The sequence below is a fragment of the Microcebus murinus genome, chromosome 11 (assembly GCF_040939455.1).
Source record: "Microcebus murinus isolate Inina chromosome 11, M.murinus_Inina_mat1.0, whole genome shotgun sequence".
NCBI classification, from domain to species: Eukaryota; Metazoa; Chordata; class Mammalia; order Primates; family Cheirogaleidae; genus Microcebus; species Microcebus murinus.
This window is the reverse complement of record NC_134114.1, coordinates 31,343,954-31,632,311: the sequence shown is the minus strand read 5'-3', so window position 1 is coordinate 31,632,311 and position 288,358 is coordinate 31,343,954. Positions and strand designations below refer to the sequence as shown.

General features: G+C 36.9%; 1 protein-coding gene and 1 pseudogene across 1 annotated transcript; both read left to right on the top strand.

Moving 5' to 3' along the window:
• Positions 1–56,039: 56,039 nt before the first annotated feature.
• Positions 56,040–56,237, top strand: LOC105878405 (large ribosomal subunit protein eL38 pseudogene; annotated as a pseudogene).
• A 65,474-nt stretch (positions 56,238–121,711) lies between these two features.
• On the top strand, positions 121,712–268,083 carry PLCXD3 (phosphatidylinositol specific phospholipase C X domain containing 3). Its single transcript, XM_012777777.3, has 3 exons — positions 121,712–122,026; positions 216,997–217,705; positions 267,532–268,083. The coding sequence occupies exons 1-3, from the start codon at positions 121,924–121,926 to the stop codon at positions 267,683–267,685; spliced, it is 966 nt and encodes a 321-aa protein (XP_012633231.1). The 5' UTR covers positions 121,712–121,923; the 3' UTR covers positions 267,686–268,083.
• Positions 268,084–288,358: the final 20,275 nt, after the last annotated feature.

Here is a 288,358-nt window from a genome sequence, read left to right as displayed (position 1 = left end):
ATCCTTGCATCCCTGAGATGAAGCCCACTTGGTTGTGGTGGATAATTTTTTTGCTGTGCTGCTGAATTTGGTTTGCTAGAATTTTGTTGAGAATTTCTGCATCTATATTCCTAAGGGAGATTGGTCTATAGATTTCTTTTTCGTTGTTGTTGTTTGTTGCATCCTTTCCTGGCTTTGGTATCAAGGTAATACTGGCTTTGCAGATGAGTTTCAGAAGATTCCTACCTTCTTGATGTTATGAAATAATTTCTGCTGCATGGGTACCAATTCTTTTTAGGTCTGGTAAAATTTGGCTGTGAAACCATCTGGTGGCCTTATTTTTGTTGGAAGATTTTTTATTGCTATTTCAATTTTCTTGCTGATTATTTGTCTGTTCAGGAGTTCTATTTCTTCCTGATTGAGTCATACATAGGAGGTTGCGTGTTTCCCAGGAATTTGCTCATTTCCTCAACATTTTTGAGTTTATGTGCATAGAGATTTTTATAGTATTTACAGATGATATTTTGTATTTCTGTCACATCAATTGTAATATCTCATTTTTTACTTGTGATTGAACTTATTTGGGTCCTTTCTCTTCTATTTCTGGTTAATCTAGCAAGACGTCTTTCAATTTTGTTTCTTTTCAAAGAACCAACTTTTTGTTTCATTAGTCTTCTGTAATTTTTTTGTTTTTCATTTCATTTTGTTTTGCTCTAACCATAGTTATTTCTTTTCTTCTGCTGGGTTTGGGTTTGGTTTGCTCTTCCTTTTCTAGTTCTTTGAGACAATTCATTAGATTGTTGATTTATTATCTTTCTATGTAGTCTTCTTGATCTTTACTTGGGCACTCTATATTCTTGCTCCAAACAATTACATTTTTTTTCATTTTTATAGATTTAGAGGGCACAAGTGCCCTTTTCTTACATGGATATAGTGCATAGTTGTGAAGTCTGGGCTTATAGTGTAACCACTACCCAAATAGTGTACCTTGTACCCATTAACTAATTTTCATCCCTCACCCCACTCCTACCCTCCTAGCCTCTCACCCTTCCGAGTCTCCAATGTTTATTATTCCACTCTATGTTCATATGTATACATATTTTGCTCCCACTTATAAGTGAGAACATGCAGTATTTGACTTTATGTTTCTGAGTTATTTCACTTAAAATAATGGCCTCCAGTTCCAACCACATTGCTGCAAATGACATCATTTCATTCTTATTTATGGCTGAGTAGCATTCCATGGTATAAACATTTATACTGCATTTTTTATCCAATCATCCATTGATGGAACTTAGATTGACTCCTTTTCTTTGTTATTGTAAATAGTGCTTCTATAAACATTGGAGCACAGATATTTTATGATATAATGATTTCTTTTCCTTTGGGAAAGTGGGATTGCTGTACCAAATGGTAGCTCTATTTTTAGTTCCTTGAGCAATCTCCGTACTGTTTTCCATAGAGGTTGTACTAATTTATATTCCCACCAACAGTTGTGTAAGTATTACATTTTCTACATATCCTAACCATATGAAATTTTAGCAAGCTTAAGAGTATGGTTTCTCAGCTCATAGTATATTAGGAACAATATATCAGAAAGAGCAAACACATTATAATCAGCAAGAAGTCACAATGGATGGTCATATTGTGATAAAGAATGCAGAGAAATGAGGAAAGACAGATTCAAGAACTACAAACAAGCATCATAGTAGCCTGAGGCCATTTTGTGTCAGGGCATGTGGCCCTCTGCACTCATGTTGGAAGGCAGCACAACTGTATTACAACTCTCTGTAGGGTAATAGGATGTTCCTAGTGTTGACCCTGAATCATCAAGCAAAAAGTAAAGAGGCAGAATCATGACAGGTAACCTCTGCTTAAAAGGCAGAGAAGAAGTCAATGAATTTTAGAAACATTTTTAAGTAAAATATTAATAGTTCAAATAAAACACCTTATAAGGCTCTACTGGTTAAGTTATGGTTACCTGGAAAATTCATTTATTTAGACATCTTATTTCATAATAATGTCAAATAAATGAGGTGTCATGTGGCAAGCACTGAAAAGTATAGATATCTTGATTTTGTAGACATGCTAAAACATTCATGAGATAATATTTCCTCAAATAAAATTTAATAATAGTAAATTGTCTCTGTTCCTAACATGGCTAGAATTGGGGATGGGGACAAGAAGATACCAAAAAAAAAAGAAAAAAGAAGAAAAAAAAAAGAAGCTGCTATCTCCTATCTATAAAATATTTGTACCTAAGTTACCTTCAATTGGGAAGCTGTGGAGAATACAAATTCTCCAACTTGTGTAAACTTCAGTCTGATCAACAATGGATTTAAATAATTGAGTTAGCAAATATATAGTGGAGGAATCTCACTTAAACAACCAAAACTAGGGGAAGAAAACTTTAGCATCCTAAAAAGCTTGGCTCTCCATGTCTCAATATTGTATTTGGCAGACAGAAAGGTACTCAAATAATGCATGTGTTTGTTCAGATTCACCTTGTTTCTTTGTAGGAGACACCAAGGATATTTCTCCTCCCTTATGATTAGATTTGTCTTTGTCTGCCTTCTTGGGTACTATGGAGATAAGTGCTTTGAAATTACCCAGAGAGAAGCAGATTAATGGTTATGTTTTTCAAATATCTTAGTAAAAGATTTGAAAATTATTATTTGTAAGGTTGTAAGTAGATACTTAATGAAGCACATCAAATTGAATATCCCCTCCAGACACAATTAATTAGCACCATGGACCAAAGACCCACAAAATAAAACTATTCTAAGCTAAAGTCAGAAATCCTCAGGGGTCCTCACTTACCTCTGCTTCCCAAATTTCACTCCTGGGAATGACTCTTGTCTGTTCCACATATCGTTTTGAGCTTGCTCCCTATCTCACATCAGGTGATGGAGGCTATGAAATGCTGGTGTGGCTTAGGCAATGTTTCATGTATCATCAATTTGAGGACCTCGGTGCAGGCTCTTCAGAACCCCAAGCTCCAGTCATTAGATAGATATTTTTTTTATTATATGAATTCTCTATCTATCCAGGGCAAAAAGTCTCTCTAGTGATGGAAAAAGTGAGAGTTAGTGATGACAACTTGGGTCATTCTAAGAAATCCTTGGGAGTGCTGTGACAAAGATTTGCTGATGGGAGAAACATCTTCCCCCTTAGAGATGTCCCACTCCACCCCTAGCTGTCCTGGGGCAGTATTTCTTTTATACCTCTGTGCTGCAAATTCAGTAGGTGCTTGTTAATTTTAGGGCCAATTCTATATTGGTAATAATGAATTCCCTTCAATTATTTTCCTAACTCTGACTTTACTGATGAGAGCCGATATCATTTTCCATATCTGGTTTGCCTGATTTGAGAGGGAGTGGGCTCTTGGTATCCAGTCCTAGTATGGCTCTATGAAATGTGAGGGTCCATCTTCTCCCGACTCCAAGTCAATGAATGCATGGTCCTGGCATTAAACTTGAGGAATTGTGTATGACCTCAGACTGTGTCCTGATGGTTTCTACCCATGATTGATGAGAGATAATAGTTCAAACTGGCTAATGGCAATAACGACTCAGTCATTTTTAAAGTCATTATAATTTTTAAAGCACTTTTGTGTGCATGATCTATTGTGAACTGAAAAACAGTCTTGTGTAACAAGTAGTACAAGGATTAGTTTTATTATCCTTATTTCATAGATGAAGAAGCAGATGGAGAATGATTTATCCACAGTTACATACCTAGGAACTGGCAGGAGAAAATGGATGGAGGTCTTCTGAGTCCTTTGTGTATTCTACTTCTGGATGTTGCCTCTCTTGGCCTTCCCATAGCATCATGTGATGCTGTGATATAACCCCAGCAGTAACAACAACAGTAACAACAGCAACAAATAAATGTTATCCCTTGTATGTGACAGTGAGATGGATACCATGAAAGGCTGGTGCAAAATCATCCATTTTCATGTCTCTCATGTGACAATGGCAGACATTTCCAAGATGTTTGGGATTCATAAGTAATGAAGGCTTGGAAAGAGATAAAAATAAATTGGCTGCTTCCATTAAAGGGTAGAGAAACCCCCAAAATGGATTGTTCCATATTAAAAATGTTATGCGCCTTTTCTTCTTTTAAATCTGATGAAATGAATGAGTTTATTTATATATCTTTCCTTTGGAGCAGAAACTGTAGAATGAAGCTGGCAAAGGAGAGGCCAGGTGACAGAGTGATGCTGGGGCTCTTGCCTTACCACTCAGCCCAGGTTATATGCACATTTCAAAGGAACCATAACTTCCACGCTCCTGTGGTCCTGCTAGCTCAATTAGAGGAGCCAGCCTGGCCTTTTTCATCATGCCCTGTGAGAATACCCTTTGATATTGGTGGGGATCCCAGGGCTGTGTGAGAGAACAGAATGCGAAGCCAGCTTCAGGGGAATGTTTGATCTCTGACTTGGGTCACAGTGAGAGCAGACACCTGCCTGTGAGGATAGTCTCATGCTGACTGAGGCAATCCAGCAAACACAGGCATTTACCTACGCTAACCCTTGAATGAATGGCTGTATACTAGCAATGAGCATATTCACTGAGCCTGGAATGCCAGACAATCATAATACCAGGTCTGCTTTCAGAAGCAGAAGGTTCGTTCAGGCTCTGTATTAAAGCTTTCTGCTGAAAGTGTTAACAGAAAACAAGAGAACCTGTCTTACAGACCCCAGCATCTGATTGGTGGATAAAACCATAGGGATGCTTCAACCCAACAATCTTTGTCTCCACTACCACTTCTCACTGAGATCCTGAGAGTACTTGCCTTTTTTTCCTCCTGTCTGTTTTAACTGACAAGAAATAAGGTGGAGGAAGGGGACGAGATGAAGAGTAAAACTGGACTCAGGAGGCAGAAGGAAGAATGGAAATTGAGGCAGGTCTCTGAGTGGTTTGTACACCTGGGGAAAAATATTAAAACAAGTCTTCATGCAAAATAACAGATTCTTTTATTTTATTTGTACCCTTGACCTCAAGCAACCAAATTTCCTTCTGTACACTCCTTGACTGTAGCATAATATGTTGAACATTATTACTGAGAACAATCAGACTCTCAGGGGTGCTTGGTGGAAAGGCAAAGTAGCCACTCCTCAGTCAGCTTTTTTTTTTTTGAGACAGAGTCTCACTTTGTTGTCCAGGCTAGAGTGAGTGCCGTGGCGTCAGCCTAGCTCACAGCAACCTCAAACTCCTGGGCTTGAGTGATCCTTCTGCCTCAGCCTCCCGAGTAGCTGGGACTACAGGCATGCGCCACCATGCCCGGCTAATTTTTTTATATATATATCAGTTGGCCAATTAATTTCTTTCTATTTATAGTAGAGACGGGGTCTCACTCTTGCTCAGGCTGGTTTTGAACTCCTGACCTTGAGCAATCCGCCCGCCTCGGCCTCCCAAGAGCTAGGATTACAGGCGTGAGCCACAGCGCCCGGCCTCAGTCAGCTTTAAGGCATACTTTTCCCTCTTCTTGTGCTAGTTAATGGCCATTAGAGTATAGACAGAAGCACTCTGCCTTTGAGGTACCACAGTATATACTGAGGTACCTCAACATGTATAGAGCCAACTTCCCTCTGAGGTGCCACAGTGTATGCAGACGCAGCCTCCCTCTAAAGTACTACAGTAGGGGACACTAATGTTATATAATAAGAAAAAAAAGAAGGAATGAGCTAAATTAGATATACCACCTCATCTCTATTTGACCTAATTTTTCAGAATCAAGAAGAAGATTGAAATATGAGAGAAGTGGAGAGACATTATATTTGTCACATAAAAAGTTAAGAAAACCATAACAATAGAACCATTTTTGCAATGAAGCTAGTGTTCAGAATCCTTATAAATATGACATATAGTTCAGTGATTGAACTAAGAAACTCATAAAAAGATACTGGAAGAAAATAACAAATTAAGGTCCATTTCATTATGAATTTATGAAAAATTATAGTGTCTAGTCTTCATAAAAGGGAACTTCAGAAATCTTTTTGGATTTGGAGGATGAGAGTTTTGCTTAAATCAAATATCTTTAGTGATGGTCAAATAATATCATTTAGAGTAAACACCAGGAGATCGTGAAGGCCATCTTCAAATGTGGTATATACGATTTTGGAAACATTCGCTTTTGTAGCAATTAATGCTGCTCTGTGTGATCCACCTGGGTTGCTTTTATTTTCAAAAGGTAGTACTCTGCTGGGAAAGAATTGAAGGAATAAATTGTTTTCTTTAGTTAGTGCCTCAGGTCAGGCACCTTCCTGAATCCAGCATTGTTGCTGGTAGGATTGTCTAGAAGCATAATGCATGACTCATGAGCACATATGGCAAGGATATTTAAAACAAGACCTGGGTGTGTAGTTCCATTTTTACCTACCATGCCATTTGCACTAATGAGAGCTTCACAAAGAAGAGCAATTCAGCCTGGGTGGGTCTAGTCACACCTAAGGGAGGAATGAGACATCTGTTAACAGGAAGTCATATTATTGGGCTACTTTCATGAAAACAGAAAAGCATGATGTTAGCTTTTCTCAAATATTATAAAACTAAAATATATCAGCTCACTGTTGCTTACTGACTTGAATTTTTTTAACCATGCTTTGTTAGAACTAGAAGGGCTTGGACACAAGACATAGTGGGTCCTGAGCAAAGCCTAGGAATGTTCAAAGAGGACCTCTGGGTGTCATCTGGGCCCAGAAGTTATGGAGAGACATCAATTTTAGCAGAGCTGGAGTAGTGGCATCCTATCAAAGGGCACAGTGCTGTGGAAATTCCCCAGGCTACATTTGAACAATCCAAACCAAATGGATGTCAACATGCTTCTGGAAAGGGGGCCATGGAAGGGGGAGGGCACTGGTTCTCTGCAGAAGCCCATTAACAACATCCATGTGGGACCTCAGAGCCTCCATGAGCAGTCATTATCTTTTTCAAGATTTCACCCCAATGCCTGTTGCCTTCCCTCTCTCTTTGTGCTTTCATTTTGCAACTGTCATCTGATGACCAGGGCAAGATTGAATCTCATCCAAACAAGTCTTTCCAATATAACTTGACATCACAACTGGGATTAAGGTAAGGTAAGTGAACTGAGTCCTATAAGTGAAGGGTTAGATTCTATTTTTATTTAAAACTTTGGTATTTTCTTAATCATGGATTTAGGGGCATTGCTTTTATAAAAACGTTGCATAAAAATATTATTTACCTTGACAACTGAGATTTTTTTTTTGTCACTCTTAAATTTTGTGCTTGAGGCAAGTGCCTAACTTACCTCACCTCCATCCTATGTTTTGGCCCTTGCCTTGTCCTAAGACATGATTTAAACAGCAATAGCCAAACTGATATGTCAGTGGGTGCTCATGGAGTTTCTGGATTTGTAACTTCAAGGGATAGGGAAGAGATATTTTTTACCCCAGTACCTACTTTAGTAAAGTAGGTAAAAAATAGTAAAGACGTAGAAAAAATAGTAAAGAAATAGAAAAGATAGTAAGAAATCAGCAAACTTCCATGGCTTTGGCTTCCATTAAGGATTGGCCATCTCTTTATGGGCATTTTATACATAAAGTTTAGTTAAAATCAGTATATCTTTAAAAGTAGAAACTAAACCTGGTAATGTTTTGATTTAGTATTGAAAATAAATGAGAATCCATTGCTTTTGGATTGAAATGAATCCAGCCGTTTTTATCATCCTCTATTTGCTTGGCAATGAAAATGACTTTTCAGAACATAAACATGATAAATGTTTCAAAATTAATTTAAGAGTTATAAAATGGGTTGTACCTAATGAAATAGAAAAATGGCAGCAAGGAACACTTTTCTGTAGGAAAACAGGAAATCCATCCTACAGGGAGAAAGGCAGCTCAGAGGCTGTGCAGCCTCAGTCCCATCCCCAGTGTGGACACTAGTTATCAGGCTCTCCAAGGTTGGGCTAGTCCTGGGAACAAGGGTAAACATTATCAAGATATTTTTTAGTAATGACTCTCTACCTTCTCCCTTTTACATTTTCCCTTTAGAACACTGTCCTGATTATCCTATATATTCCAGCCAACAACCTGTGCTCCAGACATTTTCCTTTGCATTCCCCTCTTTTCCTCCGTTAGTCAGGACTGGCTGTAGTCAATGGCTTGGTCAAATATGGGTTTATTTTTTTGTGCCCAGAGATAGGTAGTCCATGGCTGGTGAGAATTAATGTAGGCTTATTGTTACCATCAGCAAAATTGTATAAAAAAGAGATTAATGAAAGTTTATTTTTTAAATTATTTGCCTTTTCAATACCCATAAATACTGGGCATAGCATGCTGGGTGTATGGTAAATTAAATGGATAGAAAAACCTTGGTGGAAGATTGAAGGTTGAGCATAGATTCTAACTTTTAGGGATTATACTGGGCAAAATCTGGAGGCCTGGCATGTGCTGGGTTAAAGTCAGACCAAAGAGCTGTAATCCTTCTGTAGAAAATTGACTCTAAAATTCATGCAGGAGCAAGTGTGAGGATGTGAATTAAATCTCCCAATGTAAAACACTGGTAGAAATTGGTAGTATGTAATAAGACACAAAATCATAATTAGAAACAATCCCATTGGGAAGCTAAATATGGTCATTTGACTAGAGAGAGTATAAATGGATAAAAATTTTGTTCCCTCAGACCCATGGGAGAATGGGAAGAAATAAACCAGGCTAATTTCCTAGTGAAGGCTTTCTTTTTCTTTTTGGGGGAATTTAGAAGGACATATATATCCTAAATATTCTAAGGACTCCAGTGTCATGTGGAAATATATATCATGCAGCTGGGTTTCTGCAGCTTAAGGATAGAGATTTCCGCCAAAGCAAGTTAACTAAATAATATAGGGAATCCAAATGAAGAGACATTAGGCTATTAAAGCTCTTTAGTCATCTTCTACCTGTGATATCAAAGAGAACACATATACATAGATTTTGGAAACAGATAGACATGGAATGACGTGCTGACTCTGATACTTACTTAATATACAACTTTGGGCAAATTATTTAAATGCCTTGAGTTTCATCTTCTTCATTCATTCATCTAGAATTTATTAAGCACTCATTTGAGCTAGATGCTGGATATACTAAAATATCATGATATACCGTGTCCTTAGGATATTATAATACATGTTTCTCACTTTAATTTTGGAAATTAAACAATACTAACTGGGTTAATGTAAGGTATCTAGAACTAAAGAAATATTAATTTTTATTACCATTATCCTAGCTCCTTAGTATTGCTTTGCTGAAGTATTTTTTTCTTTTAACTTCACAGTCATAATTACACTACTTTTAAAACTCAATCCAATAGCACCTTTCCCATGAATTTTTACCTAATTCTGTAGTCAGTTTTTTTTTTTTCTTTTTTCTTTTTTTTTTATTTTGGCATATTATGGGGGTACAGATTTTAAGGTTTCAATAAATGCCCATTTCCCCCCCTCCCCCCAAAAGTCTGAGTCTCCATCATGACCATCCCCCAGATGGTGCACATCTCACTCACTATGTATGTATATACCCGCCCCCTCCCCCCTCCCACCTCCCCAATACCCTATTACTGTAGCACCTATGTGTCCACTTAGGTGCTACTCAGTTAATACCAGTTTGCTGGAGAATATATCTGGTGCTTGTTTTTCCATTCTTGGGATACTTCACTTAGTAGTATGGGTTCCAGCTCTAACCAGGAAAATATAAGATGTGCTATATCACCATTGTTTCTTAGAGCTGAATAGTACTCCATGGTGTACATATACCACATTTTATTAATCCATTCTTGGATTGATGGGCACTTGGGCTGTTTCCACAGCCTTGCAATTATGAATTGTGCTGCTATAAACATTCGAGTGCAGGTGTCTTTTTTGTAGAGTGTCATGTAGTCAGTTTTAATCACTCAGCATTGTGTTATGGTGTGAGTATATTTGACTGTAACACTGGACTGACCTTCTCAGCATTCTAGCACAGAACCTTACATATATCAGGCTTTCAATGAATGTTGGTGGGATTGTATTCAAAGAATATCTAAATGGAGAGAGAATAAGGTCAACATTTGCTAGACTTAAATGGTATAGGTAGAATAAACATGAATATTTGTAGTGGATCCTATAATGCAAAGTCCAGATTCTCCTTAAGGAATAAAGAATTTATTTTCTATCTGTTGGAAGTATTTTTAACTGACTGCCCATTGCCCTTGGTTGAGAAAAGCCACCACTTTCAAGTTGATAGCCCTTTCTAGAAAAAAAGGCCCAACCTCCTCTTTCCAAATTAGGACAATTCTGCAAGTCCACACTAACTTCTTGGAGTTGTCTGAGACCTTTTGCCTTAGACTGCATCAAAGCCCAATTTCTCCCTTTACCAAATTCTACTTTCTTCCCTTCTCTTATAGATGCTTATCTCAAGGGTCCTTCATGTATGCTAATCACCTGTTCAAATTCTGATTCCTGAGGAACCCACCCTGCAAAAGTTGGTATCAAGAGTGTTCAGGAAAGTAGATACCAAAATGGGATTTTGGAACTGGATACTGCCAGACACCTAACGTTGAGAACCCCATACCTGGTAGTAGGTGAGCACTGATAGTGATTGGTATAAGGTAGCAGTGTTGGGTTTAAAGCCTCTAGAAAGCTTCCAGGGCTGCTTCTACTAGGTTGCTACCACATCTCTTTCTCACAATTGCCCTTTTACTCTCAGGAGATGTAACAGTCTAGGAGACAATAGCGAATATTCTGCAATGACTATGCCTCAAACTCTCTTCAGGCTAAAGATTTTAAATCGTGGGAAATGAAAGACCTCTGCAAAAGAGAAGAACATATCTGTGGATTCTGGCCTTTCCACTTTCAATAAGTGTCCTCGTTCTTGAGGAAGGAGATTTTAATTTATGGGTCTCACCCACAATCCTTATCATACATCATAATCTCCTCACACATTCAGGAGTTGTTTGGGTTGCCTCTTCCTCTCCAGCCACTGCAAGGGGAGCCTTCCTAGACCAAGTTCACAGTTGTCAGTCCTGCCTACACACAGCAAGCACCAAACATGAAGACAGGCGTTTTTTTGTTTTGTTTTTTATTGTACCTGCTTTATATCTTCACTCTTTCAAACAGCAAGAAGAGAAATGAGTTACAAAGGAATTTGTGTTCATTAGTCTCTGGAAACTGTTGTCTACGGGGACTGCTGCTCCAGTTTTGCCTGACTGTTCTTCATCTGAGCAAGAAGCTGACATCCATTGAGAGAAGCCACAGCTTGAAGGGGCCTGGGACTTGGTGGGGGGTGCAAGGAGAACAGCAGGAAAACACATTTGAATTCTGGAGATTTGAGTAACCATTCATTAGCTGGCCATCAACAGTGAGGACTCCAGTGGGGCAGATCTTCTTGTCTTCATGTCTGTTTGTCCTTCTCCCATGGCACAATCACTTACAGTGGTATTCACAGATGTGAACAAAGGGTCAGCCATGAAGAGATAAGAAACAGTAGTCAGCTTAGGGTATGGAAATATGGCTATGCTATTGGCAATTCTATATCCAGACCAATCCTTGCATGGCTTCCCATTAGCGTCCAGTATCAGTGTTATTTCCCATCTCCATACCTCAGCCCTGCCCATCCCATTCAGGGAGCCCTGGACACAAAAAGGCCTTGGGTTACCTTATGGAGCTATTCATCTTCCTCAGTTCCATAGAATGCTCTTGTGGGCATCCTGCTTCTACAAAAGGACATTAAACACACACACTTGCTGGGTAGAGACTGTAATCCAACAATACTGTTCAAGAACTGTATTTTTCAGCATATTCTGGAGCATTTTTTAAAGCCAACTTGATAGCCCCTTTAAAACGGTCTCAGTATAGCAACTCCCAGGACTATGAAAAAAGGTTCTTCATATGTCTTCATGATAATTTTTCTTTTGTCTAGTAATTGGAACTTTTCTTTCTCTTTTCTACCTACTTTCTGACCTCCATTCCAATTTAAAGTCCAAGTGTTCTTAAATTTCCATTGTGAAGAATCACATAGAATGTTTGGTAAAACATTTCATTTCTCAGTACCTACTGTCAGGAAATCTGGAGCAAGTCCAAAAACTTGACATTTTTAATAAGAACCCAGAGAATTTTGATGCAGGGTGTCTTTAGCCCATACTCTGAGAGCTCTACTTTAGTCTTTGCTGCTTGAATTTTATGGGTTATCAGTGCTTGTACAGTATCTGAACACATTTTTGGCTTCAATGCTTTTATGTACTTTTTTTTTTTTTCATTTCAGGACTTAAAAGATAAAAACAAACTAAATGCAGAATGCCAGAAAATCTTGCTACTACGTTATCACTATTTTTGAGTGAACTTTTAAGACTTAAAAATGTGTAACCAAGTGTTATTTCGCAGAGTCAAATTCAAACCAGAGCTTTCATTTCAATCAAGATTGGATTTAAGCAAAACTTTAGAAAAAATGAAAATTGTATTGTTTGCCCCTGATGTTAAATCCTACAGAAATAAAATGTATTTCTTAATAGTTGAGATGAAAACAAAATTCTTATAAACCTGAGTCAGACTTTCTTCTCCAACCTGTAAGATTTGTCCCTGTCTCTTTGTACCTCTGTCTTTGTCAATCTCTCTCTCCTACTTTAATTCAATGAGAGAAAAACTACTCCTATTGTATCAGATTTTCAGCATTCAAGGCATAAATGAGTCTCACAGTGGAATTCATTTTCAGAGACACTTTGAATATCCAATTATTAGTTTGCCCCAACATCTGAGAGGACAAAATTGCTTTTGAAAAATAATATTCTGGCTGAGAAATTTAGAGATTTCTGGAAAATTAGATACTGATTAGACTTAATTCCACATGTAAATGGAAGGTTGCCAGTCAAGTGGCATTTTAAATACTCTGAAGATTTTGAATATCTAGAGGAAACTGGTAACTAATTTATTGGTAAAATGTGCACCAATTTGCTAATATGAATAACCATTTCCTAACTGAGCTGATGCCCAATTTGGTTATCTGTGTATTGTTGCTCTATTAAAGTCAAGTGTATGCACCCTGTTTGCATAGCCATGGTCCTGAGCAAATGAGATGGAAATGAGCGTGGTTCACCTGGAGAATAGGAAGAAGATGAATTTTACTGGAGTGCATGGGGAAGGAGGAAGGAAATGACATGTTGAATGTTGAGTGTCTGATATCTTATTTAATCATCAAAATCCTACCAGACAAGTGTTATTCTTATCCCCACTTTGTGGATATAAAATATTGAGTTCAATTATCTTACCTAAAGTTAGAGATGGTAGGTAAGAAATCTGGGATTTGAGTCCAGACCTTATTCAAATGCCTATGGTTTTTCATTACCCAGTGGCTGCTTATATACAATCAAGGGTAAGCTGTAGGATTCAGAACAAGTAGATGGATGGTTCTCATCTTGTCATATGTTCAGACTCAGTTATTCCTTAATTTAAATAATGTATAAATCTGTTTCAACAACATTCATCAGCAAGTCTTGTTAGCTCTGGAAATCACCTACTTCTGTCCACCAAATTATTTAGGGAACCAGATCATCTGGGAAAGAAATTGAAAGTGACCTAAAGTGATTATATATTCCATCTATTGCTATACCTTAGAATAGCTATCTAAAAACTATCAATGGCATAATTACATATCACAGAGGGTCTGTGTTTATTTTTAATAGCTTGTTGAGGTATAGTTGGCATACAATAAGCTTCACATATTTAAATTGTGAAATTTGTTCATTTTTCTCACACACACACACACACACACACACACACTTGTGAAACTGTCATCATAATCAAGATAATAAACACCCCTAGGCACCTTGATAACCTAGACAACCAGATCTGGTTTCTGTTAGTATGGATTAGTTATGTATTTTCTAGAATTTTATATAAAGGATTCACATAATATGTACCCCCTTTTTTTTTTGGCTGCTTTAACTCAGGACAGCATTTTTGAGATTCATCTATGTGGTATCAATCATCCACTTGTATCAATAATTCCTTTCCCTTTTATTGCTGAATAGTATTCCATAGTGTAGATATACCATCATTTGTTTCTCCATTTACCATTTGGACATTGGGTTGTTACCATTGGACATTTGGGTTGTTTCTAGTTTTTGACTCTTGCATATAAGGCTGCTATGAACATTTGTTGACAAGTCTTTGTACGAACATGTTGTTTCATTTCACTGCATACCTAGGAGTGGAATAGTTGGGCCATACAGCAGACATATTAATCTTTTTAAGAAACTTCCAAAATTTTCCCAAAATTTTGTAACATTTTACATTTCCATTGACAGTTATAAGAATTCCAATTACTCTACATCCTTATGAAATGTTGATATTGTCAGTCTTTTTAAATTTTAGATATTTTAAGATATGTATAGTAGTGTCACATTGTGGTTTAAATTTTTACTTTCCTAATGACTAATGAGGTTGAATATGTTTTCGTGTGTTTATTAGCTATTTGGATATCTTCTTTACTGATAAGTCTGTTCAAAACTTTAGCCCTCTTTTAAAAACTGTGTCACTTATTTTCTTATTGTTGGTGTCTTTAATCCATCTTCAGTTGATTTTTGTATATGGTGAGAGATAGGGGCCCAGTTTCATTCTTCTGCATGTGTTACTATAATTTTCATAGTACCTTTTATTGAAGAGAGTGCCCTTTGCTCTTTCCCCAGTGTATGTACTTGCTGGCTTTGTTAAAGATCAGCTGGCTGTTAAAAATGTGGCTTTATTTCTGGATTCTCTATTCAGTTCCATTGATCTATTGATTTATGTGTCTATTATTTACAAGTCCCATGCTGTTTGTGTATAATAGCCTTAAAATACAATTTGAAGTCAGATTATATGATACCTCCAGCTTTGTCATTTTTGCTCAAGATTGCTTTGGCCATTCAGATTTTTTTTTGTTTCATATATATTTTAGGATTTTAAAAAAATTATTTGAAAAATGATGTTGGTATTTCGATAGGCATTGTATATTGAATCTGTAGATGGCTTTGGGCAGTATGGTCATTTTAATAATCTTAATTCTTCTGACCCATGAGCATGGGATATTTTCCAATTTGTTTGTGTCATATATAATTCTTTTCATGAATGTTTTGTGGTTTTTCTTATAGAGATCTTTTACTTACTTGGTTAAAATTTATTCCTAGGTGTTTACTTTTTTTCAGCTATTATAAATAGGCAAGATTGCCTATTATAAATAGGCAATCAACAAGATTGCCTTGTTGATTTATTTCTCAGCTAGATTGCTATTGGTATATAGAAATCTACTTACTACCAATTTTTGTACATTGACTTTGTGTTCTGTAACTTTACTGAATTTATTTATCAAATCTGAGAGATTTTTAGTGCAGTCTTTAGGTTTTCCTGGATATAAAATCATATCATCATCAAACAGGGCTTATTTGATTTCTTCTTTTCCATTTTAGCTGCTTTTTATTTCTTTCTCTTGCCTCATTGATCTGGCTAAGACTTCCTGTGCTATGTTGTATAGAAGTGGTGAAAGGGGGTATCCTTATCTTGTTTCAATTCTTAGAGGATTATGCTTTCAACTTTTCTCCATTCATTATGATGCTAGCTGTGGGTTTGTCACATATGGCCTTTATTATGTTGAAGTATGTACCTTCTATGCCTAGTTTATTAAGGGTTTTTATCATCAACAGATGTTAAATATTATCAAATACTTTTTCTGCATCTATTGAGATGAGTATAAGGTTTTTGTCCTTGATTCTGTTTATGTGAATAAATGTGTATCTCATTTATTGATTTGCTTATGTTGAACCATCCTTGCGTCCCTGGCATAAACTCATTTGATCATGGTATATTAGCTTTTTGATATGCCATTGGATTCAGTTTGCTAGTATTATATTGAGGATTTTTGTGTCTGTGTTCATCAGGGATATTGGCTATAGTTTTTGTTTGTTTTTTCCTTATCTGGTTTCAGGATGATACTGGCTTTGTACAATGAGTTACAGAGAATTTTCTCCTTCTCAATTTTGGGCAACAGTTTCAGGAGGATTAGTATTAGTTCTTCTTTGTATATTTGGTAGAATTCAGCTGTGAATCCATCTGATCCTGGGATTTTCTTTGTTGGGAGATTTTTTTATTACTGATTCAGTCTCACTACTCATTTCTTGTCTGTTCAGGTTTTCTATTTCTTCCTGGTTCAGACAAGGGAGGTTGTATGTTTCTAGGGATTTATCCATTTCCTGTAGGTTTTCTAGTTTGTGAGCATATAGTTGTTCATGATGATCTCTTATGGTCTTTTGTATTTCTGTGGTATCAGTTATAAAGTCTCTTTTTTCATTTTAATTTTGTTTATCTGGATCTTTTTTCTTTTCTTGATTAGTCTAGCTAGTGGTTTATCAGCTTTGCTTATCTTTTAATTTCATTGATCCTTTGTATTTTCACTTTCATTTAGTTCTGCTCTGATCTTTGTTATTTCTTTTCTTCTGCTAATTTTGGGTTTCGTTTGCTCTTAATCTTCTAATTCTTGGAAGTACATCGTTATAGTGTTAATTTATAATCTTTCTACTTTTTTGATGTAAGCATTTAATGATATACACTTCCCTTTTAGCATTACTTTTTCCATATTTCACAGCTTTTGATATCTTATGTTTCCATTTTCATTTGTTCTAAAATTTTTGTTTAAATTCATCTTAATTTTTTTATTGATTCAATCATCCATGAACATGTTATTTAATTTCTATAGATTTGTACAGTTACTGAAATTCCTTTGGGTATTTATTTCTAGTTTTAGTCCACTGTGGTCTGAAAAGATACTTGATATAATTTTGACTTTTAAAAAATTCATTGCAACTTGATTTGTGGCCTAACATAATCTATCTTAGAGAATGTTCCACATGCTGATGAGAAGGGTGCATATTCTGAGGCTGTTGGGTAGAATGTTCTGTAAATGTCTATTAGGTCCATTTGGACTAAAGTCAAGTTTAAATCCACTATTTCTGTGTTGATTTTCTGTCTGGATTATCTGTCTAATGTTGTAAATAGGGTGTTGAAGTCCTTCACTATTATTGCTGTTTACCTCTCTCTCTTTAGGTTTAATAACAGTTGCTTTACAAATCTGGTTGCTCCAGTTTTGGGTGAATATGTATTTAGAATTCTTATATTATCTTGCTGAACTGATCCCTTTATCATTATATAATGATCTTCTTTGATTGTTTTTGATTTAAAGGGTCTGTTTAATCTGATATAAATATACCTATTCCTGTTGTCTTTGGTTTCCATTTGCATAGAATATTTTTTCTATCCCTTTACTTTTAGTCTGTATGTGTCTTTATGGTAAAGTGAGTTTCTTGTAAGCAGCATATTAAATAGTTGGACCCTGTTTTTCAGTCTATTCAACCAATCTGTATCTTTTAAATGGAACATTCAATCCATTTACATGTAAGGTTAATATTAATATGTGAGATTTTCTTCTTCTTGTAGTATTAACTGTTTTATGGTTGTTTTTATAAATTCTTTGTTTCATTTTCTCTATTCCTTATTGTGGTTTGGTGGAATTCTGTAGTGACGCAATTTGATTACTTTATCTTACTCCTTTGCGTGATTGCTTTACCAGTGAGTTTTATATTTTTGTGTGTGTTTTTATGATGTAGATGTCCTTTTCCTTCCAAGTTTGTCCTTTCTGGTCTCGTGATGATGAATTCCCTTATCATTTTCTGTTTTTTTTTTTTTTTTTTTTTTTTTTGAGACACAGTCTCGCTTTGTTGTCCAGGCTAGAGTGAGTGCCGTGGCGTCAGCCTAGCTCACAGCAACCTCAAACTCCTGGGCTCGAGCGATCCTTCTGCCTCAGCCTCCTGAGTAGCTGGGACTACAGGCATGCGCCACCATGCCCGGCTAATTTTTTATATATATATCAGTTGGCCAATTAATTTCTTTCTATTTATAGTAGAGACGGGGTCTCGCTCTTGCTCAGGCTGGTTTTGAACTCCTGACCTTGAGCAATCCGCCCGCCTCGGCCTCCCAAGAGCTAGGATTACAGGCGTGAGCCACCGCGCCTGGCCCCTTATCATTTTCTTATCTAGAAAATACCTTATTTCTTATTCATTTATAAAGGTTAATCTTGCTGAAAATAGAATTCTTGAATAACACTTTTTTTCTTTTAGTGTTATGAATATATCATTCTATTCTTTTCTGGCCAGTAAAATTGTTTTGGCTAAGTTAGCAAATTCCTTTTTGTATCCTACAATACCTTTTTGTAGGTGACTAGACACTTCTCTTGCTGTTTTTAGGATTCACTCTTTCACTTTAGACTTTAGACTGTCTGATTATAATGTGCTGTGGTGAACAGCACATTTTTGCATTGTATTTGACTGGCGATTGCTGAGCCTCCTGTATCTGTCTGTCTAAATCTCTTGCTAGACTTGGGATTTTTCATTTAAAAATAGATTAAATATTAAATAGATTTTCTAAACCTTTTGATCTATCTTCATCTTTTGATCTCTCAGGAATACTGATAATTCATAAATTTGATTGCTATATGATGCTGTCCTGAATGTCCTGAAGGCTTTGTTTCTTGTTTATTGTTCTTTTTTTCTGTATTTTTGTCTGACTTTTAAAAGGCCTGTCTTTAAGTTCTGAAATTCTTTTTTCTGCTTGATCTAGTCTGTTGTAGAAACTTTTGAATGTATTTTCTATTTCCTTCAATGAATTATTTACTTCTAGAATTTCTGCTTCATTTTATTTTTTTAAGATATATATCTCCTTGTTAAACTTCTCATCCAAACCCTGAATTGTTTCCCTGAGTTGTTTGTATTGGCTTTTAGATTTCTCTTGCAACTCATAGAGCTTCTTTAAAATCAATAGTTTTAATTCTTTATCTGAGATTTTGAGAATTGCTTTTTGGTCAAGAACTATTGTTAGAGAATTGTTGTGTTCCTTTGTGGATGTCATATTACCTTGCTTTTTCATGGTTACTGTGTCTTTATATTGATTTGTGTGTATCTGATGTAATACTTGCCTCTTCTTATTTTTAAATTTACTTTCTTTGGGGAGGAGTACTTTTTCCTGAAGTTGTGATCATCATGTTGGTTGGGTAGAGCTCTTTCTCTTTACCTCTGGGTGGATACAGTAGTGAAGTCTCTGTATAATTTCTTTGGCTATAAACAGCACCAGTATCATCTATGGTTTCCTTGATATGTTAGGGTGTTGTTATTGGTGAAGGTTGTGGTAAAGTTTTGCTGAGGACTAGAATGCCAGATGGATCCATCTTCATGTTTCAGTTGTAATGGTGCTGTAGTAAGCATGTCTATCCATGTGCCCTGTGGGTGGCATACACTAGCACCTGTGTTAATGGTTTCAGGCAAGCTGATTCTTGGACTTTTAGGTGGTTACATGCCAGTTGCAGTAGTGGTTTACTTTGAGGGTATGTGGGATCTCAAGCCCCCAGGTGGCTGGAGTGGCATGGGTGATGACAGTACTAGTGGTAAGATGCTATTTGGGGCTCTCAAGAACTTGTGTTGGCAGTTGTTGCAATGCATTGTGTAGGCCAGCCTCCAGTCCAGCAGGTGGCACTTGCAGATAGAAGGCAGCTGAGGTGGTAGTGGTACGGTATTTATGCCCAAACTCAATCCCTTAGGGGGAATGCTTGAATATCCCAGGTGGCAGATTGGGCTGTGCAACCTCTAAGACACCAGACCTCTTGCTTTATCTTAAGGTTAAAAGGGGAAGTCCCGTGGAACCGTGCTGAGCAAGCTTGCATTCAGGTCTTCCAATGGCAAGTGCCTGCACCAGCTGTGGTGGGCAGGTGTAGGGCAATCCTCAGGTTCCTGGAGGAATGCTTGGGTGAGAGGCAGCCACCACTGCACTGAGGTCCTACCATGGTGAGTGTGGAGTCAGCCCCAGAAAACACAACTTTGACTAGCAGGTGGGGGACATGTATCCTTCTCGTGTCCTAGTCCTGGAAGGGCTTGCTTCTCGGCACCAGCTCTTATAGCTGACCCACCTGTTCCACAGTTCTCACCTAGAGCACAACTCAGCCCCAGGATGTAGGAGCCCCACCTTGCTTAAAACCAAGCCTTTGTGGCCACTCTTATCCCATTCACGTCCTGAGCTGGTGTCACTTTCCAGTGCTGGTGTCTGTAGCCCATGCCACACTTACTTCTCAGTCCTGGTTTGGGGCACCCATCTCCTCTCATACCCTGGTTCCACAAGCAACAACTGAGTTTCCCTAACTCCTAGGTCTGGTACCACTAGTTCCCAAGACAGTGCATAGTCTATTAAAAGCTAGAATTAAAAATGGTATCTTGCTGTAGCCTTTGAGGTTTCAGAAGGGGCATGGGACCTAAGGAAACTTTCCTCCCTGGAGCAGTTCTTTCTAACAGTCTTCCAACCACTCTCTAAGTTAGATTTGAGGCTTGGGAGTTCAAGGTACTCTCCCATTGCCTGGATTGCATGATTCCCCAGTGGGAAACTGGACTACAGCAAGACTGTCACTTACCTTCTTCTGGATAGGGGAGTCATTCCCAGTTCCCAGATAGTCCCAGCCAAGTAGGTTGCTGGTTTTTCTTCTCCTTCCTAGTTTTTGGTATTTCCTGATGCTTTTCTGTTGAACTCCTGTGTTCCATCTTGGATAATGTATTCAAAGTATGATTGTCTATACACTATTTTGGTTCTTCTGAGTGGATCAGGCATGCTAAAAATGATCCTACTCAGCCATTTTGAAGAAAAAAACCTTGTTAGGATTTTTATTGCAATAGTATTGCATTTATAGATTATCTTAAGGACAATTAGCATCTTTACAATATTGAGTCTTCTGACCCATAGATGTGATGTATCTCTCCCTTTTTAAAGAGTTTTAACAACATTTCTCTCAGCAACATTTTGTAATTCTCAGTATAAAAGTTGTACATCTTTTGTCAGATATATCTCTAAGTATTTCCTATTTTTGATTATTATTATTTGAATATTATTATAAATATTCAATTTCAAGTTGTTTTGTTAGTAAATAGAAATACAGTTGGCTTTTGTATGTTGTGAACTTGACAGATTCACTGATAAATCTAACAGCATTTTTGAAATTCCATACATTTTTCTACACAGATGATCGTGTCATCTGTCACTAGTGATAGCTTTACTTCTTACCACATTCTTGATGACTATTTTTATTGCCTCATTGAACTGGGGTTAGGACTGCCAGTACAATATTGATTAGAAGGGGTGACAGTAGATATCCTTGCCTTGTTTCTAATAGCAAAGGGAAGGAATTTCATTTTTCACAATTACGTATGATGTTGGATGTAGATTTTTTTGTGAATGTCCTTTATCAGATTGAAGAAGTTTGCTTCTATTGCCAGTATGCTAAGCATTTTTATCAGTAGCAGAGGTTGGATTTTTGTCAAATACTTTTTTGCATTTATTGGGATAGTCACATGTTTGTCTGATTCTTAATCTATTAATGTGGTAAACTATATGGATTGTTTTTTGTATTTGCATTCTTAGAATAAATTTCTCCTCCTTTCCTCCCTCCTTTCATAATATTCCTTATACTATTAGGGAGAAAAGTTGACTTGGTGGTTCAAAGGCCTGGCAGAGGTTCTAGTTCTGCCTATTAACCACAACCTTGGGCTATTCACTAAAATTCTTGACACTCACTCTTCTTATACATAAAGTGGCAATAATAATGTCCAATTGAAAGTGTCATCGAGTAGACTTATCAAGGAAGTGTTTGTAAGAGCTCTCAGGAAAATATAATATATAAGTTCTACATGTTCAAGGTTCAAGCATTCATGCTGAGGAGTTTTCCATCATAGATAAACATCAATAAGTGCAACATAAAAACAAGAGGTATTGTTTGGCAAAGGGCATCCTTTGCCACTAAAGCAATCTTCTATGTCATGGCATGTTATCTTCCCAATATTTTTGAAAGATGAGCTTAATTTTGCCAGTTTCAAAGGTGAGGAAGCTGAATCATAGCTGAGTATAGGTTGATTTTATGTTATCATCTTTGGAAATTGTCATAGCTCTATAGGGGAGAGACACGATTTATTTTTCTTGCCTACTTCATCATGCCAGAAAAAATTCCATTCTGATAATTTAGTTGTATGTTTTAATTTCTCATCTCTTATCCCTCCCAGCTTCTCAGTGTTATACTTCCATTCACATTTTAAATGAAACATTTCTATAAGCTGTACATACTCTGTCTGTCATGAAAGAAACAGACACAGAATATGGTTCATTTTTTTTCTTTTGGCATATTATGGGGGTACAGATTTTAAGGTTTCAATAAATGCCCAATTCCCCCCCTCCCCCCACAAGTCTGAGTCTCCAGCATGACCATACCCCAGATGGTGCACATCTCACTCATTATATATGTATATACCCGCCCCCCTCCCCCTGCCCAATACCCTATTACTGTAGTACCTATGTGACCACTTAGGTGCTGTTCAGTTAATACCAATTGCTGGTGAGTATATGTGGTGCTTGTTTTTCCATTCTTGGGAAACTTCACTTCATAGTGAAGTTCCAGCTCTAACCAGGAAAATATAAGATGTGCTATATCACCATTGTTTCTTAGAGCTGAATAGTACTCCATGGTATACATATACCACATTTTATTAATCCATTCTTAGATTGATGGGCACTTGGGCTATTTCCACAGCCTTGCAATTATGAATTGTGCTGCTATAAACATTCGAGCGCAGGTGTCTTTTTGTAGAGTGTCATTGGATCTTTTGGGTAGATGCCCAACAATGGGATTGCTGGATCAAATGGTAGATTCACTTGTATCGCTTTAAGGTATCTCCATATTGCTTTCCACAGAGGTTGAACTAATTTGCAGTCCCACCAGCAGTGTAGGAGTATAGAATTTTTTAATTTCCATCTTGATTTCTTCATTTATGAAGTAATCATTCAGTAGGAGGTTGTTTAATTTCCACGTTTTTGTGTAGAAATGTGAGTTTCTGTTGATTTCTAGTTTTATTCCACTGTGAGCTGAGAAGGTACATGGTATGATTTCTATTTTTTTAAATTTCTTGAGATTTTCTTTGTGTCCTAGGATATGGTCAATCTTAGAGAATGTCCTGTGAGCTGATGAGAAGAACGTATGTTCAGTGGATTTTGGGTAGAATGTCCTGTAGATGTCAGTCAGACCGAGTTGTTCCAAGGTTTTGTTTAAGTCCATTATTTCTTTATTAATTTTCTGTTTAGAGGATCTGTCTTGTGCCGTCAGTGGGGTGTTGAAATCTCCGGTGATTATGGAGTTGCTATTAATCCATTTGCTTAGATCCAGTAAGGTTTGCTTTATGAGACTGGGTGCACCTAAGTTGGGTGCATATATATTTAAAAGTGTTATCTCTTCTTGTTGAACTGTGCCCTTCACCATTATATAATGACCCTCTTTGTCTTTCACTACTTTTGTTGGTTTAAAAACTAAATCCTCTGAAATTAGAACTGCCACGCCAGCCTTCTTTTGGCTTCCACTTGCCTGGAATACTGATCTCTACCCTTTTACTTTTAGTCTATATGCATCCTTGCAGGTTAGATGTGTTTCCTGAAGACAGCATATGCTTGGCCTGTATTTTCTTATCCATTCAGCCAGCCTATGTCTCTTGAGTGGAGAGTTTAAGCCATTCACATTTATTGAGAGAACTGATAGGTAAGGTAGATTACTGTTCATTCTGTTGGGTTGGATGTTGTTGCTTTGATTTCTCTCTTGAGCCATTGTATTATCTGACCTTTAATCTTTGGGTTTTGGTTGGTTTTATATTCATGAGTTTTTATTATGGTGTTCCGTGCATAACACTGTTTTGAGTACTTCTTGTAGGGCTGGTCTTGTCTTGGTGAATTCTCTGAGACTTTGCTTGTCTGAGAATGTCTTTATTTCTCCTTCATATAGGAAGCTTAGTTTTGCAGGGAATAAGATTCTAGGGTGGGCATTGTTTTGTTTCAGAAGAGTGAGAATGGGGCCCCAGTCTCTCCTTGCTTGTAAAGTCTCATTAGAGAAGTCTGGTGTTATTCGAATTGGCTTTCCCTTGTATGTCACTTGCTTCTTTCATCTTACAGCTCTTAGAAGGGCCTCTTTAGTTGATATTTTGGTCAGTCTGATGACTGCATGTCGTGACGTCTTCCTGTTTGCATTGAATCTCGCAGGGGTCCTCTGAGCTTCTTGAACTTGTATATCAAGATTTTGAGCAAGGCCTGGGAAATTTTCCTCTATTATATCTTCAAATAGCTTGTCCAACCCTTGGGTGTTGTCCTCTTCCCCTTCTGGTAACCCTATGACCCTCACATTAGGTTTCTTCACATAATCCCACATCTCTTGTAGGCTTTGTTCTTTTCTCTTGTTTCTCTGCTCTGTCCCTGTGATGGTTTTATTTAGTTGGAGGGTGTTATCTTTAATCTCTGAGATTCTTTCTTCTGTTTGATCTACCCTGTTCTTGAGACCTTCCACTGTATTTTGTAGTTCCCTGAATTGATTCTTCATTTCCAGGAGTTCAGTTAAACTTTTCTTCATTGTGTCTATTTCTTTAGTGAACATTTCTTCTAGGTCCTGGAGGCTTTTTGTGGTTTCTTTGTGTTGGTTATTGAGTTGTTGTTGCAGGTTGGTGAGTGTTCTTATGATCCACATACAAAATTCCTCTTCTGTCATTTTGGTTGCCTGATTTGGGTTGGTGTCCGTTTCTAGGGGGCTGGTGCTCCTCTTTGGGGGTGTGTTTTCTGTTTGGTTCTTCATATTTCCTGAGTTCCTTTGCTGATTTCTTCCCATGTCGATCAGTTGTTGTTTCTTTCCTTTACGTTTTTGTTTGGGTATTCACACACCTTGTTTAGTTTCTGAGCCGTTAGGAGGTGTCTGTGGGTGAGATTCGACCACTCCCTGTATAATGAGTCAGTGAGTGCCGTGAAAAGGCTGTGCAGGATGCCCTCCCTGTCAGTAGGTGGCGCTTGCTTGGAGGAACAGGCTATGCTGTTGTTTTTGTGTCCTGTTATCAGCTCTTGTTCTGGGCGGAGCTGGGTTGGGTAAGCCTGCCCTAAGGCACCACCAATGCCCTTAGCAGGGGTCAAAGTTCTGTTCTCTGCTTCCAGGAAAAGCTGTCAGGGCGGGGCTGGAATGGTCCTGCTCAGCCAGAAAGTCTGCGTGTGGGGGTGGGGCTGTCTGAGACCCGCAGTCTGGAGCAGGCCTCGCTTCTTTCCACCCTCCCCAACTCCGCAGCTACTCCTGGGCCTCTGCTAGCAGGCCAGACCACAAGCCACCAGGCCTCCCTGGATTATGATGCCGGCAGGGAGGTTCCCTGCCCAGAAACGCTGCCTGGGCTGGGTGCACAGCCTCCCTTTGGTGGGAAGGTTGCCCTCTAGGATGCTGATCTGCCCCTGGAGGCACACACATCTCAGCAGGCTGTTCACAAATATCCCTTCTGTGCCCCGGGCAATGCTAGACCTTGGTGCATGGGATCTGGTCTGCAGGACCGACCTCTGGGTCCCAGAGTTCAAACTGTATCCCCACCAGGGAGAGGAGTTCCGGTCCCAATTCACCCACAGGGAGCCCAAGCTGTCTGTGTCTCTCAGCCTCTGAGTCGGCACTGTTCTCCTGGGAACACTGTGCCAGCAGCACCTGGGAGGGCTGGCAGGTAGGGAGCTCACAGTCTGAGTTCCCCTTAGTCAGCTGTAGGGTCCCAAAAGGGAAGGTCCCGTTCCCTGGAGGTGCCTCTGGCTGGTGGCTGTATTGTCTCTCTGGGCAGCCGCGGGTAGGGTCAGCGGAGGGGAGAAGGAGGCAATATGGCGCCTGCCACGCGGCTTGGGTCTGTGCACAAGGAGGTGCCCTGAGGGATTTGGGAGCCTGGTGCCGCGTCCGCTACAGGCTCACCACTAGCTGGCGGCGGCCGTCTCTGGGCTGGTGTCCGCAGGTCTCTCCACCCGCTGGGGAGCCCACCAGCAGTCCCAAATGCAGGGGAGGGGAAAGGTGTTTTATCCACCTACCCTTGCCACTGGTCTCCGGGCTGCTTCGGGGGTCTCAGCTTCCAGTTCTCCCTATGGTTCATTTTTGATTTGTATTTAAGGGGAAGCTCTTCTGCTTCCTGCCTCACCTTGGCAAGGTTAGTGAAATTCACTTTAAATCTTGCCAAGTGTTTGATCTTTTAATTAATATTTCCTATATCTATATAGCAGCCTTCTTGCAGAACCTCAAAAGAAATTCGTAGTCATTATTAGTTAATACACTCAATGTCCCTGTGAGACAGGAACAGGGCAGGTGGTGTTATCTGCCTGGTTCACATAAGAGGACTGGAAGTCAGCATGATGCCTCCAGGCTGTTCCAAGGGGAATCGGGTGAGTCAGGAGCAGATCTCAGTTGTTTACTCAGAATCACTACTCTTATCAGTATAATTTTGAGCTGGAAAAAAATCATTTGGGCCAAGAACAGGAATAACAGACTTATATTGCTGGAATCCAAATAGACAGTTTTTTGCTGCTTGGTACTAACCTTTATTTTTTTTTTTTTTCCAAACAAGGCTTTATAGATTTTGGAACACTTTGTCCCCCATGTATGTATGTATCTATCCATCTACCATTCATCCATCCATGTATCCATTCTCAACAAAGCATTTATTGACACTATTTTAGGTCTTAGAGCTACAAAGTTGAAAAATATTTAGTCTCTGCACTCAAGGGGCTCACAATCTACTGAAGACAGACACATTAATTAATAATCTCTTCAAAATAAAGCAGATTCTTTGACAGATGCATGTACAAGGAATATAGTACTGTAAATAAAAAGGTGGAAGTGTTCAATTCTAAGATGGGGTCAACCTTGGAGAGAAGATAAGTCATGTCTTACAAATACATCAACCCATGAGATTTAAAACCAAAGCAGGTGTTTAAAAATTATGCTACCATTACGCTTTAGAGCTGCGCTTGTCAGACTTAAGTGTGCATGAGGATCACCTAGAGGGCTTGCTGAAACACAGATTTCTTGGCTCCCATCTCCAGCAGCTCGGATTCACAAGTCTAGGGTGAGTGTACTTTTAACATGCTCCCAGGTGACGCTGAAGCTGCCGAGGTGTAGATGACACTGTGAGAAGCACTATTTTAGAGGCAGACATAACCTATGACATCACTGTTTTAATCAAGTGATTCCATAGATCATTTTTTAGGAATTCACGTAAAACCTAAGAAGGGCAAAGATCAATGAATAAAATTACTCATTTTATAGAATAGGTAAGCATGATCCAAAATTGTTAGTGATTTGAAGATTACCTGATTAGTCAGCAACAAAAATGACTCCACATTGCTTTTCTAATAGTGGTTTCTGAGCAATTTTCCTCATGGAGCTAGATGGTACCCTTAAACTACCAGTTACAAATTTTGGTCAATTTTATGAATATTGAAGTACTGATGGAAAATGCCTTGTGAGGGTGAGTATGAGCATCCATCTATAGACAAACTACAAAGTAAACATCAGGATAGAGGCAAAGCACTCAGGTCAATGGCAGGAACTTTCCAGGAGGTCTAGTTGTCTCAGTTGTAGAGGCTTTACAAGAATCAGTTTAGTGAAGCAATTATACACAATTCTGAACCCACCTTCTATGGATCTATATTCCACTGGGGAACTTCTATTTATGAAATTTCATGCTATTGAGAAGTTTATACAGGCAAACATGCCTCATGTTATTGTGATTTGCTTTCTTTACTGAGCATTGCAATATTACACTTTTTGCAAATTGAATTTTTGTGACAACCCTGCATGGAGTAAGTCTATCTGTGCCATATTTCCAACAATATGGCCTTCCTTTGTGTCTCTATGTCACAGTTTGGTAATTCTTGCAATATTTGAAACTTTTTGATTATTATTGTATCTGTTATGGTGATCACTAATCTTTGATGTAATTACACAGTAGCATCAAAGATTAGTGATGACCATAACAGATACAATAATAACAACATTATTATTATTACAATAATGTTGTAATAACAACATTATTGTTTTGGAGTGCCATGAACTGTGCCCATAATAGATGATGAAATAAATCTATAAATTGTGTGTTCTGACTGCTTCATCAACTGGCTGTTCCCCCATCTCTCTCCTTGCTTTATTGCCACAATATGGAACCACACTCACAATATCTCTGAGGTAGGCCTGTGGATATAGAAACTCCTGTTTATTTTGATTTGGGATTGGAGGAGTGAGGGAGATAGCAAGGAAGGACTAAATCAACTGATTTCTTGCTTTCGTCTTATGATGCTTATTTTGTTCATCAGTAATGCAGGCAACCGATCTCATGTCTCAGTTTGGAATGTAGTTCTTGGACTCTCAATGAGCTTTTGATCTGAGGGCCCCTTGAAGTCTAAACCTTTTCTCTTTTATGTATCCCCAGGGCGGACACGATGGCTGGCATGTTAGCTGAGCCTCGGGAAATGTTTGCAGAATGGATGAATGAACTGTGAACATATGAATGCCCCCACTCAGAATAGTATTGGCTTTTCTGAAAGCAGAAAAACCAGGCTTAGGGCTGGCCTGAGGCAAACCATTAAATTGGTAAAGTTTCTTCAGCATTCACACAGACAAACCAGCCCTCCCTAACTCTTTCAGGTGCATGGTACTTCTGTGTGGATCTCAGCTGCTCATGGCTTGTCCAGGGACCATTCTACTTCTTTCTTTATTCTTTTAGTGCATACATTTTATTTATTTATTCATGGTAAAAATGAATAACAAAAGTTACCATCTTAACCATTTTTAAGTGTACAGTTCAGTAGTGTTAAGTGTATTCACATTAATGTTAAACAGATCTCCAGAAATTTTTCACCTTGCAAATCTGAAACTCTATATCCACTAAACAACTCCTCTTTTCCTCTTCCCCCAAACTCCTGGTAACCATCATTCTACTTTCTGTTTCTGTGATGTTGACTACTTTATCTACCTCAGATAAGTGGAATCATACAGCTCTTTTCCTTTTGTGACTGGCTTATTTCACTGAGCAAATTATGTTCACCTAGCAACATAGATGTGTTCAAGGTTCACTCATGTTGTACCATGTAACAAGAATCCCTTCCTTTTTAAGGGTGAATGATATTTTACTCTTTGTATATACCACATTTTGTTTATCCATTCATATGTTGGTGGACATTTGGATTATTTCCATCACTTAGCTATTATGAATAGTGATACTACGAATATGGATGTTCAAATACAGTAATACTCCATATAACGATGTTTTGGTTAATGAACTGCATATATGACAGTGGTCCTATGAGATTATCATATTGTATTTTTACTGTATCTTTTTTATTTTTAGAGATGTTTAGATACACAAATTTTTACCATTGTGTTACAATTGCCCACAATATTCAGCATAGTAATGTGTTGTAGCCTATGAGCAATAGATTATACCATATAGTCTAGGGGTGTTGTAGGCTATACCATCTAGGTTTCTGTAAGTATAGTACACTCTATGATGTTAGCTTAACAACGAGATCACCCAATGATGCATTTCTCAGAAGTACTCCTTAGTTATGTGATGCATGACTGTATATCTTTAAGATCCTGCTTTCAATTCTTTAGGATATATACACAGAAGTGGAATTCCTGGATGATATGGTAGTTCTAAAATTAAAAATAAAAAAATTTAATTTTTTGAAGAACTTCTGTACTGTTTTCCATAGTAATTACACCATTTTGCAATCCCAACAACTGTGCACAAGGATTTCAGTTTCTTCACATCCTCTCCAATACTTGTTTTCTGGTTTTTGATAGTAGCTATACAAATGAGCATGAGGTGATATCTCATTGTGGTTTTGATTTGCATTTCTATGATGATTAGTTGTGTTGAGCATCTTTTTATATGCTTGTTGGTCATTTGTATATCAATCATCTTTGGAGAAATGTCTATCCAAGTTCTTTGTTCATTTTAAAAATTGGGTTATTTGATTTTTGTTTTTGAGTTATGGGAATACTTTATGTATTCTGAGTATTAACTTCTATCACATATATGATTTATAATTTTTCCACCATCCATAGGTGTCGCGCCCGCCTCGCCAGCAAGGAAGACGTGGCAACCGGAGTTCTTCTGACAGCGCTTTATTGGGGAATCTGAAGATGACTAAAGCGGAAGACCCCGAGGAGCTCTCAGAGCGGGCTTATATAGGCACTAAGTACATTAGGCAGAATCTGATTGGCTCACCCAAGAGCCCTCATTAGCATACTTGATGAGAGACAGGAAAAAGCCCCTACACATGCACGGTTCACCCTGTTTATCAGTCTTGTGGTATGGGTGTGACCAGGAAGTCGGCGCCATTTTGCAATGGCGTTAACACCGCGCCCCACACATAGGTTGCCCTTTTATTCTGTTGTTTGTGTCCTTTGATACACAAATTTTAGAAGTTTGACATAATTCCATTTGTCTATTTTTGCTTTTGTTGACTGTGCTTTTGGCTTCATATTCAAGAAATCATTGCCACATAATGTTATGAAGTTTTCCTTCTATATCTTCTAGGAATTTTATAGTTTTAGGTCTTATTTTTAGATTTCTAATCCATTTGAGTTAATTTTTATATATAGTGTAAGATAAAGGTTCAAGTTTTTTCCTTTGCATGTGAGTATCCAGTTTTCCCAACAATATTTGTAGAAGTGACTCTCTTTTTTTTTAATTTCAGGATATTATGGGGGTGCAAACACTTTGGTTACAAGTAATGACATTGCCTCACCCAAGCCAGGGACAGAGGCATGCTCTTCCCCTATACGGTGCACATCGCATCCATTAGTTGTGAGTTTACCCACCCTCAACCCCACACCTGACTGACACCTAATGAATATTACTACCATAGAAGAGACTCTTCTTTATCCATTGAGTGGTCTTGGCTACTTTGTCACAAAGAATTTAACTATATACATTAGGGTTTAATTCTGGGCTTTCTATTTTATTCCATTGGTCTATTTGTCTGTCTTTATGCCAGTACAAATTATGTGTTGTATGAATACAAATTATGTATTCTTTAGTATGTACATACATATTGATTAATGTAGCTTTGAAAGAAATTATAAAGTGTGAGGGCTCTAACTTTGTTCTTTTTCAAAATTGTTTTGACTATTTGGAATCCCTTAAAAGTTCACATGAAGTTTTAAGAGGAATTTTTCTATTTTTGCAAAAAATACTGTTGGGATTTTGATAGGAATTGTGTTGAATCTATAGATGAATATGATGATGATGATGACTTGAAACAAAATATTGCTCTGTTGCCCCTGGTTAGGGTACAGTGATGTCATCATAATTCACTACACTTTTCAACTCCTGGGCTCAATCAACCCTCTTGCCTCATCCTCCTGAGTAGCTGCAAATACAGGTGCATGCCCTCACATCCAGCTATATAGATTACGGTGGATAGCAGGAACACAATAATTAAGTCTTTTAATCCATAAGCATGAGCTATCTTTTCATTTATTGTGTCTTCTTTAATATCTTTCAGACATGTTTTGTAGTTTTTAGTGTTCAAGCCTTTCACCTCCTTGATTAGGTTTATCTCTAAGTATTTTATTTTTTTAGATTCTATTGTAGCACGTATATCTTTTATGCTCTGGATTTTTTGTTTTCTACAAATATATTAATGACGAATCAGATAATTCCTCCAATGAATTAACTCCATTGAGACAACAAAATTCTTTTTTTTTTTTTTTTTTTGAGACAGAGTCTCACTCTGTTGCCTGGGCTAGAGTGCCATGGTGTCAGCCTAGCTCACAGCAACCTCAATCTGCTGGGCTCAAGCAATCCTCCTGCCTCAGCCTCCTGAGTAGCTGGGACTACAGGCATGCACCACCATGCCCGGCTAATTTTTTCTATATATATTAGTTGGCCAATTAATTTCTTTCTATTTATAGTAGAGACGGGGTCTTGCTCTTGCTCAGGCTGGTTTCGAACTCCTGACCTTGAGCAATCCACCCGTCTCAGCCTCTCAGAGAGCTAGGATTACAGGCGTGAGCCACCGCACCCGGCCCAAAATTCGTCTCCCTTATGGAGATGTGTGGATGCTGGAGCTTCAGTAATATGACAGCTATGGGAGACTGCAGAAATCACTCCACATAGCCCTCCTCTTCCCTGTGTCCTGGTTAGCCTAGTCAGCAATATGTGATGGATTTATTTGGTCTTCTCTATTTCTGACTCCTTATACAACTTTTTGTGAACTTTAATATACTCCCCTCCATGTTGCACTTTTTTGAATAGTTTCCTAACAAAGGAATATGCTGACTCTTAGACATTCTGTGCATAGGGAAGCTATTAACAAGGTCTTGATTGATGAAGCATGATTGTGTGGTGACACCTATGCCTTGGATAGTGGGACCAGGGCAGATGCCCTGGAGGATTATTTTATTTTTATTATTGATAACCAAATGTGATTAACTAAAGCTGGGGTTACCCGTACCCTTAATGGCCATTGGCTGAACTTTATGTACAAAAGGATTGTCCTTCTTGAAGAAGAACTTCCTTACCCCTAGTGTTTCCTGAGTCATATCAGAAGTTCTGTGGCACTCTAGTTCCTAGCCTACCCCTAAAGTATACAATTCATTGATACACAGACTCATCCTGGGGGAGACAAGGCTGGCAGATAGTTCATTGGAGTGGAAGAGAATAATACCAATTATGGAGGTGATACATGCAATCACATCCTGAGCACACTCTTTCATGAGTCTCCCACTCAGTTTCTTCAGTTATACTTGTAGCTTCCTTCCCTATATACTGGATTATGTAATGCATGGAATGGAGAGGATGTCATTCATTTCCTCCAATGTCCCACATAATGTATGTGATGACTAGAAGAAACATGCCAAACAAAAAGTTTACAGACTGTCTATGGACACTTAGAATTCCTTTAGGAAGCCTTTGTCTTTGAAAGTTGTTAATCTGATTCCTGATTGTTCAAGTTAAGAAAAGTTATATCCCTTCCCCATGTGTTGCTTTGGAAGCTCTGGCTGCAAATGCTTCTTGTTTTGAGTGTGCATGACTTACCTAGCCTGGTATTCTGAGAAGTGGACCACTTTAATTTCTTATAAAGCTGCACCATGTTCTCAATTGGTAGGTTTGACTGTCATATGCATTACAGTAGTATTGTGGAATCTTCTCTCTGAGAGCAATGGGATCCATCTCCTTTATGTTCTCTCCTTGTTTTAGCTGGAGAAAAGAAGAATTATACCTCTGCAGAAGCTTCAGTTAAAATTCTAGAACTAGGTCTTATTTTAATGCAGACTGGGATGGGCTAACGTTGAGATTTGGTTGGGTTGGTATTAGGTTATTAAATATGAAATGTCCGATTTCCCGAATCAAAAGTGTAGTTTATTATATCGCAAACAAGAAGCAGTACAATTAATCAAAGTATGTGCCTAAACTATCAACATAGTTTTGCCATCTTAATGGCAGCTTCTTTATGCCAGCAGTGAAGAAACCTGGAGAGCAAGTGGCAATGAAATTGTCCAAGGTGCTTTCCACAGCTTCTTGAGAATTGACTATTTTTTTCTTGCAAGAAGTAGTCCAAAGCCTAGAAATGGCAGCCAGTTGGTGTAAGGTCTGGCGAATACAGTGGATGACAGAGTTTCCAAGTCTAGCCTCTGTAGTTTAAGCAGCTTTTGTGCCACATGTGGTCGAGTGTTGTCTTGCAAGGGGATTGACCTGTGTCTCTTGACCAATTCCACCTGCTTAATTGCAAGTATCCTCATCATTTCCTCTAAATGGCTGCAGTAGACATCTGTTGTAATTGAGTGTTCAGGTTTCATGAAACTGTAGTGGACAATACTAGCACAGGACCACCAGACACCATTAGTTTTTCTGATGAATATTCAGTTTTAGACTATGTTTCAGTGCTTCATCTTTATCGAACCATTGTGCTGAACACTTGTGATTGTCAAAAATAATCCATTTTTAATCACAAGTAACAACACAGTGTGGAAATGCTTCACCTTTTTGTCTGACAGCAAAGAAAGGCAAGCTTTGAGATGGTTTCTCTTCTGACACTCTAATTCCCACGGAACCCATCTATCCAGCTTCTTTGCCTTGCTGATTTGTTTCAAAAATGGTCCAATATTGTTGGACTAGTAATGTCAAACCTTGCTGCTAATTCACCCGTAGGTTGAGGTGGATTTGCTTCCACTATAGCTTTTAGCTCATTGTTATCCACCTTCGTCTCAGGTCACCCATGTGGCTCATTTTGAAGATTAAAATCACTAGAGTGGAACTTCTCAAACCATCAATATTCTGTGTGTTCATTAGTTATATCCTTCCCAAACCTTTGTTGATATTTTGAGCTGTCTGAACAGGATTAGTTCTATGATAGAACTTATATTTAAAAATAACACGAATTTTTGACTTATCCATGGTTTCACAAAAATTTCTCTAAAAAAATTTTGAAAGATAATCACAAGCCAAACTGGACATTTGAAAGAATCAGGATATACCTTCACAATAAAAATAAAATAAAAAGTGTCAAAGTGAAATGTCAGAAATATCAACTGTCAAACTTAGTACTTAAGAGAATTGGACATTTGTACTTTGCATTTCTACATTTAAGTACTTGCATGTACTTAAAACTAATGAGATCTGGATATTCTGGTTATATGTGCAATTTAGGGGTTAGACATTTTTCAGTTTTCTCCAGAGGCTCTTTTAATACTGTGGCATACAGTCTGCTCCTGTAGTCACCATCCTCCAGCTGGAGCCCTTGAAGGTAAGAGGGCAAGGAACAGGTATCTGGGGGCAGAGCCTTCTCTAATCATGACAGCATGAGGAGTTGAAATCCAGATGGAAGCTCCTGCAAAATCTTTGGTGGAACTAGAACAAGGCTCCAGGCTCATTTAGAAGCTGGCAGAAAATTATAAAAATCTCTTTAAAGGAGACAGCTGGTATCAGCTTTGCCTCTAACTTTCAGAACACCTGTAAGAACCTCTTGCAGAATTGAGTAGCAGTGGCATCTGGATTCTGGACATGCCAGTGGGACAAGAGAAGGCAGAGGAATAAGTTGCTATTTCACATTTCTTGTCTAGGATTTTTTTTTAAAAGGGGGCCTGCTGCAGTGGGTTATGGGGAACAAAGTGTTAAGGCATTAAAGGATTCAGTGGGTTCTATTTCTTTGGATTATTATTAGGGAGAGGAATGGCCCTCTGGAAACAACAAATGGCTCTGAGTAGCCAGATGGATTAAGAAATGAGCTGTTCACAATTAGGGACAGGGAGATGTAGGACAGTGATGTACACTGTTTTGTTCCTACATACTGGCCGGGATTGTGGGGATATACAGGCCCTCAGGACAGGGAAATGCTTTTGTTCTAGATGCTTTAGAGTCTGAAGAAAAAGGAATTTCATCTCTGCTCTGTTAAGGGGCATTGAATTTTTTACATGCAATTGACAAATCAATAAAAATTTGTAGAGAGAGTACTGTACCATGGAGAGAGCATGGGATTTGGAATTCAAAGACATGGGTTTGTGTTCTGGTACATATGACCTTGATCAGGTCCATAAACTTTTTAGATTTCAAAGTCTTTTGTCATAAAATGAGGATAAACACGGGCTAGAATAATATCCACCCAACTTACCCCATAGGGCTCCTGTGAGGATCAAATGAAATAACATCTGTGAAAATATTTTGAAAGTAGAAATGCTAGTTTGTTATTTGGGGGCATCTGGCATTGCAGGGCATAGAAAATAAATGTAAAATGTAGTCAGATCCCACAGAAAACTTAAAATTTAGTTGGGGTTATAAGATTTATCTCTATGAAAAATCAAAGCAGATAACTCATTATGGAGAGTATTGATTAGAGGAGATTTTATACAAGAAATAGGATATGAGTAATGGTCCAAAATGGTAACATAATCACATGAATATGTATTAAACAACTGAGTGTTCATTTTAATATTTTTGCTCTATTATTTGTTTCTAGACTGTGAGATCCTCCAGGGAAATAAATCTATATGAGTTTATTAGTTCTAACTCCAATGTTTACCATGGTGTCTGACACATATTAGATGCTCAGTAAACAAATAGTGACTGTACTATCAAAGCAATCTACAGATCAATGTAATCCCTATCAAAATACTAATGGCATTCTTCATGAAATAGAAAATAATGATCCTAAATTTATATGGAACTACAAAAGACCCCACATAGCTGAAGCCATCTTGAGCAAAAAGACCAAAACTGGAGGAATCACTTTACCTGACTTCAAATTATACTACAGAGCTGTAGTAACCAAAACAGCATGTTACTGGCATAAAAACAGACCTATAGACCAATGGAACAGAATAAAGAACACAGAAATAAATCCACACTTCTATAATGAACTTATCTTCAACAAAGATGCCAAGAACATACAGTGGGAAAAATGACAGTCTCTTCAATAAATAATGTTGGGAACACTGAATATCCATATGTAGAAGAATGAAACTAGACTCTTATCTCTTGCCACATATAAAAATCAAATAAAAATGGATTATAGACTTAAACCTAAGACCAGAAACTATAAAACTACAAAAAGAAAATATTGTGGAAATGCTCCAGATTGGTCTAGGCAAAGATTTCTTGAGTAATACCTCAGAAACACAGGCAAACAAAGCAAGAACAGACAAATGCGATCATATCAAACTGAAAAGTTTCTGCACAGCAAAGGAATCAACAAAATGAAGAAACAACCCCCATAATGGAAGAAAATACCTGCAAACTGCCCATCTGACAAACAATTAATATCTAGAATATATAAGGATCTTAGAAAACTCAATAGGAGAAAAATCAAATAATCTAAAAATAATCAAAGGAGCTGAATAGACATTTCTCAAAAGAAAACATACAAATGGCCAACAGGTATATGAAAAAATGCTCAACATTGTTAGTCATCAGAGAAATGTAAATCAAAACTCTAAGGAGATATCATCTCACCCCAGTTAAAATGACTTTTATCCAAAAGACAGGCAATAATGAATGCTGGAAAGATGTGGAGAAAGAGGAATCCTCATATGCTGTTGGTAGGAATATAATTAGTGCAACCACTATAGAGAACAGTATGAGGTTCCCCAATAAACTAAAAATAGAACTACCATATGACCCAGAAATCCTACTGCTGGGTATGTATCCAAAAGAAAGGAAATCAGTATATCAAAGAGATATCTGCATCTCCATATTTATTTCAGCACTATTCATAACGCCAAGATTTGTAATCAACCTAAGTGTCCATCAACAGATGAATGGATAAGGCAATTATGGTACATGAACACAATGGAATATTATTCAGCCATAATAAGAATAAATTCCGGTCATTTGTAACAAGATGGATGCAACTGGAGAACATTACGTTGAGTGAAATAAGTCAAGCACAGAAAGACACATTTTGAATGTTCTCACTCATATCTGGGAGCTAAAAATAAAACAATTGACGTCATGCAGACAGAGAGTAGAATGATGCTTACCAGAGGCTGGAAAGAGTAGCAGGGAGGGGAGATAAAGTTAATGGATGCAAAAATATATTTAGATGGAATGAATAAGATCTAATATTTGATAGCACAACAGGGTGACCAATGAGTTTTTATATATTTTAAAGTAACCAAAAGAGTGGAATTAGAATGTTCTTAACACAAAGAAATGATAAATGCTTAAGATGATGGATACCCCAATTTCCCTGATTTGATTATTACACATTATATGCTTGTATCAAAACATCACATGTACTCCATAAATATATATATAATTATTTACCCGTAATAATTAAAAATTAAAGAAAAACAAATAGTGACTGATTGACTAAGAGAATAAATGAACGCACTGTAGGGAAAATTCTAGTTTTGAACAGCATGCCATTGTCCTGGATCATAAGGCCTTGGCATTTTAAAAATTTGAATTTTAGTATGAATTAAGAAAGTGCACAAATGGTAAGTTTCACAGCTTGACTACTTTCCACAAACACATTTGGCACCTAGATCAAGAAACAGATTACCAGTGCCTAGAAGTACCCCTCATGCTCACTTCTGGTCCAAGTTTGTCCACTATTTTGACTGCCAGCACCATCTTTTACTGTTGCCTGTTTTTTATTTTCATACACATAGTCTCATATCTTAATTACTCTTTTGCTTATGTCTTCTTTTAAATTGTTTGTAAGCTTCATCTATATCGTTGCATGTTGTGTTTAGTTCAGACTCATATGGGATGCCAGTAGTTCTTTAACTCTCTGGAGTGAGCATCTCTTAACACTCTTAAAACTTATTAAAGACTTCAAGGAACTTTTGTTTGTGTAGGTTATACTTATCAATACTATATTAGAAACTGAAGCAGAAATTTTCATAATATTTATTAAGACATAAAATATTTATTAAGACATAATATTTATTAAGACATTAAAATAACAATAATAACTTCAATTGCATGTTAACTGAAATAACGTTTTTAAATGAAAAATGTTTCTAAGACAAACAAATGTGAGATTAATCGTATTTTTTTTTTAACAATTTTGCACATCTCTTCAATGTCTGGTTTAACAGAAGACAGCTGCAATTTCAGACCGGCTTCTATGTATGATGTGTTATGATAACACATATCATGAAGCCTCTGGGAAAATCCACTGTCCACCTGTGAAAATGAGAGTAAAAAAGACAAATGACATTTTTGTATGATTATAGAATAATTTGACATGGTGGACCTCTAAAAGGTTCTCGGGGACCCCTGCATACTTGCACACTTTGAGAATCATTGTAGAATGCCACTGATGAAGGGCATTTGTGTAGTTTGTAGTTATTACAAATAGTGCTACTATGACTATTTTATGCATACAATAAGTGCCTCACTCTTAAATGAGAATAGACAAAAAAGAACCACAAGGCATTTAGGGAAAGCCTCCATGAAAAAAGGAAGTGCAAAAAAAATAAGAAAAGTTACCCAGAGAAAACAAATAATGGAAAGCCTCATTAGTGTGCTAACTAAAGCAGGCTCCTCTGCATCCAGGACACTTTATTTTAGAAATTGCTATGCATTTGCTTACCATCCATGTACTGGGTTTTACTGCTGATGTCCTCAGGCACCAGAAGTTTCTGAACTACTTCACAACCTCTGTTATGCCCACAGCTGGCTCTGGGTTGTTTCTCTGTCCCATATAAGCTGTTTTCTTGAGTTACAAAACAATTCTATAGAGTGCTTGTGTAGTCTATTTCTTACATTCTCTCTTTCAACCTTGATGGCTTCTATATACCTTCAGGAACTCTAAGCAAGCTTGTACCATCTAGGCCTTCACAGATTAAAGCTGGGTTGCCAATCAAGTGTGGCAGCACTGCTCTAATAGTATCTCCTTATTAATCCTCATTTTGTTGGAGCACATAACCATAAATACTCTCAAATATGAGAAGATTTCTCATTTGAATCTACTTTATCCCAATTCCACACTGAACAAAAACATCCTAATGGAATCAATCTAGTTGACCAGCAGGTGCTACCCATATCTACTATGTTAGAGACTTTTAATTCTGTGTGACTTTTTTTCAACTCATAAACTTCCTGACTGTTTAAGTGCTGTGGGACAGGGAACAGAATACAGAGAAGGTGCAATCCCACAAGAGATGTTCTGTAGTTGATGGGACTGATTCATGGGAGCTGACTGTAAATATTCAGGAGTTTCGCAAGTCAGTTGTCAAAGTTGGTTGTTAGCTTGAAATCAGCCACCGTAGGAATATTTACACCATGGAAATTGGTAGACAGTACAAATCAGGGCTCTTCCCTTCTCTGGTTTACAAGCATATCCACGAAGTCTCAGACATAATATGTTTATGTATGTGTGCTTATGAGAGATTAGGTAACGAGGAGGTGAGAAGTATGGAGAGATGCATACTCCCTGATTTTCCAGAATAAAAAGCTTATAGATGGGGATCTTGAAAGTTCAAAAATTGTTAAGGCAAATTCTGAAACTTAAGACACAGTTTAATTGGTTCTTCTAAACTATACAGATTGCAAAATTTCAATCAAATAAAAAATTTAAATTATGACTGCCACATTTCCATGATCTGTGCTTTTGTAAACATTATAGACAAAAATACCTAGGACCCCAAACTCAGTTTGCTTGGAGTTGAGTTTGGATAGGACAGCTATTGCTCTGCTGATAATATATTCTGAAATCTGAATGGTTGTACTACAAATCTACATAGGAAGACTTAGAAGACATCGTTAATTTCTCTTTCCTAGTTATGGACCTCACTGAGGTGCTAGTTTATCACACAAAAATAGCGCTTTTTTCTTCAAGATGATGAAGTTCTCCTAACTTCAAAGGAACATTAGTTCTAATCACTTTCAACTCAAAAATGTGTTCTCCATAGTTTCCATCCATGCCTAAGTCCCAGTGGTTTAACTTGAATGTCGTTATTTTAAGCCTGTTGCAATTTGAACTTCAGCCTCTCCATTGCTTTGCCATCATGGTAAAGACGCCTTTCAATTATATTTCTCCCTGTGGCTTTTAGCAGATGAGGCTTCTCTAGAGATTTCGTGCTTCTGCTTACAGAGTGTGCTACTGAGATTTCCTCAGCAATAGACACCAAAGACAAAAAGTTATTCATCTAAACTATAACCTGATGCAGAAATACTGCAATTAATAATTTACCGGATGCTTTAGCAACTCGTTCCCAAAGTGTCAAAAAATCTGTCCAGCTCAGTTATTTCCTAGAAGCTCACAAATGCCAAGAGCCACTGCTGCTTGTCCCAAATCACTAATGGAACAAAACTAAAAGTCAATGTAACACTTACTTAATGTAAATCATATGCTACCAGTTCAAACCAGGATATAAAATTCATAATAAACAATAAAGGTAAATATAAAAATAAAATAAGTCTCCCACTAAGTCCTAAATTTGAGCTTTCTTCCCCTCCTCCTTTTTATTAGATCATCTAAGATTTTATCTATTTTATTCTTTATTTTTTTAACACCTAGGTCTTGAATGTATTGATTAGTTCTATATTTTCTGTTATCTAATTCATTAGTTTTTACTACTATATGTATTAATTTTTCTTTTTGATTTATTAAGGGTTATTTTGTTGTTAAATACCTATTTCACCAACTATAGTCTTTTTTGCTCATTGGTATAAGGATTTGGGGAAATGAATATAACCTTTAGTGGTAGTCTTCTATTCTTGATATTACATCCTAGGTATTCTGCAATTTTAGTTTTGATTTTCTTAGACCTACAACTAAGTTTTAAAAGAACAAAATGGATAAATTCCCATCCTTTTGTAGGAATTTCCAGCTTTAATTTGAGAAGGTAATAATAGCTGATGTGTATTCAGTGTTTACTATGGGGCAGGCACTTATGCTCAATGTTTTACATACATCATTTCAATTAACCTTCAAACCAAGCCTTTGAAATAGTTACTATTAGGTAGTTTATTACACATTTATCCTTTCCCCAGTATTAAAAACAGAGGCTTAGAAAAGTTAAAGGACTTGACCAAGATCACAAAGCTAGCAAGTGGCAGAGCCAAGATTAAACCCCAGCCATTCTAAGCCCAAGGCTTGGTATTTGACCTTGTTGAGGGATGACAGCATCTGTTGCCCTGATTCATCAGTTATGCAGCTGGCTGGCTCCCTGATTGGAGGGACTTAACACTGTTGCTTGGGTGGAGCATCTGAACAATGGCTCTTTCAGATGTAAGTCACATTCCAAATCAGTAGGAAGAAAGAATGCTCCTTGTATCATTTCACCCAAATGGTTTTCCACTTAGATTTATCAACCACTGTGAGCCTATGATTACATGGTGCTCTGCCAAGGGCCACACAAAGCTGTTAACTGACATGGTCTTTATTTTGGGGAGCCATGTTATCTGTATTTACACCCACTGGTACATTAATGGTGGTAGTACTCAAATTGTGAAAAAGGTGTTGATAAGTATTTCATAAGCATATTCTGTAGTGATTTTCAAACTTAGCTGCACGTCAGAATCACCTGGGGAACTTTAAAAAAATCTCACTGCCCAAACCTCATTCCAGACCAATTAATTAAAAAATCTCTAGAGGTGGCACCTAGCCATCAGCTGGTATTTCAAAATTGTGATGTTTTTGATAATGACAATATCTATACTTTTGTTTCTGAACAAATATTATCATTCAACTGTTCAGTCAACAAGTGTTTATTTTTAAAATAATTTTCTCTTTCTCATCCCCATTGTAAAAGTTGTATGTCCTCACTGAATAAATTTTTGAAAATAATAGCAAAAAATTGTAGATCACCAAAATATCACCTAGAAAAGTAATGGTTAAATAAAGTATAGTTATCCTTCAGTATCTGTGGGGGCTTGGTTCCTGGATCTCCAATGCATACCAAAATCTTCAGATGTTCAAGTCCCTGGTATAAAATGGCATAGTATTTGCAAATAACCTAAGGACATCCTTCCAGATACTTTAAATCATCTCTAGATTATGTGTAATACCTTATAAAATATGTAAATATTTGTTATAGTGGATTGTTTAGGGAAGAGTGACAAAAAGTAAAAGTCTGTACATGTTCAGTAAAGATGAAATTTTTTTAAAAATATATTTTTTGTCTGAGGTTGATTGAATTCACAAAAGTGGAACCCCATGAATATGGAGGGCTGACTGTGTAGATACAGTTATTCTCTGAAGGTCTTTCTTATTAGGCCAATTTTGACCATTTAAGTGCATAAGTTTATAATTATATACTGTAACAAGAGCCAAAAAGAAAAATATTGGGAGCTATTAGAACATATAGCTCCCATATAGGAGAACATTTTCTAGTCTGGCACTCAAGGTAGTTTTCCCTAAAAAAGTTAACATTTGAGTTGAGATCTGAGATTTGCTGAATGAAGAAAGAGTAGAAATGAATTAGGCAAGGGTAAGTGAGAAAAGGCCTTGGATACAAAGGTGACAGCATCAGAAAAGGCTGTAGGGTAGAGGAGAACAAAGTTTCTTCTAACCATTAATGACTAGGTACCTGAAGTATAGGGGGTGTGGAAGTCCGCAAATCCAGGCACAGCCAACTCCTTTATATACTGATTACAAAGCATGTTAAAGATTTTAGGCTTTATCTTAAGAGGAATGGAAAACCATTAAAGGATTTTAGGCAGAGATATGGAATAATAAGGGTTTTGCTCAGAGAAGTTCTCTTTGTTTGCTTTCTCTCAAACAAAGAGAAGATCTCTTTGTTTGAGAATAGACTGGAGTGGGCAAAAGTCAAAAGGGGAAAGTTGATAGATAGGCATATCTTAGACTGAGATGGGAGTAAGGGAATGAGAAAGAAAGGGCAAAGTAGAAGAGGACACATTAGATATTAATATTTAAGGCACAGAATTGGCAAAATTTGGTGATGGCTTATATGAAGGAATTAAGACAGTTTTGTCCAACTCCCTGTTTTCTGGCTCTTATAACTGGATACAGCAAGCTCTGTTACTCAACAGTGGAAACCAAGGTGAAGGACTAGTTCGGAAGGAAAAGCAGATGAATTCAGTTTTGGACAGATTGATTTTGAGGTGTCTTTAAGATGTTCACATGGAGAAAACAAAAAATTTAGAGAGGCAAGCTAGATGTTCAGAGGAGAGGTTAGGGCTAGAAGTACAAATCTGAACATGTCACTGGTTTATAGGATTTAATTAAAGCTTTAGGTGTTAGTGAGATTGCTGGAGAAGAAAGTATGGAGTAAAAAGAGAAAAGGCCAGGGCTGAGTTTTGAGGAATGCTAGTGTCAGGTTTCAGTCTGAAATGTTGGTTCTTGATGTGCTCATGGCTGAAGAATGACCAGATACACCAAAGTACGGCAAGCACAAAGATGAGGTTTATTAGGGAGAGAAAAGTAGGATTATAGGGCAAGAGCAAGATATAGGTTTACAGAGTGAGATACATACGCCACAGATGACGACTGGATTCACTGTCACAGCAAAGGGAGAGCAAAAGGAAGGGCGCACAAAAGGACCTGGTTATGGTCTGCGTCTTGTTTTATGGTTCCTGGGTTGGGACCTCCCTCATGGCTCAGAGGTCACTATAGAACCACTTTTATTGGACAGCTGGGAGTTGTATGACCTGTCTTACTACACAAGCGGGTTGTGCTAGGTCAATTTTCAGACTCTATGGTACCCATGCAGCTTGGCCTGTGAGCTAGAGAGTCTTTTGTGTTCTTTTGCAGCTGGCACGTGAAGTTATGATTGGCCAATTCATAGGGTATTCTCTCCTCCCTCTGGGCATGGCAGTCACTCAGGATAGGATTAAGTAGTATCAGGACCAAGATTGGGGCCTGGGGCCCACACTTATCCTTCTTCCCAGATGGAGCAATTGCACCAAGGCAACAGCACCCACTTTCGTCCCTAGGAGACCCAAAATCTCTTACTATTTACCTAATACTAATACTCGAAGGCAGCTTGAGAAGGCTGAGTTCATGATGGAAAATGAGGAGGACTAGCTGAAGAGGTAAGAAGAAAGGAAGGTGTGATGTCAAGGAAGTTTAAAGAAGATGGAGTGGATTTTTTTGAAGAAGGAATGGTCAATAGTGCAGCATTCTGCTGGAAATTCATCTAAGATAAAGACTGAAAAATGTTCATGCATTTTAACAATGTAGAAGTAGGTCAATAGAAACCTTGGTGCAAGCCACTCTGGTGAAGGAGTGGATGTATAATCAAATTAGAGTGGACTGAGAAGTGGGTGGGAAGAGAGGAGGAAGATAACAAGGGGGGAAATTTGCTTTAAAAAGTTTTTCAGAGAAGAGGGAGGAGAGAGTTAGAATGATTGTGGAGGATTATTTGGTTTAGGGGTTTATTTTAATTTTGTTTTTTAAGGGGAGATAGACTTGAGGCTATTTGAGGATTCAGAACAAGATTCTGAATCTTGTTCTTTTCAGGAACAAGATAGTTCCTGAAAAGGTAGGAGGAGATAAGGTCTAACAAAATGAGGAGGGACTGGCTTAGATAGGATGAAATACTTCCTTTCTTATATAACAAGAACGATTAGAAAAGTATGAGTACATGTGGTGAATGTTTTTCCATCCTTGTGATACCTCACTTCAAAGGATGGGCTCAATATCTATGCAGGATAATATAAGAGGTGCTAGTTCAAATGCATTACCTGTAACCAAAATATTTGTACCCCCATAATTTCCTGAATTTTTTAAAAAAGAAACGTGTGAGTGTGCAAATGGTAAGGCATATTGGTTTGTAATGGGATGCACAGGGATTTCTTGTCTGGGAGCATCTATTTTTCTATAAAGTAGCAAGCAACGTTGTTTGCTGTGAGAAAGTCGTTGTGGGTTGTGGAATGTATATGTGAATACGTGTGTATGTGTGCAGGTGTGTATTGATGAGAGGTTCAGAGGTTTAAAGAGAGTGGAGAGGTTTCCAAATATTATTATGGAGAGTGGGAGATTGAATTGAATAGATTAAATCAGTGGAATTGTCAGGTAGTATTGTGGCCCATTTGAAGTAAGTGGTCATGAGCTTATAATGATTCAGACATACTTGCTTCATTTACTTATTCATTCAGTGAATATTTATTGTTATTTACTGTTTTAAGAACTGAGGATACAGCAGCAAATAAAACAAATTCTATGTCATTATGGAGCCTATATTCCTGCAGAGGAATACAGGCAAAGATCAAATAATAAATGTACCATATACATTATATTAGGTGGTGATAGGTGCTATGAAGAAAAATTATATAGAGTCATGGAAGAATATCAGTTATTTAGCACAGTCAGGGAAGGAGACATTTGAGCAAAGACCTGAATGAATTGAGGAAGTGAGATTTGTAGACATGTGGAAGAAGAGTATTTTGGGTAGAGGAAACAGTAAATGCAAATGTTCTGAGGCAGGAAGACACTTGGCTTGTTGAAGGATCAGCCGTAAGTGAGGTCAGAGTGGCTGCAGTGACATAAGAGAAGATAAGGCCAACGTGGGAACTCTGGGCCAAATTACAGAGGGTTCTAGAGCATGGAAAGGAATTTGGCTTTTAATCAAAGTGAGGTTCTGGGGACAGGAATGACATGAGAGCTTTCCACATTGGGATTTTTCTCTAGCAAAACTCAACTGCCTAAGTGTAAAGTTGAAGGGGGATCTGGAGTTGGGTTGGCAAGTACGAAGAAAAGACAGAGAGGTATTGAGCACAGAGTTATTGACCTTATTGTTTCTGGAATCTAATTTGGGTAAGGAAGATGTAAAGATAGATAGAGACAAACATATAGATATGGGATAGAATTATCAATCAACTTGAGGCTCCACAAGAGTAAAGAATGGTCAAATCAGTTAGCAAGAAGGAAAGGAGACTGAGGTCCAGGTGGGTGAGGTAGTGCAGCTTTGTTTAATGCTAAGGACCACGGGGTGACCATGGAGAGAATGGCTAAGTGACAAGGCTAAGGAAGGAGAGGTAAAGTGTTTGTTGAATTTGACATATCAACTTTTACTATGAAGTTAAACTGAATTTTTCCACTAACCATGCACTTAGAAAATGAATTCTAAGGAACACTGGTAACCTTGACAAGCACATTACTGTAAGTAGGGCAGAGCTCAGAGTCCTAGTTAGAATTTTTTAAAAAGACAATTCTCTTGAGTGGTATGCTGTTGAAACAATATCAATGAGGGAGGTATGTCTGGTGCTGGTAAAATATGAGTGGGCGGGTGGGTAGGTAGGCTCTAGGGTTCTTCACACTGTTTAAGGGGTTCACAGCTGGAAAAGTTTGAGAATTGTTAAATTATGTTACCCCACTCATTTAATAAATGAATTTATTAAGACCATTTAAATCTGGATGATTACTGAATCTGGATGATTACTGATTATTTAAATCTGGATGATTACTGAATCATCTACAAAGCTTTTTCAAAATATAAGCTTCAGTTTTTACCCTAGACCTAATGTTTTGGAATTTTGGAGGAATGAAGCCCAGGTATGTTGATTATATATCCACATAAAGCTTCATAGATAATGTATAGCCAGAATTGAAAACCACTGGCATAGTGGTTGGCAGTTACTGCTTTTGCCTGCTCATATTGATGGTCTTCTTTAGTGCTCATGGTGACCTGACCCTAGGGCACCATTCCTAACCCACTCCTGGTCTAGGTGCTTTTGGTAGAACAGATGCTACTCCTGCCTCCAGGGACAGCAGGTTATCCAAGACTGGGCAATTTGAGAAGCACATTGTTAGGTTCATCTGGATGTTCTCTAGTTTCCCAGTTCCTATTGTCAAGAATCAGTACTGGTACCGAGTTGAGCCAATGACAGAATGATCACAAACACAGAGCAATTTTATACAAACAGTTTATCATATAAAAGAAATAATGAAAACAAAGAAGGAAGTTACACAAAGTGAAAATACATTCCAGAGAGAATGGAAGGGATCAGTCTCCACTAGGGAACAAAGACAAGGAAGTCTGAGCACAGCTGCGTTTTGTAAACTCACTAGTTTGTCCCTCCTCTTTCCTGCTAGGATTGGTTACTGTTTCCATCTCTGGGGGTGATTGACAGGTTGGGGTTATATAATACATCACATGACCGGTTACATAACAGGTTGGTTAGATACGAGTTTCCCTGTCTGTGCATGTGTCTTTTCCAGAATCTTTCACGAAGCTCCACCTATGTCATGCTAATTAGATAGTAATGAGTTCTAGGTGGGTTAAAGGTTACTAGAAAGTTTTTACTATGCATGTTCCCACCAGAGAACAGTTCCTAGCTGCAATTTGGTTCCTAGCTGCAATTTAGTTCCTGTTCTCCACCTTTAGCCACTTACTTGCTACCTTTTTACCCTCCCACCAGACCTAACAACATCTCTCTTCCTACGGAAATTGGTGTAGGCATAGAACAGGACCAAAATCAAGGTGATTTATTTTTTCCCAATCAGAGTTAATTCCAGGGCTTGCACTTCAGTGGTAAGATTGGGTCATTCTTTTTCCTTCTGGATTTAGACCTGGGAGAATGTAAGCAAAGAGCTGCTGTTAAGTGAAGAAAGCCTGTTTGGAAAGGGAGCCATGGAAAGGAAGGCAGAGGAATGTAAACGCAGACATCAGTCCTGGTCACAGTGCTTGCTGAAGTGGATTCAGCCATTCTTGATTTTTGATTACATGACCCTATGTTCCTTATTTGCTTAAGTAATTTGAATTGGGTTTTCTGTCACTTGCAATTGCAGAGTTGATAGCTCACAATTGGAGTCTTGCCTACAGGGATGCTCTTAGGCTCTCCTGCTTTCTAATACTCTACTCATTCCAGGCCATGTGGTTTCATCCTCTCAGGCAGCTTTTCTGCCATGCTGGCTCAGGAAATTTACATTATCAGGATCTGGCTCCCAGGACAGGGAAAGAAGAGAATAGAAAATCAGATAAAGATGTAAAGAAAATTGATTTTCTATGAGACTATAGGCTCTGGAAATCCCTCAACATGCTTAAACTCCTCAGTTTTTGATTAGGACTGGTTAACTTGCTCGAAGAATCAAGGTACAAATGTGTTCAGTCCACAAAAGCTATTTGGGATTGAGAATGCTAGCAGTAATTGATTGGAACATTATTTTTTGAACTCAGGTTTAAAATATGACATAAACTAGACATACTAATCTAAGTATTTTTCTGTGTTGGCATGCTTCTTAGATGGTTCCTCTGGGAGCTCAGTTTGATAAGGTCATTAATAGATTCTGAAATAAAGTGCTAGGCACTCCATGTTGTCACAAAAAGGGTATCACTTTCTTTCCTAGAGTAATTTTGAAGAAATCAATTTTTTGTTGCAAGGAATATTGAGAATGGTTATAATATTAGCTTCCACATTGAGTTCCTTGCTTCTAGTCTTTTCTTGACTGTTTAGCTCCTGAAATACCAGAAGGACCTGACTAGGAAACATGTTCAGTTTTAAGTTGGTCTCAGACTATGAATCCCAAGGATAACATAGTGAAAAAGTAGAATTATGCATCCTAGTTCACTTATTGTCTTGTTATTTGTCGGGCAAATAACTTTTCATTTCCTTGGAATGTCAGCTGTTATCATTTTAGTGTCTGTAGAAGAAATTGCTCTTAACAATTTCTGCACCTGGATAGAACACTAACCAAAATTTTGTGACATAAAGTCCAACTACCTCATAAATTGAAATGTTAGTCAATGGATACAATTTGAAAATGCAGCCTCAAAGAAGGTTCAATATAATTAATATTCTTTTATTTCTTTTGAAAATTTTATAATCTTATGACTTCTGGTGGAGGTCATGTTTAACTGCTTTTCTCAAATGTCATGATCATTTTAGAATACTGCACAAATACCATTTTTGGTATCAGTTTTCTTCCACGAAACCATTTTCTCTAATAACCTGAAACCCCCTCTGAGGCACAATGTCTAACTTTCTTTAATTTTAACATGAAACTCAATTTTAATGGAAAGAGATAGCAAAGGACAGTTGGCATTCATACTCAGAAGATTTGTTCTAATTGATGTGTTCTTTTTCTTATCATCTATAGATTTGTAACTTAAAAGCAAAAAGAAAAAAAAAACCAACAATAACAATAACAAAAACACTAAAAATTTGCTGATAGAAAATACAGGAACATTTATTCCCTTACTTAGTGCTAAATGTGCCCCAGTTAGGATGGTACACAGTCCACTGGCGTGTGGAAACCATTTTCATTTGTCACTGTCAGTGGAGTCACATAGAATTGTAGGGAATTCTAAGGGTATATCTCAGCATGATTAAAACTGCCCTGATTTATCCTTTATCTGTGAGCAATAAGGCACTCTCAACTAAAAGCTCAAGGTTATTTCCTGCATTTAAAAATCAAGTTCAGGGAAAGAATGAGGCTATAATGCAACATTTGAAATACAAAATCCTGGCAACTAAGTAATATTTTTAAATCCAGTCCCAACACTTAATAAATACAAAAATGACTCTCAACACACACACACAGACACACACTTTGTATGTATATTTTAAATAAAGAGTGTTTAAACTAATAATTTAAGAGATAATTTCTTGTATACTAGGGTCCCCAACTAAGCCTAAGCATTCTTCTCTCTCCTTAGCCATGTCTGCCTGTCTGACCTCACCTGGAGCTCTGTAGGAATGGAATAGACAGGTATCTTTGTATAAAGGACACTGGGTCCCTGGGGAAGCATCCATCCTAAGGAAAGGGCTAGAGACTCAGAAGATTATAAAAAGAACAATACTTCAGGATTGAAAGCGAAGGGGTGATTTGAGTACAACATAGCATATTTCATCAAAATTGTCTCCTATTCAGCATCCCTTACTCCAAAAGGGTTTGAACTCCAGTCTTAAGGTGAAAGAGATTTTCAGTTAAAAAAAATTAATAAGTAATTTTGTAATTATCTCTGTGAATTATCAAGAGATCATGAACCCAAGGCAGTATTAGTTTGTAGCTTATGTTAAAAATTTAGCCCAAAGGAGAGAAGACTTTATTTGGAATTACTGCTGCTGAATATTCAAATATAGAACACACACAGTAGCTTAAACTATGGATTGAACCAATTTCCTTCTGGAGGAAAAAGGAAGGACAAGGCCTCATACTCCTGAAGACATCAGTGGTATCTCAGTGGGAGGTGGGAAGGGAAAAATGTCAGGTTCAATAAGCATATGTAGGAATTTGATCACTCAAACACAGAAACCACCAGAATGTTCATAAATAGGTGGGGGATTCCACTGGCACAACTGTGAGAACAAGAATTACTGTCTTGTTGCTACATCTGTGTACCTGTGTTCCCCTCCAAACTGACCTTTCATTTCAAAAGGATTCTTTGTTTTAATAAAAGATTCATCTCAGAATTATTTAGGACAGTGAGACTATGATTGTCTTTACCAAGAAGTTTGAATTAGAGACAATTTTTCCAGGACATACCTTTTATGAGTGAGGACATTTTGTGCTTTTGATTGCCATGGTAATCATCCATGGAGAAGGAGATTGGAAACTAGTGACTTCTACTTGAAGATTATGAGATTGAGTCAAAAGTAATTTTGTCAGAAGGATGGATACATGCACACACCCCTCTTCTCTTCTTATATATGAAAGTATACCAGATAATGAATGAGGCATCATTCTATAATTTAACTGATGAAGAAATCAACTGGTAATGGAAGAACTTTTTGCAGATATTCAATAAAAATGGCACACGAAAATAACTGCCTGATTATTATAATGTTGCCAATACAAAATATTAGAAATTTATGTATGTGTTTTCTGTTTGATATAATTTGGTAAGTTTCTCACTACAAATTTAAAAGGTTTTAGTGTTAAACTAGAAACTATTAAGTTCATCTGATTAGTGTTTTTTAAATTATCAGTGTGTTATTTCTCTTCTTGAAAGGAATTTTTGTGATCCTATTTAGTATGGTCCATTTAATGAAAATTTAAAAAATGAAGATATCATATAGCTTAAAAGAATGAAAAAATAACTAAAAGGTGGAAAAACCGGTCTAGAACATAGCACAGATGGATATTCAGTCCATTATTCATATATGTTGGGTTAAAACTATCATGTCGCTACTTATTTTTCATTTCTCCTATTTGTCTCATCCTTATTTTCTGACTTCTTTTGGATTAATCTCACTTTATTAAGTATGTTGGCTTTTTAATTCTACCCCTTGGATTAGTTTTTATTAATTCCTCTAGAGAATACAATAATACACAAACTTAATTTATAATAGTCTACAGTGAATTATATCATTTCACAAAGTAAGAAACTTAAAACAATATAATTCCATTGTTTCCCTCTCCTGCCCTTTGTGCTATCATTGTCACAGGTTTTACTTATAAAAATGTTATAAACTTCAAAATCCACAGATATTTTCCCTTAAACAGTTCATAGTCTTTTAGTCTTTTAAAAAGTATTTTATATATATATATATATATATATATATTCCCAAATATTTAACTTTCCATGTATCTCTGAATTAATGCTAATTATTTTGGGGTCCCAAAACACCATTATGATTCCCTAGTCAAAATGGGAGTTACAATTCTTATTTTTTTCCTTTTGAATATGTGTTTTTTTTTTTACCTCTGGCTACTTTTAAGATTTTCTTATTTACTTCTTTGTTTTTTTCTAATGTTTGGTTTTTCAGCAGTTTTATTATGATGTTCCTAGGTGTGTTTTCTTTTTTGAATCTGTGGGTTGATGTCTTACCGATTCTGAAAAATTCTCCAAACATAATTTATTCATATGTTTTGTTTGCACCATCATTCCCTCTCTCCTTCAATGTGTGTGTGTGTGTTTACATATGCAGTTGGCACCACATATTCATAGATTCTGCATCCATATATTCAACAAACTGCAGATCAAAAGTATTTGGAAAAAATTGCAACTGCATTGAACATGTGCAGAATTTTTCTTGTTATTATCCCCTAAACAATATAGAACAACTATTTACATAACATTTACACTGTATTAGGTAGTATACATAACCTAGAGATGATTTAAAGTAAATGGGAGAATATGTGTAGGTTATATGCAAATACGACACCATCTGATATCAGGGACTGGAGCATCTGTAGATTCTGGTATCCGTGGGAGGTCTAATTCCCCACGGATGCTGAGGGACAACTATATATGTAAAATATGTGTTTGTGTATGTTGGTGCTTCTGTTTGGATAATTTCTACTGACATATCTGACTTTACTGTTTTTTTTTTCTTCTGCTTTATTCTTTTGGCTGTTGACCCCATCAAATAAATTATTCATAATATTAACATATATTGTATTTTTCAGTTTCAGAAATTTTCATTTGTTTCCTTTTTAAGCTTTCTATTTCTCCACTGAAATTATATTTCCACCCATTATATCTACTTTTTATCTTTTTTCTGGAAGATATTTATAATAGTTATTTTTTTATTATTGTATCTTTCTTTTTATTTTTTTTTAAATTTCAGCATATTATGGAAGTACAAATGTTTAGGTTACATACAGTGCTTTTGCCCCACCCAGGTCAGAGCTTCTAGCGTGTCCATCCCCCAGATAGTGCGCACCACACCCATTAGGTGTGTGTATATACCTATCTCCTCCTCCCCCTTCCCACCTGCCCAACACCCGATGAATAGTTATTATTTTTATTTTTGAATTCCTGCATCTGCATTTTCTATGAGTCTGCTTAAGTGAACAGTTTTTTTCTTTTTATTAATGGTATTTTCCTGCTTTTGCCTATATGATAATTCTTATGTAGGATATTGTGTACAAAAAAGTACAGATTGAAATAAATAAATATTTAGCTCCAGAAAGTGCACACTGTTTTCTCAGTCAGGGGTTGGAGTTGATCTCTTCTAATCATGCATTAAGCTGGGTGAGGATGGGCTGTAGCTCTATTTAATTTCAGTTCATCACTGGTTTCAAATGCTATCAGGGCAACAAATGAAGACAGAATAATGGCCAACAAACATATGAAAAAATTCTCAACATCTCTAATCATCAGAGAAATGCAAATCAAAACTGCAATGAGATATCACTTATCTCCAATAAGAATGGCCTTTATCAAAAAATCCCCAAACAATAAATGTTGGCGTGGATGTGGAGAGACAGGAATACTCCTACACTGCTGGTGGGACTGCAAACTGGTTCAGCTTCTGTGGAAAGCAATATGGAGATACCTTAAAGTGATACAAGTGAATCTACTATTTGATCCAGCAATTCCACTACTGGGCATCTACCCAAAAGATCAAATGACACTCTACAAATGGGACACCTGCACTGGAATGTTTATAGCAGCACAGTTCACAATCACAAAGCTGTGGAAACAACCCAGGTGCCCATCAATACATGAGTGGATTAATAAAATGTGGTATATGTATACCATGGAGTACTATTTAGCTTTAAGAAACAGTGGTGATATAGCACCTCATGTATTTTCCTGGATAGAGCTGGAACCTATTCTACTAAGTGAAGTATCTCAAGAATGGAAAAACAAGCACCACATGTACTCACCAGCAAATTGGTATTAATGGATCAACACTTCAGTGGACATATAGGGATAACATTTATGGGGTGTCAGGCGGGTGGGAGGGGGTGGAGGGGATGGGTATATACAAACATAATGAGTGAGTGTGCAACATTTGGGGGATGGTCATGCTTGAAGCTGTGACTCGGGAGGGGGCATGGGTAATATATGCCACCTCAACATTTGTATCCCCATAAGATGCTGAAATAAAAAAAAAAAGGAAAAAAAGGAAATAAAACATTTTATAAAAAGGCTTGGGTTTTAAAAACTTTGAGACTATACTTAGCTTTTCTGCCCAGCCTGCAGTATTCTGTGTTGCAGAATACAGTCGTTGGTATGCTGGCAAATGATTTATGGTCCATCCTAAAAAGAAAGTCTGATTTGCAGCATTTGCTGATTTCTATAGTATAAATACTCCCACAATGGGAAATTTTGATCTACTAGCATGTTACTGAATGCAGACTTGGGAAGAGATTTAGTAATTGGTTCTCATGCACTGGTATGGGCTGGTTCCAGCAACCACTGGAGATTTCTTTTTGCTTTACAGGTTTCTACAAGCAGCCGCACACTCAATAAAAATCCCTTGGGGGAAATGATGGGCAATGCAAGCTAGTTCTGTCTAGGGCTTCTCCTGATTCTTATCTATAACATCAGATTGCTGCCAATTGTCCCTGTGTGTGGCTTACTCCTCAGCCTCCCTGACTCCCAGGGGTGAAAGAACCTTCCAGACTGTGCTTGCCTAGGAAGGGATTGTCCTTCTCTGGATTTTGGTCATTTAGATGTCTCTGCTTCCTTATCTCCTCTAATGGATTTTTAAAAATATGATTTGTAACCTAATGTTTTCTCAGTTAAATTTGTATATTACAGCCCCATTATTTCTTTTTAATGATAACAATGTATCTGATGGAAACTTTAGCACATTGGCCTATTTTTTGCTCTTTCTGGTAGTCAAGTGAGCTTGATATGGATTTGATAAAATGAACACTTAAATTTTCATTCATTCACCATTTATCCATTTTCCAAATATATAATAATTAAGCCCCTGCATATGTATATTCATTATTAGGAGATGTGTAGAAATTAGAGCCATGAACTCTATTTCATAACTGAGCTTAAACACACCATGCAGTGAAACAAAAGAAACTGAATGAAAGATAGCATAGGTTTGATCAGAAACAAGGTACTTGTCTTTATAAAAGCATATATTTTAAATTTTATTTCAGAGTATTACAGGGGTACAAAGGTTTTAGTTACATAAATTGCTTTTGTACAGTTGAGTCAAAGTCATAAGTGTGCCCATCACCCAGATAGTGTGCATTGTACCCATTAGGTGTGAATTTACCCGTCCCCTCCTCCCTGCTCCCACCTGCTTGGTTTCCAATGAGTTTTATTTCCGTATGTGTACGTACGTGTTGATCGATTAGTCCCAATTTAATAATAGGTACATGTGGTGTTTGTTGAATTGAAAAATTAAATTTATACATGTACACAGTTTAAAGATAAATGGGAATTTTATCATACAAAGCCTTCTGTGAAAAATAGAAGTGATCGCGCTGTTACCTTGACTTCCTGCTCCCCAGAGACAATTACTTTTAACTCTTATTGATTATCCTTTACTTATTTATTTCCATTTCTCTAAAGAACATGCTTCTATTGTTACGTCTTGATCTTCCACTTTTAGAATTTACGTATTATCTTTCCACTTGAAGATTTGTTCTTTTTTGTTTTCCTGTTCACTACCATTTATGTTTATTTCCTTGTATTTTTTTAGTATCCTTTTTAAAAAAAATCCAGTATATCTTTGTCTTTCAATGAGAGTTTGATGTATTTATACTCATTGCAATAACAAATATATTTGATTTATATCTATTACTTTATTTTGATCTTTTATTGTTATACATTTTCTGTTACTCTCCCCTTCCTCACTTCTTGCCTCTTTTTGGATTGAGTTTTTGTTTTTCTCAAGCTATTTTTTTTTTTTATCCCTCCTCTGCTAGCTTGGAAGTTGTAAAATCTGTGACACAGATAATGCTATGCATTCAAGTCCCATCTTACGTTCCTCTTTCTGGATGCACAGAAACACTGTATTTCTTTCTCTCTCTTAGAGTTACATTGAAGAGTTTTAGGCCCATAAACTGGCAAATGAAATCGCTGTGTAGGCTGCTTGCTGTGAATGTCTCTCTGGTGCTGCGGGGGTGAGAAGGGTGCAGGTCCACGTGCTCTCCCTTCTTGCTTCCTCGCCATGCCTTAAAAAATTGAGGAAATCAAGGACTTTCTGCTCACAGGCCATTTTGTCAAGATCAAGAAAGATAAAGATGACGCGAAGTTTAAAGTTCCATGCAGCAGATACTTTTATACCTTGGTCATCACAGACAAGGAGAAGGCAGAGAAACTGAAGTAGTCTCTGCCCCCTGGTTTGGCAGTGAAGGAGCTGAAATGAGCGAGACACGCTGATTTGAATTGTTTTAAATTTTTAAAAATTAAAATATTAGCTGTCTATTTTTTAGAAGTTACTCTAGATATTTTAAAACAAATACTAAAACAACTCTAGAATCAATATTTCTCACCTCCACACACACAAAAAAATTCAATGAACTTTGTTCTAATTCCATTCTTCTCCCCTGCTCCCCCACCCCAGCTCAAATGTTGCTGTAATCCAATATTTTAGTTTTAGCTTTCTCTTTGGTCAACCAAGTTAATTTTGTTATTATTTTCTTATATAGTCAATGTTTGTTTAGATCATTTTTCTTTTTCCCAAATCTTCCACCTCGTGTAGTAGTTAATTTTATGTGTCAACTTGACTGAGCCACAGGGTGCCAAGATATGTGGTCAAGCATTATTCTGGGTGTTTCTCTGAGAGTGATTTTGGACAAGCACATTTAAATTGGTGGACTGAGTAAAGCAGATTGTCCTCCTAATGTGAGTGAGCCTCACCTTATCAGTTGAAGGCCTGAATAGAACAAAAAGTCTGACCATTCCTCAAGAAAGAGGAATTCTGCCAGACTGCTTTTGAATTGAGTCGTTGGTTTTTCCATGCCTTTGAACTTGAGCTGAAACATCAGTTCTTTCTAGGTTTCCAGCTTGGGGGGCTTTTGGGCTGGAACTACATCATTGGCTCTCCTGGTGGTTTTCAGGCTCCATAGTCACCTGGGCCAATTTGTTATGCTGAGTCTCTCTCTTTCTCTTCTTCTCTGTCTCCATAGAGATATGTAGTGATGCTTAATTTTAGGTGTCAACTTGACTGATTTAAGGGGTACCTGTATAGCTGGTAAAGCATTATTTCTGGGTGTGTCTGTGAGAGTATCTCCATAGGAGATTGACATGTGAGATGCTGTACTGAGTCAGAAAGATCTACCCTTCCTTCCATGTGGGAAGACACCATTCGTTTGGCTGGGGGCCTAGATAGAAAAAAAAAGGCAGAGGAAAGGTGAATTCTCTCTCTCTCTCTCTTCCCACCTCCACCCCACCCCTTCATTTTTTTGAAGAGAATTTTCAATTGCTTCTGCTAAATGTCTTTGGCCATGTTAAATTAAATTACTATCTTAAGGGTATCCCCCAACCTGCCAGAGATTACACAGATAGGATAAATATGGGCACAGAATCTTGTGAGAGAAGTCTTTGCATTTATGAATTTCCAGGGAATATTTTATACCTTTCTATTCATCTCCAAGATAGATAGACAAGTTCCCTTGCTGTCTTTTTCTGCATAGAATGTTTATTTCTTGTTTATCCTATACAAATGGAAAACCCTTTAGTGCCCCAGTTTTATTTCTGGCTCTCTTATTAGAATGATCACCTTGAAGAGATACTGGGTTTTATTTTCTTTTTTCTAGAGCTCATATTATCCTTCAAAACAGAAGTGCAAGGCCTCCATGTTTCAGCAGATACTGTCAAGGAGAAGTCTGGCTTTGGCATGTTCCTACATCCTGGAGTTCCTGCCTTCAGTTAATTTTTTGTCTTTGCTAGCTCAGTGACTTGTTTAAAACTCTTTTAAAATACTTTCTCAGCTTTTAAATTCAATTTGTTTTCATATGTTCTTAGGCATATTGTTCAGTCTCTGCAAGATGCCAGGTAAATGATGATGGAAATTTCTCATCAAAGCTGGTCACAGAACACATAATTTTCCATGACTAATTATATTTTGCAAAATCATTTTCTTTGATCAAAAAATGGGCAATTTTTATTGTCCATGATATTGTGATCCAGCAGAATAAATACTTAGAGAAAGTACTTCTGAGAGTGATTGGAAAGGACATTTGACAAATTGTAACTTATAAGTATGTTATTTCTGTGTTTATTTGGCAAGAAAATAAACATTTTTCCTTTATTTTCTTTTGATCATTAACTAACACATTTAGTCTTTATGACGATCCCTATATAAATGAGGTAGATATTTTGTTACATGATAATTATGATGCTGTTGGTGATATTAATGCTGATTTTATTTAGGTCTTTAATCCTTTGAAACTTGTTGACTACATATTTTTTCTGGCATATTTAGGCTTCATAACTAACAGGGTTACCCAATGCAAATGGACAAATAATTATTTTATAGTTAAAGTGTTGTATCTGGTACATTCAGGTTCTTTAGTGTCTCTAATTTGCACTAGAGTTTTCCAATTGTGGATAATGATACCAGAATGAATCTCAGGGTATATAGATCTCAGTCTCTGATCTACTACGGAAGTAAATTACTTTAACTTTCAATATTTCAGCTATAAAATACTAACATTGCATTTTTTTCTAAGGTATGTTTTTCATTGAAATAAAACTTTCAATTATGTTAAAATTTACATTGTTCATGTATAACTTGAATAAAAGAAAAATTAATAGATAAAGAAAAAATGGTTTATTAATCTTCTAATACAATATCTAAAATTTCTAATATTTTATTTATTTATTTATTTTTATTTTGGCATATTATGGGGGTACAAATTTTAAGGTTTCAAAAAATGCCCTTTCCCCCCACTCCCCACAAGTCTGAGTCTCCAGCATGACCATCCCCCAGATGGTGCACATCTCACTCATTATGTATGTATATACCCGCCCCCCTCCCCCTCCCACCTGCCCAATACCCTATTACTGTAGTACCTATGTGTCCATTTAGGTGCTGCTCAGTTAATACCAGTTTGCTGGTACCAGTTTGCTGGTATATGTGGTGTTTGTTTTTCCATTCTTGGGATACTTCACTTTAAAATTTCTAATATTTTAATCTAGGTTGTTTTTCTGTCATTTCTGATCAAAAAAAATATTTTACTGGTAACTCAGTCTGTTCAGTCTTGATAGCTCTTATTTGCTGCTGAGAACAAAATAAAAAGTAATGTCTTTAAATAAAAAATATTTGGTTCATAGTAATGGTGTTAATTCATATGGTAGAAGTTTTTGACATCCTGCCAATTTCTAATGGCAAATGTAAAGTTGTCTGGAGGAATGGAAATGGGCAGATACAGAAGGCATGGTCTTCAAGTATGTGGTAACACAAAGCTAAGAAAATTTGATGCAGTGAATATTCAGTTCTGGGTTCAAAAATATCTTGCTTGACTAATTATGAGCTAAATCCAGTAATATGAAAACTATAGGCAATAAAACTAAATTAATACATTTAGGCTGAATAATTCAACCTGATAAGTATATTTTTGAGGAGTATTGAGCCTGCAATGATTAAGGCATGAAAAGGGGGATTTTAATTGACAAAGTGATTTGTTTTCTAAAGTCAATAATGATACACGATCTAATGGTCTAATAATAACCTGGGATTCAGATCACGGGACCTACTCTGGTCCCTTTTTCCTGTCTCTGTGTACAGTTCCTCCCACAGCTGACTTAGTCCATTCTGCATGCTAAGTCATAAGAGGTCCAATTACTTCTCATAAGGGAAGTGAAACGTGATACTCGGATTGGACTAATGTATCCTATTAAAATGATTAGAGAAGCTGGGAATATTTAGCCTGGAGAAGCACATGAATTGTATAAAAATTTATCTTAATTGCTTATTTCTTCTCACTTCTGTTACATCTTCTTATTGCTGAATTGTCACAGAAGTCAGTTCTTTGTCATTCTTTCTTTTCCATATATCCTAACTCCATTGGCCATTGCATCTAATCTCATAACTCCCAATATCATCTATATACTGGCAAATTCCACATATATCCCTAGCTCTTACCTCTCCTAGGAGCTCTAGCATCTCATATTCAACGATTTACTTGACATGTTCATGTGGATGCATATTAAATGTTTCAAACATAATAATAAAACTCCTTTTCTGACTTCCCTCATCCCATTTTTCACTTCTTATGCATTCTTCCCCATCTAAAGTAGTGACAACTCTATCCATCACTTGGTTAAGTCAAAACTATTGGAGTCACACTTGACTTCATTACTTCCCTATGATCATTGCAAAGGAGGCACAATCCCTTACAGATGTGTGTGGATAAGATGGAGGAAATGCATAGATTCATCTCAGCACATCCATGGGAAGCCTTAGAAAGTCTGTGTTCGGAGGAGACGTTTGACAGTGAAGATTCATCACTAGGCGTGCCTTTCAAAAAGAGCACCTGTGGTTCTGGACACCTGCTACTCATGTCAGGTCTGTGGATGAGGGAGAGAAAGGCACGATGAAAGTTACATTCTAAAATGGGTAGCCTCCTCCAGGGGAGGTTGGTTTGAGATTTTTGAGAGTCTGACTCTATGAATACAGTTAAGTGTTGGCAACTGTGAGGCACACAGTAATTCCTGTTTTGGGTGACAGTGAAAACAAAGCTTTTAATGATGGTTTCACCCACAGTTCGCAATGCAAAACCCAACACCTGTGACTGCTCAGTCTTCTGTTATTATGGAAGTAATTATACTATTCATGGAACACAATAATCTGCAAAATTTTTAGAAGAAAAAGAACAAATTCTGCCTCTATTGGTTCAATATCTAGAGCAAAATTCAACATCTTTGCTGTTCTTCAGGAAAAACAAAGCTAAGAGTAAAAAGGCAGTGACAACTAAAATAAGCAGAAGATGGCCATGGATCTCATTGAATATATTTATGTTTAATGTTCTCTCTCATTTGTCTTTTGTTTAGAGACAGTGCATTTTAAAAGCTGGTTTTTAACCTACTATAATTATTTATTGCTCACTGCATAGAAACATCATTCATTTCCCATATACTGACAGTGCCCTTGTGTGGTACACTGTAATCAATGGAACAAAATTGGGGTTTTCATTTGCCCTGAAATTTAGTATTTAGGACCCACTGGAATACAGGATGTATCCCAATTTGCTTGGATCTAATATAAATGGCTAGATATCAAGCAAAGGAACACAGGTACAAATTTTTTTCCGTTACTTATATTAAGAACACTAAGCGCTTTACATATACTATATCATTAATCCTCAACAATAACCTTAAGTAGATATTACTGTTCAAATTTATAGATGAGGACAATGGGTTTTATAGAAGTTTCAATAATTTGCTTGAGGGCACACAGCAAATAAGTGGCAGAGCCTGGAATTTGAACCCAAGTCTTTTCATTTTTCAAAGCTTCCCTTCCCACCAAAAGGAAAGAATAAAAGAAAGGGTCTTGAAGACCCACAGGAAGGCTGAATTGCTTTCCTTTCTAGGGGGCATGGAGTGCCATTTATCAACATGGAAAAGTGCTTTGGGGTTATGTTTCTCTGGCTTTTAAAGTCAAAGTTCTTCTTGCCTTTTTATTGTCAAAAGGGTCCATTAGGTAAGGGAGAATAACAAAGTTAATAGGTAGTCATTGCCATGTTAGTTGTGATTTTATAATAATATATTAAAAAAGAAATATAGGTAACTGGCAAAGTAAAAAAAATGTTTTATTTGTGTCTTTCTGCCTGTGTATATAATACATTGTATTATCTTTGTGGGCTGTGAATAGAGAAATAGTTAAGTGCATTTTTGGTATTAATGCTTAAGGAATTACATAAGAGCCAGATGCCAAGATGTAAAAGCTTAGGCCAAAAAGGACTATATTTAAGTTTTATAACATGCTGACTGTCACACTAGAAAAAATATTTTTCCCCTAGGACCATAGTGTTTTATTGAAAGAAACAATCCCTTCTGATTTGTTAGTTTTCATAGTTTTCTGCACGAGTTATATGCAACGCCATGTCTTTAGAATCAAGTTGTCAATATTAATTGTATCATTAAGAACATCAACAAGTAAGATTTTCACAAACGAACTGCAGGATTTTGCTTCACAAGGCCCCGAGCTCAAAACTAGCCTGAGTTAAATACAACTCACATGGTAGTCAATGTGATAATGATTAGGAATCATTCATTCAGAACCAGGACACAAGCAGGCATTCATATTAGCTTCACTGTCATTTTTGTGGAAGTGAAAGTTATTTTCTAAGTGAAATAAAGTGGCTTATTTGCATAGATATGTGGAAGTCACGCATATAAATAAGAAACATATTCTTTAATTTTTTTGGAAATTGAAAATTGCATTAGTTTATGAGAGGTGATGTAACAAATTACCACAAACTTAGTGCCTTAAAACAATATAAATTTATTCCCTCATAGTTTTGAAATTAAGATATTGACAGGGCCATGCTCTCTCTAAAGGCTCTAAGAAAGGATTCTTTTTTGCCTTTCTCTGAGCTAATCCTTGGTGTTCCTAGGCTTTCAGATGTATCACTCCAATCTCTGCCTTGGTTGTCGCATAGCCACCTCTTTATGTCTCTGTATCTTTGTGTCTCAATTTCCCTGTTTTTATAAGGACATCCATCATCGCATTAGGGCTCATCCTAATCCACCCTAACCTCATCTTGACATGATTCATCTGCAAAGACCCTATTTCCAAATGTCATATTCCCAGGTACCGAGGGTTAGGATTTGAACATATGTTTTAGGGGGACACAATTCAACCTGGTACAGAAATTAAGTAGAAATGTTATACTATTATTAATAGTTATTTGAATAATTCAGTGGTCTAGATCTCAACATATTATTCTGCTTCTTTTTGTGTATTTCCCTTCTCATCAACTTTCTCTCTCAGGTAGCCTGAAGGCAGGTGTCCCCTTTTATGTCCAGTTTTTACAAAACAAAAACAAAGAATCAGAGAAGTCACAGACCAAGGACAACATATTGGCATTCAGAATCTAGAATCTAGTTAGGAAAACAGAAATCTCATTAGTTATTTTAATAGAGGGAATTTAGTATAAGGAATTGGGAACTGAAAAGACAAAAAGAAGCACTGAGGAGACCCAGATCTAGTCACTGCAGAAGGAACAAAGGGAAGTGATCAGAATAGGTGCTTGGGAAATGGGGTTTACAGAGCTGGGACCCAGACCCCCACTGGAGGCAACACGGGGGCAGCCAGTGCTGGTGTCTCTGAAGGGTACGATGAGTATAGTTATATGAGTGTAAATTGAAACCAGAACTGACTGCCACTGCCCAGGTGAAGAGCTTTGCTGAGGTGACCCTGGCAAGAGCAGCAAACACTCAGGAAGGACCCTGTCCTTTCTCGCTCCACTTGCCCACAGTGTCCCTTTGTTGTCTCCCCTTTGGGCAGAACTGACCTAGGAGTCATCTAGCAAAGGTGAGACATGGTTGGAGGAGTCTCAGCTCCAGCATCACAAAGTGAGTGTGGAAAGGTGGGCAGGGAGCTGAGAGGTATAGCTTAACAACCAGCCCATGAAAATTTGCAGAGCCAGATTTTCAGATTTGGAAGATTAGTTAACACTGGAAACTGGTCAAAACAGGGGGAAGGGTGATGTCAATGAGAACCAGAGAGAAATGTGAGAAGTAGAAAAGGGAAGAGAGAACTTTCCTTTTCAAGACCAGGAAGTGGAGTAGAATGGATGAAGTTGGTTGATAACTAACATAGAATATTTTTAACCCCTGAATAGAGGGTTTTGAACTGAAATACTTTGGATGGAGATGAGGTCATCTAATCTAGGATGAAATAAACAGATTCAGGTGGGAATTTCCCCAGGCTCTGGGGCAGCTGTTGATCCTGTATCACTGTATAGGGAAAAACTACTATCTATTCTATGCTATTTTCCCCCTAATTATTTTCTCCCCCCATAAAATTTTAACACTGTAGATATACTGTTCATTTGTTTATATGCTGTGGCCTTTTGGAGAGCCACAAACCATTGTAACATCTAAGAGTTCTTCTCCCATGCCCTCCAAGAACAAGTTTCCAGCCCCACTGAAAATTCACATTAAAGTGGCACTTCACCCAGATGTTCTTCATTGGTGGTGCCCCATCGCTTGGCTTCTCTGAGAACTGCTCCAGGAGAATTCTCTGGAGGACTGCCCTAGGTCAAAGGAAACTATCCTGAGTGGAGGTTTTATCCCCCAGTCCCCTACCAAAGACCAATGACCCACTGACAGTGAAGTACAAAAGGCTGAACACTCATTAAGGGAGAACCAACTCAGTGACAAAATTCATGCCCCAGAGCTCCCTGTGGGAACAGGTGGAAGCTAATCCGTAGGCAGGACCACATCTTTGCTTACCTTTCCTCTCCTCTTCTGTGTTGCTTCCCTAACTCCTCTGCTTTAGAGAGCACATCCTGGATAAATCCGTTTTGCAAGAATCTCCATCTTAAGTGCTACATTTGGAAATCTGAGGTTTCATGAAGAAAATCCACCTTAAAAGAAAGGTGGAAGGTAGGTGAGGAAGTAGGAGTGAATTAAGTATGTCTATGGGCATCGCTATGAGCAAAGATATGGAGCATTTTGGAGATGTTGGAAAGGCTGGCTTGGCTAAGGCAGAAGATTCAAGTTAAGGAATCAATCTGAAAAAGGGTAATAGGGTAGTTTGGGGCTATTGAAGAACATGGCTATTGGGAAGTTAGAATACTGGAACGTTTTCCAAAGAAAGCAAAGCAATTCAATTTGTAAACTTCAGGGAATGACTTACTGTGTGCCTGCTTGCTCACTTCAGCGTGGGGAGGTCAGACAGACACACACAGGGTAGTCCGAGGGTGATGCTGGGTAATGTAACAAAATGCAGGACTGTAGGGCTTATCCAGGCCATAGGATTGTAGAGAAAGGAGTGACTGATACAGTTAGTGATCATCACGCAGATTCCGAGTGATAAACAAGGGCAAAGTAGGATTTGGAATTTGATATCATTTATACTTATAGTTGACATTACCTCATTAGGGCTGCTGCGTTGTAGTGGAATTAGAAGTAGGTGGAAAGGAGTTAGCCATATAAGACAACCTTTTCAAGAATTCTTTATCCTTGGAGAACTGACATTTCCAGAAAAGCAAGCCCAGAGTTTGTCTAATGCTCTGGTTTTGGACAAATAAGCTTCCCGCTGAGTTTCAGTCTCCTTTTTGACAGAAAAAGCAAACTGCAGTACACAGATTAAGAGAAGGCTATGAGGAGTCTTCATAAGGATCCTTATGGCTAATAGCCCTAAGCATTTGAGGAAGTGCATCCATTAAAGACTAGCAGAGGCCAAAAAGAGACTGGTGGGAATAAGAATGACCAGGAGATGCTGAATCAAAGAGAAGGAACTATAGGCATCTGGAAGGGATGAGTGAAGGGAATACAAGATTTAAAAAGCCAATTGATTATTTTTAAATTCACCTAAATGGAGATTCTGCAATTCTTGTTGGCTCTATCTTTTTGCTCTATCTTTCTTGGATTTGTCCCCATCTCTCCTCTCATCCTGCTGCCACTCTCCCAGCATCACTCACCTGGAATATTGAGACAGTCTCCCAACTGCCTCTCTGCTTCATGCCTTGTCACCCCCAAATCTACCCTAACTTATTGCCCACTTTGCTGCCTGTGGTCTTTATAAAATATTCATCAACTCATTCCACAAGTATCTGTGAAACACATGTTAGGAGCTAGGCACTCTACTCGATGCTGGGAAGATTATGATGTAGCCTCTGCCTTCAGGGAGCTTAGAGGCTATAATTGACAGTTACACACAATGATTTTTGATCTTTGAAGGGAACATAAGGGAAGGTTGAGATCACCGCCCAGGGTCATAGTGCAACTAGAAAAAGGAAAGAGTCAGGTCTAAAAGAAGGATCCTTAAGATAGTGATGTGTGCAGATCATGGTAGGGATTTGGGTTATTAGCTAAAAGCAATGTAAAGGCTGGCCAGGGGAAGTTGTTGACAAGAGGAGAGCTGGGTACTGTGAAGACCACTCTGGCAGCAGAATGGAGAAAAGTTTGGGGGGTGCTAATCTAATTGGTTTTATTCCTTCTTTCCTTCCAAAGGATCCCCTCATCTTCAGGTTTGAATCCTGGTACCTTAGCTTAGCGTTCAAAGGCTTTTTGTGAACAATCTCCACCTGTCCCATCAGGTTCCCCAGTCACTGCACCCTCCATATGGTTTAGATGTCTGGCTCCTGACTAAAATTACCCGGGGACATGTTAAAATGTTCAGATTCCCAGGTCCACTCCAGCGATTTTGCTTCATTAACTGTAGGTTTGACTTAAAAAATAACATTTCTAAACAGTACCTCATGCTGACAGTCTAGAGCAGTGCAGTCCAAATAGAACTTTCTGCAGCGGAATGTTCTGTATCTGCACTGTCCAACATAGGAGCCATTAGCCACAGGTAGTTATTGAGCATTTAAAAAATGGTCAGTGCAACTGAAAAATTTAATTTTTTATTTTAATGAACTTAAATGAATGTAAACTTGAATATCTACCTGTGGCTAGTGGATACCAAACTCGACATTTCAAGTTTAGAGCCCAGTCTGAGACACTTCCTACATGATGTCTATACTCAACATACAGCTTTTTGTCTAGAAGTCTAGGTACAAATGCCACAGTTTTGTGCCACATACAGCTTTTTGTCTAGAGGTCTAGGTACAAATGCAACCAGTTTTTCCCTAGTCACCACCCTCCTCTCTACATGGTCAGCTTCCCCAGGATCCATAGCTCTCTCTTCTGAGAGCCTCCCCTGGACCTTTTAGGTCTGGATTAGATACCTATTCCCTGATACAATAAATTAATGCCTTCTTGGTATCTCTAACACCTTGAGGGCTGCCTGGATACAGCGCTCTCTGCTCTTGCTTGTTGTATAAATAAATAAGTAAATAAAAAGGCAGACTCACTTAACTAAGTCAGGCATGAATATATATTAATAATCAAAAGATAATGGTTTTTATACTGCAACTCTGCTATATAAAATTCCACAAAGCCAAACTCCAGAGAATTAAACCATTGCTGATAAGGTTAATGTCATGACTCTAATCCTTTGTTGATAAGTTAACTTGGTATTGTTTGAGGGAGCAGCATAGTTTTGGGTTTAAAAAAATGAGGGGCCAGACTACCCGGATTAAAATGCTGGCTCTGTTACTTGCTAGCTTTAGAAAAGATGTCAAGTCATGTGAAAGCTCTTATACTCATTTTCCTCATCTACAAAATGAGTTAGCCATAGTACATACCTCTCAGTGTTGCTAATGAATTAATATCTGTAAAGGGCTGAAGGGCTTAGCACAATACCTGGCACATGTTAAGGAATTAAGTGTTTGTTAAAAAAAAATTAAAAGCCAACTTGGCTTTTTAAATATTTAATATCCCTAGATAGTGATCTGGTGTCTTGGTCAAAAGGGGAATTAGAGAAAAATGGTTGATGATCTACATCAGTGGACTCCAATCTTTTTGGCACTAGGGACCATTTTTATGGAAGACAATTTTTTCAGGGACCAGGGTGGGGAATGGTTTCAGGATGATTCAAGTGCATCACATTTATTGTGCACTTTATTTCTATTATTATTGCATTGTAATATATACTGAAATAATTATACAACTCACCATAGGTTGGGGACCTGTCATCTATATCATTTGTATTCAGTCAACCACCCCTGCCTTCCAGGACTCAGCCAGGATGAAGGGGTGGGGCAGCATTATGGGCACCATGACAGGCTCATGCTATAGAGAATGCTGTGAGAGTCACACAGAGGTCGGAGAGTGTGAGGGATAGGTGAGAACTTACAGAAAAGCAAAAATGAAAAAGCCAAGCTTTGAATGAAATCTGGTGTGATTTGGATGTAAAGGACAAGCTTATTGAAAAATGCTTCATTTCTGGTCTCTTTTTACATTTTTAATCTAAGCCTGAAGTGGATTTTGGAAACAGAATTTGAGCTTCCACCTATTCTTTTCTAAATGATTAGTATGAGTATTAGTATGAGTATTTATTCATTTCTTATCTACTTAAATTATGACCCTTTCCTAATAGCACCCTGCTTTCCCTTCTTAGGAAATTTCCCTTACACTTGCAGCCACTCGTGGTGGGGAGGAAGTCATAGGTACCCCACTCATTTTTAGGGGACAGATCTGGATTCCACATGGGCTCACCAGACACTTTCTCCTAGGACTTTGAATTTTGAAAGGAATGGTATGTGGACTGAACATAACAATTCAGCCATTCGTTACCTGGACACCTGGACTCCGTGGTTAAGAACTTCCTGTAGTTTAAGGCTCCAGGTTTTCCCTGGTTCCTGACTTGGTTCTCTGGATTTTGGCTTATTTGAGAATCTCTGGCTTAGTCACTATCAAAAACTTAAAATATATTATGTAATCCACACAACAACCTTATGAACTACATATCAACCCCATTTTACAGATGGAGAGACTGGAATTTAGACAGTCAAGGAGAATTGCCCCAAATCTCATAGACAGTGAATGAAAGTGCATGATTTAACACCCACATTTATCTGCATTAAAACCCACACTTCCCCTCTATGTTATTCAGTCTCTAGCAGCAGCAGCAAAAACAAAAGTATGAATTAAATTCTAGTACATCATCTAATTGGCACCATCTGTGAAAACATCTAAAATACTACTGAGGTTAAATTTGAAAATGAAAGATTTGAAGATGGACTATTTTCGACTGAGACTTAAGGAATGCTGTATGAGTTAAGGATAAGCAGTCATATGCTACTGCTGAAGTCACCAGGATTGGGAGTGGATTTGGAATAAGGAGGAGCTTCTCTGAAATGTGTAATATTTTTCTTTACAATGACCTTCCAAAAAGGAGATATATTTGAGATACCTCTTGGAGGCCCTTGCTAGAATCAACTTGACACAATCTCTTTTTGATTTCTAAGTAGATAAACTTAAATTCACTCATATGATGAGTGAGATCTAGATTGACTCCTTCTATAGTCATGTTGTATCTTACGGGAACATAACATATTTAGTAATACCATGTAGTTCAACACTGGATGGTTCTGTGGGGGGCCTGGTCATCAACTTGCAATACCTCACAGAGCCAGCTCACATCCCACTCTGAGTTCCCACTGGAAACACAAGCCGGGGGTTACTGGGGAGAGAGGCAGAGGCAGCTGGAGCTCTCTGTTCTCTCCGACCAGGACACTACTTGGGCTTTGGTATTGATTTGAGTGGCTGACAGTTATCTTCCAACCCCAACTGGCTGGGGCAGGACAAGGGCTAGGCTTGATGGTGGCCAGGCTTGCCTGCCCCCAACCTGGGATGCCCCTGCTCTGGATTCTCATTTCTCTTCATTGGTTTATTTTTCAATGCATCTTTAATTTGTAAAGAAATAAATTAAGATGTAACCAGTAAAAAAAAAAAAAAAAAAACTACTATTTTACAAAACTGTATGTATTATATAGACCATGGTTCAGTCCAAATGATGTTCACTTAACTGCCAATTGTTTTCAACTATGCACTAGCGGCACTATGAACTGAGACTTTTGTGCTAGTTCCTTGATACGGGCCATCTATGGACCAGCAAGCTAGCTGGAAGCAACATAGGCATAGCTATGATTATTCCTCCATCCAGTGGGGAGCTCTAAGACTGGGTGTGGTGAGATTCTTGACCTGTGTCCTGCAGTTAGAAGAAACTACTGTGTGGTTCTCTTGGAAATGAAGTATATTCAGGTTCCTCATACTCTTACATTGAATTGCCAACGTATGTGTATCTCAAGTTGTTCAAGTTTGCTGCCTGGCTAATTTTATTCTAATGTTTAAAAGACTACTGTTTTTGTTCAATACTTGGCAATACAAGGCAACTATGAGAATGCAAGTGCTGGAGCATGCTCTGAAGTACCAGCAAAAGAGTGATCTGTATTAACCCTGCAGGAAAAAAGTAACTATTCTGAACTTATTAAAAAGTATGTTCATATCAAAAGTGTGAACTTTATTATCAAAATTTAAGAATGTTTGAGAATAATTCTGACTATATACAAATTTGGATTTATGAGATACTCTTTGGAAGGTAACTGTCCTTTGTGCTGTGACTGTACTCTTCTGAAATGCTTGACACATGCTAAATTGAACTTTAACTAAATTCCTTGTTTATCGTGGAATTGAAAGCACAATCAGCACTATAAACTCCATGGGAATTTTTCACCACAAATTTGAAAAATTGTAGCTTGGCTTTTACTTGACACTTCCCCACTCACCATAAAACTGCTGGCAGTGGCTATATACTCATTTAATACCAGTCTAGGCAAAGCATAGACGGAAAAAATTATACCTATTACAAAAAATTGTCCATCATAATATGCTTCTAAATTATCGTCTACACCAAGGCTTATATGCACCAAGGCGCAGTTTCTTTAAGCATGGAAAATTGAGAAAGGACTAGACAGCCAAAATTATAGTGTTTACAAAGGACAACTTTATGAGCCAGAAAGAAACTGCCCTAAATTCCTGCCAATGGCAGGGAACGAATACCTTCCTCCGAAGCCTGGCCATAAGGTTCCATCTGCTAGGGGACACTGAAGTACCAAGAGACAGATGACTCTGCAGTCTGCTCTGATTCCCCCACTGCAGGGAATCTAATGTATAGAATGTAATGGGAGAGCTTAGTCCTGAATAAAACTTGCCTGTCCAATGACATTGGAGGGTCAGTACCTTGCTGATAAATATCCTCTAAAAGATGTAAAAAATGTCAAAGTTAACTTTCTTAAGGGAACAATAAAAGCTGCCAGAGTTACAGGAAAGAGAAAAACTCTTGGCTGAAAACAAGTCTTGAGACACCTCTTGAACTTTCATCCTCAAGAAAACAGGTCCTTTCTGCCTTATGGATATTGAACTTAGGATCATTCCATATATAAGAATAGGTGGCCTATGCTAGGTAGGGGCAGTGGGAAGGAGGGAATTCTTTGCACTCAGTTAGAAGCAAAATGAACCAAATCATAGCAGGAACCTGAAAACAACAGACCCCAATCAAGCAGAGAAAGGAATACAGGTAGTTTTTAGCAATAGAAAGTCAAGCACCTCATCAAAAATGTTTTGTAAGATGTAATGAGAGTTAGCATGACTAGGTACCATGCCATAGGAACTAGGATTTAGGCCAAGACTTCATATTTTTGGATAATTGTGGGGGGAAAGACAAAATTTCCAGTCCAAAAGGAGCCAAGATAGGGATCAGACACAGGAAATAACACAATAATCTTTCTAAGCATGTGAAAAATATCTTATTAATTTTTGGGTCCCATTTTCTAGCTCAGTGTCTGACACAGAGAAAGTACAGTTGAAACTAGTAACTATTCCATTCACTTTTTCTGAAGATTGTCTCCTTTTGGTTTCTGTGGCATTACCTATTTCTGGTTTTACTTTGTTTCCTTTTGTCATGCCTTTTTAGCCTCCTTGGAAGGTTTCTCTTACCACACATTGAGTATCTCCATGTGGATGTCTCATTGGTACCTCAGGTTCAATGCATTCAATATACGCCTATCCTTTTCTGCATAACTGACCCTTCTGCTGGGTTCCCTGCCTCAGTGAATAGGAGCATCATCTTCCCCAAAATTTAAATCACAGAATTCATGGCAGCTTTTTCTCTTTTGTCTCCCTATCATCCACATCCAATCACCAAATTCAATTGATTTGTTCTTCAAAATAGTTTTACATCCTAGGAATGTAGGGAACATTGTGGAGGGGAAAAGAATACCTCTAACCCTTCTTAGGGAGAGGCAATGTTATACAATGTAACCAAAATGCCAAAAACAAACAAACAGAAAAAAACTTTTATCCGGTGGTGGGCAGGTGGAAGTGGGGAGGAAGGGAAGGGTGTATACTTACATAATGGGTGTGGTGCGCACCACCTGGGGGTTGGACATGCTTGAAGTTCTGTGGGGGGGAGGGGTGGCAGGAGCAATATATGTAACCCCAACAATATTTGTACCCCAATAATATAGTGAAATAAAAGAAAAAAAGTAGTTTTCAAGACTACTACCTGTGTTTTCTATACTGAATGCCACTACCCTTGTTGGGCCACCATTTTTTTTTTAGCTATATTATTGCACAATATATTAAAGATTCTCCTTGTCTCCAGACTTTCTACCATCCAATGTGTTCCCTTATTTCAGGGGTCCTCAAACTTTTTAAACAGGGGGCCAGTTCACTATCCCTCAGACAGTTGAAGGGTCGTTGGAGAGTGTGGTGCACATTCCACACATGCGCACTGTAGGCCCGGGACCAGTCGGCTGCTAAGCAGGACAGGCAGCAGCGGCAAAAACACCCAGTGGGCCGGATAAATGTCCTCCGTGGGCCGCATGTGGCCCGCAGGCTGTAGTTTGAGGACCCCTGTCCTATTGCAACCAGGCAGTTCTTTTAAGAACACAGACCTAACCATGTCTCTTCTCTGCTCATATCCTTCAATTCTCTATTATTCTTGGATTCCCACATTAGGAATAACATCCTAATTTCTTAAAATGATTACCAGGATCTTTTTCTTTTTTCTCCAAACTTTCTGTTTTCCAACCCTACGCATAGTAGCCCCGTCCTGCTATTGTAACCTCTATGTTAGTATTTTCTCTGTCTCTTATAATCTAAAATGGATGTAAGATATCTTCAAAAACAACTACCACATAAGATGAAAGAAACAGTTACAGAGAAGTGAGAGGTTTTTGTTTTGTTTTCTTCAGCTGTTAGGATTAAGCAAGCATCACATGGGAGGTGGTACTCAAGTAGGATCTTGTACGCTAGTAGACTTTGGTTTTTAAGAAATGGGAATGGAGAATGGAAGGCCATTTCCCAAGAAAAGCTTTCTAAAAGCATCACAGTTTTTAAATTTCTCAAAAATCTACTTAATCTTTAACATTCTCTTGTTGATTGAAGGTCATCAAAGTTATGCATTTCCTTTTAGTACAATAAAGCCCTCAAAGACTATTCAGTCATCTGCTCCTATGACTAAATGACTACAGTTTACTGCTGAAAACTAGAAAAATAAGTTAATAGGTTTGTATTTTGTTGTTTCATTTCTTTAATTGGTTATTTCTAATTGATGTCATTGTGTCTAGCTACTAGAATCTGCTGGTGATTGCCCCAATCATTCAGTATTATTCTGCCTCTCTTAAGAGATAATCTATTGGGCTTTGTGACAGTTATTTACCCTTCCAAGTACTATTTAAGGTTATTTTAGTTCGATTGCTGTGTTCCAGAAGCATGACCTCAGAGTAAGCAGGAATGTTGCTGTACATAAATAAACTCATATCTCTCTATCTTAGCTCTTTTCCTGGTACAGGAGAGTGCAATTTTAACTTTTCATGAAGTTCAGGGGTATTCATCTTAGAGTGATAATCAGAAGTTTTCTGAGAGACCTTTGAGATCTACCAGACTTACTAGACTTTTAGACTTACTAGACCAATGTCTAAGGTTCTTCAAAATGAGATCATAAATAAGAGAACTAAAAATAAACATTAGCTATTTGCCACTGATTAAAAAGCAATATGTTAACGTCAGTGAATTTTTTTAGTAAGGTTGACTGAATTAGAAATTAGGAGGCCAACTATATATCCCTCTTCCCCTTCTGTGTAACAAATGTAGTTTATTGTGTCCACACAGTCTCTTTTCAGAGATTGTAAATTATATTATTTATGGACTCTTGATGATTGAAACACAGTTGGAGCTTGAAGGTCAAGGCAGCAAACTGCATCCTAAATTCCTAGTTATTGATGATGCACGGTACATTTAGCCGTATACTTGTGCTGTTGCAATTAAAGATCTGTCAACATTTCTAGCATATACTATTGTTTTAGGGTTTGACAACATTTGACAACATTTTAGGGTTACTTGCCCTTACTCTTTCTTGAGTTATGTGATACAAACCTCAGCTGTGGAAGAACATCTTCAAGTTCTTTTAACAAGATTATAAGATATTTATTTACTTTCTTTGCTATTTAAATGCTAAACAGTAAGATTTAAGGTAAGCTAGTTTTCAGCAGTCTCATAAGCAGCACTTATATACAGGCATCACATATTGCAGCTAAAAATGCTTGACTTATATGAATGTTAAGAAATAAATTGTTATTTCAAATTTTAGTTTTATTACTTATGTTCATATTAAAAGAAAAAATTAGAAAAAAATGTTAAATAATAAGTATTTAAAAAATATCTGGCTTCTTCCTATTCCCTCATCAGATGTCTACATGGAGCCTAACAATTCAGTAAAATAGATATAAGCTTGACTCATTGGTTTATTGTTTACAGGAAAACAAAAATATCCTGAATGGGGATTTTTAAAGGAACTCAAACAATTAGCTGTTTAATTCTAAAAAGGCTTGTGCTTACGTGATTAGAACCTCTAGGTCTAAGCTGTTTATTTATTTTTATTTTTTATTTCAAAATATTAAGGGGTTACAAATGTTTTTGGTTACATGGATTGTTTTTGTAATGCTTGAGTCACAGCTATCAGTGTGCCCATCACCCAAATAGTGTTCATTGTACCCATTAGGCAGGTTTTTGCCCATCCCTTCCTCTCCACTTCCCCCTGGTTAATTTCTACTCAGTTTTTTTCCTCTGTGCACATGTGGGCTCATTGGTTAGTTCTAATTTAATAGTGAGTACATGTGGTGTTTATTTTTCCATTGTTTAGATACTTCACTTAGGATAATGGTCTCCAATCCCATCCAAATTGTTACCAAAGGCATTAATGCATCCTTTTTATGGCTGAGTAGTACTCCTTGCTATACACATACCACATTTTGTTAATTCACTCATGAATTGATGGACATTTGGGTTGATTCCACATCTTTGCAAACTGTAAATGTTCATTGTGCTGCAATAAACATTTGAGTGTAGGTGCTTTTTTGATAAAATGACTTCTTTGGGTAAGTACCTGGTAGTGGGATTGCTGGATCAAATGGTAGGTCTACTTTTAGTTCTTTGAGGAATCCCTATGCTGTTTTCCACAGAGGTTATACTAGTTTGCAGTCCCACCAACAGTTTATATGCCTTCTTTTCTCTGCATCCATGCCAACATCTATTGTCTTTGGACTTTTTAATAAAAGTCATTCTAACAGGGATAAAGTAATATCTCATTGTGGTTTTAATTTACATTTCCCTGATGATTAATGATGTTGAGCATTTTGTCATATGTTCAGGAAACTTTTGATTTCCACCTTAATTTCATTATTGACCCAAGAATCATTCAGCAGCAGGTTGTTTAATTTCCATGACTTTGTGTAGAATTAAATGTTTCTCTTGGAGCTAATTTCTAGTTTTATTGCACTGTAGTCTAAGAAGATACATGTTATAATTTCTATCTTTTTTTTGAATTTGCTGTGACATGTTTTGTGCCCTAAGATATGATCAATCTTGGAGAATGTTCCTTGTGCTGATGAGAAGAGTGTATATTCAGTAGTTTTGGGGTGAAATATCCTGTAAATGTCTGTTAAGCCTATTTGTTCTAAAGTCCTGTTTAAGTCCAGTATTTATTTATTTATTTTATGCTTGGATGATCTCTTCAACTGTGTCAGTGGGGTACTGAAGTTCCCAGCAATTACAATGCTGTCATTTACATCTTTGCTTAGATCATCAAGTAGAATTTCCTTTATGAATCTCAGTGCTCCTGTGTCAGGTGCATAAATATTTAGGATTGTTATGTCTTCTTGTTCAATTACTCCCTTTACCATTATAAAATGACCATCATTGTCTTTCTTTACCATAGTCAATTTAAAGTAAATTGTATCTGATATGAGAATGGCTACACCTCTCTTCTTTTGGTTTCCATTTGCATGGTATATTTTTCTCCAACCCTTCACCTTGAGTCTGTATGAGCCCTTGTGGGTTAGATGTGTTTCTCGGAGATCGCAGATATTTGGATTGCATTTTCACACCCATCAGCAAGCCTATGTCTCTTGAGTGGGGCACTCAAGTCATTCATGTTGATTGATATGTGGGATACTGTTCTGTTTATCATGTTGGGTAGTACCTCATTGCATTGTTTACCCTCTTGTGCTGTTGTTTTATATGAGCTCTGAGCTTTAGCTTTTGGGTGGTTTTACAGTTGTAGTTGTCTATTTTGCTGGTCCATGTATAATGCAGTTCTGAGTATTTCCTACAGAGCATGTAGGTAGATTCTGGTCTTGACAAATTCCCTCTGTGTTTGCTTGTCTGGAAACGTCTTTATTTCTCCTTGATATACGAAACTTAATTTTTCAGGATACAAAATTCTAGGCTGGCAGTTGTTCTGTTTAAGAAGCCTGAAGATGGGGCCCAATCCCTTCTGGCTTATAAGGTCTCCTTTGAAAAGTTTACAGTAGCCTGATAGATTTTCCTTGTAAGTTATCTGATATTTTCACCTCATGGCTTGCAGGAGTTCCTCTTTCATGTTGACTTTGGCCAGTCTGATGACTATGTGTCTTGGTGATTGCCTCTTTGCAATGAATCTCCCAGGTGTTCATAAACACACAAATTTCTTGAAGAAATTTGTATAAAATACTTGAAGAAATTTGTATAAATGAGGTTATTAAGTAGAGTTTGAACATAAAAATAAAGCAAAATCCCAGAGTTGTGGCTATTGTAAAGTGTGGCTCTTTTAAAAAATCCTAGAGGAACACTGTGGTGAATTAAGGATGGCTACAAATTCTTTAATACGCCCCCTATGGAGAGGTAAATGTCTATTTTCTCCCCTTTTGGATTTGGGCTATATCGTTTTGACCAATAGAATATGATAGAAGTGATGCTCTATCAGTCTGGACTTAGCAATTGAGAAGACTGGCAGCTTCTGCCTTGTTCTTTTCGAGTCTGGAGTTGTCATGTGAGAAATACGACTACCCTACTGGAGAAACTATTAAAAGAGGCTCTGAGACTACCTGCAGAGGGGCCCAGTTCGGTCCACCTTTGCAGTCATTCTTGCAGAGCATCCAGGCACTGAGTGAATTCCTCTTGAATCCTCTATGACTTAAAGAACCCAGCTACCAGGCACAAATGACCCTAGAAGACTTCACATGAGCAGAAGAATTATTCAGCAGAGTCTTACCCAAATTCCTGACTCCCAGAATTATGAGATAGTGTAAAATGTTTTTTATATTAAGTCATGAAGTTTGGGGTGCTTTGTTACACAACTGTAGATAATCAGAACTTTCAATATTTCCTTTTCACTGGCTGTTAGAGATGTAAGGTAGAGGAAGGGATTTTCTCAGTCTTGTTATGTTCTCTTTACAGTTGCCATGGCTTCATCTTTGAAGCTGAGGTGAGAAGATGTGTGCTTGAAGTCCTGAGTCTCAACTCAGAGCAGTTTCTTATAACAACAATTACCTTTGTGGTTGAGCCTTCAGATAATCCCACAAAAACCTACTAAACCTATATGCATTTTGAAGAATTGTTTTCTATACCCCATACAAACAAGTATTTAGAACTTGACCTGTTTGGAAGCTAGGAATTGATTAGGTAGAAAGAGTCTCATCCCTGTTAAGGAGAAGTTGCAAAGATAGAGTTCAGCCATCTCACTTAAAATCAAACCTGCAAAAAGAGATTGACAATTGAAGTGGTTGTGGGGAGGAAAATGATGAAAGTTGTACATACTTGTCCTTGCAACTGGCACAGTTCCATATCAGATTCTGGAGGCAATCATGGAGGGAACTTAACAGCTAAAAGAATTAATGTCAGTTGGTTTTCTTGCATGGGCCTATTAGGATTCCGGTCACCAACTTTTAACTACCTATGGCTCATTTTCCTATGCCAAGTCATTGTCTAGTATCCTCATTCCCCAAAGGGCAAATGTCTGAAACTTGCTGACTTACATCTCTGATTGTTATCTCCTGTTTGTTAGGGCATCTATCGTTCTGATACTTAGCACTCTGGAGACTGCTTCACCTACCTCTACTCAGAGCAGCATCTGAGTTTTAGATTCCATTTTTACTTTCCCCTATCATCCGTGTACTCTATTACCCTCTCCATTTATTGCCATCACCTCCTACTCTACACCTTAAGGGAAAATCTCCAGCTGGCCCTACTTTACAGTGTTTCAAATGCTCATGCTTGACTTTGTTCCCAGAATCCTACCCTTCATATATTAGTTAGGATTATTTCAGTTGTAAGAATCACACACACAACTAAATCTTGCTTAATTTAAAGAGGGGAGAGGGTTATGATTTTTGGTATTCAAAAGAAGAAATGGGGATGTTTTCTAGGGCAACTAGATTTGAAGAGTGATCCACAGGATTGTCTCCTGATCTTTGGCATCTACTTTTCTCTTTCCCTTTTGCTAAAAATGTGTCAGGAAACAAAGCAACAGAGTTTGGGCCTTATTTTTTCTTTTAATGGAAAACCATGGAAGAAGGAGTTTTCTTTCTCAAGAAAGAAAACTGAAGCAATCATTATAGGGCAAAGCACCAAGGTTGCCTTAGTCTGGGCGGCTTCTCCAGCCTATGACCAGGCAGAGGTCTGTTACCAAACAGGGGTTGCACATGAACAAGGCCTCAAGGATACTGAGTATGAGGCAAGGAGATGTCCTAATTTGTATCTGCAACTCCTGTCTGATCCTCTGTGTCACCTGGAGTTATTTGTCAGGAAGTGGTCTGAGGAGATATAGGTGAGAGAGATTGTGGAGGGCTGAGGAATGAACACAGGTAACAAGGAATAGAGTGATGCAGGAGTTTCCTATCTGCACAGGTGCCTGAGTCTGGAGCAATGGGACAAAGAGGAAGAGCATTGTGGACCCTACTCAGGGAGCCCCAGATCTTGATCATTGCTATGATTTGAATGTTTGTGTCTCCTCCAATTTTATAAGTTGAAATCCTAACCCTTATGGTGATTGCATTAGGAGATAGAACCTTTTGGGAGGTGATTAGTCAATAGTCCAAATTAGGTACTACTCTGTGTGGAATCACTGTGCTCAAAAGAGAGGACCCCAAAGGCTCCCTTGCCCTTTTCTGCCATGTGAGGACATGAGGAGAAGGCACCATCTATGGACCAGGCAATGGACTCTCACCAGACACCAAGTCTGCCAGCGCCATGATCTTGGACTTCCTAGACTCTAAAACTGTGAGAAATATATTTCTGTTATAGTTTATAGTATTTTCTTACAGCAGTAGCAATGGACTAAGACAACCCGACGGCTATTTACAGATATTTGTTGAGAAAGAAACATCAAAAATAAGTATTTGAGGCTAGGGCAAACTTGGGGTTGAACTATTTATTTGCTGCTGGTACTAGAACAGTTATTTCCTGCAGGTAATTCTGTTTTATTTGAATTGTGTTTGCTTACTTATGTTGTATCCCAAGGATTATATCTGGGCTCCAATCGAGCTGTTAACAGGGAAAAGAGAACCCTGACCTGAAAGAGAGTATAAATAAAGTTGAATATATTTTTCTTTTTCTGCCAACGATATCTAAAGAGATGAGAAGTTATTTTAAAATAACTCTGTGAAATGATGAAGGGAAGGCAAACACTTAAAAATATTCTCTTCTTATAAGAATGAAATTAAATATTTTGAATGGATGGCCTAATTACCTTATTTAAGAATAACTTGTTAAGTAATAACATAAAAATGAACATATTTAAGTCAATTGGGAGTTGAGAAGTTGCAAAAAACAAAAACAAAGATATTACAGTCTCTAATGAATTAGAATATTTCTATCACTTCATTGTATAATTGCATATTGCATTACTAAATTGATTGTCTAGCATATTCTTGCCATTCTATTGACTAAAGTTTAAGCATCTTCACTGGTAAGATGATTGATTTTAGAAATCACCTATTAAATCTTAGAATAGTATTACATTTGCACAATATTAAGACAAATATTTAGATCTCACTTTGCTAACAAATTATTCTAAAACTGAAGTGATTTTTTTATTTCCTAATTTAATTTTGATTCTAAATCAAATAAACAAAGTTTGAGATTTGAAATAAGCAAATATTCTTTTTCTGATAGTATTTTTATCTTTACAGAAGATAAGGCACCATAGTTAGATGTTTCTCATAAAACCTTACCTGGTGTTTCTTGAGCACTCCTATTCTTAAAACAAATTAAATTTTCACACAATGCACTCATCCATATTAGACCTCATGTCTGGGCTTAATGTTCAGAAAACATGGAGATTACACTAAGACAGCAAGAGTTGTATAGATTTTACTAATTTTCCAATTTTCATTTGGAAAGCTTAGTTTAAATTTGCCAAAGTGTGGAAACTGACACACAGGGAAAAGTGATGTAAAGAATACTGTGAACATGTTTAAAATGGACATAACAGTGAGTTCCTGAGCCACATCTAGAATTCAGCTTATTAGAATGTAGATTGGACCAGAGAAAAATCATTGAAAACAGCAATTCTCAATGGACAAGAAACTCACAAATCAGTCAGCCTGAAGGAGGCTGTTCTATCCTCCCCAGGGATAATCTATTTATCATCATGACCCCAGAGCAATTATTACACAATAATTTCTGTGTGGATGCTTTGTAAATTGTTGATATATCTATCTGGTGGCCCCTATGGGTGAGGACTTCTATCCATAGAGCCAAACAAGTCAATACCTAGCAAGTATTCTCTAAATATTGAGCATAGTTTGAATTTCTATATTTCAGCTAAACTGAGTTTATACTTTTCCATGCACTTTCAACATTTATAATGAAGGTAATTGGGACCACCTATTTCTAATAAGGTAATGTCTTATAGGTTTTATCTTTAGTGAGTTTTAATGTATAACTTTTGATCACATAGAATGATTGAGGCAGTGTCATTTGTGTGACTGTGTAATTTCATGGTGCAAATGACCAGACCATAATTATTTTTGTTGGGATACCATAGTACTTTCCAACTGTAAATGAGTGGCTTCTACTCTAGAGACAAGAGGAGCTCAGAGGGTGAGGACAGGATGGAGAATATGCGTTCAATGAGACTGTGAATCTGGAATGTGGCTCTGGGAGAAGCCATCAGCCTCCCACCCCTTTCCACTCAGGCCTCCACCTCCTTTTAAAAGACTGCCCTATCTAGGCTTAGACCAGTCGTCTATAGACCAAGAGCTTATTTGGGTTGGCTCCCCAAAGGTCTCTTTTTCTCCAAAGGCTTACTTTGTGTGAAATCCATGAGTAAAATTGGCTGAGATTTTTGCCCTAGAAGACTGTGAGACACAGGAGGGCTAAACTGAAAAAGAGTGACTGGAATTGAGACATTCCTCTTGGTGAGAAAGGAAATCAGAACATTTTACCCCAAAATATATTTTTTTGGCATACTTTAAGGTGGCTGCCACAGGTCCAGAAGACAGAAGTAACTGCAAGGCAGTCTTTGTGGAGAGAATCTCCACCAATGCAACTAGCCAATATAGGAAAGAGTCACTGAGAGTCTGATGCCTTTAAAGTTACGAAAAAAAAAAAATTACCATCTATTTATTCTCTTTGATAGCTGCTACCTGTAAGGCTTCATCTACATAACAAGACCACCTTTTCTAGCCAAGCTTCTTCCTTTTTCCCTCCCATAACCTATCTTGCTACTAAAAACTTGTTTTGAAACAATCCAAGCCCCTATTGTTTATAGACTTTGATACCTCATTGGAAGGTTGAGTCTTCATTTTGAAGGCTCCTGTGTATGCACATTAAATAAATTTGTATGTCTTTTTCTCCTATTAATCAATCTGCCTCCTGTCAGTGATTTTTTCAGCAAACCTTTTTAGGGCCAAGGGCCTAGGGTGAACATGATGGAAAGGGAAGATAAGCAAACTTTGAGGCAGGAAACCCATTCTAAGGATGCAAAGAAAACTGTGGAAACTGAGAACTGAGTAGAAAAGTGTCCTGCTTATGGCTGGCCAAAATGTTAGTTTGCTGTTAATGTATACAGTATGGACATAATTTAATACTCTTACTGGAAAATTTGTAAGTTTTCTTCAAACCATATTATCTTCCTTAACAAATATTTTCTAAGTTGATTGTCACTCTGTTATTAACTTGGATGAGAGCTACCCATTGGCATGTACGATTGAATGATCCAAAGTACTGATCTCAGAGGAACATACCCTGGCTGTCACCAGAGCAGTTATGCTATAGGTGTGTTCTGTCGCCCAAAAAGGTATTAATGGGTTGCTAACATTTTGGTGTTCTCCAGGTGGCAGAATAAAAGTGCAGCTGCTATATTACAGTCATAATGATAATAGCAATTATTGTTTCTGGTAACAGCAGGAAACTCAGAAAGCTAAGAGAACTTTAAAAATGAAACTTAGTGGAAACTAAAGTTGCTGGAAGAAAAATCAAGCATATTATCATTTGTCTCCCCTTTAATCCGCCTCTGGAGGAAGCAGAGGGGCAGAAATTGTAGGTCAAACCTTTATATCAACAGCAGTTATACACGAAGTACATCAAATGACTTTCCTACCTCTCCCATAAGCTACAAATTAGAGTTAAACTGTTTTGGACTTTTTATCTCTTCAAAGAGCCAGGCCCACTATTGCCTACTAAGAACCTTTGGAGTCCACAGCTTTTCAGAAGAGATTAGCTTAAAAGAAAACATTATTATCTGGCTTTACAGAGACTTTCAGCTCTGCTTCAAGTCATGTGGTTTTTTTCTCCCTCCCTAAAAGAAAAAAAAAATACAAAAAGGGTAGAAAAGCAGATACTTAGAAGGTCAAATGCATCACTAAAGTCAGTCAAGTGCATATTTCCCTTAGGATCCTGTGTTAGCTTATGGTATAGCTGTTAAGAAAGACATTGAATAGGAGTTATGGAGGTGATGAGTATCATGAGTGTGGGATCCAGTGAAGCATATTGTGGAGGAAGCTATTCTAGTCCATAAAATATTCACTGATGAAATCGTATGGAAAAAGAGACCTGTATGATGAGTAGGAGTTAATGTTCCAAGGGAGAGAACAAACATGTGAAATATCTAGGCAGAGAAATGGAAAGAAACTCATATGGACAGAATGTGCAGAGTGAGGGGAAGAAAGGCGAGAAGACTGCTTGGAGGAGCAAGCAGACCTTGAAGGGACTTTGAAGATATTGTAAGTGTTTTGGACTTTGTTCTGTGTATGGTAATATAAAATGAATGAGAGTTTTGCTTAGAGAAACTATGAACACATTTACACTTCGAAAATATCATTCTAACTTAATAATTGATGCAAACAATGACCATCAATGGATGCTATGATGGTTTTATGCGTCATCTTGGCTAGGCTAAGATGGCCAGTGGTTTGGTCAACTAGTCTAAATGTTGCTATGAAGATTTTTAAAAAGATGTGATTAACGTTTGAAATAGTAGAGTTTGAGTAAAGCAGATTATCCTCCATATAGGTAAGCATCATCAAATTAGTCAAGGGCCTTCATAGCAAAGACTAAGATTTCCCAAAAAAGAAATTCTTTTGAAGACTGCAACACAGAAAACCTCCCTTAGTTTCCAGCCTACTATCTTCTAGTATTTGTACTCAAAATTGCAATGTCAGAGATTGCTTGAATTTCCATTCTTCTGGCCAGCCCTACAGATTTCAAACTTTCTAGCCCCCACAGTTATGAAAGCCATTTCCTTAAATCAATCTCTCTCTCTCTCTCTCACTCTCTGTATATAGATATAGATGGAACTGCCTACAAATTACTTTCAAATAGTACACATAAAAATATGAATATATAAAAAATCTATATAAATAGCATGAAATAAGACAATCAAAATGTTAACAATTGTGGAATGTAAGCAAAAAGTATATGCATAATTATTATTCATTGTAAAACTTCTTTGAAGATTTTCATAATGAAAGTTGGTCATGGAGAGGGTGAATACTATAGAATAGAGAGGAACAAAGATAGCAAGAGTAGCTTGGGGGCAGTTAGTCAGGAGGATTTTGCAATAGTTCAGATAAGACCTGGAGCATAAATGAAGAGGGTGTTGGAGGAGATAATTTAGTAAATTTGATCACTATTTAGGTAAAAGAATGGATTAAACAGGACAGATTAAAGACTATTGTTTGAAATTGTGCCTGGCACCTTGTAGGCACTCAATTGCTTAATGAATAAAAGATTGAAGGTATAACATGGGATTAAAGAAGAGGGAAGAGTAAGGTTGCCTTCCAGATTTTTTTACTTGAATAACTGAGTGCATAAGAACATAAATTAAAATAAAAAACAAGAGAAGGGACACATTTTAGAAGGAGAATAATATGGACAGGTTGAGTTTGAGGTTTCTTGCAGATCATCAAAGTGAAGGCACAAGTTTGGCAGTTATATATAGATCTCAGGAGCAAAGGATTGCAGAATTGTTGGCCAATAAAGTAATTGAAGCAATTGGAGCAGAAAAAATAGCCCAGAAGAAGTTTACAGAGTGAAAGCTAAAGGAAAACTATCCAGGACAAAGCTCTGAAACACTTTAACACTTACTGTATGTGTAGTGAGGGGCAGCTAGCCAAGAAGACTAAGGATTAGTGACCAGAGGAGTCAGAGAAAAACTGAGAGAGAAAGAGAGAACAGCAATAAAGAAATCAAAGGAGGAGTATTTTAAGAAGAAAGTAGAGGTCAACAGTGTCAAATGCTATTGAAAGAGCAAGCAAGATGGGATTAAAAAGTGAATACAAGGCTGTGGAAATAGCCCAAGTGCCCATCAATCCAAGAATGGATTAATAAAATGTGGTATATGTATACCATGGAGTACTAGTCAGCTCTAAGAAACAACGGTGATATAGCACATCTTATATTTTCCTGGTTAGAGCTGGAACCCATACTACTAAGTGAAGTATCCCAAGAATGGAAAAACAAGCACCATATATACTCACCAGCAAACTGGTATTAACTGAGTAGCACCTAAGTGGACACATAGATACTACAGTAATAGGGTATAGGGCAGGTGGGAGGGGAGAGGGGGGTAGGTATATACATACATAATGAGTGAGATGTGCACCATCTGGGGGATGGTCATGCTGGAAACTCAGACTTGTGGGGGCAGGGAGGGATGGACATTTATTGAAACCTTAAAATCTGTACCCCTATAATATGCCGAAATAAAAAAAAAAAGTGAATACAAAGGCCTATAGGACTTTGATTGTTGGCCCAACAGGACAACTTTGGAAGAGTGGTAAGGGTATGGTAGACATGAGACTAGATTAGGCTGGAGAGTTGAGTGAGCAATGAGGAAATAAATGAGTGAGGCTACCTTCTTTGAGAAATTGAACTGTAAGAGGAGGAACATAGACTAGGAGTTGGAGGGAGGAATAGATAGAAGAGAGATTTATTTTTGAAGGTGGGAGACATTTGAGCATATATAAATTCAAATTATAAAGAATAAGTTATGAGGCAAAATTGTGGCTACAGAAGAGGGAGGGAATAATTGATAGTTCAAGGTCTCCAAGAAGACTGGAGGTGTTGGGTTACAGAGGAGAGATATAGAAAGCAGGCTATGGATAGGAGAGACAGCTTTTCTAGTGCCACAAGAGGAATGGAAGAGAGCATGGATGCAGGTGCTTGTTTTTCGCATGAGCTCTAGAGCAGGAAAATCATTGGTTTTTTTGTCTGCTGGATTTTATTTTATATGAAAAGTAGGAGGCAAGGACATTTACCTCCTACTCACATTATAAAGTGACTCAAGAAGTTGAAGGTTTATGGTGAGTATAAGTGTGAGTTTATCCTTGCAGAAGAGAGATTGTGCTGATGAGAACAGTAGGATTTCTGAACAGTGTTAAAAGTCTAGTGAGATGGGAGCCCCCAAACCTAGAGTGAGATCACTATTTTGTTGGTAAATGGCTTTTTCCAGTTGTCTGGGTGAGGTACAGGGAACAGCAGGTGGTGGGATTCATTCAAGTTTGAGGTTTTTCCAATAGGATACAGGACATGGGAGTTTAGGACACTGAAAAGGATGGTTGATATGTTGATCCTGAATTCTAAAAGCGGAGGATTTGAAGATAGGAGGAGGCTAATAGATTGTGAGAAAATGGAGGTAACTGGTGAAGTGAGAAGTTGAATGAATAGTAAGTTGTAAAAAGAGGAGGCTGTGGTCACAGAGAGTGTCCACAGATAAATTGTCTTAACCATGTTGGGCTTCAAGATTTTATTGGTGGAAGGAGAGCATGAACTGAAAAAATTTTTCAATGTTCTTTCTAGCTCTGACAACTTATGTTTCTGAGTCTCTGGAGGAAGGTGAAGGACTTGGAGGATGGATCCTATTAGGCATCAAAAGTGTATAAAGACCACAGGATACCATCAAATTGCAGGGTCAGGAATGACAGATTTTGAATGACTGTGTTCCCGGGTATCACCTGCAAGGGGACGAAATGAATGAATGGACACCTGTGAAAATCACTCCAAACCTAAAGTGCTCATCGGTCCTGTTCCCATCTGAGCAAGGACAGGAGGAAACAGAAATCAAGCTATATTTTGCAGTTTTATCTATGGCTGGTCTTGCAACTGTCAAAGCTTTAGAGTCACGTTTAAGTTTTGTTTTGTTTTGTTTCCAACTGGTAGGTGAATTTAAAATAGTTCCCGTCTAGGATTTCTTTTCAAAGTTATTTTTTATTTCAGATACTACAGGGGTACAAATGCTTTGGTTACATATATTGTCTTTGTACCGCCCAAGTCAGAGCTACAGGTGTGCCCAAGCCCCACGCATCATGCACCGGACCCATTAGGTGTGAATTTACCCATCCCCTCTTTCCCCTCCCACCTGCCCGATGCCCTATGGATGTTGCATCCATATGTGCACATAAGTGTTGATCAATTAGTGCCAATTTAGTGGTGAGTACATGTGGTGCTTGTTTTTATATGCAATTTTAGTAAGAGGGCTCGACCCTCTCACACATCTTTTTAGACTTCTGTGATGACTGTGCCTGACATAAGGATGTCCAGAGAGAGCACATACTTGGAATAGGGACATAGTGAAGAGAGGGACTGGGACCAAGACATGAAGGTGGCTGGTACAGTGGAAAAGAGAAGTGGTGAAATGGGGAATGATAAGTATTGATACTGATCATGACTCCTAGAAGGGTTCAAGGGTCAATTTTTACTAATGGTAATGTGCATCACAACAATAATAATGACCATTTATTAAAGACTTACTATGTGTCAGGCATCATGAAAACTGTTTATTATATCATGTAATTCTCAAAACAAGATACTATTATTACTCCTGTTTTTTTAAATTGTCATAAAATATACATAACATAAAATTTGCCATTTTAATCACTTGTAAGTGCCATTAAGTACATTAACATTATCAGGCAACCATCATCACCATCCATCTCCAGAACTTTTTCATCTTTTTGAATTGAAACTCTATACCTATTAAACAATTATTCCCTATTCTTCCTCTTCTCTATTATTCCTTTTTTAAAGAGGAGTAGCTAAGGCTTAAAGATATTAAAGAATATTTTCAAAGGGCACAGAGCTGGTATGTACCCTTAAATTTAGGAGTTGGCATTTATGTGTCTGGAAGGGTTTAATTTGAAATGAACATGGATTTACAGTCACATTTAAGTTTATGCCTTAAATTCATGGATTCATTGAAGAAAGATTGTGCTAAGAATAGAATTAGGTCTGAGATCTGGAAACCAGAGTTCTTTTTAGAACAGTTAATATATTACTCTTAACGTCCTGGCTAATAAGTTCACTACTGCACAGTGTTTCTCACTTATAATCAATGATTTGGGCTTTTATAAATCTCTTTTACTTCCCAAGGAATAGCCTTTTGATGTCCACCTGTAAACTTTCTTGACTTATGTTTCAAGCTAGAATGGCTGGCTACAGAAGACTCTTGTAAAGCATTTCACTTAACCAAAAACTATGCATTCCTTCAGAAATTAGTAATTTAAACAATAATAACCTGATCATCTTCTTTTTTTCATATTGAGAAGAGAAAATGAAAGAAACCAATAAGCTGGGAACCTATACTGCTTTTATTTGTGATTTTATTTTGCTTTTGCTTTTTACGCCGTTCTTTTTTCTCTCTCTTAACCTCTTTATGTAAAGTCAAGCTTACCTACAGCCTGTACATACATCAGTTGGCAGCACACTTTAATATGTTGCTTGGATACAGATGTTTGAAAACATAGGAGCATAATTTATACCTGATTCTGTTGCTAAGGAAACTGGGAAAACATTGGGATTTTCCTTTGAGAATCATGACCACAAACTGGAAAAAAATCTTTTAAGAGTTTTAGATGTTGAGAAATATGTAAGACATGGTTTAATTGTAGTTCTATACTGGCAAGTTAATATTTGTAAGCTTCTGAAGCCTTTTTCTGCCTGTGGTATAAATATTGCTTCAGTCTTTTTCAGTAAGTTTGATCATATTACATGGTACGTGGGGGTGGTCAGTATACTGAAATATAAACACAAACCACACTTGTGAAACATTTCATAAAACTGGCTATAAATAAAACTATTAGTGCTTTAAGGGATAACATTTGAAGGACTTTAGTTCTATAGATCTTCCTTTTAAAATCAGAGCATAGGATTTTCAGGAGAAATTCTTTGCTAGTGTCAACTCTAAAAGAAAACAATCTCCAGGAAAAACAAATCAGAAGTTAATTTTCAGAATCTATTTTGTTTCTCTAGCTACAAGGAAACATTATACTTGTCTTAGATTTCCTTGAATCCAAATCCCGACAGGTTTCCTTAATATTATTGAGGTTGACAGTGTGAGTAGTAAGTTTAGTAAAGCAAGAAAACCTCTGTCTGCCCAGACTAACTGATAAAACCTTTTACCATGTATAAATCATTGTGTGCTAAAATATAGCTATTCATGAAAGTGAGAATGTTCTTCTCCAGATGGTGTCTTTAACAAAGCTCAGTGTTCTTGTTATAGCTTGTCGTCTTCTAAAAATTGCTGTAGCCTGACTGTAGGAAGTACCTTGCCTCTGTACACAGAGCCCAAACAGTGCTAAAAAGGGAAATAGAACATATGGTAATAAACTCTCTGAAGCTTTGATGCTGGGTCGTAATCAGCAACCAGGATAAGGAAGGCACTGGCAACCATGAACTCTCCCCCTAGGGCCTCATTAGTAAGGCCAACCATGCTGCAGAGGAGGAAAACAGCATCACATTCTTAAGGGAGATAGCAGCCTTTCAGGGAGAACCCTAGATTTTCCGATAGCTGGAAGTAGCGTGAATTAGAAGAAAAGGAAACTTCAACAAGAAGTTGGAAGAAAACCACTCTTTGAATGGCCCCTTTTCCAAAAGTGTCTTTGTTTATCTGGAAATGATATTGATGAACTTATGAAAGTTTATTTTGGTCAAATGTTGCATGTAGAGCACTGACCATCAAGGATCTGAAGATTTACTCTTGGGCTACTCCTTGCTCTGACCGTATGGTGTTGGGAAGTCATTCCTTGCTTTGATTTTTCTGTAGGTGGAATAGGGATGAGAGTGTTGGACATTGTGAGTGGCTGTGTCAGGCCAGAGTATTATCTAGGACTCTAAGATCTTCCTCCATGCAAGGGCACTGAATCAGAGACATTTTTTTCCGTAGGGATGAGAAGACCAAAGGGTGATTTTATAGATATTTCCTACTGTATTTCATTTTAAATTTCAAAAGACCACCTTATGTACGAGTTGTTCTGAAGGCCACATGTATCTCCATACACAGAGTACATTCCAACACCTCCTATTCCTCCTACTTCTTCCTTTTACTCCTCTTCGCCATCTTAGTCTAACTTATTAGAGATAAATTTTCAAAATTCTTGGTACTACATGCTAAAGATACCCCATCAAAATAAAATATGAAAAGATTCAAGGTTGTGTAATATCCTCAGTTTTGTCAACTATTTTAGTCAAACTATCCTCTAGTTACCCATTCATTATCAAATTTACTTATCTATTTGTGTCCAGTTTATTTTCTTTGATTTGGTTTTTAACCTTGAAGTTATAACTCTATGTTACCTCTTTGTCAAATTAAATGTCACTTAATTTTATGTCTTTCCTTTGATAATAATAACAATAGCCTTTATTAATCAAGTTATTTATTTTGTGCTTGCTACAGTCTTTAAATACAGTATCATGATTAATTATCCACATAAGGCTCTGGCTCATTTCTGGACTTTCTATCCTGTTCCATTGGTTGATGTGTGTGTTTTATGCTAGTACTATGCTGCTTTGATTACAATCATTTTAAAATTTATTTGAACTCAGGGGAGTGTGATGTCTTCAGCTTTTTTTTTCTATGCAAGATTATTTTGGTAATTGGGGTCTTTTGTGGTTTCATATAAAAATTTGAGAATTATTTTTTTCTATTCTGTGAAAAATGACATTAGAATTTTGAGAGGGATTGTATTGAATCTGTGGATCAATTTAGATAGTGTGGACATTATCACAATATTAATTGTTCCAACCCAAGAACATGGGACATCTTATTATTTATTTATGTTTTCTTCACTTTTTTCATCAGTGTTTTATAGTTTTCAGTATATAGATCTTCCACCTCCTTGATTAAATGTAAACCTAAATATTTATATTTCTGTTGCTGTTGTAAATGGAATTATTTTCTTAATTTCCTTTGGATAGTTTGTTATTAGTATATAGAAATGTAACTTATTTTTGTACATTGATTTTTTATACTGCAACTTTACCAAATCTGTTTATCAGTTTTAACTGTCTTCTGGTAGAAGACAGTTTTTACTGGTTCTTCTGGTAGAAGACAGATCTTATCTGTGGTTTTCCATAGATAAGATCATTTATGGTTAATTGATTTTTGACAAAGGTACCAAGAACACACAATGGAGAAAGGATAGTTTCTGAAATAAGTGTTATTGGGAGAACTGGATATTTACATGCTGAAGAATAAAACTGGATCCTTATCTCACATGATACAAAATTCAACTCAAAATGGTTTAAAGACTTACACATAAGATCTGAAACTGTAAAACTACTAGAAGAAAGTATAGGAGAAAAACTCCATAACATTGGCCTGAGCAACAACTTTTTGGATATAACCCCAAAAGTACAGGTAACAAAAACAAAGATAGAAAAATGAGATGGTATCAAACTAAAAAGTTTCCGCATAGAGCAAAGGAAACAACAAAGTGAAGAGATGACTTACAGAATGTAAGAAAATATTTATAAACCCTACATCTGATAAGAGATTAATATCCAAAATATATAAGGAATTCAAACAACTCAATAGCAAGAAAGCAAATAACCTAATTTAAAAATGGGTAAACAAACTATATAGACATTTATCAAAAGAAAACATACAAATGGTTAACAGGTACATAAAAAAATACTCAGCATCACTAATCATTAGGGAAATGCAAATCAAAACCATAATGAGATACCACCTCACACCTGCTAAAATGGCTTTTATCAAAAAGACAAAAGATAACAAATGTTGGCAAGGATGGCAGAGTAAAGGGAACTCTTTACATTATTGGTAGGGATATAAATTAGGACAACCATTAGGGAAAGCTATATAGAATTTCTCTAAAAAATTAAAAATAGAGCTACCATATGATCCAATAATCCCAATTCTGGATACCTATCCAAAGGAACTGAAATTATTATATGTAATAAAGATATCTACACTCTCATGTTCATTGCAGCATTATTCATAGTAGTCAAGATATGAAGTCAACCTAAGTGTCTATCAGCAAATGAGTGGATAAAGAAAATGTGGTATATATACACAGTATTGAGTTTTATAAAAAGAAGGATTTCCTATGATTTGTGGCAACATGAATGAACTGGGGAACATTATGCTAAGTTGAAATAAACCAGGCACAGAAGGACAAATAATGTATGGTCTCACCTATATGTGGAATCTAAAAAAGTTGAACTCATGAAAGTAGAGAATAGAATGATGGTTACCAGAGGCTGGGAGGAGGAGCAGTGGAGAGGGAGGGAATAGGGAATTATAGATCAAAGGGAACAGATTTTCAGAGAGAAATAAATTTTAAGAACTATTGCACAGCAGGATTACTATAGTCTAATAAGGTATATTTAAAAATAACTATGAGATCTAAATAATAGATATGTTAATTAGCTTGATTTAATTACTCCATAATGTATACATATATCAAAACAAGATATTGTATTCCATAAATTTATTCAATTATTTATTAACTAAAAATAATATTGATTAAAAAACCCAAGTCTTGGGATATTACCATCTCTATTTTATAAATGAAGAAACTGAGGATCCTAGAAGCTTAGTCAACTACTTTAAGTCATAGTTACAGCCTGTATTCTTAGATAGCTACTGACTAGAAATCTGTGGCCACTCCATTATATCAGGCTACCTTTCTTTCTGAGAGTCTAGAAAGATTCTAAGATCTTAAGAAGGCTTCATTGTAATTTTCCTGAAGGCAGAGGACCACTGAAGCTCTTTCCAGAGGTTTAAGTTGATACTGTATGTGTGCCAAATATTGATATTGGCAGCCATAATATTGGCAGAAAAATATTGAGAAGGGCACAAAAAAGTAGTTGAGAAGAGACGTGGATTCTACCTTTATCTCTATGGTTAATAAGGTGTAAGACTCTGAGCAAGTCACTAACCAGTCTGCTCTACTATTTATCTATAAAATGGCCAGTGAGCTTTTTACGGACTGATTTCAGACTGGTTTAAAAAAGGAGTAAAAAATCCTTTCATTAAATTATGACATGGATAAGTTGGATTTGTATAATATTTTGCATTTTTCAAACTCACCTAAAGCTTTATAGCATCTCTTAACAACCCAGAAATATCTTCTAGAGGAGATATGTATCCTATATATCCACACTGAATGACTTTCCTGTCACTATAGTATGGAGGTTGAATGGAGAGAAAAGGAACAAAAACAAATGGTTTAAAATGCTTCTGGACCCCAAGGTCACAAGGCCTTTCTATTAAGGTGTCCTAGATCATCAGCCTGGGGGAGAAACAATGAAAGAATGGAGAGAAACCTGCAAACTCATTGAAACTATTTTCTGGCATCAGTGCTTGAATGTTAGCTCCACCTCACAGTCTTACACACATACACTTTTAGCCCCATTTCCTGGCAGAATGAGGGATGTGATTATCAGTACTATTGATTCCCCAGAGAACAGTCACTCTTGCTGAAGAGCATGTGTTGGAAGGCGCATCTCCTCTTATCAAGAGAGCTGCTGCTCCTTAAGCCCAGGCAAAGCTGGAGAGAACCCACTACATTCAATCAGAGTCCAATGGATGAAAAAAAAAAAAAAAGAATACACCACACTGTGTCCAAAACTGAGGACATGTCCCACATAAGATCTGTTGTGGGTTCTTCATGAACCCTTCTCAGCCACAGGCCATGATAGACCTCTTCCTTGGAAGGGATAAAGGTGAGCCTTCTACTACCACCTATTTGGGAACCAGTCATCTTTCTCCTCCATGTAGGCTAGTCTGTTTCTGTCTTCTGGCTTATTATTCCTCTTATCTATAGTTTCTTATTCTAATAAAATACCAAGGTCTTTCGTGTTAGGTCTGTAAATTTGGTTTCTCACTTTTTGGAAGTCTTTTGAATGTATAATTCTATAAACTGACAAACTATATGATAAATAGCTATTTATTGAATAAATGAATAAACTCTGAAGTTGCACCATGAGAGAATACTATAATTCCTCCTCATTTTTCTGAGATATTTTCCCAAACAAATAACTAAGCCTTTAGTTCAGGATCTTTCTGAGACTACAAGACAGGCCAGTTTGGCAGCATTATCTGCTAAGGTGAGATATGGGGCAGGGCGGCTTACTCTCCTATGTACAGACCCATGTAGTTAACTCCCCACTGGATGCCTTCACTTGTGTATCCAAGAAAAACATCTGAAATTTAGTATGTGCTATAATTTCTTGATTTTCTATCTAGTAGAAGATATTTCTATATTCTGTAAATCTTGGTTATGGGCAAATGTGTTTTCTCAGTTACTGTAGCCAAAACCTTCTGCCTCACTTGACTCCTCTGTTTCTTTCACACCCTAAAACCTAAATCTATCGATGAATCCTGTTATCTCCACCTTCAAAAAATATCCAGAAATTGACCACTTATTACCATCTCCATTGTCAAATAATCATCTCTCACCAGGATTATTCCAATAGTCTTTTAAGCTGGATCCCTGCTTCCACCCTGATCCCTTATGGTCTAGTTTCAATAGTTGTCAAAGGTCCTGTTAAGATATGTCAGGTCACATCATTTTCTGGACAAAACCTTCTAAAGGCTTCCCAACTCACTTGGAATAAAAGGCAAAGTCTTCATAGTCTGGCTTTCTTGTAACTTCTAAGAACTTATCTCCTACAATTTCACACCCTTTTCACTCTCCATTAGCCATACTAGCCTCCTTGTTTTTCTTTGAACATGTATGATACATTCCACAGAGCTCTTGTCCAATCATCCATTGGCTGGCTCCCTCATTTTCAGATCTTTTTGCAAATGTTTTCTTTTCAGACAGACTTCTTTGGGCTACTCTATCCCATACGACATCTAAGCCCCATTTCCCACCTACATACACATTGAGATTTTCTGTTTAATTTTTCTTGTAGTATGTGTTATGAAATGAACTCAGTTTGAGTTGTGTCCCCAAAAAGAATATGTTGAAGTCTTACCTTGAGGTTCCTGTGAATATTATCTTATTTGGAAATAGGGTCTTTGTAGTTTTAATTGAGTTAAGATGAAATTATTAGGGTGGGCCTAATCCAACATGAACTGCATCTTTTACAGAAGAGAGAAACACCAGGAAAAGACACAGACAGGGAGAACATATATGATGAGAGAAGCAGAGATTTGAGTGATGCAGGGACAAGCCATGGAATGCCAAAGGTGGACAGTCACTACCAGAAGCTATGAAATGGCAAAGATTTCTACCCAGAGCTCTAGAGGGACCATGGGTCTGCTGATACCTTGATTTCAGACTTCTAGCGTCCACATTTAGAGAAAATATGATGCTACCACATAGGAAGTCATCTATTTGGACTCCATGAATGCTGACCATGTGCCCAGACCAGGTGGTGAAGGGGGTTAGGCAAGTGCCTATGTACTAGATGAAGAAAATACCGATGGATCACTTGGACTCCTACCACAGAGAATTCATGAGTTATGAATAGATATTTTCAAAAATTTACTCATCTCTATTTCTTCCTCATACTGTCAGTTTTAATAGCTTTTAATTTTTTTCACAGCAGTCAAAGGGTCTCAATAACACTATGCCTCACAGGAAAATGTCTTACTTTTGTAATACAATATTCTATGCAATACTGAATTCTGAAGTTAAACATGTTAGAAAAGCAATCTACATTGTACAGATCATTCTTTAGAATGCTTAGGAGCATTTAGAATGACACACAAAAACGTCTCCATCACCTAGGAAATGCCCTATATCTTGGCCCCAGTCTGTTAATAAAAATGGAAAATGTTAAAGGAGGAAAAATAAAGGAACTGAAAATGTAAGAAAATGAGTATTCCTAGGGCAATATAGTGTAATGGTTTAAAGAATAGACTTTGCAGTTAGACAGAACTGGACTTGAATTCTGGTTTTAAAACTCAGTAGCTGTGAATGGTCACTAATTACTAATCCTAGATTTCCTAGGAATAATACCTACCTCAAGTGTTGTTGTGGGTTGTTAATGCAATAAACATGGGAAGTAGCTCAATGCTCAGCAAATGGCACCCGTTATTGTTATATCAGTCAATGTGATTGCTACTTGCGAGATTTATTTTAACATGTTGTGAAAGCACATCTAGTGAGAGAAAGACTCAGCTCACTGCTGTAGAGCTGCTTACAACCTCCTTCCACCCAGTGATCTGAGTGTACTTGTTGACAGTAACTGTTATTGGGGGAAAGGAATCATTCATAGCCTTTCTGATTAACTACTGTATCACTTCCCGTCATTATCCTTTTCATCTTACTTGACTATAAATATATAATCTAAAGATCATTTCACTTGAAATAGCTCCTTTGATGATGATATTTTTAAAGTGTTTTTCAGACATTCATTAATTAGGCAGATCCACCTATTTTTCTAGAGCCAATCACTAAGAAACTTAGTTTTGGGGAATAGAAAATTCCTCCTGATTTTGTAGAGGAGACAAAGAGGCAGCTTCAAAAATTTAAAAGCATCATGCAGAGGAGGAGAAAGGTTATTCCAGGGGTTTAACTTATTACTATTACCTTACTGATTTTGTTTCTTTGAAAGTTCCCTTGTAAAACTTTTGCCAAATGCCTGAATGACCAGTGTTCATAATAATGCAACAATTAGTCTCTCCTGGAACCTTAGTTTCCCAATTTTAATTATATTTCTCTTTGAGATCTGGTATCATGAATTCTGATTCCCCAACATTGTCTTCACCTCTCTTATTTCATATTATACCAAGGCAAACTGTTATCCAGCTGAGCATTCAATTTTCCCTTTAACCAGTCAGTAGGACTGGCTATTTCATAACTGTAAGTTTAAAACTACCTGACTAAATAAAGGAAAACATTAACTTGTAAATGAACCAGGAACTTGGTTGGATCTGAGCTTCAGCTGGCAATCTGAACAGGGCTGTCAACAAATGAAGCATGTTTTAATTAAAAATTTTTGTTACATCATGACAAACATAATGATGGTGTGGGTCTGGAGATTGTACACGAGGTGCTTAGTCAGGCTGTCCTACCAGGGGACTCTTATCAGAATCTGACCTTTGCCATCTGGAAGATGATGAGAAAGAAAATGTGCTGTGATCCTTGGCTTGCACTGTGGTTTAGAAATGAGATTCTTTGAAATTGCAGAAATATTTCTTAATATTTCTTCAGAAATATTTATTTTTAGAAAAGAAGTGTGAAATCATTGCTGTGCCCTATGCAGGGAATCTACTTTCCAGAATTGTGTGTCATGTTCCTCACTTTAAGTCTCTACTCAAATGCTCCTTCCTTCATGGCATATATTATAACATTGTCACTGCATTTTATATATCTTTGTGGTATAAAGATATATACCCTATATAGGATATATATATATATCCTATTGTTGTCTGTCTTTCCTACTGTAATGTGAATTCTATGAAACTAGGGATTTGAGCTAGTTACTGTTCCATCCTTAGTCAATAACTGTTGAATGAAAGTTGAATAACTTTGAAGGAAAGGGTAGAAAGGCAGAGTAAAAGACACATGATGTGAAATAAGAAAATGGATACAGCTAGCTGGTCCGTCCGAAGGTTACTGGGCCTAGTTTCAAAGATTTCATGAAAACCTGACTCTTCTTATAAGAGTCTGGTTTCTGTCACTATGGCAATGAGAAACAGGAACAATCACAGTCTAACAAGATTCCTAAGAAACTCTTGAATTTAGCCAATGTTTAACCTCTCAGCCAGAGTAACCTACCTCCTATTCTCCATGTCATTTTTCTCACCTCAACCAGAAGAGAAAAGAGTTGAGATAGGCAAACATCAAGGAGTAAGGGAAGGATGGGCACTGGGAATGTTGGGGCTAGCAAGGGTGTGGGGTGAATGGCAGGTGTTGAGACTTTCACCTCTCACTGTGGCTGGAACAGAAGCCTGATACATCAGCAAGTAGGTTTCTCTTCTGTTCTCCTTGACTCCTACCCTCCTTCTTTGTTTAAATCTTCCTCTCTATCTTTTCTTCTTTATACGTATCTTCTTTTCCATCCTGCCTTCGTCAATAACACAGCGGCCGACCTGGCTTAGTTATTGGCTCTGTGGTTGAGAGCTTGGGTATAAATCCTTCTTTTTTCCAGTTTTATTTTTCCAGTGAGTGTTAAGGATGGAAAAAGTTTTAAATATATATTTTTAAAGTGTACTTATGCTTCTCTTTGTGTGTCTGCTTTTAATAAGTTTGTGGCTTACTGCTAACTTTAGTGAAAAAAATAAGATGAAGATAATGATAGCTATCATTTTTGAACAGGAATATTCTAGGCATAGTACTAAGTGTTATATATGCATTATTTATTTAATATTCACAACAACAGAGATAGATGTTAGTATGAGCTCAATTTTACAGATAAGAAAACTGAAATTTAAGTTAAGAAACTTGCTTAAAATCAATAGCTAGTATAAAGCAAAACTAATGGTTGAACATATTAAAAATTACCAATGTAATACACCACTTAACAGACTGAAGGGTAAAAACACCTAAATATCACAATTGATCCATAAAAGGCATTTGCCAAAATTCAACATCCCTCCATGATAAAAATCACTCAACAAACTGTTTCAACATCATAAAAGCCATATATTAAAAATCCACAGCTATAGCATAATACTGGAGGAAGCATGAGTGAAATTTCTCAAATGCTGCTAATATTTTACGTCTTGATTTAGGTGATGGTTTCACAGGTATATATGTATGTAAAAACACATCTAGCTGCACTATCAACATTAGTGCACTCTATCACTTTATTGGATATATATTTTATTCCAATTAACAAGTAAGAAAAATTAAAAATTAGAATTCAATGAAAGTAAATAGTTTCAGTTAAAAGAACATAACCAAACCAGATGAAATCATAAAAGACAAGTCAACAGGTAGATGAACACAAATTCCAAATTCTCAGACCTCATGCAGACATGGGCAGACCAGGTTGCAATGTTGTGCTGAAACAGCAAGCCCCATGTACTGAAGTCTGTGTAGGATTTAGGTTCGCTAGAGGTCAGCTAACCTCCTGGGCAGCACACTTCAGAGGCAATATCCCTCAAGCTCTTGTCCAAGGCTCAGCTGATACCAAACAGGTGCTAATACCTCAAAGAGAGCAGAGCACTGAGCAGCCTCAGCAGCCCAGCTGAACTTGCTGTAGTCCAATAGCTTCTAGCAACCAGAATAGAGCTTTGAGTATTTATTTTTCCTTTTCCCCACCAGGTATGGAATGGCACAGGATGTTTGCCTTTTTGTCCATTACCCACAAAAAAGCAGTTCCATTCTTTTTTTTTTTTTTTTGATGATTGATTTTTCAGGGCATGGTCAACAGATTACCACTAGGTAATCTATTTAAGGACATTTAGAAAACTATTTGTAATCCATTATGATGGAAGGGTTTGTTGAAAAACTAGAAGAGTATTTTAAACCTATGCTTGGATTTTTAAACATATCCTCAAGCTTTGTTATGTAAAATGGATGAAATTAACAGGCAGGGAGCCCAGTCTAAATCATTGCTTTTTGTGGCTCTAAGCTTGCTCAGTGTGGCCGCTGGCTCAAATACTGAGCTGAACCAAAAACACCATCATAAACTTCTTGTCTTTGTTATCATAAACTATAATGGCTAAAATAATAGCTCTGTTTGATGGTGGCCATCTTAGACTCTTATTCATCTCAAGCTATAAAAGGAGGCACATTAGAATTTGTGGTCACATATTGACCAATTGAAACCTCATAGATTGCTTTCAAAAGCAAGTCAAAAAGTGATTTTTAGGTGTGAGGCACTGTAAAGAACAATTGAGGATTCCAGTTGCAGCTCTTTGCCCAGCACAGATTCATAATTATTAGTATTTTATTTGTATTGGATTTCTCAATTTCAACATGCTTCTATAAATATTGTCTCATTTGATCCTCAAAAATGTCCTTAAGATATTAACAGGTACCATATAAATTTGAGAACCATTCAAAGTCACTCAATAAGTGGAGGAGTTGGAACTACAACCCATATGTTTCAGTTATTTCACTCCAGTTTCTGTGCTTGGTGGGACTTAACTTTCACAAGTAAAATCTGCTGCTGTTGAGTTCTCAGATCTAAGAGTTTGACCTAGCAAGTGCCCTTTCCCTCTTTCCTATATTGTCACAGAACTCTGAAACTCCTGAAATTTATGCAAGAGGCATTCATCACATTACTCTATGTGGTAGGTTGTACAAGGAACATGGACCACGTGCAGATCTTGTTATATTTACCCAAATTATTAGATATCTGTGACCAAAATAGGGGTCTCTAAAAAGAAATAAAGATAAAGTTTGACATTTTGCTTTAGGTTTAGAGAATGTCAGATAAACTTAAATTATAGCTGCTATATGAAACATCTGGGAAGTGACAGTAATTGTTTATAAATTGTAAAATATAGGACCTAACTCTAAGACGAAACTCTAAGAATTTTTTATAACTCTTAGAAAAAAAATTAGCTTCTCTATAAGTTCACTCAGCATCTGCAGTGATTAATAGATCACTATTTCCTACATTGTCCATATTAATTTTTTCATTGTTTTATTAAATCATAATCTACTTTCAGCAATGTTCCTTTTTTTAGTGTTTAGTTCTGCAAATTTTGGCTGATGTATGCAGCTGTATAACTACCACCACAATCCAGAAATAGAACAGTTCCATCATTTCTCCAAATCTTATATCATCCATGTTTTATGACTTTCTACAATTACCTAAAATATGTTTACAAACCAAGACATCCATGAACATAGAAGTTAAGTAAGTATATGCTAAATGTATGTATATTCGGGCATTATTTATCCTAAATTTACAAATTGGGATGTTGAGGCCCAGGAAGGCTGGAATGTTTATATAACTCCCTCCCCCCATCCTAAATTCATATGTTGAAACCTATTTCCCAATGTGATGGTATTAGCAGGTGGAGAACCCTCATGAATGTGATTAATGCCCTTATAAACGAGGCCACAGAGAGCTCCCCTTTCCCTTCTGCTACATGAGGATACAGTGAGAAGATGCCATCTATGAACCAAAAAGTGGGCCCTCCCCATAATCTGCCATGCCATGATCTTGGACTGTCCAGCCTTCATGACTTTCAGAAATAAATTTCTGTTGTTTATAAGCCACCCAGTCTATGGTATTTTGTTATAGCAGCCTGGACAGAATAAGAAAGAGGTAAATGATTTGCCTAAGTGGTAGGGCCAAGATTGAAACCATGTCTGTCAGGCTATCCAACCCTTATCACTACCCTGCTTATCTAGGACACACACTGCTGAGATCTGGATAGATAACCCTAAAGAATATCATAGTTTATGTAGATGGAGCTAAAAAAGACTCTTAGTCAGGAAAGTAGGACCTGCTGGAGATGGACTACAGCTCCCTGATTATAAAACAAAGGTGTAGCTTTTCTTTTTCTTTAACAACACAAGCCCTTCAATCATCGATGTTTTTTACTTCACCCTGTGTGAGACTTTCCCTCTGTATGAATACTGCTCTGATCTTGCAGCAGAAATTTGTTAGAGCAGTGGTCCCCAATGTTTGGGCACCAGGGACCACTTTCATGGAAGACAATTTTTCCACGGACCAGGGTGGGGGTGGTTATGAGATGATTCAAGGGCATTACATTTATTCTGCACTTTATTTCTATTATTACCTTGTAATATATGATAAAGGAATTATACAACTCACCATAATGCAGAACCTTAATGCTGCTGTTGATCTGACAGCAGGTGGAGCTCAGGCAGTCATGCTAGCAATGGGGAGTGGCTGTAAATACAGATGAAACTTCCTTTGCTCACCTGCAGCTCACCTCCTGTTGTGCAGCCCAGCTCCTAACTGGCACCTATCTGCAGCCTGGGGGTTGAAGTCTGCAATGTTAGAGAACAGAATTTACAAAACTGCGCTGTACTTATAGAAATGATTAATTCCATAACTCTGTGATTCTAGCTGGAACTTGACAGTAAAGGATGCCTAGTTTTATCAATGGGTAAGCTATTCTGGATTAAAACCCCACAGGGGACAAGGGCATGATTAATCAGACAAGTAAAATTTTGCTTCTTATAGCATCATCCAACAGTGTGTATAGCAAGCATCATTATATTTTAACATGCTGGGAATACTGGTCTTGAATGAATATTAGTCAATAAAAATTCCCTTTTAAAGGATTGCTACTGTGGGATCTGCTCTTGTTTTCCAAAGCTGCAGAGACATGCTGAGAATTCAAAAAATATATACACTGCACAATACTTAATAAAGTGCTATAAAGTGCTAAAGAAGCACAGTCCCTTGCCCATTCAAAAATGCAGTAAATTTTTCTGACAATTGGATTTAATATGTGTTTTTTCTCCTTAGAACCATATATTACTTAAATATTTTCATTAGATCCATAATAGATTGACATGATAAAAATAATTAAGTAAAAAATTATAGTTACCCATTGGATATTAATAGAAAAAGAAGATAGGGAAATTTGTAATAAAAGCAAAACTCAAAGGAATTCAAACTCATTCCATTTGCAATTAAAGCACATATTTAAGTCACTAGTTTATTCAGCCTTGGCATACTAGCTGAGCTAATTTATAGGTATTTAATTAACTCCATAGGGTGAAGCCCCCTGTTGTTGCTTTGTGAATATAATATTGATATTGATAATTAAAAAGTAATTTAAAATACTAAAGGAGCCTTAAGTGAATATGGTAAAACTCGTTCTCTCTTAGATCCTAAATGGTCCCTATCAGGTTGCAAAAATTGACATAATATTCATCAAGATCTTTACTGAGAAATTTCAGTGGTGGGGGACATGGATGGAAATGGAGAAAAGGAAAATGAAACAAGATTCCTTTCTTTCGTCATTGGTGAGTGGCAGTGTGTGTATGTGTGTTGGGGGGAACCTACAACATGTCCTGCTTGCACTTTCTAGTTTTGGCTGAAAGTAACATAGGATCCACAACAGGAAACTTAATATTCTTTAAAGATATAGACCACTGACAGATCAGTCAACCTCTCAATTAGTAATCCATTTTTCAATGTATTTTTTCAAACTTCTCTCGTCTTCCCCGCTCTCTACACAGGCACTTTCCTCCACTATAAATTTAAAGGGCATTGCATGCCTTTTCCCCTTCCTTTTTGTTTAGAACTGAGTTGATTCTGGAGTTCTCCCAAGAATCAGCCTACAAAAGCTACAGTACTCAGAGGATTATGAAAATGTTTGTGTTCTCTCAATATCAAAGAGCAGCATTGTTGAGTTGAGGGGGCAGAACTTTCCTGATGAAGAATACATTAAATTCTAACTTCATTTAGGAGGTAATAGAAATGTAAAAAGAGGTAATAATTGATCATATGTACTGAGCACTAATGGACAGAGCACAGTCTCTGCCTGTACAATTTACTCTAAGCTTCATTCTGCCTGTCTTTTCAGAGCAGGGTGCAGTGTTCATTTTTTTTGGATTGTCTTGAATTGAAGGCTGTAATGGCTAACGAAAGTTATAGAGAGATTGCCAGTAAATATGTTTTTAAAAGAATAAAATCTTTATTGACTCAGCAGACTCAGTGTGTACTTGAAGTCCAACATTGTGGCTAGCTACTACAATACCCGAATCAGAGGAGAAGGTATAAAAAAAGAATCTCCCAGAAACTAATAACTAGTTCTTTAACTAAAAGTAAATTTTTTACCCTAGAACTTAATCAAAGCTCAGTGAACTTTCCCAGTCTCATCTTCTTCTTTCTGTGAAAACAGAATAATATAAGCCTACTCTGAGAAGGAGAACATGGAAGCCAGATACATGGGATGCCATGGGAGAAGAGAATCAGCTCTTAAATGGAAAATTCTGAAGCAACCACTTCAAATTTTGATTATCCAGGTGTAGTGTAGTATGTTCAGAAATATTTATAATAACTGAAGAAGTCAAATCCCATTGCTTAGATTTATTAGGCCAGTGTCGATTGTCCCAAACCAGATCACATTTTTCAATGCTTTGTTCTTTCTCACCTGAAGTTTCAGCAACACTTAGTTTTCTGACACTTGAAATCCAAGAATAAACTGCTATAAGGAATAAAAAAGTGCATATATGACCGGAAACTTGAGAATAATAGGTACTCAATAAACGATCTCATTATAATAATTATTTGGAATAAGTAATAGGTCCAAGCTGCAATGTTTAATCTGTGTCAAAAGGCATTGTTGTTTAACACAAATTGTTATCTATCATAAATCTTATTTGTTGATAATTTAGCTTATATAAAATGAACTAGATATGTATAAATTTGCTCCATATATGCAAATAATTAGGAATATATTTGCTTATCCAAGTTTCCTAGAAAGTATTACTTGTAACGCTCAAAAAACTAGAGTTTTAATTAATAAAAGGTGCCAGCCATCATGTTTCAATAAATGTTAAAGAAAGAAATTATTCTGACACTTGTTAAAAGAATAAGGAAGAATTTATTCAAGAATGTTGTAATAGGGATATTGCAATATGGAAGGAGACTGGGCTCAACCCTGAATACAGCAAAGACACCTGGGGATTTATAACTAATAGGCAGAATAAAGGGTAAGTGGATGAAAAATTACTAAGAGTTTACATCAAGGGTGGGGGCATTCTTGTTAAACTGACTTAGCAGAATTCCTGTCAAGGAAACACTTCTCTATTTTTATAATTGAGGTAAAATTTGCATACTGTGAAATACACAGATCTTCAACATACAATTTGATAAGGTTTGACAAATGTATACTACATTTTGACTATGATATAACCATCACTCAAATCAAGATATAGAACGTTCCCATTATCTTAGAAAGCTTTCTCACATCTTTTTATAGTTAATCTCCTTCCAAGGTAACTGTTCTTTTTTTTTTTTTAGTCTTTGGAATTATTGTGGCTATTTTAAAAACCACATTTCACTTTTATTTATTTATTTATTTTTATTTCAGCACATTACAGGGGTGCAAGTATTAAGGCTATGGGAGCGGGGAGGAGGGAATGGGTATATACACATCTAATGAGTGTGGTGTGCACTATCTGGGGGATGGACACGCTTGAAGCTCTGACTCTGGTGGGGCAAAGGTAATATATGTTCTGATTTTTTTTCCTTTAATTTTGTTTACTGCATCTGAAACTTTGTACCCTTTGACCAACTCTTCCCCATTTCTCCCCCAGCCCCTAGTCCCTGGCAACCACCATTATACTCTCTGCTTCTATGAGTTCTACATTTTTATATTTCACAGATAAGTAAGATCATGTGGTATTTGCCTTTCTGTAGCTGGCTTATTTCACTAATCCATGCATCCATGTTGCTGCAAATGGCAAGGCTTACTTCTTTTATAAGGCTGAATAGTATTCCAGTGTATATATACCACATCTTCTTTATCCATTCATCCATTAATGTGCACTTAGGTTGATTCTATATCTTAACTATTGTAAATAATGCTAAAATGAACACAGAAGTACAACTATCTCTTTGACATATGATTTCATATCCTTTGGATACATACCCAGTAGTGTGATTACTGGATCATATAGTAGTTCTACTTTTAACTGTTTGAGGAAGCTTCATACTGTTTTCTATAATGTCTGTGCTAATTTATAGTCCCACCAACAGTGTGTAAGAGTCCTTTTTCTTTGCATCCTTTTGTCTTTTTGATAAGTCATTCTAACAGGTGTGAGGTGACATCTCATGATTTTAATTTGCATTTCTCTGATGGTTAGTGATGTTGAGAATTTTTCATATACTTGTTGGCCATGTGTATGTCTTCTTTTGAAAAATGTCTATTCAGGTCTTTTGCCCATTTTAACTGGATTATTTATTTACTTGCTATTGAATTATTTGAGTTCATTATGTATTTTTGATATTAACCTCTTAACAGATGTAAGGTTTGCAAATATTTTCTCCCATTTTGTAGGTCATCTCTTCACTTTGTTAATTGTTTTATTTGCTGTGCAGAAATTCCTTAGTTTGATGCAATCCCAATTGTCTCTTTTTGCTTTTGTTTTCTGTGCTTTGGTAGTCATACCTGAAAAAAAATCATTGTCCAGACTGATGTCAAAAAGCTTTTTTCCCCTTCGTATTCTTCTAGTAGTTTTACAGTTTCAGATCTTACATTTAAGTCTTTAATCCATTTTGATTTGGTTTTTGTATGTGATGTGAGATAAGGTTCCAATTTCATTCTTTAGCATGTGGATATCCAGTTTTCCCAACACTACTTATTGAAGAGACTATATGTTTTCTCTATTGTATATTCTTGGCACCTTTGCCAAATACCATTTGACCATAAATTCATGGTTCATTTCTGGGATCTTTATTCTGCTCTATTGGTCTATATGTCTGTTTTTAAGCCAGTATCATGCTGTTTTGATTTCTGTGGCTTTGTAGTGTATTTTGAAATCAGGTAGTGTGATTCCTGTGATGTCAAAAAAGCTTTGCTCTCTTTTTTTTTTTTTTTTCTTTTCTCAGGATTGCTTTTGCTATTGACTGTTTCTATTTTTTTCATCAAATTTTGGTTGGTTTGTTTCTTAACTTTATTAGTTAATTGCTGCTACATTTAAAAAAAACCTCAGAAATTAGTAACTTAAAATGACTATTTGGTTCACAAATAAATGGACCAGCTGTTTGGTCTGGACTCATTTGTGTAGTTCTTTTTGTTTCAACTGGGCTTATACATGTATTTGTGATTAGCTGCAGCTCTAGGATGGTCTTTGCTATGACATTTCATCTTTGCTTCATATGGTCTCCTATCCTTCAGCAGACTATCTCAGGATTTCTCACATGATGTCTGAGTATGGTTCAAAGACAGAGTTGGGTGTATGAATGATCTGCTCTGAGAATTGGTACACTATCACTTCCACTATATTCTATTGATAAATGTTGCATTCAAGCCCAGATTAAAGGGGGTAGATAATTGACCACCTCTTGATAGAGGGTGGAACAAAATATTGTAAAGGGTACAGATATAAGGAGTTATATTGCCATTTTTTTAAACTATTGGCTGTATATAAAGGGAATCATAGAGCATGTGCTCTTTGTGTTTTCTGTCTTTTTTCTCTCAACATAAAACTTTTGAGAGTTATCCATATTATTAGGTCAATAACTAGTTTGTTCATTTTAGTTGAGGAGTAGTATTCCTTTGGATGAATAGACCCAGGCATATTTATTTATTATCCTGTTGGTGGAGAGTTGGATTGTTGCAGTTTAGGAATTGCATTAGTTTCCTAGGGAAACCAACTGAGCAGCTTAAAACAACAGAAATTTATTATCTCATGGCTCTTGCAGCCAGAAGTCTGAAATCGAGGTTTTGGCAGGGCCATGCTCTCCTCATCAGCTCTAGGAGATAATCCTTCCTTGCCTCTTCTACCTTCTGGTGTTTGCCAGCAATCTTTGGTATTCATTGGCTTGTAGGTCTATCATTACTCCAGTTACATGACTACCTTCTCCCTATGGGTCTTCATATCATCTTCACTCTGTGCATGTTCAGATTTTCTCTTTTATAATGACATCAGTCATATCAAATTAGGGCCCATCCTAATGACCTCATTTCTACTTGATTACCTATGTACTGACCCTACTTCCAAGGAAAATCACATTCTATGCCACCAGGGGTTATGACTTTAACATCGATTTTTTTGGAGTACATGTGAAGTTGGCACAAATATACTTGTATAATTCGCTTTGTGGTAATATACTTAATTATTTTGGGGTATATACCTTGTGGTGAGTAATAGATAAAATGTGTGTTTAACTTTATGGGAAGATACTAAAAAGTTTTTTAGAAAGGCTGTATCATTTTACACATTTATCAGAAATACATGAGGGTTCCAGTGATTCTACATCCTTGCTGAGACTCGATATTGTCATTCTTTTGAATTATAGCCATTCTATTAGGCACGTACTGATATCTCATTTTGGCTGTAATTTGCATTTCTCTTATAACTAAACGACACTTTTTCATGTATTTGTTGACCACTTGTGTATTTTCTTCTGTGATGTGTCTGCTTAATATTTTTTCCTTGGCTTTTTTGGAGGGAGGTGTTGTTTACTTCTCTACCCTCAACATTTTATAATTCAGTGGTATGCTGTTTTAATTTTCTATTGCTTCTGTAATAAGTTACTACAAACTTTGTGGCTTAAAACAATAAGAGAAGGAAGTCAGAGGTACAAAGTGGGTTTTATGGGACTAAAATCAAGATATTGGCAGAACTGTATCCTTTTGGAGGCTCTAGGAATAAGTCCATTTCTTTGGCTTTTTCAGCTTCTAGAGGCTGCCTTCATGCCTTGGCTCATGGCCTTTTGCTCCATCTTCTAAGACAGCAGTATAGCATCTTTAAACCTCTTTCTCTTCCTCCTTCCCTCCTATCTTTCTCCCTCTCCTCTTTGCTTCTGACCTCACATCTCTTTCTCTGACTTTGACTCTTCCTACCTCTCTCTTTAAAAGGACCTCTATAATTCCACTGAGTCCACTGAGATAATTCAAGATAGTCTAGTCATCTCAAGAAGCTTAACTTATTTACAATCGCTAAGCCCTTTTTGCCATTTAAGATAATATATTCATAGGTTTCAAGGATTTGAATGTGTACTGTCAGAGCACCATTGCCCTATCTACCACACGTGCTAATTGCTAGGCTGTTTTTTTCTTGGTGACAAATCTATTCCTCCATATCCCTGACTTGAGATAATGGAATTCTGCAAATTATACTTCTGCTTTACTAGCTGGGTTTCTGCTAGGTTCTGCCAATAGGGGGCACTAAAGGATACTTACTGGAAGGCAGGAAGAGGAAGAGGGACTTAATCTTTTCTGTCTAGCTTGATGCTCTTACTGGCATTACTTCAGCAATTGTCTTTTTTGGGGGGGAGCAGCAGAGGGTGCAGATTCCAGCTTTTTCCCATACTTCCAGAAGGGTCACACTACCCTTATTGCCCTAAGAGGTACCCACACAAGCTGAGCAATGGCTGCTCTTTACAGGTTTGAGTCCTTACTCCCCAGAGTCACTGATCTAAGCATATGAATTCCAATAACCTCAAATTATTGTCTTTGCTTTCCAGCCCCAGAGATGACAGCAGACTCTTGCAATAAGTACTATAGTGTTCATTTTTAGTTTTTTTCAAGTTTCCAACATTGGAGAAATACCTAGTGTACTTTGTTTTCCTGGTATATTTGCACTATGATTAGTTAGTCAACTTCCCCAATACATGGGTACAAAATTAAAGAGTGATAATAGCCCAAAAAGAAATGGATAGAAATAGCTGTGAGTGAAGAGAAATGACCTCAAGTCTGATTCTTTTCCTGGAAACATCATGGAATATAAGGACAAGTCTATCTTTCCAACAAAATCATTTCACAAGGCTATAAGGTTAAAGCTTCTTCTTAATGTGGAACAACCAAAATCCAAAAATCATTCATATTGTGTTTGACTTTTTTGAGACTAAAAAAAATTACATAAAGGAATGCAATACAGGAGTATTAATCCAGCTTAAAGTTAAAACAATGCTGAAAACTGATTTAGGTTGGCTAAATTTAATTCAATATTTGTGTTTTTTGAATACCAGTAGTTTAATAGTCTGTCTCAATAAAGATCTTAATAAAATTTCACACACATACATGTATGTATATCTGTGTGTCTGTGTGTATATGAGAGAGAGAGAGAGAGAAAGAGAGGGGGAGGGAGAGAGGGATGGATGGAGGGAAGGGGAGACAGAAAGAGATATTTATAAATTACTTAGTTTTTAATACCACACAATGTTTCTGAAATCAATCCATATTTTTGTGTCTGTCTACCTCTAGTATTCTCTTGAATATGAATCATTATATGTTCCCTTTTATGTCCAGTGTCTCTGCCTACTTTGTATAAGTGAATAGCCAAAAAACATTAGAACTGAAGCATGGAGAACCAACCTGGGATTCCAAAATGGGATAGAGGCAGTAAATGTTAGGATCTTGGCAGCAACCAAAATGGACTATCTGTGGCCAAGGAGGACATCTGTAGGGACCTTAACATTGAAGTATAAGCTGAGTTGGTATGAGGGTGCTTGGTGATCTCTCGTGGCAAAGAGATTAGTGGCTGCCCACGTGGAAATAATTAAATAGAAGTACAAAACAAATTTATTGGGGTGATGGAAATGTTTCATGTCTTAATTAGGGTGGAAGTTACCTTGGAGAATAAATTAATCAAAATATTGAGAACTGTACATCTAAAACCTTTGCATTTTATTTTACCTAAATTTAACCTCAATAAAAAATATATAATGAGAAAAAAGTTACATAGTTTTTTAGTCTTCAAATAATCTGCCAAAAGAAACTATCCCATTTGAATTTCTAGATTTGTACCATATAGTGAAACAACACTCAAAATTCATGAGCTCATTTATTACAGATTGGAACATCCCTTAGACTACATTCTTGTCAGAGACAAATGCACTCCACATAAAATAATAATGTTTCAATCATGGAAATGTGATCTTAATCATATTTAATTCTGCTTTTTATACTCTAACATTAATTAGCAACCCAGAGCCCTATCTAACCTCCTCACCCAGTCTTTAAAGAGGTTATTCATCAGATAGGAATGATTTTTGTCTGAGAGTGCACTTCTCTTAATGGACTTAATAGGATTATTTTTAAAATATTCAGATTCTCCTACCCTTCTCCCCTGCATCCTACCCAGCTTCAATGGCCTATATATTTCTTTAAGATCATTAGGACACTGGGATGAGGTGAAGTGGTATAAATCAATGAGAAACCATAGGAATCAGGTACATATGCATTAAAAACATCATGCCTTGGAGGTTGAGTGGGAGAAATTGGGAACATAGAGCAAGTTCACACTGAAGAGTCTCATATATCTATTATTGGGTTAAAATAAACAATGGCAATTTAAAAGGAAAAATAATTCACAAAGGAAAGGGAAAATTTGAAGTGTATTTGTGTGTGTTTTTGTTTAATAGAAGGTGAATAATATTGTGTTTCAACCTGACATTTAGCATTGGTGATAAGGGACACAAAGAAGGTCAGGCGTGTAGAAAGAGCTGAGAGCTACTACTTTCTTTCCTACCTGCTTCTTATTTGTATCATTGTCCCTGTATCTGCTGCATCCTCCTCTTCAAAGCACAGAGCCACAGGGTGTTCACAGAGCTTTCATTATCCTAGGAGAGGCTTGTTTGCTAAGAATTTAATGGGGGTTTACAATGAGATTAGTTATGCTATTGTCTAATATGTTGACATTAACAGTGTGAATTATGGTGCAATATAAGAGATTTACAATATATGCTACTTAGAAAAGAAGGAAAAAGAGAGGAGAGGTGAAAATATTAATTTAGATTTGAAAACTAAAAGTAAAATAGATATACACAGATCTTGTCTTTAGAGTTTCAATTCTAGAGGAATAATATCAAATGTAAAGATATCTGGATTGAAGGAAGACCAAAGGCAGATTTGAATGCAGGAAGAACAAAACTCACTTACAAATGAATTTCAAGTTTATCAACTAGATTCATGATTCAAACTATGGGCAAAAGTCTAACTGGCAACCATGGTGCTATGCCTAGACTTCACCATACCTTTTCCCCTTAATATCACAGGATAGTGAGCACAAAAAAATGTGAAATTTTTAGAAAAACATATTAAAATATTTTTTTAAAGGAGGCTGTATTTGTGGATGATGTAGGATTTGGGATTTTTAGTATATCAGGAAAGAAACATGGAAGATGGCTACTGTGAGCCAAATGGCAAATAAATTTGAGTGGATATCATTGGGACCTTTACATTTCTCTGATGACTCAACTCCAAATTCAAGCCTGGAGATGGGACCTTGGGCACTAATAGGTTAATGCACCTTAATATCCATGTGAGGATATAACAGAATCATATACATAATGTGTTTCTTATGCTAGTGCCTGCGGTATGGACTTAGAACTCAGTAACTGTTACCTAGTATTAGTGGGCCTGGTTCCTTCCCTGGTAGTGATTTTTCAAATGGTGCAGTGAGTCTGTGTCACGGAGTAACTTCTGAGTAACTATGGCTGATTAACTTCTATTTTAGTTATGTCAGAAGAAAATGTATTTTGATACTATTTTTTAAATATTTAAAATTATTTTAATGTGCTATTTTCCATCCTCTTTTGGCCTGCCATAATGTCCCTGATAAAACAAAATCTTTACTTAGGTCTGATTTCTGTTTAAATGGTATGTACTGTCAAAATATCTAAATTAAAAAAGAAAAACTCATCTTACTGATGTAGGCAAAACATCTGAATACTTTAATCAATCACCCTCATTTTCATCTGGGTATTTTATTGGAGGGTATATTTAGGCAGTATCCATACAACAGAAAATGAAGTAAAAAGAAATAAGCTAATAAATGTTATGAAATACATAAGAGTCTAGGGATGCCAAATTTGGTATCTTGATTCAAATTAATCAGTCAAATTTTCTACAATAATTGTATTAACTGAACAGTCTTCAAATTTCTATTTTTTTATGTTGCAAAGAATGGTCAAAATTTCTATAATTTATTTCATAGTTATTTCATTTCAAACTTTATCATGTTTTTCCTCTAATTTTTTCTGTCCTTGGCTTCCTTTTCTAGTCCATTGCATGAAACACAAACTATATAGGCTTGTCCATATGCTAATCTTATTAAAACATATTAAAAATATCAGTGACAGATACTTAAAATGATCCATTCCTGGTCTGAAACTATTGTATCACTTTATTAATTATCTGACCTGCTAATATTTGCTTTATATAAAGTCTGTCCACATAATTGTAAAATTTATAATATATTTTAATTTTCCCAAAAATATTAACAAATGTCCTACCATCACATCACTTTTTTAAACACAATGTAAATGCACTTTCTCTACACTGCCTTATCATTGTTTGCAACAGTTATTTAGTATAATTTGTTTTAAGATGATTTTCAAGTTGGTGACAGTCTCCCAATCCCTTTTATAGCCATTCAAATGAACTACAGTCAATTTGAACCCTTTCTTTTCTAATAATGAATCTACTAAACCCTGTATCTCTTAGGAATAAGCTGAAGGCTAAATCTCAAATTTTTCAATGCTATGAAAGAAACAAGAACAGCATGAAAAATCATAATAGTAGATGTAATCTTTTTCAGTCTCACTAATCAAACTTAATAATGAGGTATAATGAGTAATATCTTTCTGGAAAATTATACTAACAATTGTGATGTATGAAGAATTTAAGTTTTATAGGTATACAAAATATATGATAGTACTGGGTTGTAATTTTCTTGCTATAAATTGTTTTAAATAGAACATAATTTCCTTGTTATTAGGCAATGTATAATGGTACATACTTCCTCTATTGCTTAACAGCCTGCAGGTGGCCACATTACTTAACTATAAATTTAAGTATTGCATTTTTGAATTTCCATGCAAAATCAAGATTAGTCTTGTGACTTTTTGTGTTTGCGAACCAGCATTATTAAATTTGAGAAGTGTGCAATTTTTTCAGTGGCCTAACCATGTGTGTTTTCTGCCAAATGTATTAATTTGGAGTTTGCATGCTTACTAATATTTCTGTTTTAAGCAAGTAACTCCATAACTTCCCTACCGCACAATAATGTGTATGTGGGGATCTCTTTTTGGCTTGTATTTTTTCAGGTGTCCTATTCTCTTCTACTGTGTTTTATAAATTAGAATCCTTCGCCCAGGGAAATAAGGCATTTAAGTCTCCTTTTGGATGTTTCTGACAGTTGCTGTATGATTTATGATATATTTTGGCATTCATCTTTTCTGGGTCCACAATTATCTTTGCTGGGTCCAGGAAAATGGCTCCTAAGCCATCTTGTGTTAATAATTTATTCTTATTCCATGTAATATAAATTTTATAATACCTTCTGCAGTATGTGAAAAGGCAAGTTTATTTACAAATTCTTTATATATGTTTTTAAAGATACTTTGATTCCAAATATAGCAATTTAGCACCCAGTAAAAATATTAGATAATTATTAGATAGAATGCATTCCTATATCTTAGAAATGTTTCATTTCTCTGTAATGGTAAAAAGGTCTTTTATGTATTTGAGAGACATCTGCAAATGTATACTTAGTATTTTGTCAAATGCCGTTTTCAAGCTGAATGCAGTAAATAAATGAAATTATATTATTGCCTATATGGAGAAAAATGTAAAAGTATCATGTAAATTTGATACATAATGAAAGAATTTAGCAGTTAAATGGGCTACTTGATGTGCAGTGGACAAGATGAGGTCCAGGTCTTAAGTTTGTTATTTAGAGATATATACACTATCTTTTACTTTTTTTAAAGGAACTAATATCCTGGTAAGAAATGCATAAACTTCAATTACTTTTAAAGAGAAAGGCTTTAGATTATTCAGAATATAAATGCAATGATTACAACGACACACATGGATAAGGAAAATTTATTATCTTTTTAACAGTGTATGCCCATTGTGATTATGCATCCAGAGTATATGATTAATTTGAATTTATGGTGGTATGTATTTGTAAAGTTTTAATTTTACATTTTACAACTTCCTTATGATACAAGTTATATGTATTACTCTTCATGCTCTTAAATAAGAGAGAATTTAAGGTTTCATATTTTTTATTGTATAAGCTATATGTCTGTCAAGTAAGAAAAAATTAAGTCAGTTCATTCAACCAATCATTGGTGCTTTAAAAAGTCCAAATTGATTGCATGACTAAATTAAGTAGTTATCATTTTAATTATTGAAATATTGTGGTTTAAATGTTATCATATGTGGAATTTACTTGAAAAGAATCCAGTTTGAAAGGGAAGTATGTGAAAATAGATAACAATTGCCCAGAAGCTGATATTTTTGAGACTGAGCAATGGACATGTGGAGGTTTATTAACTCTCTTTACTTTTGTGCTTGAACTTTTTCATGATAAAGTGTTTTAAAAAATGTAAAGCCAAAAGCCAGAAGTGACTATAAGCCACAAAAAAGTTTAGTATTACCACCATAATGGTATGGTCACAGACTTACAAAAGCAGGCCATAATGAACACATCCCCAGAGCAAATTATGAATCCGTTGGTGTTCAGCACTAAAGGTGTGGACAGCTACTCAGCTTCTGTGGCTTATGACATAGACGTGAGATCCCTTAAATTTCTGTTTACTAAAACAAATGTGAGATCTGGGCATTTTATATTTTTTTTATTATTTATGTATTCTTACTATATTATTTCTATATTTTCGAAAATATAAATAACCTTTTTTATATAACTTTATTCGTGGGATGAAGAAAAAATTAAATATATTCTGCATGGCTTTCCCCCACCCTACTCTCTACTTATAATATCTTTGATAGGAGCAGTGTGGCCAACTATTACCGTGTTGATTAACAAAACTGAAGGCACTATAAATGATGTGGAATTACCTTTTTCAAATTAAGGGGATGTGATAACATTTCTTTAAATGTGTGGTTACACTTGAGCCATGAAGCTCAAGTATGTAAATAAGTAGCTGCAATTTTTAAATTGTTTATGTAAGCAAAAAAAATCAGACTTATAGATTAGGGGTTACATAAAATTATGAAGAAAAGTTTAGTACTGAATAATTATTTAGACTGTCTGATATTTAGAGCAAAGATTTACTCGGAAAAGCTATAGTCTTAAATGATGCTAGACTGACAGCCAGAAAAAGGAATAAGCACAAATAGCCACAGTTTATAATTTTTCTTTGTTTCCCAGTGTTGAACACTACTCAGAACTTTCTGAACAGCCAGACACTTGTCCTGCCTCTTACACCATGCCCATATTTCGACACACTCTTCCACAAGCTGATCTGTAGTTCTATGACTAGGGCTAGACTGAGAGCTCATTATTTGACTTTTCTTCTCAGAATTTCTTTCTCTCAGATATTAGTGGTGTCCCACAGCATTACCTGTGCCTGTCAGACAGCCCTAGATATAGATCATTGCCTTTGGGGTTTGCAAGAAGAGGCTGGAAAGAAATGCAAATTGAGTGAGTTACCCTGCAGCAGACATTATCTTTGCTTCTGTGTAGCTGAGTGACTAGTTGAAAATGGCAGGAATATACAAAAGGTTTTATAGGTCATACTTGTGCAAGAACACCCATGAGCTTGCACACATGTGCATGTAATTTCCTTTATTGCATCAACTTGTTCTTTCCATAACGTGTAAGTGAAAATGTTATTGATGGGAAGTACATGTCAAAGTTGCCAATGATATCTATCATTGACAAAGGCCCTCTAAGACTAGGACTCCTGGAACTCCAGGTAAAGTAGACCAAAGCTGTGTCCTTCGACTTACTCATGAGAAACAGCAAAATAGTCCCTGGCATCTAGGAGCTTTCCTGGTACTATCAGTGGGTATTGGTGTCCACCTGTTGACCATAAACATGTTCCAGAATATCAAGATCCTACAAGTCTACTCTGTGACCTTGATGAATAATAAAAAAAGAATATGAACATTTTGTAATCATGTCTGAAAATAAACAAAACATTAATATTGTCCACACCACAAAAATGACCTACTATTCTCCTACTCTAGTGAGTGACTCCTGCTTCTTTATTAATTACAGGTTAGCTTTAGTCTAGTGTTTCTTCCTTCTTGATAAGATTTGTCATGATACCCAGATATAGAATTACCTTCTCCTCACTTTGTGATGGAATCTAAATCAGAGCAAAGCCTCACCCCTTTAATCATCCCCCAAATCACCTAACACAAGCCCCAATCTCGTAAGTCCTTTCTAACATCTTTTTACTGAGATGTCCCAGGGTTCCCAGGATGTGTGTTCTCCCTCACTGCATCAAATAATAAACACAATTTTTTCAACTTCAGATGTGTTCCTTGTAGTAAATAACTAGAAGGCAAGCTATTACTAAATGGTTACAATAGCAACTTTATAATTGATAAAACGAATATGCTACTTCTAACCAACAGAGACAGTGGTCATTTTTTATTACAGTTAAATACACATAACATAAAATTTACCATCTTAACCATTTGTAAGTGTACAGTTCAGTGTACACTTCAGTAAGTACAATCACATTGTTGGGCAACCACCAGCACTATCCATCCATCTCCAGAAACTTCATGATTCTAAACTGAAAGTCTGTATTCATCAAAAAAAAAGTTCACATTCCACCCTGCCCCAGCCTCTGATAACCACTCTTCTACTGTCTCCATGAGCATGGCTATTTTAGGTACCTCAATAAAAGTGAAATCATACAACATTTGTCATTTTTTGTCTGACTTATTTCACAGCATAATGTCTTCAAGTTGTAGCCATGTTGTAACAGGTATTAGAATTTTATTCCTTTTTAAGGCTGAATAACATCACATTGTATGTATATACAACATTTTGTTTATTCATGCATCTGTCGATGAATGTTTGAGTAGATTCCACCTTTTGGCGATTGTGAATAATGCTGCCATGAGTCTTGTTGTACCATGGTCATAAGCTTTTAGCAGTGATGTGTAGAATAGTTCCAGGATGATTTTTTGATTCTGCACATGAATTTAAAGCATTCCTTCCCAGGCTACCCCCACCGCCACCAACACCCCTGCTCTAAGAAATGAAGCATCTTGTAGTAATGACCCCTAGAGATTTAGAAGAGTATATCATGTTATTTCCAAGTGTCATTACTGACTTACCAAGATAGCAGTAGGTAAGAATTAGGGAAACCAATTTAGAGAGGTGAAACAATTCTGAACCATTTTTTAAAAAAATATATTTTAAATCTAAGGTATAAGTTTTTGAGGCTTTGATATTTAGTGAAATACTAAAATAGGCATGCCTTGGACCATCCAAACAGGGCCAAATTCCAGGGCTGATCTTGGCTGTAGAGATTCAAAAGAAGTATGACTGATTTGGAGATGTTTGGGTCAGAGCTTCTTAGTAAAGATTTGCTAAGTGACTGCCAAAACAAAACAAACAAACAAAAAAGGCATTCTAAATGAGAATTTTTGCCATTGAGGTGAGAGAGATAGCCTAATTGTTTATTTATTAAGCCATTAAGCTATATTTTGGCACCTTCTTCCTGGAACATAGACTCAAAGGTAACATAGACTTGCTGCTATAACTTCTCTCTCTAGGGCAGAGCACATAGTAGACACTCAGTAAGTATTTATGAAATAAATGAGTAAAATGAATGATTAGAATGAGCCCTTATAATATCTTAGGCTCTGTGAAAGGCATTATAAAATGTCAAATGATACCATCCCTGCCTACATAATGCTTCAAGGCAAGCTAGGAAATTGGAAACACAATATAAGATAGCTATAAACAAACTGCAGTGGATGTGCAGAGATAGGAAAGATTACTTCTTCTTATGGATAGTAAGAGAAGTTGCAAAGAGGAGTTGGTTAGTATGGAAAGAATTTTGACAGATGAAAACATGAAGTGCTTTCACTCTGTGTGCATGAACAAAGGAATGGTAGTAGGAAGAAGCATAAGAGTGTAGTTTTCTTGAACTCCCATTCTGTTCAATAAACATCAAATTCCTTACTTTATTTAAGCTTCATAGTATCTTCCATCTTCCCACCCACAGGAGAAAATAATCATTCTTTATAGTGCAGATCAGGAAACCGAGAAATATATGGTAATTAATGGGGAAGACTTGGATTTGAATCCAGACCTTGAGATTCCATAGCTGGTGATTCCAGCCACTAGATTATATTCAGTGAGTGTTAATTAACTTATTTTGGGCTGACATATGAAATGTAGATATGGGGAAGAAGAAGAGGAATCAGATGGAAAACTCTGCAAGATTAAAATAGTGGAAGAAAAACATCATTTCTTTAACTCTGAATTTAACAAAAAACACTTTGTACTTAAAGCACAGTAAGATTTTTTTCAATGGAATATGTAGGTAAAAGTTGTAGAAAATGGTAAAAAAAAAAAAAGCATTGGTTATGAAGAGTTAATTTTATAAAAGTTCTTTCTTGTCCTTTTGTATATGTTTTAAGTTTGATTCTATACATGTATATTTATGAACACAGTGCTTTTTAAATAATTTGAGTGAAATGTTTTGAAGAGTTCTTCTTTTAAAATACTATTCAACTAAAACATGTTCTAATATATTCTGACCTCTAAGAGTTCTTGTTTTTCAGAACAAAATCAATTTAGTTAAAAAAATAAAATATATCTTCAACAATGAAGAAAGATTATGAACTATGAAAGAAAATATAGAGCAAAGAGCATGCATTTTCATGGGCAGAAAAGGATACGAAGTAAGAAAATGCCCCGGATAAGTAACAATGTATCAACAACTCTGCATGGTGTGAATTGGATGGACAGAAGAGGATTACATGAACAAGTTTTAATGGTAGCATGAAGCCACTGCAATAAAACATTTTCCTCTTTCCATTTATGCCTATAAGATTTTGATTTTTAGAGAGACCACTATCAACACCATAATTAAAAGTCATTGGTATTTTCTCATCTATGTTGCGGGGATAAAATGTTGATCTATACCTTGAATTGTCTGCATGGATTCAAAATCTAAGGTAAATATTATATATATATTCTCATATATATGTTCCTTTTTTTTGCTATTTCCAGAAACTACATATATGAGAAAAAAATCATAAAGGAAACAGAATTATAGAATTATAGAGTCAAAAGGGGCCTTAGAGATCCACAGCAACTTTTCTAGTTTAGTTTGTCAGTGGGTGTGAAGGTTTATTTATGTGTCAACTTGGTTAGGCTATAATGCTCAGTTGTTTCATCAAATACTAATCTAGATGTTGCTGTGAAGGTGTTTCTGGATGTGATTAACACTTACAATCATTTGACTTTCAGTAAAGCAAATTACCTGCTGTAATGTGGGAGGACCTCATCCAATCAGGTGAAGGCCTTAAGAACAAAGACCAAAGTTTTCTGAAGAAGTAATTCTGCCTCATAACTGCAACACAGAAACCTTTCCTGAGTTCTTGGCCTACTGGCCTACCCTATAGATTTCATACTTGCCGACTCTCACAATCACATGAGTCACTTTCTTAAAATAAATCAATCTCTCTCTCTCTCTCTCTCTCTCTCTCTCTCTCTCTCTCTCTCTCTCTCTCTCTCTCTCTCTCTCTCGATTTGCTTTCTCTGGAGAACCCTGGCTAATAAAAGTGGCCAAACTAAAGCCCAGAGAAATTACATGATTTTCCTAATGTCATTTAGTAAATGGTAGCAGAGCCAGCGACAGAAAGATGGAGAAACTGGATGATAGAATTGCCCAAAATATTGATCACAAGGCTGGGAAAGAAATTCAGAACTATCAACTTGCAGCCCTGTCTTTTCTAGTGGGTTGCATGTAGAGAATAGTAATGATTTATGCTAAATCAATACATTAAAAATCCTTAAATTCAAAGCAGATAAAACAAGGAAAGGATTATTTGTTTGTTTTACCAAAAGGTAGTATATGATTCTTTACAGAGGGGCCTTTCCTCAATGTTTAAGGTGGTTTCATTTTTATAAAATACTTTGTAAACTTTTAGGGACACATTAGGCCAACACACTCTAACAGGGCATGCTTTAAAAGTGTATCTTATTAAAAATATTGCCCAGATTCAATAATTGTTTTATTCTGTTGAAAAAAACACAAGGATAGAAATGATGAGAGGAGGTAAGTACACATATCTGTTATCTCAATAAACATACATACACTCTTTCCTAGATGCTTCATCACAAATCTCTGAGTTATTACCACCATTTTATAATGGAGAAAACTAGGGCTGCCAGAGACTAGAGGACTTAGGTGCCTAAACTCCTCAAAGACAGAGCAGCTGACAGCCAGACCTGCCCTGCAGGGATGCCCTGAGAGCACAAGCATTAGCCAGAAGGGTGATGTTCATAGGTATCTTGACCAATAATCCTATAATGAGGTAAATTTTTATCCTAATTAAAACCATATGTGGGTTCTATTGTGCTAGCATGAATGTTAAGATTTACTTGGGGAAAAAAAATTCTAGTACATCTCTTTCTCATTCCTAAAGATAACCCTACCATATCCTCTTAAAGCTATTAATTGATTCTGTAGGTGGAGGGATGGAAAATTTGATGTCAAAGATAAGGCATTATCTCTTCTCTCTCTGCCTTTCCCATAGTGCTCCTCATTTGGGGGTGAGTATTCTTTAGGCTCAGAATCTTTGTGCAAAATAAGCTAGGCTCAAGTTTTTTCTTCTTTTATAATGCTGTGTAGCATTACATGGGTTTAACAAACTGAAATGATTATTCTTATGTTTCATAGCTTTCTCTCCTACTTTGATTTTTGTTTCCCCAATCTAACAAGGTTTCCTTTAGAAAAAGAAGGATTTACACACCACTGGGATGAAAGAACAGAAATATCTTGACTGTATCTCTATTCCCTGGATTGTAAAGGCCCAGCACACTTTCAGTCCATCTCTCATACATCCCTACTCAGGCCACCCCTAGTCTCCTCACGTTTGTGAGACTTGGTCTCTCTCTCCTTTTTCCTATCTGAGAGCAGGTAGACCCAGACAGTTCTTTGGAGGCTCAATGAGTGATTTCTCTTGAGAGAGGCACATCTCTCTAGTCTGCCAAGGAATGAAAATCCAGACAGTCACATAGATCACTTTGAATGGTGCCAAATACATTTCACCAAATGCTACTGGCAATAATTACAACATGTCACTGGGAGATGTGGTGATTTTCTTCCAGCATAAGGCTTCAGTCTTGCCTTAGTGTCATGAAACTGGCAGGACAGAGGAAGCTTTCACCATAGAAATAACATAGACTTCTCATGATCTGGAAAATGAAGGAAGCACAGTGCTTCTTGATTTGAAATGTCTGGAACAGGGTACCCAGGATTGAGTAGGAACCACCTAGAACTTAACTGTGCCTTATGCTGCCACCACCCTTATCAGCTATTTAAAAAATTAGGCAAAGTGGTGAATAAAGACCACCATTTTGTTATGAGCAGGGCTGTGGGCTGCCACTGAGAAAAGGCATAACCTGTTGTAACTCACAAAAAGGAAAGCTATTTGGTTAAGGATGAAAAGTCCTGAAAGCCAGCATGAGAGTCAGCTGCTCAGGAGGCAATAACATCCCAAAGTCTACTAGGATTTTAGGTTCAACCGTAAGACTGTCTTTCATGCAAACAGGACCAGGAAGTCACACCAGAGGACTGAGTAAGACCATGGGCAAAACAGTCAAAAAAATAAAAGCAGCAGCAGCCAAGGAAAACTGCAGGACGGCAAGGAAAGGCAGAGACGCCTAGGAAGGATAAGACGGGGGGAGGGAGCGGGGAGGGAGGGGAGAGCGGAGAGGAGAGCTGAGCACGGACGTCAGGAACAAAAGCTCCGGCGGAGTCTGGTGGAGGCACTCGGGGAGCACGGGGTGTTTTGAATAATTATTAAAATTAGCATGTGTCTGCGCCATCCTGTGGGTGTGGCGCAGAGCGGAGTGTAAACTCTAGCGGGGCTGGAGCAAACATTGGATTAGCGGCAGCAGCCTGCCCGAGGAGTGCGGGGACCAGCGCGCTGCACGCCGACAGGCACGATGGCCTCGTCTCAGGGGAAAAACGAACTGAAATTCGCCGACTGGATGGCCACTCTGCCGGAGAGCATCCACAGCATGCCCCTCACCAATTTAGCCATCCCAGGTAGGCGCGCAGAGGCGCCGCTCCACCCGCCCCGCCCTGCTTTATCTGCCACTAAGTGATAACTTGCCACGGTGTCCGCGGGAGGGAAAGTCCGTCTTCAGGGGTGGGTCACGGGCCAGGCGAGCGCCTGCCCGGTGGCCTTGGGCTTCCCAGCGTTTGTCATACCTCTAGGAGCCCAGGCGCCAGGAGTCAAGGTGACTGCTTTTCTCCTGGGCTTCTGAAGCAGGCTGTTTGCGCAGGACTGGGGCAGGGGGACGCTGGGCTCCCGTGTGACGCCTGCTGCCCCCCACCATGGTTTTTCCTGCAGATTTGGGGGGTGGGAGCAATTTCTGGGTCTGTGGGGTGATCGTGTGGTGTGCGGTGAGCGCGAGCTCGTGTCCCAGGGGCTCGGCTCCAGCGCGTGGACCTCTGAGTCCATCCCCGGCACGGAATTGAGCGGATTTGGTAGATTCTCGGTTAGAGGCATTAATATTCGTCCCCGGTCTCCTTTAAAGAGACAAAGAGCTTCCCGAAGAGTGATGAAAGTTCAGGGACCGGCGGCAGCATGGTAACTGTCCTTGACAGGGAGCTGAAGGGGGCGACGGGCAGAGGGCACCGTTCCCGAGCGGCGTGGCCCCGGAGGGCCTGGCCGAGTGGCCGCCGTCCCGAGTCTGGTCCAAGTGCGTGTCGGCGGCGTATATCGCCCAGGTCAGAAACGCAAACCTTTGAGAACCGTGCGTTTGCTGCTTGGGACAGAAGCCCGGCAGGAAAACCTGCGTGAGCCCTGGCGGAGGGGTGGGATTAACTGGCACACGGTAGGGAAAAGGGGATTGAGCTGGTGTCCAGACAGCCTAGAAGGAAGGAAGTGTGGACAAAGCAGGGAAGAGACAGGAGGGATCAAGCAGCTTAAGCATGGCGCGCGCGCGACTTGGACCCAAGGACTGGGCAGCCTTCTGGGGCGGGAGCGCGTAGCAGCCCCTCGTTCAGGTATCCAGGAGGGAGGGTCGTTTCAGGACAGTTTACGACAGTGACAGCTGGGGACATGGCCATACTTCGTTACCAATTTGGCTACGCACTTGGGCTCAGGGAGCATACACCTGATCGTTCCAGCACCCGGCTGGAGAACAAATTAGTAGCGGGTAGTCCTCTCCCGGCTCTGAAATGAGCTAGTTATTAACTTCAACCTTCTGGTCTACCTCCTCTGATCTGCCCCATCCAGCGCCCCCTCTCAGCTACGAGGCGAAAATGTAATAACTAACAAAACGGGAAAGAAGGGGTCTCTTGGAAGTCTCTGGAGGCTCCAACTAACAGCATTGTAATTGGTCAGTAACTCAAATCAATGGTGGTTAGTCAAGTGGTTATTTGGTGGCAATGATAGGCACAGGCTGCCCTGTATGCCTTCTCCACAAAAAGAGTTGTCTCCTTTCGTCCTGTTTTCAACAGATAGCTTCCCAAGAGCTCAGGAATCTCCAAGGAAAAGAACACCCCAGCTTCTCCAGGCTGCGTTCACCCTGCCTGTGTGAGCCCAGGGATTGCTCTTTTCAAGGAGAGAGTAGAAAGTACACAGCTTTGTTGGCATAACTCCACTCTCACTTTCACAGCCGTTCCCATCCTTTTTCTTCCTTTTTATTTGGTTTTTAAAGTTACTTTCACATGGTCTCACCTGAATGTTTTTATACATATAGAAGGTAAGGGGGAAAGAACTGTGATGGCAGCCTTCCGATAGGTGACTCTCTAGTAGGGTTAAAATCCTAAGTTTGCTTAGCTAATTCTGAGAGATGACATGATACCATTTTGAATCGATCTTAAGTTTCTTTAATACTTCATTTTTCAAAGCCCTGTTACATTCATCAGCTAACATACTCCTTCCAAAAACCCTGTGAAGCAGGCAGTGCTGGCATTATTATCTCCATTCCATAGATGAAAAAATTGAAGCTCAGTGAAGGCAAATGACCTACTATCAGTTCAGAAATATCACCTGTAATGTGGACCGTAGGGAACATCTCCTAGGAATTTTGGAGAGAAAGACTTTGGGATTTTTATCTGGATGATTCAGCAGCAACAAGTACTAATCAGAGTGAGGAGATAAGGAACTAGGCATTAGCAGGAACATGGCAGTTTTCCTTTTCTCTCTCTGGGACAAAGTGAAAACCTGAGGTCAGAGACTTTAATATTCTGGTGATCTTAAGAGTAAAGACATAAAGATGATGGCATTAGGCTGCTGTGGGAATTTCCATTGCTCTCTCACCCCTTTTGTTGTTATACTCAAAGTGGTTCCCCAATCCTTCTGAGAAAAAAATAAACACAATATATTTCACCAAATCTATACTCCTTAATACCCTGTTGTTTCTGTAAAGTAGGTTTGGTGAATAAATACATATAAAACCAGGTTTGAAGAAAAGTTTGGTACCTTTTTGGATTACTCAACCATGAGAGTTTTTGGAGAAAAAAAAGAGATTCGAACTTCTATAGTCAGAGAAGACTAATTGGAGACTATTAAACACTAATGGAATAATTGCCTTAAAATCATGCTAATAGCTTCCTGGCTGCTACATGTTTACTTGGCCAGTTGCTACAGCTCAAATTAAGTAATTATCTCCACCATTTAAAACCACTCCTGGTGTATCACACAAGTGTTTCTATGGAGGGGAACTGCTGCTCAGTCATCCTCAAAGGCTCGGGGTTTTCTTAGGTGAAACAACTGGAGAGTGAAGAGCTGCCTAATTATGAGGCCACCCACCTGCGGCAGCTGACCCAGATTACCCAGGGCTATGGCAAAGAACAATCCTGCGCAGGTGTGTCATATTCTCCACGATGAGTGCAGTTCCGGTGCATTTAAATATTTCTCAAGTTTCTGTTTCTTGAATGGTTTCAGAACCCAGTCTTTCTCAGTGGCTGTTTTACATTTAAATGGCCTCATGATTTGATATTGACTGGGCTGAGGAATTAAGTTAGTAATTGGTATTAATAGTTTCACTTTCAATTTATTTTTCAAAGGAATAGTAGTGCCAGAACACATTGACAGTTGCTCAAATTTCAATCTTGTTTATCATTTCTTCCTGTCTCTGAGGACACTAAGCTAAGTTTTCATTCATATGTATTTGTTTAACAATGGCATTTGGGATTATGAGTGATGCTTTCTGTCACCACAAGCAGATAAGAGAGGGTAAACAAAGTTGGAAACAGGTAGAGAAAGTATAAAATTAGAGTAAAGGCGAGTCTGATAAATATTTGGAAGCAGAGTTCTAACTATAATCATGGTTATAAAGAGATCCATCATGGGAGCAAGCAAAGTGTTTGATAATCTGGGTTTGTACAAAATCTAAAAGATTATGATGGATTTATCCCATTCAATGGGGTCTGGTATGTATTTTCTACCATAGTATTCTACTATATGATAAAAATCTTCATGTGGTACCACACACTGACCATGCAATAATGAAAAATTGGCCAAAATGTTGTGAGACTGGAACCTCAGAGAGAATCTATGATTTCTTCGACAGGGAGCTGATGATTGTACTTTGGATAGGGAACACAGAAACATTTTATGAAATCATTGATTAAACCTGTGAATTCTGTTCATTTCCTTTAGAAAATGGCAACACCAATGAAAAAGAAAAGTTTCGCTTAGGAAAACTAGGTGTTCATACAGTTTTGATTTCTCTGTTCTTATGTCTGCCATTATTAGTTTTTAATTTCTTTGTTGACAGTGATTCCTTCTTGTCACCAGTGTTTCTGGAGCCCACAGTCTTCTTTCTCCTTTTTTGTCATTTACTATTTCATATTACTATTTAATTGGAATGAGCCAATCTATAGGACAAGTATGGGACTGGGTCTAATTGTACAAACTTCTTAAAAGAAAACATTTTTTTCAATCTTTTTATTCAAGGTAGTTATACGGAAGTTAATCTTTCAAGGCCATCAGAAAGCAACAAAATTGTTTAGGATGAAGATCCCTCTTATGTTACTCCTCCAATTCCCAGTTTTATTTTCTATTTTGCTGTAAAGGAAAAATTGAAGGATATCTGAAACATAATTTGTTCTACTAGGCCATTTTCTTGCTGGCTTGAATCCCCATCTGTTGTTAATCAATATAAAGTGATATATTAATATATGCTACTTTGCCATCTACAAAGTATTTTCCTTTGCACACATGTACTTTTTACACTATTTATCAATAATCTTTTAAGGCCTTGCTTCTCAAAGTTGGTCCCAGGGCCAGTAGCATTGGCATGCATGGGAGCTTGGTAGAAATACAGCATCTCAGACCCCACTCCTCAGAATTATTTATTCACAATCTGCATTTAAACAAGATCACTAGGTGATTTATATACACATTTAAAGTGTACATGGGGTCCCCCCTTAGTGTATTTCTAGGGGGGACCTTTATGTAAGTGGCAGAACAAAATCTAAATGTACATCTTCCTACTAGGCACTTTCTATTGGGCCATACAGTCTATCCGTGAGTGTACAACTTTACACCCAGGCTTAATACCAGAAACTCATATTTGACTCAAGGCTAATGGCCCAAGTTGGGAACATTTTTGATAACTGACATGACAGGTCATCATGCACCTTGAGCAATAAGCATGATTTAATTGCTACTTAAGTGTTCAAATTAAGTCACTGTGATAAATATAAAACCTTTCCCCTTATTTCCTTTAAAGTCCTGCTGCTGGTTATTTATCAGCCATCAACAGCACTTAATGTCTGCCCATCTGGTGATGCTAGTGCTCGCTAATGCCAATTTAATGCCCTATATTGGTTCTTTGGTCATTTGGACTCAATCTTTGTTGTACACAGGCCCAGCTACTTTTGTTATATTTGTAAGTTGCTGGTTGATTTAATTTAAGTATAAGCTAGAACTTCTCAAATATTGCTCTTGAGTCAAAGTGATATTATGAAGTAATGCAAAATGTAGTAATTTTCAGCATCAGAAAGTCATCAAAAGCAAAGATAAAAAAGTAAATTGGTTTTTGATAGAAATGAAACGATCTGTTTTGTTAGTATTTGCAAGTCAAAACCTCATTCATTTGAAGCATAGTTTACATGGAATAAAAATGTGCACAAAAGAGGCTATAACCCACTAGTTTGAATTTCAGTTCTTTGACAGAATAAATGTTCTAAAATAGTTAAACATCCTACACATACACACAGAGTGTCCTCAAATTGCTAAAATGAATACCATAGTGTTTGTGTTAAGGTTCATATAGTTTATTCATATAAAAATTTCTTGTGCCCTTACTTAGAGTTTATTTTTTTAATTTAATTCCAACACCATCCAATCAGAATAGAAGGAATAAATTTCAAAGTGGAGGAAGACTGTTGAGTGCCATATATCCACAATAACAATAGGGAATGTTTGTGAGGAAAGACTAACAAATGAGATATACCAGCACAACAAGTAGTGTTCTCTAAACCTTACCAGCCACCAAATAAAATCAGATTCATAATAACTGGCAGTTTCAACTCCTCTCAAATACCTCCTAATGGATTTCCAAGTAGTCCTAGAAATCTCTAGATGGATTGTTAAGTATGGTCTATAAGCCAATCCTTTGGGAGAGATTGATAAGCTAATTCTTTGGGATACCACATGGTATCGGCCATTTGCCTTCTTTCCTGTTTTGGGGGCAGCTTTGTGTGGTTTTCACCTTCTTTAATATAAAGCGATATATTAGTATATGCTACTTTGCCATCTACAAAGTATTTTCCTTTGCACACATGTACTTTTTACACTATTTATCAATAATCTTTTAAGGCCTTGCTTCTCAAAGTATATAGAGAAACTGTGTTCCATGGTTTTATGCCCAAACATCACTGCTGCTGTAGCCCCCATCCTGTGTTGGGTCTGCAGAGGCCCAACATTGAGGAGGATGTTGATATCTAACAAGAATCAAAGGCTCCCAAAGCTAGGTCCCCCATTGTGGAAGCTGTTGATATAAACTTTTACTCCTGCTTATTCTGTCTGTCATCACTGTTGAAGCTGTGAGTGCTGGTACTGCCAAAATGTTGCATCTTTTTTGCTTGGTTTATATTGATTTTTTGTTATTGCCTCCTTGCCTAGAACTCAGATATGTGTTTATGAGAGCTGGGCAGAGGACAATATGTGTGAGATTTTTTGTTCTACACTCTGCATTATTTTCAATGTTAGTTCACTTTGTGCATGTGTGTGTCTGTGTCTGTGTGTGTGTGTGTTGTGTGTGCATGCACGGGTGTGTATCAACAACTTAAGATAATTTCTTTTTCAGGAAATGTCCTGATTTTTCCTATAAGTAGACCGTCTCTGGTAGGTAAGACCTAAACATTTCTACAAACAGGCCAAAAGTAGGAAAACCGCTAGAGTTTATATTTTTTTCACTGAGCACCCTGGGATAATGTAAATAGAGCCAAATAATCTGACATACCTGAAGTAATCTCTAAGTCTCCATTGTATTAAAGCATATTAGTAGAATAATTGCTGTGCACTGACTTTTAAGAAAAGGTTAAATCACACACACATACATATTTTAATTCTTGTTGCTTATAGGGGTAAGCTCTGCTTCCTGGAAAATTTGACTATTACAACCAGTTAGATTGACTCTCACCCACAAGTAATAGTTTTTGGAAACCAGAGAACATGCTAATCAAGGAACTTCTAGGCACTCCAGGAGCTCCTAGGCACTGGAGGATCTCCTAGACATAGTCATGGGATTTAATGTCCTTAAGAAACTTTTATACTCCTCTTATCTTCTCTGGTTTGGGTAGGGTTAGGATCAGTCTCAGAAGACTGGAGATCAGAAAAATACCTAAATCATATATTTCTGCATAAAGGGAAAAGTGAGAGAAAAAACTTTACCATGGTTCAGATAGAATTCTGCTGCTAGGAGCTTTCAACATACAGCACCATATGCTTTTATTATGCTCTATTAAGACAGGAGGATAGGTCGGTAAGAGAGGGGCAGGAGGAGACAGTTAAACAGTCTTGAGAAGCAGCCATGATTAGTCACCTCCGGAGATCAGGTACTGAAACAGATGGCCCATAGATTAGTTAGAATTGCTCTTTTTATGTTTCTATATTTCATTACAGATCCTGACAGTGGACAGCTTTTACAACATTCTGTCTTAAATGTCAACTAATATTATGTTTTACATAGAATTCTTTCTCTGAGTTAATTTTTTTGAAGCAGTCATATTTATCATTAATTAACATTATAAATGATAATTTTGTTCCCCACTTCACTTGGAAAGCTTTTATTTCACAAAGGAACATAGACGACCATAAATGGCAATCTTAGTTTCCTGATAAACTTTCCCAGAGGCCCCCTCTGTCTTGTGTGGTGAAGAGAAAGATGCACTTGAAGGAGTCCTGCTGGGCAAGTGGGAACGTATCTCAGGCCACGTACCCCTGTTGCTATATGGAGGAGGAAGGAGAGGAGGGGGAAGATGACTGCAGCTGCCTTAGTACAGAGTTATCCCTGAACATATCCCTGCCCTGGGCCCTTTTCAAGAAAAAAAGGTAGTCAGGGGGATGTAACGCTCCTGCCTGGCATGCTGGTAAAAGGGAAGGCTGCAGAGTGTGAAGTTTTGTTTGGTCTTCATCACCCCATCATGTCCTTATTTTTCTTCTTATTGGGCCAAATTCCTTGCCTACTAATAGAGTCACACCCTTTGAGATGACCTTAATGCTCTTGCCTTACTCATCCCTATTCTACTTTCCTAAAAATCCTCAACTCAGTTAAATGCAACTTTCACCTATTCCAAACCCAGAAAACTTCAGTGGATAAACATTGTTAGAGAACAAATACATAGCCTGGATGACTATACTCACTAGAAATTTCTGACCATAGTTTCAAATGGGCATTTGATACAGCTAGAGAGACTTACTATACTTCCTTAGTAAATTTGTTTTCCTGTTATCTGAAATGGCAATTTCATACCCCTTCTTGTTTTACTGAAATCCATACCTCCTTCTCACCTCATCTAAACTGATTTTATAATAGATGCAAACAGATAAGAACTTCCTGAGTTGCCTCTATTGAACCTCCAATGCATCTGCATCTATGTCTGCATACTCTGCATTTCACTGAGATAAGAGGAAGACATGGACCTGCTCCTACCTAAGTTCAGCTTCTCCACTTGTGTTCTGGATCCCATGTGCTCAAATCTCTTCAAGGTTTACTCTTGAATTTATCCACACTATCTCTTACATCATCATTTTTATCTACCTCTACAGGATTATTCCAGTTAGCCCAGAAACATGCATTAATAACACTCCTCTCTAAAAACAAAACAAAACAAAAAAACAACAACGAAAAACACCTCTCTATCCTCTATACTATTTTTTGATACTTGTAAAAATATAACTGTCTTCGTTCTTCAGGTTATCATTTCTCTTTCTCACCCTATTTCATAGGCATCTCATTGTTCCTCCACCACTGGATTAACATTGTTCTTATCAACTTTGCCAAGGATCTATGTTTTGCCAAAGGTGATGGTTAGTTTTCTATATTATTTGACTTTTCAGCAGCATTTGATGTAGTTTGCCACATCTCTCTTCTTGAAAGATATTCTTCTTTTGTTTTCTTAGCATGGTTTATTTTTTTATCATGATAAAAACACATTACATGAAATTTATCCTCAAACTTTTAAGTATGCAATACAGTATTGTTAGCTAAAAGTATAATACAATATTGCACAAATTCTCTAGAACTTTTTCATCTTTCATGACTGAAACTCTCTATCTGTTCAATAGAAACTCCCTTTTCCACATCTCCACCAATTTCTGGCAACCACCACTTTATCTCTGCTTTGATGAGTTTGACTACCTTATACAACTCATATAAATGGAATCATGCAGTTATTTGTCCTTGTGTGATTGGTTTATTTTAGTTAGCATATGTCCTCAAGGTTTGTTCCTATGGTAGCACATGACAGGATTTCCTTCTTTTTTATGGCTGAATAATAGTCCATTTGTGTGAATATACCACAATTTCTTTATTCATTCATCCATTTATAAACACTTAGATTGTGAATAACTATTCAGTCAACGTAGGAATGCAGATACTGATTTCAATTCTTTTGGGTAAATACCCAAAAAGGAATTGCTAGATCATGTGGTAGTCCTATTTTTAATTTTTTGAGGAACCACCATACTGTTTTTCATAGAGATTGTACTATTTTACATTTCCATGAACAGTGCTCAATGATTCCAATTTCTCTACATTCTTGCCAACGCTTATTATTTTCTGTATTTTGATAAAAGCCACCCTACTAGGTATAAGACAATGTCTCACTGTAGTTTTGATTTTCATTTCCCTGGTGATTAGTGATATTGAGCACTGTTTCATATACTTCTTAGTCATTTCATTTCTTCCTTAGAGAAATGTCTATTTTAGTCCTTTGCCCAGTTTTTAATAGGGCTATTTGCTTTCTTTGCGATTGAATTGTAGGAATTCCTCATATATTTTGCAAACTAACCCCTTACATATATATGATTTGCAAGTATTTACTCCCATTTCACAGGCTGATTTTTCACTCTGATGATTTATTTCCTTAACTATGCAGAAGCTTTTTTTGTTACATGTAGTTCCACTTGTCTATTTTTGCTTTTCATGCCTGAGCTTTTGGTGCCATATTCAAAGAATCATTGTCAAACCCAATTTCATGAAGTTTTCCCCCTACATTTTCTTCTAAAAGCTTAACATTTTCAGCACTTACATTTAAACCTTTAATCCACTTTGACATGATATGTATATATGGTGTAAGATAAGGGTGCATTTCCTTCTTTTGAATGTGGATATCCAGTTTTCCCAACATCATTTGTTGAAGAGACTACCCTTTCCCCAGTGTATATTCTTGGTACTCTTCTTGAAGAGAAGTTGACAGTATATGTATGGATTTATTTCTGGTCTCTCTATTCTACTCTATTGGTCTAAATATTATTCTTTATGTCAGAACTGTTTTCATTACTGTGCTTTGTAGTATGTTTTGAAATTAAGGAATATAAGGCCTCCAGCTTTGCTCTTCCTCAAAATTGTTTTGGCTGTTTGGAGTCCTATGTAGTTTCATATAAATTTAGGAGTCTTTTCCTATTTCTGCAAAAAAAAAAATAAAAAAATAATGTCATGAGCTTTTATTAAGGATTGCATTGAATCTATAGATTGTTTTGGGTAATAGCAACATTTGAATAATATTGAATAATTAGTAATATTAAGTTTTCCAGTCCATGAACACAGCATGTCTTTTAATTTGTTTGTGTCATTTTTAATTTCTGTCTGCAGTGTTTTGTGATTTTCAGTATATAAGTTTTTTGCCTCCTTGTTTATTCCCAAGTATTTTATTCTTTTTGATGATGCTGTAAGTGGGATTGTTTTCTTAATTTTCTTTTTGGATTATTCATTCTTAGTGTATAAAAACATAACTGATACTTTTATATTGATTTTGTATCCTTCAACTTACTGAATTTATTAATTCTAACAGGTATGTTTTGTGGAATCTTTAGGATTTTTTATGTATAAAATCATGTTATCTGCAAAAAAAGATAGTTTTACTTTTCCCTTTATTATTTGGATGCCTTTTGTTTCTTTTTTTCTTACCTAATTGCTCTGTCTAGCATATACAGTACTATTTACTAGAAGTAGGAACAGAGGTCATCCTTGACTTGTTCTTGATCTTACAGGAAAAGCTTTCAACTTTCACCACTGAGTATGACTATGAGCTTGTCATGTATGGTTTTTATTTTGTTGAGGTACATTCCTTCTATACCTAATTTGTTATAAGTTTTTAATCATAAAAAGACGTTAAATTTTGTCAAATGCTTTTTCTTCATCTATTGATACAATCATGATTTTTATCCTTTCTTCTGTTAACATGGTGTATTACGTTAATTGATTTTCATATGTTGAACCATCTTTGCTTTCCAGGGATAAATCCCATTTCATCACAGTGTGTAATTCTTCTAATGTGCTGTTGAATTAAGTTCAATTGTATTTTGTTGAGGATTTTTGCATCTATGTTCATCAGTGATATTGGCCTGTAATTTTCTTTTTCTTGTGGCATTTTTGTCTGCCTTTGGTATCAGAGTAATGCTATTCTCATAAGATGAATTTGGAAGTGTTCACTCCCCTTCAGGTTTTTTTTGGAAGAGTTTCAGATGGATTAGCATTAATTCTAATTTGGTAGAATTCACCTGTGAAGCCATCTGGTTCTGGGCTTTTATTTGGTGAGAGAATTTTAATAACTGAATCAGTCTTCATGCTAGTCTTAGGGCTGTTCAGATTTTCTATTTCTTCATGATTCAGTCTTGGTATGTAGTATGTTTATAAGAATTTTATTCATTTTCTCTAGGTTATCTCATATTCTGCCATATAATTGTTCATAGTAATCTCTTATGATCCCTTCTATTTTTGCATCATTAGTTGTACTGTCTTCTGTTTCATTTTTGACTTTGTTTGAATCTTCTCTCTTTTTTTATTTTAACTGTTTGTAAATTTTATCTTTTCAAAAAAATCTTAGTTTTTGTTGATTTTTTTTTCTATTCTCTATTTTATTTCTGCTTGAATCTTTATTATTTTTCTTAATTACCTAAGTTTTGGGCTAGTTTTCTCTTCTTTTTCTAGTTCCTTGAGTTATAGAATTAGGTTATTTAAGATTCTTCTTCTTTTTTTATGTAGGCATTTTTTGTGTAAACTTCATTCTTACTATCACTTTCTATAAGTTTTGGCGTATTGTGTTTTCAATCTCATTTTTGTTTATCTCAAGATATTGTCTAAATTTCCTTTTGGTTTCTTATTTGATCCATTGGTTGTTCAAAATGTATTGTTTAATTTTCCCATTTTCCCTATATTTATGAATTTTCCAGTTTTACTTCTGCGGTTGATTTATTTCTAGTTTCTTTCCATTGTGATCAGAGAAGGTATTGTTTAATCACTTGGAAGGACTTAGCAATTTCTTAGCAGGAGGTATATGGATTGAAAATTGAATACAGCAGGTACAAATATCAATTTAGGACCTGAATGTTATTTCCAAGGCTACTGGATTAAGAATAATATTTTAGCATGTCGGTAGATGAATTTATTTTTATGTTATATCAATGTAATTATTGAGACTGACCTTCTGTCATAGGAGATACGCAGACTCTAGCCTGTGATTGTTCTATTACCCATGTAGAGTTTGGGGTTCCCTGTATCATACCTGAAGTCAAGAGTAGACTTCAGGCATGAAGTCTAGTCTTCACAACTTTTAGGGCAAAAGAATGACTTTTAGGACAAAGTTCTTGAAGAAGAAAACACCAATCCTGAGCTCAAAATTTATGGGTAGCATGTTTTTCCTAAAGCCAGCTCACCCCTCATACATTTTATGTTAATGAACAATTCACATAAGGGCCATTTAAAAAATGTAACAGGGCATATAATTATATTTGGCTACAGTATTTGTTTATTAAATGTTGATAAAATGAAAGATTGGAAAAAGAAAAAAAACTATTGGACTTAAAGCCTAGAAATGTAAGAACAAAGTTCTGCAAAAAATTACTAAAAAAGAAAGGTGCGTGACTCATGTAAATGATAACTTAAACATGGTTCATCTACTTTGGTGTTAATTGTTCAACGAATTTGCATGTAAATTTTTTAGAACACTGTTGGATGTGGGGGTGTGTGTGTGTTTGTGTGAGTGTTCTAGGATCTTAAGTCACACACCTTATTAGTATCAAGAATTTACCAAGTCAGGTTTATTAAACTTTGGAAAGTTATACATATAAAATCAACCTCCTATTTCCCTAACATACGTATTAAAATGGGCATGACCTTTTCTGTGTCATAACTGGCAATCTGGACCCCTAGGGTGGAGGTATTAAGAATCACTTAATACCTTTGTGTTTCCATTTTTCTACATATTAGATGGTGATAATAGTTTCTTCCTCAAAAGGAGAGGAATTCAGAGCCCTTATTTTTAAAATATGTATGGTAATACCAAGATCAATAAAATTAAATCATTTAATTTTGTGTGTGTTTGTGGTGTTGATGGTATTTTGGATAGGGGATGGCAAAAAATGGCAATTCGAAATCTGAATAGAAAAATAATATGAATTGCTGCTTTCAAAATATTGATTCACCAATTTCTTTTCAAGACTTAAATACTGTTACATATTTTTTTTAAAGTATTTATTTTTTAATAATAGTGTTAAAGTATACATAACATAAATGTACCATTTGAACCATTTTTAAGTGTGGAGTTCAGTGACCTTAAGGACATTCACATGTCATACAGCCATCACTGCCCTCCAGCCACACATTTTTTTACCTTGCAAAACTGAAACTCTGTATCCATTAAATAATATGTAAAATTACTTTTAAAATGATTTTGTCTTTCACCTATACAGCACTTTATATATTACAAAGATATAGCACATATTTAATCTTGTTTGTACATCAACATTTTTTTAAGAAAGATAAAGACTCATGGCCCAGAAATGCTCAATAACTTGCTAACTCCCACTCCTCTGGTTAATTGGAGAAGCAAACTTGAACCTCCAGGGTTGTTTCCTGCTTAATACCACAGGTAATGCAAAACAAACTCATTGTCTGTGTCACCTGATCTCTCAAATGATTGGGACTATTTTTTTTTTCAGTTGTGCTAACCTATTGTAAACTTTGTACTTGCTTTCCAAGTTCTATTTTAATCCTAAGTATTTGAGATTTGTGTTTTTTTTTTTTCTGATGAGATCATATGGGGTTCACTTTGAGATCCTTAATGTTTTGAATAATATATGTAGAAACTGATCATAAAATGAACTTGCCCAAGAAATGAACCTTGAGAACATTATGCTAAGTGAAGTAAGCTAGTCACAAAAAGACAAATACTGTATGATTCCACTTATATAAGGCATCTAAAGAATTAATAGTTACATTCAATGAAACAGAAAGTAGAATGGTGCTTGGCAGGGCAAAGGTGAAGGGGGAAATAGGGAATTGTTTAATGGGTACAGTTTCAATTTTATAAGGTGATAAAGCTCTAGAGATTGTACATAAATTTGAATGTATTTGGCACTATAGAACTGAACACTTAAAAATAGTTAAGGAGGCTGGGTGTGGTGGCTCATGCCTGTATTCTCAGCATTTTGGGATACCAAGGTGGGAGGATCACTTGAGGCTAGGAGTTCGAGATATCCTGGCAACATAGTGAGACCCTGTCTCTACAAAACATAAAAAAAAAAAAAAAAAATCCGCCTGGCATGGTGGAACACACCTGTAGTCCTAGCTAGTTGTGAGGCTGAAGCAGGAGGATTGCTTGAGCCCAGGAATTCTAGGTTACAGTGAGCTATGATCATGCCACTGTACTTCAGACTAGGTGACAAGAGTGTCAGACCCTGTCTTTAAAATAAATAAATAATAAAGATTAAGATGGTAAGTTTTATTTTATGTGTGTGTGTTTTTATTACAAATGGAGAAAAAGAGAAATAAACTTGCCCAGTCAGATTAAGTTTTATGATTTTTGACATAAACACTTTGAGGTTTACCCTGCAGTTTTCTGCAGCCTCCATAATTCTTTGAGGCTCTAACACAAAGAAGGGCATTCCCTTCAACTTTGCTCCCAGCTAAGTGGCTAATAACTGTTTCTTCCTCTTGTTATTTCATTCATGGTTTCATTGATTCACGTTGACCAAATCACATTACCTTCTTAGGTCTCTGTTTTTTCAGTGTAGTATCAGACTAATGTATTCTGTCCTCTTAAGTATCCTGCTGGTAAGGGTTAATGAAATAATATATAGGAAGCTTTCAAAGTCTTCATATTGAAAACATCTTCCTGGGTTCATAAGCATGTTAGGAGTCACATTACCCGGATATACCCCTCAAGGACAATTTCTCTTCTTGGATGGAGTTGATAGTAGGATAATACAGTTTGAATTCAAAATTCATTCACTCAGAAATTACACATTAAACACTGAATATGTTCCATCCTGTGCTAGGGACTGGAAATGAAGGTAAACAAGCTAGATTAGACATTTATATTCTATTAGCAGAAAAGAGATCCTAAACAAATGCAGAGAAAAAGACCCATTTAGTCGAAACCATTCTGAGAAAGAGCGAGACCCTGTCTCTACTATAAATAGAAATTAATTGGCCAACTAAAAAAAAAAATATATATATATATATAGAGAGAGAGAGAGAGAGAGAGAGAAAATTAGCCGGGCATGGTGGAGCATGCCTGTAGTCCCCAGCTACTCGGGAGGCTGAGGCAGGAGGATCACTTGGGCCCAGGAGATTGAGGTTGCTGTGAGCAAAGCTGATGCCATGGCACTCACTCTAACCTGGGCAATAAAGTGTGACTGTCTCAAAAAAAAAAAAAAAACAAAAAAAACAAAACCCATTTAGAAGAATTCACTTAAGCTGTAGGAATCGTTTTGATTTTTATTGAAATATCTGAGCTCCAGGTCAAAAATTGTCCTCTTGGAAAACTTCACTCTTCATTTTCACATTAAAATTTAGAACATGGGCACGGGAGTTGGGAGCCTAAAATATACTACCACCTCATAAACACTCTTAGGTCATTAGCCAAATGACTCGGGCTCTGGATATCTACTTAAACAGTGAAAAATTCAGCCTTTATTTTCGATATTTCCCCAAATATCCAGATGAAAGCCTGACCTGTTCACCTTTCATAGGGATGCTTTTATGGCCTGCTCCCCACCCTTCATGCCAGACGGTGGGAGAATGGAGGAACCTGTGGCTGAGGCACTCATCCCACAGGGCAAAGCAGTGGCCCAGAAGCCTCCCAACCGTCCTTTGACCTTGTTCCTCACACAGCTTCTGTTCTTTTTACAGTTTCCTTCCAGGTCTGGTAATACTTACTTGCAATCATATATATGTTTTTTTCATTTACCTGCGTCTTCCATTTCAGATCCTGATCACGATAATATCAAAAGACATCAAATCTGATTTTGACCGGCCCTGTCAGAAACTGTAGGTCTAGTTGAGAGCTTGCTGAGTTTTAGGGTCACCCTGCACCCTAAGAGCCTGAAGGAAGTTGTTTCAGAGGTGATGAAAGAGAATTGTTGGTTTTTCTCCATATGCGTGATGCCAAAAGCGTAATGTGACTCATCTGCAGTAGGCTGGAAAGCTCTCGTGGAGGCAGAAGTCTAGTTTTGGGAGATTTAGCTAATGTAGTATAGCATTTTGCTTATAGGAAGAGATCACAGTAATAGCTATCATTTATCAAGGGCTGCCTGCTGACAGTCACTTACATGTACTAACTCTAATCTTTATAACAATCCTAAACAGCCAATATCATTCCCATTTTACAGATGTGCAAACAAAGAGATTAAATACTCAGGCTCACAGAGGTATTAAGTTATGGAGACAGAGGGCTGTCAAGTTTCCAAGTCCAAGCATTTTCATTAACAAATTAGGTCTTCATTATATTATTTTTTTAGGATTCTCTCCATTGACAGTTATAAACTGCATTTTTCTGTGTTGTTCTGACTTATGTAGTTAAGTACATATTGATTTGAGCCCTTTTAGAAACAATCAGTATGTGTACATTTTAATGTTTTAACTTACTTTTCATTATGCTGTAACTGTAAAAATGTACCTAGACATTTTCTTAAATCCTTAAGGAGCAAACCAAATGGCACTGAATTTCAACAAGAATGAGGTTAAAAGTTTTCTTAATGCCTTAAACCCAGAATTATGTTTTTTCTCTGTACCCTACTCCTGCCTGCAAAATGTCATCATACCATTTTCTCTTAGATGAGAAAAAAGCAAATGTTATAAAAGAAAAAAGTTTGGTGCAGCTACATCAGCCTCATGAGAACTCAAGTGGAACTTTAAATCCCGATGTTATATTCAAAAGGACATTGGCAAGTCATGAAGCTCAGAGAGCCTCTCAACTAGTTACTCATTGGTCCTTGACCCTGGGAGATGCATTTTGATTTTGATTGCTTTTTTATCAAAAGTTAAAACCTATTCAAGAATACTGCTTTAAGGATATTTTTCTTGGCTAATGTTTGGGCAAAAATTATTTTTATTCCTGCTGAAATGAAAAATTTTCACTAAAATTCAGAACAGAATATTATAAAACTTCAGCTCTTATCCCTCTAAAATAGTTTGTTTCATTATAATATTTACTGACAATTATAACAAATGCATTTTCCCAAACTTTAAGACAATATTTTAATAGAAAATTAAATGAAAGAAATCAATTTTACTAGATTCTTTTCTCCATTAAAAATGTAGCAAATAGTACAAACATTTAATGATTGCTTTCTACATTCTAGGCAATGTGCTAGGTGCTTTGGCAAATATTGGCTAACATTTATATGTGATTAACCTATGGAGTCATTTTCTAAAATATAGAATTTGCCTCTTTAAGATGATGCCATGGTTAATTTCAAGTATTACAAACAAAAAATTTTTTAAAAATCTCTCTTTCAGCAGAGTACTAAGAACCAATACAATTTAATCATTTTTATGATACAGGATTATTATTATTAGCATATTGAACTATACATCATATAAAGATATTTTGAAAAAGCAATTAGTATATGCATAGCTGTTTATGCGTACATTTAATGGACTAGACCCCTGTGTTTTCAAGTTTGTGTGTTTGAGTGTTATAGTATTTTATTGTGGCAAAATATACACAACATAAAATTTATCACTTCAAACCATTTCTAAGCATTCATGTCTGTGGCATTAAGTATATGCACATAGTTGTGCAAACATCACCACCATCCGTCTCCAGAACTTTGGCATTTTCTCAAACTGAAACTCTGTACTCATTAAACACTAACTCCCCATTCTTCCCTCTCCAAGACCGCTAGGTGCTTCATATAAGTGGAATCATCTAATTTTGTACTTAGTGACTGGCCTATTTAACTCAGCATAATGTCTGTAAGTTTCATTCATGTTGTAGCATGTATCAGAATGTCCTTCCTTTTCAAGACTGAATTATATTGTACCGCGTGATTGCTCTATATTTTGCTTACCCATTTATCTGTTGATGAATACTTGGGTTGCTTCCACCTTTTGGCTATAGTGAATAGTACTGCTATGAACATAGGTGCACAAATATCTGGTTCAAGTCCCTGCTTTCACTTCCGTTGGGTATATTCCTAAATGTGGAATTACTTCATTGTGTATTAATTCTGTTTAATGTTTTAAGCAATCTGTTATAGTTTTGATCTCTCTTTTCCTGTTGCTATTTCCTTGTACTGTTAGTGTGCCTACCTTCAGAAAACTTGCCCTACCTAGTTACACCCCTTTACACTTTGCTGTTTATTTTCTTTTAGTTGAAGAATGATTTAGCTAAGTTTATTATAATTGTGCTTGGTATAGAAGTAAGTAGCCTCTGAGTGAGGCTTTATGGGCTGTTTAATTAAGCAATGTTTATGTGCTTTAGTAATTTAGGATGTCAGCTTTAGTAAATCAATCTTATTATATCTATTTAATCACTGAAAAGTCTTCATATTTTATATACTTTCAACTTATTGATGGTATTTTTGATAATTAAAATTATAGGAGTGGTAACTTCCAGAAAAGTGATATATTGTAGTTATTTGAATTAAGTTTCCTTAATCTAGATGTTAACTGTGTGTCATTATATATTCTGGTAATGGACCAAAATTTTTTTTTGAAAACTCATGAATTATTATTAGTTATATAGTTGCTTAGTGTGCATCTATGTCAGGCTCTAAGCACAGTTTTGGATTAGTGTGTGGAAGTACTAAATGAGTCTAAATCTTGGCTATAAAAAGCAAGTGTAAGCCTTTGTGCACCTGCCAAAAAACCAAAACAAACTATAATTTACTGGTGGTATAAATAGCTTTAATAATTTTCTCAAAATAAATAAATACTAATAAATAATGAGGCCATGCAACAGGGGATTTAATACATAGTTTGTTGTGATTATTAAATATTAGCTCTTTAGCCACGATATATACAAGTCACACTAAGATGACTTTTTGATGGTCTGGTCTTTATCCTCAGACTTTTGTAGGATTATTCTCACCACTGCAGCATTTCAGCAAATTGTCTTCCCTGACTCCTTGCCTTTTCTAAGCCAAACTACCCAACCAACACTAGGACCCTCACACTCCAACCCTGATTAGGACATTTATTTTTGAATTCTGGTTCTTTTTCTTCACTCTCACTCCATCAAGATCTGTTTAGCTTCTGACCCATTTGGCTTTGTCTCTTATTTCCACATGCTTCTCACACTTGATGACAGAAGAGAAAAATAGTTCTCTACAAAATAAAATGGGAAGATTTAACTATGTTATAAATTTCTTAAAAACCAAGACCAAAATGGAAAAGACTTCCTCCTAAAATGAGAAGCTAGTTTATTGAGGATTACTAGCAGGAAATCAATCAGTATATCTTCCTTCTCTCCTTCTTTTCCTTCCTGTCTTTCATTCATTGACAATATGCCTTGCAAAACCTGTTAGACTGTTTTGTAGTTCTATACCTACAAAAAAAAGTGATTATGATAGCCTCTGCCCATAAGTAGTTCATAGTTTCCTGGATGAAACATATATGTTAAAAAATAATGATAATGCTGTATGACCAAAACCAAAGTAGAGACTTACCTAGCTTCTCTGTGATACATAGGCAACAGGGTTGGTGGACAGGAAAAATTTACCATAAGAGAGAATGCTGAGGTTGAGTCTCGAAGAATTAAATTTCTTGATGGAAAAGAAGGCCCAGAGGAATTCTAGGCAGAAGGGTTAATATGGGCAAAAAACAACAAGATTTCAAATAATATGGCACACTCAAGGAATGGTTAGTTGTTTGACACAAGGCAACGTATTAGGAAATGAGATGGAACAGTGGATAAGAGCTAGAGAAGAATGAGGCAGTTTCAGTTGGAACTTGAGAAGAAGACATCCTTGTACCTATGTCTAGGGAACAACTTTAAGGTAATATATAAAATATCACATAGTGAAAAGAGCTACCAAAGAAGACTTCATATTGGAAGTCTGGGATATACCATATCCTTGGATTCCTTGATCTTTGCAACTGTGACTGCTCAGGCCTCACTTTATAGGATGCCCAGATCTAGGCACTGCATCCCAGACTGTCTCCAGGTAATGGGAATGCAAACACACATACACAAACACACACAAAATCCCACCCAATGTTCCAATGTCTCAAATGTCTCACTTAAATGTCTCTCAAATGTCTTAAATGTCTCATTTTTCTGCACATTAATTTCTCAAAATAAAAGAGGCTTTGGATCAATTTCTTAGTCTTATTGGTAATCTCAATCTAATTTTTTATACAAGGTACAGCATTGTTCCCTGAGCCTAAGCTTTATACTCTGTGTTGTAATTTTAAGGTGGGCTAAAAATCACACTCTATTTCTAAATAGGTGGAGATATTTTAGGGAAAGTGGATTATAGGCACCCGAGCTTTTTAATAAAAGAAGAATCCTGGAGTTAGGATTCTTCTTAGAGAATCCTAGAGTTAAACTGACTTATGCTCAGGGACTCAAACTGTCCCCCCTGGCATGAGGGAAGCCTTTATTCTCTGGTAGGACAGGATATCTACCAAGAGCTAAATGTGGAGAAGTCATTCCTCCACCCTTCATGCGATGGATTGAGAAATAGGCAGAGAGGCTAGGGGCATCATAAGTGAGGGAGGAGTTTTCTGCCTTCAAACAGTCTCTGGTCAAGTTTCTACATGACTTTAGTTTGTCTTTCTCCATAACCCTCCAAAGGACTTATGCACTTACTGCCTTGAATCATAGTTCCTGTGACTGGTCCTACATCCAGTTGTACACAAGGATACTGCTTCAATCTCTGCTTTCTCTTCTTGCCTCTTATTTAGACTTCCCCTAATTGCCCTCTGGTTTGTATAAGCTCCATAACCTGTCAACTAAGCCTAACAGCAAAGAATTGTTTAAGATGGGGAACTTCACTGAACCTTTCTAAGGTTCTAATCTTTCAGAAGGCAGATCACGATATGTATGATTCATCATTGTACAAAAAAATGTTGGCTCTGACTACTTGCCATTTAAATTTTATGGTACTCACATTTCTTGTCTTTAAAATTTGGAGGTTGGCCTAGACAGTCCCTAGGCTCCTGGAAGCTATCTTGTTCTATGACTCTGAAGTAGATTGAAATAGTGGCTCTGATTCTTTAGCCCCCTGTGCATCTATGTGGCACAGCCTCAGCATGAGGATACTTCCCTACCCTTTGACTTTAGAATTGGCCATGTGGCTCACTGAAAATAGGACATAAGGTACACTATGCCAGTTCTGAGCCTAAGCGGTAAAAATGCCTCCCTCTTGCCCTTCTGCCATTCTTATGAGAGCAACTTTCCTTGGGTAAATTGCCTGTCCCAGGAGGAGGATTAGAGGTGTGTAGAGCAGAGCCACCCATGCCATTGCTGGCTGAAGTTGAGCCTTCCTAGTCACTTTAAACTTGTGAACAAGAAGTAAACTCTTATTGTTGTGTGCCATGGAGATTCTGAAGTTGTTCTACAGTATTACTGTGGGAATACCTAACTGACACAGCCTCCATAACTGTAGTGTTTTGCACATAGTAGACTTGATAAATTTTGGTTGAATGATTCTATTATGGAAAACTATTTCATTGTACCTACTTTTGCATGAAGTACAATGGTCACAATAAAATGTCTCCTAAATTACAGGTATCAATCAGAAGACCATTGACTGAGGATTCTTAAAACTGTTCTGTAAGGGAGGATGGAGTACCACTAGCTATTGCTACATTTTGCCAGGCATTTCTTAAGTCCTAACTCCTGCAACCGACTCTACTCCCATCCCACCCCTAGTCAGCATCTGTCACCAATTCTTAGAGACTCCACTCCTGGCAAGTTCCTTTCAGAAGGTTCTTGTACGACTTCATAATTTTCCCAGCTGTTTGTATTGGGCCATTCTGACCTAGATCATTTGGGGGAGGAAAGAGAGGCTGCTAAAGAGATGAAGGATTATAATGAGCCTCTTTTCACTGGAATCTTTACAAATTAGGTCAGCTGCAATTTGATGAAAGCAGGGTATAGTCTGTAGTGGATAAGTAGAAAATTGTACTGAGACATAGGAAAACTTCTTCAAAATGATTTTTAATGCCTAGATGAGTTTGTTTTGTTGGTTTGTTTTTTTTTAAAAGCAAACTGCAATGCTCAGAAATCCTGAGTTTGGAAGTGACTATGGTACAAGGGGGCTGGATCTTAGGGATCATGGAAGGGACATCTTGGTTCTGAGTACCATTTCTGACCAAAGATCTAAGGAAATATGCACCTGATTCTTTGACATACCCACCAAAGAGAAGCCAGGCAAATGTCACAGGCAAATTATCAACAAGGATACTGGCATACAGGAAAGGTAAGAAGTTGGTCCAAATTCTCTGAACCACCAAGTGACAGGTCTAAAAATCAGATCTAAGCCTTCTGATTCCAGAATCCTGATTACTTTGTATTATAACATTCTACTAAAACTTGTTTTTATTTTTAAATTTTAATGATCATCTACAATAAGCTCTACACTATACAAGGAGATAAAAGTATTATTGGATATTATAGAAACTATAATTACTACTAGTAGCAAGTACCATTTCTTAAGTTCTTACTTTGAATCTCATTATTTTTATCTATATTATTTTATTTAATTTTCATAACTACACTGTTAAAGTTAATGTTATTCCCCTTATTCAGATGAGGAAACTGAGGTCCAGAGAAAAGAAGTGATTTTTCTTCAAGTTACAGGGCCAGAAATATATAACATGAGTTCTGGCATTTAGGAGATTAAGGAAGTTTTTCTCAGGATAACAGAGCTCGAAAAATGATATGTGGGGGATGAAAACTGTCCAAGTGGCACAAGGTTGGCTAGGAGAGGAAGGCCTTGAATATGAAGGATCTAAAGGAGAAGTTTCAAACTTTTTCTGTAAAGGGCTTTGAAGGCTGCATGGTCTCCATTGCAAGTATTCAGTGCTGCCATTGTAGCATGCAAGCAGCCATAGAAATACATAAACTAATGGCCATGGATATGTTCCAGTAAAACATTACATATGAATACTTAAATTTTAATTTCTCATAGTTTTAATGTCACAAAATGTTATTCTTTGCCCTTTTTTCTCAACTGGTTAAAAGTAGAAAGCCATTCTTAGCATGAGAGCTGTACAAAAACAAGTAGCTGGCTAAATTTGGCCCATAGGCCATATAATTTGCTGACTCTTGGTCTAATGTCTCATAGTACATTATATACATACATTACAAGTGTATAAAATATATATACATATTATATATAAATATTTGCAGCAGAAATGGTAAGAACTTTGTCATTGATGGAACAATGGGAAATCAATGGAAACTACATATTATAACCATCTCAAAAGCCATGGAAAATTAAGATGTTTAGTACTATGTCTCCACAGAATCATTTTTGACCCTTACTGACAGGGTCCAGTGAGAATGTTGAGATTTCTTAACCTTTCTGTACTTCAGTTTTCTCCTCTGTAAAATGTGGATAATCAGAATACTTACTCTCTGTGTCAGGGTCCCCAGGATCAACCTCAGGTTCAACAATTCGGTAGGAGGAATCACAGGACTTGGCATATGGTCATACTCACTGGTCAGTGCCCAGGGAGGCAGCCTCCCTAATCAGCCCCCAATATATCAAATTCTTGACACCAGAAAGGTAAATAAATGTTCAACATAAATCTTATTGCGTGTACAAAGACTTTAGGCACAATGAGCAACTCTTATCATGGTGGAAAGACTCTTGAAATCCACGTTCCTAAATGCCAGCCAAGGGTGAACCACCTTTTAAGTAGGCATTTCTAAGGATAGCTGCTAGAGAGCTGCTATGTTAACTTTTTTCTGTACACTCTCCTAAAGTGGTGTGGATTAAATGAGATGATGTGCACTTTTACAGTGGTTAAATTTGTGATTTCTTTATTTTATAATGGTGTGAAAGTGATACACATTCAGAATGTCTTGGACTTCTGTAGGTCCTTCTGGACTTATGATGGGGCTATATATAGATAAACTTATTCTAAATTAAACAATGTATTTTCAATTTACAGTGGGCTTATTCACGTGTAACCCCATAATAAGTCCAGAAGCATCTGTATTGTACTGCAATAATGCTCAGCAGGGAATGAGCCCCCAAATCTGCACACTTCACTCTCAGTAGATTAACCAGATGGCAAGAAATGCATAAAGAAAAAAAACTCACAGTCTCAGATATGGCACATTCTTTTGAGGATATATTTGTGTGTTATGAATCATGACACACATGTATTACCACACAGAAAAATGTCATTAATTTCACCCGTCAAACTATAGCAATAAAAACCATTGTCTTCCCAGTCATCTATTGTGTGTCCTGCCTTATTGGCCAATCAGAGAAGTCCACAAACAAGAGACAATATCAACCTGAGGTTCAGGATTCCTCTGAGAGTGGAGGATATTCATTCTCAGGGCCTCTTCAAGGTCTGCAGATTTGTATGAAATTAAAAACAGAGGAAGGGACCTCTAGTAAATTCACACTGAAGGATGGGAGAGGAGGGCACACCTAAGTCATTTTTTAGTAGTAATTGCCAAGGCTATCTCTGTAGACTGTTCCACTGTGAATTTCTGTCTACTGAGGAAGCCCAGATATGGAATGGTTCTACTACCAATTCAGTCATTGCATTGTTCACAATTGGCTCCAAGAAACGCTGATAAATGTGCTATCAATTTGTATGAGGGAGCAAGTCATTACTTTGTATTGTGCTGTGGAAATCCCAGCACAAAAGTCATTGTAAATTGATTCATTAAAGGCACAAGATGTCAGGGTTTCTCCTTTACTCTTTTGAGATACTGTTAATCCTCAATTATCTGCCAATGGATTCTCCACTTCGTGGCTAATTTTAGATGGTAATTTTTAATACCAGGCAAGTTCTCTCCAGCCATCCAGAGTATGTTTCTTCATTTGCAGATTTTTTAGGTAATAAAAATGCTTTCACTAGAAAGTGAAACACTGAACAATAAATCTTCTGCACAAAATATTATATAAAATGTTAAGGAGATAGGAGGAGCTTATAGTTTTATTTATTATTTTGGATTATCCACAAACTTGGTATAGATAATTGAACCAACCATGGGTTTTTTTTCTAAAAACATGTTTTTCAGAAAAAGAATAAAAAAGAGATTATTCTGTTCTTTACATGGGGTAAAACAATTATCCTTTTATAATGGAGATGTAATTTAAGATTTATAAAACAAATGGTTTTTCTTTTGTTGGGCAGCTGATGAATTTTCTGAGTAATTAAGGATTGAGACCAAGCTAAAGATAAACTCTCTAATAATCTGGCACTTTGCTGACAAATACTATAATCTCCAAACCATCATCATCACGTCTTAAAAAGCAGAGCCTTACGTCACTGCAATATTATCTCTGAAAGAATAACATGGCCAGCCTATTCTGAAATGAGATTTCATGTTATTTTATTATATAGAAATTATGATCTAAAATTTTTAATTATTTTCTTTTTAAGTACTTACTTTAATTATTCAAGGACTTTAAAAGAAATCTGCTTGGATGGAAACTTAATAATATAGCTATTTCCAATTCTATTACATACAATTTAATATAGTTTTTATGCTGTTTCATCACCTTAAAATCTCTTGGTGAGTTTTGTAGCCAGGAAATCTAATGTCATGAGAAAAACAGTATAGTTAGAGAATGAAGAAAATAGATGGTTTATCCAATTCTTAAGCCGTAATCTGCTTACCAGATGGTCCAGAAGCCAAGCAAGGCAGATCAGATGTAGCCATTGATGCTAACAGAGTTAACTGCTTGTTTCTGAAGTTTATGAGATGACACAAACATTGCTATATGAAAAATTAAGACATAAATGCCTCAACGGTGAACTTTTTGTAACCACATGGGGTATCCTTTATGCCATAGGCCTGCTTAAGTATATCATTCAATTTGAAACTTTCAGTTGTGAATGTATTACATTTGGCAACTTATATTTTAAGTGGGAAATATACCCATATTTAAATTATGTGGCAAGGTTCTGGGATTGAGTCAGGTTCTTAGAGTCTTGGTTGTCAAGGTAGGAGAGAAGGAGATGTGATAATCATTGAAAATAAACAAATAACTCCACCTATTTAGAGAGGACAATGACAAGTAACCAGATGCAAAATGAAAGGGGAAACATCCTTGATGTGTGAACAAATATACTACATTTTGGTTTTGCTTACAAATATTTCTATATGTAGTAATTGGAAAGACCATCTTTAGATCTGACAAACAATTTATATTGTTATATAATCTTGGGGTCAAAACTAAAAGATTAGATCCAATGAGCAAGTAGAAGTTCAATGTTAGCATCAAAACTTTGTTTACTAAAGTAAGGAGGGGTTTTCATTCACCTTCAAAGATGGGAATAATGAAATGTTTTTATTTTTATCCAGGTCCAAGTAAACTCAAGATCAGCATTCAATGAAGTGCTCTTTTTATTAAAATTCACATGGGTTTGTTACAGGTGTTCACTTAAGTCATCCAATGAAAATCTGACATTAGGTTAACTGTCACTCTCCATATAAACCCACTTTGAAATTGGATTTTACCAAGAAAGTCCATTTCTAAGAATTTATCCAACTGATAAGCTTATACCTTTGCAAAGTGATATATGTGCTAATGTATTTCAGCATGCATTAATAAAACAATTAGAATAACCTAAATATCTATCAGTAATTGTCTATTTATTTTATGGTGTAATGAAATAATCTGCCAGCAGTAACAAAGATACTAAAACAGCTCTATATATCCTATATGGAATGATCTTCACAGTATTTTAAAGTGAAAATCTGCCACATAGAAAGCTGTATTATGTACAACCATTTGTATGCAAGTATATTTTAATTCTGTATATGAATATATATATATACATATATATATATTCATGCTCAAAATGCTTAGAACATCTTTGGAAAGATACATGTAATTGGGTGAAAACTTAATAATCCAACCATTTCCAATGGCTCTTGGGAGGTAAAAAGTTGCTAGAGACCAGGCAGCAGAGGGAGATTTAATTTCACCATATATACCATTTTATACCTTTTGAATTTTATAATGTGTATGTGTCTTATATATTCAAAACTTTATTTTAAAAAATTCACCTGCCTAGGAAGAACAAATGGGTTAGTCAACTATTCTTCAGAATACTTTGTTACTCTGCTGCTACACATCGACCAATAGATCAGGCTAGAAAACCTAGAAGTAAACCCACACATTTATGGTCAACTAATTTTTGACAAAGGTGCAAAGAATACACAATGGGGAAAGGATAATCTTTTAAATAAGTGGTGTTGGGAAAACTGAATACCCAAATGTAGAAGAATAAAATTAGACCCTTATTTTACACTATGTTCAAAAATTAACTCAAAATGGAATTAAGGACTTAAATATAAGACCTGAAACTATAAAACCACTAGAAGAAAACATAGGGGGAAGCTCCATAACATTGGTCTGGGCAATGATGATTTTGGATATGACCCTGAAAGCACAGGCAACAAAAGCAAAGATACACAAATGGGATTACATCAAAGTAAGAAGCTGCTTCACAAAAAAATAAAATAATTAACAAGGTAAAGAGACAACCTACAGAATAGGAGAAGATATTTACAAACCATAAATCTGATAAGCAGTTAATATCCAAAATACCCAAGTAACTTAAGCAACTTGATAGCAAGCAAACAAATACAGAAAGCTGTTTTATCCTGTTAAAAAATGGGCAAAGGACATGAACAGACATTTTTTTAAAAAAGACATAAAAATAGTGAATAGGTACATGAAAAAATGGTTAGCATCACTAACCATTAAGGAAATGCAAATTAAAATCACAATGAGATATCGCCTTATACTTGTTAGAATAGCTTTTATAAAAAAAGATAAATGACAACTGTTGGAGAAGATGTGAAGAAAAGGGAATTCTTGTACATTGTTGGTGTTAATATAAGTTAGCATAGCCATTATGGAAAATAGTATGGAGGTTCTGCAAAAAGCTAAAAATGAAACTATCCTAAGACCCACCTTTGGGTATATATCCAAAAGAACAGAAATCAATATGTCAAAAGTATATCTGCATTCCCATGTTCATTTCAGCACCATTCACAATAGCAGAGATATGGAATCAGCCTACATGTCCATCAAAGCATTAATAGATAAAGAAAATTATACACACAGACATACACACATACACACACACACATTTTCTATTTGGCCTTAAAAAGGGGGTGAGGGGATCCTATCATTTGCAACAACATGGATGAATGTGAAGAATACTATGCAAAGTGAAGTAAGCCAGGCACAGAAAGACAAATACCGAATGGTGTCACTTATATACAAAATCTAATAAAATTGAACTCATCAAAGTAGAGAGTAAAATGATGGTTACCAGAGGCTGAGGGAGGTGGTGGAGAGGGAGAGAATGAGAAGTTGATCAAAGGTACAAAATTTTAGATAGACAGGAAAAATGGGTTTTGAGCTTTATTGCACAGCAGAATGACTATAGACAATAATAATGTATTAGATATTTTAAAGGAACAAAGAGTAAATTTCGAATGTTTCACAAAAAATGATGCACAAACGAGATGATGGATATGTTAATTAGCTTGATTGATCATGCCACATTGTATACATATATCAAAACATAACATTGTATCCCATAAATATACACAATTACGATTGTTCAATGAAAATATTAATAATAAATTTTAAAAATAAAAAATTATCTAAAAAAGAAAAACTGCTGCTCTTTTATGAAAATATAACTATGATACTCACATTTCTTATAGTACACTTGATTTTTCTTCTCACACTGCTAGCTTGAGTCAATTAACTTTGTAAGCATTTTTCAACATGCTTTTCTAGAAGTGCTTAATTTTCTTGCACATTTGAAATTATTTTTCAGTGAAATCCTTAGAAATCCTTTTCCACCCTTAAGATCTGTTTTTGTTAGGCATTTATATTGTACTTTAAGGTGAAATTCTTATTATAATAGAATTTTAATCTATTTGGAGACTATAACATTTCAGAAGATTAGAAAAGAGCATGAAAGAAAGCAATAGTTTTTTTTTTTTTTTGTTTTGTTTTTTTTTTTGAGACAGAGTCTCACTCTGTGGCCTGAGCTAGAGTGCTGTGGCATCAGCCTTGCTCACAGCAACCTCAAACTCCTGGGCTCAAGCAATCCTGCTGCCTCAGCCTCCCGAGTAGCTGGGACTACAGGCATGCACCACCATGCCCGGCTAATTTTTTCTCTATATATTAGTTGGCTGATTAATTTCTTTCTATTTACTGTAGAGACGGGGTCTCGCTCTTGCTGGTTTCGAACTCCTGACCTTGAGCAATCCACCAGCCTCGCCTACCAGAGTGCTACGATTACAAGCATGAGCCACTATGCCCAGCCTAGCAATAGTTTTTTTGGATGTTGATTAATGAGATCTAGGGAGAAAGATGAAAGAAATGAGTTTTGTTTTGTGTTTGCACAAGGATAAAGTGAAAAAAGAAAATAAAAGACTTAATTAGGTAATTTTTTTTTATTGAAACCTTGTTTTGTGAGTTGGGAAAATTTGGGGCTTCAAAACTCATCCAATTACATAGTAGAAGTATATTTTCAAGTAGAGTTGAGAGGAAAGGTCTTTTGAGGTTACTAAGGAACATCTGTAAGGAAGCTGAGACAGGAGCTTTTATCTCAGGCTATTTCAGAAGTCAAGAGCAGAGCTAAGAATAGCTGTTCATAATGGCCAGTCCAGTTTTCAGACCACAGACACAGGCTCCCTGGTCCCCATCCCTGCTTAGAGCATCTTCTTAAACTATGCAGTGGTAGGAAATCTCTAAAGAGACTCTGAGTCACTTTCCTACTCAACCTAAATTTCTTTTGTTCCCTTGGTTCATTATTGGGCTGAAAGCAAAGCTGAGACAAGCACCAAGGAAAGGTGTCTGATTCAGTAGAGTGAATTGAGAATTGAGCACATACCGAATGCTCTCCCATCTGCTCTAAACTCATAAAAAATACTGGGCAAATACTTATGAAAATTAATACACAATTATTTTTAAACTCTAAGAAGGGGAAATCTCTAGAGACCACAAGTAGAAAAGCTTAAAAAAAAAAAAAAAAAAAAGAAAGAAAGAAAAGAAAAGAATCCATGGGGAGAGGTAGGAATTGAAGTTTAGAAATATGAAATGGTATTCCTAAGCTGAATTTCCCTAACAGAGTCTGAGTACTGGCACTGCACAGTCATTGCCGGGGCTTCCATAAAACTACTGTGGGTTTACACAGAGGATGACTTTGCAACGAAGAATCCCAAAGTGCCCGAGACAGTCAAAATGATGAAAAACATGCCATTAATTTAGCAAGCTTAGGATTCTACATTCCCCAAATATGGATAATTGAATAATCAGAAACAATTTTAAAATAAAGGTTTGTTGATCTTGTAAAAGATAGAGAATGGAATGGAAACACTGTAAAAAGTATAGGGGATAATAAAATAAGAACATGTGATAATGAAATAAGAAACATGTTTTGAAAATTACTATTACAATTTTCAGAATTTATTGAAATAAAAAGAAAAGATAATTACATACATCGAATAGAAGATTGGAAACATCTAAGGAGAGAATGATGAACTAGAAGAACACAATGCAAAGTTACGGAAATGGAAAATATAAAAGAGTTAGTAGACATGGAAGACAGAATCAGAAAGTCCAACATGCATATGCTGCAAATTCAGAAAGAAACAGAGAATGGCAAAAAACAATGTTTAATGAGATAATGGGGGCCAGGTATGGTGGCTCATGCCTGTAATCCTACCAATTGGGGAGGATAAGGTGGGAGGATCATTTGAGGCCAGGAGTTTGAGACCACCCTGAACAATATAGTGAGACCCCATGTCTACAAAAAATAGAACAATTAGCTGGACATGGTCACGTGCCTTTATAAAATAGGTAATGGAGTTGAACCAAACTGTGGAAACTCAATAAATGGCTCCTCATCTGTCCTGAAACTATAGACCACAGAGCTCTAAAGATTAAAGTGGACTAAGTGAAAAGAGTCAGGGAAGACTGAGGAATTCTATCAGATTACAAAGATGGATTAGTGATCATTTTGTACTAGGCACGACATTGGACTAGTTTGTGAATGGCAATTGGACAGCATGATTGTTGTAGTCATGGTGGGCAGCAAGAACCTGACAGTGTCTAGAGCCATCTCTGTAACATAATTTCTAACAAAATATTTACACTAAAAAGTGTTGTTATAAGATTTAAAAGTGTTCTTTGGAAAAGTTTCTGTTCATTTCCATTGCCCATTTCTTGATGGGGATGTCTGAGTTGTTCTTGTTAATTCTTTTGAGCTCTAGATAGATTCTTGTTATCAGACCTTTATCAGAAGTGTAGAGAGCAAATATTTTCTCCCATTCTGTAGGTTGTCTATTTGCTCTAATGATAGTTTCCTTGGCTGTGCAGAAGCAGAAGACAGAATAATAGCCAGCAAACATATAAAAAAATGCTCAACATTGCTAATCATTAGAGAAATGCAAATCAAAACCACAATGAGATATCACCTAACCCCAGTGCGATTGGCCTGTATCAAAAAATCCGGAAACAACAAATGCTGGCGAGGATGTGAGAGACAGGAACACTCTTACACTGCTGGTGGGACTGCAAATTAGTGCAACCTTTGTGGAAAAGAATTTGGAGATATCTCAAAGAGCTAAAAATAGAAATACCATTTGACCCAGCAATAGCATTATTAGGCATCTACCCAAAAGAGCATAAGACATTCTATTATAAAAACATCTGCACCCGAATGTTTATGGCAGCACAATTTACTATTGCAAGGACGTGGAAACAACCCAAGCGTCTGTCAATTCATGAGTGAATTATTAAAATTTGGTATATGTATAAAAGGAATATTACTCAATTTTAAGAAACAACAGCAAGCTAGCACCACTTATATTATCTTGGGTTGAGCTTAAGCCCATTATCCAAAGTGAGGTGACACAAGATCAGAATAATGGGCTTCACATGTACTCACCATCAAATTGGTACTGACTGATTAACACTCTGGTGCTCCAATGGTGGTGGTGGTCAACAGGGATTCGGGGGTTGGAGGGGTAGTCCCACAATTGAGAGATGTGGTGAGCATTGTGGAGGGGACGGGCATACCTCTAGGTTGCTAGGGAGAAGCAAAGATATAAAATGTAACCAAAATGTAAAAAAAAAACATTTCTCAGGTGTCAGGCAGGTGGGAGGGGGGAGGAGGGGGTGGGTATTTACATACATAGTGAGTGGGATGCACACCGTCTGGGGGATGGACACGCTTGAAGCTCTGACTTGAGGGGGGAGGGGAGGCAAGGGCAATGTACATAACCTTAATGTTCCTACCTCCACAATATGCTGAAATAATAATAAAAAAAGATTTACAAGTGTTGTTAAAAGATTTTTTGAGTTCTCAATGATTTAGGAGACTGAATTCTCTTGGAGAGGATAAGTCTTCAAAGAGGAAGGGTAGCCCTGACAGTGAATCTTATAATTGGCAGAAAAGAATGAAAAAGAAAAGCAAAGACTAATAGTGGTGAATGCCAATGGACAACACAGGGAAGCTTAGAGAAAACAGCACAGCAGCAATATAAGGACACCTGTCATGGCCAGGAATCCAAGCCCTTGTGTTATGATAATTTAGCCCTGGGGAAAACATGAAGCCTTTGCATCCATTCAACAAAGTCTAGGAACATCCCTAAGCCAAGTGCGAATATAGTTTAATGATGGGAAACAAACGCTTAAAGACCAGAAATGTCAATCTCTTACTAGTAAAAGCAAGTACAGTATATTATTTTTGAATGGTGTTATGGACTGAATGTTTGTGCCCCCTGAAAATTTATATGTTGAAATCCTAATACACAATGTGATGGTATTAGGAGGTGGGGCCTTTGGGAGGTAATTAGGTTATGAGGGTGGAGCCCTCACAAATGGGATTAGTGTTCTCATAAAAGGGACCCCAGAGAGCTCTTGTGCCCTGCCTTCTGTCAAGCGAGGATATAACGAGAACATGGCAAGGGGTAACATGGAAGAGAGCCCTCACCAAAACCTAACCATGCTGTCACCCTCAGACTTCCAGTGTACATACCTATGATAAATAAATTTTTATTGTTTATAAGGTGCCCAGACTATGATACTTTATTATACCAGCCAGAACTGACTAAGACAGGTGGGATTGGTTATTTGGGGAGACTAAAACTGTTCTATGTAATTGGTTATTAAAGACACAGTAACTTTCCTCAAAGACAAATTTGCTCAGGGTTCTAAACATGCTGTTTCCAATTTCTTACTTTCTATTTATTCTACTTCTCAAATAATCTATCTAGAGCTCTCCCATTCTACTAAAAATGCTCTTTCTAAGTCACTGATAACTCCAAGTTGGCCAAGCCAAAGCCAAGGAACACTTAATTCTCATGTCAGCATCCCTTCCCAAAGTTGAGCACATCCTTTTTCTTTAAGAAGACACTTGGTACTACAAGCTTCTGCTCCATGGCACTCTCATGGATTTTTCTCTTAATAATGCTTGAGCCACTACTCTTCACTCCCCTTCTTTTATCAGATTTCTAAATATTAGATTAGACTTTGTCCTGGACCCTCTTCCCACTCTAGATGAGATTATTATTCTTATAGAAAATAACTCCCAAATGTATATTTCCAACCAGGATTAATCATCTGAGTTCCAGGACAATCCAACTGTCAACATACCACCTTCATTGTAATGTGTCGCAGGTACTTCAAATACTTTCAAACTGCACTTCTGATTATACCCATTTCCCTTGCTACATCACACTCTGACCTTTGGTTAAAACTCACTAGTTATGTTCCCCTGGTAACCTGATAAGGGTAAAGTGTCAACTATGTCATTAGGCAGAGAATTGCTTATGATAAAATGACCCTGAGTTTCCAAACCAAATTAAGACTAGGAACAACTCTATATGCAACTCCTACATGATGTGAATATCGTAGTTTTGGGCTTTCCTGAAGAGGGTGACCCTTGTAATTGTGTATGTTTCTTATAGGGTTATTACAACTGCTGCCTTGACTAGCCATCCTGCCAAAGAAGTTAGCTTGAGTATGCATGTGACCTTGAGGCTCTGTTGGGCTACTGGGAGAGGTTCTTAATACAGTTCACTCTTCAGAACTGTGTGTAGAACAAGGTTGTCAATTATGAAGCATCTGCTTCTTGAGTATATTTGAAACTTAAAGTTGAATCTTCTAATAGAAAACATAGGAATATGGTACTTCATTATCACAACTCAATTTCTAACAAGTTGTCCCTGTGGTGGGGGTGGAAGACTGAAGCATTGGGTGGCATCTGATTGAGTTCTGACCACACCACTGCATTGGTGTGCAGCTATGATTTGGGAGCATAATAAACTGCTTTATTCCATCACATTCAAGTGGCTGTAGTGACTCCTTATATTGATCATCCCTTTCTCTCTCTCAGTTGTCTTTTCACCTAATCGTTTGAACAATGATCAGACACCTCTGAAATACAGTAAAAAAAAAAAAGGCTAAAAGTAGAAATATCAGGTTAATAGTAGGTTAACAAGTGAGGCAGTGATGAAAAATACTCCTATAACCTAGTGTCCCAGAAAGAAAGAAACCACCAATTCCCATGGTTTTGTAGTACACTTTATGGAGGAGAGAAATAGAAAATTTGAAGTGTATCTGAGACAGACTGAAGTAACTCAGTAGAGAGATATTACTTCAAAAAAAAAATCACATTATTTTTTCTCCTCTGTTACAGATTTTTTGAGGTGGGAGAGATAATTTGTTGATCTTTAGTGGAATATCTAAAAAAAAAAAAGAAAGAAAGAAAAAGAAATTATTTAATTATTTTAGTTGTGTCTCACATTGTTCCTGTAAAATTTTTTACACTTAGAATTCTCTTCCCTTATATTCCCAGTGCATAATATGTTAATGTGCTCCTTTTGGTTTTGTATGCTGAGCCAGTTTATGGATTATATAGAAGAGTCTGTTCCAATACTTGGGAGGAACATTTTGTTTTAGCTTATTTATCAATAAACCATATAATATCAAAATGAATTATATATATTTTGATTATCCATTTCATTCTATAAATGTAGTCCATATAACTTTTGGTCCTTTCAAAAAATAACAAGCCAGTCATTATAAGACAAACTATTCAACACTACTGAGAATGTTCTGAATGCATTTGCTGATAAAATATAAAAAATTAATCTTATACAAAATTTGGAAGCCAAAACTTGTTATAAACTCTTTGTTAAAAGACATAAAACATTTAGGTAACAAAGAAACAAAAGAAAAAAAATGATAACTCCCTAATGATCAAAGGATTGCTCCAATAACTTTGAACATTCATAAACAAGAATTTTAAAATACTTACAGAAGGCAAACTGTAAGCCACTTGTTGGTGATAATACATGAAATCTAATTATCAAAGATTTCAAATGAAATTACATTTCATAAATACATAATAACTCTGTCATAAATAGGACAATGAATCTTTCAATACTTGCAGAGTAATGAGGGCTCACTAGATAAAATTATTTGTCTGGAAACATACTTAATTTCCTGCTCACCAAGGGTACAATGGCACTAAAGTAGAAGTTATACATAAACTGCTTCATTTCTTTCCATGTGCCAGGCAGGTACTCTGCTCTAAATGTTGATGAACTGTGATAAACCCTGGATTTCCATACGGGTATTTGACAGCTCTCACTCTAAAGTTTCTTTGACTTTAAAACATGTAGATTTAATAATGCACACATACCTGCAAAAGATGAGGAACACATTTGTTTCAACTGCACACAACGAAATTAAATCATATATCTACCTCTATTCATCCACATTTTGAATGGTTTAAATACAGTTCAATAGCAAAGCAATGGTGAGGGACATTACAATTCAGACAACACTGTTGAGAATTAACAGCATGATCACCAGTATGGTAGGCATTGGAGTGCTAGAAATGAAAATTTCCTGCCTCTGAAAAGTTTACAGCACAAATAGGAAGAGAAAGCACCCATACGAGCACATCTTATAGGAAACTGGAGACCATTATATTATATTCAGTATACAAATAACTTTGTTGGAAAACATAGGTTAATGAAGTCTTCTAATTTGTAGTTTATTTTCTCTTTGCAAATCATGGATATGCCTTTGTTACATATGACCTTGATCTGGGGTTGTTTGTTAGTGCTATATTTTGAACTCTGGCATTGGTTCCTTGCAAGATTTGTGTTTATTTATCTAATCATTCCTCCTTCCCTTCTTCTCCATGACACCTTAGCTCAATGCTAAGCATAGAATATATACTCAGTATATACTTATCACTTGCTCAATTATACACTTAATGGAGGTAGGCCTGAAGTTAGGTATGAGAGAAAGTTGGTGAGAAGTGGTATGAATCTGACAGGTAGATTGGTAGTGTCGACTGAAGATGTTGGCAGAGAAAGAACATAATGGTAGACTGAGAAATCATTGTAAGGAAATGTCTCTGATGGAATGGAGTGGAATGTGCTAGGAAGCAGTAAGAGTGTGGTAGACAACAGGGCCATCTACTCAGTTGGCAATCTTGAACTCAGGGCTATGAAATTTTGTTATTAACCTTACAAATGTGATATTTTAGAAATGTTAACTAGACAACATGTTAAAGGGACTTGAGCAGTGTGATGCTAGTTTAACATGTCCCATACATTTTATTCACATGAATTTACCATTCTTTCAAAGTTAGCAAGATGAGAAGAGGCCTGTAATTGGTATGTATTCATTGCAGCATTATTTTCGGTCCCAGGTTGTGTTGATTTATTTTTCACCTGCATTTATGGCAGTAGAATATAATGGAAGGGCTTTTAAGCAAGCTACCTGCCATATTGATATGGGTTATTTTTTAATAGCATTTCTGAAATCCTAGAGACTTTTTTTTCCTTTTGTCTAGTCTGAATGCCATTTACATTTGGAAGAATCAAGACATGAAATCCTTCTAACCTCTTCGAACATGAAAGTGGCTACAGATACATGTTTCTCATTTGTCTTCTCAAGCCTTGAACCTAGGTGAAGAGATTAAGAAAGAGAAGGGAATGTTTAATCTATAACTTTACCATTCTTCTATTCAAACATTTGAAAGAGTACTTGGCATTGAGGGGAAATATTTTTCTTAGAAAAATAGATTTCCTGTTTAAGGTGAGATACTAAGAAATGGGAAGTTCTAAAGTTCAGATTTCCTTAAGTTTGTTTAATGGTGAAGTTTTTAAAAAGATGTTCAGTAATTATTTCATGTTGATGATAATGAACAACCAATGACTTTGTATTTTTAGGACACTTTATTTCATGAAAAGACAACCAGGTTGCTGCAAACACCTTTTTAAGGCTTCAGAGTTCCCCTCCTGTCCACCCCCCATTTTTGTTGCCTTTAATTACTGAATGTATTTTGAAAAAGAAAATCAATATTTTGCAAACTAAAACTGCAATCTTCACCCTTCTTGAGCATAAGGCAGCATGCAATCATGCATGTAAACTTAAATGTGAAAAATAAATCAGAATTCTAAAAAATTTTTAAAAATCAAGTAATACTCTATGGGAATATCTACATAAAACATGCTTTTCATAAGGAAATAATTTGTAGGAACTGAAAAATATAAACATATCTTTTAATTTGCTAAAATGTAGCATATATTGCATATGTTTTCAGAATATCACATAATATTTCTATGGAACTTATTTTTACAGGGTCTGATAGTGACCTCTCCCTTTTAAATGTGTATATACCACCTCAAATAAATGCAATCTGTTTAGCATAAATTTCTTTGAGTGTTTTCCTTCTGAAGTCCTGTTTTTCATTTCAGCCCATTCCTCCTGTTTTACCTTTATGTGACCTCACGGTGCTAAGAAAAGCATTCAAATTTCCAGAGTAGTTTAGCATTAGTGTGAAATGTCTCAACCCTCTGCCCTGGCTGCTCACTTTATTTATTATTTTTCCATTTATTTTTTATCTGTATATATTCATAGGGTACGAGTGCAATTTTGCTATGTTGATATATTGGATTTTGGTGAAATCAAGGCCTTCAGTACGTACAGCACTACAGCAATGCACATTGTCCTCACCAAGCAACCTTTGCCACTCACTTTAAATCTACTGTTTTGTCCACTGCTTGATCCCAGCACTTACACAGTGCCTGGCACAGGGTCAGTATTCAATTAAAATTTATTGAATAAAAATAACTAAACTTTCTTACTTGTGCCCCAGTTTTCCTTGCCATAGACAAAGTTTTGCTCATCAAGGTAAATGGATTTTTACGTCTCATATTCAGCCTAGTCACAGTTCTCCTTCTGTTTAACTCCCCAAATTACATTTTCATTACTTCTGGTTTTGTTTCCCACTATTCTGTTTCTATTTCTAATCTTTCATTTCTACCGATGATTCTTGGGCTGTTCACTATGTCCTTGATTCCTTCTATATTTAGTTCTTTAATTACCGAATCCCTAAAGCTTCAGGTCTTTGATTCATAGCTGAATCTCTTTTCTAAAATATTACACTGACCACTGTCTACCCTCTCCATTCTAGTTCAACACTATTGACATTATCAGGCACAGGGGTGGGGAGGAGGGAAAACAATATACACATGCTGGTAAACACTGTTGCAGTGACAACTCTTAGTTCATTTCTCCCTTTTAAATCATTGTTGTGTCTCAATCACCTCCTGTGGAACGATGGTTGATTCTCTCCTAAGTTAAACTTGCTGCTTCTATTTTTTTCTTTTTCCTTATATCTACATAATTTTCCTTTGCATCCATCAACAAATAGCCCTGTATGTCTGTGGTCTGTGACTGTTTTCTTTCTTAGAGTCCAGAGTATCATTTTCAGGGAGAGTGAGCTGGAACACAGTGCTGTGCAGAAGATGGGGGAGATGTGGTCTTCCTGAATTTCTTCAGTGTTCCTCTGCCTCCATTGTCCTGTTCCAAGGAATGATCTGTTATAGGAGATTTCATGCACCTCCTTGGCTTTAAGCCCTAATTGCATGGGAATGTTTCAAAACAAAGACAGGTAAAAAGGGTCTATGTAGAATCCTTTAAAGGGTACCATTTTGAATTATAATCACACACTTTTCTGAGAGCAAAGTTTACTTGAATACAGCCAGCTGGAGTATGGCTGTCCTCCCAGACTTATATCTGAGGCAATGGTCATAGGTACAAGTTCCTAAGGAATGATCCATCCTCCCACAGGTGCTGGGGAAGGGTACACTCTTAGGTTCCAATCACCTGAGAGGAAACTGGGAATATCTTTGGTGTCTGTTTCTCTGAGTGGCCTGCTATCTCCAAGGTACATGAGCCTCACATAGATATCTGACTATATCCACCACAGTCACTTAAATGTATAAATATTTACCTTTATTACTAGTAGGCTTTTATCATGGTTCTACTTTTCTTATCATTTAAAGAGACTGTGTAGATATCAACAGTTCCTTGGTGACTCAAGTTGGTGACTCAACAAAATTTCAAGTGTTTTCTTTGGTTTGATTTTTTTTCAGGTTTATAAAATGGCAAAAACATTCCCCAAATGTATTTTGTCAGAAAGCTCTTATGCCCCATTGATTCATATGGGCTGAGTATGTACATTTTCCCATTAGTGCTAATGTATTCTCATAAAACACCATCCCTCTAAAAAGAGTAAGAAAACAATAGGAATGTGATCTTCCTTAATTGTCTCTTAGTCCATTTGGGCTGCTACAACAAAATAACATAAACTGAGTGGCTTATAAGCAACAGAAATTTATTTTCCACAATTTTGGAGACTGTAAAATCCAAGATCAAGGTGCTAGCAAATTTGGTGTCTGGGGACTGCCTGCTTCCTGATTCATAGATGGCTATCTTTTGGCTGCATCCTCACATGGTAGAAGGGGCAAGGGATCTTTCTAGGGCCTCTTTTATAAGGGCACTAATCTTATTCATGAGTGCTCTACCCTCATGATATAATTGCTTTCCAAAGGCCCTACCTCCAAATAACCTGACACTGGTAAATTGTTCTCAATATATGAATTTAAGAGTGAGGGGGACAGAAACATTGTCTATAGCAACAATAAAATGAATAACTCCAGAGTTTGAGAACTTGTGTTCTTTTTTTTTCAACATGAATGGTTATTTCATTTTTCATTCATCCTTATAAATATTTTCCAGCATGAACTTATCTCCTTTAGGAAAAAAATAACCTTTGCTTATACATATTTCATACTTAGCAACACATAGAATGTTTTAGAACAATAGGTTTTAATGAACATGATGTAAATTTATGTTTTTATTTGCTAAGTGGATGTACAAAGGTTATGAACGAGATTCAAATAGCTCCCACAGAACTAGGCAAAATCTAGGATGCCAGGAGGACTCCAGAATTCTTGAGGGTAATAAACAATTGCCTATTATCTATCTACATGAATAAATTTCACACATCCTTTGGATCTCTGCTTAAACATAACTTTCATTGCAATGCCTACCCTGACTATCTCATTTAAAACTGAGCCACTCCCCATCAGCATTAGCAATCTCATGTATCACTTAACACAGCTTAGTTAAGTGTCCAGTAAAATTGGATCTCTACTTTCCTGATTCCAGACTCCATCTGTCACTGCATCATACTACCTAGTTACCTGGAAATAATGGACTGAGTGGTAACAGTAGTAACACCTTATATTTTAAATATCTTTATATTTTGCAATGATTTTCACATGGATTATTTTTAATAAAATGGTTATATGAAACAATAACTGTGTGTATTTCTCTTTGTCTCAAGGCCTGTCATACTTGAAAACAAAATAGGACCAGTATAGATTCCTGAAATTCCTTCTTAGTCTTATTATAGGATTAATAATAGTTTGAAAGCTTTTAGAGAATCTGCTAGAACATATATTCTAAAAATACAAGCAGATCTTTAAGAGTAGGCATTGTATTTTCAGAATGCATGCATTAGTCCTCACATGGTAGAATTATGCCCTTTCATACTTGTTTTATTTTCTGGAGTCTGCATTTCTGCACTTCACATGGCTTACACCTAACTTTTTTTCTTACCATTTCTTCATCCCATCAGAGTTGATGTATTTTCTTTCACTTCAGTGTTGGCATTCTCCAGTGCTGTTCAGCCATGGCCTTTGGGGTTAAGGCTTATCCATTTGCTCTGGCTCCCTCTAGCTTGCCATATGACTTCATCATCCCTCTGAGACAGCTTGGGCATCCTTCTCTGATGTCATCTAAACTTTTTGATACTATTTAAACTGAGAAAATGATGGTTTGGGCTATTGAGATTGGGAAGAGAGTCAAGTCAATGGAAAATAAAGAAATGAAAGATCTCATATATTTGTTTCCTATGGCTACCATATCAAATTACCACAAACCATATGGCTTAAAACAACAGAAAATTATTTTTTCTGGAAGCTTGAAGTTTGAAGTCCAGTTGCTGGTAGAGTTCCTTTTGGAGACTCTAAGGGAGAATCTGTTTCATGTCTCTCTTTTAGATTCTGGTGGTTGTTGGCAATCACCGGTGTTCCTTGCTTGTAAATATATCATTCCAGTCTCTGCCTCTATTGTTACATGACCTTCTTCCCTCTGTGTGTGTTTCTCTGTGTCTTCACATGCCACTCTTACAAGGATATGTTATAATCTAAATGTTTGTGTCTCTCTCCCCAAATTCATATGTTGAAACCTAATAAACAAGGTAATGGCATTAGAAGGTGGGGTCTTTGGGAGATAATTAGGTCACGAGGGCTCTGCTCACTTGAATGGGTGTGGGGTCCTCCTATAAAAGAGACCCTAGTGAACTAGCTAGCGCCTTCCACTACATAAAGACACAGCTAGAGGTGCCATCTATGAACCAGAATATAGGCCCTTACCAGATATTAAATCTGCTAGCACCTTGACCTTAAACTTTCCATCCTCCAAATTCATGAAAAATAAATTTCTGTTGTTTAAAAGCTACCCAGTTTATGATATTTTGTTATAGCAGCCCAAATGGACTAAGACAGGATACCACCCATTGGATTGAGGACCCACTCTAATCTGTTTCTACCTTATCTTAACTAAATATGGCTGAGGTGTTCTTTTATGTGGTTTAACAGATTCCTAAGAGGTTTAAACCCATGCCAATAAAAATATTTTTCCCTTGTTGGTAGAAACAACTTGTGCAGAGTTGGGTGTTTGGAAAATTGAAACACAGAAGCCTGGAAGTCATGGTAATTGTTTTAGGTGGACTCTAGGAAGGACACATGGATGAACCATAATGCCACATGTTATAACTGAATCTTCTCATCACCAACATCAGCCCATAGAGCTAAGTCAGGGATATGTGATGCTGGTCTGAAGAATATCAGGGACTAGCTGAGTGACTCTGAGCAATTCATTAGTTATACCTTTCTGGGGAAAAGTGACTGGGATAACAATTTCCTATGCATTAACTTATTCTCCTGACCAAGCATTGGAGTCTGGGGTTGTACAACTCTGGGCAGAGAAAGTTTATATGTCCCATTGAGGAAATATATTTAGCACTTACCACATGCTAGGTACTATGCTAGCATCTATATAAGACATGAGTAATACATTTATTTCTCAAAACAACCCTGTAAGATATTTATTAGCCTCACTTTACAGATAAGGCAAAGGTATTAAGAAAGTTAAATAACTTGCCCAAGGTAAGTAGTACTAATCAGTCATGAGCCAAGAGTTGAACCCACATCTGCCTATGCTTATGCCATGAATTAGAAGTAAAGCAAAGTGTAGAAACTTCAGGTGAGTGGTTGAATGAGGGTCTCTGAAAGAATAAAGATGCCACATGGAAACCAGTTTCCATGTGGTCTGAAAAGAAGATAGAAAACAGGTAGTGAGCATAGTAACAAAACATCTAGCCAAGGGTCTGTGACACCTGTATCAGCTCTTTGGCATAAGAATAGTGATACATTCTCAGGCATAAAATGGAACGGCACATATGTGGATTCTTAAAAAAGTCAAACTCATGGAAGGAGAAAATAGAATTGTGATTATCAGGGCCTAGAGATTGGGGTGGGAGGATTGGGGATATGTTGGTCAAATGACATAAAATTTCAGTTAGAAGAAAAAAGTTCAAGAAAGCTATTGTACAACATGGTGATTATAATTAATTACAATGTATTGTATATTTAAAAAGTGCTGAAAGAGTAGATTTTAAGTATTTTTTCCACAAATAAGTTTGTGAGATAACAGATACGTTAATTTGCTTGTTTAGCCATCTCACAATGTATACATATTTCAAACCATCATGTTGTACACTGTAAATACATTTGATTTTTATTTGTAAACTAAAAATATAGGGAAAAAAACAAAGAAAAGAAAGAAAGAAAATTGAATGGTACAGAGTTTTTGAGACCTGAGTTTGCCATGGGAGGCTCAGAAGTGTGTTCTTTCAAGTGGAAATGTTTTTAAATTTCTGAGGGATCATTGCCTACTCATTTTAGGTTCTGCCTTGAATGAAAGCCTAATAGCCTCTATTTATAAAGTTTAGACCATTTTGAACACCTCTTCTAAATTTGGTGAAAATCCCACTGGCTTTGCTTTATGTATATAGACTTTTCTTAAATCATTTCCCCTTTGCTCTTCCTTAGTATTTAGTACGATTCTGCGCTTTTGAAATTCTGATGGTATAGAACTAAAAAGAACTAGAGGAAGGTGGTCTGATCCCAACTTGGACAAGTGATTTAACAGGAGACAAAGTCAGCAAAATGCAAAAGATGGGAGCACTCAGGGAAGGCTAGAATTGGGAGACAGAATTAGGGCTGCTCAATCTGCTCTCCCCGTCAAGTTCCTCCTTCTGGCACCAATACCTTGGTGTTCTTGGTTTTATTTTAATACAGACAGCAATCCCCTTGAGAGGAAAGTAAGGTTTGGCTGACAATGTGGCAATCAAGATACCACTGTTTCTCAACATAGCCACAAAATTGTCCTCATCTGAGAGTTGGGTAAATATTATACTTCAAGGGTCAGGCAGGCCTTGGGAAGGCTCCAAACCAACAAGAAAATTATATTTTATCTTACTGTTCAGTGAATCTGTTGATTATATTGTTTAAAGAAAATTGCTATTCGAAAGCTAGCAAATATAATGACAAATGTGAAAAAAGAAAGAACCTCATGGAGAGCCAGTTCTTAGGATACAGTCTCCCTCCAATGTCTTTCATTAGATGAGTTCATCAGGTCCTTTTCTGATACCTAGGATTAGAGGGGATGCTCAATGGAAAATAAAAAGAGCAAAGATCCCAGCTTTGCTAGACAATATAATCACTTTGTTTGTCTTTGGAGGTGTCTCTCAAATGTTCTTGGCAAAGCAGCACTTTCCTCTCTGCATAAGCATTTGGGCATACCACTTTTATTATCACAGTTGTCTATACCTACCCTTTCTGATAGATTGTGACCTTGTTGACATCAGGGACAGCTTTCTGCTCACCTTTGTCATAATAAGCACTTAAATGTCTATCAAATGAAATTGTAAATAGAATCTCACCATCTCCTTCCTCAAGCAAAGATCTTTTATAACATTTCCCAGGGATCATCATAAGGCAAATATTCTATATGTTCCTGGTAATAGGGAATTCTCTGGTTTGCAAAACATTGTACATAATAGGAGTCATAAAACAAAAAAAATCAAATCTAGATGTCCATTTCTGCTTTTATCTGAGATGTCCCAGGATATCTTTAGGTGTGTGGAACTCTTGAGCCTTCAGTATCTTATGAGGAGTCTACCCTAGAGTAAAACCCTTGGTTCAACATATACCAAAAAAACATCGTTTTCCCAGGTTCCATTTAGTTCATTTGACATGTACACCAGAGGGACCTGCTCCTTACTTGAAGGCCTCCTCCAGACTAGAGATGAAGATACAGTATTGCACTGCAGTGTCTTATCAGTTTGACTAGAGACAGCATGAGGCTCCAACTCCAGTGCTACTGATCAGCTGCCTATTCCTCTTTCTTTCTTTCTTTCTTTCTTTCTTTCTTTCTTTCTTTCTTTCTTTCTTTCTTTCTTTCTTTCTTTCTTTCTTTCTTTCTTCTTTCTTTCTTTCTTTCTTTCTTTCTTTCTTTCTTTCTTTCTTTCTTTCTTTCTCTCTCTCTCTCGCTCTCTCTCCTTCCTTCCTTCCTTCCTTCCTTCCTTCCTTCCTTCCTTCCTTCCTTCCTTCCTTCCTTCCTTCCTTCCTTCCTTCCTTCCTTCCTTCCTTCTTTCCTTTCTCCTTCCTTCCTTTATTTTTTCTCTTTCTTTTTCTTTCTTCTGTTCTTCCCACTGTCTATGATGCTGTCCATTTCCTCCTTTTCCCCTTTTCTACTTCTCTTCTCACTTTTCATCTCTATCTGTGGAATCCTTTGAATGGAAAGGAGAGAATGGGTTGATGTGACCCCTCCCCACTACATATTTCTTGGAAGAGGCTCTGTAGGCAGGTATCAGAGGCAACCCAAGAACTTAGGAAACTTGCATTTAGGAAATGCTTCACTGATAAGAAACTTCTATAGAAAGTCTCAACAAGTAAAGTATTCTTGAAAAGATGAGAGTGAAATGGGAAAAAATGAATTTGCCACTCTTTTTGCTGCTGGAGAGATCTGAAGTCAAATGTGTCTTTGGGAGAAACTTTCAACCTGCTTCCATCAGTGTTGTTGGTTTTGTGAAATATGTGCAAACTGCTAGCAGCTGTCCTGACGGCCACCTTTCCCGGGCACTACCCAGGGAGCTTCATCCTTAAGCTACTGATGAATAGAAAGTTAAAATTTAATTCTCTGTCAATTGAAACTTGCTAATTAAAATTCCATGCCCTTTATCTTGGAGACCTTTGAAAAATGGAGTATAGAAGTTTGTCTAGAGATAATGTAACTACCACCTGGCTGGAAGCTTTTGTGTCTAAGATGCTATAAATGTTAATTTCCTATCAATTCAGACTTGTAAGAAAATCAGCAGGTTTTCTACTCTCCTGTATCACTCTTTATACAGCGTCATTCCAGCCCTGTCCTTACTCCTTACTTTCCTTAGGTTAATCATCTTGATCCTGAGGAAATCAAGCTAAAACCAAGGGCAAATTTGAAGATGGAAGACAGGCCCTGTGATGGGGGTAGTGGGGAGTCTTAAACTATAACAAAAGGAAATTGGTGGTTTAATATCCCAGCCTCCTCAATCCCATGTGAGATAGCTCTGAGGCATTTCTATCATGTATCCTAGATGTCCCCAGTGGGATGAAGCCCCAGTGCTCACAGTAGTGCCCTGCTTATTAATGCTCTTTGAACTGGTTCTTTTCCTTTCCCCAGGGTTCCTGTGGTGTTTTGGGGGTTACCTCTCAAATAAACTACTTGCACTAAAATCACAGTCTCAGGACCTGCTTTTAGGTAATCCAAACTATGCACACACACAGAGAATGCATATTTTTTTTAAGAGATGGCATCTCACTCTGTTGCCCAGGCTGGAATGCAATGGCACAATGATAGCTCACTGCAACCTCGAAATCCTGGGCTCAAGTGACCCTCATGCCTCTGGTTCCTCAGTAGCTAGGACTGCAGGCATATGCCACCATGCCTGGCTAATTTTGTTACAATATTTTTTGTAAAGACAGGATCTCGCTTAGTCTGATCTTGAACACTTAACTTCAGGTGATCCTCCCACCTTGGCTTCCCAAAGTCCTGGGATTACAGGCATGAGCCACTGCACCTAGCCTGCATTTTAATTTTTGAACACGAAAATCTATGGTGTCACTAACAATAGAAAATTATATAGTTTAGAAAATTAGAAAGTTATCTTGAAATTTGACCAGAGCCTATGCTCTAAGCAATAGTCTAAGACTTCCACTTTTCCATCTCAGCACAATCAATCTTGTTTAGTCACTCATTAAAAATTTTTTTTCTGAGCTCTGACATAAAAAGCATTAATGCAAATTGCTATGAAGATATTAGTAAGTATATCTATTTCTATTTATAAGAATATTAGATTGTACTTTTGAAGAAAATGAGAACATTCATAAAAAGTTAAATGATAATAGATGCAGGAATGCCAAGGAGTAAATGATAAAACGTAACATGGAAATACAGCTAATTTATATCTTAGCAGTTCAGAGAGGGAAACATGGATATGGAAAATATCATGGGCACAGATCCCTGATAGAGGTAGAGAAAGTTTTGCAGGTGTAGAAAGGAAAAGGTGTGCATGTGTGGCACTCAGGTCTGGCCAAAATGGAAGATTCTTTTAGAGGAGCACTGAAGTTAAAAATATGCTGGTGCTGTGGTCCTAGGTTAAGATCCTAAATGTCAGGCTAAGGAGTTTGGGAGGTGAATATGATTTTTCTTTTAGGTTTGTTTTTGTTGTTGTTGATATTTTAAACAAGCTGGTAGTAGCATTCATTCATTCTCTCATTGGTCCATTCATGAAACACACTCAGCTTCTGCTCCATTTAAAGGCATGCATTGGGTTTATTACCTGGTGAAAGAAAGGGAAAGGAAAGAATAAAAGGATGACTCAGAACTTGGATGATGGAGTGTAAAAAAGTTAGAAGGGAGAATTGAGTTTGGTTTTAGACAAATTATATATGTATTTGTTCACTCCCTTTTCCAGAAAGATTTAAGGCATGCCACACAAAACCCACACACTAGTCCTATATGGCTTTACAATAAGAAAGGTCTTACAGATTTATCTCACTCTCTGATTCTATTTATTTTCTCAATTCCTTTTGGAGAACCTAATTGGCACCAATTCTCAAGGCATTTTTCAAAGGCTTACAGTATTGGCTAGTGGCCAGTTTGGGAGGTGGGAAGAAGAAAGGCTACCGCCAAGGCAAATCTACCCGGAGCTTGGCCTCAGAACTCTCCTGTTCAAGGACAGGTAGCTTTTTCATCCTTCTCAGCTTGTTGAAGTCAACAGGGTTCCTTGTTTGGATCAGCTCGGCAGGATCCAGGAGAGATGGGCTCCAGGTGCCAGTCAAGAACACCTCGTCAGATGCATTGATTTCACAAAACCTTTGATGTCTGGTTCGGTCCTAGAGATCTGGGAAAATATACAATGTTCCAACTCTTTATGGCATTTTAAGAGCTGTTATGAGGCTTTCGGTTATAGCTGCACCACAGCCTGAGGATAGGCTTCTCTCTTTTCTCCTCCTTTGTCCCCCATAATTTTGGTGTGTGGATGATTGGTGGTATTTGTACTGTTCTATCGCGTGTCAACCAACAACAGCTAGAATGCTTTTGAATCTGAATTTAATTTATTCAGAGCACAGCGTGCAGCCAGATGATGATGGCAAGTTAATGGGCTTTGCCTTAATGAGATAACTGTTTGCCTCCCAGGTTTGAAGGTTTGTGCTAGTTTTATTTGTCAGCCTTACCTAAGAGGATACAATAAGAAATTGTAGTTTTATGCTGACATATTATCAGGCCCATTTGCAGAGAGAGACAGCTGTTATAGCCTCCACCTCCTGCTCAGTTCTTTGGGCCATTTTAAGTCTCTCTCCAATGCCATCTAGGCAATTAAATGCAATGTCCCCTGGGGCTCACCCATGTGGTTTAGATGAAGAGGCTTTTCAAGTAGTCCATAGAGTTACATTGTAATTCCAATATACTGGTTCTATCTCTCTGTACAACCCTCTCTCCCCCAGCCTCCTGCCTTTCCTCTCTCCTTCCCTTTCTCTTTTAATCCAGTAGGATTTAGGATCCTGGATATAATATGACATGAAAATCTGACATCTCCCAAAGAAAGAGAAATTGACAAGGTGCTTGGCCTTAGCTTTTAAAATATCTTGGCCTTGTCTTTTTTTCTTCCAAATTATTTTTGTTCCATTTGATTCAATTATCACTGAGTCTTTAATTCTATCTAATGACCACCTCTTCCCTGTCTGCCTTTCTGGTAACTTATTAATGCTTAGCAATGAGAAGAAAAGGGCAACAGCTCTATTAACACAACCAAATTGATTCATAATCAGACATGAACCAGGAACTAGGTAAGAGTTTTACAAGCACTAAAGGTTAATAGAACCATTCTCCAGTCTATTTTCCAAACCAACCTTCATCAGGTTTTGTGACCTCCACCCTCAGACATACAGCCATTGCATAAGAGATTTTGGCGGGGTGGCTTGTAGGTAGAAGTTATTTCTGAACATTAATAGCTTTTTCAACTATTTAGCAATTATTATAACATCCCAACATGTAACCACAGTGAGGTTCAGAATAAAGCAATTATATAGTTAATTTAGCATTTATCTGGAAGACTGGCTTCCAAATTAAAAAGCTTGTTCAGTTGAAACTAGCACTTATTAATTCCATGGGGATTTTTACATAGGCTCCATTTGCCAGTATAAAACACCTATGTGATGCTCTTTTTTTGGAATTGACTAGTTGAGTCAGATCACAGAACAATCAATTTTAGAATGAACAGCCAGCTGGACAGAAGCCATACTCTGCATTACTGGTTAATTGCTTTGGTATGAATGTGATTGGCTTATCCATCCTCAAAAGCCAAAAGATAGTTTAAAACAGCCTATGGCTGGTTAATTCACTGGTAGGAAGGAATGAAACAATGATACTCCCTACACCCATCCACCTATATATTATTCTCTGATTGTTCTTTCTAATTTTTAAAAAATTAATTTGTTTTTTTAAAAAAACAGGGGAAATACTTTATGACATTGGGCTGGGCAAGGATATTTTAAATAAGACTTCAAAAGCACAGGCAAAAAAAGCAAAAATATACAAATGTGGCTACATCAAAATCTTTGATTGTTCTGCACCATAATTTCACTTTCTCCCCCCCCCCAAATATATTTTGCCTTGTATTTTACTTTTTGGAGACCTGATTTAATTGATATCTTTCTCAAAGAAAGCTCTGATAACCTCTAGCAGAGAGGGAGTTGAGGGCATCTTTCATCTTTCATTTTCAGGTCTTGTTTCCTAGTGAGGAGTATCAGTGACATCATTGTCATATTAAATGCCCTACTTGTTCAAATGCTGTCGTGCACTTGAGGGCGATAATTGTTTTCCTTTGACCTACTGGGTATGTCGCAATACGTATGTCCCAATCAACATAATTCCTGTTTTGGGAGCCAGGAGGATTTGACTTATGTGCCCTTCCTTAATGAGAGACCCTGAACACTGGACATAATAAATGGATACTTGAAAATAGTCTGTCACCAGGAATTATTCCCTGCAATGTAATAAACCAGACTAGTTATGAATTCAGTTGGCAGGATCCTCAAAGTCACAAATCAAAATTGACTTTCTCCCTTGTTGACTGTGCTCAGTGCTTTAATATAAACAGGTTTCTCTGCAGGGCCATGGACTTAGATTCTCATCAATGGAGAATTTTTTCTGGAGCTGTGTCCAGGGAGAGCATGTTATGTATTTATACATTGTTATTGGCTGTCTATGTTGACAAAAGCATATTGAATAAGCTCTTTCTTTCGCTTCAAGAATATGGACCAATACTATTTTCCTTCCTCAATTTTCTTTTTTAAAGTAAAATACCCTCAAATATTGTAATAATTGATTTCTGACATTAACATTCATACTAACATCAAACCCTATATAGAGTTATTATATGCTATAATAATCTAAAAACCTACCAAGTGCTAAAGTAATAACTTTGGCATAGCTTTGCTATGAGTAATTTGCTTGGTTCTCTTTGCTTTGATGCACAAACAATTAATGGGCTTCAGCCTGTGATACCTATTTAAGATGGGATTGGCCATTTGATCATCCATTTTTATCAATATCATTATCTGCAGCTATGAAACTGCTGCTTGAAATATGTCCTCTTTTATTAATTCATGTTGTATTAGCTTTCCAGCATGTATTGTAGCTTAACTGGTATTATAGGACCTGAGTTATTTGTTTAAGTAATGAGGACAAAATAAGAATTGGGCATGTATTTCAGCAGGAGGAATTTATTTCAATTACAGATAAACAGACTGTTCTTGGCAGACAAAGTTGCTGTTACTGCCCAGGTGGAAGATATTGGCTGATGCTATCTGAGAAACACTGAATGAGCGATCCCCTCTCACCCAAACCAAAACACCCAAACTGTGACTCCATCTGTTTCTCCTGGTACCTGAAGTGCTATCATTAGGATTTCTTCTCTTTGATTCTAACTTTACTATTCTTAGACAGAATTGATTACAATATCCATACTCCTAAGAAAGCTTGAGGAGTCTTGGGCATGTGCATAAAAACAACAACAACAACAACAAAAAACCTTAACCCAAAAGAGATACCCATCGTTAGACTAAGGGACATAATATTTAAAATACCAGACAAATAACTAACTATTCTATGTGACATATGGTTGTCACCACTGTTCTGTTTGAATAAAGACCACCAATTATAGGATGAAATTTAATTAAAGATACTGGCCTAGACCTGTATCAAGAAATCCCAAGACAACAAATGCTGGCGAGGACGTGAGAGACAGGAACACTCTTACACTGCTGGTGGGACTGCAAATTAGTGCAACCTTTGTGGAAAAGAATTTGGAGATATCTCAAAGAGCTAAAAATAGAAATACCATTAGACCCAGCAATAGCATTATTAGGCATCTACCCAAAAGAGCATAAGACATTCTATTATAAAGACATCTGCACCCAAATGTTCATGGCAGCACAGTTTACTATTGCAAGGACGTGGAAACACCCCAAGTGTCTGTCAATTCATGAGTGGATTATTAAAATTTGGTATATGTTTACAGTGGAATATTACTCAATCCTAAGAAACGACAGTGAGCTAGCACCACTTACATTATCCTGGATTGAGCTTATTAAGCCCATTATCCAAAGTGAGGTGACACAAGATCAGAATAATGGGCTTCACATGTACTCACCATCAAATTGGTACTGACTGATTAACACTATGGTGCTCAAAGGGTAGTGGTGCTCACCAGGGATTCGGGGGTTGGAGGGGTAGACCCACATCTTAGGAATGTGGTGAACACTGTGGAGGGGAATGGCATACCTCTAACCCTTGCTAGGGAGAGCCAAAGATATAAAATGTAGCCAAAATGTTAAGAAAACAAGAAAAATGAACATTTGTCAGGTGTGTGGGGGGAGGAAGGGATAGGTGTATACATACATAGTGAGTGTGATGCACACCATCTGGGGGGATGGACACGCTTGAAGCTCTGACTCGAGGGGGCAGGGGAGATAAGGGCAATGTATATAACCTTAACATTTGTACCCCCATAATATGCTGAAAGAAGAAAAAGAAAAGAGAAAAAAAAAGATACTGGCCTAGAGATGAGTAACAAAACCCAAGAAAAATGTATATCCATGGACTAATTTGCACCTCACTAATTTTCCCATTTAAAAGAATACTTAGAATAATTTCTAAAAAAAGCAAATCCCAACCTTTGTCATTAAAATAGCTCAAGAAACAAATCTAGATAGGACAGGGTCAACAAAATAACCTACAAGATACAAAATAATACACAGGGATTCTCAGATGAATTTGTTATTTTTAGCAAAATCACAGGCTGTCCTAGTACTTATACCTAGGTCTGGTCTGTCTGTACTTTACCCAACTTGCCCTGAAATGCTTGTCAAAAAAGGTAATCATTTTGTTTTATCAACATACCCCAAGTTTTCTTAAAGTGAAGACTCAGTTCAGATTTCCTGCCTCAGACTGCTAACCATCTCAGCATTCTTGCAAAAGGTTGGCACAGTCTTTCCACCCTCCAAGCTGTGCCTCTCATAATACTTGTAGCAATAACAATATGATGAATGCTCATGAAGTCCCAGGTCCTGGAATGACACACACACTATAATATATAACATATACATTATATATATAACTAATATAATAATGGTTTATGTGTGTTAACTAATATGCCATTTAATGACAGAAACGTTTGAGAAATGCACTGTTGAGTGATTTGTTGTGCAAACATCATAGAGTACCTGCGTGGTATAGCCTACTGTGCACCCAGGCTATGTGGTATGTATGGCCTATCGCTCTCAGGCTATAAACCTGTACAGCGTGTTATTGTACTGAATACCATAGGTAAATTGTATTTTTGTATCTAAACATATCTAAACATATAAAAGGTACAGTAAAAATACGTGTTATAATCTTATGGGACCACTGTTGTATATATGGTCCGGTGTTGATGGAAACATTGTTATATGCCACGTTTGTATTTTATATAGTGTGTGTATATAACTTGACAGATATTAATGTGTAAGGATCTCTATATCTCCTCTTCTTCCTCATATATCATAAGAAGAATTCTGTCTTTATTTTTGTGATTTGTGTAGATTGGAATAAGGTAAAGGGATGGACTAAAACAAATCATGCCAAATTGATTAAGTCAGGCTGGAAAATACAGAGAAAGAGGAGGGACAGAAAGATAAGAGTAATACAACCAGTTTTTTTTTTTTCCCTAGAGTTCTGTTCAAGTTCATTGTTTCTTTGTTTATTTTCTGTCCTATTCTGTCAGAGGGGTGTTGAAGTCCCCAGCTATTACGGTGTTGCTGTTTATCATTTTGTTTAGATCAAGTAAGGTTTGCTTTATGAATCAGGCCCATAAATGGGCCCTGACTTAGGCCCATAAATACTTAGAATTGTTATGTCTTCTTTTTCAATTGTACCCTTCATGATTATACAATGACTGCCTTTCATTACTTTTGTTGATTTGAAGACTAAGTTATCTGAAATCAGACCTGCTATACCAGCTTTCTTTTGCCTTCTATTTGCATGAAATATTGTTTTCATCGCTTCACCTTGAGCTTGAATGCATCCTTGTGGGTTAGATGTGTTTGCTGAAGATAGCAGATACTTGGCTTGTGTGTATTTATCCGTTTGGCCATCTATGTCTCTTTAGTGGGCAGTTTAAGCCATTCACGTTTATTGGAAGAATTAATAAGTGGGGCAGATTTCTATTCATTCTACTGAGTTGGACTTTGTTGCTTTGTTTTCTGTGTTGGGCCGTTGTGGTATCTAGCTTTTGATCTTTAGCTTTTGGTTGATTTTACATTGGTGTTTATTGTGCTGATCCTTGTGTAAAACTGTTCTGAGTACTTCCATGGAGGCAGGTCTTGTCTTGGTGAATTCCCTCAGTCTCTGCTTATCTGAGAGGGTCTTTATTTCTCCTCTGTATAAGAAACTTAGTTTTGCAGGGTACAAGATTCTAGGTTGGGCATTATTCTGTTTGAGAAGAGTGAGAATGGGGCCTCAGTCTCTTCAGCTTGTAAGGTCTCAGTTGAGAAGTCTGCAGTTAGTCTGTTGGGTTTTCCTTTGTAGGTGACCAGCTTATTTTACCTTACAGCTCATAGGAGAGCCTCTTTCATGGTTATTTTGGCCCCTCTGATGACTGTGTATTGTAGTGTCTTCCTGTTTGCAGTGAATCTCCCAGGAGTCAGAATCAACATTGTTATAATCTTTGTACTACCCAAAGTGATCTATAGATTCAATGCAATCCCTATTAAAATACCAACATCATTTTTCACAGATCTAGAAAAAAATAATTCTACCCTTCACATGAAAATAGAGAAGATCCTGCATAGCAAAAGCAATCTTTAGCAAAAAGAACAAATGAGGAGGCATCAATTTACCATATTTCAAGCTACACTACAAGGCTATAGTAACTAAGACAGCACTGAAGTACCTCAAGAACAGAGACATAGACCAAGGAATAGAACTGAGAACTCATATATAAAACAACTGTATATCGTCATCTAATCTTTGACAAAGCAGACAAAAGCATACACTTGAGAAAAAATAGCCACTGCAGAAGACTGAAACAACATCTATACCTCTCACCTCTCACAAAAATCAACTCACAATGGATAACAGACTTAAACTTACAGCATGAAACTATGAGAATTCTAGAAGAAAATGTTGTAAAAACTCATACAGACATTGGCTTAGGGAAAGAATTTATGAAGAAGACCCCAAAGGCAATCACAGCAACAACAAAAACAAATGGGACCTGATCAAATTAAAAACTTCTGTACAGCCAAGGAAACTATCACAAGAGCAAACAGACAACCTACAGAATGGGAGAAAATATTTGCATGCTACACATCTGATAAAGGGCTGATAATTAGAATCTATGTAGAACTCAGGAAAATCAGCAAGAAAAAAATCAAACAACCCTATACAAAAAATGGGCAAAAGACACGAACAGAAACTGTTCAAAAGAAGATAGACTGCTTTTATCAAAAAAGAAGAAAGATGTGATTCTACCTTCATTACATATATTTTCTAAGGGAATTAAAGTCTTTAGCAGCATCTTACTATAACATATGATCAATAGCTATTTAATAGATGTTCAAATATCACATAAATGTTATGATTTAAACATTAACATGTTTTGGGGAGATGTTGGTTACAGGGTACAAAGTTTCAGTTATGCAAAATTAATAACCTCTAGAGAGCTAATGTACAACATGATAATGATAGTTAATGATACTATAAACTTGAAATTTGCTGAAAGAGTAGGTCTTAAATATTCTCACCACACATATACAAAGTTATGTATGTGGGGTGATGGATAAGTTAATTAGTTGGACTGTGGTAATTATTTCACAATGTCTGCATATATCAAAACATCACATTGTACACATTAAATATATACAACTTTTATGTGTCAATTGTATCTCATTGAAGCTGAAAAGAAAAGAAGATAGACTAATAACCAACAAACATATGAAAAAATGCTCAACATTTCTAATCCTCGGGGACATGCAAATCAAAACCACTATTAGATATCACTTATCTCCAGTGAGAATGGCCTTTATCAAAAAGTCCCCAAACAATAAACATTGGCACGGATGCAGAGAGATAGGAACACTCAAACATACACTGCTGGTGGGACTGCAAACTAGTACAACCTCTGTGGAAAGTAATATGGAGATATCTCAAAGAGCTACAAGTAGAACTACCATTTGCTCCAGCAATCCCATTACTGGGCATCTATTCTAAGAAAAAAAAGACATTCTATAAAGAATGCATTCTGCACTAGAATGTTTATAGAGGCACAATTCACAATTGCAAAGATGTGGAATCAACCTAAGTGCCCATAAATACATGAGTGGATTAATAAAATATGGTATATGTATACCATGGAGTTCTACTCAGTCATAAAATACACTGGTGATATAGTGCTTCTTATATTATCCTGGATAGAGCTGGAGCCCATTCTTCTAATGATACTAAGTATCACAAGAATGGAAAACCAAGCACCACATGTGCTCACCATCAAATTGGTATTAGCTGATCAACACTTAAGTGCATATATAGTAGTAACATTCATCAGGTGTCGAGTGGATGGGAGGGGTGAGGATGGGATGGGTATAAACACATCTAATGAGTATGGTGCGCACCATCTAGGGGATAGACACGCTTGAAGCTCTGACTTGGGTGGGGCAAAGGCAATACTGTGTTTTCCTGAAAATAAGACAGAGTCATATATTGATTTTTCCTCAAGAAGACACCCTAGAGCTTATTTTCAAGGGATGTGTTACTTTTTTTTTAAGTATGGTACAACAATCTACATTTATTCAAATATAGTTAAGTTGTCTTCCTCTGGAACATCATCATAACTCTTCAAATCCCGAATTCCATTCTGAATTTCTTGCGGCTCTATTTCCTTTAGAACCATTGGCCCCAATCTCTCAAGTCGAGCAATAGAGCTCTTATGGGGCAGATGAGAAGGGCTGCTCATTTTCTTTACCACTCTGTGACAAAATGCATGGGTTGTGCAGATATGCTGTGTAGCCACGCCCATCACTAGGTCTTATTTTTGGGGTAGGGCTTATATTGTGCAAATGCATAATATATATATGATCTGCATAATGTTCTTTAATGGATATCAAAAATTGGGTTGACTTAGGGCAGAAACCAAAATGGTCTTCTACTGAAAATCTACATTTTGCTTGTAAAAATACAGTAAGTGTTTTTTAAAACAATAATTTAATCCTAGATATTGAGACCTCCACAAAAATTATATCGCTTATAGATTTAACTTTTTTTCTGCTTGTTTAGAGGTAATCAAAGCAAGCATCTGAATCCTATGTGTGGAGACACTCTGGGTCTTGCATTTATAGTATGAAGCATATTTTGTTATTTTCACCTTATAAGCAGAGGACATGAAATGCAAGAAGGTGAGATAATTCCTTCATGTTCATTTCGCAGAATTAAGATTTTCCCCAAGACCTTGTCTGGACTTCTTTTATAGGTCATATGTTAGACTTATAGAGAGGCAAAAAAAGATCAAGAACTACCTTAAAAGTGCATGGCAAGCTCTGGGATATATAAATCCATGTAGAGAAGTGGTGGTACCTTGCAGGAAATGGGATTTGCTGGAGAAGTCTCTTGGATACAACTAGAGCTCCTCACTAGAGAGATTTCTCCAAGAAAACGCTAAGAGGAGTAGTCCCAGTGAGGAACTTCTTTTGGCCATAGTGAGAAATTGGCTTCTCATAAGAATGAGAAGCATGAAAATCTGAGCAGAACTGATGTATTCCAGCGCATTTGTTCTTTTTCCTGTGAGAAATAATGACCTTGCAGACTGTGGCAGAGAGGATGCATTGCTCTGCTAGAACTGCGTCATGTTTAGTATTGTCATTGCATGAATGTGTCTCCTAAACCAGTTCTCTTATGTGTCTTGGCCAGTGCTGGTCCTTTTTACCAGGTATCCACTTCCTTTTCACTGCAACTCTCTTTAAGACTGTATGTTTCAGAGTTGTTATCTTCTCAGGTACCAAAAGCCCAGTTGAACTATCTTAAACAAACAAACAATGAATGAATGATGCATGAATGCATAGGTAAATGGACAGGATTTAGAAGTAAGATGTTGGAGTAGTTCACAAAGTTCAAGGAAGGGCTGCAGGAACCAGGCAATTCTGACTCTGTGGGAATGGAGACCCACTCAAACTGTCGCTGTTTTTGTCCTTGCATCTCCCTTTACTTTGACTTTCCAGGTCACCTCAGGCAGCCCATTCTGACAGCCCAATCTCATGCTATCTCATTAGAGAAACATCATGCTGGGCAGAAGAAGTGTGAAACCAGGGCATGGGCTTGAGGTCTTGGGGTGACCATATAGGCACATATCCTGGAGTTCTTCAGGGTATCTGGTAACCCTATGTGCAGGGATAGAGGGCTTCAGAGGACCCCAAAGTAGGGAAACTGGGACCTGGGACACATGGATCCCATCTAGGCTCAGGGTCCACCCAGATGGCACTGCCAGACCCAGCTGTCCCCAAAACACAAAGGAGACTTAAACGTGTCATGGAAGACATTCTAAAATGCAGAGTCCGCTGAGGCACACAATGGCCCTGCTTACTCAGGACTTTTGGCCTTTTTCAGTTACACCACTTTCCTCTGCAGGTTTAGACCCATGGTTTCTAGATCCATATCTTTCTAGCCTCCCTAAAAGGGAAGAATCCTTCCTCCGCCACTGCACTTCCAAAAATTTTCAGAAACATCCTGTCTACCCTAGAGTAAGTGACAAATTCCTTCTTGCAATAATCAAAGTGGCCAGAAGGTAAGATATCCTTTGGCCCAGCTTGGGTATTTCATTCCCCTATGGAGTGATTGGGGAAAGGAATGACACAGTTACCGTGATGTATGAACGCTTTCCCAAACTGAAGAGAGTGATGTCACCAGAAAAAGGGTATAAATCAGAATCAGAATAGCTAACACTAACAGAGCACTTTATTTTATATATGCTACTCTTCTATGAACTTATGTATATTCTCATAATAATAGAATCAATATAATAACTCTATAGGGTAGATATTATTTCATCTATTTTATGGATTAGAAAATTGCAGCATAGAGCCTTTCATATGGGTACTCCTAACTACAAAGGGCGACTGGAAAATGCAGTCTTTTATGTAGACCATTAATGCGCCCACCTGATAATCAAGGTTGTAGTACCAAGTTGGAAGGGAAAAATAGATAGAGAGGAATGCACAGAGAGGAATGAAAATAATCTCTTGCCAGTGTTTTCTTAGCAACGTTTTATCTTTTATGGACAAATTTTTCATTCATGACCCATGTAAGAAAATAAAATGTGCTCTGCATGCCTTAGAAGAGGTGCAGGATACCTCCTGGTGAGCAGCTTGTCTCCTGTCTATGGAAATAAAATACCAGGAAGTGTCCCTGAACACCACTGTACATCACCAACAATGCTTTTTTTTTTTTTTCATTTACTTAGATTGCTAAAGGCAGGAGCTCTCCTGCATTAAAACATACAATGGACCTTGAAATTTACCTTGATAAATGTATTTTTATAGTTATAGGAAAAAAACACACATAAAGCTTTATTTTCTTTGGTTATTTTCCAAGGAGAAAAACATTTGACTGATCACTAAGGTTTTTTTTTTGTTTTTTTTTTTTAATGCTCTGATTTTAGTGAATATAGTTTGTTAAGTTCCTCTTCTAATCATAGGGTAAGTACTAAATAAGTCCCAAAGGACACTGTCCAGGTATACCTTGGATATTTCAAGAGGAAAGACTTTCTCATGTGTTAATGTGCTACTCTTACTGACTTTTCATCATTAATTGAGGTTAATTGATTAAATTGTTGAAATAAGAAGCCCCAAAATACTTTGACTTAAAAGTGAGCAATTTAATTTCCTTCTCATATAAAAGTCTGATGTCACTGTTCTAAGTTGGTGGCAGCTTTACTCTACATAGCCATTCAGGGACTCAGTAACAATTTCTCTACGGCTACCTTTCCAGCCAACTTAAGGCAGAACAAACCAGATCAGAACTAGTGATTTCTTCACAAGCAAATGAGGACAAAATTTCACACATTACTTTTCTCACATTGCAATGATAGCATTACACATGGCTATAAGAAAGTGTGGGAAATATACTATAGCCCATGTCCAGGAAGAAAGAAACCTGGATTTTGGTCAACAGCTAGCACTATTTATCACACACTGATGGACAGTAGTTAATCTCCCTTCTCTCATTCTCTGTGCCTCGTAATCCAGTCCCCTCCAATAACAAAGAGGTCTTTTGAAAAAGTGAATTAAATCATAATATTCTTTTGATAATGTCCCTCCAATGGCTGCCCCAATGCTTGAATAAAGTTCAAACTTTTTGCCAATATATACGATATATGACATCAATCTGAGCTATGACTCTTTTTCACTCCACCCTCTTCATGCTTGCACCAGTGGTTTCCTTCTATTTCTTGAACTTGCCAAGATCTTTCCTATTCTAAAGCTTGTGAATTTTCTGTGTCATGGTTCTGGAGTGAAGAGTCTGAGATACACTGCTCCTTCCTTTTCATCATTCTAGTTGCTTCTCAAACGTTACCTCTGCAAGAAAGTGTTCCCTAACCACTTCCCACTGCTACCAGTCACTGTCACAGGACTCTGTCATTATGGTCTTCATAAATATTTCCTGAAATTGCCTTCTTTTACACACTTACATAATTATAGCGTTGATTTGCTAAATGTCGATCACTGCATATTTGAATGAAAGATCATCGTGGCCAGAGCCTCTATCTGATTCATTGCTTTACCCAAATCTATAGGCTTTGCAGTGGGCCTGACGCATTGGTAGTACATATTTTTATAATTGCTGTGTGGTGTCTTGTCACTGTATTTAGATTGTAAGCTCCCCAAAGACAGGGCTGATGTCTTCTGATTTCCTTGTATCTTTATATCCCAACTAGGATGAGTTTATTAAATGAAAGATAAAAGGGATGAAATACAGTTTTTACAGTGAGAATGGGCCGGGGAGCTAACATTTCAATCACAAATTCAAATTTTATATCACTCCCCTTTCTAACCTCATGAGAGTCTGTGAACAGGCCTGCCCATGTAATGCTTAAGTAAACAAGCTTTCAGAAAGAATGAAAAGGACTCTTTCTTTTAAGTTTATGTTTTTTCCTTGACTACACTAAGTATCCAAAAGCACAGAATTCATGAAATTACATAACTGAATTTTAGTTGAATTCAATAGATGAATTATTTTGGTTTTCAATACTTAAAAGTTTTCTTTTGAAAAATTTGTTCCGAAGTAGGTTTATATCTTTTGTCCAGTAGCCCTTGGTCATGTGAAGTAGTTTTCTGCTTTCTGCAAGTTCCAGATGTGGCCTTTTACACTCTCTTGCTGTGCACCTGCTAAGTGGTTGGTAAGTGGTAGTTTTGTTGCATTGAAAGACTTTATGGCTACTTATCATGATGGGCAGTACAGGACGGCTGCAACTTGTGGCATTTTTTGGTAGAAGTGCCTGCTGATGCTATTACAAAAAGGTGCCTAATAAGAACTTTTCAAATAATTCAGGAACAGTAATAGCTAACATTTATTGAACATATTAAGTAGCAAACTCTGAACTAATCTTGTGGGTATAATTTAACTATTTCAATAGTCTCTGCTTGGAGATGAGGTAACCAAGGCTTAGAGACATTAAGTAACTTGAAAATGATCACAGAACTAGTAAGAGGTAAAGACAGGATCCAAACCAACTCTGTCCTATAGCAGGTCTCATCCCCTTAAGCAATGCTACATTGTCTTGTATTAAGGAGTCCTACTATGATGCTGAATGGTAGACCCTGCTTCTTCATGGGGGAGAGAGAGAATCCTTTCTCTGCTAAACTCTGAAAAAGAACCTCAATATCTGTAGTCTCCATAAATTTTATTTGCCAAACTTTATCCAGTGTTTTGAAAATTATTTTGTAATACAACCATTATTTTTACCAAGGAACATCTATTAACTTGCTTCAGAATTAGTGTTTGTGGAAATTCTATCTACTCTAAGATGCCTCCCACTTCCATTTTTATATACCAGGAATTTGAGAGTCAGGAAGGCCAGGTGACTTTTCCAAGATCACTCAGGGCAAGAACTGAGATGTGAACTCAAAATCTTTGCCATCTATCCCAGAGCTTTTCCCAGGACATCTTGCTGCTTGCATGCCACAGCTGGCCAGTGTGTGTGTGAGTGGTGCCCAATGAGCCGCTACTATCAGATGATAAAACCAGAAACTCATCTTGGGTTTCAAAGGCAGGCCGACAATTTTTGCATACTCTGGCTTCCCAAAAGGTGACTATCAGAATATTACTTATAATAGCCAAAACATGGAGACTAATATTTAAGTTGGGATGTTACATAAATCATGGCACAACCATGATTTATATAACATCTTATATAACATCTCCACCATCTTTGTAAAAATGATGACAGAATTGTGTACTTAGTGAATTGGAGAAATGCCCAGGGCATATCTAAAAAGTGATAAATACAGATTACAAGAGAGTATTATCAGTATAACAACATCTAAAATCTTATGTGCCTTTGTCTATACATGTGTATGCACATGTGTATGCAAAGAAAAACAGCTAAAATCCTACATGTCAAAATACCCCATCGACAATTTCTTTGAATGGTGGTATGATATGTAATTTTTTATTTTCTTCATATACTTTTTTTTTTTTTTGAGACAGAGTCTCACTTGTTGCCCAGGCTAGAGTGAGTGCCATGGCATCAGCCTAGCTCACAGCAACCTCAAACTCCTGGGCTCAAGTGATCCTCCTGCCTCAGCCTCCTGAGTAGCTGGGACTACAGGCATGCGCCACCATGCCCAGCTAATTTTTTCTATATATATTAGTTGGCCAATTAATTTCTTTCTATTTATAGTAGAGACGAGGTCTCGCTCTTGCTCAGGCTGGTTTCGAACTCTTGACCTTGAGCAATCCGCCCGTCTCGGCCTCCCAGAGAGCTAGGATTACAGGCGTGAGCCACCGCGCCTGGCCCATATACTTTTTATATTACTGAAATTTTTTATAAGTGGGTACTGGCATTAAAATTGAGGGGGGAAAAATAGACCCCCTTTCCTTTCATGTCTATAAATTCTAATCCTACCTTCTTCCTGGTCCTCCACAATGCCTGCTAATGCCAGCTCCAAGCACAAGCATAGGAGCTCTCTGGAGACAATACCTCCAGCCCCTACTCTCACCAAGGTCTCTTTTGCCAGGTCTTATTAATCTGTTTCTTGCTTTTCTATTAATACATAATGCTTGCTCCTTTCTTTTCATCATATTATCTCCATTCATCAAAATTCTTTCCACCTTTCAAGACCTATTCCAAACTTCCCTCTGGGTAAGTTATACTCTTGATATTGAAATCATCCCATAGGTTGTGTTCTTATTCTTCTTATACAAGATTTCATACCACAGGGTTGGATGCTGGACCTCTATGCCATTGTGTCCTGCGTAAAGGCAAGCAATGGAGGGAATGCATAGAGAATAAAATCCAGGCCGCCATCTGGCCACCAAGCTGGGCTCCCTGACTTCCCTAACTAGGTCAGATCCTTCTGTTATTAGCCCTTCTCCCAGTTGCGATCACACATTGTTAATACTCATTTCCTCATTTTTCCAATGAGGAGAGAGAGCAGGCCTGCATATGCTCACCATCACATCCCCAGCACCTAGTAGAGTGTATGGCACATAGAAGGTACTCAACAAATATTCATCAAAATAAATTAATAAATGAATGAGAGATCAAGTAACTTGCCCCAAATCACACACATTGGGTAAAACCTGGGGTGCTTTGCAATAGAGCAGCTTGAGTCCAGCCACCAGGGCAAACAAAAGTAAGCAAAGATATTTAGAATAGCCATAAGTGTTCAAAGTTTTTGGCAAATAGCTCCCAGGATTGTTGCTGGCTGCTGTGTTAACATTTCCCGCTGTTCCCCTGTGCAGAAATTAGGAGTGAACGGCTCTAGCACTGCTGCTGGACATGTTTGCAATGCCTGCACCATTCCTGGTGAAATGCTCCAGCCCACTGCCTCCCATCAGATCATATCACATCACAGCTACACAAGTGACCCATGCTTTCCCCTTCCCATCCCTAGGCTTTTGATGGAAGGAGATTAGTAGAGGGGAAAAAAATCCTGCCACCTCAAGGGAAAAGAGTCATTTTATGTTTTTGTTTCTCTGCATTTAAAGAATTGATTTACAAGGTTTTAACGTATGACTTGGTATTGCAGCAATTTTCTCTCCCTCCTGTGAGGGCGCTGATTAGATCAACTGAGATGAGCAAGCCTGTATTCATGCCACTTTAATCATTCTTAGGATGAGCATTTTATTTCCTGACTTCTACTGTCATTTTTGTGAATCAGTAATAGAAGAAACACTTCAGCACGAAGAGCTCAGGTCTCATTTCTCCTGTGCCTGAGCAAACATGGAAAAAATCTATAAAATTGCTCTCAGAGGTTACTGAGAAATTAATCTGGCTGCTTCCATCTTGAGACAGTGGAAAGGGGTGTTTTGGCAATGATTTACAATAGGAAGGTTCAGGGAAGCCGATGTCAGTTTGTTTTTCTGGCTTTTTCTTCAGCATGAATCAGGTAGCTAATGGATATTAAGAAAAGGGGCAAAGGGGAAAGACATAAATATCACCTAATGAATACTTACTACATTCCAAGTTATGAGCATTCCAGGTTATGAGGGACTTACTAGCATATAATTCTCAAATAGAGGGTCAAGTTGGTGTAACTATTTTCACTTAATGTGGGCTCTGAGGCTCAGGGAAGTGAAGATTTGCCCAAGGTTACCTGGTTGGTAAGAGGAAGAATCCAAATTCTTGTCCTGGTCTGACTCCAGTAGATAAGTGGCCACAAAGGCAGGGAAGGCGGCTGGTGCCCTGCAGGTTACCTCTGAACTGCATTATCATGTTGTGGAGAGAACTGGCCTCTGCACAAGTTGACTGAACAGAGCTCCAGGTATGCAGCATTCAACCTCATCGTCAACACCAGCTCTCTGCTCCCAGGCCTTGAAATTAAGGTCAAGTCCCTGTGACATAAGAAAATGGTTCTTGGCCAAAAGAATACAGTAGACAAGACAGAGTGAGATGTGGACAGAGTGGGCAGCCGTCTCTGTCCTTTCAGAGGAAAAGAAAAGACCCATTAGTCCAGCAGTCCTCAACTTTTTTGGTACCAGGGACTGGTTTCATGGAAGACAATTTTTCCATGGATTCTGGGGGAATGGTTTGGGGATGATTCAAGTGCATTACATTTATTGTGCATTCAAACCTCTCTGCTAATGATAATCTGTATTTGCTGCTGCTCCCAGCACTAGCATCACTGCTGCAGCTCCACCTCAGATCATCAGACATCAGATTCTCACAAGGAGTGTGCAAACCTGGATCTGCCACATGGGCAGTTTGCTGTAGGGTTCTTGCTCTTATGAGAATCCAATGCTGCCACTGATCTCGCGGGAGGCGGAGCACAGGTGATGCTGGTGATGGGGAGTGGCTGTAAATATAGGTGAAGCTTCACACGCTGGCCCACTGCTCACCTCCTGCTGTGTGGCCGGGTTCCTAACAGGACATTGACCAGAACTGGTCCATCCGTGGCTCAGGGGTTTGGATCTGCAGTATTAGTCTATTCAACCTGTAAACAGGTCAGTTCAACAAAAATATCAAGAAATCCAGTGAAACAGATGGCTGTTTAAGGCAAAACAACTGGTTGACAGCACTTTTTTCTTTTCTTCTGTTGAATTATCGTATCAAAATAAACAGAATTTTCTTGCTCCTGTTTATTTAGTCAGCAAGTATCTATTATGCACTGACTGGCAGACTCTGCTGGGTGTTCAGGCATCACAGACATAGTGCCTTCTTTCTTGGAACGTGGTTCTCTTACTTGCTTTTCCCTGGAAGGTTGAACTTTGAAAAGGGCTATTTTAAAGTGATTTCTATGGGAGCAGACATTGAAAAAATGGCATGGCAGTTTATCACTGAAAATTTTAAGACTCTTATCAAATAAATAAGGAATAAACAACCTCAATTTAGTACATCTTCTCCTTCTCCTCATCTTTTCCTCCTTTCCCTGCCTATTTCCTTCTTGCTTTTCTTTATCATTTGAATAAACCCATGCTGCACACCAGAAAAACAATGGTAGCCAAGAAATGAGAGTTTTTGACAAAGAAGCTCCTCTACTTTCAACACAAGTGTAAGAATGGCATTTTGTGCATTGAACTTCTTTTTATTTTGAATTACATAGTAGAGAGAGGGAGGCCTATAATATCACTCAGGCTGGAAGGCCTCTAAAAGTCTTAATCTGTTCTGGATTGTAAAATCAATTTAAATAATTTCATAGCATCCAAGGACAGGAAACGAGGGAAAGCTGGGTTCCTCATGGGTGGACACTGGGTAGTTGGAAGAAGGTCCCAGATAGAGGACCTCTCATCTTTGCTTGATTTTCTGTCTCCTTCATTATCCTCTCACCCTGACCAGTTTCTCTTGCTTGGTCCTCTTGTTCAAGTTCTCACATGGCTGCCCTGTGCTTTGCTATGTACAACAAACCTCATGGGCCTAGCACCCATCATGGATGAGTTGTAGGAGAGTGGCTTGAAATTGGAGATAATCACACCACCATTCATCCAACAAAATTTCCAAATTAAAATGTCATCTGAATTCTCAAATTAACTGCTCTCACTTTCAAAAAGCTTATCTGTGTTATAGATTTATGAGTAATGGCTCAGCAAGACAGCCAGGTCAATAAGACCTCCCTTTGTGGGTTTTAATGTAAAATACCCAGCATTTATTCTGAAAACAATCAAATAAAACAGGTAATTGGATTTTGTTCTGCTACTTGTCTTTTTGAGCAAAGAACAAAATGGTAAAGTATAGACAACCAGCTATTTAATGTAATCTCTAGTGAATATTTTCCCTCCCAATTCATGTTGTATAATTTCTAGAAGCTCTCTATTAAATGCTTTAATTTGGCATGAAAATTGAGGATAAATTCTTCTTGAAAGTAATTGTTCTATGAACAAATTTGTAACCTAATATAAAAGTTACCACTACATAATATGTAAGTCTAAATATTAAGGATTTTATATATTTAGTGTGCTTTTTAAGAGTTTGCAAAACTCTTTTGCCAGCTCCTAGCACAGCCTATAATGTATACTCATAGCAGAGTACACAAAAAACTATTTTTCTTATTCCTGTTTAACCCAGAGAATAGGCCAGCAAGTCTATCTATAACCATTTTCAAATTAAACAAAAATTTACGTAATAACACCAAAAATCTAATTCTTAGAATTCAAAACATTGTCAGTTAGAGATGAAATTCACGTATAGATATAGATTGATGATTTCAGCTAGAGAATTGGCATAGATTTTTCTAACTCTGACATTTTGTGCAACTGCTGGGTGACTCTTGTATAATGAGCTTCTCGGTAGAGAATTCTTTTCACGCATGTTTCCAAGTGAATACAGTTTGGTCAGATACTAAGGTAAGGTGGAAAGGGATAATCCATTCTCTAATATCATGTTTTTTAAGAAAAGGGTAGAAACATTAATGTTAGACTGCCAAGCTCAGTATGTTTGTTAAAATTTGAAGGATGAAGACTAAAATGTAAATAGAATGTATAACTTTCAAACTAATATAAGGAAAAGAGGGAAATAAGCATATAGAGAAAGAAAGGGATAAAATAAGACAGACAGAAAAAAATATGGCAATCGGAAGGCATAAATGTGGTAGTAAGAATAAATCAAAATTCATTAATGCAATTAATATGAGCTAATTAAAAGATAATTAAGAAACACCCTATTAAAATTATTAGAAAAGACAACATACAGCTCACCAAAGAGAAAATAGGGATGTCAAATAAGCATATGAAAAGGTGCTCTACATCATATGTCTCTAGGGAAATGTAAATTAAAACAACAATGGGATATCACTACATAACTGTTTTAATGGTCGAAATCCAGAACACTGATAATACCAAATGCTAGTGAGGATGTGGAACAACAGAAACTTTTATTCATGGGACTGTAAAGTGGTACAGCCACTTTGGAAGAAAGTTTGGCAGTTTCTTATAAAACTAAACATATTCTTATCATTTTTTCTAGCAATCATGCTCCTTGGTATTTACCCAAAGGTATTGAAAACTTATGTCTACACAAAAACCTACACCTAGATATGTATAGCAGCTTTATTCATAATTACCCAAACTTGGAGGCAACCAAGTTGTCTTTCACTAGGTGAATGGATAAACGGTGGAACTTCGACCATGAAATGTGATTCAGTGCTAAAAAGAAATGAACCATCAAGCTATGAAAAGACATGGAGGAACCTTAGGTGCATATTACTAAGTGAAAGAAACCAGTCTGAAAAGGCTACATACTGTATGATTCCAACCATATGACATATTGGAAAAGGCAAAATTATGGAGACAGTAAAAAGATCAGTGGTTATCAAGGACTGAGGGGAGGAAGGGATGAATAGGTGGAACACAGAGGATTTGTAAGGCAGGGAAACTACTCTGTAGGAAACTATAATGGTAGATAAATGTTATTATCCATTTGTCCAAGCCCATAGAATGTACAACACAAAGAGAAAACTCTGACGTAAGCCATGAACTCTGAATGATGATGATGATGTGTCAGTGTAGGTTCACCAGTTGTAATAAATATACCACTCAGGTGGGGGATGTTGATCATGGAAGAGGGTATGCATGTGTGGGAGTAGTGTGTATATGGAAAATCTTTGTACCCTGGGCTCAATTTCTGTGACTCTAAAACTGTTCTAAGTCTATTTTTTTAAAAAAAAGACAAGAGACAGATTCATTTTTATAATCTTTACATGAGACATACCTAAGATATAAAGACACAGAAAAGTTGAAAGTAAAAGGATAAGACAGATACACTAAGTAAATACTAAAAAGAAAAATTTGGTGTGACTATATTAATTTCATATAAATTGGACTATAAGGCAGAAAAGCATTACTATGAGAGAAAGATGATTATGATTGCAATGATTAAAAGAAAAATTTACCAAGAATCTCTAACAATCCCAAAACTGAATACAACTATCAAAATACCCTCCAAATATATAAAGTAAAACCTTATTGCACTTCAGGAAATAAATCTACAATTTTAGTTGAGGCATATTTCTAGCATAATTCTCATATTGTGTGCTAGACCACACAGTTAGAAAATTAGTAGGGGTATATATGATTTGACAAGACAATAAACAAGCTTAATATATAAAATATAGAATTGAGCTCCCTCAAATGAAAAGGCACTCATTCTTCTCAAGCACATTTGGAATATATTTAAGTATTAATTGCCTATTAGGTCACATAGCAAGTCTCAACAAATACCAAGTAATAGGTATTACACACAAAAATTCCATATTTGCAATGCAAAAAAAAATAGAATAAATAAAAGTATAGGAAAAAATGATTTAAAAATTTGGAAATTAACAAATTAAAATGTCTTGCATCAAAGAAAAAGTAAGGGACAGTAATAGTAGAAATGAAAATGTGTGTGATGAAGCTAAACTGGTTCTTAGAGTGAAATTCACAACCTTTTTTGCATATCTTAGAAAAGAAAAAGTGAAGTAATAAAATGCTCATCTAACCCAAAAAGTTAGAAAAATAAAAAGAAATCAAACCTATGCCTTGACTCTAATGAGTAATTTCTTGGGGTTGGGTTAGGGGAAATGGAGAGATATTGGTCAAAGGGTACAAAGTTTGAGTTTTGCAAGATGAATAAGTTCTGGAAGTCTAATATATAGCAATGTGACTACAGTTACCAATACTGTATTGTATATTTGAAATTTGCTTAAAGGGTTGATCTTAAGTGTCCTTACCACAAAAAAGAAGAGAAAAAAAGATAGTAACTATATGAAGTGATGGACATATTAATCAGTTTGATAGTGGGGATTATTGCACTATATATATATGTCAAAACATCAAGCTGTATACCTTAAATATATAAAATTTTTTGTCAATAATATCTCAATAAAGGTGGAAAAAATCAAAACCACATAAAGAAGAGAAAATAATGATAATAGCAGAAACTGATTAAATACCAATCAGAAAACACAAAGTCAAAAAACTCAAAATCTATATCTCCTAATAAAAAAGACTAATCTGTAGAAAAATCTATCAAGAAAAAGGGGAATATAAAAATGAATACTTCTAGAAATGAAGAGAAGGACATAACTATTGAGGCAGTAGAATTTTAAGAGGATTCCATGAATTACTTTATGACAATACATTTGAAAAACTTAATGTTTTATTAAAATAGAAAATGACTCATTTAGAAATAAGAATCCAAAAGGCCTATGATGATTAAACATTAAAAAATAAGTCTTTCCCCGAATATCAAGAGCAATTCTAGGCAACAAAAACAAAATGGGAGGCATTAATATGCCAGATATCAAACTATACTACAAAGCTGTAGTAATTAAAACAATATGGTATTGGCACAAAAACAGGAATATTGACCAGTGGAACAGATGTGAGAATCCTGATATAAAACCATCCTCATATAGCCATCTCATCTTTGACAAAGCAGACAAAAACATACGCTGGGGAAAAGAATCCCTCTTCAATAAATGGTGCTGGGAAAACTGGATAGCCACCTGTAGAAGGCTCAAACAGGACCCACACCTTTCACCTCTCACAAAAACCAACTCACGCTGGATAACAGACTTAAACCTAAGATATGAAACTATTAGAACTCTAGAGGAAAAAGTTGGAAACACTCTCCTAGACATCGGCCTGGGCAAAGAGTTTATGAAGAAGTCCCCAAAGGCAATCACAGCAGCAACAAAAATAAATAAATGGGACATGATCAAACTACAAAGCTTCTGCACAGCCAAAGAAATAGTCATGAAAGTAAACAGACAACCTACAGAATGGGAGAAAATTTTTGCATCCTATGCATCCGATAAGGGACTGATAACTAGAATATACTTAGAACTCACGAAAATTAGGAAGAAAAAATCAAATAACCCCATTAAAAAGTGGGCAAAGGACTTGAACAGAAATTTTTCTAAAGAAGACAGAAGAATGGCCAACAAACATATGAAGAAATGCTCAACATCTCTAATCATCAGGGAAATGCAAATCAAAACCACAATGAGATATCACTTAACCCCAGTGAGAATGGCCTTTATCAAAAAATCTCCAAACAATAAATGCTGGCGTGGTTGCGGAGAGAGAGGAACACTCCTACACTGCTGGTGGGACTGCAAACTAGTTCAACCTCTGTGGAAAGCAATATGGAGATACCTTAAAGCGATACAAGTGAATCTACCATTTGATCCAGCAATCCCATTGCTGGGCATCTACCCAAATGATCCAGTGACACTCTACAAAAAAGACACCTGCACTCGAATGTTTATAGCAGCACAATTCATAATTGCAAGGCTGTGGAAACAGCCCAAGTGCCCATCAATCAAAGAATGGATTAATAAAATGTGGTATATGTACACCATGGAGTACTATTCAGCTCTAAGAAACAATGGTGATATAGCACACCCTATATTTTCCTGGTTAGAGCTGGAACCCATACTACTAAGTGAAGTATCCCAAGAATGGAAAAACAAGCACCAGATATATTCTCCAGCAAACTGGTATTAACTGAGTAGCACCTAAGTGGACACATAGGTGCTACAGTAATAGGGTATTGGGCAGGTGGGAGGGGGGAGGGGGCGGGTATATACATACATAGTGAGTGAGAAGTGCACCATCTGGGGGATGGTCATGATGGAGACTCAGACTTTTGGGGGGAGGGGGGGAAATGGGCATTTATTGAAACCTTAAAATCTGTACCCCCATAATATACCAAAATAAAAAAAATAATTAAAAAAAAAAAAAAGTCTTTATCACAACCAACAAACACAGCATTTAGACAAAGCTATGTTCCAAGCATAATCTGCCAAACCGTAAAAGAACATATAACCCCTACTTCATGTAAACTGTTCTGGAAGAACAGGAAAAAATTAAAATAATAAATCAAAGTCAGATAGGGCTTATGCCAAGAAAGTAAGAATAGTTTAAAATTAGAAAATCTGTTAATATTATTCACCACATTAACAGATTAAAAAAGGAATAAAAATGATCATCTCACAAACATAGAAAAGAATCAGTTAGGGCAAAGGCAATATATGTAACCTAAATGTTTGTTCCCCGTAATATTCTGAAAAAAAAAAAGGCATTCAATAAAATTCAACACTCACTTTCATGATTTTTAAAAAATTAACACTTTTTATCAAAATAATAAAAAAGAGATTCCTTAATCTCATAAAATGTATCTACCAAATACATAAATCTAGCATTCTATTTTACAATGGAAGAATCTCACTCTTTAAATTTAGAAACAAGGCTAAGATGCCCACTTTCATTACTCTCCAACATGGAGTTGGAGGACAAGCTAGCACAGTATTAAGAAAAGAAAAAAAAATAAAATAAAAACACACGTATTTGAAAGAAATGCCATTTTTCATAACAAACCAAGTTAAAAGATACCTGGAAATAAATCTAACATAAGGGGCATAGGAACTTTATAGGTAAAAGTGTAAAGCATTACTGAAGGTCTTTGAAGGAAGACTTGAAGAAATGAAGTATGATGTTGGAAGGCGGGAGGAGTCAATATCATAAAGATGATAACTATCCCCAAATTATTCTATCAACTGAGCCAATCCTAATGAAAATTTCACTAAGTTTTTAATAGATGTCTAATATATTATAAGATTCACATGAAAAAGGGAAACCCCAAGATTAGCCAAGGCAATTTTGGCCAGGAAAGGAAAGAGGAAGGGTGAGAGGGATATGCAAAGACAGGGATTGACAAATTTCCCAAGGCCACAAGCCTAGTAAAAGACAAAGAGAGGATTAAACCCTGGTTCATGTTGCTGCTAAGTACACGTACACACTCTTACCTCTACAGCATGCTCCTCAAGAGATTTCAGTCATATTTTGAAGCTATTTCTGGGAGAAAATGGAGAAGGTGCATGTAAAACAACAGTCAGGGATAAAGAAGTTATTTATAGCAAAGATTAAGCTGATTAATTGGACTGTTGATGAATAATTCAGAAAAATTTCAAAAGCCGTTAAACAATAATATAAACTCTCTATTGTCTATAAAGATACAGAATAAGGATTTAAAAATACAAAAAGCAGGTTAAAATGAATACATATAAGTAACTCATAAAGCAAGGTTGATACCCTTTTTATGCATTAGAAAGAAATATATATGTATAGATATAGCTAGGAGAATCTAGCCTGTTTATCCTTTTATGAGTGATATTGAGAATTATAGTACACATATGAAGAAATGCATGTCATTACATCAAACTTGTTTTACTAGTGGGTAATGAAGACATGATATCTCACTACTTTGCCACCTATAAAAAGTTCTTTAGGACACCCAGTTGACTTGAGTCTGAATATTCTTTTAAATTAGCTGAAATTAAAATGTGCATATACTTAAGCTTTCAATACATCTAGTTTCTACCAACTAGTATTTTTTTAAGGGTCTACTACACATTTAACACTATTATACTCTATAGACTGCTGTAAGAAATATAATTCATGGACCCCACCTATCCTCAAATTCCTTATGTTTTAATTAGAGAAATATGGTCCAGAACATAAAAAGGAGTTAAGGATTGGGCAATGTGGGATAAACAATACATTTTATAAAAGAGAAATGTAAATGGGGAAGAATTTTTTTTTATTTTGGCATATTATGGGGGTACAAATTTTAAGGTTTCAAAAAATGCCCTTTCTCCCCCTCCCCCCACAAGTCTGAGTTTCCAGCATGACCATCCCCCAGATGGTGCACATCTCACTCATTATGTATGTACATACCCGCCCCCCCTCCCCCCCACCTTCCCAATACCCTATTACTGTAGTATCTATGTGTCCATTTAGGTGCTGCTCAGTTAATACCAGTTTGCTGGTGAGTATATGTGGTGTTTGTTTTTCCATTCTTGGGATACTTAGTAGTATGGGTTCCAGCTCTAACCAAGAAAATATAAGATGTGCTATATCACTGTTGTTTCTTAGAGCTGAATAGTACTCCATGGTATACATATACCACATTTTATTAATCCATTTTTGGATTGATGGGCACTTGGGCTGTTTCCACAGCCTTGCGATTATGAATTATGCTGCTATAAACATTCGAGTGCAGGTGTCTTTTTTGTAGAGTGTCATTGGATCTTTTGGGTAGATGCCCAGCAATGGGATTGCTGGATCAAATGGTAAATCCACTTGTATCTCTTTAAGGTATCTCCATATTGCTTTCCACAGAGGTTGAACTAGTTTGCAGTAGTGGGGAAGAATTTAATAGATACACTCTGGCTAGTGTTTACCATTCTGATATTAAGTATATTTTTCCATTTTTAGGTTACCAGAAAACAATTTCTCTGGGGCTTTAGAGATTAGATATTGTTCCTGGAAAGGTATTCTCTTCACCTTAGAGAATAAAAGGGCATCAGGGGTTTACTTTGTGTATAAGATTCCATTAAAAGAACACAGAGAACGCAGGGGAAAGGTATCCCTGTGTGTTAATGGATGGTATGATTTTATTATCCATAGCCTCACATATTGGAGTCATTCGGCAACATGATTGCAGAGAGAAGTTGCCTGAAAGAATTGTCATAGTGATGATACCCAAGAGATTGCAGACAGTGCAAAGGTGATGTGACAAAATTAGAGGGTAGGGGAAAGACTAAAAATGCTGAAATAATGTCATTTTGTATCTGTGTTCCGTGTCCTGGCATATTGTCTGCAATTATCCTGCTGTGCAAAGATAAATTCACTCCCCAAGCATTGGAGGTGTTGCTTGCCACAGAGAAGCAGAAGGAATGATTGCTAAGCACGGCAGTTTTGGCAGAAGCCCAGTCTGAGAGATGTAGCCTGTTTTCTGACTACAAGGGGAGAAGGTTTGGAGGTGGACACCACCCAGAGTTTAACTTCTTTGCATTTTTTTCTTGTTACCCTGTACATTTCTAAAAGAAAATGTGATTATCATAATCTTGTTTCATGTACCATCTGAAGTTGGCTGTTTTAGAGGGATGAGGAACACTGAATTTGTGCCAATAGATCATTGGCTTTTTGCCTAGGTTGGACAAGGCTTTCCATACTAGCCATATGACTCTAAAAGATGTGTATTTCTGAGCTCAGGAAGAGTTAAACAGACACAAAATTATAGATTCATTTCAAATAAGTCCAATTTAGCAACGCATTGGAGGTTTTTAATTCCTATTCCCTTTTGTTATATCCTCTAGGTGATCTATGTCCAGAGGCATTTTTTTATTCTGTAGGTAGGAATTATGTATAAAAAGCAGTCCATTTAAAAACTCAGAGATGAGATACTTGATATAAGCGCAATCATGGTCTTTGTTTTAATTTATAATTTATACTCCATATACTTTTTGAGAAGATTTGAGGTGTACTATAGCAACAGGAACACATTAGACAAATTAAAATTAATGAAAAAGATATAAGTAACTGTGGGAAAGAGAAAAAAGGAAATACCATGTGCGTCTAACATGGAATTATTTAGCTACTAAAGATATTTGTGTGAAAGCTCAGAGAAATAATTTCCTAACAATAATTATATTATTAATAATAATTATACTACTTAATTATTAGGCACTTAAGCACTGTGCTAAGTGCTGTCCAGGTATTATCTTATTTAATTCTCACAACAGCCTATTGAGTGAGGTTGGTCCATGTTATTGTCCCTATTTTACAGCTGGAGAAACTCAGGTATAAGGAGATTAAGTAATTTGAACTGTTGTCACATAAGAAGTAGTGGAACTGGGCAATCTATTTCTAGAATCCATGTCATTCTCTCCAGCATGGCTGTTAATGTGGAATGATTCACTGGACAATGGGGTTATATAATTCTAAGAAGTAATATTTTGCCTTGTGATCTCTGGAGGAACAATCTTAGTACTTTTTAAATTGTTTCATCGTAAACATGGAACAGAAATGCTATCTACTGTTTTCCCAAAACTCCAACTATGTCTTGGAGTTTTGGGAAAATATGGAGATCACATGGAGATTTGCCCGACTTGCCATATGTATATTGTCTTCTATTGGAAAGAAAATATCATATGCTAGGAAACTTCTAAAACTTTCACTTAGCACTTTGGTTTTAAATATTATAGGAAATTCTTCTAAATAATGAAGGCATTGTATAGTATTTTTGTGAGGTTTTTTTTATTATCATGAAACTCTGGAGTCACTAATGGTAGGGAGATTTGATTCAGGGGAGATTTGTGGCTATAAAATCTTGAGCCATCTTGGGAAGAAAAGGACTCTTTTGTTGCTGGTGCAGTCTCCTATTTTCTCACTGGAAACCCCATCAGGAGGTGTTTTCTCTTAAAATTATTGCCTCTCCTCCCTACCCCAATCTCAGCCAAACTTGCAACTTTTATGTTTCCAATCTATGGAATGAGAAGAGGTATCTAATAATAACATAAAGTAAAACCCACAATCTACCGATCAAGGGCTGTGGCCTCAATCACCCTCCAAGATGGTAGAACACAAGACTCTTAATTGCCCGCTGCTCAGCTTTGCCCTCTCTTTTGACTCCTAGTGCCTTCCTTTACGAGGTGCCTTTTCTGATGAACAATGCAAACTTTTGGGATGTAATGGCTCATCATTTCATTGTACATCATAGGAAATGACAAAATATTTTGGGGTCATATTCTTCAAAAAAATGATGAATGATTCAATATCACTGTTGGAATAACAAACATTAGGAAAACTTATAATTGAATGTTTTTCCGCTGATATCTGGGGTAGAGGGTGTAGAGAGGTATAGCACGAAGAAGAGAGAGAAGAGAAGCCATATTACTTCCATTTTAGGAACCCTTCATCTAGTTAGTGCACAAACTAGAAGACTTGCAAGCTAGTTATGTACTACTCAGCTTTAAGTTTGGCATAGTATCTAGGATATTGCCAGACACCTGGTAAATATTAAGTAAAATTTACCAAAAAAATTAATATCACTCTTATGTATTTTTTTTGTCTTCAGTCTTTAAGTTTGTAAAAGCCTTTAAGGGCCCTATCTACTTCCTGTCTCCCTGCTTCCACAACAACCTGTATATATCCAGAATTCCTTAGAATTTTCCACCTAAGTACTTATAATGGCTGCATATGAAGAGCAGGCCCCAGGGTGTGTGGGTCTGTGTGTTATTCCAAGTAGCTTGCCACAAAGGAGAAAAGTCTTCGAAGGCACATATTTTACCTTAAAAACAAAAGTAAAATCATTTTTTCCCCTTTTCTCCTTAACGTGTGTGTGTGTGTGTGTATGTGAAAGTATATTTTAAATGAAAATTTCTTCCTTCTTCAAATATCAGATAAAATTGATGTTCTAGAACTATACTGAGACCTCCTCAGTCTGCTTGGCCAATCAACATACACACCAGATCAGGACCCACAGTAGGCAAATGTCCCTGGCTGCCCTCCTGGGCTCTCCTTGATCACTGTGTCTGAGCATCCCTGGCTCCTTGGAAAAGTCCTATCATCACAGGTTTGTGTCACAGGGACCTGTGCCATGGCTCGACAGCTCTGTGATGGCAGCACTTTCCTAATCGTCAGGAAAAAGGTCAATAAACTCATTTGCAACAATTAGCTGTTAATCAGAGAGTAGTTAATATTAATATGTTATTCTATTCCAGGATTTTTTTTTCCTTTGGGATTTCTCCAAGGATTTCTCAGAGGCCTGATTGCTCTCCCTTGTTGATGCTTCAGTCACAGGCTCTATCTTCTTGTCTGGCTGGGTAGAACAAGAAGCAAAGGAATGTTTTTTCAGTTTGACCAAACCTCCCCTCATTCTGTCTCTTGGTATTTAGCCAAGTGTTCTCATCTGCTCTGGCTTACGGTTTCTAGGGTGGGAAGAAGGAAGCTGACCCAGTAATCAGCTGGGTCTCCTTGGGAAGACGTGTCCCACCACCTTATCTACCCAACTGCAGTGGGGAAACTCTTTCTGTAGTGCAGGCTTCAGCAATGACACCATCCTCCTGGATAATGGCCATTGTGAAGAATAGAAATTCCTTCATGAAACCCATAAGCAGCCCACAATGAGTAGTAATAATTGTCATACGTAGAAAGCTCTACAGTTTACAAAGTGCTATTTCACTATTTCATTTGATTATCATATTAGCCCAGCAAGGGATAGCTACAGAGCAATAATAGGCACATTGGTGTTAGCCACAGATTTGAAAAGAAGAAAAGAGAAACATCTGTTAGATCAACCTGAAATTTCCCCAGCATTATTCTTGTCATGGTCCATGAATGTAAGTGTTCTCAAGCTGAGGATTGGTCCTGGGAAGCATCTTTTGTTCATATTGGATTAGTTGGTATCTCACCCCTGCTTGCAAGCGTTTCACCTCCACAAGAGGTGAATTCCTCATCTTTTATGCTCCGAAGCTCTGCTCCAGTGGAAGGTTAGGAGAGCTGCCTTCAATCTCACAAAGAGGCTTCAATCTACTCCTGTCTTCCAGAGTTTGGTTCCACATCTGGCTAGGGCAGTGATCTTAGGCATGGGCAAAAGGACATGATGATTCTTGAACCTTTTCAACCTGCCAGGTCTCTTCTCTCACAGAAGGATAATTCACAGAGATAACTCTCAAGTCCTAAAAGCTAGCATGGCTCTTTTAAACCAGACCAGATCTGTCTTTGGCTATGATCCTACACTTCACACAGTGTCCAGCCTTCCATATGCTGGGTTGTGTCACTGTTTAGCAAAAGAGGATGCTGACTGGATCGGGTTGTTTGGAACATTCCACTCACTTGGCCTAGGGTACTACACTGGTTTCCCATCTGCTTGTTAGTACAGCTCTTGGATATGATTCCAATGCTGAAAGTAGGGGATGGTCTAAGACATGCCTACTGGGCCCTGACTCAACATCAGATGCCCAGACCTTCCTTCTTATTTAGGAGCTTTCATTTAGTTAAACTCAACTCAATTCTTTAGGCATTTTTTGAGAGTTATGAGTATGAGAGTTATTTCCTGGTTGAAAGTGAACTTGGAGTTAGGAAATCTCTATTCCAGCCAAAGCTATTATGTATGTGCTAGATATTTTCTCTTTTTCTCTCTGGATCTCTCTACCTTTTTTCACCTCGTCCTTGACTCCAGAAGGCCAGCTATTATGGGATTCATTATAGGCTTCTTTGTTCTCAAGCTTAGAATTGGGGTTGACAAAGGGAAGTACCCCAAGTAGATATGGGAAAGTGTGGTCAAGGTATTTATTCCTCCCAATCCCTCTCTTTGAACTTATTTGGGAATGACTGAGTTCCTTTACTGAGGGCCCTTATTCCTCTCAAGGCACCTTCATCATAGCCCTCTCTTTTCAGTTCCTGGTAACACTCCTTACTTTTAACACTCCTTTGCTGCCTAGGAATGGTAACAGTTCAACTGTTACTGGCCTTGAGATACTACATTATAATATGTGGTTTCCCTTCACCCCATCCACATGGTCCTATTAGAAATAAACTCTCCTTGAATTATCCTAATTGGATTGGATTGTGTCAGCTGTTTTCTGCTAATGCCTGACAGATACACTGTGTGATTTTGGGCAAGTCACTTCATAGGATCAGTTATCTCAAATGTAATATAAAAGGTTTTTAACAGAAAATAATATCTCTCCCTACCCTAAATTTGCTTGGCAATGTAAGGACTACAAAATAAATCTCTTCTTTGGGAATTTTGAGCCTCATTGAAGATAAACTCTATATAAATATGAAATGTGGAATGAACTACGTATCCAGTGATTAGGGTGCACAAATACTTTAAGAATTCAGAAATGAGCAAGGTCAGTGTGAACTGAATGATCAGAGGAAACATATGGATCTGCTGATGAATTCCATTCTGACACCAAAGAACAATTTGTTGGTGGGTTTTCTAATTTAGATCCAGGATGAATGTTGTATTCAGGGCTGTATCAAAGCGGATGCCCTGTCTTGGATCTATTCCAAAGAGCCCACATACTGTTTGCCAATCTCAGACTAGATTTCCTAGATATAATTTACTCTTGAGTCTACACTCAGCCACATCCCACAGTAAAATATAAACTTCTAAGATTTTTTTGAATTAAAACATTCTTTTAAAAAAGGGTAGAAAGAATAGGGGATTAGGAGTTGAGAGGCTAGAATTCTAATCTTTCGTTACCTTTCATTAATTAGCTGTTTGTTAAATGTTTTTTAATCTGAAAATGATCTTTTGCCTTACATTAGTACCCCCTTATCTACAGGGGGTATGTTCCAAGATCCTCAGTGGATTCTTGAAACCATGGATAAGACCAGACCCTATATGTGTTGTTTTTTCATATATATATATATATATATATATATATATATATATGATAAAGCTTAATTTATAAATTAGACACAGTAAGAGATTAACAACAAAATTAGTAATAAAATGGAACAATTATAACAATATAGCAGTATCGCTACTCTTGCACTTTGGGGCCATTATTATGTGAAATAAGGATTACTTGAAAACAAGAACTGCGATTCTCAGACAGTCTGATCACCGAAACGGCTATGAAGTGACTAATGGGTGGGTACTGTAGACACCGTGGATATACTAGACAAAGGGATGACTCCTGTCCCCGCAAGGGTGGCAGGGGATTTCATCACACTACTCAGAATGGTTTTTGCAATTTAAAACTTCTGAATTGTTCATTTCTGGAATTTGTCATTTATTATTTTTGGATTGCAGTTGATCATGGGTAACTGAAACCACAGAAAGCAAAACTGTAAATAAGGGGGGACTATTGTATTTGTTATAGGATTTTTCTTTGATTCAGAGATATTAGAAGCATACACAATGATATATGAATAATATAATAATTACTTTATATCTACCATAAAGGTTGAGAAATAAAATATTCCCAATACAATTGTAGTCCACAGTGTGTTCTTCCCCAGTTGGACACTTCCTTTTTCCATCAAAGATAATGACTACTCCCTCCCTCCCCCCACCCCAATCTATAGCCAAGGCCAAGACAGAAAAATTGCCTTGCCACCTTTTTTGTGGTAGAGCAGCCTCACTTCCATTGGGCAATAGAGTAGTATAGGGTGAATGTCTTAGGTTTATGTGCATACTTATTGTTCAAGCCCAGGCCTTTATGCTGTGTATCTGTAAAAACTCAAAGTCCCAGGTATTTGTATTGGTAAATGTCCTAAGGACATCCAAGGCTTCAGGGTTGGCTAACTTCACTGGATTCCATCTGCTCCTTGGTTTGGTTTTGACTCTTGAAGATTTTCCATATTTTCTTACCAGCTCAGCTGTGCATTTTTTTAAATAAAATATTTAAAAATTACATTTACATGTATTTCTCCTGTAACAGACGCCTTTTTTTAAAAAAAAAAATCTAATTCATCATATTGTAAAGTACAGAAATTAGACATTCTTCTTTATACTGAGAATCAAAGACTGCTCAAACTGGGAGTTTGAAAATGTTTTCCCCACCTCATAAACATGACGACCATGGCCTAAAGTAATGATAAAATAGGCAAGCTTTTATGACCAAAAAGATACTCTATGAATAGTTAACCCAAATATACTGTAATGCAAGTATATTAAGTGTTAGAAATTAACATTAGAAAAGTGAAATAACTGTCTCTTTGGCCGGATTTGCAAGAACGTTTCATTTAAAGTTTCTCGTAAATAGGAACCATTCTTTTGAAAACATTCTAAAGTTTTTTGTGTTTGAGTTCTCTGTTGGGGCCAGAGATTGGCTTACTTGTCTTTATATCTCTCGTAGTGTTTAGCATGTTTCCTTTCACATTGCAGGTGTTCAACACATATTTGCTCATTTGACTTGAATTGACTCTTCCAAGTTCAGTGCAAAAACAGAATGGTCCTAAGATTTCTTCTTGCTATGCCAGGTCTGACACTAAAATTGAGTCAGCTTACAGTAATCCCTTCTATTAAATATATGTTTTACAGAATTTGTGGCTTTCATGAACTAATCTTGGGATCATTCACTTGTGAATTATTTGCTTGGCTTGTATAAAAATAAATAATTTATAACTAGGCAGTTAAAAAAATTATCTACAATCTTGTGTGATCAAGTGTTAATTCCCAAGTTAAACATAAATTCTAATAAGTGTAATACAACAAATGGTATGATTTATCGTTATTTTGTTTCGTTTTGTTTTGTTTTCATCTCAACCTAGAATCATTAGATAAATGACTTGTTTTCCTGGGGGATCATTCCAACATTCATTATTTCTGTTTTCCTAAAGAGACCATAAGAAAGAACATAGAGTGTGTATTTGACCACAATTTAAATCTAGTCTAAACAGTTCCGACCAGAAGACAACACAAATAATCAGGTATAATAAAAAGGGCTTTAAAAAACTTTCCTTAAGAAGTAAAACAATTGTTAGAGATGTGCTTGTGTCTGTATGTGCTCTAAATGGTGTGTCACCAAGTCCAAATAATATCAAGGCCTTTTGACATTGGAGAGATCTTAGAGATAAGATCTTGAGTGACCAGACATAAAAAGTAGGGACTAGCAAAACGGCAGTTAATATAGTGGAGATGTGAGGCATCAAGGCTGAAACAAGAAATGCTGTGCTCTAAGATGTGCAGACTGTAAAAGGTATGCGACTGGAAGAGGGTCATTAACGAGAGTGAGTGGCAAAGGAGCCCACTGCCACTGTAATTTTCCCACTAACAGTTTCCATGACTTCCACAGCCAGATTCTAGTGTTTTCACATCTTGTAAGATAGTGGCACAACTCTGAGAGGAGACAGGAAGAAGGACTAAAGTAGAGGTAGAGAAAAGATGTGAGTCACTGCCTAACAAATTGGACTACTGAGTTTCTGAGAATTTATTCTAACAAAATAGGAAGAGGTTCATTTCAATACAATTTATATAAAAGAAAACTCAGAAGTCCATACTAATAGAGGGATTGTGAAAATATTATTAGTGTATGTAGCATATTGCAATCATTTAAGCAATATTTGAAGACTATGCAATACTATGGAAAAACATTGATATAATTTGATGCATTTTATATATATAATCCATGATTAATACTCTATATAATCAACACTATTATAAAAATAATACTTTATAAAAAATATATACATTAGGGTGAATGGTTTAGGAATGTTTATATGCCTTGTAAGATTTATGGGACAAAATATCATGTAGCATCAAGGTGATATTATTCTGAATCATCTTATAGGTCCAGTTGTGTTCTAGGTTTTAGGAACCAGTCTGTATGTGTGCACCAGTGCTACAGACCTTGCTTATCATCCCTGCTCTGCTGTGAGATTGGAGAGCAAGAAGAAATATATTGTTCTCTACTTATCTGGATCTCAATTCCCAAGGCTGGAGGAAGACAAAGGGAGATTGTAAGGAAGAGCAAAGAAATAATTCCCAAGCCTCGCACACTTCTGTGATAAGGAAAGATCCAGCTGTTGACAAGAAGTGGTGTTTTGTGAGGGCCTCATAGAATCAAAGGCTTGTAATTCAAGATTTCTTTCTGTCGCACAAACATGATTAAGAGTAATGTTGTGTTATTTCAGATTTTCATTATTCATGAAAGCAAAACAAATAGTGGCAGACATGCAAGAACAAAGGTAAATAGGCTTCAGAGGCTTTCTTGGCTCTCAAATCTAAGAGAATTTAATAATTGGACTGTTTATTTGCCATGTTTCTTGTTTGTTTTCCCCTTAGAGGGAAAACACAATAGAGTTATTTTCTTTCAGAATAGTTGGTTTTAGTGATATGGATTGGTTTCTTCTAATCAGCCCCCACCCTTTCCCTAGGCTATTCATTCTGTCTGCCCAGGTAACCAGAGCTGCTCCTATGGTTACAGATATTCAAGGCTGCTCCAGACTCCAGGGTCTGCCACTATGAGGAGGTTCCCGGGATGAGGTAGCATTAAAAAGATATCAGCGTCTTAAACAATCAGCTCCTACAGAGAGATGAGGAAGACTGGACTGACTGTGCAGCAACCACATCTCTCTTCCCAGCTTTCCTTCCTTTTCTTATGCTCGTGTTACCTGTATATGACACTCACTCTCCTCTGATTCTCTTTCAAGCGCTGCTGTCATTGCTCAGTGTTAGGTACCTGTCACAAGGATAAAACTACTGGGGGAAGAGATGGTAATAGAGTCAGCTGCCCACAACTGTAGGTGGCCTGGGTAGTGGGAAAGCTCTTGGCCGTGGGTCTGGATATTGGGAGCACACACTCGCAGTAAGAATCTGGAATGGCACATGCAGGAGGTACAGTGTCTTCCAGAGCTGGTGGGGCTTAGCTGTGCTGCATCCAGAACAGCAAAAGAAACTCACAATCCAGGGAATCAGAAAGGAAAAAGGCTTTAGAAAACATTTATCTACCTAAAATATCCCAAAGGCTGTGCATATTTTCTTTGAGTAGTTCTAAGAGATTATGACAGCCACAGCATTTGCAACCTTTCAGTGCAGTTCTTATCCACTCCTCCATTCATTCAGCCAATATTTGGTGAGAACCTACCATGTGCCAGACACTTAGAACTCCGTGTTAATAATGTAGAAATTATAATTCATAGTGATAATAAAAGCTAATACTTACTGAGTATTTTCTATGTGATCCATGTTTATTGCTTATCACTCATTTTATAATCTTTATAAGTAGATTGTATTATTGGTCCCATTTACAGATGAAGATACTGAGATTAGAGAGAAGGAAAAATATTATTTCATGCAGAAAATATTTATTGAGCATCATTTATGTGCCAATTGCTGTGCCTTTTGTTGGGGATACAGCAACGAGTAAGACAGATTCTATTCTTGTTCTCATGGAACTTAAATGTTGGTAGGGGGAGATAGACAATAAGCAAATAAGCAACTAAATAAAATGAAACTTAAAGCTAGTGATAAAGGCTACGAATACAACTAGTTCATGTGATAGAGACTGACAGGCAGCAGGGAAGGGTTGAATGAGGCAGATACTTTAGACGTGGGAAGATATATCTAAGAAGATGACATTTAAGCCGAGACTTGAATGAAAAAGTGCTGGCCGTGCACCCAATCAGGGGTAGAATATTGCAGGCAGTGGGATTATCAAGAGCAAGGACTAAGCTGGAATGAGTTTAGTGTGTTCAATAAGCACGAAGAAGCCTGCTGTGGTTGGAGCTCAGCCAGCAACAGGAGAGTGATCCATTTCCAATGATCTTACGATCCTGTGCTAAAGGCCAATAAAGGCTCCCGAGTGTCCAGTCTTTCCAACTTCATGGCCCATTTTGGGGACAGTGAATGGGGAAAGAATCAGACAGTTTGCTGTGCAAAACAGATTTTTTTTTTATACTTTCTCATAGATAAGGCGCATCTGTCTTTTAAGTGAGGACTATCTTGTCCTCTTTGACCTGTCCAGGTCCTTGGGAGGCTGAGGAAAAACAGAAATGTTGCAAGGAACCAGGTTTTCTCCTGGTTCTCTTCCTATTTACTTGCCAATAGACATGTCCCTTTTGAATTCTTCTCTGGGCTCTGCTAAAATAGCCGAGACCAATATTGTTAATAAAATATGCCATTTCTCTTCTTCATCTTTGCCACATTGCTTTCCTGGACACTACTTTCCCCTATCTTTCTTGTTATTTAGTCATCCCTGTTTCATCCTTCCCCCTGACTCACTGCATCTGGAGGGGTGATTATTGCAAATGTGGAAATGCAGGCATTTGAGAGATAGTGCAGCTTGGTGGCCTCAAGGACAAGAGGATCAGGCTTACTTGTGCTCAGAAATGCTACACCTTACTCTTACAGCCATGGACTTGTGTTTAGCTTATTAAGAAGTACAGATTGACTTCCATAGTTCTATGAGTATTAATAACTAAATGATTTCAGAAAATGTCTCAAATTAAATGTTTATTGTAAAACTTATTGGTAAATCAATCTTTTTATTAAAAGAAAGATCAGTTTATACATTTTTATGTGACATAGCAAAGTATTCAACCAATAACCCACAACACAGGTGTTATATCTCCTTAAACTTAGATGTCCTCAAATAACCACAACTCAGATCACATAAGCAGAAGTATGTGTGTCAATATGTGTGTGTGTCCATGTGTGTGTCTGTGTCTGTTTCCGTGTGTGTTCACGTTTGTATGTCTAAAAGAATAGAGACAGAGTGGGGAAGCACAGAAAACTCAGGACTCAGGAGAAAAGGCAACGTAATGGGTAGCTTATGCAAAAAAATATGACTATATTATTAGCTTAATACCTCACCATTCAAAGTGTGCTTCTTGAAACAATAGCATTGATGATACCTGGGTCTATTATAATAATTTTTTGGCAATTCTATTGATAATCTTTAAAAGAAGTTCATATGAAAAAGGGACTTAATAATTTCAGTGAGGGTGGCAATTGGAACAGGCTCTCTTTTCTGCCCCTTGACTGCAATACTGCGGCTCTTAAACAATTCACTATCAGCTCATCAGCCATCTGTCTGTGACCCAGCAGGTTTACAGAAATTGTGACACATACTGGGCTTCTCTGCTCCCAGAAGTTGTCAATATGATTTGATTCTCAAATTTAACATATGGGATTCTGAATCAAAAGACTTAAAGAAACTAACCCCGTTTTACATTAGTTTCCTATATCTTAGATGTTCTGGGGGAGGACTCTTTACATAATATGAAAGATACAGATTTACCCAGCTAGAAATCACAAAATGACTATTTTGATTTTCCTTTACAAAAGAAATAATCTCAGTATTCCATGAGATATACAGGTTTAATTTAACATTCAGAAAATGTATTCCTTTACATTTATTATTATATCAAGTGAAATATACATGTTAAGTTGTGTGTAGTTTTCAATTATCTGCTCAGTTCTAGAAGTGTTTTGGTTTGTGATACATATTGTGCATTATCTTTATTGACACAAAATCTTTTGAATTGTCCACAAAGACACAATCATATTCTAAAGGACTGTGGTAAGATTATGTGCCAAGAATAAGGAGTGATCCTAGTGTGTTTTTTTTTTCCTCCAAAAGTTTGAAATAACTGATGAGTTTAATCAACGAGGCAAGCAAGAATTAATGAGATTAATTTTAGGCTGTTGGGTAAGAACCAAATAATTTAATTTTGAAAGTTTTTTTTTTCTGTCAGATCAAGCAACATGTAATCAAAATTAGAGAGAAATGATTGCCTTACAAACCAAGTAAAAGTGATTTCAGAATCAATATTGTTTTCATAATCTGTGTATTTTTCCTCCTCTATTACAGTTGGAAACAAAAGTAGATTTTATTTATTTGTTTTAAGTACTATCAGGAATGAGGCAGTATAATCCACCTGCAGAGGGGTCCATGTGCTGAGGTCAGAGTCCATCAGTCAAGTTTATAGCCTCTCATGGCCAGAGACCACACAAGGGGTTATGTTTAGGGCAATACTACAAGGTAGCAGTGAATGGAGCTAGCTAATTAGTACTCTGGGGACAGTGATATTGAAGGAATGTTGACAGGCAGACAAACTCAGAAGATGACCGGGCTCCAGCTACCAGTCTAGCATTTAGTGATGGGATTTCAATCTTCTGTAGGAAGGTAGTAAGGGGCTAAAGAAGCAAATGCTTCCTTTAGAGGAGTTGAATACGAAATAAATTACCAAGTCAAAAGTCCTATTAGTGAAAATAGGACAGAAAGCAAGAGGAACTTGTTAATGAATGCCAGTGTATTGCTGAAAAAATTATATATTTTTTTTCTAAGATTAAATCCATTCTAGAGGCTAACGCAGGGTAATGCCTATAGAGGAGGGTTGACTGGTGGCACCCGGGATGAAGGGAAGGCTGTGGAGGTTTGAATCAAAGCAGTACCTGAAAGCTATCTCAGTAGTCCCCATAAGAAACCCAACCACTGACAATAGAATGGAAAAGAACATAACAGATCTGAGAGAGGATTTGGAGAAAGAGGATTTATATCTCTGAGCAGTATGTAACTTGACATAGTACAACTTGAAGACTGATTGAATGTGAGCTTTGAGGGACAAAGGAGAGTGGAAAATGAACCCAAGGATGAGAGAGACGGATGATGAGACAATTAAATGACGATGGACACATGAGAAGGAGCCAATTTGAAGGAGAAGATACTAAGTTCTGTTTGGGACATTGAAGTTTAAGGTTCCTGTGGAGCTATAAAATTTAGTTGTGTGGTAGGTTCACAGGGGGTCTGAAATGCAGGTCAAATTACATGGTATCAATTTTGGGTGCATCTATATGAAGACAAAAGAAGTTAAAGAAATGGATGCTATCACCCAAGGGAAAAGTATGAAGTAAGTTGAGGTCTTGAATAGAGCTTTAGATAATACCTTCATTTAGGAATTAGAAAAGCAATAGAAGGCAGTGCAGGAGACTGAGGAGGGACAATCACAGAGAGAGAGAAAAACTAGGAAAGAGCCATGTCCAAAAAGCCAAAGGAGGGGAGTGTTTCAGAAAGTAAGTGCAGAGATATCTAATGTTCCCAAAAAGCTGAGCAGGGTTCACTTATTTGTTTCTTCAACAGCATGAATTTACTGCCTACTAAGCTCTATGGTGGGATTTAGGAATGAGGTCGTGAAAGTGACTGGTAGGTTTTCTTTAGTAGTCATCAATGATATTTCACTGAGGTCTTATGTAAGTTGCAATAGTGATAGCCTCATTTCAGTGGGTTAAAGATGAACCAAAGTTTGGGAAGACTTTATAGCCTAATTTGAGAGCTGGATTGAAAATGGCAAAGAAGTAGAGAGCCAATGATGGCCTAATCTGAGAAAATGATTATTGGTGATTATAGTTATTTCACTTTTATAGCACATCTCATTTGAACCATGTCACTCATTGATTTGAATCAAGTATTTTTATATTAAGACAACTAGATACAGTAGTGGGAACAGAGAATTATAAATTCCCTCCCCCCCTTTAGGAAGTTTATAATCTAGTTTAAAATCAAGTGTGTATATATGGGGGATTTTAGGTATAAAGCAAGATATAAAGACAAAAAAATTCAATGAACATGATAAGTGATACTATTAAATAACAACATCCAGTAACAATTACTACTTGATGACAGTAGCTGCAGGAAAGATGATTATGAGTGAAAAAAAGCTTTTGCACAGAAGAGGAAATGCATGTGACTCATCAAAAAGACTTAGGTGAGAACTTTATAAGGGAAGACAGGAGGATAAGATTTGCTCCAGAACTCCACTCCCTCTCTTCCCATATAAAGTACCACCTGACTTTCTTCCACCCTAGAAAAGGACCTCAGAAAATAAATCTGCCCTCTGAAATCCTCCCCCAGGAACTTTCTTTGGTTCATAAATGGAAAGTCTATATGCTTCCCCACTGCCATGGTGTTGGACCTATTATCATAAAGGGTACCAAGGTAATAAATATGTAGAAACCTATTGCTGGAAAGCACTATGCTAAATTACAGGATTAGAACAGGTAAGGAGAAGGAAACATGATCTATTACACATAATGTTGTCATGAACAAGCTTAGTGCTCTGTTAACTCAAGGAGAGAAACAGTTCTTATTTGGACTCAGCACCTAAATTCCAAGGTCAGGATATAGATATTGGACATTCACAGGCTTGTCATACCTCAGAGCACTGGGCCCTTTTGGTCTGAAGGTTCACAGATAAAATTGATTTGATACATTTTCTTTGATGCTTATTAAACCCATAACTTTTTAGAATTTGAAATGGAACTATGGCTAAATTGAGAGACCAACTGAAAGTTCATTCCAAAAAAGCTTTTATAAATAATACTGAAAATATATTGAATGGAGGTAAGTTAGTACTTAGTATATATCTCATATAAATTTTATTAATATGACAGAATATAAATCTTTAGATACTGTTTAAAGCAAAAAAGAATGGGGCAGTTTTGATTTTTCTATAATTGTGAAATATTAGATCAATAGTAGATAAGACTCTGATTATTAAAATTTGGTATATGTTTACAATGGAATATTTCTGAATTCTAAGAAATGACAGTGAGCTAGCACCAATTATATTATCCTGGAATGAGCTTAAGCCCATTATCCAAAGTGAGGTGACACAAGATCAGAAGAATGGGCTCCACATGTACTCGCCATCAAATTGGTACTGACTGATTAACACTATAGTGCTCAAATGGTGATGGTATTCACCAGGGATACAGGGGTTGGGGGGGTAGACCCACATCTGAGGGATATGATGAGCATTGTGAAGGGGAAGGGCATACCTCTAACCCTTGCTAGGGAGAGGCAAAGATATAAAATGCAACCAAAATGTTTGTATTCTCATATTTTCTTGAAATAAATAAATAAAATTAAAAGACTCTGATTTTTAATAAATATTTAAAAAGCTAAATCCTGCAACTTAAATAATTTTTCTCTCTGCCCTCCCTCCATATGAGCTTGCATGGCCATCCCAATGTGCATTTGCCTAGGTAATGTTTTCTTAGCCTCAGGTGAATAGATGTTTATGACTTATATCACCATAAGAAAATAACAATAATTTAAGTCCTATAATCCTTTTATGTGACTCTCATGAACATAATTTTGCTTGTCTCTTATATTAATAAAAATCCTGCAAAATAAGGATTCTTTTCCCCAGTGTATGTTTTTGTATGCTTTGTCAATGATTAGACAGCTATATGAGGATGGTTTTATATCTGGGTTCTCAGTTCTGTTTCATTGGTCTATGTCTCTGCTCTTGTGCCAAGTATATGCTGTTTTAGTTACTATAGACTTGTAGTATAGCTTGAAGTCTAGTAAATTGATGCTTCCCAATTTGTTGTTTTTGTTTAAAACTTGCTTTTACTATTCAGGGTTTTCTCTGGTTCCATACAAAGCATAGAATTGCTTAGGTCAGACCCATCCAGGATAATCTCTCTTTGGTTAACTCAAAATCAACTGATTAGAGATCGTAATTATATCTTTTGAAAAATCTTATTTCTGTATAATATAACATAATTACAAGAATAATATCCCTCCATAGTCCCCACACTCAAGGGTAGGGGATGATAAAGCCCGTATTCACCTGGAGATGGGAATTTGGGGGCCATCTTAGAATTCTTCCAACCACACCAAATGATACAAGATGAGAAGCTAAGTCCAGGACTACCAGAAAGCATAAAAGTGAGATGGTCTCACATATAATACACAGCTAAGTTAATAAAATGGATACTCTGTGCCAGCTGTTCTGAGCAGATGACATCTAGGATTATCCATAACAGTATGCAGAATGGAGTAACGCCATTTGTGTATTCAAGAAGATTTTTTAAACCAACTTTCTTCTATCTTTTTACCTGAGACATAGTTTTTAAGCATAAAAAGTACATAATACAATTTCAATTAAATTAATTTTTCTTCATTAAAATTCTAAGTTCTCCTATTAGGTAGTTGGGTCCATAGACCAGAAATCCCCTCAATAACCCCAAAGAGTTGCTATAGCCTTTATTAGTTAACTATTGCTGTAACAAATTACCCTAAAACTTAGTGGCTTAAAACAACACAGTGTCTGTGGGTTTCTGTGGACTATGAATTGAAGCATGGCTTAACTGGGTCTTCTGCTTCAGTCTCTCTCATAGGCTGCAACCAAGATCCCACTGGGGCAGGATCTGCTTCCAGGATTACTCAGCAGTGTTGACAGGGTTCAGTTCCTTGAGGGCTGTTGGACTGGAGGCCATGCCCACTTCTTTGCCACATGGATCTCTCCAACATGGTTGCTTGTTCATCAAAGCCAGGGAGAAAGTAGCAAGATAGAAGTCACAGTCTTGGCCGGGCGAGGTGGCTCACGCCTGTAATCCTAGCTCTCTGGGAGGCCGAGGCGGGCGGATTGCTCGAGGTCAGGAGTTCGAAACCAGCCTGAGCAAGAGCGAGACCTTGTCTCTACTATAAATAGAAAGAAACTAATTGGCCAACTAATATATATAGAAAAAATCAGCCGGGCATGGTGGCGCATGCCTGTAGTCCCAGCTACTCGGGAGGCTGAGGCAGGAGGATCGCTTGAGCCCAGGAGTTTGAGGTTGCTGTGAGCTAGGCTGACGCCATGGCACTCACTCTAGCCTGGGCAACAAAGCGAGACTCTGTCTCAAAAAAAAAAAAAAGAAGTCACAGTCTTTTATAACCTAATCTAAGAAGTGGCATCCCTTCATGTTTGTCTTATATAATTCATTAGAAGCAAGTTGTGGGTTCAGTCCACACCTGGGAGGAAGGTATGAATGCCAGGAGGGCAGGAATTGTTAAGGCCCACTTAAAAGTGTGCTTCCCACACTGCCTGAAGGAAGAAACAATCTATCAGACCAAGGAAACATGAATAAAGGTGCCTGTTTCCAAGAAATGAGAAAAAAATTGCCTCTTTGATTGTATTCACATGTTCAGAATCAGAGCTTGATGGGACTGGGTTCGTAATGGGAGTGCTCAGCTCTTGTCTGAGGAGAAAGGACAAATGAAAGCCAAACTGAGAATCTAACTTTAGAATCACAGGAGCAACAGTAAGTATCAGGGCCAAAATATGACACTGAAGCTGTAGATGAGAGAAGAAATAAGAGGTGAGGAGCCCAGGAATACTAAGCCAACGTAAAAACAAAAAGTTTGAGTAGAGAAAGCAGATATTTTCATAAATAAAGACGACCTACTAGTTTTAGAGACAAAGGGTTAGTTAGATCATACTTTTTCTCTCAATTATTGAAAGGTCATGTAGTACTATTATATTTTTGTTTTAGGTTCACATAAATAGAAAAGTTAATGATTTAGTGAAAATGTTGAAATTGGGAGGGAGTACTATTCCAAATGAAGTTAAAAGTCATTAAAACAGTCTTTTTTTAAAGCCAACATTAGATTATTTATTTTCTTCTAAAATATAATTTGTATCAATTGATTTAATTCTCCTTTCCAAATAATATTTATAGTATGAAGCACCTATTCTACACCAGATGCTGTGCATATACCTTGGAGTCCTCTAGTTTAAAATGAATAGTGGTGAAGGCACCATTGGCTTCTCCTTCTGACTGTTTATTTATTTATTTTTTTTATTGTTTAACATTCCTTTATTTTGACCTTAGCAAGCTACTTTCCTTAAAGGTCAGAAAATAATGTGAAACTATATGCCCTTTCACGGATTTTCAAAACTGATGATTTCCTTGCCTTTTAAGATTTTTTAAAAAAAGTCTTGCCACATAACTACATGATTAAAAGGTAAAGCCAAAGCTATATTGAAAACAAAGAACCATTCATTTCTAGAAAAAGAAATTCAGTTATATTTAATTCCCTTTATGTTTACTTCCAATTATGTCTTTGTACTAGATTATAGAAGTAACCAATTACTTTCATCTCCTTTTCCTTCACATGCCTGAAAACTTTTTGACTCTCATTTTGAGTTTTTTTTTAAAAAATGTATTACCTAGTTTAGTCTTAGGTTATTTAATTATGATTCTTCTTAAGCTTTTTTTTATTTCTACCTTTAAGCACACTTCTCTGTACATACTGAACTATAACATTTTTGTTTAGCTTCTTCATTGAAATTAGCAGTCAGCTGAAAGCAAATGATAAATCGATATGCAACCATTTAAATGCTTATTTAAATTTGCCAATTCTAGATTCAAACTGCCAGTTTTGTTTATTCAGAAAAGGTTGACATTTTCATTCCATACCACTTACTAATGATAAACAAATCTTATAGCTTCAGATTAAGCATGGCATTTTTGTATATTTGGGTTATCTTTCATTGTTTTTTTTTTTTTTAAACTAATCATTCTGAGGAGTAATCTGTTCTAAATTTTAAAGCTTATGATTTTCAGGGTATCAAATATTTTGCAAAATATTTTCTCTCCATGGTGTCTGAAATCCATGTGCTTGTAATTTCTATGGGCTGTTAAAGCTAAATAGAGATACATGGATATAGATGTAGATACAGATAGAGACAAATATGGAATACAGACATGGGTAAATATTTTATCACTGAATAAATTGCTTCAAATAGTTTATCAGACCAAGGTCCTGAGGTGTAAAGGTGTACCTCTGTGTTTCTGTGTTGATATGTGTATCTAAGCTTTGGGTTGGACCAGTGAAAGAACTAGAAAAAGGTGTGTCTCAAGGGACCTAGATTATAAATGAGGCAACAAAGTGTACTCAGGGGAGGCCTGAGTAGCAGATGGCGAATGATGGTACTGGGACAAGGTCACGAAATAGGAGAGGACATAGGAATTTGAGGTCTATCTGCCCTTTCTAATGTGTGAAGCATCCAGGATACATTATTAATAATTTAATTTTAGCTATTCAGTAGGTCATGACTAAGAATTAAAAGGATGCTTAAAAACAAAACTCAACCTTGAAATTATTGTTCTTTATTGAGTCCCAATTATATTTTAAGTGGCACTTTATACTCACAGGCAAATCATACGCATGCTCATTGCTATATTCCTGGAGTCTTGATATTTGTAACTGCCAAAAATAAATAATTAAATAAATAGTCCCTGTTCTTAGCAAGGAATTCTTCTAAATTTGGAAAGCCAACTCCAAAAAGAGTTTTTGCTGGAGAGAGAAAATATCTGTGAAGAAAAGAGTCTATTAGTTAATTTTGAAATGCTGTCAGTTGTGTTAACTTGCAAAAAAAAAAAAAAAAGAATCATTGTTTATTCAATATGTGAAAAGTACTTGGCCTCATTTAAGTTCATAATTGCCCAAACACAAGGTCAGAAATGAAGTTAAATATATCAGCATTGTACTGTCCTCTTGTCTTTTTCTTATTTCCTCTATACCTTTGATCTCTTGTGCTTTCCAAAGTATATGAGGTAACAATTCATACACTGATTATCTGCTTATGAAAGTGGCTTCTTTATTCATTGAGACAAGCCCTCTCGGCTTAAAATTAACCAAAAAAGAAGGAAAGGGGTAAGATTGTATTTGGGAACAAAGTATTTGGGAACTGGTGAGTCTCCATAAATCCCACTTTATGAATGATCACTTGTGTCACCTATATGAAAATCCTAGTGAATGCATTAAATTCTTGGTTCACAGAAGTCAATGATGTTTTGAATTTAAATATATTGATCAGAAGGAAATTCCCTTATAATTTTATTATGAATTTAATCTATTGAAGTATTCTCTGTCTCATGCTAGTTTTCAAAAAGGATCCTCCTAAGACATGAAAATGAATTTAATTTGATAAATATTGCTTAGTATTTTCTTTGGCTTATTTGAGGGAATGTTATGGATATTGCAAGAGGGAGAGGAGTTGGGAAGGACAGAGGACTGGAAATTAACCACATTCTGCCTTGTTATTCTCCTAGGATCTCACGATTCCTTCAGCTTCTACATTGATGAAGCCTCTCCTGTAGGTCCTGAACAGCCAGAAACTGTCCAGAATTTTGTCTCTGTGTTTGGAACCGTGGCCAAAAAGCTCATGAGGAAATGGTTAGCCACTCAGACAATGAACTTTACTGGTCAGCTAGGAGCTGGAATTCGTTATTTTGATCTTCGAATTTCCACCAAGCCTAGAGATCCCGATAACGAACTCTACTTTGCTCATGGTTTGTTCAGTGCCAAAGTCAATGAAGGCCTTGAGGAGATCAATGCATTCCTCACAGATCACCATAAGGAGGTTGTATTCTTGGACTTCAACCATTTTTATGGGATGCAGAAATATCACCATGAAAAACTAGTGCAGATGCTGAAAGACATCTATGGAAACAAAATGTGCCCAGCGATTTTTGCCCAGGAAGTTAGTTTAAAGTACCTGTGGGAGAAGGACTATCAAGTGCTGGTCTTCTACCATAGTCCAGTGGCTCTGGAAGTGCCCTTTCTCTGGCCTGGGCAGATGATGCCAGCACCCTGGGCCAACACCACAGACCCTGAGAAACTGATCCAGTTTCTTCAGGCATCTATCACTGAGAGAAGAAAGAAGGGCTCGTTTTTCATATCTCAGGTGGTTCTGACCCCCAAAGCCAGCACTGTGGTCAAAGGGGTGGCAAGTGGCCTCAGAGAAACAATCACAGAAAGGTAAGTGTCCCTCAAATGTCAGGGGTAGAGCTCAAATGATTTTACTACAATTTATGGAGCTAGTAAGTGATGGAGCTAAAATTCATACCTATTGTGTATTTGTCTCCCAGGGCTTTTATAACATATTACCACCAACTGGGGTATCCTAAAACAATAAAAATATATTATCTCACAGTTCTGGAGGCCAAAAGTCTGAAATCAAGTTGTCAAAAGAGTTGGTTCCTACTATGGACTCTTAGGGAGAATCTGTTCTATGCTTCTCCTAGCGTCTGGTGATGGCTGACAATCCTTTGTGTGCCTTGGCTTGTAGACACATCACTTTGATCTCTGTTTCCTTTTTCAAATGGCATTCTCTTGTATGTCTTCGTCTTCTTCTTATAAGTATAGCAGTTGTATTGGATTCGGGCTTGCTCTAATCACCTCATCATCTTAGCTTGATTACTTCTGTAAGACACTATTTCCCAATCAGGTCACATTTACAAGTACTGAGGGTTGGGACTTTAACATATTGTTTTGTGGACACATATCCGTCCATGATACCATGTACTTTGACTTCATGTCTCATTCTCTTCCCATACCACTTCTTTTCACATTGTGTAGTGATTATAGATTACAAAGTATTTTTGCTACCATTTGCACAGTCTTTTTTTTAATTTTAGCATATTATGGGGGAACAAGTGTTAAGGTTACGTATATTGCCCATGCCCTCCCTCCCCCCTCGAGTAAGAGCTTCAGGAGTGTCCATCCCCTAAACGTTGCACATCTTACTCATTGTGGTTGTATATACCCATCCCCTCATTCCCCCTCCCACCTGCCCAACACCCGATAAATGTTATTCCTATATGTCCACTTAGTGCATAGTCTTTTTACATACTTAGTTCCATTTGATTTGCATAACAATCTAGGGAAGGAGATATTGTCTTAAAGATGTTTTTAAAAATGAGGTTCAGAAAAGTGAAATATTTTCTTTATGGCTTCTTCAGTGAATGATGAAACAGATACTCCAACTCCATTGGCAAGTCATATCCTATGTGCTTTACACTACTTATGCTGCCTTATAAGGAAGGGTTACCCTCCAGACAGTAGCCATTCCATTGTTCAAGCCCAGCCAAACTGTAGAGTGATGATTACCTGCAAGGTATAATTTGATCAATCACCGACTATCTCTCCAGTTCCTTTCCATGAGTGTCCACAACATGTCGAATTATACATAGTATTTATTCTTTTGAATTAAAATATTAAGCATATTAAGCAATGCAAACATCATCTGAAAAGAGAACACAAATCTTTATCAAACCTTTTATTTTTATCTTTAATTCATATTTTGAATTATGGTAAGGAGACAGAGCATGAATATTTGGCTTGGTGTCCAGATCTTTGTGGGGAAAGACAAGGAGATGAGGAGAAAAGATTTGGAGATGAAAATAGTGTGAGTAACTTTAGCATGTAGGGTGGAGATTGACAGGAGATGAAGCTTATAGTGGGGGCAAGAACTCATTTACATGAAACCTTTTAATGCCTACGGAGAACTTCATCCTGTGAGCAATGGGGAGCTGGATAATGAGCAATAGAGCGACTTGATTGGATCTGCATTTTAGGTCATAATTGATGCAGCCTGGAGGATAGGTGGAGTAGAGAGAGTGAGCAGTTAGAAGGTGTGTAGTATGAAACCTAAATGGAGTGAGAAAACATAGGAGGGGATAATTTGCAGACTGAAAATTAGGATGATTTGGCTAGTGAACTCTGTGTTATGAATAGGAAGAGTTAAGGATAAGTAGGATGGGTGATGAAGGCATTCACAGAGGGAGAACACAAAAGACACAGAGACTTGGAGAGGAAGTGGAGTAGACAAAATCAGAGTCATGCTGAACTTCAAGTGTCTGTAAGGCATCCAAGTAGACGAGATCAATTGAACATTAGGAGTAACACAGTCTTCCGATGGCTTCTTCCAGCTTCATCATTATGTTGTATAGTTCCATGCTTAGGAAAAAACTTATCCATATTACATGCCTTCTTTGCATTTTAGCCAAGAAACATACCCTGATTTTACCTGTGTAGGGACCAGCCTTTGAAGAAGCCAAGAAAAATAATTCATTCCAGGAATAAATGGCTGTCACTTTTCTCTCTTACAGGATTTAATGTAATTTAGTAGTTTGCAAGTCATAGTTGAACTGCTCTTTGGTTAACTGCACTCTAGTACACTACTACTAAAGTAGGATTTGTGGGGAAAAATCTAAGTAAGTTGGAAAACTGCTGAAAATTTTATTTTACGTAACTTTCCTAAAGATTCACAATGGATATTAGCATATAAAAGGCACTAAGCAGTATTTTAGTGAAAAAAATCCTATTTAAATTTAACTAATACAGTGTTTTCCAAACACTTAATTCTTTTTCAGATAACACTTATTAACGGTCCATGGAATTAATTTGGAAAAACTGTTCTCAGCCATCTGCTCTAATTCAGAACTTCTCACTTGCCTCTGGTTTATCTATCTGGAATAGTAGAGCTGCATCATTGAAAAGATGAAGAGAAGTGGGGAGAAAAAAGAATTTTAAAAAGCAGAAATGAAAACTATACATGTAAAATCAACTTTTAAGAATTTTCCAGTGGAGTTTAGTACCAGAAGTACTAAAAAGACCTTCTTTGGGGCCATTTTGAAAGCTGTATTCTGGCTATGGTGTTAATGTGAAGCTCAGGGTTTTTCATTTTGGTTTGGTTTTGAGTTTTCAACATACTCCAGCCTTCTGAATGGAGCCTATAGAAAAAGGTTATTGTCAGCCCTTGGGTCACACCTTGCAAAGGCAATTTACTTACCTCTAAAAGAGGCAGTGAAGGAGCACTTGACTCTGTCCGATCCTGTTGCCTTTCCCTTCTTACCAAATGATAAAGCCTGTGAAGTGGACAGATTCTGTATTGCCCTCTTGCCTTTTGTGCCAAAAGCCATTCATTCAGAAAGTCCTATGCTGGCACCAGAAGATGTAATGAGCTCTTCTGTGCTACCTAAGGATAAGTTACCAGGCAATTATAAGACCTCTCTGTGCCTTAAATATTTTCATCTGCGAAATTTGGAGTTTGGACTAGATTATCTCCAAGATCCATTCTAGTTTTAAAATCCTACAATTCTAAGATCATATATTTGACTAACTAGTTTATCTATAGTTTTTAAAATCATATCTAATATTTGGGTTAACAAAACTCAGAGCACATGAATTTAGAAAACAATGTTTGAAGTTGTGAGTGGCTTTCAGGGAAACTAAGTCCAGCCTGGATTTAGGTACTGTAGCTTTCAATCTGGCCATTGGTTCTAAATGCTGCAGATGCGTTTTCTACATTTCAGCAATGCCAAAAGACACAGATTTTTTCCCCCTAAATTTCTTAAAGACTTATTTTTAATTTATTTTTCAAACACCAGCTTTTACACCTCACTCCTACGGAATTCACACATTCTTAAAAAGAAGGTGTGCAACTTGAGTAAAGTCCCTTCCTAATTTGTAGAAGTTTATTAAATTATACAGTTTTTTTTAATTTAAAAAATGCAGTCATACCACCTGTCAGAATTTATAAGAAGCAATGCATCTTTGCAAGTAAACTGATGCTGAATAAAGTTAGATGATATTGATATAAGCCAACAATTTAGATAATGTGATAGTAACAATAATGTAATAATAATGAGCTATGTAAGTGTTCTTTAGTGGTTAGATACTTTGCTAACTGCTTCATGTACATTGCTTGATTTAACATTCACAAAATCTCCAAATGTAGGACTATTGCCATCCCAGCTTAAAGGTAAAGGAACTGAGCCTTGGAACTGTTAAGCAACTTACCTGATAACACAGTTAACAGAAAGTAGATTTAGGATTTAAATCCAAGTTTTTCCATTTGTTTGTTTATTCACAAAAGCAAGCATATTTGGAGGCCTATTTTGTTCTAGACACTGTACTTCAAGTGAGTGACCTCAGATATGGAGTCATAAAACCATCACACCACACTATCCCCCTGCTATTGGTGAGAATCCAAAGTAGTGACTGCGACTTTGTTTTCATTTTATTAAATGACAATATCTAGACCCAATTTGGCAGTATATTCAGTTGGACTAGGTTCAATTTAGTACTTATCTGTTGAACAGCTCCTGCGAGTAGGGCTCTGCATTAAGTGCTGTGAGGCATATTAAAATTGGTAAGATGCCATTGTTCCCATCAAGCATCAAGCAGATTTGAAAAGACAAGAACATGCATGACCTAAATACAAATTGGAGAAAAATCAGAGAATTAAAGATCAAGGTCTATGGTGACTTAGAGGAGAATGATACCTGGAAAGATTTTGGTTGGCTTTGAAGAAAACATAGCATTGTGATAGGAAAAGAAAGGTGAGAGTGGCTTCCCAGGCTGAGAAAAGAGCAAAAGCAAAGCATGGAGGTAGACTATCAAGAGAAGTCAGGGTTGGCCAGAGCAAACAGGTGCCAAGGAACATAGGAGATGAGTCTAGGAAAAATGAAGAGGAAGATTATGGGACTTGAAGCTTAATTCTATATGTATTAGGAAGATACTGAAAGAGACAAGTCAAAACTGGACCTCAGGAAACAAAACTGATCTAATTATGTAGCTGGAATAAGGAAGGGAGAGGCTGAAGATGGAGCCTCCAGTTCAAAGGGAAAAACAAAATAGCATGCCAGCAAGTGGTTGGGAAGAAAGAGAGGCAAAAGATGCTGACATAGTATGCCTTTAGCCCTGCTGACAGCCCTACCCCCCAGAATACCGGGGACACCATTTGCAGCATCATTCTATAGGAATGATATCTTGGGGAGTTGGAAATGGGCAGCCCTGCCCCCTTAGTCTCATGATCACAGAAGATCCTACCTTGAGTGTTAAGGTAGGATCTTCAAGATGTGGTTGTTATTACTCATCAATATCACCCAGCTGGGGAAGGAAGGAAGCTGCAGTTGTTGAGCCCATATTATGTGCCAGGCACTGTGCAAAACATATATGATTTGTATCTACTTAGTCCTCTCTACAGCCTTACAAACTAGCTATCATTAAATCTAATAGAGGTAGAAAATTGAGGCTGAAATATGTCCAGTACCTTACTCAAAAATCCCATATTAAATTAATCCCATAATGAATAAGCTAGGATAATTATATGGTCTATTAGACACCAAGTCCTATGCTTACCCTTGCAAATTACATAAAATTGATATTGTTTAGCTCTGGGTGTCAGTAATAGATTATCTGGCAGCTTGGAAAGCAGAGTCAGGTCTCAGGGTTTTGGAAGGTAGATTATGCTGGAGACGAGGTGGGCAAAGCTATGAAAAGAGAAGGTCTGGAGTGTGTGGCTTTGCCTCAAGAAAGCAAACCCAGGTAGGGTACCAGCATGGGGGCCCCAGGAAAACCCTGATAGAATAGTAGAAACAGGAAGGGAATTTAGAGATGACTGAATGCAAACCTCCTTGCCTTGTGCCTACTGTCCATTTGACCATTTTCCATTTAGTAAGGAAGTTGAGGCCCAGAGGAATGCTAACCAATTGCTTAAGAACACAGAGCTAACTGATAGCAGAAAAAGGATCAAAATCCAGGTTTCCTGATTGCCAGGCCAAAGGAGGGAGGGACACTTCAGGGAGGGATGAGGCCAGAGAATGAACAAGAAGGCCAGAAAGGATCAGAGAGCACAGGCTGCAGAGACTAACATGGAAAGGCAAGCCAGCTATCAGTCTGTGCTGTGCTTAACACAACATGGTACTCTGGAGCCTTACCTGAGGGGTTAGGGGTAAAGCCTGAGGACTGGGCCATGGATTTTATGTTGGGTCTACCTTCCCTGGGCGCTCACACTGGTGCTCTCTTTCTCTCTGGATCTCTCTCTCTCTCTCTCTCTCTCTCTCTCTCTCTCTCTCTCTCTCTCTCTCTCTCTCTCCATCATGAACCCAATTGAACCCAACAGACTCTCTCTTTTCCCTCCAATGGGGACACACCTGAGCTCACAACCCTTTTGTTGCCTAATTTTTCCTTTCCTTGCTTTCCAGCAGGTGTAGGTCTAATTTCTTACGAGTTTCTTGGCTACAGTGCCAGCCACCTTAGCAACTTTGAGGAGCCAAGAAAAGCATCACTGAGAGGCTGGGACTCAAAATGGTTCAAAGTCAGCTCTTGAGTGATGCAATAAAACACTGATCACCAGCTCTCTGGCCCCCTTCCTGTCCTGCACCCTGCCCCCAGGTAGGTCAGCCACCAGCAGAGCAGAGCAGCTGGCAGTGGAGATTCTATTCAGCAGAAGGGGAAAACTGTCTCCTCGGGCTACATATGCTCAACGAGAAATAACATCAAGGAGACTGGAAAGCTAGCATTAGAAAAATCATTGTTTACAAGAAGCTTTCATCATAAGATTCATTTATTTTCCTTTTATACATTGGAGGCTTAATTTGTACAACAGGTATTGTTCCCAATGTGTAGTTTAAGAAACAGAAGGTCAGAAAGGTTAAATAATTTGCTCAGGTGATGTTGTGAGCCAATGCTGGGATCAGTTCAGAATCTAGGTCTTTTGGACCACTAGAAAGGGGAATCTGGTTTGTAAATCAAAAGGAGGCTCCAGAAAGTAACCTTTTCCCCAGTGCAGAGCTTGGCAAACTGGAATGTGCTTATGGAGACTTTGTTAAAATGTGAATTCCTGGATGCCACCTCCAAAGATGCTGATTCAATAGTCTGTGGCTTGGATTTGCATATTTAACAGACTCCAAGGAGCCCCACTTGGAGTAGCATTGCTCATGTCTGCAGAAAAGCTGCAGCTCAACCATCCCCGCCAACAAATTATCCTCATTTTACTTAATCTGGAGAGCATGGACTCCAAGATTTATCAGTGCCCTCTCTTATAGGCTCAGTTAGTTCTTCTGTAAATCTAGGCTCTGACTCCTCTACCCATAGGGCTGCCAGATTTCAGTTCATATTTGCTTGTTCTGTTACTCAGGTAAAGCTGCCTATCAGTAATTTCCAAAAAATAGCCCTCTGCCATTAGCATCTTGTGCCCCAAGTCACTTAGCTTGATTCGAGGATTATTGTGCTGATAAGCATTGCCAAAGGCTCCTGTGAGGGATTTTTTGTTCCTTTGGGCTAGAAAGTACATCCTCATGGCAGGAACCTGAGTAATTCCAGATTTGGTGTCTCCCACTGAAACCAATTAACATTATAGGACTTTGCGTCCCAACTGCCTCCCCAGTGCTGATTTCAAACAGGAAAAAGAAGAGGAAGAAGGAGGAGGAAGAGAAGGAGGAAGAGGAAAATTCTGTAACAGCTTGCACTCGTAGGACTATGCTAGAGGAGTGATTTCAGTCTGGGTTCTCTGGAGTATGGTAGGAGAAAGGGCTATCTGTAAAGCTTTCTGTTTTAACAACTTTTGACCTAAGAATGTTTGAAACGAGGGGACATAAAAGCACTCTTTCTCCTTCATCCAGCTGCTGTTGTAAGATTAAAGAAGAAGAAAATACAGGCAGGTCACTTTCACTATCTGTTTCAGAGGTGTGAAAGACCAGAAAGTATATTATACTATTGGGAAGTCAGATATCCGTTCAGTGCCTGGTGTGTGTGTGTGTGTGTGTGTGTGTGTGTGTGTGTGTGTGTGTGTGTGTGTGTGTGTGAGAGAGAGAGAGAGAGAGAGAGAGAGAAAATACATGCACTTTTCTAAAAAAACATAGAAGACCAAAATTTGATACTGAGGCAAATCAAAGCATTGGTGATACCCTAGCCCAGGGATTGCCTACTGAAAATGCAAACTCTTCAAATTGAGCTACGTTGACAATCAACTTGACTTTCTTTCTCAGTGATCTTCAATTTCTCCCTATATCATTGGACAACTGTTAGAATCTCCCAAGTGGTGGAGAGAAGGGGTTAGGGGTGGGAAAGAAATACGAAAACAGAACTCTTTGTAAAAGAATTGCTGCTTCTTTACAATTTGTGAACATTCCAATGTCCTTCCCAAGGTTTCACAACTCATTCAGGGCACAAAGAAGCAGAAGATGGGATGACACAATATCATATTTTCAACTGAATTGCTTTGTTGTCCTTTTTGGCAGGAGGAGGAATATTTTTCTTGGGCTTGTTTGAATGGGTGCCCCTGGAGGCTTGTGTTCCAGACGTCCATGCTGAGCATACTTGATAGACAGATAGGCTCAGCTTTTGGCAACTGACCTACTATTTACCAAGGGTGACTCTGACAAATATAAATGGTTGGTTGAGTGAGCAGATATAAGCCAAATCCTCTCTGTCAAAAGATTAAAGGACATGGAGTTGCTGTAAGTGTGCCCTGCCTAACCAAATTGTTATATAAGTCTCTAGTAACTTAATAATCACACTCCAGGCAATGCCATTTCAGCTTTTAACTTATGATATCCTAATGAAAAAATGTATTCTTTCATAATATTTTCAATATAAAAATAACAAAAAAAGGCAGGAGACTTGAAACTTTCTCAGAATATCTGACCTTGGAAGATTTTAGAAGAAAATACTGTATGCATTGATAGCAGATGCTAATATTTGCCTTTGTTAATTCCAGCACAAATCTTTTGGCTTTTGTTCTATATGTCTGGGATTGTAGCCTATTTCTAATTAATTTATTTTAAAGTATAAAAATAATTAAACAAGAATAGCTAGAGACTTGTTTGTCATAATTGATTTTTTTTTCCAGAAATCACAAGTATAGCTTGAGTTTTTGCTTTAAAATATTCCTTCCACCCCCTCGTCACTTATTTCCCGGTGGCCTCAGCTGTTAAAAGGGGAAAAAAAAAGCTTACAAGTTGTTTCTGGGGCTGTGACATCCTATCTGGAAGGAGCGGTATGTGGCAGTGAGACAGTAATGTGTGATTTCATTAGCGAATGCTAAAAGCACAGGCTGCCCTTTGGAAATGGATGTGAGATCAGGCCAATATAAAACAGTCCAAATTCACTATGTAGCTGCTGCTTGACTGAATACTAAACAGAAAAGCTGTTGCCTACAGTATTTAGCTCAGGTTCAAAAATGAGAAAAGAAACAAGAAAACAAATAACACTATAGCTCTATCAAAAGCTATTATTAATTAATGTACATCTTACAGTTTTTATGGTCCCTTTTTGAAGAGTTTAACTCAGGTTGTCTGTTTTTCCAAATAAAATAACTTGTAAAAAGTAGCTTATAATTATTAGATTGTGGAGGAACTTGGTTGAGTGCATAGTTCAGCGTCATAGTTCAATCTGTTAACAGAGACCGTATGTCTGTGAATTCAGAAGAGACATGATGGATCGATTGCTAAGTAGCCTGGAAACTTAGTTTTATTCTTATCTCACTTTTACATTTACTAGTTAGTGTTTAAAGGGTTATTTAAGGAATTTGACTCTATTGCCATTCATAAGCTGAGCAGGCTGCCACAGACAATTCCAAGTGGTGGGACATGACAGAAGGAGAATTTCACACCCTTTGCACGCACCCACAACTCATTGCCACTATATGCTACCACTTCATTCATATGTTCACAGACCTAGCAGCCCCAAACAGGATGTGGCTGATACTTTCTTATTTCCAAGAAAAATGGAGAGAGTCCTTAATGTCAGGAACCATGAGCATTGACAGTTCCATGTCTCCTGTTATGGGCTGTATGTAGAAAGGCTGTTTCAATGTCCCACCATTTTCTACCCCAGCTGGCACAAGCTAGATTGAAAACCTGGATGTATTTGTGTATGTATGCATGCTGTTTCTTGAAATGGGTAATAGAAAAGTTTAACAATAAACATTAACCAGTTTCCTCTCCACACTTGTGAGAGGATGTTGCTTTCTTCCTACTCATGAAAGAAAGAAGAGTTTCCCGCAATGGGTTCTTATCTCCCAACTGAGGATAAAGATACCCCACATGCCACTTTCTCTCTTAAGTTCATGATTGTCCTAGGACAAACATTTACATTCTTTTAGTTTGCTCTGGACCTTACATTTTTCTATTATGTTTTCCTTGAAAGATTTCTTTGGCAGAGTATTTATAAAAGTTTGGGGTTTTTGTTTGTTTGTTTCCAACATTGTGTGGTTTATCTCTATGATATTTGGGGGCATTTGTACTTCTATGACTCTTTTTAAAACTTGAGATAGAGCTTATTTATGGTGGGGTAAGGAAGAGAAGAAAGTAATATAACTCATGTGGTGACTAGGGTGGTATTTATGGTATGACTTTAGAGAATTATAATTTCTCTTTTTCAAAGTAGACCAAAGTAGTGTTCCTCAGGGTCCCAGCACTCTTCAGGTTACCCAGGGACAGAGGTAAGAATCCATCCATTTATTGAGTCCGTGGCCAGTCACCTCAATCAACAAGAACTTGTTAAGAACATGCTGTAGGCTTAGAGTAGGGACCAGAAAAGCATAACGTATATACATAATATCCTATGAAATTTTGCCTCATGATCCTTGTTCTAGGGTTACAGGACAATTTCCTTGGAATATGAGATTTATATAAGAGACGCGAGTAAAGAATGGCACAAGCCATAGTTTGCAACCAAGTACTAACGTTTTGACCTGTGGATGATATATGTCATTGGTACTCAAAGGAAGGAAAGATGACAAAAGTAACTTCTCAGTATCTCAAGACAATAATATACTGACCTTTCCTGCATTTTACCTTTCTTCAAAACACTGTAATTTTATGATCAAATATTAGCAGCACATCTATTTTCTCTACTCAAATGTGATCTACTCTTGTGGTTATGCAATCATTGGCCATTGAAAATGGTAAAAAGCATCTTTACTGTGGTGGAAAATTGCTCTTGGTTTTGGGAACATTTCCAGACAGTAAGATTCAGACTTGGACAATGAGTGAGAGCTCTGTGGAGGTTTGAAAGACTCAGCCACAGACACACAACACTTTTTCTGCCTATTGGTGTTAGGGACAGATATATATAAGGGGGGAAGCAAAATCATTAGGTGAAAGGGCTGTCTTTCAACCACAAAATCTGGCAAGTTCTCTGAGAAAACTTGATAACTGCATGCTTTATATTTTACTTTAAAAATTCAAGGTGGAAAAATATGCTTTTAAATTTCACATTCTGTCCTGCACAGTTTATATGCCAAGCTATATTCCTTGATTATCAAAAGTACACATCAAGTGAAGTATATTCCTTCCCTTATTGAATTAACTTGACAACAAGGGAGCTATCGTTGGGACTTCTGAAAGACAGCTGAGAAGCAACCTTTTGACAAGTGTGGTTGGCCTTTGAGCTGTTTTTTTCTCTCTTCCTTCTCAGTTTTTTAGTGAGAAGGGACAATTTTATAGCAACTTGGCAAAACGATAGTGCAGGAAGTCCCAGCTGTTCTTGCCCCAGCTGTCTCTGAGATCTAATAATATAGGGTGGGAATAGCATATCTCCCTAAAGAGCACACACATTTTAAGTTGCTTTAATTTTGCTGCCAATTAGACTTTCAGGATGCCAAATGCATCTCCAGGCAACCTCTGTGGCAATTTCATATCCTTTGGTAAAGGAGCCTAAGGGAAAGGGTGATTTTAAAATGACAAAATAGCATGGAAAAATTTTACTCTTTCATTACCAAAGAAATATACATGTACTCATTTTTTCTTATGCAAACATGAAGAGACACAGGCATATTAACACTGATGGTAGTGAAGGATACTAAAGGGATTGGGAGTGAGAATTTTCATCCTAGAGCAGGGTTTCTCAGACTGAGCAATGGGACCAGGGCAATTGGGACCAGGTAATTCTTTGTTGTGGGACCTGTCTTTGTGCATCGTAAGATCTTCAACACCATTGCTGGCCTCTACTTATTGGATTCTACTAGCACCTTCCCCTCAATCATGACAGTAAAAAATGTCTCCAGACATTGCCAAATGCCCCACTTCCACCCCTAGGGGGGTTATAAAATTGCCCCTGGTTGGAAAACCACTGGCCTAGAGCTGCCACTGCAGCAAAGATCTTGTGATAGTGACTTACTTTTCCTTGAGCTCATTTTTTACAAGTTCAACAGATGATACCAAATACCCAGGCATCAGAGAAACATAAATATTTAATTATATGGCTTGTTTTCTGTTTAAACAAATATGACAAAGCTTATATATTTTTAGTGTCTGCTGACACCTGCATATTAGTCACCTTGAGGGATTTACTCATCTGTCCAAGTGATGCCGAAGCAATTTTAGGAATAATTTTAGTGGGAGGTAAGTCTTTATCTTTTCAAGGTGAATTGGTTTTTGAAACAACCTAAACTCATTCAGAGACAAGATTAGTAAAGAAGGTGGATGAGCAAAGCTTATGAATTCTGTTTGGAGTCAAAAATCAGAGTGGAACAATAATGAGATTGATTTTTCTTATGTGCCTCATGGACAGACACTGAAGTCAATTTCAATAGAAGAGTCATAAAAAGATTCTGAGTCATCCTGTCATCGATGGGATAAGTGAACAATCATCTCCATGGGTAGCAATTCTGAATTATGGCTCCCTTTCAGCTTTTAAGTTTTTGAGGTGTCAGTTATAAAAAATATCCCACAAATTTGGAGTCATAACTCATAAAATAATATAAGAGAAAATATTCTGGGTTCTTGAAAAAATGTTTTTCTTTAAATATATTTATTCTTATTTGTATTACTTGGATCACACAGTAGATATTTACAGAATGTTTACTGAGTGTGTGCAAGTGCCTGTGCTTCAGAATGATGAAGACATAGCCTCTGGACCTCAAGCTGGTTTCTCTAGAGAAGGAGAGACAGATTCATGAACAGTTTATTTCCACATAGTGTGGTAAGTTTTAAGAGAAATAGAAATCAGATGCTTACCTGGTTTCTCAACTCAGCACTGCCATATACTAACTATAATAACTGCATAAGCTAGAAAAAGTCACTTAATTTCACCTGCCTTCCATTTCCTTATCTGTAAAGCAAAGCCGTCAACAAGCTTTGTCCCATCTTCTAGCATCATTACCCTGATTCTATGGTAACAATGACAGTTTCTATGGACATATGTGTCACAGTGTTTTGTAAAGGAAATCTGATCATATGATATCTAAATACTAACCATTAGTATTATCTGAATCATTACCATCTGGGAAGAGATATCCAACTAGATGTTCATGAACACCAACTATTGAGAGATCTGACTTGCGTCTGGTAATTCATTACTGAAGATTGATCATAAACCAAATGAATTACTCTTTCTTCTTCCTGGACTATGCAGGACTATTATGAGCTTCATGTGGCCTTGGTTGACCAGTTGTTGTTGTATCCTGGGAAAATAGCATGCAGTGGAAAGTAAAATAAAATGTCTACATTTAAAACTTAACTCATAAATCCTTTGCAATTTAAATTATTGCATTGTTGTAAACAACAAGAGTGATATCCACAAACCTAGGTTAAATTTGTTTGACTTTCAGGGTGTCAGTTTCTGACTTCAACATTCTCCATTATAAAATGAAGACATTGGCTTAGAAATAATAAATTTTTAATAACTATAATAAATATATGTGTTCTTATTTTAGTTTTCCTAAATATGAATGATGAAGATATTTTCATTTCCATTTTACATATGGAAAAAATGAGGCTTCACAAAGTAAACCCATGCACCTAGCCTCACACAGCACCTGTGGCAGAGCTGGGATTCAAACATATGTCTGTGATTTTAGAGTCTGCGCTGCTTTTTTTCACCCCCTACACATCACTCCACTTTTTGAGTTGTCTCTGATGAAGATCTGAAATTATATGACTCTTTTCACAGTAACTCAAAGCAGTAATATGAAAGCATCACATATTTTCTAACTCCAAAGTGAAAGAGAAGAAAATGTTTATATCTACTTCCAAGTTCAAGAATTCGAAATGACAAACACAAAAGTCCTGGCAGATGAGTAGTTTTCCACATGTGAAAATGGCTTCCAAGGATTATCACTGATTCTTATCCAGAATATTTCTAAATTCCCAAAGCTTTAGGGATAGAGGAAAGGGTAATCCAAATTTCAGGTTATCTCTTTTGGTCAGTGTACTAACCTGACATCTAACATGCACGTAAGCGTGGTGTTCTGTTGGTGGCTTGCCCAAAATGCAGTTGCTTCCATTTGTAGCTTTTAACTTTCCTTTATGAGATCCTTGATGATTCTAGACTTTGTATATTAAAATAGTGACAAGTAGTTCAATATTAAAACAGTAAATTAAGTGAAATATTCATTTTTACTATATTGCCTCTGTATCATGTAGATTGTTTTTAATGTTGTGAGTTGCAGAGCAATAGATTCACAGATTAACCGTTAGCCTTGAGATGCAGCTTCTAGCAGAGTATGGCAAAGCAGGCTCTCCATTCATTTGCTCATCTTTCTTCCATCCTGAGAGTGAGTGAAGTAGGTTTCTCTTATTCATTCCATTCGTCACCTTGTTCACATCTCCAGTGTGGTTTAAATGGCCCAGAGCATTCACTCTAGACACAGAGCTGGGCTTGTCCTGACTCAACCATTTATGATTCTGTGATCTTAGGCAAGTTCCACAAACTCTCTGAGCTCTCAGTTTCTCGTCTGTAAAATAAAGATAAAAATATACCTGTCTCAGGGCTATTGTGAAACATAAAGTAACAGTCATACAAGGTATTTAGCTCCGTGCCTGAGACGTGATGAGTGATTAATAAATGTTGGCTTTCATTATTATTATTAACAACATTTTTTGTAAGGACATTCAATGGCATTCTGTTAAAATCAAAGAGCAAATAATCTTAGAGAAGCTAATTTCCTAGGAAGTGATTTCATTATTGGAAATAATTAAGTTTACTTTAAATAGAACCCTATTGCCATATAGTTTATCCTAATGATTTGGAGTTTTCAGTAGACGTGGACACAAATAACAACTCCATACATCTGTTGTCAGATGTTATATGGCCATTGCGACAGATATCTTGGGGTGTTGTGTTTCTCTAACACTAATGTTACAAATTTCTGTCATATTTATCATTATTTGGTCATAATTATTTTTAGAACTAAGCTTAAATCTGTTATGGTGATTCTGTACATTAGAGTTACCAGTTAGATGTTACCATTGTACCTACTTACTCAAGCTCACATAGTGGGCCTGGATCCCAATGTTATTGTGGTGTCAGGTCAGGTTGGAGAACACTGACTGACTACATGGTGAGCTACGTGAAGGCAGATAGTACCACCTCTTCAGTCTCGTATTCACTAAAAAGTTTCTAATGGCTCTTAAGTATTTTCTGAGTAGTTTTGGAGATAAGATATCATAGAACTTAATAAAAGAGAAATTGAGTTATATATTTCAAACAGAAAACAGTCTGGTATGTTTTAAGAAGTGAGAATTAATATCTAGCAAATGTATAATCAGCCTATGCCACCTGAAATTATGGCAATAAGAATTTTTTAATTGATAACAACATTTTTAAAATTTAACGTCTAGTATTTTTCTTACAGCTGTATTGCTTTATACCAAGGAGTGAAGATAAACCACAATTAGCAAATAGTTTCAATACCTGTCATTCAGGGAGCTGTTGACAGGTCAGGCTAGCTGGATAATGTTGACAAGGCACTATTCTGAGAAAAACATGTCATTGTCATTAGCCACATCTCCATTATTTAAATACATCAACCAACCCAGCAGATTCTGTCACAAGTAAGCATATGTCCATCTCAGGCCAAGCGTGTCTGCACACACATAGTTGTTATGATAAAACTGAGAATGGTTCATTGAGTTGCATCTAGGATCTCTCTCACGCTTGGTTACAATTCGGTGCTACTGGGGTAATTGTGCAGCTAATTCCAGCGGCTAATAGTGGGCCCCTGGGGTGTTTGAATACTCCACACCCCCATAAGGCACTTCCTGTTTGCTGTGCAGTTTACAACAGCCCTCTGGGAGGCACGGCCCAGTGAGCCTTTCCCGCTTTGGCCCCATCAGCAGAGAGATGGGAAGGGAGAAACCTGTCTCCCCTCTTTGGGGGTCACTTCACCAGGAAGTTTTGCTAAGTGTTCATAGGATGTGTTCCAGTAAATATTAAAAACAAAGTGTATGTTCAGTCATGATATTCTATAAACTGGATTATATGTAAACTGGATTAAAATGAGAGGCCATTTTCATTTTTTAAAATAGGGATCAGCATATTTTGGGAATTACCAATATCCCCAATAATAAAACATTTAATATTTGTATTAATTAAAGAGCAATGAATAAAATGATCCAAAAATCAGTAATAATAATAGCATCTGACAGTTGATTGTGCCTGTGCTCTTAGATCTGCACACACAAATTCACTTGCCCAAAGTCACCTTGCTAATTTTTACTTAGAATCAAAATTCTCCTGCAATTGTGCTATTTTTTCTTCTCCACTTACATGAAGCCAACTTTCAGTAATAGCATTCACCATTGTAGTAAATTTCTCAGGGACATCAAGATGCTCAGGGTGTTTTTTGTTGTTGTTGTTTTTTTGAAGAAGTAATTGGGTAGGAAAGATGAATGGCCTGTTTGTGCAAACAACCATTTTATATGAGTTAAAATTTAAGCCAAAGGAGGCCATTTGACATGTAAAGGAAAACGATAGATTTGTGGTAAAATAAATCATCCCTGATGTGTGATAAGCAGAAGTTATTTTCTTCTTCTCTTAATATCATCCTCATCTTTCCCAGACTTCAGCCTGACCAACACTCCCCTGTGCCCACTCTTCACAGAACCAGAATTACGTTACATGTATTTTTGTGACTAGGGCAGCTTGGATGAAGTAGAAGACATCATTTGGTGAATGAGGGCAATGCAAATATGTTTATTTCTTTTAAATGTATACAGCTGATGTCAAAGCAATGACAGAAAAATCCCTAGGTATAGTGTTCAGCTCCCCCAGCTGATATTGAGGTCCCCTCTAGGAATAACAGGGAAAGGACTTAGATAAAGCATACCAGGACATTGATGGTCATGGCAGCTGAGTTCACAAGAAGAGTGGGCCTTAGGTTCAAGCAATGCATGGAGGTTAGATTATGATGTTATGGTTATTATTTCAGACAAGTGCCTTATTGCCTGGAAAGATAATTATGCAAGCTGAAAAGTGTTCTAGAGTGCATCATCCTCATTCTGGCTGGAAAAGTGTTGTTTTAGGTGGCTTATGGTTCTTTGTAGTTCTATGCATTTTAAAATATCATCTCTAAAGACAGAAGAATCATTTGCATCAGATTATCCAGATGTCAGATTAGGAGCAGTAATATGTAGAGCTCCATAGTATTTTCTGTCTGTCATAGAGCTAAGAAACTATGTGCTTCCATACTCTTGGTAGACTGAAGCCTGGTATCAGGCCAGCATTAGAGAAGGAAAGGAATGGTGGTACACTGAGGTTGATCTTGGAATAAATTCAAACACAGTTGGGGTATCAGAAGCTTGATGTGCATCTGTATTTTGATGGGAATTTTTTATTTAGTCATAGGGAACTGCATGTACCTGGAGGTAAGAGAAAACACACAGCGCTTTAGGGGAAACTGAAAGTGGTTCTGTGTGCTGTAACATAGCATTTGGGAGTAGAGCAAGAGATTAGTCTAGAGGAAGAAAAATGGTACATATTATGAAGGGCCTTCCTTGTATTTCATGCTAAGAAATCTGAGAGCTTTCCTGAGAAGAGTGAAAACTAATTAAAGGGTTTTGTGCAGGAAAGTAATATGATTAGATTTGGATTTAGACAAACCACTCTCTGTGCAGTAGAGGGAATGAGTTTGAGTGAGACAATACTACAGGGAGGGAAACCAGAAAGGAGTTACCAGACCAAAATTTCCAATGTAGGGTCTTTATCTTTGCTCCCCAGAATCTGGGTACATAATAGGTAGTCAATATGTTTGTTATTGCTTGAGACTATGGTAAGTAATTTAGATAGCATGTGACTATCAACTAAATCGAGGTGTGGAAATTAAATTAAAACAAATGGACAAAGATTCTAAATATATCAATGAGGTAGAATCTACAGGAGTTTGACAATTGACTTGTTGTAGGGAGCAGTGAGGGAAAAAGGAGTCACAATAAGAACAGATTTCTAGCTCAGGTCATTTGTAATGCCATTCACTGAGTTCCAAAACAGTGGATGTAGAGCAGGTTGAGGGAGGGAAGATGACCGCTTGCTTTGAATATGTAGACTCTGAGAGGTTTGCAGGACATTCACGTCCTGATGATCATAAGCCATCCTGAATAGAGTCGTCTAATTTGCTAAGGACCAGAGAGTGTGGTCTGAGCTACAAAAGTAGTTTGAGGGGTTGCCACTCAGATGGAGATTAAAGCTATGGGAGTGATGGGATCATCCAGAGAGGAAATGAGAATCCAGAAACAAGTGGGCGGAACTCTGACAACCATTAACATTTTAGGCTTGGGCAGAAGAACAGTAATTGCAGAAAAACCATGAAGGGGTCAAAGGTTGGAGGAAAATAGGAAAAGGGTGGAAGGAGTATGGATTCTTAGAAGCCAGAGGAAAATATTACAAGAAAAAGGGGAACATATTCTAGATACTGAAGACATAAAGACAAAAGAAACATAGTTTTTCTCTGGAGAAGTTCAAATTCTAGTGAGGGAAAAGACAACTAAGTAGATAATTCAGAGCCATTAATATTCACAGTAGAGAAATAAGGTATTACTGGAGTTCATACAAAAAGTCTTTATCAATCTCTTCACTCCTAAGTCTTCAACTAGAACAAACTCAGAAGTAGAAGAATCCTGAACTATTGCTTACCCCGTGAGTGGCTTCATAACACAGCATTAAGTCTACATTTTACCTGATAATTTGTTTATTATCTGTCTCCCTTCAATAAAGTTGAAACTCCACAAAGGCACAGACTTTTTTCTCTTTTGCTCACTCTGTGCTTCCAGTGCCTAGAACAATTCCTGACGTATAGTAGATGCTCAATAAATATTTGTTGAATGAACAAAATGCCAGTCATACATTTAGACCAGGTGTATACTGACCTCAGGCCATATCCTAGAAAATCCTACTTATGTAAATAACTCCTCATATGAAAATCTTAAAGAGCGAGATTTTCACTAAGGAATTTGCCCTTCAAATAAGTCCAACTCTGGGAAGTATTCTACAGCCAGTGATGACATAATGGGCCTTTCTTCTCATTAACTCCACTCATTTAGAACTCTTCTAGAAAATTACCTGAAACTTAAAAAAATAAAACAAAAACAAAACAAAACAAAAAGCTCAGCTCCAAGAAAATACTTTTTAAAAAAACCATTTGTGCTGTTTTAAGTTCCCTGTAAAAACCATTTTTCAGCTGTCAAGAGTTGTTCAGATGCATGCTTGTTTTTACTTGGATAACTCAAAGACTGCTGGATCTTAAAAATTTCAGACTCTACTAGTGCAAAATTCTGAATAGAGAAAGGTAGTTTATGTAACAGTTTGCTACCATTATCCTAACCAAGTACATTAAGAAAAACATGCAGAGATACAAGGCTGGGCTAATCATTATTCATTCATTTTCCAAGCACCTGTTTTTTTGCCAGAATTTGCTAATTAATTTAAAGTTAAATAAGATATTGTCCTTGCCCTCATGAACCCAGGAATTTCCAGAAAAACTTCATAGATAAAGTGAGTTTTAATCTGAGAATTAAAATCTGTAGAAATTTGCCAGGTGTATCTGGGAAAAATGAACTTTTGAGACAGAAGGAATACTATATGCAAGTCACAGGAGGTATGAAATAGGCAAAGATGTTCATGTGCAAGATGCATAAGGTGTTTAATGGGTCTTGAACCTAAGTTCATTTGAGGGAGAGCCAGATGAAGAATAAAGAGGTTTTTAAGAGAGGTCATATGATGGGGTCTCTTGCATGCTGAGTTTCAACTGATAAAGGAGATATCATTGTTTATTATTTCAAATATGTATTTTCATGGGAAGAATGTATCTGTAGCTACATTCCATACTGAGACAAGTTTTAGTTAAATTCATTCATTAGAATTCTCAACAGCTGTCCATTGTTAATTAGAGGCCATGTCCGGCTTGGTTAGCCCACTTAACACCATGGTAGACAAATAACATCAAAAGGACCTATTTCTGAAATGAAATAGTCAATGTGAAACTTAATAGTCACATGCCAGATATTGCAATTATTTTACTTTTCCCCAAAAAAATGTTTTCTTAAAAAAATAAATGGCACATTCTCACATATTAAGATTAAGTATGAAAGGTCTAATTTCCTTAAATACTAAGTTTGACAGTTGATATCTCTGACATTTCACTTTGACACTTCCTGTTTTATTTTTATTGTGAAGGTACATCTTCATTCTTTCAAATGCACAATTTGACTTGTGATTATCTTTCATGTTTTTTAAAGCAATTTTTGTGAATCATGGATAAGTCAAAAATTCATGTTATTTTTTAATCTACATTCTATCATGGACCCAATGCTGCACAGACAGCTTGAAATATCAATGAAGTGTTTGGGAAGGATGTGGCTAATGAACACACAGAACATTGATGGTTTGAGAAGTTCCCTTCTAGTGATTTTAATATTGAAAATGAGCCTTGTGGGTGACCTGAGATCAAGGTGGATAATGATGAGCTGAAAACTGTAATGGAAGTGAATCCATCTCAGCCTGTGCATGAATTAGCAGCAAGGTTTGACGTTATTACTCCAGCAATATTGGACCATTTGAAACAAATGGGCAAGGTAAAGAAGCTGGATAGATGAGTACCACATGAATTAAACAAAGGTCAGAAGATAAATTGTCTTGAAGCTTGCCTTTCTTTGCTATCACAACATAAAGGCAAACTATTTCTACACTGTAATGTTACCTGTGATGAAAAATGGATGCTTTGTGACAATTACAAGCATTCAGCACAGTAGCTGGATGAAGACAAAGTGCTAAAACACAATCCAAAAATGAATATTCGTCAAAAAAAGCTAGTGGTGTCTGCTTGGTGGTCCTGCACTGGTATTAACCACTATAGTTTCATGAAGCATGGTCAATCGATTACAGCAGATGTCTACTGCAACCAAATGGACAAAATGATGAGGATGCTTATGATGAAGCAGCCAACAGTGGTCAATAGAAACAGGCCAATCCTCTTGCAAGACAACACTCAACCACATGTTGCACAAACAATGCTACTCAAATGACAGAGGCTGGACTTGGAAACCCTCTGTCATCCAACGTGTTCACCAGACCTGCATTAACTGATTACCACTACTTCCAGGTTTTAGACCACTTCTTTCAAGGAAAAATATTCAATTCTCAAGAAGATGTGGAAAACACCTTTCATGATTTCATTGCCACTTACTCTCCAAGCTTCTTCGCTGCTGGCATAAACAAGCTACTGTTAAGATGACAAAATTGTTGATTGTTTAGGTGCATACTTTGATTAATTGTACTGCTTCTTGTTTGAGATATAATAAACTAAACTTTTGATTCAAAATCCGGCATTTCATATTTACTGACCTAATATTTCAAAGTGGAAAAAAATTAAGTGTGGAATTGATGAATATGAAGTAACTTAAAAATAATATAAGCTAGACTTAGCATCTTAAGACCAAGATCTGTTTGGTCCTTGAAGTGCAACAGGCAGTAGTATTATCATTAACAGTGCTTATGCACTGAATGAATGAATAAGCAATCTACTACTCTGGCACCAGTGTGAGGCATAAAATTTGAGAACTGGGAGAGATCTTAATCACTTTCCTTCATTTTAAAGATATAAAAACTGAAGGCCACCAGCCAAGGAGCAGTTTAGCGAACTTGGACCCAAATTCTAGGGCTTTGAGCTCTCAGCCCAGTGGATCCTTTCTGCTATATGTCATCTTTTATGACTCTGTTACCATTTGAAGTACCCTTGTTCTACTACAAGCCCAAAGTGGGGAGAGAGGTGAGAGCCCTATATTCACTCCTTGTAAGCATTGTACTCTACCATGTGCTCAGACCCTGTGCCAGGTCTGGGAATGAAATGATGGACAAAAGGAAACAGGATACATACTAGCCTGAATCTCCCACTCCAATGGGAATAGACATTATTGTGAAACTAATGAAGTCACATTGATGTGAAATGACAAGCTGTGGAGAGAGGTAAGTGGGGAAGTTTTGTGGTCCAATGAAAGCACAGAGGAGAAAGACCTAGTGAGTCAGGGTATCTTCTACCTTTATTGTTTATTTTTTAAAAAATCTAAGAAATCCAAAGATTAGAGCAAATTTGCCTTTAAAAAAGTATCTGCACTCAGGATTTGGAGTCTCTTTGATAATTTATGAAACATATCATCACCAAATTTAACGCTTTTTCCAGTCCTTGCCACAAACAATAAGTTATGGCTTGGTGATTTTTGCCAACTATAATACCAGAAATCAACTTTTTTTGTAGAGTTTTCACTGAAGCTGGTGGTAAAGGCATACAATTATCAAAACAAGGTAAGAAGTATGCTTATGTTACCAGTCTCAGATTCCACAAACAAAAAAAACAAACAACAAAGACCCAAAAAGAAATTTAACAAATAAGAGACTTTGTTTGTGCAATGTATTTATCAGACTTTAAGAAATAATTTTCTGGGGAAAATAATTTTGTCTATAATTACTCTACTTCACAGAGCTCTTTTGGACTTTTCTCACACTAAGTGTTCTAGGGTGGGTGCCCAGGAAAATTTTTTTGACTTTTTCTTTGGACAGAATTGAACCTGATTTTTCTGATTCATATTTTATCTTCAGATCACTCTAGTGTATTCCTTTAAGCATGATTAAAGAAAGATGAAATTTATATGTAATTACTCAATTCTCCAAAGCCTTGTAAAGAGTCTTTCCAATGAAATACATCTATACTCTAAGAAGAAAGAATTCCATGAAAATTTATAGTATCCTCTGTATAATAGAGATAGGATCTAATATCCTAAAAGTATTTCCCCTATTCTTATAGCTTCAGATGGACGAGAAGGAAAAATTGGATAAAAAGAGCAAGTGAAGAGAAAGAAAGTCAAAGAGGGATGGGAAGTGTAGTAGATATGGGGTCAGATGGTGAAAATTGTAGCAAGCTTCTGCTACACTCTCAGTCACTTCCTTATGAGTTCTACTGTAGGTCTTGCTTAAATCAAATGTGCTTTATTCATTTTCAATGAGAAAACAGAGAGAAGTGACTAAAAGCATAAAAGAATTGAATCCTTAAAGAGAGGATAAAGGAAGAGAGCCTAAACCAGGTTTAGGATATTTCTGGTGCCATGATTTCTAGGATTCTCACTGTGGAAATGACCTTGAGTATTTTACAGCAAGGGTAGCCAAACAGCATCTTGCAAAACTGCACACTGAGCTGCAAAATTTTGATCAATGTATAGAATTTATTTAGGCTTTGTTTTGAAAATAAAGAAAGCAGAATGTCCCTGATGTTTACTACTAATCTACATGAAGAAGACTAGATATAGCAGATAGCCTAGAGGAGAATGATTGGCTTTTCAAGCTCCTTGATACTTTAAAGTTAAAAATGTTTTATATGGAACAGCTAAAAATCTCACATGAGAGAGAGCTGTGTGTGTGTTATAGTGTCCTGTGACACAAGAGACAGTGGAAACTTCCAGCATCATAGCTATCAGTGGGGTCTTTATCAACTTAAACATTTTGTAGTCATCCATAGATATTAGCCCAGATGAGCAGATTGAACACAGTAATTGAGCACAGTGAAGAGCTGCCTATAGTTTTCTTCAACAAAATGTTGCAGAAGCACTAAGGGAAAAACCCTGCATGTTTACTGGGACATTCCAGAACTTTGCCTTGGGAGTTTATGGGTACAGTTATGTCAGAAAGCAGAGTAACCACAGTGCTAAAGGACAACCAAGGGACTACTGCTCTGTAACTATAGGATGATTTATAGATACTGTGATGCATTTGATTGTGTTGTAATAATTAATGACTAAGTTATTGGAGTCTATAAATCTCAAGTATGCAGAAAAAAATTCTAGCATTCTGATGTGTTATTTAAACCTCCAAAGTACAAGAACCACTGCTTTAAAGTCTTGGGCCATTTCACTTGGGGAAAAGGTGGGATGCTTTGGCAACCCCTTGCCTCCACTCCACATCCTGCATGAAGTGGGATGTTCTCTAGTTGCTACAGTTTAAAGGAGCATTGATTTCTCAGTAATAATGTCCTTTTAACACAATCTGGGGAAGAATTTAGCAAAACGGAAGTCTGAATAACTTCATACTCTTTTCCCAACAAGAGTAATTGACTGTCTCAGAATGTGAGAGAAGTTATTCCCCCAAGAGTAACAGCCCTCCTTAGGAGCTGTTTGATGATCATATGGCATTTTTCATCCTCACATAACACTTGAACTTCTGATTATTTCTTTCTTCCTAAAGCAATGTTTAGCATCCTAACAGCCTCTAATGAGCCCATCCAACCTTTTAAAAAATAAATCTTGCTTTGGAAACAACAGAAAAAAACATGAAAGCAATTTTCTGACCACTTAAACAACTACTGTCTAAGAACTGGGGTCTTTGTGTTGTATATGGTTGCATATACAGAACTGGTAACATTTAGATGGCTGAAATCTTTCTAATGCTTTCCACTAACAGTAATTATTTGTTGATGGATATTGGTAATAAATCATAAAAAGATGAATAAACCACATTATGATCATCTACAAATTTTAAATTATATGTTTCAGATCCTACTACTGGATAATTGGAGCAGCTACTTGGGTGTGTGATTATTATTTGATCTTGTTAGACCCTACTACTTCTCATCACTCTTGGCAGACTTTCTAGAGCTCAGTACTGTATTTCTATATTTTCTCTGAAAGAAATGGCTTGTTCTCATTCCAAGGCAGTTTGAAATTCTTTCTCCTTTGCTAGGTATTCATGGATTAACCATAGGTATTGTTCCCCGACAAGATCAAGACCCAATCTTAGTAAGCCTGCATTATTGAAACTGCCAGGCACCCAATGTAGTGAACATCACATCTGGCCCAATGCTCTTGAGATCTAAAACAAAACAAAACAAAACAAAAAATCTCAGTAAATTACTCTATGTGTAAGTCATCATTTTATGTGATGATAATGAAATTTTCTGGGGGGAAAAAGTCTGTTTCTAAAGTTGGAAGACCTTTTATTATTATATTTGCAAAAGTCACTTTGTCTCATTAATTAAGTAAGCTAGAATATTCCATATTTACACTACAAAAAGTTACCAGGAGTTGCTGAAATTTATTTCTGGTTCCCCTCAGGAACTCATAATCCTCTTCTCATTTTCGTGACATTCGATTTAAAGATACAAAAGAAAATGAGTTTCTGACAGGATTTCTTAGCTATATTATGATTACTTCTTTTCATCCTCCTAACTTATCTGTATTTTAAGATGATGGTTCATTGGAGTCCATTTGGAACCTCTATTAGATCACAATATCTCACAAGCAATGCTGCCTTTGTTTGTTTGTTTGTTTTATTTCAGCATATTATGGTAGTACAATGTTTATGTTATATATATTGTCTTTGCCCCACTTAAGTCAGAGCTTCAAGCATGTCCCATCCCCCACATGGTGCCCACTGAACCCATCAGGTGTAAATATACCTATCCCCTCTTCACACTTCCCACTGGCCTGACACTGGATCAATGTTACTACTATATGTGCACTTAAGTGTTAGCCAGTTAATACAGTTTGATGTTAAGTACATGTGGTGCTTGTTTTTCCATTCTTGTGATACTTCACTCAGTAGAATGGGCTCTAGCTCCATCCAGGATAACACAAGAGGTGCTATGTCTCCATTGTTTATTGTTTTTTGAGGAGAACTCCATGTGGTATACATATACCACATTTTATTAATCCACTCATGTATTGATGGGCACATAGGTTGTTTCCACATCTTTGCAATTGTGAATTGTGCTGCTATAAACATTAGAGTGCAGATGTCTTTTTCATAGAACATCTTTTGTTCTTTTAGGTAGATGCCCAGTAATGAGATTGCTGGATCAAATGGTAGTTCTACTTGTAGCTCTTTAAGGTATCTCCATATTACTTTCCACAGAAATTGTACTGGTTTGCAGTCCCACCAACAGTGTATGAGTGTTCCTACTCTCTGCATTCACACCAACATTTGTTGTTTTCAGATTTTTTGATAAAGGCCATTTTCACTGGAGATAAGTGATGTCTCATTGTGGTTTTTATTTGCATTTTCCTGATGATTAGAGTTGTTGAGCATTTTTTAATATGTTTGTTGGCCATTAGTCTATCTTCTTTTGAAAAGTTTCTGTTCCTTTGCCCACTTTTTGATAGAGTTGTTTGATTTTTTCTTGCTGATTTTCCTGAGTTCTATATAGATTCTAGTTATCAGCCCTTTATCATATGTGTAACATGCAAATATTTTCTCCCATTCTGTAGGTTGTCTGTTTGCTCTTGTGATAGTTTCCTTGGCTGTGTAGAATCTTTTTAATTTGATCAGGTCCCATTTATTTATTTTTGTTGTTGCTGTGATTGCTTTTGGGGTCTTCTTCATAAATTCTTTCCCTAGGCCAATATCTATAAGAGTTTTTCCAACATTTTCTTCTAGAATTCTTATAGTTTCATGCCTTAGGTTTAAGTCTTTTATCCACTGTGAGTTGATTTTTGTGAGAAGTGAGAGGTGCGGATCCTGTTTCAGTAGAAGATTCAACACTCTTCAAAGAGCAACAAAGAAAACAAAATACCTAAGAATATATTTAACTAAAGAGATAAAAGACCCCTACAGTAAAAACTACAAAACACTGAGGAAGGAAATAGCAGAGGACGCAAACAGGTGGAAAACCATACCATGCTCATGGGTCAGCAGAATCAACTTTGTTAAAATGTCTGTATTACCCAAAGTGATCTACAGATTCAATGCAATACCTATTAGAATATCAATATCATTTTTTGCAGATCTAGAAGACATAATTCAATGCTTCGTATGGAACCAGAGAAGATCCCATATAGCAAAAGCAATTTTAAGCAAAAATAATAAAATTTGCCAAACTTCAAGCTATACTATAAGCCTATAGTAGCTGACACAGCATGTAACTGGCACAAGAACAGAGAAATCAACCAATGGAACAGAACTGAGAACCCAGATATAAATCCATCCTTATATATCCGTCTAATCTTTGACAAGGCAGACAAAAGCATATGCTGCCTTTGTTTTGAAAATAGCATCCGGAGCAGCTGCTCCCCTAACTCATTTAGGAAAAGGGGCTAATATTATTAACTTACTCGACAAAGTGAGAAACACTTTACAATAGAGAATTTCATGAAGTGTTAAATAACCATTTGGGAAAAGAACTCGTTTCTTCAAATACCCGCTAGAGCTGCCAGAGAATATCTCAAAACAATCTCCACAGAACTATTTTTGCTTGGTGCTTTGGAGGAGAGTGATTGCCCACCATTGCTGAAAGTGTAACATCGATTAACAGAGATTCTGATTTAACTGCTAGCATAAGAGGTAGGGAAACAAAGAGTGATAAGGCCAGCAATATTTTATATTTTATTGCCCAGTCACCTATTTTTGAACTATATTGCTTTTTCCTCTCTCAATCTTTTCTTTTTTGCCCCTATTTGGTGATTCTTTGAGTAACGGGGCCTCTGATTGATCTAGGGTTAGAATACGGAAATAATTAACCAATTGTAACCTACGGCAAAAATGTTAGAGAGAAAATAATACAGCCAAATACCAAGATGAGTTTGAATTGGTCTCCCGTGTCTTCCTCTAATATCTGTAATAATCAGGAACAACTGTAGGTTGATAGTTACTATATTCAGACACTGTGCTAGGCACAAGGATATAGACCCAGCTACATCAAGCCCCCTCCTTTTTCAATCTCGAAATCCAGTGAGGAAGACTGGCATAGCAATTAATTGTTACAGAGTAGTGTGATAAGCAAATCATATAAGTATTTACAAGATTCCAAGGTGCTATAAGAGTTCAGAAGAGAGATAAATTATTTTGCATTGGAGCCAGAAGTGCTAAAGAACAATGAAATTGATCTAGCAAATGTCCAGAGCAGACCAAATATACCGGATGTCAAGCTTTGCCAGTAATGCACCAGAAATCATTTTAATAAGCAAAGTATTTTAACTCCTTTTTACTGTACTGAGGCATCTCTTCAACAGTTTAATTTGGAAAGTTCTAAAATATTCATTTATTTAAAGAACATACCACTCCTTTGAATGGCTAAAATGCAAAACATTGACAATGCCACATGTTCTACCAAGTATGGAACAAGAACTCTCATTTGTTCCTGTTGGGGATTCAAAATGGGACAGCTATTTAGACATTTTGGCAATTTCTTACAAAGCTAAACCTAGGCTTACCATATGATCTGACAACCGTACTCTTAGGTATTTACCTAAATGAGTTGAAAACTTTTATCCATGCAAAAACCTGCACATGGATGTTTATAACAGCTTTATTCATAATTGCCCAAACTTGGAAGCAACCAAGATGAAGCAACTAAGATGTACTTCAGTGGCTGAATGGGTATCGATCTGTGTTACATCCATACAATGGAATATTGTTCAGTGACAAAAACAAGTGAGCCAGAAAAGGCGTGGAGAAGCCTTAAAAGCATATCAATAAGTGAAAGAAGACCTTTCTGAAAAAGGCTACATAGTGTATAATTCAAACTTATGACATTCTGGAAAAGGCAAAACTACATAAACAGTTGGATGGTGGTGATGGTTGTAAAACAATGTGAATGTACCTGATGCCACTGAGCTGTACACTTAAAAATTGTTCAAATGTTAAATTTTATAGTATGTCTATTTTACCATGATGAGCACACACGTTCAAAATTATGGAGACAGTAAAAGATCAGTGTCTTCAGGGTTTAGGAGAGGGAGGGATGAACAAGCGGAGCACAGAGCATTTTTAGGGCAGTGAAACTATGGTACCATAATGATGGATTCAGAATATTAGGCATTTGTCAAACCCCATAGAACTGCACAACACAGAGTGAACCCTAATGCAAACTATGGACATCAGTTAATAATAATGTATTGCTACTGGTTTATCAATTGTAACAAACATACCACACTAATGCAAGATGTTACTAATAGGAGAAACTTTGGGGAAGGGTTTTATATGAGGACTCACTGTACTTTCTGCATAATTTTTCTATAAACTTAAAACTTCTCTAATAATAAAATCTACTTTAGAATATCCATTTGTACAAAGGTAAATATGTATAGAGCGAAAACTAAATATGGAGTTAGACATGAGTTAAAGTCAGAATATATAAAGTTAGAGGCTTTATCGACCTGAATATCTTTTACTCTAAATTTGTATGTGTGTGTGTGTGTGTGTGTGTGTGTGTGTGTGTGTGTGTGTATAAATTGCAACTCAGGGCAATTTTATACACACACACACACACACACACACACACATATATATATATATAAATTTGGAATAAAGTAAGAAACATGGTAATTGGAAACTTACCAAGATGTTTGGCTGTATGCATAAGCTATTTTTTTTTAATTCACTGGTGGCTTGCGTTGAATGACAGGTTGTGTTCAGAAAACAATTGTTATCTCATGAATATTCTCATTTTCCAGGCTCTTATCACATTACTATTCCAGTTATTACCTTAGTGCATCGGGTAGATAACATTAGATAAACCAGACCCAGACTAATATGGATGAGAAAGATGAACTCTGGACAGGATGTTAGCATAATGGATTCCCATTTCAACTCTGCCACTGAGTGAAAACAAGCAAGGTATACTACTCACCCTGTCTCATGATTTGTTTTCATGTCTATCCAATAAGGGGATTGGGCTAGATGCTCCCTGAACACTATTCTTGCTCTCCATGTCTTTTGTCTTATCTGGTTAGATTCATCCAAGACGTAATTTGGAGAACGCAAAGAAAGCCCATGTCTGCAGAGATCATTTCATTTTGAGACAAATCTAATGTCAGTTTATCTCAACAATTACTTTGTGAGCTTTTGGAAAGAAAATCAGTATCTCGACTACTCTGACTGTGTCCAAGTCACCCTATTATATGCTCTTATTGAACCATATTGCTTCCTTTCATATCTTTAACTACAAATTGTAATTACGTCTTTACTTCTGTGATTACTTTGTTAATGTCTGCACACACACATACCCACTTCTAGATTTTGAGTTATGTGAGGGCAGGGAATGATCTGATTTTATTCACCATTAAATCTTGGTGCCTACTGCTCAGAATAGGTGGGCAATATATACATATTGAATGAATCAATGATTCAATATATTAATTTAATGTAATACAAATATAATTTTTAATTACATGAAAGAAGAGAATTAAGATTTTGATACATGTCTTACTCTACATGAATTAGGAACCTTTTTCTAAATGATTTCTGGTTTGAGTTGAAAGTTTTCTGACAAGAACTTAGGGATTTTAATTTTTAGTAATTAGTGGTAATTTCTTATACATAAATGATCTTTTATTAATTGATGTGAGCCACAGGCATTGGTTGTATTTATATACAGCCTGTCTAAAATGATTTCTAAGAAAAATAATTAATTCAAATGAAATTTTAAAAGCAAGTCAATGGGAACTATTCTGAATATAAAACTTATAACAAAAATAGCTATTATTTCCTTAAGTGACAAATGAAAATAAATTTTTCATTTCAGATTCAAATATTTTTTGAATTGATTATTTTATCATTTGGAATTCAGATTTTCATTTTGCAGTGAAAAACAATGAAAAATGTGAAAAGTCCTAACTTTTTTTGATTAAGAACTGAAGAAATCTGAAACCTTAATTATTGAGTCTACTGTTTCCAAAAATAAGTTGCATTTCTGGATGGTTGACTTTGTGCTTAGTCTTTTGGCCAAATATGTCAATAAAATATTGGACAGACTATCTTTTGTCTTCTCATATCCCACATTCATTGAGATGACTCTAAATGCTAGCTTTATGATCAATTTATTATTCATATTTTAGAAGTCCATCTAAAATCATTCCTTTAAAACATGCCCATTAGGCCCTTCTGTTATGATAGAGGGGTCCATTTGTCATTCTATGGTGAAAATATCTGGCTCTTTCTCTGTAAACCTATATCTTGCTCTTCTTGCTCTGTAAACCCTATCTTGTCTTTCCTCAATAAACTTCATTTCATGCTTGCAAAAAACTAAAAAAATTAAATAAAACATGCCCATTAATTCAGAATACCAATTTAGAAAGACTATTGTTACAGTCTAAGATAATGTTTTATGGCAAATGGAGAGTCACAGATGTTCTTTAAAACTTAGAGCAAATACAAGATGGTAAAAAGAAGAAAAGCAATACAATCTTTTGTTACTTATCTGAAATTGAAATTGATGCCTGAGGTATACAGAATTTTTTGTTTTCAGACAAGCATATCATCCAATTCAGCTTAAACAAGTAAATAACACAATTCATGGAAATACTTGCCTTGTGTATAGCAGATATAATGTTTGGGCTTTAAGGAAAAATGTTTTAATATGACTGTTACTTGACATTGAACAACATTTTAATTAAGATCAGAAAAATGTCAGAATTCACCACTACCTCATCCCATTCTCTATTTTCTCCAGGTTTAAGCATTTTGGATTTTCATTGTGACTAAAAATATTCTCAGTCTATATTGTGTTATAGTTTTAAATTACTTCAATCTAAAGCTCAGTATGTAGATACAAACTGAGTTTACTGATTTTCGAGGTAGTACAAAGTGTAATCACCTACTAGGGTTAGAAATTTTGACTTACTTATAACTGAATAGCCCATTATTTTAGTCAAAGGCATTTACTTTGCACATAGACTTAATTTTCTTTTTGCTTAACAGCGATTTGTTTCCAAAATATTCATTAGATACACGGAGCTGTTTTTAGCTTCAGACCGATTTTTTTTTTCTGTTTATGTAAAAGAGATTTTTGAAGCAAAAAACTAGATTTCAAATATACATAAAATCTTCAGATTACATAAAAAAAGATAGTCCTTCCATGTAAAAGAAAAGCGTGCTTTTAATATTGTTAGTCCGATATCCTGTTATAGTTGTGGTATGTAAAGTGGTCCTCATGTACTTAGAAGCCCAGTAAATGGGCCCAGGGCAGAAAAAGGTGAAGCTACTTGGACTCAGCTCTGAGGATGCTACAGCTTGTGTGGAGTTGCAGCAGCTTTGACAGCACAGATGTATTGGTGATAATGAATTAATTATCATTAAACTTCTACATTTTTCTAATGAAAAGAAAATCTGTACTCACTCTATAATCACATTCAAGTAAGTATAGATTTTTGAAGGTGCTGATTTTCTAGTTTTGAGAACATGTAGACTTCTAGGACCTCATGATTTTTCTCTTTGTGAAGCAAAGATTTTTTCAGCTTATTGAAATAACTAAAGTATATTACAAATTCTTATATATTTTGAATTTGGAATGAATCAGCTCCTCCTTTTCTATTGATTTACGCTTATGTTTATGCTGCATTTAGGGAGTTTTACTTGTTTTTAAATGTTTTCTACAGCAGTCCTATTGACTCAACATATTGATATACTACACCGAGATAAAAAAGTAGATCTGGAAGCTGGTAATAGAATATCCATGTTAAATTTACCAAGCATTCTGTACATCTTACTTCAATATGGAAGGTACTCAGCTGCACAATTTTTTATGTCCTAGAAGGCAGAGTCTGTGATCTTCATTTTAATCATCAAACTGCTTTTTGGACCAGCTGCTTTAGGACCCAAACTTTCTGTATCATTGTTAACAGTTTGGTGAACAGAATCAATAAAACCTAATTACTGCACAGATGGTGAAACCAGTACTATTCCCTGAGTGTGTGTTCAGGTTTTCTGGTTTAAACTATTAATAGAAACTTTAGTATCTCATTTTCACATAGTCATCTGGGCTTACTCTTCAACACTTAGAACATTGCCTCCTTTGCCTAAGACAGTGCCCAGCATGCTCTAGTCATTTGGTTTAACTGGATTGAATGAAGATTATGGCATCATTAGGCAGAAGTATTTCTAAATGGGTTCAGCGCTTGAGCTGATAATATCAGCTTGATCAATTAAATGATATGCGGATACTCTATAAGGGACAGTGCCCTCAAAACCACATCTGCATGCTGTTGTGCTCATTTCCAAAAGGGACAGAGCCTTTCCTGGTTACCTGGATTTATCCCTGAATAGACAGATGAGAAGGTAGGAGATCACCAGACCTCTGCCTCATGATCAGTTCTCATTTATCACAACTATTGGAACAAAGCCTTCTTGTAGATGGTGGAAATTCCATTCCACATTGAAGCACATTTACAGACTCATATCTTGAGCAAGAAAGCATGGCTCACAACGGGCTGTTTTGTAATCCAGTCGAGTTGTTTGGCACCTAAGCAGCATCATGGAATATTGGTTTATAACCTATAGATATATCGTAACTAGATGACTCCACCCTCATTTTAGATTCAAGTTATTTGTGATTAGCTACATGATGGAGATTCTAAGAAATATAAAAAAGAAGTGACAAAAATCTCTCTTTTCTACCATAACCTTTACTATTTCCCAGTCACCCTTTATGGCCTCTTGTAAGCTAAGAAGAATGATATTTAGCCACAACAGGTTGGTGACCAAACATGCCAATGTCAATCCAATCCATTTACAAGTGAAAAGCCCAGCTGAGGGACAGGAGCATTTCCAGTTTACATAATCCTTAATAATTAATCTACTTTAGACAACTTAAATTTGTAGGGCACTTCACAATTTTCAAGAGTGTTCATAGTCACAGTTACATCTGAGCCTCCTAATAACCCTGAGGTAGACTGATGTATTTTCACCCTTCACGTTGTGCAGAGAGGGTCAATGAAGTATAGACATGGTACAATTGGGGTAAGAGTCTTGGTTTCAAGCATGACTTTGGAGAATCAGGCAGGAAGTTGTTTATTCTAGACATTAGTAGGATGGTGTTGAGATAGGATACAGATGGTGCTATAATCCATAGGTGGCCTGTTAGTGGTATAGCCAGATTTAGAATCAGGTATTCACAATTCTTAAGTCAATTTCACATCTTATTGGTTTGGTTTTCCACTGAATTCCATTAGAGATTAATATAATGGTATAATTTAGCTAAGAAAAATAAATCAGCATTATGAACTTTTATTTCTCATCAGAAATAGTAAAAGTAGCTTTCAAAAAGTGGCAAGTATCATGTCAGCAACACTTTTTACATTTATTTAGAATACTTTATTTGGTGGGATATTAATAAAGATTTCTGGGTTTTTTTAATTATTAAAACTTTTTTATCTCCCAAAATGGAACTGAATGCTGGGAATAATAACTGTTATAAAATACAAATACATTGGTGGATAAGAAAGGCACACATTTGAAAATATTATCAAATGATTTCTATTTAATGACTGCCATTGGGACTTGAGTTCCTAATAAAATTAGCAACCAAATTCTTTAGGTTCTTTCCTGATCATTTCAGTGTTTTAGCTGGAAAGTTTTTATTAATTCCTTCACTTGAAAATATCCATCTGAAACAATTCCCTGTCAAAGAGACTTTCACAGCTTGGGAGAAGATTCTGTCCTGGGCTTGGCCTGCCCTGGTCCCTGCGGGCAGAGCAGGTAAAGGACATGAGGAACCGATGCACCAGACGCCACAGACGATGGCCGTCACCAGTGCTGCTGCCTAGCTCACCACCAACCTCCCTTGCTAGTCCTTTCAAATTCAACCCTTGTATATTGAAAGAAAAATTTCCAGTCTGGAGTAGTGAAGAATCCATGGAGTTTTTCAAACTGTTGTTCTGCTCTAGAACAGAGAAACTGAGAATTCATGGTATTCACGTTATTTTTACAACTTTGGGTTTATTGATGAAACCAATATATTTTGATGCCTCTAGGGGAATTTTGATACTTCAGTATATTAGGTATTACACAGTGTTATATTATCTATTTTTAGGGACACTGTGTGTAGTCACTCTGAAAACTAAGTTATAGGCAAATGCACTGATAATAGGCAGACTGTGGTGAACACTGTCTACCTCATTTCCTGAATGAAACTGCTCCCTGAGTATCTCACAGAGGCTCTCCTGAGAGAAGGACCTAGGAGAGCAGCATCTATATAAGAGCATGCAGTTAACCCAATTGTAGGCATTACTTTATAGAACTTCAGAAGTTAATTGAGATTCCAGAAACACACACAGACACACACACACACACACATACAACAGAGCCTCTTTTCTTAATTTCAAACCTCCTCCATGTGCCTGCCAGAAGGCTTCTCTAGGCCTCTCTATGGCTGATGGCTCCTTTTACTCCATCCAGGATCAATCTTATAACAACTTTTAAAGACCTGCCCCTGTAGACCTGCCCTGAAATAACCCAGCACTGAATATAGTCTACTATGAAGAAGCATTTTATTTCCCCTTTTTAAGGTCATTTTTATAGCATTATAGATTAATGTGATGGAATAGTTAAGAAAAAAGTATCCCAATAGTTCTTTTAGGACATTTTCAAATACTTCTCTAAAATACAATCAGACACAATTGTTAATAATGCTTCTCTTTCATATAGCAGGTTCTGTATGCACTGTCTCTTAGAATCAATGGCTAGTTAATTAATGACTTAATTAAAACTAAAGTGAGTACCAGCCCTGAAGAAAGGCAGCATTATTGTCATTTTGTCACCTTGCAAACCCTACTTCTGGATTTGATAAGTTCAGACTCAGTCAGGCAAGTGGATAATGCATATGAAAACTACTCACATGCATATATGATTCCAAATTTTGAAAAATATATATATTTACTTACATAACTTATCTGTATTGACTGACATCTTCACCCTAAAGCAACCCAGGGGAGACATACCCAGCTGGCTATTAGCCCCTGGCAATACCATGACTACTATCAGCTGGAGCTACTTCCCAGAGAATCCAAACTTTTATATTTCTCAACTGCTTCCTTAGTTTCCAGCCACTCTGTAGCTTCTTGAAGGTTTTCTTAGAGTGCTGGTGGGACTTCAGCTCCTGCATGCTTTAAATCCTCTTTGGAAGCAGCGAGGAGGTTCTCTGAGACAAAGAGGAAGAAGAATGTTTACAGTAGTAAGCTGGTGTTGACTCATCTAGAACTAGAGCAGCTTCTCTTCCATCCCTTACTCTCGAACTGCCTGATACCTGCCTGCTTCTTTCTGAAGGAGATACTAAAGAATTTCAGGGCAAAGATGATTACGAAATGACTGGGAAACATTAACAGAGAAATAGTCAAAATAACCTCTGGCCATCATAAGAAAACCAGAATGAGGGTGGAGATACTCTCTAATACTCTACACCCAAATTAGAATATTGCATTATTTTTCAATTACCTCTTTTAAAGGAAGTATAGATGAAGTAGAGCATTCAGAAGAGAGTGACAAGGACAGTAAGAGGTCCCAAACTGAATTATCTAAGGAAAGAAAATGGGGAGGTTAAGGATGGAGAAGGGGAGATACAGATGGCGGGGGTAGGGAAGTTCCAATTATTTTCAAATATTTAAAGGAATATCATGTTGAAGAATAGACTTGTTTTAGATAAACCTTAGTGGGACTAGTGGGTGGACAGAAAGAGCCTTCTAATACTGGGAGTAAGGCTGTAATAATTCCAAGACATTGAAACATATGTCAGAGTCGAGTCCCTTAAAAAGAATGCTGGACTACAATATTTTCAGAGCAAAGTTCTGTAGAACATTAGGTCCAATAGATGTCCATTGGTGGCTTGTGGGTTTGTGTGTGTGTTTGTATGTGCACAAGCATGCATATGTTAGTAGGGGTGGTAGTAGTAGGGCTATTCTCAAGTGAAATAACCTGTTTAAAAATAGGGAAATAAATTCTTAACTTCAGGATGTCTCAATGTCCTTAATATGATAATAGTCTTAAGATGCTATAATGTGTATTGTGAACATCAAAGAGGCTTCAACATTCCCTAAACTTATTTGACCAAGGAAACCTTTTGCTTTAGGAATATCTTTCATACCACATGAAGCACTGCTCTATGTTCTCAGAAAAGCCTCTGTGAGATAATCAAGGAGCAGTTTCATTCAGGGAATGAGGTAACCAGTGTTCACTACAGTCTGCCTATTATCATATTATCATATAATATTATCAGAACATTTGCCTACCACTGAGATTTGAAGCTGACTGCACATAGTGTCCCTAAAAATGGATAACATAATACTGTGAAATGACTAATTAAACACTTAATATACTGAAATATCAAAGTTACCCTAGAGGCAACAAAATATATTGGTTTCATCGATAAACCCAAAGTTGTAAAAATAACTTGAATACCATGAATTCTCAGTTTCCCTGTTCTAGAGCAGAACAACAATTTGAAAAACTCCATGTATTCTTCACCACTCCATACTGGAAAATTTTTTTTCAATATATAGGGTTTGAATTTGAAAGGCATCTAGCAAGAGAAATTGGTGGTGAGCTAGGCAGCAGCACTGGTGACAGCCATCGTCTCTGGCGTCTGGTGTCCTTTATCTGCTCTGCCCCCAGGGAGCAGGGCAGGCCAAGTCCAGGACAGGATCTTCTCCCAAGCTGTGAAAGTCTCTTTGACAGGGAATTGTTTCAGAGGGAAAGTACTATTTTCTATTCTATGGAGTTTTTGTAGAGAATATAGTCACTCTTTATAAATATCTTAAGGACATTCTCAAACTTGATACTCTCTGAGATTTTTCTAAATGTGTCAAGGAGGAAATATACAAAGAAGAGAGAAGATGTATTACCAAATAAGACACATATGTGGCAACTGTATGGTTTGAGGATACTTATTATATGTTATTAAGTTCTTAGGAATTTGCTAAAAAATAAAAAGTTAACACGTCAAACAATTTGAAAATGATCAGATAACATGATTTCCCAGAGATATAATCAATAGACAGCACAATGAAAAATTCTCTTCTCAGACTAATTGACTTAAAATTTTCCTCTCTATTGGTACTGTTAAAAACTCTGACTTTATAAGACCACTGTCAAGAGGAAATTATAGAATTTACAACATAATGAATATTATTTTCTTGCAGAACAGATGAGCTATTCCTCTATCCTTTGCACCTGCAGTTGTCACTGATTAAAGGGGAAAAGGCCAAAGAAATCACCCCTGATAATTGTGCATAATTACATGGGCCCACAGACACAATGACATATTAGCACCTGGATATTTTGATCAAAATAATTCAGCTTCTGTTCATTCTGCCTGTTTGCATTCTCTCTAAAGAATGTGAAATTTCTGAATTTGGCTTTTTAAAAAATGAAGTGTCTCATTTGGATGTTATAATCACATTCATCATTGAAAGGACATGTCAGAGACATGGAGTTACACCAAGTGCTATGCACAAAAGGCCCTGATGATGTAATCAGTGGACTAGAAAAGTCTCCCATCAGAGTGCCCATGACAAACATTTCTTTTAGAGGTAGGCTTAGGTTTTCTGAGCCTTTCTTACATGATTCATAGCTTAATGAAAACCCGAGGGAAATCTTGGCAGAAGACTGAGGTAAGACTCTGTGGTCAATGTCAATAAGAAGGCTAATTTTGGTGGCCTTTCTGCTCTGCCAGAGGAAGCAGAAGTACCCACGTGAGCCTGTCTAGTACACAGCACTAAGCATAAATGCAGTTCCTCTCAGTCAACCTCCCCCACAAAACACCCTAAACCAGCTGACAACCTACTTGGGTTGCATTTTGGAAATGGAAACGTGGTTTTAATTTCTCTACCTCGTTAAGTTTGTCAGAGGCCACTCTCGATTTGTACTAGGAGTGAAGGACGGATTTTATGATCACAGAATTTTCTGCCATCTAAGATGCTGAGATTAGTGCGCATAAGCTTTGTTCTGGAGTTCTCTTGTGATCAACACCTATGGGAGAGCGAAGGAAGCAGGATTGTGGAGAGGGAGATATTGGGCTGTGATGCAGTCAGAACAAAGGCCTCAACCAAGCCTACAAGAAGCTCTGGAGTTGGGGTGGACCTTCACAGTTGTTTCACCCCCCCCTCCAGTCATTGGATGCAGGTTATCCCCAGGGAAGGTATATGACCTTGAGAGAGGCACCTCTCTTTGGCTGAGGGCAACTTTCAGACAGAAACTCAGCTGAGAACTGTCAGCCAACAATGCTCCGAGAAGCTGGGAGAATGAGCACCCTCTATCTGGAAAGGAGGATCTAGGTGGCTCATCACAGCAGTTACTACATGTCTGAGTTAACAGAGTAACATTTCCCAGTTACCTGCCTTAAAGTCATCCAAAACTAGGAAAATGAAAGTAACTACACTTTTTACTATCTACTATGTGTTAGGCACTTTAAGAATTGACACTAATAATAGAGAAACAACTAACCTTCATTAAGTTCATGTCTCTCGAGTATATATTGTGTTAAATTTTACATGCGTATTATTTCATTTAATCTTCACAATTGTACTCTTACTAGTCTCTTACGCAAGTGAGGGTACTAGAGCTAGAAAACTTAAGTGATTTGCCTAAAGTAACACAACCAGGATTTGAATTCAGACAATCTGCTCAGAAGTCGTCACTCTTGACCTCTATATACCACCTATCTATACTATATTGTTTTACTCTTACAAAAACACTGTAAAGTCAGTACCATTATTATCCCATTATACAGTGAGGAAAAGGGGAATCAGGGAGGTTAAGTAACCTTCAGGAGGCCACATTATTATTATTCAAATGAGAATCTATCTTATTCCCAAGCTCTTGCTCTCTCTTTCGCCTTTGCATTGATTATAGGGAGTCCATTAAAAGTGCATAAATATTTACTTGGCTTATGAGCCCTTGGAGAGTAGTTTTTATTTAGCCTCATGAATTTATGAGAGTCCATGAAATATATATATATATATATATATTTTGGAATTGGAATGTGTTTCAATAAAGGGACCTACGGCCAGTTTGTGAGGCCAAAGAGTCTTCATGGACATCTCCATTTTCCAGTGTTTTCATGCAAGGCTATTCAGAGCAATTAAGCAATTTCTATTTGTAGTAGTTCAGGTAATTCTAGAATTAGTTCCATAGTCAAGGCAAGGACCATAACTAATCACCCCTGTAGCCACCCAACAATGGCTACATGGTAGGACTGATACACTCTTGTTGACAGTATGAGCGAATATATGAATGCCGTGGACACCAGCAGCTACCAGGATTTAACTATCAAGGATCTCTCTTACTATTTTACCTTACAGAGCCCTTCTCTTCTTAACAAATGCATACTTTATAAGTACACTTTATTTTCCCATCATTAAAATTAAAAGCATGCAGATTCCACTAAAACTTGGAATAAGCAATATGTAGTCAATACTAAAAAAACTGAATTGATAAAATGATCCTGCCAACAGTAAAGAAAAGTGGCATTTTTTGTTAACCCATGTGAACACGTGGGTGACTGATGTCTGTTGCGGCTTTCAACATTCCTACCTCTGATATTCCTAGGTTCAAGACCCTCAAGTTGGGAACCACTGAGAACTAAGGGATAAACCCAAATAGTCCTTGAGGTGTTTGTTCCAAGCAAAACCAGAAATGTAAAATCTTCACTTCAGCACAAGTTTAGGAGCAGCTCTTTCTTATTAAATGAAAATCTTTCCAAAGAGGAGAAAGAAAGGACAGTGCTAGCAGATAGAAACCGGATGCTTTGAGTCAGGTAAATTGCTTCTGAGCTTTGAGTACCCAAATTCCCCATGCATTTGCACTGAGTGAGGGGCTATTTGTGCCGAAGTAGGGACCGTGAAGTGAGAACACTTGATCCCACACAGAAGTGTTCATTATGCTGAGATTCTACCCTTGAAAGAAAACCCATTGTCTATCTCCTGGCAATCTAAATCTCATAATATATGGAGGGGTCTCTTTCTTTAGAACTTACAAAGCTTTCTTTCTCCCTTCGTTCCCTTAGAAAATAGCAGACAGAACAGTCCCTGCATGCCAGGAGGCCCCCATCAAGAGCTGGCTGTGCTCACATTCTGTTTCCTCCTTGCAGGGTTTGTGACTCATTCTGAAACCCTGGCTTGAGGCGAACAATGAGCCCGAGGACACAGTGCATTTTATGAACTCTAAACACCATTTTTCATGTAGTTTATGTGATCGTATTTTAATTGAAAATAGATTTTTAATGGGTTTCCTTGCCAAAACAAAATAAAAAAGGCTGCTGTTGCCATGATCAAAGGAAACAAATGGTGTTTTTGCTTTGATTTGAATGCATTGCTTTTTGTTAAACAAACAACACAAAACTAAGCTAAACTAACAACCTTCTGGGCATGGGAATAAGGTGAGATATGCCCTGTGTACTTCTGAGGGCCGGGTTTTTTTTTCCCTTGGAAAGCAGTTAGTGTGGTTGGGATGAAGGAGAGGGTTGGTCAGTCCCTGTGCCTGGTGTTTCCGGTAAGTTAGTCAGCATCTCCTGTGTTTGTATATGTGGCTTCTAAAACATGTCTGTACACAAGGCTGTGGCTGAATTTTGAACAACCCTGGACTACATTTGGATAGTACCATCAAAGATATCACCCCCTGGGTGTGTGGGAGGTGGGGGATGGTGACGTGGGTGTGATCCTCAACCCCAAGGGATTATTGTAGTTCCTAATTTTACAATTGGGAAAAATTGATACTCAAAGTATTTGCATAATTTATGCATTACCATAATTTTATAAATAAAATACATTACTCTTGTCAGGACCAGAACTCAAATTTCTCTTTTAACACCAATCCAGTTGTGTTTGTTGGTTTTTAAAATTAATCTTAGCAAAGGCCATGTCTGTTTCTGAACACCATTGTTTCCTCAGCACACAGAATAATATTTACCTCATGAGTTGTTTTATGCATATTTGTTGAGCAGGTATGTCTATCAGACTACAAATGGAGTTTCAATGTGATTTGAGCAGAGAATCTGGGCAAGTCAAGGAGAGAGGGGTTTCTTCCTTTCTTGTAGCCACAAGGGGGAAGAATTCAGATTAATGATATGTGTAGTCATGCCTTTAATTATTTTCTGTTTCACACCTAAACAGTTGCAGTAATTTTGTTATGAAAGTACATAGTGCAGGACATAGGAAAACTCACGATTTTAGCTCTATTCAGGAGGCCCAGGTGGCCTAAAATCTCCAGAGTTGCTTTTAGGACACGATTTTGCAGATAATTCATATGACAATTCTTTCTCTGAGTGCAATTTTAGGGGAAAAAACTATTTTAAAAAATGAGCTGTTTTCATCAGGCATAAATCAGATATGTTGCTTCCCAAATAGAGAGAGGTTTAGCAAAAAATGGTAAGTCTTGTGTTTATGGACACTATCATGTATGGATACACTTGTACACCTTGTTACATGTATGGATACACTTGTACACTTGTTACTTTGAAGTCCCTACCATTGTGTAATCTATAAATGCAAAGTCTTTGCCTTTTATCACTGAATGCTTTGGTACATGAAATGCTAACATTTCAGGCAACATTTTCTTTTTATTTTGTTTTTCTCTTCTTTATATTTCCAAGTAAAATTTCCAAACTTTCAGAGATGACCAGATTGATAGTAAATCGCATTTTAAAATCTCTCAGACTTGATTTTAATAAGTTGGTCTTGAGTGACTCAGTTGCTCAGAAGAAGAAACACCTATGATCATCATTTTAAATTTTGCAGATCAATGAAGCCTCTATTTCTCAGGTTGGGCTTGAGACAGGAAGTTACAAGGCACTGACATTTTCATGGTAATCTTTATCCTCAAGTGCATCAGAACATTATGTAAAAATTAATGAGTTGATTTTGGAAATTCTATTTCAATAAAAGAAACAGTTTATTGAAAATTAAAGGCATTATCACTAAAAGACACAACTGTTATATTATTCACAATTTTTTATCCATAACTGTAAAGTAGAACAGTTTAGAGGAGCTAAAGAAGTAACATGTATAAAATGCATTTGTTATAGAAATATTATTTATATATATTTACATATTCACACACAAACATATACTTACATATGAATTTGACATGGATTTATAATAAATTTTTAATAAATTCAATTCTAATTAATTAATAATTATAACTAACAATTTATAACAGATTAAAGAAATGATTAAATAAATTTAATTTTAACAAACTTTACTCTTATACAGATGACAAATAGTGCTATTATTATCATTAACACATAATCTCATGATACACTATGTGTAAGGCAGGGAAGAGCACTTTACAAATTGGTCAATTTAAAAATTTGCAGGTGAGACCTGCCAAGTACAGAAAAATTAAAATTCTTCAAGTTAATTTTTTAGAAAAGTTTTTATTCAGCAAAATAGCAGTGAGTTCACAAACAAAAATCCATGGTAGTAGCCACAGTGAAGACAACTAAGTAGCATTTCTCTATGTTAAGGCATGCATTTCTATTCAAAAAGTAGAACTTTTCTTTCTAAAAGTAAAACCTGTTCATTTATTCAACATATATGTATTGAGTCTATGCCAGGTCCTGTCCTAAACATTGGAGATACAACAGTGAAAACACAGAAGTCCTTGTCTTAAAAGAGCTTATAGTCCAGTTGGAACACAGACATTGATCAAACACATAAATACAATTACAATTCTGACTGGTGTTTTGAAGGAGCGACATTTAAACTTTTTGTGTGGTGGCCAAGTGAGAGGGCAGGGAAGGTAAGGCGTTCTTGATAAAATAAAACAAAATAAATAACAATAACAACAAAAACAGAAAGTTCTCCAAAGAAAACTTGGCTGATCAAGATGGGCAAGACTGACAATAAGGCTAGAATTCAGTGAAAGGGACAGTGACAAGAGATGAAGCTGGAGGAACCTCTAGTGGCCATTGTTCATGGCCCTATAGACCAGTTAAGGATTTTACCTTTATCCTAAAAGTACTGGTAGGTAATTGAAGCATTCTAAGTAGGAGATTGACATGAATTAATAATAAGTCAAGATCAGCACATTGGGGGTTACTGAACTCAATAGTATGACCTGCAAAAGAACTCCTCAGCACTTCCAACTCTGTAATCTTTTCCATTAAGTCTTTTCAAAATCAGTTCTTAATGCAAGCACATCAGAAGACCTCTGTCTCTCACGTCTCTATGCTCCCATCGCTTCATTGGAGGAGGGAGGTTTCTGACTCCTGTAGACTTCCCTATTTCTCTTCTAAGAAACCTGCAATCTGTTTGATGATGTCTTTCCTCAGCAGAGATTCACAGCCCAGAGAAGAGCTTTGAGGTTTCATACATCAAGCTTGGGTTCTGATAATTCTTTTACCAACTGAATTTAGAATCTGTGTTGGGAAAAGCCACAACTATGTGCCCAGGAAACAAAACCCTTCCAAGGTACTTCCCTCAAAGCCTCATTGCCAATCTTGTCTGACACCATCATGAGATTGTTCCCTACTTTTCTGTCTTTGGAATTGTGAAAGTTGGAAAGAAATTCTGCATGCTCATTTTTACATTCCAACTGTTTTATGCCTGGGTATTGGTCCCCAGCTCTCAGAATCCCCTGCTGTTGTCCTTTGAGACTCTGCAGCCCATGAAGCAGGGAATTGACAGGCTGTCACACAATGGATGTACTCATTGTAGCACTATACATATACTAATTAAATCCTCATTATTATGCCCATTTTATAGATGGTGAAACCGAGGCTTAGAACGATAACTAACTTGCTTATAATAAATGCTGGAGCTGAGATGTGAATGGAAACAGTCTTGTTTTAGAACTGACAGTAGCGTTATGTTTTTTTCAAAATTTTCAGTGGCACTCAGTGAGGTCTTAGAAATGGTATTTAAATCCATGTTATAAATCCAGCATCTAATAAAAAGGGAGATATAAAAAGGGGGGACATTTTTAAGGCAACATTACAGTATCTGTATAATCTGTATAATCGCACCTTTCTATACTAAAGTAGAACATTCTATAAATAGGTGTTAAAATATTAATATACAAATTCAAAGGGAATTTAATTATCTCTTCAGATTGCATAACTCTACTTAGAAATGTTTTCCTTCATGTTACTAGTGAATGATATTCAAATTTCCACTAGCAACATCTTGGCTATGAAGAAAGGCAGAGGTAATATGAATGAATGAAAGTTTTTTAGACTCATAGCAATCTGAAAAGTTTCACAGGGAGACAATTAGCTCTTTATATGTGAAGAAAATACAAGTTTCAGTGTAATTAAATGGAAGATTTTAGATTAAATTATAATCGGATTCCTCTTTGTACAGGAAAATTTTTAAAAAACTTCTTTAATTGAATAAAATCAATGAAGAACCTTTAATTGCACATAGAATGAAGCTCACACTCTATAGCCTGCAAAGGGGGGACGGAACAAACCAGCCAAAACACCTTTCCTGCTCCTCCCTTACTGCAGTCAGTCCCCCAACACCTCCACAGCCCCTGCTCTCTGGCCACCTTGTCCTTTCTAATTGCATCATCTTTTTCATGCTCATATGCTTTTACATGTGCTGTTGCCTCTTCATGAGATGCCTTCTTTCACCTTCTTTGGCCTTCCTTCTTCTTTATCCAAAGAACGCCTAGTATTACCAAGTTCAAATGTCCCCTGTTTTGTGAAGTATTCTTTACATTCCTCCTTAATTTCTCCCAAGTAAAGTGAATTATTTTATCTACTATGCTCCCATAGAATCCTATGCCCACCTCTGTTTTGCTACATCATATTGTCATGATTGATTTAATGTCTATTTTGCTTGTACACTTTGAGACATCTGAGCTCAGGATTCCTAGCTCAACATTTCTGTTCAAAATGTGTTGTTTTCCTTTCGGTCCTAGGGATTGTGGTGGGTACAAGGAATACACTTAGGACTATGATACGATGTTTGGATTTTTTCCGAAGAGAAATAGGCATGGAAATGGATAATCTCAACATTGTATAATATGTACAGTCACGAAACTGCACTTAAGGAATATAAAGTATAAAAAGAAAAGTTGTTTTTTCACCCAGATTTGGATGGCAGGGAGTGAGATAATTCCTGGTCCAATTCGTGAAGGGTAGACAGAAATTACTCAGTCCAAGAAGGGTACTGGAGGAAGGAATGATATTTCATAGAGGAAAGGCCTGAAAAAAATATAGAAGCATGAAATTTCCGGGCATGTTCAGGGGAAAATACAAGCCTTTCTACTGAAAGGCTTTCGACTGTATTTATTGGAGAACAAATGAGCAGGTGGACAGTAGCAATAAATGAGGCTGAAGAGGAGAATCGGTGGCAGCTGATATCGGGGAGTTATGGAGGGACCCATACACACTGCTGAGGAGCTGGGTATATCTTGAAGACGAGAGAATTTGCTGTTGTCCATGTATAGGAATAATGCATTTGAGAAAGACTGTTCTGACTGTAATGCAGAAAAAGCACAAAAAGGAGTATGAGGGCAAGACTGTGGCCACATCTCTCCAAAAGAAGTGAGGAAGGTCTGAACCCTAAGGACTGCTCTAGGGAGCTCCAATTAACTCACCATTTTCCACAAGTGTGCAGTACATCTTTGTTGAATGGATGGATGGATGGATACATGGATGGATGAATGGATAGATTATTTAAAGAAATTAAAGTTTAATCAGTTTGTGTTTGCTATGATCTGAATGCTTGTGTTCCCCACCAACACTACCTTCCAAATTCCTATGCTGAAATCCTCTTCTTTTTTTCTTTCTGTCTTTTTACACCTTCCAGTAGTTGAATCCCTACCATGAAATCCTAACCCCTACAGTGATGGTATTAATAGGTGAGGCCTTTGGGAGGTGATTAGATTATGAGAACAGAGTCCCCACAAATGAAATTAGTGCCCTTATAAAAGAGGCCTGAGGAAGCTTGTTTACCCCTCCACAATGTGAGGACACAGTGAAAAGGCTCCATCTATGAATTAGAAAACAAGCCCTCACAAGACACTGAACTTGCCAGCACCTTGATCTTGGACTTCCCAGCCTCCAAAACTGTGAGAAATAAATTTATGTTGTTTATAAGCTGCCCAGGTTACGGTATTTTGTTATAGCAGTCCTGGACTGACTATGATAATTTGACACCCAGAAAATTGTTACATTGGTGCTATTTTATTACCATCAGAGACACTTTTCAACTCATTCTAATTATCTGTCCAACACTAAGCATAATCAGGAAATTGTCAATGGTACTGTGGCCCCCAAGGGGGCAACAATTCATTCTTAAGAAAGCAAACTAAAAAAAATATTTTTATATAAAGCACAGATACACAAACAGTATAAGAACATACACACATAAACAGATATGCAGTCTATCAGTAGTATTAAAATTTCCTCTTCCTCTTCCTTGCCCTCTTCCTCTTCATGGAGGAAGAGGGCAAGTAGGGAAAAAAGTATTCAAAGAGGCTCCTTGGGGAACAATAATGAAAAAAGGTTAAGATATGCTACTCCAAATAATTGTTGTAACTTCAATAGCATTTGCTAGTTTTAATCCAGTATAGTGAGTCTTTTTGTTTATCATAATTCTACTTAAGACTGTCTATTTGAGATTTAACTTGGTATTATTGCTTCTTTTGTCTTTGGTATCATATTGACTTTAGAAAAATATGCCTGAACAGAAAATAGAAATATTCCCATGACTCAGAGGAATGATATTTTAAATGTAATACTCATATTTCATCTAAGGACTACAAGCTATTCCAAATGAATGTTTCATCAATCCTCAAAGCAATCTATTTTATGCAAAAACAGAAAAGAGCACTCTTGTGTTCTCTGAACCTCTCTCCATGGGGATAACAACTAGTTGTTCTAAATTCAGGTCTAGGAATTTTTAACTCAGAGTAGTACAGGCATCTGAGGAGTTGTTTCTGTGACAATTCTGGTTCTAAGATGAGAATTTAGTTGCTCAGGAACCTCCTATCACCTCGTACCCAAGAGATCGGACAAACAAGCTATTCAGTTAAGGCTAATATGGAATCAGTACTGACTGCAGCCTCTTACCTACTCCACCTCTCACCTCTCAAGGTGCGTGTGTCTGTCGAAAAATCACTGTTTCCAGGAAATGCACTAGTTGTGGTCCTCTTTCCACCACCTTCTCTAAAATGCTCAGGTGATGCTACATTCACAACAGAGCTGCTTCATCTGCACCAACAAGGCCAGAAGAGAAAGTAACAGACTTCAACCTTGAGTGTCCACACACATATAGCCACAGCATCTGTCTTTCTAACAAACTTGAATACACTTGTGTCTGTGCTTCAGGGATCCAGATTTTTCAAATTAAGATAGAATTTTCTTCTGAAACTGTTTCAGTGGTGAGCAAATATCCCCACCTGCTAGTATATTTTCTGAAGAAATTGGGCCTTTTAGATCCATGTTATACTATTCTAGAAGCAACTGGATTATCCTCTATCAGGACGATATATATATTCTCTGGTTCTTTCTCTCTCCAACATCTTTCAAGACTTCCTTAAATCTTTTTACACAACTTCTTTGAGGTCCTTAAACTCATTATTCTCTCTTCTCCTTTCCCCTTCTCTCTTTCCTTCTGTTTTCTTATCTTCCAGGAACTTACGGTCCAGGTGTGTTTTCCTCACACTTTCTTTGTTAATACACTATCATCTCTCTGGCCTCAGTTCATTTATTCCTGTATCATAGAAACCTCCCTTCCTGCCTTGCTCAAGTTGTAGTAGGTTTCACTCCAATGGGCTGTCATATTGCATGTCATTATCACCATCACCTGTATGCATCTGCTTGCATCCCCTCTGCTAAGCACATGCCATGCTTCGAAGAAATGGTTTTTCCTCTGCCTGAAAATGCATCATCATCCTCCATCCCCTATTCCCCACCTTTACCCATCTAAACCTTCCTAATCCCTCAATATTTAGCTCAGAAATTCTTCTGAAAGGTTTTATCTGACTTCCCAGGCTAAGCTAGGCGACTCTCTTCTATGTTCTCATGGTAATGAATGATCTCCTATAGTGAAAGTCAGAGCACACCACTCCTCTGCTCGAGATCCTCACCATTACTCAGAGTACCCTCAAAGCCCTTACAAAGGCCTACAGTGCCCTGTTCCCATTTCCTCATTATCTCTTTGACTTCATCTTTTATTAGTCTCCCCACCCTTCTTCCAAGCTTAGGCATACTGCCACTGTAGGCCCATGACAGTAGCCAGAATGCTTTCACTAGATATCTATGTGACCAACTCCTTCAAACCTTTGTACAAATGTCCCCTTATCAATGAAGACTTTTAAGCCACCATATCTTAAAGTTCAATCTGCACCTCTCCTCCCCATCTGCATATGCCTAATCCTACTTTCTTTGTTTTATATAGCATTTATTTCCTCCTATCAAACTATATATTTATTAATACTTGTGATTGTTATTTATTACCTGTCTCTTTTTATGAAAATGTAAGTTCCACAAGGGCAAATATTTTTATCTGGCACTTGATTTTTCCAGGTGCCTACAATGGTGACTAGAACGTGATAGGTGTTCCGTAAATGTGTTTGAAGGAATGGATCCTGATCATTCCTATGCTACACTATGCTACAATTTTCCTCTTTGTCCACCTGCCCACCACCAAACTGTGACCTTTTTGAAGGCAGAGACTTTTGCTATTGTGTCTATTTATAGTATCTTAACATATTTCCTGAAAACAGTGGGCTCATAATAAATGTTAAGTGCATGGTTCATGCACCATCCATAGCTTTGCAAGGTTTGCAGTCATACTATGCCAAAGCAGAATACAAATGCAAGCATGTTGTTTTCTTAATGAAGAAACTTCATTATAAACTATCACAGTGCATGAGATCTCCGAAGATGAAGAGTCCAACAAGGACTAATATGGTGAATAGTTCTCCTGCGGAGTTTCTTCAAAGGTTAAGAATTCACCATTGCCTCTTGGCCTTTATTTCCCATCTGTACCCACACTTGGGACATTTATTTTAATTAGTTAGAAAATGAAAGTGAAGCCTGAGAACTGTAAAGTTTGAAAAATAATGCCTTCTGTGATTTCTCTTTTTCCTTCCTTTTTCAGAGCTCTTCCTGCCATGATGCAGTGGGTCCGCACGCAGAAGCCAGGAGAAAGTGGCATCAATATTGTCACTGCCGATTTTGTAGAACTTGGTGATTTTATCAGCACTGTCATAAAGCTCAATTATGTCTTTGATGAAGGAGAAGCCAACACTTGATAGCACTATTTGGAATGTCCATGAATAAGATAGAGAAGACTCATCGTATTAGGCATATTATCTGTAAACACTCTGATCATCCTATTCCACTGAGTCTTGGAAGGGATTAGGGCTGATAGTGGGTGGGAAAAGGGGGAAACCATTTCTTCAGTGATTATAATCATAGTCTATATTACTATAAATATTTCATTTCCCATTTGATGAGCAAAATCTACTTCTAGTGTTAGGGATAAAAAAGATAAGTGAATTTTGTTTTTCAAAATTAGTCTTTGTAATGTAAGAGTGTTTACTTGATTGTGTTCTCTAATTTCAACCTAGGGCTCCTATGCTGTCTGTATTCTCTAACCTTTCCACTCCCTCCCTCGCTCGCTCTTTTTGCTCTTTTTAATCAGATGCTGTATGGGATTTGAAACAATTGAATGCCTGACATTATGTGTATTAAATTGTTGTACTGAAATTTATTTGTTTTGTGGGACTTGGTATAATATTCTGTAGTCGTTTGCAACTGGGCAATCATAACTTAACTTTTGTTCATAGAAAATCTGCATCAAATTAGTTTTCCTGTATCAGTAATATTGGAGGCCATAATCAGTGATTTTTGTGTTATATGAAAATAATAGTATTTCTATTTAAGGCAGCTATAAATATAGAGTAAACACTATTTTGAAAGAACTATGAGTGCCAACTTTATAGTGAAAAATGTTTAGAGATGAGGGAGATGGATGGCATTTTAATTCAGTGATCTCTTAAATAATATTGCCCTGCAAGGGCTCGGTAAATACAAGGTCTAACAAGTGTTTTAAAATTAGGAACCTTGAAAAGAACTCTTACAAAAGCCCTTTTAACAATTCTCTTGATTAAAAAAAAAAAAAAGGAAGAAAAAAAAAAGAAACAAATGGAAGACTGTGTAAGCTTTACTACCAAATTGGGATTTCCAAATATGTAATTCTAAATCCCAGATTTTGAGGAACATTTCTCAAGAAGCTTCAGTTCAAGTCTTCATCTTAAAGGGAGGAAAGAGGATGGGTAGCAGAAGGAGTTAGAGGAACGGTTTTGAAACTATGTCCATGAAATTACAATGATCTATTAAATACCTTTAGGAAATTATTGAAATATGTGTGCTCTGGCAGTTTTGTTTAAAATTGGCACTGACTCACCACTTCTGGGTTTCATCCTACCTCAGGGATGAGATTAAGGCAGAGGCAAAAGTTTCACACTAAGTTTCTATGGCGTAACATTTGACAGTTCAAGTCTACATGGAAGAACAATGATAAAACAACTTGAAGTGCTGCTTCCTCTTTGGTGTCTTTGTGATATTTGACAACTCTAAAAAACATCTTTAAAAGAGCACAATAACTATTACCTATATGCCTCACAGGAACTATTGTGAGGCATTTATTTTAAAAAATATAAAATTTGTCTAAATTCTTACAATTATGAATGATTTATTTTCATATTTAGAAATAATTACACCTCAATAGTTTCCTGGGACAATAGAGTCCATGCCAAGTAGAGTTATAGAGAAATAAAAGCATGCCCTCATCTTTTAATTAATTTAAATATGGCCCCTATGGCTTAATCTCTTAAACCTTAGATAAGGGAGTTGACTTCAAGATTATAAATACTCATTATTAGAAAACAGTACTTATTAGCAACTGCAGGGAGAGAATAGAAATTATTTATACTGAAGAGAATGTCTATGAGCTGTGTGTGGGTACCTGTGGTAGATTAAATGTCATGCATATACACGCAACAGATATTTTTAAACATTCCAGTTGTGTGTATACAATATACCAATACCAATATTGTGTGTATACAATATACCCACTTCTGTGAAGACAGATACAAATATACACAAACACACACAGATACAGACAGACAATATACAGACAGTATATTGATAATATTAAATAATTAAATTTTAAGACTGAAACTCTTATAATGTATGTGAAAATTATTTACAAAATGTAGTTCTTTTCTTATTTCACTTTCTCATTTGTTGCAGTTTTATTGTCTTTCTAGCTATTGGCTCTTTATGTGCAACTGAGTATGAATCATTTTTAAAGCTTATGGATTATTGAAATTTATGTCCTGTAAATTTGCTTTTAGGGCAGACTTTCTCTCTAACTAGCTACCATTTTTCATCCTTCAGGAGGATCTTTAGCTAAGCACACCTGCAATGACACAAGGATTTAACTTATATAAATATTACAGAAAACAGATTTTTCAACATATTAGCTAAATAAATATAGAGGTAACTATGTTATATTTTCTTGAACTTAAATGCTTTCTTATGTTTGCTTAGAATTAACTTTGTCTTACTTGTCATTTGGGTGCTGGAAAAAACAAATAGGATGAAGCTTTGGACTAATTGTGCAGTTTCTTAACTGGGGAAAGTTTTTTTGTTGCTATTAATGATATGCACCCAGAAACCTTGTTAGACAAAAGGTACTTTCATCTCAATGCTGTGGTTTCCATGTGGACATACAGTGCCTATGTAGCTGGCACTGAGAGTATATGGTCTTGCCTTAATTTCTAAAGGAGGGAAAAGGTAGAAGTGAACCATGGGGTCCTCCAGCTAGAGGGAGAGTTCACCAGGAGGGATTCCTTGGAAAGGAGAATGGAGAGAAGGTGCCTTTGGCTGTTTGAAGCACACTTAAGTAGCAGGCTGTGGGCCCTCAAGAAGTGAGAAATGATGATATGCAATCGAAGCTTACCCTCCTTTGTCTTAGCTGGGCATTGTCTTTTCAGAGAGCTAGGAGCACAAGGGCTACAAATAGGCCCCAAGATGGCAGTAGATACATCTTGGGGCACTTTTTGTTCTGCTTATTTCTTAAGATTTTATTTGGCAAGTCCTGCAAGGCAAAAAAACAAAAACAAACAAACAAAAAAACCAGAAATAAAATCCCAATCTACAGCAGGAAATCAACGAAATGGGCGGGAAAATATGCAAAGAGCATCATTTTTAAGTTTGCTTTCCTGTCTGTAATTTGAAGGACCACTACGGTGAATCCTTCTCCCATCATTATCGTTTATGTCTCCCTTATTACTACACAAATTGTGTGAATGTAGAGAATGAGGAGGCAGTTTTTAAAAGCCTTAGGATATTCTACTTGATGACCTCAATATTCACTTTCAGCCATACTGGGAAAACTCGCTTTTCATGGAGTGCCACCTCTAATGAATGTATTAGAGCATAGAATATTTGGCAGGTAAGCACCTGTGTGTATGCACACACACACAATGTACACACACACCATATGCACATTTCATACACATACATTATTGAAGTTGAAATTGCACTCTAATCAATCTGTATCTATTGCCATTTTGACTCTTAAAATCAATATCTCCTATGCCAGTAGGCATAAACATGATTCAAATATTTTAATATTTAAGAAGAGAGAAATTACTAGAACTGGTGAAAAATAGGACCATCAGAAACAAGAAATGCCTGGCAGTAATAGTCTAACTACATTGTCAATTATACTTCAAGCTAGAGAATCTAAGGTAGACTTGAAATTATAAACACAGACACACATCTTCACTTAAAGTTGTTTTAAGTTCTTTCAGGTTCTCACATGTTTTTAGCCAGAGCTACCTGTTCAGGTTCTTCCCTGTAAGGATTTCAGACTAGAAAGTTAGAAGTTTCAGGAAATGCATGTTTCCATGAGTTTTTCAGTTCTACAGTTTTACAGATCCAATGACACAATCTTCTAACCTTTGGTCACTCAAATGAACAGGAGCTCCATAGGCAGAGTGCTCACATTTTGAATTGCTAATAGAAAATAATGCATAGTGTCCCTCAGGATATGCTAAACAAGGGTTTTCAAAGCATTTTATTTTATAGCACTTTAGTCTTTTCAACTAGATTTCAGTGATATCATGGTGTAAATGCTATATTTGCCATAACTTACTGGTGGCTCCTGTGTTACAATTTTAATGCTCTAAATTGTTTTCCCAATGACAACAATGAAATGTCCTGTAGAATTTGTAAAACATGTTGATTGAATCTGTTTAAAATTGTGTAATTTTTATTTCATCTGTGGTACTCTTTTGTAGATAGTTCTAAATGTATATTTGTATGAGTCAAAAGTGTGTGATTTTATGTGGTATGTGTGTGTAAGTGTATTGTATCTTATGAAAAAATCAGACTTATCCTAAAAAAAGGGCACATTATGAGCAGCCTTAATTTATTGCCATTTTGCTATTATTTTTGCAATTTGGATTTAAAATTTAAACAAATTATGTTTTCCTTAAAAATTGCTTTTTAAAAATTTTATGAGGAATGTGCTTTAGAACTTAAATGAGTTCCCAAAAGCAAATTGTCCAGCTTGCAGAGCACCCCAAAATGATCAAACGTCAACTAATTTTTAAATTTCATCATCATATAAATAAAGTTTCACATTTGCTTCTATCAGCAACAGAACCAGTGCACCTCTAAAATTGTTCTTCCCAACATGGAACCCATTTTGCTTTAATGACATGTTTTCCATGGAAAATTGTTTCTCAAAACCATTACTTTTTTAAAAATTGGAACTTCTTAAGCAAGATGAATCACCTTGGCGCTATGAGAGTCATTAAAGGCCCATCAACATTAGCTGGTTCCAACATAGTTCTTTTCTCAAAGAACAACAATGCAACACTTTTACATTTTTCCTAGCTGCCCTATCTGTAGTCTAAGAGTAGAAAACTCATGACTAATTTGAGGATCTACACATGTGATCTTGCTAGAAGCAAAAACTATGTAACCTTCTTTGGGCTTGACATCTGAGTATAGAATATTATTAATCTTCTCATTTACTTTTTTCTTCATCCTCAATTATTCCTTTTCAATATTTAAGGCTTCTGGGTAAACTGTAGGACACCCAGTGAAATTCAAATTTCAGATAAACAATGAATTTTTTAGTGCATTTTTCATATATTTTATTAGACATACTAAAAAATATGTCGTTGCTCTGAAATTCAAATTTAACCGCATTTGTCTTGTGTTAATATATTTTTTCCTAAATCTGGCAACCTTACGCACAAATGCCTTTCTGTCTTTTTCAGCTGGGCTACCTATAAAGGGTGAGATCTACTTTCCTCAATTTCCCTATATTAAGATACCTCATGAAAATATTATCATTCATGAAGGAAAATATTGGTCCATGCCAGGTCCCTCAAATGGTTAATGAAAGACCAACTCAACTACAGATGAAATAATCAAGCAAGTATCTTCATAATATTAGTGTCATGGCATTCAAAATTTACCTTTACTTGCCTGTGGTAAAGGCCCAAAGTCTCCCCGCTAATCCCTCAAGTAGCATTCCTTAGTATTGGAACAACCAAAACATACCCACATATTTAACATGCTCCTGGAAAGTGGGTAACACCTTTCACCTTAGTACCAGGTTTCTTTTAAAATTCAATTTATTTTTCTTTCAGCAAGGTAATGAACTAATCCATTATTCCCCCCATTAACACCTTACCACAAATTTTTTTTACCAGGTTAGAACTGGTTATCTATAAAATGGTAGAAAATTTGACATAGGGAGGAACTCTCTTCACTGCCGGAAGAAGAGATAAGAAGAGTCTGAGGTACAGACACAGCCCTGTCAATTTCTCTTCAGAACATTGAGGCGGGAGTTGGGCCACAGGCGGGGAAGAGAATGTGACCCTAACACTTAGTATGTGACAGAGATTTGACAAAGCAAATTATAATGACCAGCACTTTTCTTAGGAATTAAAAACCCAAGAAGCCCCAGATTAAGAACAGTGAAATGGAAGGCTAAATTCTAGAACAGTTGCAGAGAATAGAACTATGTTGGAATTCCTAAAATCAAGTTTTCAAATATTACTATTTTCAACAGTGAATCCTTGACAGAATCTGAACATGGATATAATTTGAAACATTTTTTGTAGCTACTTCCTCTCTTGAAATTCCTATAAATGGTATAGAAAACCCAAATCCCTTAATATAACATTTCTGTCTCATAACTCCTGCTTGCACAAAATTGTGTTAATTTGCTTCATTTCTAAAGGATGGGAATTTGCAGAGCTGGTGACATTTCCTTCATTAGACATCAGAAATTCACCAGAGGGAGACAGATCTGTGCCTTTCTTTTTAGGATCTGGTCTTTGATACTTTAATAAATGTGGTGTAACAAAAATCCAGGCCTACAGTCTGTATAGCAAATGTGAATTTTTTTGATAAGATTGTGTTCTTAATGTAAAAACAGTTTCTTTGTATTCGGTGAAATGCTTAATAAAGTCCTGGTACCAATTATCTTTATTTTTTAAAATTTCATATTCATCAGTGCTTCATTATTAGCTCAAAAGTAGATCTCTTAAATAGGACATGACTCAGAGCATCAAAAAATACATTTCTTTTTAAAATATATGAATCATCGTGTTAGGATTTCCTCCATAAAAATATATTCTCCACCAATAAAGGCAATGCTGTGAGTGTTTTAATTATATAAAAGTTCGGTATCTCAGATGTAAAATACACTTAGCTTCTGATATTATCACGAAGAAAGCCAATCAACATAGCAGTATATAGTACATTAACATAAAACGCCATCTCTAAGTTTAAAGCTTAGGGTGAAGGAAATTTACTTTTGCTGAGCCTCCACTGAACCTAATACATGAAACATTATTTCATAAGTTGAATTGCCTTTGTATTTCACCAAAGAAACTCTACCTGTTGGGGTTCAAATCATGCCTTAAAACAAAATTTATGCTGACAGATACACTCTTCCCATATCTGAAAAATAAAAACAAAACGAAACAAAATTTAAGCACTAGTAGGTTCATGACATTAGAGGATTTCTATTTATAAAGCTCTATATTCAGGAAGTAGTATGTGTTGGCAAATACTTCACATAATTGTATGTGTGTGTTCTTAATATAATGTTGCTATAACTTCATCAGAGCTGTTATTCGTTTATTTTGGCATTCAAACATTTGCCTACTGTGTGGCAGGCTCCTTGCTAAGTGCCACAAAACATTTCTGAAAACGTCCTTAAGAAAATGGACAAAGAACATCTTTGGTAATTTCTCCCTCAGACTAACAGGTGGCACTATTTTGTCCCTTAAACAAGCATTCATTCTCCATGATCAAAGTAATATCCCAGATAGTAAAATTCTTCGAACCCAGTTATTCCTGAAAGCCTGAGAAGAAAGGGAAAATTTGTGAAATAAGTATAACTGGCAATAGGTTGGTCATGGCCACAGTTAATGGAGAGTAGATTCCTGCTCTTTCCCTGACACAAACTTTGCTGCCACATATAGGGAACTGTGTGCAGCCCAGCTGCCCTTTTCTGTCTATAACTCTAAAACAGCAAAAACAGAGGCTCCATCCCTTCTCCTTTTTCCCTTCACCTCCAGGCTTCAGATGAAACTGCTTTTGCTCCACAGGAGGGACTGACAGCACGCTGATATTTTAACAAGTGGACTTCTACCATCTTGGGTAAGCCAACTGCGTAAAGTAAAGAAGTATTGCCTCCCCACAAGGTAAAGATAGTGATCCCTCCTAGATCAAAGAAATAAAAATATCATCTGGGATGAAAGGAGATATTTCCTTTAGGCAGAAAGTAATACTATATCATGATAGAAGGTTTCAACATTGGCTCTCAGCATGGGGTTCAATGCATATCCTTAGTAATAAGTCATAATAATGACTGTGCTGGAATTAAGTAGCAAGAAATGAACCTAAATGTCATGGGACACTGCCATGATATTCAGTCTTCAGTCCTGTGGATAGAAATATTTCTGGAAACATCTGCAGCTATTAGGCAAAAGCAAACCACATTAAATTCTAGAAAGTGAGCCTTAGTCCATAAGTGACAGGGAGGGGGGAGTGTTGAAGAACGCCAAAGCTGATAGTTCCCAAGAGTCCTTGGCAGAACTCTTATTCTCTACTCATACTTATTTCCTCATAAGAACATGTAAGCTTGACCTCCAGGGGCTATACTGAGAAACAATTAAGGAAAAGCCTTTTGCTGCAACACAACCACTTGAACATTATTAAATTGTACTTTTGTTTTGAAAAACAAAAGTGTGGCTGTAGACTGCTTTCTATATCGGCATGGGGATAAGGCAGAAAATATTAATATAAGAACAATAATCCTTTTCTCATTGGACATTAAGAATAATAGTCTTTGATTTGAGCATGGAAGGTAAGAGGTATATCTTAGCTATTTTTGTATTCCCAGGGCATGGCAGATATTAAAACATATTTAGAAACAATGAAATGAAATTATGGCTGGTTAAGAACCACACACATGTTAAGTGGTGGTAGTGGTTCAAAAAACTATAAGGCAATATCCTTCACTTCTTATATTTCTTGAAGGAATACTGAGAACATGAGAAGAAGTTAGGGGGAAATACACCTCATGGTGTTCTCTCCAAGTTTAGAAAGACCCTGTCTCTTGGCTGAAAAGTCAATTCTAAATCTTTGTAAAGAATATTCACCCAGGGAACTTGGTGTATGATGCATCTATTTAAAAAGAGCTGAGAATGCGCGAGGGAGATTACATTTTGAGCTTCATTGAAATCTCTTGTTAAATTTTCTGGGCCATAATCTCTTTGTAGATACGAGTAGGGTTGCATGAATATATTAACTAAAATGCCATGACTCCTGCTCTCACACAAGACTCCTGCTCACACACCCTTTTGGAAGACTCTCCCCTTCCCCATACTTTTCTGAGTCTCCAGAAAATGTTTCCTGTATGCTTAAAATAAAATTCTATGGTCTCTGGCTATTGGCTGCTGCTACTTTCTCATCTCAATGCCCACTGCAGTCTCCAGTCTCTGCCCCTTCTCTACCAAACCTAGTAATCTGCCCAGTCAGCCCTGCTTATCCTCTGCTGGGCATCACTACAAAGATAGAGTCTCAGGCAACCAAGGGGTGAGTGGCACGTGGCCAAATGAAGCTAGGTGAGTAAATACTTCTCCTCTCTTTATGTTGCAATCTAATAGAGAGGCTCAAATATAGTACTCTTGTGTTCTAATAACTACCTAAGATCAGAAGAGAAAGCTCCTTTCATTTTTAGACACAGCTCGCTAGCTCTCTCTCTCTCTCTCTCTCTCTCTCTCTCTCTCTCTCTCTCTCTCTCAAATTTGCAAGCTGGAGACCCAAATGGATCCCACTGATCATCACCATGTTACTCTCAAAGTCACCACTCCCCTCTGAAGACCAAAGCTTTCTTCTTGGCCAAATTTATCTTCCTGGCTTCTCATTCTCTCAAGACATTATCCTAGTAGGTTCCTTAATTCTTATACAAATAGGCCTGTGGTAGACCCACACTCCCAGTTCTGTTATTTAGACCCATTCTTGGACCCCAAATGGGTGTGGTCTGAAAGAACCGGCAGCTGCTGCCAGTAGCCATCTCTACACAGGCAGGCAAATGACAAAATTAAGTAAGGGCTCTGAAATTGGGCTCCCAAGCCTTTCTTTAGTAGGATTCTTCCTTCCCCTATCTACCCCAAACAAAACTTATTCTCTTACAAAAAATAATTTAATGAGCTCATTCACAATGAAGTACCAATGTGGCTCAAAATAGTGGTTTTCCAAATGTTGCTTACTTTAAAGAAGTGCTTACAGAAAAGCAAAACTCACAAAGCAACATGTTATAGGATGTCTTTCCGAGGGAAAGGCCAAGGTCCTTGTGTCCCCTTTCCCTGCCTCTGAGTTTTTTGAAGGGCTCTATGGAAACTCCTGAGGACTATCCAGAGTAACACTTCTCAAATTCTTATGAATACAATTACCTGGTGATCTTACGAAAATGCAGATTCTGATTCGGCACATGAGAGATGGGCGCAGAATCTGCCTTTCTAATAAACTCCTAATGGTACAGATGCTCCTGTCGCAGGCACCCACTGTGAATAGCTCGGTTGTGGAGCTGGACTCTAAAACATCAGGGGTTGGGGGGGTAGACTCACATCTGAGGGATGTGGTGAGCAGTGTGGAGGGGAAGGGCATACCTCTAACCCTTGCTAGGGAAAGGCAAAATTATAAAATCTAACCAAAATGTTAAAGAAAAAAAATCATTTGTCAGGTATTGGGCAGGTGGGAGCGGGGAGGAGGGGATGGGTATATATATATACATCACAAGTGCGATGTGCATTGTCAGGGGGATGGACACGCTTGAAGCTCTGACTCAAGGGAGAAGGGAAGGCAAGAGCAATGTATGTAACATTAACATTTGTACCCCCATATTATGCTGAAAAGAAAAATGCAAGGCAAAATAAAATGTACACATATTAAAAAGTAAATAAATAAATAAATAAAACAGCAGCTTCAAAGTCTCAACTTTTCCATAGGATTTACTTTGGGGATGACTAGATGACCATACATTTAATTATAAAACCAGTTTGAGTGGAAGAATTATTGTTGCAAAAAAGCCTATAATAATTAAAACCCTTCTGGTTCCTAAGCCTGGTCAAACTAAAACCACCAGTAACTACTTGTAATCTGATAAACTCAGGTTTAATTACTCATTGCAATGATAGAGACCACACAGAAAATGAAACGTGTCATCTCACCAAAGGAAAACATAAGTTGTGATAGGACTGTGCACAGAGTAGAATTTAGATAAAATTTAAACAAAACAGTATTTTGATAGACTTGAAGCAAAGTAGGTTTCCGCAAAGTTCCACATCAGGTCAAGCCTGCAAAGTAGACTCAGAGTCTGTTTCCTTTGACCCTACAAAGTGAAAGTAGCTGTGGAATGTTGTATGCAGAAACTCTTTATCTGAAGCTGCACCCCGGCTGTGATTGAGACTGCTTCTCTGTGTCAAAGTGACTTAAACCTTGCATGCATGAGTGGGATGTTTTATTCTTACTGATAGAATTTCAAACAGCCATACTCACTCAAGAAGGGGGTATTATGACACCTTAGAGCTTCAGTGTGTCCTTATGACAGAGTGTCTCCTAACTTTGCAAAGCTGGTTTATCTACATCTATCCATTATTCCAACCTGATAAATGGCCATGCAGATTTTGTCCAAGCTAATTTTAACCCGTTCAGTTTGTTTGTAAGTGAACGAAACCCAACTCAAATTAATGTAGGCCAAAAAGTTGGGTAGAGGTGTACTTTTCAACTAACTGGAACTGAAAGAGAAGCAGCTTTGGGGATAACTGAATCTGGGGCTTGAATTTCTCTGTATCTCAGAGTTATTTTCCTCTGCATGGACTATAAGTTCTTTCCATACCGAGTCAAGATGACCAAAGATATTTTTGGCCAATAGTTTCAATCTAGAAACAGAATTGAGTCTCATTGGTCTTCTTTGAGCCTGAAGACAATTTCCCAAAGAAGCACTGTAAATGAGGATAGAATATACTGATTGGTCTTTTGCCAGCCCCACACCTGTCAATGAACTGATAATAAGGAAGAGGTGGATTAAAAGCTCTGCTACTAGAAGATGTGAGAAGATGCTCTAGTCAGGCATCAATAGCAAATGTCATCTACAAAGGCTTCTCAATGCTGCTGAAATCATGCCATGTAGACGGGCATTTCCATTTTTTCTCATCAGGCTGACCTTCATTGCTTTGACTTCAGCTCTGAATCTCAGAGGAGACGAGAAAGTAAAAGCTAACATTAAGTAGATTTTTAACTTTTATTTTCTGAATTCTTTTGTTTCTTTTTTATTTTAAATTATTCCAGACTTACAGAGAATTGCAAAAATATTAGAGAAAACTTCCATATATGCTTTCCTTGGAGTCATTATTTAATTAATCTTTTTTAAGTGGTAAGTTCTTATCATTTGGGAAATAGAATGCTCTTAAAGCATTATTCACATTTCAAAAGCAAATTTTTTATTAAGATGTCAAAATTGAAAACGTTAAAAATCTATATCCCTGCAGCCATTCATATAATAAAGTAGATCTTTATTCAAAATTCACCTTATACTAAAGCACCACAGAGAATATAAAAATAAAGCCAATGGTTCATATAAAAAGAAGGGAAAGGAAAATTCCTATGATGTATTATATGTGGAAGGAAGTTAGGTGTGCTGTTTAGTCTGAATAAGATGCAAGCTAGAATTCTTACTATGGGGGAAGTAACAGATAATTCTTCTGAGACAATTTCCAGAAGAAGGTGCTAACATAGCCAAATTAATAGTTCATTCAATAATGGAAGAAAATTACAGCCTTGGTTGCACCAAATCATTTCTCCCTAATCAATACTAATTGCAGGAGATCCAGAAGTTATCAGCTCATTTTTTGAGGTCACTATTTACATCATTGGCAGAGCCAAATCTACCTGATACCTGAGATAAGGTATTTCTGAATTAGAGAAGCGGATGAAGTACAGTGTGTGTTTATGTGTGTGTGCACACATGTGTTAATGTTTAGGAGTTCCATAGAATTTTCTGCAGGATTTCTTCTTAAAAAGTATTTGTAAAATCTAATTTAAGTGCTGCCATCTAATAGGGACCTCTCATACAGCCACATTTCCAAATTTTAGCTGCCCTTTCAGCAGCTGCAATGTCTTATGAGGTTTTGAGAAGAAAAAGACCTTCCAGATCAAACATATACCATGTGAAAATAGATTTTTAAATAAACACTGAAAATATCAGATGATCAGCAGCTCTATGAGCACACGAATGATTTTTGTCTTATTTACCTGAATTTCCAATATCTAAGACAGTAACTGAGTAATAGTATCCTCAGGCTGCCATAACAAACTGAATGGCTTAAAAAAACAGAAATTCATTCTCTTGCAGTTCTGGAGACTGGAAATCTAAAGTCAAGGTGTTGGCAGGGTCAAACTTCTTACGTAGGCTCTAAGGAAAAAGCTATCCCGCCCTTCTGTCCTATTTGCTGCTGGTTGTAGGCAATTCTCAGCATTCCTTGGTTTGTCAATGTATCACTACAATCTTTGCCACCATCATCACATTACCTTCTCCACGTATATCTCTGCTTCCTCTCCTCTTCTTATAAGAGCACCAGTTATTGGATTTAGGACACAACCAAATGCAGTATGATTTCATCTTAACTAACTGCATGTGCAAAGACCCTACAGTACTCTCTCTTTATCCATGGTTTCACTTTCTGAAGTTTCAGTTACTCATAGTTAACTGCAGTCTGAACATATTAAGTGGAAAATTCCAGAAACAAACAATTGTCAGGTTTCAAATTATGGGCCATTCTGAGTAGCATGATGAAATCTGCTGTTCTGCTTGCTTTGTCACACCTGGACATGAATTCTCCCTTTTTCCCACATCTCCACACTGTCTATGTTACCCACCCATAAGTATTTAGTAGCCATTTGGTATTAGATCAACTGTCTTGGTATTACAGTGCTTGTGTTCAAGTAACCCTTGTTTTACTTAAAAATGGCTCCAAAGCACAAGGATAGTGATCCTGGTGATTTGAGTATGCCAAAGAGAAGCCACAAGTGTTTCCTTTAAGAAAATGGGTGAAAGTTCTCAACTTAATGAGGAAAGAAAAAAATCATATGCTGAAGTTGTTAAGATCTACAGTAAGAATGAATCTTCTATCCATGAAATCGTAAAGAAGGGGGAAAAATTTGTGCATAGTATATTTTGGGCTTAGTACTGTTTGAGATTTCAGAGATCCACTGGAGGTCTTGGAATGTATCCCCCTACAGATAAGTGGGGACTACTGTATTTCCATACTAGGTCACAATCTGAGATTCTGTGTGGGCATGGATTTTAGGTGCATGCAATTCAGCCCATTAAAAATTGATGTATATCTTAAAGAAATGCTAGAATAGTCACTGTGTGTTACACAATAATATAAATGTACCATCCATTCTTCTTTTGATAGATCTTTCTATAATTCAGTGGGTTAGTTGTTCGGCGAACTTAATTTAAATCAAAAGAGTATAAAATAAAATTTAAATTACTTCTATGTAAAAACTCATTTGAAATATCTTTCTTTTATAATGTTGACAATATAACAAAGAAGTACAAGACTTGGACATCAGAAACAACATTATCTCATTTTTTTATGTAACTTTCAAAAATAATGGTTTAGCATACTCTGTTCAAATCATGTATCTTTTTTTTACAACTTCTTCCCCATTATATTTTTCTATAGACGTCTTCTCAGGTAGAATGATTACAGCATCAATAATCCTTTTTTTACCATTTTTCAAAATTTTGCACTTCAAGAGATAGAATGAACCTTGTGTGAACAAATTTGCAGAATGACATGCACCTAGAATAGGTTATCCCATATAGATAATAATAGACTCTGGTCTATTATTGGAATCAAATGAGAAAGAAATCACACTAATTTGAACAGGGAAAGTTTAATATCTAATTATTAACTACAACAGGAGGTTAAACTAATGGGGTATTGGCTTACATGAAGAAATGAGAACTAGAAGTATAAAAAATTTAGAAACAGCAGAAATAAAGAGCAGTCCCCCACCCCTATGGCTGAGCATCCAAAGAAGAGGTTCCCACAGGGCTGAAATCTATGTGTGCACAGCTATGCTTACTGAATGTCACAAAGTTGCTGACAAGTTGTTCCATTAGAACCTGATGGGAATCTGCCCTCTGAAGAAAGCCATCCAGAGGGAGATGTCATGCCTCAGAATTTGTTGCAATGTTATACAAGAGGGTTCCGGGGAAATTGTGTACAGGGATATGCCCCTCCAGGGATGCTATACTGCACCTAAGGGGGAAGGTTCCTGGGGGAAGCTGCTGGGGAGTGGGTGTTTCTGGGCACTGTGCACTGCAGGAGCTGGGTGCCGGAGACGCTGGGCATTGAGAAACACACACTAGAGAAACCATCTGTAGAGGCCTGGCAAGAGGAACAAACTGGGGCGGGAAGAAAGTGTCACTCTAATTCTCTAATTCTCCTTCAAGTCCTCCACCAGTACAGCTTAACATTATTCCAGATGACAAAGAAAATCTGTTTAAAGAGCCCAGCTGTATTTTCACAAGGCAGGCAATGAAATATGAATTTGGCGCTAAGGCGATAAATCCATAACTGGTACATCTGGTTACCAATTTCCTTACTTTGAGAACTGAGTTAAATCATCTCTCCATTGCTTAATGCAATATTCTTGATTGCTAGGACACTAATTTTTATGGAAAAGAGATAGTTTCTCTAAACTATACAAGTGCTAAGGGACTTTATGACACTGGAGGCCAAATATGTCATCTAATATGTTCTATTTGCGTAACACTTTAGTATTGTGTCCTTCATTGATTAGCCTATTACAATGATTTTCACTTTTACTATGAAGAAAAGTGAAATCTCTATTATCTAGAATTATTATTTTTAATTGGTCATATTAGTATTATATCTACTTTAAGTTATTTTTTCTCATCTCCTACATTTCTTACCATTTAAGATTATGTTGTTTTCTGACAAACATTAACACTAGAAGATTTAAACTTCAGGCAGAGTTTATAAAACATCTTTTATGTATTTGTGCTTTCTTTATATTATTTGTCTAATATTTACCCTTTGAGATTGAGTATTATCATCTTTATCTTACAAATAAAGAAACCAAGACTTCAACAACTTGCTTAAGTCCATACTAGTTAATAAATGGTTGAACCAGGATGCAGACCCAGGTATTCTAGATCAGTGACTCTTTAGTATTCCAATGTACCCTGAGGAAAATAATACCAATGACAAGAACAAAATTATAAAAGTGTTTTGCCATCCTCCCCTTTCCTTCAATCACAATTGCAGAGAGCATTATTGCTTCTAGAAGAAGTAAAATAATAATTAAAGCAGATTAATAATGATTATTTTTAATAACTACATCATAATTTGTGTTGCTTATAACATTTTTTTCCATTTCATCTTCTCGTTTCTACATCCCATTTTCCACTAAAACTGGTGTTCATAAGCCACCTTCTGCTATCACTGCCTGACTCACAGGGAACCACTGTAAACATCTAAGAGAGGAGAGAACAAAGGATAAATTTGTTGCCAACCCTTGTGATTATTTCCACAGAGACTTAATAGAACAGATCAATAAAAAACAATTTAGAAGAATAAAGAAGCTATGTAAACAAATGCCTCGTTGATCAGTGAACATCAATGTATCTTCTCACTCAGTGATTTGCTTTAGGATTCACCTAGGAAATACTGTATCCTATCTTTTAGTGCCTAAAATATGTGATTATTTGACAAAACAAAGACATGATCAATGTATTGATTAGAATGTTGCATATATTTAATTCAAAGCACATCTCAAAATCTCACCATCCCAGTTTTAAGAATTTTTATGAATAATTCACAAATCAAATATTTATTGAATGTATACTATGTGATAGCCCTCATAGTTGTGAGGGTACAATTATTAGTGAAACAGACCTAAATCACGGCTCTTCTAGATCTTAAAGTCTAGTGAGGGAGACTGGCAATAAATGAAATAAACAAGTAGATTTATGATATATTAGAAGATGATATGGCAAAAATAAAACAGGTAGAGGGGATAAGGATTATACAGATGATGACAATTTTAAAAGGGAGGGTGAGAAAAGGTCTCACTGAGAAGTTGGCATTTGAGCAAAGAACACTTTTGCTAAAAGGTAAAGTGAGCCAGACCAGTACCTGGAGGACACTCCAGGCAGAGTTTATCAGACATCTCTTATGCACCTCTGAAATCCTCTTGGCCTCATCTTTGCCTTCTGTGTGATCTTCTTTTCTTCTGCCATAGGACTTCCTGTTGGTACTATTATAGACCCACGTTCTTAAACCCATGTATGTCCAAGTTGTAAGCACAGGGGAGTTCATGCCCCCGGGGATAAACTTCAACCAATGCAAAAAAAGGTCATGTTGCTAAATTTCTCTGCCTTTGTGTTCCCCAGGAACACTCAAGTGTGCTAACAGGTGCTAAAGGGTGCCTTCCAGTAAATTGAAGAACTAACTAAGTAGAACCCAGCTCCATAGTGCACCCTTGGTTTGGTTATCCTTCCTTCCCTGAATCACTCTTCTTGTCCCTCTCATCTGTTTCCTGAAATTAGATTCCCCAAAAATATCACATAAGTTCTATGCCTCTGTTTGGGATAGCCTAAGCTAAGGCAAAAAAGAGGAAAGAAGCACAAAGTCCTCAGGTGGATATCTGATTAGCATGCTAAAGAAGATCAAGAAGACCATTGTGGTAAGAGAAAATGGAGCAAGGGGGAGAATATAAGAAAAATTAAGTCAAAGAGGCAGTGAAGGACCAATCATTGAAGGCCTTGTAGACGTTAAAACAACTTTGTCTTTGGTTTAGATTGAGGTGAGAAGCTATGAACATGATCTGAATTATGATTTAAGAGGATAACTCTGGATACTGTATTAACAAGACACTGAGGAGGAACACGATTAGAAATAGATAACCAGTTATGAGTCTTCTGTAACAATTCTGGTAACCGATGATGATAGTTTGGGTCAGTTACAGGGCAAGTTAAAAGGTATGGTGGATTCTATTTATATTTTGAAGATAAACTTAGTAGAACTTTCTTTATGGAGTGACAAGGAAAGAAGAAGCATGAATGACTCCAAGGAAAACTTGATTTGCTATGAGATAAAAGGAAGAAGAAAAGAGTAGATTAAGTTCAGAGATCCACATGTTAAGTTCAATGTACCCATTAAACTCCAAGGGGAGATGTCAAGATAGCAGTTGTGTATATGTATCTGGATTTCAAGGAGAAGTTCCAGGTTGGTAATTAAAAACATGCCATTAGGACTGAAAACTATGAGACTAAATGAAATTACTAAGGAAATGAATTTAACTAGAGAAAAGAGGAGTACCAGGTACTGAATCCTAGGACTCTCCAGCATTAAAATGAGAGAGACAGAGAGAAATCAGACTAAGAAGTAGTCAGTGAGAATGATAAAAACCAGGAGAGAGTGGTGCCTTGGAAGTCCAGTGAAAAAAGCACTTCAAAAAGAAAAGAGAAAAGAAAGAAAAGAAAAGAAAAGAAATATGTGATTTATTGACCTTTGGATTTAGCAACCAGAAATATTGTTAACAAGAGTACCTTTATTGCAGTGTTAGAAAGAAAATCACAAGTTGAGTATATTTAAGACAGAATGAGAGAGGAGGAGGATTGAGTGAATAGGTATTGAAGGTAGGAAGAGAAAAGAGGGCATTAAATAGTCAACTATCATCCTTTTTGTTTTCTGGGTTTCTTTCATTTTGAGACATCTACTCCCATCTCACCTACTCCCATTGCCAATGCTAAATGATAGCCAGAGTAGAAGAATTCAGGAAGGGGTATCACAGTGAACAGAACATAGTTAAGCAAATGACTCTGCCCAGTCAATTCCACTATGCCCAGTGGGGCCACTGGGATGGTGCTAATATTGGGCTCTGTTTCTGTCATTTAAAATTTTCAGAGAAGCCAGATGTGGTGGCCCATGCACTTGTAATCCTCGCTACTCAGCAAGCTAAGGTGGGAAGGTCACTTGAGCCCAGAAGTTCGAGGCTACCCTGGGCAACATAGCAAAATCCCATCTCTCTAGAAAAATCTTTGTAGGACCATCTTATACATCTTTATGTCCAATCTCTGTGGCTCAATAGACACCAGATCAGTTCTGGGGTTAGTGGTGGGATTGAGACTGTTTTTTAGTTTTTTGTTTGTTTGTTTTTGCTTAAAATGCCTGCTTGAGAATAAGATGAACTAATTTCTTCTGTGTAGGCATCCAGGGGATTCTGGATATTGTGATGATGAAGGATGCATCTGAAATTATCTTCCTTCCATCCAGGCATCTTAGGATTTTTATGTCTCAGGAAATTCTAAGAATAGAAAAAAAAAATGTTGCCTTCTTTCCTTTCATCTGCTTCTATTTGGCTGTTCTTTTTTATGTTCTTTCCCAGTTACACAGACATTTTTTCACATGTGCAAAAAAAAAAAAAAAAGCCTGAATTGGGAGCTATACTTTACCTATCTTATGAAAAAATCAATTATAGTATTTAGAATGTTTCCCCTCTGAAAAGAAACTTTACACATGCATTATCTCATTTAATACTCACAAAAACCTTACCTGAAAAGTATCTAATTTTATAAATAAAAAGTGGAAGGAGATTTTGGGTGCAGCTGAGCACCCTAGTGACTGTGTGGGTGCAGCTGAGCACCCAGGTAACTGTGTACCAACGAGGTGCGAAAAGCCAACGAGAGGTGCGAAAGGTGCTGTATGAGCATACAGGAAACTGCAACCACAGACTGTCTTTCACACCTTTGCAGCTTACACAAGGACTTTGCTTTCTATTTGGGGAAGGGGGGCTACTTCAGTACTTGAGGAATGAGGAGGGCTTGGGGAGCATATATAAGCCTGAGGTTGCCTAACCTCGGGGCCCCCTCACGCATCTCTGGGTCCGCCATCACCCAGACTCCAGAGTGTGGATCCACAATAAAGCTGTGCATCTTGGCCCAGAGCCGTGTGAGTGTGCCGAGTCTTCTTGCACTGGGGAAGGCAACGCAAGTTGGCCCTTCCAAAAGGAACTAAAGTTGAGGGATTTGGGTGACTAACTCAAGTTTTCATGAGCAAAGGATGATTTTATCCCAGGATTTGACTACAGATTTCCATGATCTTTTCACTAGGCTACATTACAATTACTCATATCTATCTTTCTCTCTCTCTCTCTCTGCCATTTATCTCCCTCCCACTAGAATTATATCACTATATTAACCTAATTGGATTCTAGATGAATTCAGTTAATGTATGCTCACAATATTCAAACAGAAATTGATCAACTATGGACATATGGCATATTAAAGATGCTAAACTTATAAGTCAGTGGAAATAGACTATTAATAAAAATAGAGAAACAGAATTTTTTACTAGTTACTAATATGCCTAAGGAAGATTTGAATTTCTCTAAATTATAGAATTCTGGAGAATCTCCAATTAATTTCTTTATTTTCCAATATCCTGAAAATCACCAAGGGGTTCACAGACAAGAAAGACCAAGACAAAGGAGTTTGAGTAAAGAAAGAAAAAAGAGAGAGAGAGAAGATGTGTGGTAAGAGGAACTAACATTTATTCAGTTTCTATTATCTGCTGGGTATTTTATATATTATTTATTTCAACCTTGACAACCATGCAGTAAAAGGAGCAAGGCCTCCCAAAGGACAATAATGTTTTCAACATTACAAAACTTATAAGTTGGATTTAAACCTAGGACTGCCTGACGCCAAGGCTCATGTTCTTTGCACTAAATATAGAAGGTATAAGAAAGAAAGAAGAAAAGTTATTCTATTTCCAGGAGTCCTGAAATACTCATCAATAACAACATGGTTACAGTAAATGTATTTAAGCCTAAAACACAAAGTAGACTGAAACAGGTCAGAAAATATAAAGCCTATGTCACTTCTTTCTGAAATTGCTCTTAGTCATCCTTATTGATTTGATTTGATTGCTCTGTATTTTCCATGACAGCTGTTTAGCGGTGGCTGTAAGCGATTAGCTACAACATATGTCTGCACAATAAGATGTAAACACAGCTATTGCAGCACTTAAATAAAAGGACAAAGTCTTACTTACCAATGATGTGCCAACCTAGACGACTGACTAACACAAGTTCAGATTCACAAGATCTTATCTTGAGAGGCCCATAGATCCTACTGTCTTCCTATGTATGCTGTTTTCAAGTATGAGGAGCTTCTAACTAAGACAGGTAAAAGGAAGACAATTTTACCAAAAAAAATAATATGTAGTCCAATGTTTCACTTGTTATCATCAATTTGGCCATAGAGCTAT

Coding starts and splice junctions, on each gene's coding strand:
- PLCXD3 (XM_012777777.3), top strand. CDS start 121,924: ATGGCCTCGTCTCAGGGGAAAAACGAACTGAAATTCGCCGACTGGATG. Junction 122,027..216,996: donor CACCAATTTAGCCATCCCAG/GTAGGCGCGCAG, acceptor TTATTCTCCTAG/GATCTCACGATTCCTTCAGC. Junction 217,706..267,531: donor AGAGAAACAATCACAGAAAG/GTAAGTGTCCCT, acceptor TTCCTTTTTCAG/AGCTCTTCCTGCCATGATGC.